This window comes from Pelobates fuscus, chromosome 4 (genome assembly GCF_036172605.1).
Source record: "Pelobates fuscus isolate aPelFus1 chromosome 4, aPelFus1.pri, whole genome shotgun sequence".
NCBI classification, from domain to species: domain Eukaryota; kingdom Metazoa; phylum Chordata; class Amphibia; order Anura; family Pelobatidae; genus Pelobates; species Pelobates fuscus.
Window position 1 is genome coordinate 171,824,540 of NC_086320.1, and position 224,849 is coordinate 172,049,388.

At 41.7% G+C, this 224,849-nt stretch overlaps 1 protein-coding gene across 1 annotated transcript; it reads left to right on the forward strand.

The window, feature by feature from the left end:
• Window positions 1–34,351: 34,351 nt before the first annotated feature.
• SLC22A23 (solute carrier family 22 member 23) lies at window positions 34,352–217,044 on the forward strand. Its single transcript, XM_063451779.1, has 10 exons — window positions 34,352–35,620; window positions 85,985–86,088; window positions 113,525–113,679; window positions 195,183–195,351; window positions 197,062–197,189; window positions 199,996–200,098; window positions 204,548–204,780; window positions 208,889–208,921; window positions 209,398–209,521; window positions 215,810–217,044. Exons 1-10 carry the CDS (start codon window positions 35,090–35,092, stop codon window positions 216,165–216,167), a joined length of 1,938 nt encoding a protein of 645 aa, XP_063307849.1. The 5' UTR covers window positions 34,352–35,089; the 3' UTR covers window positions 216,168–217,044.
• Window positions 217,045–224,849: the final 7,805 nt, after the last annotated feature.

Below are 224,849 nucleotides of genomic sequence, written 5' to 3' on the forward strand. Positions count from 1 at the left end.
ATTGTAAGCCCGCCGTCCTTAAAAGGTTAAGCATATTTCAACAAGACAAAATAGCTGAGTCTGAAAAATTCTTCAGGAAAACTATGTTACCAGTTCAGATTCTTTAACCTTAATTTTGAAATTCTCTTTGAATTTCCTTTGAATTCTTGACAGTTTTTTACTTTAGCAAATAACCAATATAGCCTACAAACCTTTCCCAGAGAGAAAACAAAGAGGTTTTAAAATGGTAACTAAAATATCACTCTGACAAGCAAGTCGTGGATATACCATAAACAGAAAAACAAAAACAAAACAAGTATATTTCCTAGTGTGACCTTTCTGCTTTAACTCTCTGTAAATACATCATAGTTTAAGGAGTGCCAGTACTAGCTAGGAAAATAACCCAAGAGAAAAAAAGACCGGAAGGTGACTTTTTGGAAAATAAAAATGCATACTTCATTACGAACACAACAAAGATACCACACCCAACAAGCTGAATAGTTCAGATGCCTTTAGGCAGGTAGTTGTCTTTCTTTGGTGTATCGTGGACAGGTACTTAGTCATGTTTTCACGCCATATCCTTTTAAGCTTAAAGTTTTTTCCTCTTTTGTAAAATTTAATACAACAATGTAAAGGCAATTTGAGTCGGGTGTCTGAATGATGTTTTTAATAACTATATTTTTAATTAAAACAAAGCAACTGGAAGCATGGATGTTTATCATTGTGTGTGGTTTGCTATTTTATGGCACCATGGATATTTCTACTTGTAAACAATGGAAAATGCCACCTTTCATTTTATTTTAGAAATGATTGCGTGTTCGAAAGAGTTGGTATTTGATAACCAAAAAGAGATTGGAAAGCTCAGAAAATGGTGAGTTTGGAAAAGTGGAATAGACACATTGTGGACAAAAGACATACCTCCAAACATTGGGAGGTATGAAATGGGGATTGGTGGGTAGGATGTATGGTGGCATCGCCTGTGATGTGACTCATAGCACTGGTGACACCTATAAAGATGTGTAACACAGGAACTGCTCTCAATCTAACAACCTTAGAACCAGATCCGGGTTCAGCACCCAGGGCTGGCCTTAGGCCTTTAAGGCTCTCTGTGCAAAAAATCTTCACAGCGGCTACCCTCCCCCCACCCGTCATCCATGTATAGTGTGTGATATGCGTGTATTGGTTGCATGTGATTTTTGTGCTGGGTTTATTGGCTGTGTGTGATTGGTATTTAATTCAGATAAAAAATATGCATTTAGGACTATGTGTGAATGCAGGTGTATATTTTTGCAGTGTTATGTGCACACTGTCCCACAGTCAGATGCACACAGTTATACATATACACTGTCAAATGCACCACATGCACACAGGCACAGGCAGATAGTCACATACACAGCATCAGGCAGTAACTCACACACAATTACAGGCAGACAGTCACACACACAGGTACAGACAGACAGTAATATACATACAGCCACACATACAGTCTCACAGACACACACAGACAGAAATCCACACACACACACACAAAGGCAGGGAGTCACACACGCAGAGGCAGACAGCCACACACACAAACACACATAGGCAGTCACTCACACTCACACACACACAGACAGACAGTCCCGCACACACAGGCAGACAGTCCCACACACACAGGCGGACAGTCACACACACAGACAGACACATACACACACACAGGGAGCCACAGACACTCACTCGCACACACACACACAGGCAGACAGTCACATAAACACACACAGGAAGACAGTCAAACACACAGACAGCCACAAACAAACAGGCAGACAATCACAGATAGTTACCTCTGTTCATAATGGAGGAGTGGAGGCGGTGCAGCTCCTGGAGACTGGTTGTTGGGGAAGCAGGGATTCCAATCTTTTGGTAGCTGGCTCTAAGTGTGCTTTGTGTAGATTTGTAGGGTGACACTACCCTTACTGGAACCAGGTACAGGATGCAGAGAGAGGTGGATGATGAATTTATTCGAGATATATTAAAATCTTAACATTTAAAAATGACATATAAAAACAATAAAGGATATAAATAATAAATAAGTATTCATCTTATCGCCAAGACGCGTTTCCCCTCATAATTCGGCTTCCTGAGTTTACATAATCTCCATTGTACTTGTTCTGGTTTTTATATAATTGTGGTTCCTGCCTTTTTTGTAATTATCCAATCTGGATCTTCCTGTAGTCCTTCGTAACATTCGCTTAGCGTTGCGTCACTTCCGTTTGTCTTTCGGAACTCTAAATCCCAAGATGCTTTTTACTTTCAACTTGTCCCTCCACTTCATATACACTGGTGAAGCGCTGCACTGCAGCTGGGAGCCTGGAAGGTGGAAATACCAACCAGACTCCAAGTTGTGTGTGTCTTTGGTGATTACAATGTGTGGTGGGATTTTGGGAGTGCCCACGGAGTCTGTACAGCAGTTAAACGAAATTTATACGAAAAAATTCAAAGTGCCCGTATCTGTCACATCTTTTTGTGCTCTATATATAGAAATGTAATATATCTGTTAATTTGCCCCTGTGCACTACAGAACATTGGAAGGACTATACGCCTACTGCACAAAAGAATAGCTGAGCACATAAATAACATTAAGAAAGGGTATGAGCAGCATAGCGTCTCAGCACATTTTAAGAAATGCCATAATATGAACCCAAGTGGTCTAACCTTCCTAGGTATTCAAAACTATCTTGTACTAATTGTTTTTTCTTTTATCCCTGTGGTTATTTTTTAGCATATTGGAAATTTTTCAAAGGGTTAAGCCTAAACAATTCCTCTTATGTGTGAAAATGGTGCTTACTATTCTTAATTTGTATATAAATGTTTAGGACAGATGTATCTAAATGTTTGCTAACATTATTGTGGATGGTAGTGTCTAGTTTTAAATTTACACGGACTATAGTATGTACAAATGTATATGTAAAAGACTCTGAGTAATGTAGCCAATTGAGATTTTAGAAAACCGGACCTCAGACCAGACACGCCCACAAGATTCATTTAAATTCTGATGAAGGCAGACCGAGAGTAGTGATCCGAGGAAGCCAGGAGTGGCGAAACGCTGAAGGCAGGAACGCAATACTGAGGACGTAGTCAGACTCCACCCACCAGCACGAGCATTGCAGCCAGGGAGATCGGAAGTGCCGGCAACTGAGAGTACCGGGGACTGTGTAAAAGACTCTTATGGGAGTGGTGAGACTAGAGAATATAAAGACGTGTTTCTGCTTTTATGGAATAAAGTTTATTTATATCTTGATCTCGGTTATCCATCGTCTTCCTGTTTACAAAGGAGGAGACACATAGAGAACGCTTATAGCCTGAGCAGTCTTGTACCTGCTCCACGTTTGTGGGTGTGTTAGACATATTTGGTTTTGAAACATTATTTAGTATCCAAACGATGATTTGCTATGTTTCTCTATTTTTTTTTTCTCTTTCATGTGGAACTCTGCGTAATGCAAGTATAACATTTGTCTTTGTTTAGTGGGCACTGACACCATAAGCACTGTCAGAAAAATCTCTCCTTTTTTGCACACTTTGTTTTTTTGCACTTAAACACGAGTTAATGTGTTTTCACAATATTGCAAAAAGCACTTTTTAATTATACATTGCACAAAAATCGAAGTCACAATTTAAAGGCACAGCGCACTTTATTTTTTCTGATTTTACACCATTGAAATACTAACCGAAGAAGTAGGTTCATCAAACAAGATTGAATCTACAAGTGCCATTATGATTCATAATCATCAGGCAGGAAACATAATCTAGAGACAGTCTATATTGAAGGTGTAAAAGGAGGAAAATACCCATTGCAATGAGGAGTCTGTGTCCCCCGATTTGTTTTGGAAAAAGCTCTTGAAAGGTTTTTAAGAACCAGCAGAATGTGTACAGCAGCACATGGAAGAAATTGTTACTCTTGCCAACAGTTGGATCTGGATGTCTTTGCAACTGACGTAAATGACCTTCTTGAAGCACACAAGGAAGAACTTACAAACATGGGCGTAGGAACCGGGGGGGATGGGGGGGACGCATCCCCCCCAGCAAATCATGCGGGGGGGACAGGTAATGGGGAAATCCCCCCCCAGCTCCGCCGGCCCCCCTTTTGCTGCAGCCGCCCGAGCGCTCTGTAGAGAGCCTCAGGCGGATGCAGCTCTGCCCAGGGTGGTGCGTCCATGAGGGCGCACCGCCCGGGCGCAGCATGAGGAGAGGGGCTGACAGGAGGGAAGCGCTCAGTGCTCCCTCCTGTCACTCCCTCAATGTAGCGTGGCCGAGCCCTGTACTGTCCGCCGGTACAGGGAGCATCTGTCTCCTGTACCCGGCCGGACTAAAAGGAAGTGCACACTGAGTGTGCACTTCCTGTTAGTCCGCCGGGTACAGGAAACAAAAGCTCACTGTACCCGCGGACAGTACAGAGCTCGGCCACGCTACAACACAGGTAGGGGAGGGGGGAAGAAAGAAACAGGGAGGGGGGGGGGATAAAGAAACAGGGAGGGAGGGGGGATAAAGAAACAGGGAGGGGGGGATAAAGAAACAGGGAGGGAGGGGGGATAAAGAAACAGGGAGGGAATGGGGGGGATAAAGAAACAGGGAGGGAGGGGGGATAAAGAAACAGGGAGGGAGGGGAGAAAGAAACAGGGAGGGAGGGAGGGGAGAAAGAAACAGGGAGGGAGGGGATAAAGAAACAGGGAGGGAGGGGGGATAAAGAAACAGGGAGGGGGGATAAAGAAACAGGGAGGGAGGGGGGGATAAAGAAACAGGGAGTCAGGGGGGATAAAGAAACAGGGAGGGGGGAATAAAGAAACAGGGAGGGAGGGGGGATAAAGAAACAGGGAGGGAATGGGGGGAATAAAGAAACAGGGAGGGAGGGGGGATAAAGAAACAGGGAGGGAATGGGGGGGGATAAAGAAACAGGGAGGGAATGGGGGGGATAAAGAAACAGGGAGGGAGGGGGGGATAAAGAAACAGGGAGGGAGAGGGGGATAAAGAAACAAGGAGGGAGGGGGGTAAAGAAACAAGGAGGGAGGGGGGACAAAGAAACAAGGAGGGAGGGGGGATAAAGAAACAAGGAGGGAGGGGGATAAAGAAACAGGGAGGGAGGGGGGATAAAGAAACAGGGAGGGGGGAATAAAGAAACAGGGAGGGAGGGGGGGAATAAAGAAACAGGGAGGGAGGGGGGATAAAGAAACAGGGATGGAATGGGGGGAATAAAGAAACAGGGAGGGAGGGGGGATAAAGAAACAGGGAGGGAATGGGGGGGATAAAGAAACATGGAGGGAATGGGGGGATAAAGAAACAGGGAGGGAGGGGGGATAAAGAAACAGGGAGGGAGGGGGGGATAAAGAAACAAGGAGGGAGGGGGGATAAAGAAACAAGGACGGAGGGGGGATAAAGAAACAAGGAGGGAGGGGGATAAAGAAACAAGGAGGGAGGGGGGGATAAAGAAACAGGGAGAGTGGGGGGAATAAAGAAACAGGGAGGGGGGGATAAAGAAACAGGGAGGGAGGGGGGATAAAGAAACAGGGAGGTGGGGATAAAGAAACAGGGAGGGAGGGGGCGGATAAAGAAACAGGGAGGGAGGGGGGGGAGAAAGAAACAGGGAGGGGGAGAAGGAGGGAGGGGGGAAAGAAACAGGGAGGGGGGGAGAAGGAGGGGGAGAAAGAAACAGGGAGGGGGAGAAGGAGGGAGGGGGAGAAAGAAACAGGGGGGAGAAGGAGGGAGGGGGAGAAAGAAACAGGGGGGAGAAGGAGGGAGGGGGAGAAAGAAACAGGGGGTAGAAGGAGGGAAAGGGGGAGAAAGAAACAGGGGGGAGAAGGAGGGGGGAGAAAGAAACAGGGAGGTGGGGATAAAGAAACAGGGAGGGAGGGGGGATAAAGAAACAGGGAGGGAGGGGGCGGATAAAGAAACAGGGAGGGGGAGAAGGAGGGAGGGGGGAGAAAGAAACAGGGGGGAGAAGGAGGGAGGGGGGAGAAAGAAACAGGGAGGTGGGGATAAAGAAACAGGGAGGGAGGGGGGATAAAGAAACAGGGAGGGAGGGGGCGGATAAAGAAACAGGGAGGGGGAGAAGGAGGGAGGGGGGAGAAAGAAACAGGGGGGAGAAGGAGGGAGGGGGGAGAAAGAAACAGGGGGGGAAGGAGGGAGGGGGAGAAAGAAACAGGGGGGGAGAAGGAGGGAGGGGGGAGAAAGAAACAGGGGGGAGAAGGAGGGGGGGGAGAAAGAAACAGGGAGGGAGGGGGGGAAAGAAACAGGGAGGGGGGGAAGGGGAGAGTGACAAGGGAGGGAGGGAGGGGGAGAAAGAGAGTGACGAGGGAGAGAGATTGACATCCATCACACACACACACAATCACAATCACACAATCATGCCACCCTTACACACACAGAAACACACAATTCATCCTTACACACACTCAATGCACCCCGTGCACACACACACAATCACACAATCATGCAATCCTTACACACACAGAAACACACAATGCATACCTTACACACACTCAATGCACCCTACAGACGCACACACTGCATCCCGTACATACACAGAATCACACCTTGCAGCCCTTACACATACAAACACAGATTCACACAATGCATTCCTTACACACATATCAGGACATCCCCTACACACTCCACCCCCTGTGAACAAACTCATTGGTGGAACGTGAAGGTGGACCCTGGGACCCAGACCTTGAGCTGTGTAAAGGGCCCCCAAAAAATGGAGCTGCTTTCCGTTCTCACAGAACATTGATTTTTGGGACCACAGTTACAAACAGCCTCCAGAGAGCCTGTTCTACACCAGACCAGTGGAGCCAGACTGCAGTTAGAGCCCATCATCATCCTCATCTGTTTGTAAGTAGGCAATCTAGCATATTATTCGTGGCACTAATCTCTAATTTACCTCACATTAAAGAAACACTATAGTCCCCAGAAGCACTGCAGCTTAATGTAGTGGTTCTGGTGTCTATAGCCTGTCCCTGCAGGCCTTTTAATGTAAACACGGCAGCACTCCAGCACTGGCGTTAGTTAACATGGCAGAAAAATAATTGGAAAGGGTTAGGGGGGCTACTAATAAGGATAGGGGGAGAGGGGTAGGTAGAAAAATAATTGGAAGGGTTTAGGGGGGCTACTAATATGGATGGGAGGAGGGGGGAGGTAGAAAAATTATTGGAAGGGGTTAGGGGAGTACTAATATGAATGGAAGAGGTAGGGTGGTTCTAATATGCATGGAAGGGGTTAGGGGGTACTAATATGCATGGAAGTGGTTAGGGGGGTACTAATATGCATGGAAGGGGTAGGGGGTTAATATGCGTGGAAGGGGTAGGTGGGGTTCTTTTGTGCATGGAAGGGGTAGGGGTGGTTCTAATATTCATGGGAAGGGTAGGGGTGGTTCTAATCAGGAGGATCCCGGCGCTGTATCCGGGTAAGTAAAACCCCTTCCTTGTAGTGACCCTTTAATGTTATTATTTAATCATTTATATAGTGACTGCAAATTCCGTAGCGCTGTACAATGGGATAAACAACTCCTAGTTTATGGAATAAGAATATACCCGGCGAGTAAAAATGCTATCCCCCCCAGATTTTTTTGGGTTCCTACGCCCATGCTTACAAATGAAGACCTCTTAGATATGGAAGAACAAAAGGAAGTTGAAGAGGTAGAAGATGTCACTGCACCTGAAACTCCTGTTGTTGTTTTTTTCACTTTTAAAGGCCATGAGATAGCATTTCAACACATAGAAAAGGCAATTAATATTTTTGAGTTACAAGATTCTAACTTTGAGAGAAGTACCAAAGTTGCTATAGATATAAGAAATGCCTATGCCTGCTATAAGGAAATTTACAATGAAAATAAAAGAATGTGTTAGAAGTAAACCACTATCATAGCTTGTCTACAGAAAGCTAGTTCTGTCTCAAACGAACCAGAAACAAGTACCAAACAACTGAGGAAGGACTGTACGGTGCCCCATTCATCAAGTGCAACATGTCTCTTCATTGAGTATGATGATGATTGAGGATGATTTAAATAAATAATTCAATATGGTATGTATATCTTTAATGTTCCTACAACATATATGTATTCGTTATGCCTATATTTTGAATTTGTACTTAATAATTTAGGTTTTCTACGGTAAAATTTGTTGGTCAGGAATGGAACCCATGCTTCTAACATTGCGGTCTATCGTAAATTAGTTCTCACTTTATGAACTCTCACTTTATGAACTAGGCTTCGGAACCAATTAGTTCGTCGGAAACTACTTGTACTTCCAAATCTATAGTTTTAGACCAGTTTTACACTAATTTAAGTAACTATTTGAGGGACATGGCATGGTAGCAACACCTACCAGAGTACTCTATGATTAATACCAGTTTATTGATTTAATTTATTTGTACTGGTAACTGTTATTTGATGTTTGATATTTTGCTTTGTTAAATATTAAATGGTTCATCTCTGTGTGACAGCTTTGTGTATCAGAACTGTAATCACGTGTTTGATAAATGTTCTTATAAGTGTACGCACATCATGCAATGTCAGCCATGCCTGCAGCATGTCTGTCTTTAATCTTCTTCCACCAGGCTTAATTTCTCTCTGCCTGATGGTAAAATACATTTTAAAAAAAACTACGCAGCCAGAACAGCTGTGGAAAAAAGTGCAGTCTTCAAAAAAAAAAAAAAAGGAAAACCCACAGTTTTATCATGACTTTTCTAAGGATTTAGAATTGTTAGGGTAATAAAAAGTGAAAATGATTGTTCTGCAGTTTCACTTAAAGGGACACTATAGTCACCAGAACAACTACAGCTTAATGTAGTTGTTCTGGTGAGTATAATAGCTCCCTTCGGGCATTTTCGTCATGCACTTCCCCCCCCCCCCCCCCCTTTAGATGGCCACTAGAGGGGCTTCCTGGCCCAGGGCTGCACAGTAAGCAGCCCTGCCGTTCAGCGTCCCCACGCTCTGCATGGGGACGCTGAAATTTCCTCAGAGATGCATTGATTCAAGGCATCTCTATGAGGAGGTGCTGATTGGCCAAAACAGCGTTTGGCCCTGCCCCTTGTCGATGTTAGCCAATCCAATGCTTTCCAATGTAACCAATGTCACCAAGGGGGCGTGGCCAGTGCCGGCAGACCTGTGGAGAGCAGAAAATAAGGTGAGTTTTAACCCATTCTGAGGGGGCTAAGACAAGATTCAGTAATATCTTAGACGGAGATTACCCAAAATTATACTTGAACTTTTCACACCAGGTAAAATGTCGGGTGGACACATAGATGTCACCTGTGGATACCTAACTTGCCTCAAGGCAACCAGTGGTAGACAGCCACTAGAGGTAGAGACAGTGTAACAAGAACACTACAATGAGTTGAAGTGTTCTGGGTGCCTACAGCATGGTTCCCATTTAGGCTCGTTGAAAATCCAGGTTTTGTTTAAGTTCAAGGATTTTAATTCTTCTTTGCAGTTTCCTTCCATTTAGTGGCTTCTATAGGATAAAGTTATTCAACATCACTACACGACAGGGGTTCATATGTTGAAGTTGACGTTGCAAAGTAGGATAGGTGAGTAGCTGGACTTGACCCTTGTTCTTTCTAAATGAGCGTCCAAGAGATGGTTCTAAAATCTCATAAGCTTGATCAGCAGTATCTGACTCGGCAAAATCATTACCTTACTCTATTCCCCATTCTGCTTGTGTATTTACTCTCTTAAGTGAAGACTTCTGTTGCTATGGCTCAGACTGTGACATTGCACAAGCATATCCTGTAATTAGTTTGTTCTTCTCCATGTTGTTTAAGTTTAGAATAACTTGTTCCCCTTCTTTACAACACTTTTTGTTTTTACTTTTCATGTGTCTGGATTCAGGATTATGTGGCCTGCACATCCTCTCTCATATCCAGTTGTGATGCCTATCTAAATTTTTCGCTTCTTTAATGTTAGAGGTTCTACCAAGCCACCGTTTGAATTTAAATTTAAATTTATTTGTAGCTAGTCTGATTTGTAGGTGGGTCATTCCACCTCAAGAGGTCCATTAATTGTAACGTTGGTTGTTTGACCAATTTTAATTTTCCTATTTTTCTTTGAGTGATTACCACTATGTGTTGGTATTGCAAAACCACCCATTCTTTAACATCTGTAAATATCAGTATAAATAAAACTTGTTATTGTCCGCCATGAAACATAGATGGCCACCATGGTTAAACCAAGTAAAATAAAAATAAAAAACGAAAGGTTTTGCAATACCACTTATGACGGAGCTCCTGTACTCCAACCAAGTACCTCCGCTAAGTCCGCTTCCTTGCTGCCACAGAGGTATCTGGAGTACTTTAGCCCGAAACGCCAAAGCTTGATTGAGGTCTCTCAAGAACTCTTCCACCAGACCAGGCTGCAGCTCTCTTCTTCCATGCAAGTCTTTTGTTCTTGACCTAGGCAGGCATCCACAAATCTTCCTAGATTTGTAATCAGCTACTGCCTTTACAAAGGCACTTGTGGCTCTCAGGCCTACCTCTCTTTTTCTCTTGCCCCAGGCCACAAGAACCAATCAGTCAACCAACAGGTCTGAAGACTGTTACTGAGATCCCTGAATATATCAACCATGACATACTGTTTCAAAAGGAACGAACATATCTTTGTACCATCAGCAAAAAGACATACCATACCATCAAGACCTTCTGCAATAGCACTAATAAAAATATTAAAGAGAATGGGTCCAAGTACAGATCCCTGAGGTACCCCAGTGGTGACAAGCCCATGCTTTGAATATACTCCATTGACTACAACCCTCTGTTACCTGTCACTCAGCCACTGCCTCACCCATTCAACAATATTGGAATCCAAACTTAAAGATTGCAGTTTATTGATAAGCTTTCTATATGCAACAGTGTCAAAAGCCTTACTGAAATCTAGGTAAGCAATGTCTACTGCACCACCCTGATCTATTATTTTAGTTACCATAATCTCCCTGAAGTAAACCCATGTTGTCTCTGATCTTGAAATCCATGTGATTTTAGATGTTCAACAATCCTATCCTTTAACATGGTTTCCATTACTTTCTCCACTACTGAAGTAAGGCTTACTGGCCTATAGTTGCCGACTCATCCCTACTACCTTTCTTGTGAATGGGCACAACATTCGCTAACTTCCAATCTTTTGGAACTACTCCTGTTAACAATGATTGGTTAAATAAATCTGTTAATGGTTTTGCTAGTATACCACTACGCTCTTTTTTATAACTTTGGGTGTATTCCATCAGGTCCCACTGACTTGTTTGTCTTTACTTTTGACAGTTGAAATAGAACCTCTTCCTCTGTAAACTCACATGTAACAAATTACGAATTTGTCCTTTTTCCTAACTGAGGCCCTTTTCCTTCATTTCCATCTGTATATACTGAACAAAAATATTAATTGAGGCAGTCAGCTAGACCTTTATCCTCTTCTACATACCTTCCTTCTTTTGTTTTTAATCTAACTAATCCTTGTTTTACTTTCCATTCTCCTATATGTATCTAAAATGTTTTGTCCCCTTTTTTTACTGACTGGGCAATTTTCTCTTCTGTGTGTGATTTGGAAGCTCTTATAACTTGCTTACCCTCTTTCTGCCTAATCTTATAGATCTATCTATCGTCATCACTCTGGTATACCAGAGGCCGGACTACGGAGTCGCATACTGGCAGAGGCAATGTGAGTGGAGTCTGCTTGTTGGCTAGAGGGGGGATGACTGGGATTTAGAATATGGTGGGGGGACTGGGATTTAGTAGAGGGGGGTGCTGTGGTTTAGTAGAGTGGGGGGGACTGGAATTTAGTAGAGTGGGGTGCTGTGGTTTAGTAGAGTGGGATAATGGGTTTTTTTTTATACTGTACTTTTCAAAATAAACCTACGTTTCTATGACAATGTAAGGTGTTTTTTTTTTTTTGCCGCCCACATAAACTTAAACCTTGTTTATGTGGCCCATGCTAGACTTTGAGTTTGACATGCTTGATGTAGAGCAACAGACTGTGCAATATGCCTTTTATCCACTAAGTCTATCAGATCATACAGTAATCCATCTGCCGTTCCTAATACGTCTCTGCGGCAGTGGCTTTGCAACAGTTCCAGCCTGAGTTTGTTTACCAGATAATTTACAAATCTCAGTTTCAAAAAGACAATCTCCTGCCGCATTATAGAGAACTGTCTACAGATTAGACAGCATCCAAATCTCCAAAAGGTGGAACGTGAAACAAATGTAACACTATTACACTGAACTAAATCTGCCATTTTAATGGGTTGAATAATTTAAATCAAACAAATCTTAATTATTATTATTTTTATTTTTTTTATCCTCCTGTATACCTCAGATAACCTCCAGTTTATCTCCAGAATATCTCCAATCACACACTTTGAAGCAGCACTTAGAAGTATCAAGGACCAAGCTATATTAGTCAAGCTAATGACCACAACCCTTTAATAACTCCTAAAAGCACCACCCACTAGGTAATTGTCAGAGGACAGACAACCAAATGTCACCAAAGCAAAAGCAAGCCCTCTGATACATTCAGTCTAGGCACTAGCAACTATTACTAACAGGAAAATACTAAAGACTTTATTGGCTCTTAGTGTGACATACTATGTGTATAAGTACAAGTGAGTGTAAATCCAATGCAAGATACTTTATAAAAGAAGCTGTGTTCTGACGTTTTGTTCCCTAGCACTCCTATCATCACCATACTGTTCTGGTTTGTCAAACAGTCACGTCTTTGCGTGTATACTGTTTATTTGTTTATCCTAATAATGCCCATCCTTTATCATTCTTGATCTGTGCAGGTATGATGATAACTACCCAGACACTGGAGTAGCTTGTAGCTTATAAAATGTAAATGTTTTTTTATTGTTTCCATAAAATCTCTCTTCTGTATTGAGTCCATATACAAAGGAATATTTCCACATTCATGTTAGGCACATTTTAGCTACTAAAGTGTGAAATGCACTTTAACTGTACTTTAATATGCATAAACATATTAAAATATTTTAAACGAAGGTAAATTGTGATCTAAAATAATTTGTCCAAGGAATTTGTTTTTATGTCCATCAGAATTTTTCATTTATAATTAAAAAAAAAACTATAAGAATTTTTTATCTAATCTAATTAACCTGTATGAGAATGCTTTCACTCCTTCAGGTAAGAAAGTGCCAATGCCCTCCAGGGCACCATAACAATTTAATTTTGATGACGTTGCTATGGTGACCATACAGTTCCTTTGAATAAAAAAATCACTCTGAATTTTCACTTTAATGAATAAACTTAATAGACCATAATTTCAGCACTCATACTTAAGGAAAGGGGAAAGTACATACCACATCCTAAAATTAAAAAGAACAATGTGTTAACTCTCACATGGTTATAACTAAAGTCCAAATTGTAGCATATTAAAATCCAGGTGGCATAAATGAAACTAAAATATTCAAATTTATAAACACTTAGTTTGAGTGGTAATATAGTTGTTAGAGGATTTCTCCAAAAACAGCTGTTTTAACCTAAAATTTGCCATTCAGAACTATAACCATAATTCAGACCAGGGGCGGTCCATCATGTACAAGGTGAAGGAAAGGAATGAGGGACATAGGAATGGAAGATGTAAATTGGGAGAAAGACAGGAGAGAATAAGTGATTAGGAAGCGAGACTGGAGAAGAGACAAATAGAGGCTAGGGAAAAGAGAGAGAGAGAGACAAGTGAAGCTTACTGAAGAGATGGACACACACACACACACACACACACGTGTGTTAGGTACTAAATGGAGAGAGACAAGTGAAGCTTACTAATGAGACTGACACACACAAGTGAGAGTAAATAAATAAGAGAGAGAGAAGTCAGCGCTACTCTAGGGAGAGAGACACAAATGCACACACTTGCAGTGGTGTATCTTGGATTTGTGCTGCCATAGGCACGACTAAATTCAGGCATCCCCGTAATCTAAATTTGCATCACCACTTTGTGTCAAGGCCACTTTTTCGACTGTCAGACGCACGCCCTTATTGACACATGCACTGACAGATACACAGTCATTGGCACACACATTGCTTAAATAATCCACACTTTTACTGACAGACACACACACACTGACACAACCACTCACTGACAGGCACACACTCTCAGATACACATTCACTGACAAACACTCACTGACAGACACACTGACACAAACATCCTCACACTCTAACAGACACACACTGACAGCTACACACACAGTCCCTGACAGACACACACTCCCTGACAGACAGACATACTCACTGGCAGAAACAGACACACTGACACTCACTGACTGACAAAAACATTCACTGACAGCCACACACACACACACACCAACATTTCTCAAACACTCACCAATTGTTATTATTTTTAAAATTTAAATCCACCCAGTCTCCCTACCTTTGGGAGAGCTGGAGTGGATCCTGTCCCTGACTGCTCCTGGGCTGGCTGGGCCCCTTGCTGAGGCTGCTGGCTGGGTGGACAGACTCCTGGGGCTGTTGGCTTCTGCGGTCTCGGCTGGCTGGGTAGGCAGGCGCTTAATGGAGGTGATGAGGGTACTGAGCTGGAGTGACATCATATTTCGGCTCCCGGCATAATAGAAGGGCACGCGAGGGAGCAGGAAGAGCTCAGAGGACTGTGCTCCCTTGCCGCCCATCTACACTTTGAGCCAGCTGGCCACGTCTTACTCCACCCGAGGACGTGAGGCAAACAAGGCACTTGCTTTTAATTTGTCAGTTCTCCACTTTTTATTGCTAAACAGAAGATGTATTCACTAAACAGTTTTTTTCTTTTTTTCTGCGTCTTAATTCTTTATTTTTGTTGTGCATAATGTAATAACAGAAGAGCATGCGCTGCCACAACAGCAGAGTCATGGACAATAAGATCGACAGAGTAGTGTCACATTGTGGCTTTATGATAGCAGCACAATTTTTGAAGAATATAAGGCTAGTAGGACAAGCTTACGGTGCCGCCACCGTTATGTCGATCCACCAAGAGATAAACATCATAAAACAGCTCCTGGCATTCTGGTGGGTGGCACAATATTATAAAGTAAAACAATAATGAATCATGCTAGGCACGTGTCTATGATATTGGCTTACTACAAAGTTATCAAGCTGTAGACATCAGTTTGACATGGAGGTATTAGGCTATAAACTACTACAGCAAGCTACTGTTACTTGTATATACTAACCACTGGTACTGGGCACTGCACAATGATATCACTGAAGGGTAGTAAACAATAGGTAGTGTAAAAAAAAAAAAAGAACAACAAGAGACATAAAACATAAAACATGATGGGCATTGATATTCACAGGCAGAGGCAACTGTTAAGTTGTGGTGTCTATAGTGAGACAAACCTCTCAGCAAGTCAGGCTGCCAACCCTCTGTGGGAAGTCCATAATTAACCAATGCCCTTGACTGGGAGAGCGTAGAGGTTGGCAAGTAGTGCGGTTTCTGCTCCATTCTTGTCTTGTGTTTGCTACAATCAATGTTCGGGGTATCCCTGACACCCCCCTGAGTGCTCCGGGGTCGTGCTTTGCTTCTATTCACTAAACAGTTATGTTTAGTGACTTGAAGATCAAATTACAAAATTTAGGCTAAAATAGACAATATTTGAATAGAGCAGTGTCATATCAACAAAAACACTAAAACAGGGGCGTGGCCTGACCGTCGAGGAAGATGGCAGCATAATCCTGTAGCTCCCTCTTCCCCGCTAACTAAATCCGCAAACATCCGCAGTTACGAGCCCTTAAAACGCCATAGACAACCCGGACAACACTATATCAGGCACCCCTCACACGAAACAGAGAAATGGGTGGCGGAAAACAACGAAAGGACTCCAAAGAACAGACTCCGTCCGTCGCCACGATGTTCCGCTCACAACCAGAGCCTGACGGGCCGTACTCCCGCCAAAACATGGCAGACAAAACCACAGCAGACAGAGACAGAACCATGGCTGACCCCAGCAGCCCTAAGCAAGACGCCCCTCTCACCCTGCAAGTCATGCGGCAAATGCTCCAAGAAGCCACGGCAGACATTAAGTCCCACATGGCAACGGAGCTCGATAAGAGGCTTGTAGGCCTCCGTGAGGATATCACCTCCCTGACTCAGAGAGCAGACGACACCGAAGAACATATCACGGACCTCACCTCCAAATCCCGTGAACACTCCCAAGAGCTTGCCTACCTGTACGCAAAGATTGAAACCATGGAGGAAAGCATAGAGGACCTAAATAATAGGTCGCGGCGCAATAACATTCAGATCAGAGGCCTAACTGAAAATGTTACGCCGGACGCTTTACACGCCACTCTAACGGACCTGTTCCGCACTATCCTGCCGGAGGCTTCCTCACAAGACCTCCTAATGGACCGGGCCCACAGAGCACTCCGGCCACCGACCCTTAATTCCGAATCCCCTAGAGACGTTATCGTCCGCATGCACTTCTTTGCGATAAAAGAACAGATCCTCAACCTCTCCAGGGATAACCCTCCTCAATATCAAGGGGCCCGATTGGCCTTCTTTCAAGACCTAGCCCCATCCACATTAAAGAAAAGAAGGGACCTCAAGCAACTCACCCTAACACTTAATCACTATGGAATCCGCTACATGTGGGGCCACCCCTTCAAACTGATTGTCAGGAAAGACGGCCAGACACATATTCTGGTAAGCGCTGCAGAAATGACCCCATTTGCAGAATCACTGGGACTTACCCTCCTGCCGGCCCAGCAAACAACCTCCATGAACACGAGGAGCAGACCGCGTACTCAACGTGAAAGGTTCTCAGACTCCCCCCGCCGAACATCGCGAAAGAGGATCCCCACGAGGCCTGAAGAACAGAATTAAACACAGCCCTGCCACCTCCTGGATGTGCCTCCGACCGACACACCCGCAAACACCTGCCCACCTGGACGAACCAACTTGATACCCCCCCCCAACCTCAAGCTAATACCAGAGAACTGGAAACTACTCTGAGACACCCCACGGACATAATGCCCCCCCCCCCCCCAGGGCTCCCCAGAACATCACCCCTACTGCTCAATGAGACCAATAGACGCACCCACTCGGGCATCCCCGCTATGCTTCCACCCTGATGCCCCCCACGCAGCAATCTCGACAATGGGACCCCAACCAACACTATCCCCGGACCCGAACACGAGCACCGACCTGACTCACCCTCGACCATATAGCACCGAAAACTAGAGACTCTAACAAACGGTGCAAGACACCCACTCACAGACGTTGACCTCGGAGGGGTATCGTATTGTACTATATTGTATTGTATTGTATTACATAGTATTGCATAACAATGTATTGAACTACAGTGCACTGAATCATCTATAATGACATGATGCAATGTGACAATGCTGATGCCTCCTTCTCCCGCCCCTGATACTCATAATTGACACTAGGTACTCTGAGGGACCCCAGCTATCACAAATACAACCGACTCCCAGGTGACAACCACCCCGCAGAACAAACCAACCACATCTGGGGTCAACACCGGGCCCCGACCACCCACCCACACCCCCAGACATACGACCCAGGGCCTTGTAGAAAGCGACAATTAAGGAGAAAACCCAGTAATACAAGGGGCGGGAGAACCAAATTCATCAGCACTGTCACGCACAAGCTTCACCCTCACCCTCACCCCCCCCCTCCAGAGGTTACCCCACAACATAACCCCTCCACCAACCAATAATCTCCTCAAGCTATATGTAATGTTAACTTGTCAAAATGAATGTATTTATCTGTCTCATCTCCCGCAGCATCTCACATAACATGGTATAAGAGTCATAAGAAAGGGGGAGGCTCAACTCCTGGGTACAACGACCCTCCCCATGACACACCGACAACCATTCACAGGACACTGAGAAGAGACACCCACCCCCGGCCCACAGACCACATCTCAATGACCCACAGAGACACTGTTATACAACGCGCACAACCCCCCCTGAATCACCGAAGGTCGCAAAGACAGGTAGGATGACAGCCAACCACACTGCACGGTCCATGAGACCACAGCTCCACTGACACAGAAGTAAGACTACTACCCCGATTACTACGCTTAACCTCAGGTCGGAGCACACCCCCAATCCAGGCAGGCACTCCTGACACACCCTACACCACTAATCTCAGACAAACCCCCACCTCCACCACTGGAGGTCGGGATACGCAAGACACCACCCAACACTACCCACAGGGGACGACCGCAAAACCCCTAGAGACCCATGTCGCCAACCCTCTATCATTTGACGAACAACTCGTAACCAACAAAACAAATACAAAGTAGGGAAGAGGGAGGCACCACTCCTCGCTCACCTCACCCCCCACACAGGACCAAAAGTCCACACAGGACGGACAGAGACCCCTACGTCCACGGCCACCTCCAAACACGACCTGGCAACCCTGTCATAAGACCAGGCCTACTGTACAGACAACTCCTCGTTACAAACACCTACACACCTACCACATACACTACCCAACACCCCCCCTCATCTCCCTCTCTATTCCTCTTCACCTCCTCCCATCTCTCTCATCTTTCGTCTCTCCACCCACTTCCACCTCGCGCCTCCTCTTCCTCCTCGCTCCCTCCTCCAGATGCCGCGGAGCCCAACAAACGGACCCCCATCGGGATCCATCAGCAATCCAGGACCCAAACCCAAACCCAAACCTAAACACATCACCTGCATATCCATAAACTGTAAAGGCCTAAATAACCCGACCAAAAGACACCGCCTGCTTAGATGGGCGAACCGAACCACAGCCGACATTATCCTGCTCCAGGAGACACACTATGAAAACTCCAGAGCGTTCCCCCTCCTCAATAGATATTATAGGGAATGTCACCTAGCGAACTCCCCAGCCGAAAAGAAAAACGGGGTAGCCATACTGGTTCGCACCTCCTGCCCACTCACGATTATACGCACAGTAGCTGACCCACAAGGCCGATACTTCACACTGTCAGGACACATAGGACCCCACAGGTACACAATAACCTCCATCTATGCCCCTACCCTCCCAGACCCCAACTTCTGGGACACCTTCCAGACCCACCTCCGAATATTCTCATCACACCATATGATCATAGGTGGGGACTACAATGCGACCCTAACCCCGGATATAGACAGGAAACGGACTCATACCCTAGGCACAAAGCCCCCACCAACCGCCCGTACAGACAAACTGCTACAAGCATTCGCCACGCGAACACAACTAGTAGATATATGGAGGACACTACACCGCACCACGGCAGACTTCACTTTCTTCTCACACCACCACACCTCCACAACACATCCATCAAAGAAGCCATCAGACGGTACATCATCACCTACTTTGAACTTAACAAAAACTCAGTGACTTCGGCGGGCACTCTATGGGTGGCGCATAAAGCCGTTATTAGAGGCAAGTTGATAGCAGCAGCCACAGCACATAAAAAGAAACAACTAGCGGAACTCGAACTACACCTCACAGCCCTCAGAACGACGGAACTTCTACACAAAACAAATCCTACCCCCACCTTGACAGCCCAACTGCAAACGCACAGAAACAACATACAAAAATTCATGGCACAAGACTCCAAAAAAGCACTCCAATGGACTGTCACGACTAGTAATGTGGTCCAGCACGCAGAAACTATGTAAACATATACATAGGTAAGAAAAGGAAAATAACAGGATAGAGCGTAAACCGGACCTTAGAATGGCCGGACTAATACGCTAGAGACAGAGAATGGTCAAAGGGAAAGCCGAGGTCAAGGAAGCCAGAAAATACTCAATACCGATAAAACAAGCCAAGTCAGGGAAACCAGAGATCAGAATAACCAGGGAAACGCCAAGGATCAGGATACCAGGAAATCAGAATCACGGAAATAGCACTCTCAGGAAATCAGGAAACTGAAACCACGACATGGCAAAGTAATGGGAAAAGCTAGGGGTTTAAATACCCCTCTCTAGGCTATGATTGGTCAGAGGGCGACCTCTGACACCCAAAACGTGCGTGTGCGTTGACGTCGTGACGTCACGCACACGTTGGTATAATTTTCGGGGGCGGAGCTACTCTTAGGCGCGACCACGTGGTCGGCGCCATGTTTGATTTGGGCGTGATGCCCGGAAGAACGGAAGGAGCGGTTCCCGGCTCGCAGGTAAGCTTGTGTTGTCGGCGTGGCCGTGCCGGTCGGGCACGGCCGTGAGGCTCGGCGGGCCGGTGACCGCAACAGTACCCCCCACTCGAAGACCGCGCACCGGGCGGGAAGGACCCGGCTTAAGAGGAAAGCGGTTGTGAAATGACCGGATAAGACTGGGCGCATGGACCCGGTCAGCAGGAACCCAACAACGTTCCTCAGGACCATAACCCTTCCAGTCAACGAGATAGGACAAGACACCTCTGGATAATTTGGAGTCCATGATAGAACGGACTTCGTATTCTTCTTGATCACCCACTACCAAGGGCGGAGGAGGAGTGGATAACCTGGTGTAGCGATTGCAAGTAAGGGGCTTGAGCAGAGACACATGGAAAGTATTTGCAATTCTCATATGAGCCGGAAGTGCCAAAGAATAGGTCACTGGATTAATACGTTGGGTAACTCGAAAGGGACCTATGTACCGAGGGGCAAATTTCATGGACAGGACCTTAAGCTTGATATGTTTTGTGGAGAGCCACACCCTGTCACCTGGAAGATATACAGGATTAGCGCCCCGTTTTTTGTCAGCTTGGGCCTTTGCTCGTAATGAAGCTTTCTGCAAAGCTGAATGGACGGAATCCCAGGTATCATGAATTGATTCCAAACGGGTGTTCAAGGCAGGAATTTCCGTGTCTGAGAATTCAGAAGGAAAAACAGCGGGGTGATAACCCTGATTTACAAAGAATGGACTATGATTAGAAGATTCATGAGTGGCGTTGTTCCTGGCGAACTCAGCCATGGGTAAGAGCTCACACCAGTTAGACTGATTGGTATTTATAAAGCAACGTAAATAGGCTTCTAGAGACTGATTCGCCCTCTCTGCTGCTCCATTAGTTTGAGGGTGATACGCCGACAAAAAGGAGAGTTCAATGCCTAATTGCTTACAAAAGGAACGCCAAAACCTAGAAACAAACTGGGTACCTCTGTCAGATACTATGTTTTTAGGTACACCGTGCAACCGAAAGATCTCTCTCAAGAATATTTGAACTAGATCTTGAGCAGATGGTAATTTTTTAAGGGGGACAAAATGTGCCATCTTTGTGAACCTATCGATAACCATAAGGACTGTATTAAACCCGTTTGAACTGGGTAGATCCATAATGAAATCCATGGCTAAGTGGGTCCAAGGAGCACTGGGTATGGGCAGTGGTTGTAAGAGTCCAGGAGGCGATCTAGGAGGAACTTTAGAAACGGCACATATTTGACATGCCCCAACATATTCTTTGATATCGTTTCTAAGAGCAGGCCACCAAAACCTCCGGGAGATGGCAGAGAGGGTTTTATGGACTCCAGGATGGCCTGCTGTGAGGTTGTCATGGAACAAATCTAGTACCTTCTTTCGAAACTGAGGTGACACATACAGTTTGTCCGGAGGTTTTCCCACAGGTGCCTGAGTTTGATCTGCTATTATGGCACAGAAGAGTGGAGAAGACACTTCGGTAACTGTAGTGGCAATGAGGCATTCAGGAGGTATAATAGGATATATCACCTGTTCCGGAGCTTCATCTGTCTCAAACTGCCTAGAAAGTGCATCTGCCTTGGTGTTTTTAGTACCAGGCCTGTACGTAATTATGAAATTGAATCGGGAGAGGAACAATGACCATCTAGCCTGACGAGAGGACAGTCTCTTAGCGTCCCCAATATAAGCCAAATTCTTATGATCAGTAAAGATCAAAAGTGGCTCTTTGGAACCTTCCAAGAGATGCCTCCATTCCTTAAGGGCAAGTACAATGGCCAAAAGTTCCCTATTCCCTATGTCATAATTCTTCTCTGCAGGTGTGAGTTTGCGAGAGTAAAATCCACAAGGATGTAAAGGTGTATCAGGACTTTCTCTTTGAGACAGAATGGCTCCAACTCCTGTCTCTGATGCATCCACCTCTAGGATAAATGGTTTGGTTGGATCAGGATGGGTCAGGACAGGTGCTGAGGAAAATAAAGATTTTAACAGTTCAAATGCCTCTCTTGCTTCTTTGGGCCAAAATGTACAATTTGCTCCTTTTTTGGTTAAATTGGTTATCGGGGAAATCACGGAGGAAAAACCCTTTATGAATTTGCGGTAGTAATTCGCAAAACCTATAAAGCGTTGAGTGGCTAAGGCCCTTGGGTAATGGCCACTGTAAGACTGCCTCCAGTTTACGGGGATCCATCTGGAAACCAGACGGAGATATAACGTATCCAAGGAATTGTATCTCCGTTTGGTCAAACTGGCATTTTTCCAGTTTACAGTAAAGGCCGTTCTGTAACAGGGTTTTCAGTACAATTCTCACATGTTCGTGATGTGTCTCTAGGTCTGGGGAATAGATGAGAATGTCGTCCAAGTACACTAGAACGAACATGTGAAGGTACTCTCTTAGGACATCGTTAATAAAATCCTGGAATAACGCTGGAGCGTTACATAATCCAAACGGCATAACCAGGTATTCGTAATGTCCCATTCTGGTGTTAAATGCGGTCATCCATTCGTGACCGTCCTTAATCCTGACTAGATTGTATGCGCTTCGGAGATCGAGCTTGGTAAAGACTCGAGCTCCCCTCAATCTGTCAAACAGCTCTGATATAAGGGGAATAGGGTAGGCATTTTTTATAGTAATCCTATTCAAACCCCTATAATCAATACAAGGGCGTAGGTCTCCTTCTTTTTTAGAGACAAAGAAGAATCCAGCCCCGGCTGGTGAGGAGGACCTACGGATATGACCCTTTCTGAGAGCATCTTTAATATATTCCTCCAAACAAAGATTTTCCTGGGGGGACAAGGCATAGACTCCTCCCTTGGGAGGCATAGTCCCTGGTAATAAGTTTATGGTACAGTCATAAGGTCTATGAGGAGGTAACCCTTCTGACTGGACCTTGTTAAATACCTCTTTCAAATCCATATACTGCGGTGGAATTTGTGTGGTCAAGGGAGGTGCAACAGGAACATTAATGGTACCAATAGGTTGTGGGATTTGCTTAAAGCAAACACCTTTGCATCTCTCACCCCAACTCACAATCTCTCCTTCAATCCAATCCAAACGTGGATTGTGTTTCAGGAGCCAAGGGAAACCGAGTATTATCGGAACTGTAGGTGAAGATATGATTTGAAAGGTCATTTCTTCAGAGTGGAGAATACCCACTGAAACAGTGATTGGCAGAGTTTCGTGTGTGATGAAAGGCTGGGTAAGAGGCCTTCCATCAATGGCCTCGACTGCTATCGGTTTCTCTTTATGTCTTAAGGGCAGGAGATGTTTTGCAGAGAATTCTTTGTCTAGGAAATTCTCCGCTGCCCCAGAGTCAATCATAGCCTCACACTGAACAGTAGTGTTCTTGAAAGATAAGGTTACTTTGACAAGGAAACGGTTCTTAGTCAATTTAGGGGACATATACATCACACCTAAGGTCGGTCCCCGTACGTGCCTTAGGTGTGCAAGTTTTCCGGCCGAACCGGGCATGACGATCTTAGATGTCCCTTCTTGCCACAATACATACATAACCCCTCGTTACGTCTGTGTTGTCTCTCTGCCTCAGTGAGTTTAGCGCTACCCAATTGCATGGGTTCAGGTTCTGGAAGAGGCGTTTGGCTACTCACCACTGGGTTAGAGAAACGAGGAGCTATGGACAAATTAGAACGTCTGTTACGTTGTTTGTTTTTCTCTCTCTCTCTGAGCCGGTTATCAATGTCTATCATGTAGGCAATAAACTCATTAAGATTAACCGGAAGGTCTCTAGCTGCAGTCTCATCTTGTATACTCTCAGCTAGACCTTCAGAGAAAGCAGCCACCAGACCACTATTGGTCCAATCAACCTCAGACGCTAATGTCCTGAACTCTATTGCATAATCGGCTACAGAACGACTGCCTTGCTTGATTCTCATAAGGGCTTTGGCAGCGTTCTTCTCCCTGCCTTTAGGTTCAAACGTAGCCTTAAAGGCCGTAAGAAAAGTACTGTAATCACGGGCTACTGCGTCACCACTTTCCCATAAGGGGTTAGCCCAGGTCAAGGCTTTACCAGTTAATTGGTTCATCAGATAGCCTATTTTTGATCTATCTGTTGGGAATGAACCTGGGGAGGCCTCAAAGTGGTATTCAATTTGGTTTAAAAAACCTCTGAATTCCTTAGAATCACCTCCATAGCGAGGGGGCGGTGACAAGGTTATGGACGGTGGTTTATGTGGTACGGGAACCACTACAGGTGGCGGAACCACAGGTGGTACCGGAGGGACCTCTAAATAGGCAGTCCTCTGGAGCAAGGTCTGAAATGCCTGGGCAAATTGGTCTAACCTGTGGTCCATATCCTCCACCCTACTCTCACAGGCGATCATATGCTTGCATAGTTCTGCAGGATCCATGGCCATGTCGTAATGTCACGACTAGTAATGTGGTCCAGCACGCAGAAACTATGTAAACATATACATAGGTAAGAAAAGGAAAATAACAGGATAGAGCGTAAACCGGACCTTAGAATGGCCGGACTAATACGCTAGAGACAGAGAATGGTCAAAGGGAAAGCCGAGGTCAAGGAAGCCAGAAAATACTCAATACCGATAAAACAAGCCAAGTCAGGGAAACCAGAGATCAGAATAACCAGGGAAACGCCAAGGATCAGGATGCCAGGAAATCAGAATCACGGAAATAGCACTCTCAGGAAATCAGGAAACTGAAACCACGACATGGCAAAGTAATGGGAAAAGCTAGGGGTTTAAATACCCCTCTCTAGGCTATGATTGGTCAGAGGGCGACCCCAAAACGTGCGTGTGCGTTGACGTCGTGACGTCACGCACACGTTGGTATAATTTTCGGGGGCGGAGCTACTCTTAGGCGCGACCACGTGGTCGCGCCATGTTTGATTCGGGCGTGATGCCCGGAAGAACGGAAGGAGCGGTTCCCAGCTCGCCGACGAGCAGGTAAGCTCGTGTTGTCGGCGTGGCCGTGCCGGTTGGGCACGGCCGTGAGGCTCGGCGGGCCGGTGACCGCAACATGGATGAGGCAAATGTTTTATGAAAAGTCGAACAAGGCAGACACATTACTGGCCCACAGACTGTGCCGACGACAGAGAGCCAAACATATAACCCGAATAAAAACACCCGACGGACAGATACACACGCTACCACACCAAATCGCGAATGCCTTTCAAAAATACTATGCCTCACTCTACGACCATACTCCCGAAACACGACAGAACCCCACCCTAACGAGTACGAAAATAGAAGCGTTCTTGGAATGCATTCCTCTGTCCTCACTGACAGAAGAGGGCCGTCAAACACTCAACACACCAATCACCACCGAGGAAATCGCACAAGCTATAAAATCCCTAAAACCGAATAAGTGCCCAGGCCCCGACGGATACTCCGGCCTTTATTACAAAACTTACCCAACGGAACTCCTCCCGCACCTACTAACACTATTCACCTCCATCATGGACGGGCAAACATATGCCTAATACCGAAACCTGATAAGGACCACCAAGACCCGGGCCACTACAGACCCATATCACTACTCAACACCGACATCAAAATCCTCACGAAATTACTGGCCAACCGTCTTCTCCCATTCCTACCTAAACTGATACACCCGGACCAGGTAGGTTTCATCCCACACCGCCAGGCAAGCGACAACACCAGGAGAACATTCGACCTCATCTGGCTAGCAAACAAACGCAAACACTCCACACTCCTCCTCTCCCTAGACGCCGAGAAGGCATTTGACCGCATTCTCTGGCCCTACCTATTCGCAACCCTCAACAAAATGGGCTTCCCCTAAACATGACGTATCAACTTAACTACCGCCCACTACTAACCAAAGCGACACAAGACTTGGAGACTTGGCAACATCTCTCCATCTCCTGGCTGGGCCGCCTGGCATCTATAAAGATGAACCTCCTCCCGCGATTCCTATTCCTATTTCAGGCCCTGCCTATATCCATATCCAAAGCAGACTTCAGAACTCTACAGACACGTATAGACAAATTCATCTGGGCGGGGAAAAAGACAAGGGTTAAAAGAGCAACACTGTACGTACCACATAAAATGGGGGGTTTAGGCCTCCCCAACTTGTGGGATTACCACCAGGCGGCCCAACTCGCACAAATACAGAACTTACACGCCCCAGCGGGACAAAAAATCTGGGTAGACCTGGAACATGATCTGCTCGGTCGGGACTTCCCTTCCCTACTCTTCTGGCTACCAAAAAAAGACAGACCACAGACCCCCCCCACAACACCCGCGCTAACACACTCCATACAACTCTGGGACCAAGCCACTCGCAAACATACAATGATCAACTCCCCATCCCCATTGACACCCATACTACGCAACACCCAATTCGAACCAGGAATGACCCCTCAGGATTTTGCACGGTTCGAAGATAACGAACTGATCAGATTCTGCCACTTTTTCAGGGGACCACAACTACTCCCCTTCCCGGAGCTACCGAACACCACGCCATTTACCACGTTCGACCACTTCCGCTACCTGCAAATCAGAAGCTTCTTGTCCCAACCGCCTAACCACCAAGCGGCCATCACACCAGCCACGACCTTTGAAAAAAAATGTGCATGCACTCCCCAATACAAAAGGGGCAGATATCCACTATCTATGGAATACTCCACAACTCCACCTCCCATGAAGCTCTTTCATACACAGCAGCATGGGAAAAAGATATAGGACAACCAGAAGACCCATCAGACTGGAAAGATGTATGGGACGCCACGGCCTCGCTCACAATCTGCGTTACACACAAGGAACAAGCTTACAAGACGATGTTCCGATGGTACATCACCCCCCTGAGGCTGAAACAAATGCGTTTCTCCACCTCAGACCGTTGTTGGAAGGGTTGTGGGGAGCAAGGCACCTACCTCCACCTCTGGTGGGAATGCCCCCAAATTGCCCCACTTTGGAGGGAAATAGCCCAGATGATAAACAGAATGCTCCACAGCAATCTACCACTAGACCCCTGGATATGGCTTCTCTCTAAACCACACGACACCCTAACACGCGCCCAAAATAAGCTCACAGCCCGGGTGGTACTAGCCACACGAAGAACCATAGCCAGACACTGGGGCAACAACACCACCCCCTCCATGCCCGAAGTCCAAAGGCGCATAGAAGAAGCCTTAGAAATGGACAAACTATCAGCCCTGATCCATGACACAACTAAATCTTTCCACAAGGTATGGGACCCTTGGATAACGAGAGTGGCAACACTGCCATAACCTCATTCACATATAACCCCTGCCACCCAAATCCCCCCGCTCCTTCCCTAGGAGGGGGGGGGGGCGGGAGGGCGGAGGATGTGCGATCTTCCCCTTCTCTGGCCCTGCTGTTCCTCCCCCCCTCTCTCTCTCTCTCTCCCCCTTCTCTCTCCCCCCTCCCCTAGCACACACCTCAACCACGCCTTCCCCAACATTGCAACACTACCACACTGACACCACAAGCCAACAACCCACCAGCCAACCCACCACAAACACCACCCTAACCTACAACGGTTAACAAAATGACAGACTCACACACACCCCCCCCCCAGTCCAGACATGACTACATTAAGAACCCCAATTGGGAGGGACCCTACCCAAACAGACACCGATAAGACAGATATCACCACCACATTCCTGCATTCAACACGCACCACTTAACACTTACCCTCCCCGACCCAAACCAAAACTCACACGAACCACCCACCGAGACTGACCACACACCCCCACCCCCCCAAAAAACACACCAAAAGTACCCACGAACACATACACACACACACAACAACCCCACCTCACACCCTGCCCCCCACACCCAACAACATCGACTAAGATGCAACACTAAACTACTACAACAGACACACCACGCAACCATAGGAGACCAGACCCAAACCTCCCCGGCTACACCGCCAGACAGAGAACTACCCCACCCTCGACCAAGTTCTGTACCCCTCTCCCCAATCCCCAGAGCCACAACAGAAACAGTCGTGACAGCGACTAAAGGCCACATAAAAGACCGATATCTAAAGCACCTGAAGCAGATAAGAGGTGGTGACGTAACACAGACGACAGAACATACAACCACGATATACAAAATCTTTAACCCTGTCCCCACTCCCGAGTTATTATACCTATTTTCCTCCTCCCCCGACGAAACCTAGTCACCGCAACCAAACGCCTTCAAAGGTACATACGATAATAGAAATCAAAACAAAAAGAAAATAAATACCCACGACAGGCAAGGTCATATGAGCCCACAGAAAAGGCTTCTGCGCAAGTCAACTGTATGATACCAAAAATTCGATACGCATGCTACTAACCAAACCTTCCTTTCTGTCATACCGCTTAAGCAACCACAAACGCAAAGGCTTCTGCGCAAGCCATCCTAAGTTTCATTCTGCATACCTGTTGATATACAAATTAAGAACTGGAAAAGAGTACAAATTAACTGAAATTGTTTGTAAATAAGCATCCCGTTTAGATAGACTCGGGCTTACAATAACATCGATATTGCATAAGTTATATATCTTTCCTACCTACAGTTACTTTATCTTATGCATTGTCATTACCCACCATTTAAAACGTCTGACAATCTCGTTCATGCTCATTCATAGTTTAATTGTGATTTTAAAAAATATGTGCACTGTTATCTATATAACATGTTTTGTACTGTTATCCACGGGTTCTCTGCAACTATTGTGGTTCAGAAAACCGAAATGTTATTTCATGCACTAACAAAAATAAAGAATTTATAAAAAAAAAAACCACTAAAACAGTTATACCTCCCAATCATCATGTATCTTGTGGAGGAGGTGCTGGAGGGAAACTCAGAGGATTTAGCTATAAGGAAACACATACCCTATGCTAATGTTGCGCTTTCAACTTTCAAGTCAACCCAAACCACCTAACAGCAGTGTCCGGTGAAGCAGGATTTCGGTGGACGGATAAAAGGGTGGGCCACTGATGCGATTCTGTCAGTGAGTGTGCCTGTCTGTGAGTGAGTGAATAAGTGTGTCTGTCAGCGTGTGTATGTAACAGTGGCGGATCCAGAGCCTGATCTCTGGAGGGGAACTTGTAGTTTATTTAAAGAAATAATCCATGCACAAAAAACACTACAGCTTTGTGCAGTGTTTATGGTGCCGGGAACCCTCCCAGAGTAAGTAGTCAAACTGTTTAAGAACAGTTTGACAACTTACATGGGGTCTGCTGAGATATGGGGCTGTAGTAGGGCATAGGATCAGTGGTGTGTGTGAGTGGTGCAATGTGTGAGGGGTGCAGTGTGTGTGAAAGGTTCAGTGTGTGGGGTGTAGGGCCAGTGTGTGCATGAGGGGCAGTGTATGTGTATGGGGGGGCAGTGGAAGTGTGTGGGGGGGCAATGTAAGTGTGTGTGGGGGCAGTTTATGTTTAAGAACAGTTTGACAACTTACCTGGGGCTGTAGTAGGACATATGAGCATAGGAGCAGTGGTGTGTGTGAGTGGTGCAATAAGTGAGGGGTGCAGTGTGTGTGAAAGGTTCAGTGTGTGGGGGTGTAGTGTGTGAATGTGTAGGGTGTGTGGGGCAATGTGTGCATGGGGGGCCGTGGTAACCACGGCAACGCTCCGTGCTTGCGAGAGAAGGACCCGGAAGGGCTGCAGGCTGAGCTCTCGGGTCCTCTCTCCTTTCCCTGCCGGCTGCCAGCATGGTGCCTGCCTACCGGGGAGGGAGATCTCTGATCTCCCCTCCGGTCTTTGAAGGCACATTGCAGGGCTGGCACTTGGACAGTGCCAGCCCTGCATTAGCCGGCAGGGGAGAGCCTCACGGAGGGGGGGCAGGATCTGCCAGAGGTATGTAAGTGAATGTATATCTGAGCGTGTGTGTCTGTCAGTGTGTTGGTTAAACAGTGTGTGCACAAGTGACTGTGTGCCTCACTGACAATGCATGTATATCAGTAAGAGTGTGTGTCTGTAATTTAAAGTGTTTTTGCCAACGAATGTGTGACTGTCAGTAAGGGTATGTCAGTGTTAGTGTACCAGTGAGAGCGTAAAGGGGGAGGGGGTGGGCTTCTTTGATTCTTGCACTATGTCTGTGTGAGTCCTAGTCATGCCCCTGAGCCCAGCCTCTCTGCTGGACCGGCTTTCCCATAAACCATACAGCACTGTTCCCAAGATGCATTGTTGTGGGCAGCGCAGGCAGAGTTAAGGTTGGCTGAATTTGTGGGGGATGGTATGAAGCTGACTGAGTTAAGTGAGTGTGACAGGGGGTCATAACACTGCTTGGGCACAACGACACTGCATCTTACTGGTAGCATTAAGATCCCCTGCCAGTCACATTCACCTTACTCAGTATGCTTAATGCCATCTCCCGTGAGTAGTGAATTAGCAATAACAACACACAAGAAGGATTTGAGAATTGTTCTAGACAGAAAATAGGCAACAATGTTCAATGTCAGTTGGCAGTTGCTATTGCCAGTTAGGTATTGCCATGTATAAATAAGGGCATTCATTCACGGGATGAAAATATAATTTTGCCTCTATATAAATCACTGGTAAGACTACAACTTAAATATGCTGTGCAATTTTGGGCACCTGTTCGAAAGAAGGCTATTATGGCACTAGAAAAAGTGCAGAGGCAGGCTACACAATTAATAAATGGGATGGAGCATATTAGTTATAAAGAAAGGTAAACAAATTAGATTATTTTTTTTTAAACGGCGCCTCAGAGGGGATAACATTATAAAATATATTCAGGGCAAATACAAACCATTGTCTGGAAATCTATTCACAAACAGGATTATACATAGGACATGAGGTCACACATTAAGACAAGAAGAAAGGAGATTTAGTCTAAGGCAACGGAAAATGTTTTCTACAGTAAGAACAATAAGGATGTGAAATTCTGTGCCTGAAGAGGTGGTTTTGTCATAGTCTATACACATGTTTAAACAGCAATTGGACAAGTGCTTGCAAAAACATAATATTCATAGATATCATTTTTAATAAGTGGGGTAATAGCCTTTTGATCTAAACTGACTGCCGTTTTGGAGCAAGAAGGAATTTTTCCTAGTTTGTTGCAAAATTGGAAGCGCTTCAAACTCGTTTCTTAGCCTTTTTTTGGATCAACAGCAAAAACAAATGTGAGAAAAGCTGAACTTGATGAACACGTGTCTCGTTTCAGCTATGTAACTATGTAGCAGGATTCAGGTCAACAGCCAATGAGGGGCAAGCTGCGCAACATCACTTTCTTCTACTGAGTCAGTCCTCCCACGCAGAGCAAAAGGTCACCGCCGGCAGGTAGGTGAAAACGACCCCTGCGTCTGTTCAAGTAGATTACCGTATTATGAGTTTTCACTTGTAATTGTGTCTGTGCATATCAAAGTGTGTATATCATGGGGGGAAATGGAGCGGGAGGGGGATAGTTGGTGTTGCCAAAAGCCCAAAATAGGCTAGCACCAGCTCTGTGTGTAGGACACTAAAAGAAAAAGATGGAAAGAATGGTTGAACAAGCACATAGAGAACTTACAAAATTGCCAGTGTTTTTTTTGCGTGTTGCCATGGCAATCTGCAGCATTTGGCAAGAGTAGCCCAGCTGCTAGCCGTAGCTTATGACCCTTTTTATTGTAACTGCATATCCTACTAGCATTTATAAATAATGAACTTAAATATGAATGAGATGATACAGAGATCAATAAGTGAAATCTGGCATATGGGATGATGGCATAAAATGTGAAATGGTATGGCTATGATATCATGGGGTGAAATATGAAGCTTGGTATATGGGACTGTGGTATGAAATATGAATTCGTTTTTGGATCAAGAGGCGAAATATGATATATGTAGTGTGAAATATGGAGTATTGGATAACAAGGCACAATATTGGTATGGCATATGATCTCACTGTATCAGTGGGTGCATTTTTACTTAAAGCGGCACTGTCATGCCGAACTTACCTTTTCCTAATTGCTTCCTCTTCTCTTTCTCTCTCAGGGTCTGTTCTTCATTTCTTCCTGTCTGCTCTAGTTTTCTTTAAAACATAAGAAAGTAGGGACTACTTTTTCTTATGTATATTTCCTACGCCTGACCAGCTATGACCAGCAGAGGAGCAAAGTGTGCTCCATTTCCTGTGGTCAGAGCAATTGTGTCCCCCCCCCCCCCCCCCGGCACCCACCCTAAATGAAATTAAATGAAATAACCCCCCCCCCATTTGACTAGGGGTCCCCAAGACCCTAGTCACCCCCCCCCCACCCAAGTAAAATTAAATAAAGCCCTACTTACCCCCCTCATCCTAAAAATAGTGAGGGGGAAACAATAAAACTAAATTCCTGTAAATAAATATTAAAAAAAATACTTACCATTTGATGTCTTCTTTTTTCTAAAACCTTATTTTTTCAGCCCCAAAAATGGCCAAACAAAAATCCATAATACCTGTCGAACTTATAAAATAAAATTTAAAAAATCCAGACTGAGCTCCGCAAGGTTGGGAAAGGCTTATAAAGCCTTCAAATTGCCCTGCAATTTGACTCAGAGCATTCTGATTGGTTGGTTTAGGCCAACCAATAAGAGTGCTCTGATAGGTAAATAGTGAGCCCTATAAGTAACCTATAACCAATTTTTATTGTTTAGTAGACATTGCCATACTCGTGGCATAGCGAGTAGGGGCATTCGGGAGATTTCAATCTCCCTTATGCTAATATGGGGGCAGGGCCGGACTGGGGATACAAAGCAGCCCTGGAAGAAAAAAGTATGCCAGCCCCATAAGTCATTGCGCCATATATTGTCGCATGTAATATGTAAGGGTATGTCTTGCCACCCCAGATGATTGAGTTTATATATATATATATATATATATATATATATATATATATTGCTTTTTCTAATATAAAATATTGGTCCTTTCAGAGTAAAACATTTAATTATACAGTAAACATACTCACATGCAGACACAGACAATCTCACTGACACACACAAGCTCATTGATACACAGCCTCATAGACAAACAATTTCACTAATATACATAAGCTCATTGACATAAAAACACAAGCTCACTCACTAGCAGGCACACACACACATGCAAGAAAGCTCACTCACTAGCAGGCGCACACACACACAGCTTAATGTAGTGGTTCTGGTGTCTATAGCCTGTCCCTGCAGGCTTTTGAATGTAAACACTGACTTTTCAGAGAAAAGGCAGTGTTTACATTGCTTCCTAGTGACACCTCTAGTGACAGACACTCAGACGGTCACTAGAGGCGCTTCCTGTGTCAGTGCAGATTGGCTGAGATCATCAAGCTTGATGATCTCAGTCATAGAGGCAGAGACCAGCACGACGTTGGAAAAAAAAAAAAAAGGTGAGTAAAACACACTATTTTTAAAAACACACACAGACACCATGACAGACACACCATGACACAGACAGACACACACACCATGACAGACACACACACCGTGACACAGACAGACACACACACCATGATACAGACACACCGTGACACAGACACACACACACGACACAGACACACACACCATGACACAGACACACACCATAACACAGACAGACAGACACACACACACAGCATGACACAGACACTTGTTGCTACCTGTGTGGGTGGGTGGGCAGACTGATAGGTATCCTGCGGCCGCATGGAGAGCTTGGATGACGCCGCAGGGGAAGCTCTTCTGGCGGCCGCTGGGGGAGAAGGCTGTTCTGTCTCTGCTCCCCCTCCCTCGGGAGGTCCAGCACAAAATAAAGATTTTTTTTTTTAATATGGGGGCCTAGGGGCGTATGGGGGCAACTAGGGGGAAAATTAGATGTAGTGGGGTCAGGAGGGGGGTTAAAAAATAAACGGATGCGGCCATGACAGTGCTGCTTTAAATTACAGTTGCGATAAAGACCAATTGCATGCCATCTTTATTGTGGCTATGTTCTATCGTCCAGCGATGTGCACAAAGAATGATAGCATTCACAATTGGTGCATTCAATCTCCTGGCGTTCTAGAATCTGCAGTATCAGTGAAACCCAAATCACTGCAGCTCAGTTTAGGAAAGCAAACTGTATGCGATTAATTTCTATGTTTACGATTCTCCCTGAAAGACAATTATCAGGTGAGGTTGTTGTTCAAACAGTTTTCCCTTTTCCCAGCAACAAGACAATCAAGTCTCCCTCTCTCCCAGGATTGCTGCTACCTGATCCCCTCCCAGGGGAGGGCAGTCCATTGGGCTGGCTCTGCAGGTTGGCTTTTGTGGCTCTATCAATACTTCCGGGGGGCGTTGATTAGGAATAGAAAGGAAAAGAGGGAGAGGGAGCGAAATGTCATGCAATGCAGGAGCTGACACACACTGACTGAACCGACTGGCGGATAATACACGTTTTACTACTGGCTCGGATAAGAGGGGCCAGCTATTCTATTGAATCTACTGGCTGTATGGTGTGATCTGGCCCCGGGGGAACGGGCAGCATTTTACACGGAGTGAGCGACCCAGCCAGCTGCTGCAGGAACCGCCGTATATAACACAGCCAGCCATGTCCTGGGGCTCTCAGCGCTGACTTGGCCGCTGATCAGCTGGCTGTCTCCTTTCATTTCCCTGTCGCCGGGTAAGGGACAAGACGCAACGTTTTCTGCCAGTCCTGTCCCTGCTGCTCGCTGGGTATAGGTTCCTGGCTGGGTTGGCGCTGTATTCTGCCTTCTCTCCGGGCTCCAGCTGTCGTGTGATTGGAATTACAGCTCTGGGCTGGAGGGGGCATTGCTGCATTGGGCACCTTGGCTGAGACAGGAGGGGGCTGACTGCGAGCACCGGGTTCATTGCTGCCAGGGTCCCCATTTTCCCAGCACCCACTGACCCCCTCTCCACCTCTGCCAAGGAGGGCGCTGAGCTGCATGCTCCCTGTGCGGGCACTGTATTCGGCACTGTACTCCTGCTCGCTGTGAGTGGGGCTGGCTGGGCATTCAGGGTTCCTACCGGGTGATGGTTACATGCTGCTGCTGATACCCCCCGGGGCTCCGGACAGGAGGTAGCACCATGTCCATAGACCAGGATCTGGAGTCCAGCTGGAGGAGGCAGCCCGAGGCCGAGGAGAATGGCTCTGTCCTGCCGGCCTCCAGCTCGGCTCTCCCCCCTTCCGAGGAACTGTCCGCCGCCCCCCCGTCCCCAGCCCACCCGGGCTCCCGCTACAGCCCGCTGCTGCTAGACTATGACGGTTCGGTGCTGCCCTTCCTCGGCGGCCTCGGCCGCTTCCACAAGCGCCTGGTGCTGCTCACCTGGATCCCCGCGCTCTTCCTCAGCTTCAGTCAATTCTCGGACTCCTTCCTGCTGGACCAGCCCGACAAGTGGTGCAAAAGCAACGGCAGCCTGGCCGGGCACGGGAGGCACCTACCTGCGGACAATGACAGCTCGGCCCACCTCGGGATCCTGCTTCAACAGCCGGCCCCCATGCTGCCAACCACCCCGGCTCCCAGCCCGGGTACCGTGCACCCCCACAACGACTCCTGCAAGTGCCACGAGTGGGACTACCACATCCAAGCTGGACTGGCCCAAAACGTAGTGAGCAAGGTAAGGCTGCCCTGTGATGGTCTGTCTGTCCGTCCCCATGGTCATATAGCTGGGTATGACTGTCCGCCCAGGACTGATTGAATGTCCCTGTGTACATGGGCTCACACCTATAATATTCACTAATAGTGCATTGTGTCTGAAATCTGTTGAATCCCTATTCAGCCTCCCAGTGGGAGAGTGCTGCAGGACTCCCCACTAGCTTACTAATGATTTCCAAGCTTTATACCCATTTTATTATTTCAAACATCCAGACCTTATCATTAGAAATCCCCATTCGCTCTTTTTCACAACGTTCTACGTACTGTAGCTGAGAGCCTTTATATATTCTTTAACCTATCTTGAAGCGTGTGGAACAAGTACTGCAATGCTAATGTAACAATGGATGCTGCACCTATACATAAACTCAGTATATAAGAAGTTCAACGCCTTTCTTCACAGTGAGATTAGTTCATGTTTTTCCAGTATTGTTGGTTATCATTATTTATGTTTTTAATATTTTTTTTGTCGTTAGGCTGTGCTTTTAAGGTGTCATTCTCCAATAAATAATACAATGGTTTAAATTGTACAGCAGTGCAGAATATACTTGCGCTTTATAAATACCAGTAATAATAATTCCTTAATCTGGGTGGGTCCATAGTAAGCATTCAATCTATATCTATCTCTATCTTAAAGCCAAATAAATGCTTGTAAAAAATAAATGACCCTTAAACAGGTTTACTATAGTATTGGGTAAAAAATATTCTAATATACTTTTGAGTCACTGTCAAGATATTTAGTATGCAAGACAGTGCATAAAAAAAAAAAAAAATGCTAAACTTGTTTTGAAAACCCCTGTCAGAAGAGCTTACAGTCTATACGAATTAGTAGATCCTGGCCAGTAAACCACCTATGTCTTCTAGTATTACTTGCATCACTCAGCCAAGAGCTACACCACAGCTATGACTATTGCTGCTTATTTACTAAACTGAGACCTAAAGGATGTTTCAATAAGAAAATGAAACATGTCTGGCCAGAATGTTGTAGCTTGAAAAATGGTTGAGTTTGAGTTTTTTTTTTTTTTTTTTTGTTAACTTGTTACATATGGTCTAACATTTGCTATGGACAATTCTCCACAAATTGTGATTTAGTGAATAAGCCCCTTTTGGGTAAAATTTAATATCTCAATAAGCTCCTTGATGCAATGTGATATTTTCCCTTTGGTAAATAATTTGTGTTTTGCAAAATTATCAAGGGTAAAACCGTTTTCTTTCATAGTTCATACCGGTCATCCTTTCCATGCGTAAACCGTAATTTATACAAATGAATGGAATATGGCAGTGGATTGTTTTCCCCCAATCCCCCTTGTTACTCAAAAAGGCATGGAAAATCATGGACAGGTGAGTTTAGTGCCTAAACATTATAGTGAAAACTGAATTTGCAAAATTAGTTGAGTTGAAAAATTGCTGTAAATTACCTAAATTTGCTATTTTTACATACATTATGACAAATGTATTTTTCTATTTTCTATAGATCACTGTTTTGTGAATAAACCCCAAGTAGTAAATGACCTGTCAGATTCCAGTGGGATGTTATGTGCAATAAGTCACATTTTCAACCTACTGGATATTTTTTCTAGAATAATATAGATTATATAAATAAAACAATCCTACTTTGCACAGTTTAGTAATTCTTGCTTCTCACCTTGGTAGTAAAATATTTCTCACTCCAAAATACTCAGAAATTACACTAGTGGTTATCCTCTAAAATGTGAATTGTTGGGCAAGCAATGTAAATTTCAAGCCAAAATAGCCAAACTGGAAACCTAGTGAACTTGGAGAATGATTGTTTCCATTTCGCTTATTATGGCCTAGAATTTGATATTTACTTGAATTCCCCAAATTTGCACTTAAATGCCTTGAGAATTTTGATTACCTGTTTTTGTACTGCCTGGGCTATTCACTGACCTTATACCTGACCAGTTGCAAAGTTTAAGACCAAAAACATTTTAATTCAAGAAAAACTGCTGAGTTTGAAAATATTTTGAGTTCTACTTTGTTGGCATTTTAATTTGTATCTTAGACCAATCGATAGAAATGGGTCTCCATGTACTGTGAGAATTGTGAAGACGTATGTTATGGTGTTGACTATTGTCCAAAGCACCTGTTGTGCAGTAGGGGTGTATGGGAGCAGTAAGAGCCAGTGACACGCAAGGACACATGGCTTTAGATTAGAGCACCATAGATTTAAACATTCACACGGTGAATGTCTTAATTGACATCTAACTAATCCATTTTCTTTGGCTTTATGAATCACAATGACTGCCTTTTGATTAGTTTCATTTCCTGTTGTTTCTAACCGCATGTGGTATGGTGCTTTACTTTAACTTTAGTTTACAAGTAAGAGTCTGTAAATTGCTCTTTAGGTTCAGCAAACGTTTTGTTTTCATTTGTCTACATAACCCATCTTGCTGTTTCATTGTTATCTGTGTATTTTGCAGCTTTACTATTTCATTTAAAAAACAATAGTCTTTTTTTCCAGTTCCAACTTCCTACCTATTTTATCATTGCCTTACTTATGCGATCAAGTAAGTTTCCATTGCCATGAGCATTATGATCTGCGGTGATGCCATAGTCCGTAAAGCTAGCTTGCGTGATTGAGTACACTTCCCTTCCCTAATGAACACATTTGCTTAGATGCCTCATATATGTAAATTTGCTTATGTTACAAAATTAGTTGACGCTTTTTGTGTCCTCATTCAAATTGAGAAGACAATGACAACTTGCTTTATTTTTGAATTTGTATTTTTCTGAACAAATTCAGTTTTTCTTTAAAAAAAAAAAATGTTGTTAAATATTTTTGTTTGTTTGTTTCTCATACAACTTTAGCATTCAGTTAGATATTTTTCTGCTTGTGATTGCAGTTAGCAGGTAGAAATTCCAAGGGGAGCAAGAGAATTTTAAAAAGGGTGCGTCATGCAGCATGCATCAAGGTTTCTTAACTCCTTAAGGGCCAAATATGGAATAATTCCATTGTTGCAAACTAACCTTTTTAAGATTCTACGTCAAAATGGAATTTCCAACTTATCACAAATCTGTATGCAGCTGCTAATACAAAGTAAGTAATATATTTAATACCGGCATTGAGCCTTTAGGGAACAGATGTGATGACAGCATAAAATATAATTTGTCCTTATGGGGTTATAATATTCTGAATGTGATCACAAGCATCATCAACTCGTGGCATCATTTTTTCTTTAAGGAGTTGGGGGGGAAAAGAAATCCGTCTGGCTGCCTATATACTTATCACTGATCAACCTTCAGCTATTGCTGCGGATGTCATAACACATTTCATGCACACTGGCTCAAAATTTGCATTTCATTATGGTTTGACTCACTCGCATTTACATTTGTGTATTGCTTTGTGTACTTCTGAGTACCGGTCAATTCTGGAGAGTGTCCTATTAAAAAGATATCTCCATCATTAGTTTGTATATGCCAGGGAGTTTAGGGAAATAGTACTTTTGATTTTCAGGCATATGTCTTTTTTAAATATTGATGTGTAAGGGAATTCCAGTGTGAATTTTTTTTTTTTTTTTTTTTTTTTATAAACCAGAACACATGCTACGTGCTAATACAATTTTCTAAATCATACCTTTTCTAATTGTCGCAGTGAAATACTTTTGCTTTAGTAGGTGTTACTGGAATTGTGACTGGGGAGATTTTTCCAGAATATTTTAGGTGATATAACCTACTTGTAGACTTTTATGAAATTTTAGAGTGATATTTTAACATTAGACCAAAGGTTTATTTACATAAACTGATATTTAATTACATGTTATGATTTAGCATACAACGGTGATCTTTATTACTGTGGAGCTCTGTGATACACCTTCATACGTCATACATTCTGAAATTAGGAGGAATACTAGATTAGAAAGAAGGCTAGAGAGATGTGGTGCCAAGCAGGGGCACTAACTGGCATACCTTCCAACATTTCAAATGGAGAAATTAAATTTTGGGGAGTGGGTGGGGGTGTTGTCGCTGGCACGGCTGTTCTGACACTTTTTTTTAGTGACTTCCTAAAAATGATTTATGCAACTAAAATGTAATTTAGAACAATGAATCCTAGTATACAGATGGATTTCTAAACCTGTTTTAGTTTGAAGACACATTACTGGGAGTATTCTAGCCATGGAGTTCTGTTATACACTCAGATACACAAACCATATTGAGCTCCTAGAAATATAAGTGTGTGTGTGTGTGTGTGTGTGTGTATATATATATTTATTTAGTGGATTTTGTGCCTCCGTACATGATAGATGGAAATGTATATTATATGTCTTGACACCTGCTTAGTTGACATTCAAAACATAGCCTGCCTACCTTGTTATCCTAGTCCGGAAGAAAAAAAAACATCCTCCAATTTTGCAACAGCTTTTGAACTTATAATAGGGTTGTGGTTTGGTGAGGAGAGTGGTTTTAGCTTGCACTATGCTAGCACAGCTGAGCTCTCCAGATTCATCTGGGCCAGTGATTAAAACCGTTATAGACATTTTTTCAATTTGTACCAATAACTGTACTGCATGCACCTGCTCTCCAATCAGGGGACCAGTTATCTCAGGCTGATGATATTGGGTCATGCTGTGTGGCATTTATCACTTTCTAATCAATTTTTAAATTTTATGGGTAACAAAAAAAAAAAAAGCACATGTACCAAATCACAAATTTTGTCTGAATTTAGTTCAGACAGAAGTGTCAATTATAGCTCGTAGCATTATTTGTGTGTTCTTATTCCCTTATCGTGGTCTAACAGCTATTACCTTTTTAGCAGTGCTAGCCATCAGATTTTTTTCAAGTACTATCTTCTCTGGCGTTCTTGGTAGCATGCTGGGCTTAACGTTTTAAAGCAGTAGGCATTTCACATTGTAATTTTTTTTTCCTTTTCCATCTGCTCAGTGTAGATGGTGATATCAGAAGATCTCACATATTTCAGCCAGGCAAGCTTGGTGCAAATATAAGCATTTCTTTGTTAGGTGGGGTTTGTTTTTGGTTTTCTCTTGGATATAAACCTCCTCCTGCTTTTTTTCTTGATTTTGTCTGACATTTTTTGCTTTTTTAATTTTTTTTAATCGAAGTGGGACACTAAACCCCATAACTCCTCCAGTTCGCTAATGATTTGGCAAGTTTTTAGTTTTTTTTTTTTTTTTTTTTTTTTTTTTTTTTTTTTAACCTGAGGTCCACTGAGTGCCAGTCACTTCTTACTTTTAGAACTGTGAACTCCTATGTTGAACTTCCATTAACTCCCCCTTGCAGGGCCAGCTTGTTGGCTGATAGAATAAATTGATCGCTCCTAGCTAATAAGCTAAACCCTGCTTTACTGCACGCTAAAAATTGAGAGCTTTCAGTTCTTAATGGAGAGGGTAACTGGTGGTCAATGAGCCTGCATCTCTTCCATCACACCCACGTTCTATATAGGAGTCTGCATGTTACAATGTGCAAGTTAGAGTGGGGGGTACTGTGACACGTTCCTAGACATATATAGATATTGATCCTCCCCACCAATGTCATTGATCTTTGAGAAGAGTGCATGTTGATGTATTATCATGGTGAATACAGGGAGTGCAGAATTATTAGGCAAGTTGTATTTTTGAGGATTAATTTTATTATTGAACAACCATGTTCTCAATGAACCCAAAAAACTCATTAATATCAAAGCTGAATATTTTTGGAAGTAGTTTTTAGTTTGTTTTTAGTTTTAGCTATTTTAGGGGGATATCTGTGTGTGCAGGTGACTATTACTGTGCATAATTATTAGGCAACTTAACAAAAAACAAATATATACCCTTTTCAATTATTTATTTTTACCAGTGAAACCAATATAACATCTCAACATTCACAAATATACATTTCTGACATTCAAAAACAAAAACAAATCAGTGACCAATATAGACACCTTTCTTTGCAAGGACACTCAAAAGCCTGCCATCCATGGATTCTGTCAGTGTTTTGATCTGTTCACCATCAACATTGCGTGCAGAAGCAACCACAGCCTCCCAGACACTGTTCAGAGAGGTGTACTGTTTTCCCTCCTTGTAAATCTCACATTTGATGATGGACCACAGGTTCTCAATGGGGTTCAGATCAGGTGAACAAGGAGGCCATGTCATTAGATTTTCTTCTTTTATACCCTTTCTTGCCAGCCACACTGTGGAGTACTTGGACGCGTGTGAAATCATGTTTTTCTTGAAGGATGCAGACTTCTTCCTGTACCACTGCTTGAAGAAGGTGTCTTCCAGAAACTGGCAGTAGGACTGGGAGTTGAGCTTGACTCCATCCTCAACCCGAAAGGCCCCACAAGCTCATCTTTGAGGATACCAGCCCAAACCAGTACTCCACCTCCACCTTGCTGGCGTCTGAGTCGGACTGGAGCTCTCTGCCCTTTACCAATCCAGCCACGGGCCCATCCATCTGGCCCATCAAGACTCACTCTCATTTCATCAGTCCATAAAACCTTAGAAAAATCAGTCTTGAGATATTTCTTGGCCCAGTCTTGACGTTTCAGCTTATGTGTCTTGTTCAGTGGTGGTCGTCTTTCAGCCTTTCTTACCTTGGCCATGTCTCTGAGTATTGCACACCTTGTGTTTTTGGGCACTCCAGTGATGTTGCAGCTCTGAAATATGGCCAAACTGGTGGCAAGTGGCATCTTGGCAGCTGCACGCTTGACTTTTCTCCGTTCATGGGCAGTTATTTTGCGCCTTGGTTTTTCCACACGCTTCTTGCGACCCTGTTGACTATTTTGAATGAAATGCTTGATTGTTCGATCATCACGCTTCAGAAGCTTTGAAATTTTAAGAGTGCTGCATCCCTCTGCAAGATATCTCACTATTTTTGACTTTTCTGAGCCTGTCAAGTCCTTCTTTTTACCCATTTTGCCAAAGGAAAGGAAGTTGCCTAATAATTATGCACACCTGATATAGGGTGTTGATGTCATTAGATCATACCCCTTCTCATTACAGAGATGCACATCACCTAATATGCTTAATTGGTAGTAGGCTTTCGAGCCTATACAGCTTGGAGTAAGACAACATGCATAAAGAGGATGATGTGGTCAAAATACTCATTTGCCTAATAATTCTGCACTCCCTGTAGTATTCTGCTTTGCGACTCTTCTGTTCAAGGCATTCCTCTCCACTTCAAAGGAGTTATCTATGGCAGGGGAATTGCTTGTCATTTCCCACACTGCTCATGCTGATTAGAACACTGCTTCCTAAGTATGACATGCAATGCATCAAAGCAGCTATTGATTAGAGGGACAGTTTGGAAAATAAGTGGACTCAGAGTAATCTCTCTGTAAAAATAATTTTTGTCCTAAAGTATCTGTTAAATTAATGCACTTATCGAAACGTAGTCCTGACTTCTGTGGATTAAAAAAAGAAAATTCTTAAAGCCACTGCTCTAGTTATGGACTAGGAAGAATCCCCTACAATCAGCAGGCTCACATACTGTCCCAATAGATCTCTGCCATGCAAGAGTGTATGGGATGCGTAGTTAACCCCTTCAGGACGTAGTCAATAGTGCACGTTCTGATCAAAACAAAACGTAAACAAAAACTGGAATTTGCGCTATATGTCTGTTCACCCGTAGTTCCCCTCTTTCATATTATATGCACCCACACTTATTATATATCATTTTGTTCAGGAGAAACAGGGCTTTAATTTACCATTAACTATTCATATATGGAATATAATTTATTATGAATAAAATAAAAAAAACTGTGAGAAATTTATTTATTTTTTAAAAATGTGTAGTTCCGCCTCACATTTTAGCTGTAAATGTCATAATACTGTTAGGTTTTACTGCAACAAAAAGCACATATTTGTAATCAGCGATGTCTCACGAGTACAACAGTACCCCCCATTAACAGGTTGTATGTTGTTTTGGAAAGTTACAGGGTCAAATATAGAACGTTCCATTTTCAAATTGAAATTTGCCAGATTAGTAATGTTACCTTTGAGACGGTGTGGTAGCCCAGGAATGAGAATTACCCCCATAATGGCATACCATTTGAAAAAGTAGACAAGCCAAGGTATTGAAAGTGGGGTATGTTTAGTCTTTGTTAGTAGCCACTTAGTCACAAACACTGGCCAAAGTTAGCGTTCATATTTTTTTTTGTGTGAAAAAAGCAAAAAACAAATATTTGGCCAGTGTTTGTGACTAAGTGGCTACTAAGAAAGACTGGACATACCCCACTTGCAATACCTCGGGTTGTCTACTTTTGCAAATGGTATGCCATCATGGGGGTAATTCTCATTCCTGGGCTACCATACGCTCTCAAAGGCAACATAACCAATCTAGCAAATTTCAATGTGAAAAAAATGAAACGCAAGCCTTATATGTGACTCTCTAACTTTCCAAAACACCATAAAACCTGTACATGGGGGGTACTGTTATTCTCGGGAGACTTCACTAAACACAAATATTAGTGTTTTAAAACAGTAAAACATATTACAACAATAATATAGTCCATAAAAGTGCCGTTTGTTTGTAAAAAATGCAAAAAACGTCACTTTTACTTAAAATATCATCGTTGTAATACAATTTACCAGTTTGAAACACTAATATTTGAGTTCAGCGAAGTCTCCCGAGTAAAACAGTACCCCCTATGTACAGGTTTTATGGTGTCGTGGAGTATTACAGGGTCAAATATAGTGCTTGCAAATTAAATTCTCTACACTTTCTCCCTGTGTTGTCAGACATGTCAATCAAATTTTAATTAATCAAATCACATAATTATGTTAAAAGATTATTTAAATATACATGTAGAATTTTAATATATATACATATATATGTATTTAAATTCTACGTGTATACTAATGTAATCTTTTATGTAATTATATGTATTTATCTATATATATATATATATTTGCGGTTATTTGTATTTTATATATAGATAGATATATATAGAATGTCATTCTAAGTGTATTTTGTTACCAATATATATATATTAATAACAAAATACAGTTAGAATGAAATTACATATGAATATATAATTTATATTAAATTTTGTTTCAATATTTTATTTATTTATTTTATTATTTTATTTATTTATTATTTTAATTATACGTATATATATATACCGTATATACTCGAGTATAAGACGAGTTTTTCAGCACATTTTTTGTGCTGAAAAACACTAACTCGTCTTATACTCGAGTCAGTTGTCTGTATTATGGCAATTTACATTGCCATAATACAGACATGGACCGGGGGCTGTCAGGAAGCTGTTACTTACCTTCACAGCAGCTCCTGTCAGCTCCCTTCTCTCTTCTCCGTCCGTGCAGCTCCCAGGTCAGCTCCCTCTGCAACTCTCGCGAGAGCCGCGGGGTCAGAGCGTTGCCACGGGTTACCGTGGCAACGCTCCGCGCGGCCGCGAGAGTTGCAGAGGGAGCTGACCTGGGAGCTGCACGGACGGAGAAGAGAGAAGGGAGCTGACAGGAGCTGCTGTGAAGGTAAGTAACAGCTTCCTGACAGCCCCCTCCTACAGCCCATCCACTGGACCACCAGGGAGTGAGAGCCCCCCTCCCTGGCCAGCTAACAGGCAGGGAGGGGGGACGAAAAAATATTAATAATAAAACAAAAAATAATTAAAATAATAACATAAAAATAATAATACAAATAATAATAAAATAAAAAAAAATAACATTTAAAAAAAATATTAAAATAATAATTAAATAATAATTAATAAAATGCCCACCCCCCACCAATGCTCTGCACTCATACACACACTGCACATACACACACTGCACTGCATTCATTATAAACACACTGCATTCATACACACTGCACTCACACACACTGCACTCATATACACACACTGCACTGCATTCATTATACACACACTGCATACACACTGCACTCATACACACACACTGCACTCATACACACACTGCACTGCATTCATTATATGCACACTGCATTCATACACACACACACTGCACTCATATACACTGCACTCATATACACACACTGCACTGCATTCATTATACACACACTGCACTCATACACACACACTGCACTCATACACACACACTGCACTCATACACACACACTGCACTCATACACACACACTGCACTCATACACACACACTGCACTCATACACACACACTGCACTCATACACACACACTGCACTCATACACACACACTGCACTCATACACACACACTGCACTCATACACACACACACTGCACTCATACACACACACACTGCACTCATACACACACACACTGCACTCATACACACACACACTGCACTCATACACACACACACTGCACTCATACACACACACACTGCATTCATACACACTGCACTCCTACACACACACACTGCACTCATGCACACACACTGCACTCATGCACACACACTGCACTCATGCACACACACTGCACTCATGCACACACACTGCACTCATGCACACACACTGCACTCATGCACACACACACACTGCACTGCATTCATTATACACACACTGCACTCATACACACACACTGCACTCCATTCATTATATACACACTGCACTCATACACACACTGCATACACACACACTGCATACACACACACTGCATACACACACACTGCATACACACACACTGCATACACACACACTGCATACACACACACTGCATACACACACACTGCATACACACACACTGCATACACACACACTGCATACACACACACTGCATACACACACACTGCATACACACACACAGCACTCACACACACACACTGCATTAATTATATACACACACTGTAAATAAATATTCAGTTAATATAATTTTTTTAGGATCTAATTTTATTTAGAAATTTACCAGTAGCTGCTGCATTTCCCACCCTAGTCTTATACTCGAGTCAATAAGTTTTCCCAGTTTTTTGGGGTAAAATTAGGGGCCTCGGCTTATATTCGGGTCGGCTTATACTCGAGTATATACGGTAATATATATGTACATCTATTATATATATAATATATATACATATTATATATATGTAACATCATTCTAAGTGTATTTTAATGCTAATATATATACTTATATTAGTATTAAAATACACTTTGTATGACATTACATATACCTTATATAATATGTATATATATTATATATATATAATATATATACATATTATATATATATATATATATATATATATAAAAATATTTTCAATTTATTTTTTAACATGTTTAATTTCTTTTTTTATACTTTCTTACCAGCAGGGGGACTGTCTGATATTTTAGACAGTCCCCCTGCAGGCAGATCCATAGCCAGCTATAGGGGGCCATGTGATCGCTCTTTGAGAGCGATCACATGGCCCCCGGGGGCCTCATTTGCCGTGGGAGGGCTGCCTGGGCTGTCAGGCAGCCCCCCAGAAGAGGATCGCGGCGGAGGTAAGTATAACTTACCTCCTGGGGCTCAAAGCCGTTACGGCGTTCCATGCCGCCGCAACGGCTTTAAAGCCCATTATAATGGGGACGGCATGGAACGCCGTAACGGCGTTAACGGGTTAACAGTCACAGTTCTTCTCTTTGCATGGAATGAGTGGAACGTATGTACAAACTAATACTAGACGTCCCATGGCTGCTTTCTTACATATCTTTCACAGCTTTGAAATATTATGCTCTTAAACATGTCAGCAAGTCATGTTAGTATGTAGGATTCTATAGGCTCATTATTATCTGTGTGTAGCAGAGCTCAAAAGCAATAATATTCACAGTAATGTATCTTTAACCGCTTTTCAATTTTCTTACCGTTTGGGACCAGGGCTGTTTTTACATTTCTGCAGTGTTTGTGTTTAGCTGTAATTTTCCTCTTACTCATTTACTGTACCCACAACATCATATTTACCCCTTTTCTCGCCATTTAATGGTCTTTCTAACGATATTATTTTCATCATACCATGTAATCTACTATTAAAAAAAAAGATCAAATATGATGAATTATTTTAAAAACACACCTTTTCTAACTTTGACCCACAAAATCTGTTCCGCATCTACAACCGCAAAAAGATAGCTAAATAGTTTCTAAATTTTGTCCTGCGTTTAGAAATGCCCAATGTTAACATGTTGCTAGCTTTTTTGGAAAGTTATAGGGCTATAAGTACAAGTAGCACTTTGCTATTTCCAAGCCATTTTTATTTATTTATTTTTTAAATAGTTACATTGTAACACTGATATCTGTCAGGAATCCCTAAATAACCCTTCACATGTATATATTTTTTAAAAGGAGACAACCTAAGGCATTTATATTTGTTTGTGTGTTCAAAAGGCAAAGAACAATTATGAACGCTAACTTTGGCCAGTGTTTGTGAGTGGCTACTAAAATAGACTGGACATACACCATTTGCAATACCTTGGGTTGTCTTCTTTTGTAAATGGTATGCCATCATGTGGGTAATTCTCATTCCTGGACTACAATACGCTCATAAAGGCAAAATAACCAATCTGGCAAATTTCAATGTGAAAAACCAGCTTTATGTTTGACCCTGTAACTTTCAAAAACACTGTAAAACCTGTCCATGGGGGTGTACTGTTATACTCAGGAGACTTTGCTGAACACAAATATTAGTGTTTCAAAACAGTAAAACTTATTACAACAACGATATCATCAGTGAAAGTGCCATTTGTGTGTGAAAAATGCAAAAAATTTCACTTTCACTGATATCATCGCTGTGACGTCTTACTGTTTTGAAACGCTTATCTTAGTTACAGGGTTAAATATAGTGCTAGCAAATTAAATTCTCGGGACTTTCGGCCTGGGTTGTCGGGCATGTCCCTCAAATTGCAATCAATACAATTTACATAAATATGCACGTATAATTAAAATATTTATATATTTGAAGTCTACGTGTATATTTATGAAATTATTTATGTAATTATGTATATTTTTCTGACATATGGTGGCAATACCTGAGGGATTGCCCTTCCCTGTGGGGATAAGCACCTGTAAGATCAATAAATTGAGCAAATCTCTCCCCCTTTCCCTATAAAGGGCTACTAAGGAAAACCTACCCCAGTTTTCTTCCTTGTACCTGTCAGGGACAGACCGGCATCTAGGGAGGTGAGACACACAGGTTGCTGGTCTGGGGGATCCAGCCCGATAGCTGCCCGGGTGGTAAGCTGAGCGGCCATGCTCCTGCCTCTGCGGTTATGGAGTGAAGAATGTAATTTATGCCGAGAAGGTTTCCGTCGTCTTCATGGAGGCGGTCCTTGGCGCAGGTATGACGTAATTGGCCCTGCACCTGCACACAGCGGTGAAACGTACGCCTGGGAGGTGATACGTTCCACCAAAGGTTCCGGCGGGGCTAATGCGCATGCGCCACCCGGAATTTTTTTAAATTTATTTTTTTTAAAAGCGAAAATTTAATTTCAGCATATATAAAGCTGTGCAAGTACCCACTGACAGCATGGATGCTTGCCAGAAGAGGCACACCCTGTCACCAGCCTCCCGGTATGGCCCAGAGGTACTTTAAAATTATCTCTGTAGAATCAAAAAATCTAGAAAGGACAAGTTTTAAAGTTGTGCTATTATTCTTTTGTTTTCATATATGTCTAGTCCTGTCTATCCAGAAAGGGAGAAGGAGAAATTGCAGACGCCTGCGCTTAGAAAGGCTGCGTCAAAATCCAAGCATTTAACTTGTAGTGAGTGTGCAAATCCGCTTCCAGATCGCCCGAGGAAAAAAGTATGCAACCATTGTACTGCAATTTCCTGGGACAAGTCGAAATAGAAAAACATGCAATCTTTCCTAACCTAGTTTCAGAATAACTTGGCCCAGACCTTGGATACTATTATGGAATCTAAGAAAGTTTCCGCTGCAATTCCTGAAATGAGTCAGAGGGTCAAGAAAAGGAGATCTTCTGTATCTGAAACGTCATCTGGTGAATGTTCTGCCTCTACAGATTCAGACATGTCTAGTTCATCTTCATGTGAAATTCTTGGATTCCCTCCAGATGAACTACGCAAATTTATGAAGGAAGTAAACCTAAAGTGGATTTTCAGGTAGCTCAACTTTCTAAGAAAACCACTATCCCTATAGGGGAAGTTTCAGCATTAAAGAACACTATGGACAAAAGAGCTGAGACCTCCAGCAGGCGATCCTATCAGACAGCAGGTTTTCAGTGCAAAGCCTTATTGGCAGGAGCTACAGTAGCCAGAGCTAAAGGTTTTTGGCTCAACACATTGCAGGACATGATTCCTGAAGATCAGGATAAACAACTTATCCGATTGTTCCAGAATTTACGGTTGTCAAATGAATGTTTGATGGATATGACTGTGAAAGTTTTGAAGCTGGCATCTATGATCATGGGATTATCCTTTGTAGCAAAGCAAGCTTTATGGTTAAGATCATGGACTGCTGATACTGCGCCTAAATCTGTCCTTTTGTGAGCTTCCCTTGGAAAAGCAGAAGCTGTTTCGGTCTCCCTTAGAGGAAATCGTAAAACAAATGTCAGAGACTAAGAAGGCTCTACCTCAAGAAAGAAAATTTGCATGGAAAGCAGGTAACAGAAATTTCCAGTATAGAAACAGGATATCATACCAAGAGAGGCCTAATTTTTTTCAGAGGAAAGAAAAAAGAAAAATTAAAAATGTCAAAGTTTTGACTAAATAGGTGATTTCAAGAGATCTGACATAGCGGACCGAGGTAAACGTTTCTGACACCAAAAGAGGGGGAGGAAGAATCCAACAGTTGTATGGTAGATACATGGGAAAGGACTACAAGCAATCCTTGGATTCTAAATCTAATACGAAGCGACTTCAAGATACTCTTCACGAGAAAGCCAAGATCAAATTTTCTAGTTTCTGCTTACCCATCCTCAAAGTCCTGATTTCCCAAACTATTTTACTTTTTCAGAAAGGGGTCATAGAGCGAGTTCCGGAACATCAAAAGTACCAAAGAGTGTATTCAAGACTCTTCCTCGTTCCAAAACCAGACCACTCGTTTTGGCTTATTTCGGATTTGAAAGTAATCAATCGGTTTATTCCATATCAGAGGTTTTGCATGGAGTCGATTGCGTCTATAATTCAGATCCTACAAGAAGGCGACTTCTTGGTGAAAATAGACCAAAAGGATGCATATCTGCACGTTCCAATGCGGTTTCATCAAGAAAGTTCCTAAGGTTCGCAGTAAAAAGGGGCAAGACCTTCTATCATTACCAGTTCAGGGCTCTACCATTTGCTCTTTCATCTGCCCCGAGAATATTCACCAAGATATTGTCTCCCATTACAGCTCTTTTAAGGGAGTTGGGAGTCTCCATCATCCCATACCTGAACGACTGGCTTCTCATAGCAAGAACAAGGCTGCTTCTTCTCAACGACCTACGGATCACTATCAAACTGCTGCAGGATCATGGTTGGATCCTAAATTTTAAAAAGTCAATTCAATTCAATTCAAACACCTCGTCGGTTCATCTTCCCACACAAGAGAAGATTCGAAGAATAGTGTCCAGCTTGCAAAAAGAAGAAAATTGTTCTATCAGACACGCTATGAGCATTCTAGGTTTCCTCACATTCGCCTTTCCCGCGGTGAAGTGGGCAAAATCCAATGTGAGGCCTCTACAGTGGGAGATTTTAACGGCCTGGTCAAGAAAGGAAGAGGATCTAGATGTGTGGTTCTAGATTTCCCCTCAATTAAAAGCTCAACTATCTTGGTGGAGAACCTCAGAGTTCCTTTCAAGAGGCTTGTCTTTCCGTCCAAAGAGCTGGTTGGTGATCACTACCGATGCATCCAAAACAGGTTGGGGAGCTTACCTAGGCACCATCATGTATCAAGGTACATGGTCAGTCAAGGAAATATGAGAATCCGCAAATTTCAAGGTGTTAAAAGCCGTGCTGTTCGCCTTTTTGTCACTTCAGACCGTGGATACAGCAGAAGGCTGTAAGGATTCAATCGGACAATTGTACAGTGGTTTCATATGTCAACTGACTAGGAGGAACCAGATTAAGAGCTCTTTATCTCCTCTTTGCAGAAATTATGCAGTGGGCACAAAGATATCTAGAAGATATTTAAGCAGTTCACATCAAAGGGATCGAAAATGTCAATAGTCCTTAAATCCGAGAATTTTTGACAGTCTGAAAAGGAAATTTGGAGTTCCAAACATAGACCTGATGGCTAGAAGAACAAACCACAAGGTTCCCCAATTCGCCTCCCTGTTCAGAGCCGATCACCCTCAGTGGATAGACGGATTATCAATGAAGTGGAATTTCAGGCTGGTTTTCTCCACTAAAGCTAATTCCTAGGATTCTTCAGAAAATAAGAGCAGACAGAGCTGTGAGCCTGGCTATTATTCCGTACTGGCCAAACAGGGTTTGGTTCTCGGCTTTAAAGAAGTTGGCCTCCGCACATTGGGAACCTTCAATCTCGATCAATCATGAAGTGAACAGTAATCTACCACAAGAGATTTAGATGTTCAGGTTGACTGCCTGGCTACTGCTAGGTTAATTCTTAATCATCAAGGTCTGCAAGAAGACAGAATGTCTAGTTGATCGAAGCAAAATAGCAATTCTACTTCAAAGATCTACTTTCGTATATGGGTCAGGTTTCTTCATTGGTGTAAGGAACACCCACTGCCTGCGTGTTTATCCATCTCTAGATGCCACTCTTCACTTTATCCAAGATGGTGTATCTACTCTAAAAGTTAGTTCAGATTTCAGCCTTGAGCCTTTAACTTATTAAGGATTTTGAATCCCATGTGCTAATCAGATATTTAAAAAAAAAAAAAAAAATCTAAATCCATCAGGCTCAGATGTCCTCCTGGGAGATCTATTTTTCCCTCCTGGGATTTATCCTTGGGTTTTACAGGCTCTCTGTGAACCCCCTTTCAAGCCTTTGGAAGAGGTTCCCTTAAGTTTTGTCCCTCAAGGTTGCTTTTTTGGTGGCCATTACATCGGCTAAAAGAGTCGGTGAACTTCAGGCACTTTCTTCCTCAGATGAATTTACAGTATTCCACAAGGACAAGGTTGTTCTTCACCCTAAACCTTCCTTTTTACCAAAGGTTTTGTCCTCCAAGACAGTGAATCAACCTATTGTTTTGCCTTCTTTTTTGTGGTAATGCCTCCTCTCATCAGGAGCTTAAATGGCATAACTTGGATGTTAGAAGAGCATTGCAGATTTCTTTCTAGGACTAAGGAGTACAGGAATTCGGACCATCTGTTTGTTAACTTCCAGGGAAAGTTCAAGGGGAAAGAAGCTTCTTACAACTCTGTCTTGTTGGCTCATACAAGCTCGGGCTATTGCTACCTGAGGGGCAGAAAGGGCTCTTGCTTCTCCAGAAGACATCTGTAAGGCAGCATCTTGGTCTTCCTTCAACACCTTCATCAAGCACTACAGGCTAGATCTATTCTCATCCTCTGAAGCAGCCTTTGGGCGTAAGGTGTTACAAGCTGTAGTGGCGTAGGACCCACTCAGATTGGGATCTTGCTATATCCCTCAGGTACTGCCACCATATGTCAGAAAAAACTGAAATTTTTACTTACCGTTATTTGTCTTACAGGTGCTTGTCCCACAGGGAAGGGCAAACCCTCAGGTACTGCCACCATTTTTATATATATATATATATATATATATATATATATATATATATATATATATATATATATATATATATATATATATATATATATATATATATATTATTTTTTTTCTTAATATGGTGGCAGTACCTGAGGGGTTGCCCTTCCCTGTGGGACAAGCACCTGTAAGATAAATAAATTGAGCAAATCCCTCCCCATTGCCCTATAAAGGACTACTAAGGCAAACCTACCCCAGTAAGTAACAAGCAAACTGACAAATTATAAACTTCAAGTAAAAAATTATTTAATTTAGAGGGAGGGAAGCTGTACTGCCACCATATTAACCCCTTAAGGACCAAACTTCTGGAATAAAAGGGAATCATGACATGTCACACATGTCATGTGTCCTTAAGGGGTTAAGCAAAAATAATTTATGGTACTTACGTGTGTGTGTGTGTGTGTGTTTTTTTTTTTTTGTTTTTTACCGGCAGGGGGACGGCCTGTCAGTTCAGGCAGTCACCCTGCTGGCAGCATTACGGATGCTTATTCCAGCAATCACATGGCCCTGGAGGTCCTTTATTGCATAGAGGGGACTGTCAGACTGACCCCCCCCCCCCTCCCCCCCCAGTGAAGAAGAACTCCGATCGCAGGTGGGGGAACGGCTGTGATCGGGTAAGTACATGCGAATAGAGGGAAGGAGTTAATTTTTAATTTTATTATTTTTCAAATTGTATCTTCACTGAGTGCCTCAACCCCTCAGCCTTTACTGCTAGGTGCCCTGTGGGAGCGATCATCCAGCGGCCCGGCAGTGATGGGGTTACTGCAGGATCGAGGCATTGGCATCGCTGCAATACCCTTAGAGCGGCTGGAACCGATCATGATCGCTTCCAGCGCTCTAATTCGCCGTGGACGTACAGGGTACGCCAGCGGTCGTTAACTGTTTTTTGTCTGACGTACCCCGGTCATTATGGGGTTAAAGGGACACTATAGTCACCAAAACAACTTTAGCTTAATGAAGCAGTTTCGTGTATAGATTGTGTCTCTGATGTTTCACTGCTCAATTCACTGCCATTTAGGAGTTAAATCACTTTGTTTCTGCTCAAACAGGCCTAGCCACACACAGCCTGCATAAAAAAAAAATGGTTTCATGTTCAATCAAATATAACTTATTTTAGATATTTGGATCTCCTGCTATGTAAATTGAACTTTATATCTCCTATATTAGATGAGCATTTAGATGAGCATTTACAGGAAGCATTTAGGAAAGCTGTGCAAGTCACATGCAGGGAGCTGTGACTAGGACTGGCAGAGAATTGAGCAGTGAGACTGCAGGGGCATGATCTATATACCAAGACTGCAAGGGCATGATCTATATACCAAAACTGCTTCAGCCGGAGAGGAGGAGAGCTCCCCGCCCGGCGCTGGAGAAAGAGGTAAGTTTAACCCCTTCCTCTCCATCCAGCCCGGCGGGAGGGGGACCCTGAGGGTGGGGGCACCCTCAGGGCACTATAGTGCCAGGAAAACGAGTGTTTTCCTGGCACTATAGTGGTCCTTTAAGCTAAAGTTAGTTTGGTGCTATAGTATACCTTTTTAAATTACAATAGATGTGTTTAGGAAACCGTCTGTGTAAATAAGATTCATTGTTATAAATTATTAGTATGCCTCATAAACACTGTCTGGAAAAGCCCAATCCTGGCCACACCACCAGCTACACCCCTAAAATTAAAGTGTCCCTCTTTGTCTATTTGAAATGTTGGGAGTTGTGCCTTTAGGTTTAAACTAAATGTTAAGACTATTTTTACATAACTGGTGTTCCCTTGTCCTAACGTGTCTATAGCAAAGTTATTTTATATTGTAGACCGTTATAAAGTAAAGTAAACCTACAGATCTTATATGTGACAGATTCAAGATTTGTTTCGACCATGTACATTTTTAAACACACTTTCATATAATCTTATTTTGGTGTGACAATTCTTAATTAATAATCCAATGACTTGTACCTATATATGATTTAAAGTGTATTTGTAGTGGTTATGGTGCAATGAGTGCCCTAGCACAGTCCCTGTAAACAGTAATCTGTTAAACCGATTTTAAGTACGGTTTGACACTTATTTGGGTCTTGCTGAGAGCGTGTGCTGATTATATTCAGGCTGGGAAAGGGCACTCAAGGCACCATGCATTTGAGAGAGTGAATGGTGACACACAAGATGCTCTGTGGTCAAAAAGTACGGGAAAGTTAAATCCAAGTTGCCTGGTATGTCCACCATATTAATAACTGCAGTATAAGGAAGGAGTGTATAGGTGCTATAAATTATAAATATGTTTACATCGTATGGTGATGTCCAGCTAATGTAGTTGTTTTGGCTGGATGGACCCCTCTATTCTTTTAGGGTCTGATGTGTAAATTTCTTGTTACCAATGCCATACCATGTCTGTTTGTAATCTCCATTAATCAACTGCATTGTGATTCGAGATGGGCAATGTGCATCTGTCTGCTTTCACTTGGCTTCCAAAAATCTTACAACTATTACAAAATAATTTGGGTGTAACAGGTTGTTTGCTGGTAAGTGCTTGCAAAAGGTGCAAAAGCAGATATTGCCTGTGAGGGTAAGCTATTTTAAGTATGTTATGGCAGGTTACTTTGGAGGCCAGTCATACCAGGTTTGCAAACTGTAAAAGGCTATATGAATTGCTGACACCATTTAGTGAAACTGGATAGCTGTCTTCCACGTGACTCATATGAATGATATTTCCATGTTGAACCTTGGCCAACTAAAGGTTAATATGATTGTTGTTTGGCTGCAGTGGATCATGACCAACCATTCTGGTCTGTTTAGTCTCTTGTCTTTGTAAAATTACACTTGTCTATAGTTTGTAGTGTTTTGGGGGCTTTATGTGTTTGTTTTGTTTTTAAGATGGATCAAAAGAAAAATCAGCATTTTGAAAAGAAATCTGTTCATTCTTTTCCACGTACAAAATATGTTTAGAGGAAATCTATTTAAAGATAACTTTCTTTTTAAAGGGATTCTATAGTGGCAGGAAAACAAAGCCGTTTTCCTGGTACTATAGAATACTACTGTGCCACCCTCCCTTGTGCCACAACTACTGCGGTGGTGAAGGGGTTAAAACCCCTTCAGTCACTTACCTGAATCCAGTGCCAATGTCCCTCTGCGCTGGGCCAGGCTCCGCCCATGCTCCTTCCCCGCCCACAGAGGAGCCCTAATGCGCATGCATTAGGCCGCGCTCGCATTAGGATTTCCCCATAGGAAAGCATCATTCAGTGCTCTCCTATGGGGGGAAATCTGACACTGGAGGTCCTCATGCAGAGCGTGAGGATGTCCAGCGTCCGATAATGGACTAAAGGTCTGTTTCGATTTCAGAAGCCCTCTAGTGGCTGTCTTGTAGGTGGAGTCAACCCTGGGTAGTAATCATTGCAGTTTCTCAATAACTACTATTGCAAGGTTAAGGGACATGGGACATTGCACCCAGACCACTTAAATGAGCTGGTCTGGGTGCCTACAGTGTCCCTTTAAGATCTGTTAGTCCAAAGGTTATTCATCTTGAAATGGAGTTGACTTAAGCTCCTCCTTGTGTTAGAGAACATCTTGCATAGGAAAAATATACAAAACAAACCGTCCTTAAAAAGGGAAAGTCCTGGAATGCAGAAGACCCCTCTAACAATTTGGGGCACTAAAACATGTTGTGCAGCACTATATAATGTTCGTTTAACTCCAATGCAGTAAGTTATGGACTAGTAAGCTGTTAAATCATGGGGGGGGAAATAGCCCTTTAAAGCCGTTAAATGCAAATGTCACTGCAAGATATGTTGCTCTTACATGTCAAACCATAATTGATGGGGAACTTGAAAATCTGACTTTTCCTGCTTTCAAGTCAGATTTTGCAAAATGCACGCTCCTCTAGTTTAAGATTTTTTTTTAATTTTTTTTTTTAAATCAGCCTTTGCCTTTTTAATCCTGTGAATTTTCAGTAATCTGTTCATATCTGTTTGTATAATAATACCTGCTGTAATAGTGGTTTGCATTTTTATTACTAATTTTGTTTAATTCTGCACATTGTATATATTTTGTAATGCACCTAGTGCAGAAGCATTGATAAATGTAGAAAATGGTGCTGCTGACTCTGACTGCCTGTGAACACTGTCCAATTTATAATTTAATAAATGCAAATTCTTTTAAGACCCTTAATACTCTGCCTACAAGATGAAATTGTCCCTCTTTGGGTGAAATTGTCTTTATAGTTTGAAATAATCAACTGTGATTTTAGAAAAAGTACTTAAAATTACTATCCCACACCAAGGTCAGTCGGACTAGTTAAAACCTGTGTTCCTGTTGAGCGCTACACCAAAGCTGCACAGATTTAATGTCAACAAGGACAACATTTGAAACCTTTTTAATGCTGAACAATTCTCTATTATTTGGGGATCAAACTGAGCTCTTTTCATTCGCTGTTAAGAGATATGTACTATTAACACGGTGTCACTTTGTTGGCCTTAAAAACAGGCATAATTATGAGAACTAATGATAGCGTGCAACAAAATAATTTGCCATTTTACAAATAGTTACTGCCCAACACATGTAAAACAAGACATAAACCTTAAAGACTGATGTTGCACACTATGTACTGTAATGACCCTTTGTCACGCGTCAGACTGCCCACACACTATATCTGGGGTTGTTGTAGTGCAGCAGTTGATAACCTTGGCACTGCAGATGTTCTGTGTCATTATTTGCTGTGCTGCTCAGTCAGCCAGTATTAAATAATTACGTGCCAGTTTTATGTTAAAAACATTGAATCCCTACCACTTGGCATTTAGGTAATCAGTTTGACTGCAAATGATATTTATATTTTTTTTAACTAATATTGCTGAATTTTCAGTCATTACTCACTTAACCATTTTTGTTTTTCCTCTATAACTATATTTTGTGAGAAGTCAACAGAAAAGAGGCTCTCACAGCTTTAATCCTTGCTGTAGCTGATGTGGCTAATAAGAGTGTCAATCACAAGACATAGCTTTCCCAGTGTTGATAACCGCAGCATTTATAAAGCCACAGAGCCCCCTTTTCTCCATTTTTGTTGGGGGACTATATTTTATGTGCTGTAGACTTATGGGAAATGTTCCATTACAGTTACTGTACCAATGATTAGACTTCACTATCCTAAAGCATCATATAGCTTTAGTGGAAAGATTTTTTATTTTTTTTTCCAAGAAAGGGAAAGACTTTAAAGACCACTCCAGACAACACTAAAGTACTTCAACTAACTTTGAAATGTTCCCTTAATTCAGAATTGTGATATTATTATGTCTTTAAGTGCATAGTGGTTATGCCCGTAGTGCCTTGGCACCCTCTGAGTAAATATTCATTTTGTTAATGAACTCTTTCACATCTTACCTAAGTTCCGCCTGGTGCACTGGTGCCATAGTTTCTGCAAGGAGCTAACATTAGCTCCCCTGAGCTCTACCACACAGGGCTATCTCATTGGCACTCTCAGCCAATGGGCACAGCCCAGCATTGCCAGACGTAGCTTAGTGGGACGGCGTCCGACAGCAGAGGAGGCAGTGGTAAGTGCCCCCTGAGAACCAGATAAGTTGTCAAACTATTCTTAAATGGGTTAAGCGAACTGTACTTGTTATGGTGTTTGGCGTGTTACTTTACATACGTAGCTTACCAGTATGTTCATGGCCATAACCTGTCTGTATGCATTTTTTTTATGGAATATAACTTTATGAATTTTAAGCTCTTGTATATTAAGTTTTTATGACTATATGATTATGTGTATTTACAACAATAAAATTTCACAATAATTGTATTAAAAATCATAGACCATACAATAGTGGCTGCTCACTTGATTGATTCTTTCTTGATTAGAGTTTTGTGTCAATGTGTGCTGATTCCTCCATGAAATCAATATGTCCAAGTGGGAAATTCTGCTTTTCTATAAAATTACCACATTTTGAGTTTATTGGCCAAATACTTATTAAATTTAGTGGGGACTCAATATGGACAATCTTGTTGTTGTGCTGAAACAGATTAGTTTTTACTGGATGCATTACAAACCCTGGAATTGTGACAGTTACTCTGTACATGTACTCCAAAAATTATCACTTTGCACATAATGCATAATAAATATAGAGCAATGTAAGTCAGGGCCGGTGCAAGGATTTCTGCCGCCCTAGGCAAAGATCCATTTTGCCGCCCCCTCATGTCACTAACTCACTCACAGACACACACGCACACAGACAGACACTGGTAGACTCACTCACTCACTGACAGACATACAAACACACACACGTGCTCACTGACTGACACACACGTGCTCACTGACTGACACACACGTGCTCACTGACTGACACACACGTGCTCACTGACTGACACACACGTGCTCACTGACTGACACACACGTGCTCACTGACTGACACACACGTGCTCACTGACTGACACACACGTGCTCACTGACTGACACACACGTGCTCACTGACTGACACACACGTGCTCACTGACTGACACACACGTGCTCACTGACTGACACACACGTGCTCACTGACTGACACACACGTGCTCACTGACTGACACACACGTGCTCACTGACTGACACACACGTGCTCACTGACTGACACACACGTGCTCACTGACTGACACACACGTGCTCACTGACTGACACACACGTGCTCACTGACTGACACACACGTGCTCACTGACTGACACACACGTGCTCACTGACTGACACACACGTGCTCACTGACTGACACACACGTGCTCACTGACTGACACACACTCACTCACTGACTGACACTCACTCACTGACTGACACACACTCACTCACTGACTGACACACACTCACTCACTGACTGACACACACTCACTCACTGACTGACACACACACACTCACTGACTGACACACACACACTCACTGACTGACACACACACACTCACTGACTGACACACACACACTCACTGACTGACACACACACACTCACTGACTGACACACACACACTCACTGACTGACACACACACACTCACTGACTCACTCTGACGGGCACTTACTCACTGACACACAGACACTCACTCACTGACACACCTCACTCCTCCAGCGCGCCATGTAGTATGCCTGGGCCGGAATGACGTCACATTCCGGCTCCCGGCATTACAGAGGGAGGAGTGAAAGGCTGCAAGAACAGCCTCCCTTGCCGCCTTCCTGCTCCGTCCCCTCTCCTCCGGGCACCTGCCATCAAGGTAAGCAGGTGGCTGTTCTGCCTTACCCAATACCTCCTGTGCCCCCTGTGACAGGGATCCTCTCGGCGCCCCCACCTTCGGGCTCCTAGAGGATCGTCCGGGTGCTGGGGGTGGCTCACCAGCTACTCTCAAGCGCTGCGGCCCCAGACAGGGGGAGCCCCTAAAAAAAATATATAATGGGATACCTGCCTGGGTGCAATCCACGTTACGTTGCATATATAAAACGATAAGGAATATAGGATGCACTCACAGGACTTGGTGAAAAAATCTTGTTTTATTTAATCCAGGTGTAAACCCAAAACCGACGTTTCGACCTCTGCAGGTCTTTTTCAAGGTTACTATAACAAGCAAAATATTATCTTTTAAATACACAAAGTATAAGTGCACTTACCAATCATTTTCATTGTGAATCCCTTCACCGATACCCGGAAGTGAGATCGGACCGCCCACGTGACGTCATTACGTGCCGGCGGAGAGCTCAGTGGTTGCTATGGGGACATGTAAACTACACATGTGCAGTGTATCTAAAGCAGTATAGTGATGAAAAAATACGAGCATAAACGAAATAATAATAGAAATAGAATGATCCCTATTTGACCACAAACCACCTAATAAAATGTGAAAGTGACACTCTATATTTACAAAAAAACGTGAATCAGTGAAAACATTCCCAGTGACAAATCAATAAAGTGTCAAAGCAAACAATATCAAGGCATCAAACATAATATCTTATGAACTATCTAGTCCCACTCTGTAAAAGACATATCTTAATCGTAACTGTTTATTTATAATTACTATTCTATGTATTTAATGTGGTCCGATTGAGTAGACAATCAGCAAATGCTTCATAGATATTCTAAATCATATTACTTAAAGCAGAGCACAAAAAAAAAGAGGGGACTATTCGCTAAACAAATATAATATATATATATATATATAGAGAGAAAAAAGAAATGAAGGGAGCACACTAGGTCTTCGTAGTAGTGCAAAGTTATTTACTGCATTCCAAGGAATACATCTCTGTGTTATACAAAACAATCAACGTTTCGACCCAGCAGGGTCGAAACGTTGATTGTTTTGTATAACACAGAGATGTATTCCTTGGAATGCAGTAAATAACTTTGCACTACTACGAAGACCTAGTGTGCTCCCTTCATTTCTTTTTTCTCTATATATAACGCGGGATTGCACCTAGGCCCATATATACAATTGAAAGTTTTTTGTGAAGGAGGAGTGCCTGGCTCTTGGATTTTTTCTATATATATATATATATATTTTACAAATTGAAGTTACTCTAAACAGCATGTTGTTTGGAGTATGTATGTGCTGTGTGTTAGTATTAAAGGCTTTATTTTATATTGCTACCAGAGGTGTAACTCATCTATTTTTTTTTTTTTTTTTAAATGTGCATATTTCTTTCTCTGAGTGGTAATATTAGCATCCAGCTTCAGCAGCTCTGCAGAAACCAGGTGCAGTTAAGCTGCCATCTTGGGACCCTATGTATTTTGTAATTAATTTAGTTCCTGTTTAAGGTATCATTATAGTTTAACCTTCCCAAGTGCCACAAACACGTCCACTGGAGCCCACAGATGATTCAGCTCCAACCACCAAACGAAATCTCAAAATTCTCCTAGCAGAGATCCACAAACTCCTGGCAGCTGACTCAGCCACCCTCAAGACTGAATTACACACAGTCGCAGAACGGGTGAGGACCACGGAGGAAGAAGTGGTGACGGTGCACACTCACATCATCAGACAAATTCAGCAACAACAAACCTACCTGGCAATTAAAATGTCAACAATAGAAGACCGACAACGCCTTTCCCATATTAAAATCAGGGGCATACCCATGGCGATTTCTGCCGACGAGCTACCACACTATGTCAGGCGCCTCTTGAATACAGTGTTACCACACTCACTCGCAAGGAAAATCGTGACCGACGGGGTATACCGCTTACCTAGCGCCCCACACATAAAAACTCCACCGGCCAGAGATGTCATCTTCAAATGTGTCTCTATACAAGACAAACTACAAATAATGGCGGGGCTGAAAGGCAAGACACCACTGCTATTTGAGAACTCCTCATTGACATTCTTCCAGGACCTGTCAAAAGCTACCCTCCTGTGGCGCAAATCCTACGGACCGATCACCACACAGCTACGCTCTGCGAATATAGCCTACAGGTGGGGCCTCAGTGGAAGGAGCAACACCCCTCCTGGATACCCTGGGACTGTCTAGACCCGCGAAGGCTACACAGCACAGACCTCAGACGACGGCCGGGGACCCGGTGAACATCGCCCCGTCTGAGCCGGAACACAACGGATCACAACACCCCGTCCCGTGACCGGTGTGAACTGACACCACCAGTCTTCCCAACCCAACAGTGGCAAACCCTTCCTATTTGGACATTAATGTTCATTTCGTTTGATATTGTTATTTGCCTCTTTTTTTTTTTTTTTTCTTTTTTTCTTTTCTTTTGTTTTTATAATACACTTCCTACAAACGTTTTAAGCTACACTCAAGCTTCACCACCATAGGTCCAAGGCTCCCTAACCCTATACTAGAGGGCCACAAAATGGTTAGCACCACAAGAATCAGCACGACCTGTGCCCGCACACTTGGCGTCCACACACCCAAACCTCCCCTCCCCCGCTGCCCCCTTGGTTAGGTGTACTCAATCGATGCGAAAGCACCATCTGCGACTGACTCCCTCACTCTGCTACACACAAAGAGCTAGACTCACGAACACAGCTTAGGCGCAGCACTGGCACATCATAACTACACCAACTCACCATTGCCCACACGGAGCGCCAACACCAACAGGCCCGCAACTACTGCCACCAAACAACCAGCTTCACCCTACTCACGAGGGTATACAAAACATACGGACACACCTAGATAGTACAGCATATACAGTTCCATATGTTGTTATTTCTGATTACGTTATTGCTTGACCCAAAATTTGGTGCAAAATTTAAACTGTATTCTTTCCAAATGTTTTTGGAGCACTCACGTGCACATCTGTCTGTGAAACTCAAATATCCTGCACCAAAAATGAAAAATAAAGAATTAAAAGTTTTGAAAAACTGTAATTCAAGTTGGACTTTTATTTTACATGCTCTCATAATTGCACAGCGTGGCAGGTGCTTTATTTTAAATTGTTACTGCATAGAATAGTAAGTTGCAGTGCTGCAACTGATTTTAAGCAAATTCTGAATATTTTCTCCATCCTGTCATCCTTTTGTACAAGGATTTGATAAGCTTGCTGATGGTTATACAGGTGCATTGTACCTTTTTAAAAGAAATGCTGGCATGCCTTTAGCAGTCTAGTATACAGCTGTCTCATAGACCAACAATAATTTTACACACACCACCTAGTTGCATAGGTGCCGATAGTTCTGAATTTGCCAGGATAGTCTTGCATTTTGGGATACTGTCTCAGCAAATTTATGTCCCAGAGACCCGCCCACATTTTGAAATGCAGAGGGCACTTGGCACTATGGCCATGAATGGAGCACTTTAGTAGCGACCTTTACTGTAAAATAGGGACATTCAAAGTTGAATTCATGTATTCTCTCAACAGATTAACAACGTTTTTGGTAGAGGTACTAAGGGTGTCAACGCTAACCTATGTAGAATATTACTATGTTCCTATTTATATTCATAGTAGGCATGGATGTCTAATGGGTTAAAAAGAACATATGGTACTTTGCTATGCTGTGGTAATTGAGGGTATTGTCCTTATATGGCTAAGGTTTTATTCTGACGTCATTATGGTCATAGCTATATAGAATAAGGGAAGGGCCCACGAGGTCTTGCTGCACGAGGTGGTTGTTCTTCTCGAACTATGTAGAGTCTAACTCTCCCTTCAGGAGTCCAGCAATTACCATCTGCTGTTGAACATCCATTATTATGTAACATCCTTTGTTGTTTTATTATGTATCCGTAACTGTAAGAACAAACCTGAAGAAACCGTAAATCAGATTGCGCATGAATAATTTCAATAATATAGACTTAGGGATTGACCGATATTATTATTTTTTTTTTATTTATTTGAGCCGATACCAATACAGATAATCTGTGAACTTTCAGGCTGATAGCTTACAGATATTCTGTACATTTACCGTATTTTTATTTTTGGCAAATTTTATTTTATTTTTTTATTTTATTTAAGTATTAAGTAAATGCACAAAATATACATGTCAGTCAGATTTTTTTATGTTTTCAAGAATATTTATATATGTGTGTGTGTGTAGTGGATACAGTGAGCGTATTTGATTAGTAAATGCAGTGTGGGTAGTGGATGCAGTGTGTTTGTAGGAATTCCCCACCCCTTACCTTTCTCTTAATGCCCCTTATTCTCCTCCCTTCTCTTTTAGTGCCCCCCCCCCCTACCCCAGTGTTCCTTTTTTTTTCTTCCGTCCCCTGTACCTTCGTGTCCTCCCTTAATGTTCCTCTCTCCCCCCTAGTGTTCTTCACCCCCCCTCCCTGTCCCATAGTGTCCCCACCCCCCGTCCCTTAGTGCCCCTCTCTCTCCCCTCCTTGGTCACCGCTCCCTGTTGTGTCTCCTGGTAGCGTGGCCGAGTGGAGCAGTGCGCACCGCAGTACAGGAGATTGTCTATAAGTTCCTGTACCCACCTCCTGCTGGTCACTCCCATCTAGCGCCCCCCGGGCCAGTGCGCTCCAAGGCGGACGCTTGTGCCGCCTTATGGACGCGCTGGCCCACCCATTTATTATCGGTATTGCCAGTGATTATCAGGAAATACTTGCAAAACCGATAATCGGTCGATGAGATGTATACATAAAAATGGAGAGCAAAAAACAAGGTGCATTGTACTGAGAAAGGACGGCATCTCAAATAGCCTGCTCTTCGGTGGTTCCCCGCTCAGAACTCAAGCTGGTTTTTGCTCATCTTGTGCCAGAGAGAACATATCTGAAGCATATCCAACTGGTCCCACCCGTACGGGCAGTCCATATCCAAAATGCCAGCAAGTTCCCTATGCACGAGAGACACAACAACCCCAGACAATCGTTTCAACCTCGTTAGGCATCATCAATGAGGCATAGCTGATATCGCTCTAGGCACCGTGAGCAAGGGGTCCATGTCTGGATTACCCTTTAAACTTATGTAGAGCAAAAAACAAGGCGCAAGAGTATACGGAGACCCACCGAAGGGCAGGCTATTTCAGCTGCTGTCCGTTCTCCGTATACATCCGTATACTGTCAGATGGACACTGGAGGGGCTTCCTGGCTCAGTGCTGCACAGAAGGCAGCAGTGCCGTTCTGCAATGGCGACGCTGAATTTTCCTCATGAGGAGGTGCTGATTGGTCAAAACTGTGCTGGCGGACCCACAAGGAGCTGGAAATAAGGTGAGTTTTTATTAAGGAGGCAAGCCACCTTAATGGTGGGTTTAGCTCTATAGGGTCAGGAATAAATGTTTGTGTTCCTGACCCTATAGTGTTCCTTTAATAATAATAATAATAATAATAATAATAATAATAGTAATAATAATGCTAAATCCTGTCCTTTGCGTCTGACTGCATATAGAAAGTATACAGGGAAAAGGAGAAATTAATATTGTTTCACATTTCCTTTCTTATTTGCAGTATAGGCCCCAGCTGTACCTGAACTGAACTGGTTTGTGATGTCATTGGTAAATGATTAAAGCAGCATCCAGTCAAGAGATGAACAGAAACAAAGTAGGGAGTACTTTGTCTCTGTAGATTTTCTCTGCCTAACTTTCTTAGACTCTGGGCGACGCTACAGGGTCATTCCCGACTGCAGGGAATTAGCTCTGTATATCGAGGATGTGAGCGTCTTGCGGGATCCTGCATAGACCTCAATGTTGTACTCTTGCACATGCGATGAGGACCTGCTGTAACAAGATGGCCACGCCCCCAAGGGACTTGTTCAGTTAATTCAATCTAACTTTTACTTGCCTGTCCCGAGCTGCTGAAACAAGATGGCTGCGCCCGCAAGGAACAGGTTCAGGTAAGTAAATCTCACATTATACCCCAGCGGCAATGTCAATGTCTTTGAGAATTTGGCCAAGTCCTCAGACGGTGACAATGCTGCTTTAATATAAATAGAGAAAACCGAGCATCACATAGAAAAGTTATAGATACTTTTGAATGTGTATAATTTCCAGATAAGTGACAATTCCCCTTTAATTTGTTTAAATTATTTCAGTCCTGAGACTCCCCAGCGGTCCTGACTGCAGCTCCAGCCTCCCAGCCGACCACCAGTTGTAAGGTTCTCCCTCCCTGGCCCAAGATACCAATAGTTGATAGTGAAGTTCTAAGATGGTGGGTCACTAAACTCTCCTGGAATTTGACTCCACAGGTCTCATAGATAAACATCAGTTTTACAGTTTTGGAGTATAAATGTTCATGGCACTCTAAAGTTAAGAGCTACAGAAGTTCTCAGGATTGGCAAGATAAATCCATTCTGAAGATCAACGCCACAGATTCCATATTCTACCCTTTTGCACAGGGGAGATAAGCCTGAATCCCTGTCTATCTTTCAGGGAGGTGGAGGAGCCACCAATTTACTGTTAAGAGAGGAGAGTGAGGTGATGTCTAACAGCAAAATACTAAAATTTACGACAACGATCGAGCAGGTACACAAACTCAAAAGACACACGAGTCAGGCGGAGCGTGTCCAAGATGGCCGCCCGTCGCAGCTCACAGAGGGGAGCCACGAGTAGCCATATGCAACCTTCCTCCTTGGAGGCCCTCGACCGACTATGCTCAGCCATGTACGATCTACAATGCAGCAGGGGTATGCCCAACCTTCAAGCGGCACGGGCAGTGGCCAAGTGGATCCGACCGACAACCCGCAGATGCCACTATAGTACCCCACTACAGGTATTCCAGGCGGGCATCCTTCCACGCAAGCACCGGCAGGTGACTAGGCGAGAGGCTGATCGTGCCAACCCGGGTGCACGGTTCTGCACCCACACAAGCGGCAAGGAGAACGCCGGTCAGCCACAAAGCCCCAGCAGCATGCCAGAGCACAGCAAGCCTGACTGGCTAACCGCCGAGCAACAGCACAAGAGACAACCAGGCTGCATCAAGCCAGCAACCGCCCTAAATCACTGCACAATATACCTCCACGGGTGACCACAACTCTAAGAGGCTGGAAGCAACCACTTACAGGACAACGATCAGTGACTGGTGAGCCAAGGGGCACCTCATGCACGAGACAATACAGATCTCCCCCTGGAGGACTTATTAGCTGCTTTGATGCAATGCCCAAACAGGGAGTAGGGTGAAAAATCCCCAAGAGGGGAACAGCTTGCCTACCGGATACTGACAACCTGCTATATCAAGGGACGACCCGACAATAATTGACACTAAAATAACACTAATTACTGTCAAAATTGTGTTTTTTCTAAGTGTCCTAAGCGTTCTCTTTTTTCTATTTGTGGCAAGAGCCCCGACGCTCATGGACTTCTCTATTGGCCATCACATGTTTTACCGTGATATTCACTCAGCAGACACTAACTCATGTAAAATGTCTGGCATACGTTTATCAGCTTATGTACCCGTCTTGCATACTTATGATATCACTTTGCCAACTGACCCTTATCTAGCAACCATAGTCTACACGGGCACATAGAGATGGTGTTGGCTGCCTGTATATACCTCTATAATTTTACTCTAAGCTTGGATGTTATTCTAGAGTCTAAATGCACTAGTCTGTTCCTATAACCAGCGATGTACAGCCTGTCTGAGTAGTCACTACTAATCAATGCTTAAGCAGTTCTATTTCTAGCGAGGTGTTACCTATTTTGCCTGATCCCCACAAGTTTTGCGTTACACAATCAATCACTCTACAGCCACCGTGACAGCAGAGCTTGTCTAGTTTAGGCTTTATACCCGATTCGTTCCTTCTGTTATCATTTCAAGCATATATTCTATCTTACTAAGCATGTGTATACCTGTAAAGCGAATTATAATACAACATATACTGAAGCATAACTCTTTAATACATAAAGTGCAAGTGTTTTCCCATGTCATGACACTGTATGGAATTGTTGATCTACATTGAGCTTGTAAAAGCTGTTGTGGCAATGCAAGCCTGTATGTTAATACTATGTTGCACACCAAAATAAAGAATAAAAAAAAAAAAAAAAAATTATTATTTCAGTCCTTACAGCTGAGGGGATGGGCTAACTTAGAATGATGGCATCATGGTTAGCCAGGAAAAGGATTTTCCTGGTTGTATAAATTGATGACACCCATATGGCGACATCCTTGCATTCCGTCAGGAAATCTTCTGAAGAGGATGTAACAGGCAATTGTGTTTTCCTTCCTCATGCAGATGGAATCCTGAACACATTTATGTGTTAGTAATGCTTAATCAGAGGTCAATCTGAAGGTACACAACAATATAGTAATTAGGCAGTGTAATTTATGACCATTGTTGTAACCCAAGTAAAATGCAAAGGGGGAGTGGGGGACCTGGACTGCATCAATGCTGTGGTAGGCTGCAGGCATGTGACTGAGTTTTACTCTGTTGCTGCAGCAAGAAGTTTCTCTAGTGGCTATCATTATGACAGCAACTAGAGGTGTGCTTAACGCTGAAATGTACTAAAAACCACAAATTATGGAACTGCACTCAATCCATTAGTAAGAGCCTGGGTGCAACCAAACCTGGGGCCAGCACCAAGGCCCAAGAAGTAGTTAATGGTTACCAAAGAAAGGAAAAGGCCCAGGCACTCCAAGGCTTAGATAAGCATTTTTATTTGAACTACAGTATCCAGCAGCAACATTTTGATCCAAAGGTATTTGTAAAGCTGCTAGACACTGTAGTTCAAATAAAAATGCTTATTTAAGACTTGGAGTGCCTGGACCTTTTCCTTTCTTTGGTAACGCTGCAATGTAAAATGCAATTTCTAAAAATACATTAAAGGATCACTATAGTGTCAGGAAAACAAACTAGACACTATATAGTACTTGGGTCCCCTCCCGCTGGGCTGAAGGGGTTAAAACACCTTCATCCACTTAACTTTACCCGGCGCCAGGCTCCCTTGGCGCTCGTGACCTATCCTGCCCGTCCGACGTCAGCTCCTGAGTGGAGCCGAATGCGCATGCGCGGCCAGAGCCGCGCGCGTGCATTAAAAATGCCCATAGGAAAGCATTTCTCAATATTTTTTAATATGGACGTTTGCGTGCTCAATGCGATTTTCGCATTGAGCGTCGCAGGAGCACCTCTAGCGGCTGTCAGGAAGACGGCCACTAGAGGCCGAATTAACCCTCCAATGTAAACATAGCAGTTTCTCTGAATCAGCTGTTTTCAGCTGCAGGGTTAAAGCCTGGGGGACCTGGCACCCAGACCACTTCATTGAGCTAAAGTGGTCTGAGTGACTATAGTGGTCCTTTAAAAAAAAGTTTTGCGCTACAGGACTACTGTATCCAGACCACTTCATTGAGACTTTAGTGGTCCTCTACGTTAGTGTGGCTACTATATAGAAAGGAATGATTTGATTAGTTGATATGGTTCCTTAAAGAATGGTTTTAAGAGCTTTCTAAATGTACTGCAGACCAAGAGAAAATCTGAGTACAAAGGTTTGTGTTCACACGGGGCAGCATACAGAGGTTCTGTTGGAAGATGTAGTTGCTTTCAGCACAGTGGGAGGGTGTTAACATGCAGAGGCTGTGAGCTGTGGTCGTTTTTGCTAATTAGTGAGAGTAAGAAGACTGGGATACAGCTGTGGAAATAGATTGAGGATCACACCCAGCAAGATCGCGTTTTCTGTAACATAGGAAAAAAGATTTATATATAAAATGAATAAAGTTCTGTTTGTACCTTTTAGTTTCTGTGTCAGTCTTTGTGTATTGCACACTGCATTGAGTCTTCTGCTGCCATGATTATCGTCAATAGTCCTGTAGCCTTGGGGTTGATTTATTATGCATGTCATGCTCTGACGTTGGGAGACTCGCGTCCTTGGGCATAAACAGTGTGTGAGGTGTGTGTGTGGTATGTATGTATGTATGTATATATATATATATTTAGTTTAAACCCCTGTTGGCTTCATCTGCTTTGAGTAATGAAATTAAGTGGTATGTTGCAGACCGTAATAAAGCAGGATTCGAGGAAAAGCCAAGTTGATTGGGTGTACTACATTTCATTGAGCTCTTGTGAAAGCACAGTACCATGCTCCCTATATGGATGGAAACCTTATGACACAATATCCCAGTTTCTATAAATTCCACCCATACCGGTTTATATAATATACATAATATCTATATATTTATATTCTAAAATACACAGCATAATAATTGAATGAATTGTTAACATTATGCCAAGTGGTTATTCTCAAAAGCTAAGCACTTCAGCAGAAACTCCATGAAAGGTTTATGGGAGCACTTTAATGTTTGTAAATTGGATAGAGCTGACTTTTTAATGAGAAACGGATCTTTCACCAGCGAGAAGCAGGCAGTTTATTTGCAATTAGAAATAGCATATCGCTCATTATTTGAATATCTTTTTTTTTTTTTTTTATAAACACTATAGCAGCCTTAAAGAGACCCTATTGATCATGCAGTGCTTTACAAATGGCATGTAAAAAACAAAGCTAGTGATCTTTAAATAATGTAATTTTAACAGTTCAATAGCTTTTTAAGGTAAGGCGAACACTGTGTATTGTCCACCCCCAGACATGGCAACAAAATAAAGAAAAAGGGATTTATTTACAAACCACCAAATATAATTTATTTGGAAACCCTTGCAACATTTAGGCTAAATAGCTAGTTTGTGACCATAGTGGAATTTCAGAATTTTCAATTGGGTTTGCTGCTAATATGTGTTATGAGTTAGAACTGGAACAGCTGGGAGTCCCAGGGTTGGTCATGGCTTAGGTAATCATGACACACATATAATAAAAGAGACTTAATGATATGCTATTTTGAGATTCATTGCTGTGCAGTTGTTATAAATTAATACACAGCAAATATCCGAAACGCCTTTTATGTTTCTTTAACTGTTATGCAACCACAAGTGTGTGTGTGTGTACGGCTCTATTAAAGGAATTGCTGAATTTACACGTACTTGTAGGCAATTTTCTATTTAGATATCGGATAGGACAGGAGTGTGCCTGGAGCATAATTGAGCAATTACATGATTTGTTTTCTCTCCTTTTCTTTTCACTCTGCACTTCTGTGTTTCAGTAACATTTACTGTGATAAAGGAATGAGGAACTGTCTATTTCACAGATAACATTTTGGTTTGTGACTATACACATGTTTAATCTGTTGCACATTAATGAATATACAGGTATCCATGAAAATAGGTTGGAGAATCTAGTGGCTTCTATAACCATCAAGTAATTCAGTATGCCACATATACATTTCTAAGTATTTCATTCAGGGTGTGTTCCTGTGCCCTCACTTAGAGTTAGGGTATGATTAGGATAAAAGTGCAACGGAATATGTTGGCGCTGTATAAATATCAGTATTCATAAAACTATGTACCAAAGACAGACAGAAAGATATATGTTGCTTCTCTGAAAATACATGTATTTCAATGTTTTTCTTCCACTCCTTGGTTAGACTGAATTAGTGGCTTTGAACAGAAACATCATCTAGAAAAGGATGTTATAATAAATATAGCCGTTAATAAATTGAAAGACTGGCAGCGCACAGCCACATTGTTGAACCACAACGCTCCCAGGGGTGACGTTAAAGACCACAGTTTGCAAACCGTTTTCAACACTGCCAGCTCATTAGTCATTCCTAATATTTTTAACCCTTGTCAATTGTACAGCGCTACGGAATATGTTGCTTCTTCATAAATGCCAGAAATAAATAAATAGACTTATAACGGTAGCTCTTTTTGCAAGTACACTTTGATGATTAATAGATGGACCCTTAAAGGGGCACTCCAAGCACCATAACCCTTCATTACCACCCCCATTGTAAGGAGTCTTACCGTTTTGACAGTTTGCTGCTGTGGGTGTTGTGCTTTAGAGTGTTCTTTTGACTTCTAATTTTTGGGTTACAACTCCCACTATGCACACAGAACATGTCATAGGTTAGCTATTCTTGCATATTTTGCACACTATTGCGCACACACAGATGTTCTGATCCTATGTATAGGCAAAGTATACTGTTTATCCCCTGCTGCTACTACTACTACTAGCTGGATGACCTTCTGGAGTGGGAAGAGTTGAGTGCCAAGATGTTTACTAAAATATTGTCAGAACTTTAAAGAGGCAAATGCATGAGGAAATGATATACTCGTATGCCCTATCCAGAAAATAAGGGGCCCCTCTGAAGCAAGATCTTATCTGCTTCTTAAAGCAAAATAGGATTAGCCTGAGAAGGGGATCCCCAGTAATGACTGTCACTGGTGACACCCTGTCTGGCCAGGCCACAGCCTTCCAGTCCTTGCAGACAACACAACTTAAGCGCTTTCTGCTGTGTTTACTGAGGAAAGTTCCCTGGTGTCCTCAGAGGCATGACACCAAGGAACTAAATTTGGGACTGTTGCTATTAGGATTACTAGTAGATCCAGCACGCAGAATATCACACTTCGGACTAAAGGTAACGTCTTACCGGACCTAAGAATGGCCGGACTTAACGTACCAGAGAATAGTCAGAATACTTGCCGAGGTTGGATATAGAAGGAGACACAACGATGAGGGAAAGCCAAAAGTCAAGGAAACCATAATACAGGGAAGTCAAAACGAAGCCAAAGTCAGTAACCAGAAATAAACGCTCAGGAACACACTCTCGGATAACCTACTACGGGAAATCACAACAGGGCACTGATAAAAAATGGTCATTTGGGTTTAAATGACCCTCCTGGGTCTTTAATTGGCTGTCTCTGCCTTTTGACTCCAAAACGTGCGTGCGCGTCTGACGTGGCGCTGTACGCACGTTGGCGCCATCGTTGATGTGGTGAAGGTAGGTTTAGAGTATATCTGACAGCATGGATACCCTGTTTGAGTGCAGCCACGCGGTCAGACATGCCAGGAGCTGTGACAGTTGCAAAGCCTGTTTACCCCTTAAGGACCAAACTTCGGGAATAAAAGGGAATCATGACATGTCACACATGTCATGTGTCCTTAAGGGGTTAAGTGAATTTAGTCTAGAATTGAAGGGGGTGGAGGGGGGGTGGTGGCGGGGGAAAGGGGAAGGCCCCAATTTCAATGTTTTCAACCAGTACATTGAGTTTAATTTTTTTAATAGTTTGCGGACTTCTGGTTTCATAGACATGCCCTATTATTTCCAATTTCTACAAGAATTTAAAAGTTTGTCTTCTAGTGAACTGTAGTATCTGGTATTCTAGGTTTGTGTATCATTTAAATTCCTGATTAGTCCAATCCTGAGATATAAACATCTTTAAAGTGCAACTGTTTCCAGAGAAATGACTTTTCCTGATTCCCTCACTCCGTAATCATTATTTCAGTGTTTTTACTGGGGTGATTAAAGCAGTGGGGATGAAAAGAAGGCTATGGAGAATTTATGGAAAAACTTGCACATGCACTGTGCGTACAGCACTACAGGGATTAAGTAATTTACATTCCATGCCTGATGTTCCAGGCAAAAAATAAGCAAACAAACCGTAACTAACTTTTATTTAGCAACTTGCTTATGCAGAAATCCCACTATAGCTCTATAGCTGTTGTGTAGTATTTGTGCATCTTTTTTGTATATTATGCCGTTTCATCTGAATAAGTCGCCCCACGTCTTCTTTTTTGTAAGCACTAGTGCTTTGCTGCATTTTTCATAGTTCAGTTGAGTTGATAAATACACAAGTAGCAATACAATAAATCATCTACAGTTTATATCGTATTAAAAGGTCCGGTGACATAATTGTAAAAAAAGGCCACATGAAAACACTTATAAAAAAAATTTAAAGAGCTGAAACAATTTTCGGAAAAAGGATGTGTGTTTACATATTTGATTTCAAACAGTTAATCAGTGATGGGTTCTATCTAAATCCATCTACAATATAAATATTTTAAATGCAAATGTAATACATACACAGTGTAATAAAAGTAGAAGCACAATAGAGACCCTGAAGATACCCATCACATTTGGTAGAAGAATTCTTGATGAATTGCTTCACTTGCTATGATTAGAAATGATTCCTGAAAGCCTGTGTTAATAGGATCAGCTGTGGCCTCGAACTCCTCTATGGAACATCTGCTTATGTTCAAGAAGTCAATCCAATCATCTGCCTCTTGTTGCACCTGTAGAAAAAAACAGAAATGATTCAGTCAGGTTTTTTTTTTTTTTTTTTTTTTTTAATTACATTGGTCTATGGAAATCTTGGTGATCGATCATTTATTAACTCATTGCTGATATGTCAGTGCAGACAAGAAGACGTGGCTTACCCTGATCCTTGAGATAATGTGCCTGTTTGCTATTGTTTGGACTAGAATGGTTTCTTAAAGGACCACTATAAGCACCCAGACCACTTCAGCTCAATGAAGTGGTCTGGGTGCCAGGTCCCTGTAATTTTAACCCTGCAGCTGAAAACACAGCAGTTTCAGAGAAACTGCTATGTTTACATTGAGGGTTAATCCAGCCTCTAGTGGCTGCCTCACAAAATCACAGTGAGAAGATGCTGGACGTCCATAGGAAAATACTGAGTAATGCACGCGCGGCTCTTGCGGAAGGGGGAGGAGAGGTCATCAGCACCGAGGGAGCCCGGCGCTGGGGAAAGGTAAGTGACTGAATGAGTAGCATTAAATTGGGTAATAGTAACATCTCCTTGATGTTGGGCTAAGGTAACATCCCCAGCACGTTCTTGAAAACCAAAATAATCTGAATGTACCTTTCCTGGTTAAATACTTTATTACTATTATTATGTTTGTGACCTGGTAGTGCTGTACTTGTGAATTTTCCATATATGTTTGAGTGTGACTGAGGCATCATGAGGCCAAAAATGCAGCCAAGCCTTTTTTTTAATTTTTCTTTTTGTATATTATTCTTGCCTCCACAGCTTTATTTACCCAAATAAATACTGCAATAGAGTTTACTGGGCTGAGGAAATGAGGAACTGTCACTTGTCTGGAAATCACAGCTCAACTTGAACCTTTTAATAATTGCTCAATGTGTGAATCAGCACTTCTACTGTTAATGCAGGTCAGGCGGTATCATTCTGCTGGAGAAACACAATATGGCAAGTCACACGTTAACAGCTGACACTCTTCCGTAGGCACAGTATGGTTATTAGAGCATTGCTGAGTACAACTCCACATCCCAGACTAGTCAGAAAACTTATCTGCATAGCTTGAAGCTATGGATCACTGGTCGAGTTATCGTATTTAACACTGCTCAATACTAGTCAAATGGTTAATTGGTTAATCAAAGACCTTTTTATACATGCAGCAATAGTGCAAATTGAGAGGTTTCTAGACTGGATATATTCTGTTTTAGAATATTTGTTTTCTAATTGAACTGCTTCATGATTTACTTTGTCATCAAACATTCCATATCTTCCAACTGTCCCAGGTTTGGCAACACTATCACATATTTGGTCTCCTATCCCGATGTCATGGTATAGTTGCATTGTGCCCTGCATCTGGGTATACAATGTAAATCTGCCCAGCCCCCCACCCACCTTCAAAGCCCCGCATACCAACCTATGTTCGGAGGTGTGTTATTCTTATGCTCATCTTTATTTTCCCATTTCTATAGCACCAATATATTCTGCAGCATTGTACATCTTATAATGGGGATATTGCAAAGGCAAACATTAATGTGAAGAAAAACTAAATACTTCATGTGTATCTCTCATCTGAGCTGAAATATAACTGTTCGGATGACTTTTTAATAAACTAAACGTACAATCCTTCTCTGCTTCTACACACAATGTAATGTACATGGATATATACTTTTTATTATTTGATGAGCCTTTGACACTGATAAATATAGGTAAATTAAACTGCCACTGCAGGAGTGGGACGTATTGACAGGTTTAGTACCGGCTGTTAACTGTGCAGGGCTGTTAGTTTTTATGACCAAGATTCATGATAAGGGCAGGGATTTCAAGGAACATGTGCTTTCTGGGTTCAGTGTAGCACTAAGAAGACGTTTTACAATAATTGCGCTCAATAGTTGTACTCCTCAGTACTGAATTAATCAGGTTTCCTTTGATGAGTTAGCTGTGTTACCATTATAAGGGGCTTGATAGATTGGATGTTTTCATTTACTCGCTGTATACTTTTGAATTTTTACTATTAAGTTTGTCAGTGATGGTAATTCTTTGATGTATATACTCTAACTTGTGGAACAAGTTGTTGTGTTTATGAATTTATTTAAAAAAAATATATATATATTTTTTTTTTCTGTAAAAATTAAAACTATGCAAAAACTTTACTAAACATTGTGCATATTTCCCTAGTTTCCTGAAATTAATGGCACTGTAATGAGCCATTTACAATAATACAGATTATTTGTCAGTAGGTTATGTTTATAAACCACTGCAATTTATATAGAAATCAAGTCCTTGCAAGAGGGCATTTATGAAGACTTTTTACAATGCATTTTGTAGCATCAATGTGACTGTTTAATGACATAAGCAGGAGTTCAGTTTGATGTACCAGTTAAAAAGCTCATTTGTGAGAAGCTTCAAAGTAACACTCAAATCACCATAACCACTACAGCCTGCTGGTGCCAGGAGCACCCTGGCACTCTCCAAGAGAATTTTGTCAAACTGTTTAAGCACCGTTTGACAACTCACCTGGGTCCTACAGCTACATCACATGTTCTGCTAGAGAAGTTGAATGTTTTATCTGATCTAAGCAGGGCTAGATACAACTGACGCCTTCTGGAAATAACTACAGCCCTGCGTAATCCTGCTTAGTTCAGTGGCGCAATATGGATTTCTTTAAGGGTGAAGCATGAGTGCAGGTGCCCAGGGGGTCTCAGGTAGACTGTTTGTTTAATTATGTAACGGTTTCACAAATTACTCTGGGAATTCAAGGTACTGGATTCAGGGGTCAGACAAATAGATGCACAATGCACATGCAATGAGATTAACTTAAAGGAGCACTATAGGGTCAGGAACAGTATTACAACCACCATCTAGCCTCCCTGCCCCCCTCATGCCTCCCTAAATATAGAACATCTTACTTGTATTAAAGCATGAAGCTGCTGGCTTTGTCCCAGTTTCCTTTTGACCTGCCTGCTGACATCATCAGAAGTGGTAGCCTCATCCAATCACAATGCTTCCCCATAGGCTTGGCTGAGACTGACAAGTAGGCAGATCAGGGGCAGAACCTGCACAATTCAAACACAGCACTGGCCAATCAGCATCTCCTCAGAGATTAACTGAATCAATGAATATCTATGAGGAAAGTTCAGTGTCTGCATGCAGGGGGAGGAGACCCTAAATGTTTGGATGCATTTTAGGCAGCCATGACCCAGGAAGCCATCTGAGGAGTGGCCAGTGAACTTATCACTGGGCTGTAATGTAAACACTGCATTTTTAATGTTTTGGACTCCTTTGATTTTCTGTCCTAATGTGAGCAATAAATAGTTTGTTTTTTGTTTTTACATTGATTTGTCTCCTATACATGATGTAGCAGAGGCCTGGTATTCCACAGGTTAACTCCACTAAAGATCCCAGTGAGGCTCAGGAACAAGTAGTAAAAATACCATGAAGTAATAATTCCAGCAAACAAAGTAATCCACGAAAATTCCCATACAGATCCCAATGACTGGACGACACACAGCATCAGGAGCAGAACTGACTTTTAATTCACGCAACCTACTTTTAAAGCATTCTCCTATGCAAGGGAGGGATTCACCATAATTAGTCCAGTAGCCAATAATATAACCGTTACCCCCCACACATCTCCTCCCCTTATTGTGACACACAATCCTATTAAACATACTGTACTTTTCCCTGAATTCCAGATGTACCCCAAAACACGTAGTTAGAATAATAATTTGGGTATCCCCTGGTAGCCCTGATCTGGGTGACTAACATATCCAAAATTCACCCAGATTGGGCCAGGGGTTCGGGAGTTAGGTGGAAGGTGTAATTTGACCAACCGCACACGAGGTGGTATCCGAAAAAGGCTCCATGCGTTTTGGCCTTGCGGTCAGTCTCTGTTCGGGAGTTAAAACATACAGAAATACCTGCCATCCACAGCTAATCTTCCATTCGTATTAATTCCCTTGTTCAGTTCCTTGCTTCTACCGAATGAGGGGCTGCTTAGTCTCTCCGCTCGTGAGTTATGGAGCTCTGGAGGTCTCAGCAGTGTTCGGTTGTTTGAGTGTCCGATTTGAGTTCCAGACACTCGACGACCAAACACCGCTGAGATTTTCATGCGTAAGATGGCCGCCGCACGTAGTTCATATGCCGAACGGCTTACCACACAGGCACATACAATGAAATAATTAAGCTGCGGTTTGCAGAGTGTGAACGCTTAGCGAGGCGCACACTTCTCACTGGGGTGGTCTGATGGTTCGGTAGCTTCATTTGTATGAAACTACCAAACCATCATACGAATACCACAAATTAACATTAATACAATCTGCTATACATGATTTCTATCTTGTATATAAATATATTAAAGCAGTTGTAAAATGTAACAGACAAATGTATGCCGGGCTTCCTTGGTATATTGTATTTCTCTTTTTCCCTTTAGAAGTGCCCCTTGTTCTCTAGAACTGGACTTTGGGTTATTGATTAAACCACAAATTGTGGAAAACGGGCACAGAAATGTCAAAATTTATGCTAAAATAGGCAAGCTGGAAAGAGCTCTTTGGAGAACTTCAGTTGAGCTATTTTTGAAAGGTATGATATTGTAAATTCCCAAGAGTAACTACTTAGTGTCCAGTTATTGGTGTTTCTTATAAAGTCATCAACTTGCTGTGAATTATTTTAACTATTGTTTCTTGAACCTTGTACAATAGAACATATATATATATATATATATATATATATATATATATATATATATATATATATATATATATATATATATATATATATATATATATATATATAATGTTCGAGAATGCAAAGACAAATTAGATTGTGACCTTGTATAAATCACTGTCTTCCAATCTAGCTTTGAAAGCATTTGTCAAGCAATCAAAATGTTTGTGTTGCCTTTTCCCCTTTTTTCTTTTTAAAGATGTAAAACTGTAATAAATCTATAGTTTCTGGTATCTCTTGTAGAACCTTGTTCTATCTAAACTGTTTCATATTACAGCCTATTGGTTTTATAACTGTAGAGTAGTATAGTAATAAGACTCGTAATTTAATAATAAATGAAAAATGAAATTAAATGAAAGTATTTAGAAAATTGGGCAGACTAGATGGGCCGAATGGTTCTCATCTGCCGTCACATTCTATGTTTCTATGTAACTCTCAGGGGAGACTGTATGTTACAGGAAAATCCTCTTACAAAATTTCTAACCAAGCAGCAGAGGTGGGGCAGCTTTATCAGCCCTAATCAATATCGCTGGCAATTCAATGCCATTAGGAGCTGCCTGCTGTCAGTAATTCAAAGTTACTCAAACTAACTTTCTTACTTTGTAGATCTGCATGACAATACAGTTTCTATAAGTGCGAAACACATTTCATGTACATGGTTATTTGGTAAAGTTAGCATTCAAAGTGAATTTCAAGTATAAGGCCAGAGTAGCCAAACTGAAAGCATAGTTGATTTAGGGATTTTTTTTTTTTTTCAATTTGACTATGCTGAACTTCAATTTGAAATTCACCTTAATCTCTGAGTGAATAACCCCAGTAGTCTTTATTTTTAGGGGAGCTTAGGGAGATTCCTCTCTGGAATTTACACCATTTGACTAAATCATTAATAACCTCTTATAGCTACGTTTTTATTGAACTTCTAGCAAATAACTTCACAATACAGTTCATGCAAGGCAAAGCCTGGACAAGCATTACAAATGAGAGCAATAGAAACACTGGAGGAGATTTATCAGTGTCGCTTTTATGTCACATTTTCAGCAAAATTTTGGACCATTTTTTTTTTTTTTTTTTAAATCTTTTATCCTAACTGGCATTTCTGAATACAGGCCATTTTTTTTTTTTTTTTTTGCAAAGTTGCAGCAAATTTATAACATTTTCAGACAGAAAATAGGTGGATTTTTTCCAGTCACTGTAGAATTTAGTCTTCTGAAATACAAATGATAAAACTAGCTGAAATTACTATAAAACTAATTTTAGTTAATGCGGTCAAAATATTGATGGTGCTTTACTGTCGCTTTTCTGAACACTTTCATTTCTCTGTATAATGTCTTTATACTGACTGCCAGGTGCAAAGCATGTAACCTTTAACATTGATTAGATGGGAGCCAAGATGGAGGCATGAAGTGGTGTGGATTTCAAAATATAATTTCATTTTCCACAACTCACAAATACATATTTATTAAAAACAAATATAATAATAAAAAAATATTCTGAGATGTGATCGTCCTCATTTTAGATCAACTCAAAACTAGTGCTTGTAACTCTTATGTTAGCCATATTTTAAATACATACCTGTAGAAACACAAAGCTTCAGATTGGGTCCATGGTTTAGGAATACTGCAATCACACTTGCAGTCTTCAGAGGGACTTTTGTTTTGTACATGAGGTACCGAAGTCTAATACATAATGTAATACAAATATATTGTTATATTTAAAGGGACACACCAAACCCCTAAAGCACTTCAGCTTGTATAAGTGCTTTATGTGTGAAGAGTGTATCCTTTCTGTAAAATAAGAATTAAAGTGCATATTTCAAAAGAAATTTTGAACTTTTATAAATTAACCTTGCTACACCATGCTGGTTGTCAGACAACCGGTTCTAATTCCTGGATGTTTCGCTCAGTGGAACTTAAACTCCTTAGGCAGCAATTGCTCAGAGCACCTCCCGAGCAAAGACTTCGCATTGAGCTGCATTGGGAAGTCTGTGACTGGACAGCCACAGAAAGTCTAGGCGGGGTTAGAAAAGGAGGGCTTGCAAAGGCAGCAGACAAGAAAACTGCAGCTTTTGCAAGCTGATTTTGAGATCTAACTCCATTGAAAAATGCTTAACTAAGTGCAAGAGTATATCTACTATTTATTTTTATTTTTTTATTTGGGCAGTGAAGTGCTCCTTTATAACTGATTTCTGATTAAATGTAAATTGCTTCACATTTTCCTAAGAATATTTATTTTTATTCTTCCTCCCAGCGCGTGATATACATTTATAAATAATTAAGTACGATTTCAAGCCTTGCTCATAGATCTTAATCACAATTTGCTACATGTATACTGCTTAGCCGGTTAACTTTAGTTTTGAGCCCTTCGACAAAAACACACTTGCAATGTGCGCACATTCCTCTGTTTCTGCAAGAAGCATTTGATTCCATTATATCTACCTTTTATGTATCCCATTAAGAAGGCATTTCCAGTTTCTTTCCATCAATCACAAATAAACTGAGCTCTGTCTGTTTTGTTCTCTTCCTTCTTTTCGTTGGTCAATATCAATGTAGAAAAAAAATTATTTACTAAGTGTTTTAGTGCTACTTTTTTTTCAGATTACAAATTGACAGTACATTGTTTATGGTAGTCAGAGCAGCAACTCAACTGACTCAAAGTTTCCAGTTACTCCAAAATTAACATGAATGTTTAATATGTATTACTGCGTAGTCCCATTTCTTCTTGGTTATCAAATACAATTAGACCAGGTGAATGTTCATGTAAATCGTGTAATTGGTGTGTAAATGAGCCAGGATTTTGTTTTAAATGCCTATATCAACTAGTCCATGACTTGACAAATTTTCTTTGAATCAAGGGGACAGCTAAAAAAAAAAGTTAGGTGCCAGGTGTTTTTTTTACAATTTACAAGGCTTTAACTTTTTAGCTACAAAAATACAATTCTTAAATTGACTCTCCTAGTCACCAGGACCAGTACAGCTTGCTGTAGTAGTTCTGATGGCTATAGCCCATCCCTGCAGGCTTTTTAGTGTAAACACTGAGAAATGCAGTGTTTACATTGCTGCCTAGTGACACCTCTTGTGGCAATCACTCAGACGGCCATCAAAGTGCTTCCTATCTACATTCAGCGTCTCCACGCTCTGCATGCAGGTGCTGAATGTTCCTCATAGACATGCATAACAGACACGCACATACCATCATAGTAAATAAACCCAAAGCACACAAAAAGTTATTGCATATAAAAAGATTTTATTCATATAATAAAACCATACAGACAAAGTGCAAGTATATAGTACAGGCATGCAAGCAGTATTGAACATACGTATAAACACACAAACCTTAATCCCTTAAGGATGGCGAGCTTGCTATGCCGTCCTTGGGGACCCGGCTCTAAAGTCCGGCGGGCAGCATTGTACGTCCTTGCCGTCCAGGAGACATACCTGTTCGCTGGCGATCCCCCACCAGCGATCGCGATGTGGGGTCTTGCCTGGCATCGTATCTTGTAATACCTTTTTATTGGACCAACAGAATTCCTAGTTTTGTAGTAGTACCCTTAAATATGGATTGGTAATCTCACATAAGGGAAGCAATTTTTACACAAATGAACTAATAAATTAATTGAACAAATAGTTTTTTATTCTAAGCAAATCTTTCATAAGTTAAGTCTTCCATTGTTACCTTCAGACTAATGGGCGAAGAAGCTGATTTTTGGCCATCTTGCAATTCTTCCAAATATGAATGCTCTAGTATACTAATAAATGAAAAGGGTAGAACTAAACAAAATGGTTAAATACAATCAAACCATGATCAGTGACCATGACAAGGTCAGAGAACGGAAATTAAGTTATAAATCACATTTTTGGTGATCTGGTTGATTGGATGATGATCAATTAAATTAAACCTGGGCTTTGGAAAAAGACATGAGCTTCTACTTGTGTTATTGTATAAAATCCTAAGAATATAGTAAGACTAATGAATGACATGACCCTACCAGTAAAGTATTCCTGTAGCTTTTGTTTGGCACAAAGTCATGCCAAAGACATTGAATTCAACATGACCAAATATTCTAACTGCCAATGCTAAACCATAATTAGGTTATTTGTACTCCTTTTTAAATGTCTCATTTCCAGTCGTGGGACCCAAATCGTGTTCTAAAACTTTCATGTAATGACTAAAGTGTTCTTTAAATGTCTCTGGATTCTGTAAAACTGGGTGTAAGGTATCCTGACAGCATAAGGGTTGTTAAAGCACAGTCGTCGACTTAAAGGATCACTATAGGGTCAGGAACACAAACATGTATTCCTGACCCTATAGTGTTAAAAACACCATCTAGCCCCCCTGGGCCCCTCATGCCTCCATAAATATAGCAAAATCTTATTGTATTCAAGCCAGAAGCTGTAACTCTGCATGCTGTTTGACTCAGAAAAACAAGTAGTCTGCTGACCTCATCAGTGGTAGCCTGATCCAATCACAATGCTTCCCCATAGGATTGGCTGAGACTGACAAAGAGGCAGATCGGGGCAGAGCCAGCATGATTCAAACACAGCCCTGGCCATTCAGTATCTCCTCATAGAGAATTAAATCAATGAATCTCTATGAGGAAAGTTCAGTGTCTGCATGCAGAGGGAGGAGACACAGAATTTTTGGATGCATTTTAGGCAGCCACGACCCAGGAAGGATCTCTACCAATCATCTGAGGAGTGGCCAGTGAAGTTATCACTAGGCTGTAAGGTAAACACTGCATTTTCTCTGAAAAGACCGTGTTTACAGCAAAAAGCCTGAAGGGAATGATTCTACTCACCAGAACAAATTCAATAACCTGTAGTTGTTCTGGTGACTATAGTGTCCCTTTAATTACAAAATGTATGAATTATAAAGAAATCTCTGAACCAAGCATAGAACCCTTCTACAGAGCTCCCACAAAACACAGAGCATCTAAAGAACAGCAAACATTGCAGGCAGGAGCTTGAAGATCTCCTAAAGTGTATATTCTGTACCAGTACTTTGATTAGATCTATATAGAGTGTGAGAGAGGGATAGAGATTGCTTTGCATTAAAAACAGCTGGATTAAGTTTTCAGTTTGTCTCTGTTTTTGAGTAACTGACACAGATGTAAAAATGTAAACGACAAGGCCCCCTGTGAGTGAAAGCCCATCCGTTAGGTTGCTCAAAGCATACTGCTGAACACAAGACAATAGAGGGGGGTGGGAGGTAGCTAAACCTAGCATAGCATTATGAAGTCAGCACTGCATGAGTAGGAATCAAACCTCAGGAAAGTGTAACATTTAATCAGTACATAAGCAAGTGGTTCCCCAGCACAATAACTATTCTACATCATGTAACTAACCAGTCCACTGTAAAATTATAATGGATAGTACTACTAATCTGGACCAACGGACTCCCGTGGAAAGCTGTTATACAGAACCTACTACTATATAAATTCATTATAAAAATGACATTTTAAAACAATGATTTGATTTTTTTTTTTCTCAAAGCAGTATTGTGACAAACATGATGGTGTATCCATGTTAGATAACCCTTCGGTGTGTTCCCTTTGTGAAGTAATTACTGAATCATTGTTGATGCCCGGGAATTTTGGACATTCAGCAGTGACTCACAGTTAAGCTTCGCGTGGGATCTCATGACCAGCTGCCTGAACTGCCATCTGCAACAATACTCTTCTCTGATCTAAATTGCGGTTTGCAGCTTGGTCTGGGATGCTGCTCCATGCGCCCTTTAATTTATTCCTTCATTGTTCATTCATGCAGTAGGCACTCGCTCTGTCATTATCCCAGTAGGATAGCATCAGCGCATGTGACCTAAAAAAAATGTTCAAAATGTATTTACAGCTTCACTCTGAAATCCACTTTATGATTATGGGTGTGGAGAATTTGAGTATACATAATATTTCACAAAGACTGAGCAGAATCCATGAACAATGCGGAGATGGATTTTGCTGCCTTAGCTCATTTTTATTTAGGAACCAATTGGCTATAGGGATCTCAATTGAAATGTACCTGTCGTCATGTAGATATGACACAGAGACATGCAGTTTAAAGCCAGATGACCCATTTAGTTTGCCAATTTCTTTTTTTTTAAAAGCATCCAATTTGTTATGCATTTCTGCTTCATCTAGCAATGATTTGTTCCAAGCTGCTTCACAGTCTGTCTCCACCATTTTCATTGGTAGACAATTTTTCCCATACATTCCATGCCTCCTAGGTGGGACTATGTAAGAAGCTAAAGTTTAAAAGAAAACTTCCTGGTACTTGCAGGGGCATGCCATTCAGAGGTTAATAGATTTGCATTTATTTATTTTATTTTCACAATGCATTTTGCTTTTTGACATTTTGGAAAAAACACATGATATTTCAAAACAAAGTCAATTTCAGGGTATAGTTGATAGAGGCTATTAAAATACATTTATTTAACAGGTCATCTTGTGCAGTTAGAATGAGTTTGAATAAAAGTAATGTGAAGTACATAAGTACATTTTATAGGTTGGCTAACTATATTAGCTGCACTACAACACTCACCGTTGACTGATGGATGATTGAGCATGAATGCTTGAATTAATCTGACTTTGCAGTACATGATGGATTTAACCAACGGTTTCTCAGACCAAATCTATATTACTCAACATATCCTCTTCTTTCTTTTTATCTACCAGTGGGATCTTGTATGCGAATCGTCCTGGAAAGTTCACATTGCCAAGTTTTCCCTGGTCGTCGGATTGATATTTGGATACTTGATAACCGGATGTATTGCAGATTGGTAAGATTTAAAAAGTTGTTTGCTATTAGTTCTGTAAAATATAGGTTATATATCTTTCCATCTAATATGATCTCATTTTTAATTACTGATCTCCTGCCCTAACCATCCTGACCTTGTTTGGGAATGATACCACATGCACCATTCCCATGATGCCTACTATAAGTTATAATATGAAGACCTCTTTAAATAATTGATCACTTCTTGCCATGGACTTCTATGTAATTTAGCAATCTCTTGTTTGTCCTGCAATAGTTTTCCTTTCTGCACTGGGAAGAGACCACCATGAACAGCCACAGACTCTGACACAAGTTTTCACAGTAACCTCTTCAAAATGTAATTGCATATCACAGGTTATATTGTGTTCTTTAAAGGATCACTATAGTGCCAGGAAAACATACTCGTTTTCCTGGCACTATAGTATTAATAGGTCCCCCCCTCCCGCCGGGCTGCAGTGTGAGGAAGGGGTTATTCACTTACCTTTCTCCAGCGCCGGGCTCCCTCGGCGCTGGGGAATCTCCTCCTTCTTCTGCCGTCATCGGCTGAATGCGCATGCGCGGCAAGAGCCGTGCGCGCATTCAATCAGTCCATAGAAAGCATTCTCAATGCTTTCCTATGGACGCTGGCGTCTTTTCATTGTGAAAATCACAGTGAGAAGCACGGAAGCGCCTCTAGCGACGGTCAATGAGACAGCCACTAGAGGCTGGATTACCCCTTTGTGAACATAGCAGTTTCTCTGAAACTGCTATGTTTACAGTAGGCAGGGTTATCCCTTGATGGACCTGGCACCCAGACGACTTCATTAAGCTGAAGTGGTATGGGTGCCTATAGTGGTCCTTTAACAAGGCATGCTTTTATTCTTTATCCAATCAGATAGTTAATCCTGGTCTTAATGTATAGAGAAGGTAGTAAAAGGTTGGTGAGGAGTTTGGACTTCTCTGCTGTTACTGGGCAGATAAGGGGGGGGTGTTTAATTAGGACTTTATTGCTGTTGCTAGACAATCAGCAGTAAGGGACTAGGATAAAGGAAAGCGGGTATAAAGTGCAAATTTATAAACCACCAAAAAGCTGTCTATTCTAAAACCCTGAAACATATTCTAGGGGTTTATTCACGAACATATTAAATATCAAAAAGAATAAAGAAAATCACATTCCATCACTTATACACACCAATGCTTTGGCAAATAAGCCAGAGTCAAGCCTGTTACCCTGCCCCTATATTCCTGTAGCACTTGTGGAGGAAAGTTCATGTACTCTAGGTGAACCACACCTAGTGATATGCAGTGATAATAATTCTGCTGGGCAGCATCGGGTTAGTAGTGCATCCGCAGCCAGTGTCATAGGAGTAGCAGAGGTTGATCAGATACAAGATAATATCTGGGTAACCTGTGCCTGACATCACATCCCCACTACACAGAGCAATATTAACTAGAAAATGACTGGCAGGGGCCCAGGGGTTAGACAGACCATGAATTTTCATGGTGTCATTCATTGTTCCTATGTGAAAAATACAGTTGCAAGAAAAAGTATGTGAACCCTTTGGAATGACATGGATTTCTGCACAAATTGGTAATAAAATGTGATCTGATCATCGTCTAAGTCACAACAATAGACAATCACAGTCTGCTCAAACTAATAACACACAAAGAATGAAATGTTGCCCTGTTTTTATTGAACACACCATGTAAACATTCACAGTGGAAAAAGTATGTGAACCCCTAGACTAATGACATCTCCAAGAGCTAATTGGAGTGAGATGTCAGCCAACTGGAGTCCAATCAATGAGATAAGATTGGAGGTGTTGGTTACAGCTGCCCTGCCCTATATAAAACACACACTAGTTCTGGGTTTGCTTTTCACAAGAAACATTGCCTGATGTGAATGATGCCTCGCACAAAAGCGCTCTCAGAAGACCTACGATTAAGAATTGTTGACTTGCATAAAGCTGGAAAGGGTTATAAAAGTATCTCCAAAAGCCTTGCTGTTCATCAGTCCACGGTAAGACAAATTGTCAATAAATGGAGAAAGTTAAGCACTGCTGATACTCTCCCTATGAGTGGCTGTCCTGTAAAGATGCCTGCAAGAGCACAGCGCAGACTGCTCAATGAGGTGAAGAAGAATCATAGAGTGTCAGCTAAAGACTTACAAAAGTCACTGGCAAATGCTAACATCCCTGTTAGCGAATCTACAATGCGTAAAACACTAAACAAGAATGGATTTCACGGGAGGATACCACAGAGGAAGCCACTGCAGTCCAAACAAAACATTGCTGCATGTTTACAGTTTGCACAAGAGCACCTGGATGTTCCACAGCAGTACTGGCAAAATATTTTGTGGACAGATGAAACCAAAGTTGAGTTGTTTGGAAGAAACACACAACACTATGTGTGGCGAAAAAGAGGCACAGCACACCAACATCAAAACCTCATCCCAACTGTGAAGTATGGTGGTGGGGGCATCATGGTTTGGGGCTGCTTTGCTGCGTCAGGGCCTGGACGGATTGCCATCATCGAAGGAAAAATTAATTCCCAAGTTTATCAAGACATTTTGCAGGAGAACTTAAGGCCATCTGTCTACCAGCTGAAGCTCAACAGAAGATGGGTGTTGCAACAGGACAATGACCAAAAGCATATCATTAAATCAACAACAGAATGGCTTAAACAGAAGAAAATACACCTTCTGAAGTGGCCCAGTCAGAGTCCTGATCTCAACCCGATTGAGATGCTGTGGCATGACCTCAAGAAAGCGATTCACACCAGACATCCCAAGAATATTGCTGAACTGAAACAGTTCTGTAAAGAGGAATGGTCAAGAATTACTCCTGACCGTTGTGCACGTCTGATCTGCAACTACAGCAAACGTTTGGTTGAAGTTATTGCTGCCCAAGGAGGTTCAACTAGTTATTAAATCCAAGGGTTCACATACTTTTTCCACCTGCACTGTGCATGTTTACATGGTGTGTTCAATAAAAACATGGCAACATTTCATTCTCTGTGTGTTATTAGTTTAAGCAGACTGTGATTGTCTATTGTTGTGACTTAGATGATGATCAGATCACATTTTATGACCAATGTGTGCAGAAATCCATATCATTCCAAAGGGTTCACATACTTTTTCTTGCAACTGTATAGGCCAGCCGCAAACCAGTGAGCTGCCTTGGCTCTGTGGGATCTCACTCTTCCTCTAAAAACCAGGGATGTAGCCAGTCACCACCCTTCATCTTTCTGCTCAGTATTGGCATAGATGAGCTGTGAAGAGACTGAATGTGTGTTTATTTGATTATATACATTTATTCTTGTGTGTGAGGGTGTTTGTATTTTGCCATTTGAGTTTATACATAGTGTATGAATAGAGTGAATATGGCTTGTTAGTTATGTGTGTGGTGTGATTTTATATGTGGGAGTGCTCCAAGTGGGTGGTCCTAGCAAGGCCTAAAACTTAAGTACCTCACTAATATTTTTGAAGGAAACCATAACTGTAACAAGTACATTGAGTTGTATAGCTTAGAGGAAAGACGAGACAGGGGGGGATATGATAGAAACATTTAAATACATAAAGGGAATCAACACAGTAAAGGGGGAGACTATATTTAAAAGATAAACTAGCACAAGAGGACATAGTCTTAAATTAGAGGGGCAAAGGTTTAAAAATATCAGGAAGTATTACTTTTCTGACTGGGTAGTGGATGCATGGAATAGCCTTCCCACTGAAGTGGTAGAGGTTAACACAGTAAAGGAGTTTAAACATGCGTGGGATAGGCATAAGGCTGTCCTAGCTATAAGATAAGGCCAGGGACTAATGAAAGTATTTAGAAAATTGGGCAGACTCGATGGGCCGACTGGAGTCGGTTCTGGGCTCCCTCCTCCCCTCAAATTTTCTTATTCTAGAACACTTTTCTCTCTCGTTTTTTTTTTCTTCCTTCCCTTGCTTTTCAAGGGACTGACTTTAATCAGGCACAATCCAACTGTTTGAGGACCATGGAAGCCCATGAGCAAGGGTAGCCTCGGGAGATGTTAGGGCTTCATGTGAGGCTTAAACTCCTGATTTAAATATAAAAAACCCTCGGTGGGTAGCAAGTCTCAATGGTCTAAAGAATTGGCTTGTACCATTTGATATAAGTTGCATATTGTTATCAAGTGTGAAATACAGGATGGCTTTTGCACAAGCCTAAATGTTAATGTCTACTTGCTATACCTGCTTCTATGTTTCTATGTTGTACATTGCACATCTCTGTTTTTGCAAAAAGACCTCATATTGGGGCAAAAAAAAATCTACCGTAATTTCTTCTTTCAAATTGTAAACAATAGTTCTCCATTGATCAGCTGTTAGTAATCGCGATCTATCTGGCGTCTCATTAACATCTTTTGCTTAAAGAAAATCTAATATTTTAAATGCATCTTTTGTGCTTGTCAAAGTTGTTTTTAATTTTTACAAACCAGGTTGGAGAGAGAAAAAATAATTTTTTTTAATAAAACCTCAAACATTAAAATAATGGCATAAAACAATCTCACGTTAAAAGTTCGAAATCTAGGCCCTGGAAAAAGTAGCATTGCTTTGTGATGCTTGGATTTCCTCTGTGCAAGCTCTAGTAAGCGTTTTTAGCCTTTGCATTCTGACAAAATACAGGTTAAGGAATAGCGCGCACACAAAAATAGTGTTAAACTTCACAAGGCTAGTTAAAAATTGCCTATTTCAAATGTGGTTATTCTGTTCCACCATATGGCCATTCCGTGTTAAGCCCTCGACTATGTCACAGTACCCCAGTATGCAGAGATAGGTGATTTTAAGTAGCCTTGTAAAATTTAAAACTGTGTGTTTATGTTTGCGCTGTTCCTTAATCTGTATTTTGTATAAGTGTTAATCTTAACGTCAACACCATTGCTGAAAAATGCATGTTCTATTTATGCATAATTTGGTAATCATTTGCTCGTGCCTCTTTTAGATATACCGTATTTATCGGCGTATAACACGCACTTTTTTCCCCTGAAAATAGGGGAAAAATCGTGGGTGCGTGTTATACGCCGATATCCCATAATTACTTACCTGTCCTGAAGCGTGGGCCGGCTTCACAGCGCGCACCGCGGTACAGGAACTTTAATTTCAGGTTCCGGTTTCCGGCGGGACTGAAAGGAAGTGTGCACAATAGTGTGCACACTTCCTTTCAGTCCCGCCGGAAACCGGAACCTTAAATTAAAGTTCCTGTACCGCGGAGCGCGCTGTGAAGCCGGCCCACGCTTCAGGACAGGTAAGTAATTATGGGAGGGGAGGGGGAGGAAAGTACACTATGGGAGGGGAGGGGGAGGAAAGTACACTATGGGAGGGGAGGGGGAGGAAAGTACACTATGGGAGGGGAGGGGGAGGAAAGTACACTATGGGAGGGGAGGGGGAGGAAAGTACACTATGGGAGGGGAGGGGGAGGAAAGTACACTATGGGAGGGGAGGGGGAGGAAAGTACACTATGGGAGGGGAGGGGGAGGAAAGTACACTATGGGAGGGGAGGGGGAGGAAAGTACACTATGGGAGGGGAGGGGGAGGAAAGTACACTATGGGAGGGGAGGGGGAGGAAAGTACACTATGGGAGGGGAGGGGGAGGAAAGTACACTATGGGAAGGGAGGGGGAGGAAAGTACACTATGGGAGGGGAGGGGGAGGAAAGTACACTATGGGAGGGGAGGGGGGGAAATACTATGGGAGGGGAGGGGGGGGGGAAATACTATGGGATGAGGGGGGGGAATACTATGGGAGGGGGGGAAATTTCCTGGAATTTCTTTCTAAAAATGAGGTGCGTGTTATACGCCGATAAATACGGTATATTGGATTTCAGTTATACTTCATAATATTTGGCAAATTAAGCTTTCTTTTTGAATCCCCCAATATAGGCTGTTCAGATCCCGAACTTTAATTATGTTAATACATATATATATATTTTTTTTTTTCTTACATAGGTTATTTTGTTTTAAGTGAAGCAGTTTTTATAACTCCTTGATTTTGGTTGTTACAACCACATGTAAATGTGTAGGTGCTGTCTGATTTGTTTATTATATGAATTCACTGTATATTACAAAAAAAAAATTGTGTTTTTTTTTTTTTTTTTTTTACAAATACCTTCTTTCACGTTTATTTTACTGATGTACTTATTCTTTATTTCAAGATCTAAGCTACTATTTATGTGTTGTCATGGAGATATTACTGTTGCTAGGGGAACATGTATCCAAGTTTCCCTATTTAGTATATATTGCCAATTTCTTTTTTGGTATTCCCTTTTTTATTAGCTATTTTAGGATATTAGATGGTAGATTGGAGCTTAGAAATTACATATTTGAATTGGCGAATTGCTATGGTAACCTATATGCTAAACAGAGGGCTATGTATAGGCTCTTCCAAATTTCAAGTTCAACCATAACAATGCAAACATAATTATTGACCACCTATTGTCATAGACCTCTGTTTAGGTGCAATTTCCTGTGTTTAAATACTACTAGAACAAGCAGATCCCTATGATGCTATAATCAAGAAAATACATACTATCCTGTACTTTTATTTTTGTCTCATAACATTGCTATGACATCGCACAATCAATTATATTTGATCGTTTTGGTTTTCATTTAATTTAAAGGTTTCAATTTTAATTTATTTTATGCTGATCCTTCCTGAATGCACAAGTATACTATTAAATTACTGTTTTTAGAGGTTTTTTTATATCTTTGTGCTAATTATGCCTGTATCACTCCGAAAGGACCAAGTAAAACACATCCGTGTTTTATGTACAGTTGTAATCAAAATGATTGAATCCCTATTGAAAATCGGGTAAATTGTCACAATTTACAGACTTTCAGATGTTTACATTGAACAAATTAAACAAAAGCAATTGAAAATAGCTCAACACAATGAATGCTTCAAGTGGTTTCCCCAAATTCAACTAAAATGCAACTTATAATAACTTCTCCAGTCTCAAAATAATACAACCCCTTCATAGCAGGTATCTTTAGTACTTAGTAGAGCACCATATTAGGGTTATAATCTGCTGGAAATGCGATCAGATATCAGCTTCTGGCAGCATTATTGAGGAAGCTTAGCCCATTGCTCATAAGTAATGACCTCCAGTTCGCTAATATTCTTGGGTTTGCGTGCTTCAACCGCCTTCTTCAATTCCCACCACAGATTTTCTATGGGGTTCATGTCAGGTGACTGTGATGGCCATTGTAGAATTTTCCAGGACTTTTTCTGCAACCTAGCCGTGGTGGAATTTGAAGTATGCTTGACATCATTGTCTTGTTATAAGGTCCAACGACAACCAAGCTTCAGCTTTCTCACATACTGCATGACATTTTCTCCTAGGATCTCCCAATACTTTCATGAATCCATCTTTCCTTCCACATGCTGAAGGTTTCCAGTGCCAGAGGATGCCAAGCTGTCCCAGAGCCTCATCATGCCAGCACCATGCTTAACTGTAGGTAGTGTGCTCTTTTCAGCGTATGCTTCATTTTTCTTTCTCCAGACAAACCGCTGATCTTTTGGGCCGAAAAGTTCCAGTTCTTTTTTTCATCGCTCCACAGAACAGAAACCCCAAACTTCTGTGACTTATTTATATGGTTTTGAGCATATTGGATCCGACTTTTCTAGTGCTTTTAGGTCAGTAGTGGTGTATGTCTTGGAGTTCTGGCATGGTAATCTTTTGCGTTTAGTACACACCTTACTATGCTTTCTGAAACCTTAGTGCCTGTTTCCACCAAATCTTGCTGCAGGTCTTTTGCAGTCCCTCTAGGGGTTTTCACAACTTGCCTTCTGAAAAATCTGGTTGTAGCCATGAATAACTTCCTTTTTCTGCCCCGTCCAGGTAGTGTTAACTACTGTTCCATCAACTTTGAGCTTACAAACTACTTTTCCAACGTTGCCTTTGCTATCTTTTTGTATCCTGTTTATTGTTGTGAAGGGCGATGATCTATTCTATTAACTTTGTGGACCATTCTTTTGACTTCGCCATATTTCTATGGGGGTTGAATAATATTGATTGTAACTGTATAAGAAATGCTAGTACTGCATGGTTATTATTTTATTGAATGTGAATAGCTGCATAAATGCTATTTACTCCTTTTTATATAATTTTATTTTTTGTTTTATGTCCTGTTCTTTTGTATTTTTAAGTTTGTAGGCATTGCTCCGTATGATCTTGAGAATGCCCTTTACAATGACTGAATCAAGTAGTTTCCCTGTGTGTTGCTGGCCAACCAAGGATGAATAGAACAGAGCAAGACTGCATTTATTCATCAGTACGCATGTACAGTTTTTCCCAGGTTACTAAGCAACCAGAACATTGCTGTGCTGATGGAAAATGCAGCATTTAAAGCGGCACTGTCATGCCGAACTTACCTTTCCTCAATCTCTTCCTCTTCTCCCCCTCTCTCAGGATCTGTTATTCTTTTCTTCCTGTCTTCTTTAGTTTTCTTTAAAATCATAAGACAAAGTAGGGACTCTGTCTTATGGAGGATTCCTCCGCTTGACCAGCTCTGACCAGCGGAGGAGCAAAGTGTGCTTCATTTCCGCTGGTCAGAGCAATTTTCCCATGATCCCTAGCTTTCCTCCCAGTTCCCACAATGCTTCCTGTCAGTATTGCCGAACGTCCTGTCACTTAGACAGAACGCCGGCAAAACTGCCGAATTGCATCCTAACAGAATGAGCACTGTTTCTCCATTGGTGTTAGGATGCAATTCGGTACTTTGTTCGGATCGGAATTTAATTCTGATGAATGAAACCCCGATCCTATTCATTGCTGTGGCTGCATCTTGCAGCCGCTTAGTAGATAACTCCCTAATTCCCACGGTATCAGGGAGCTATCTACTAAAAGGCTGAAAGACCTAAACTGGTCTTTCAGCCAACTTTACTAATACTAAGTAAAAATGAATAGTAAATAATATGCCCCTACTCGCTATACCTCACTGTAAAAAAAAAAAAAAAAAAAAAATATTGCCCCCACCCCTAAACGACGGGTGGGGGCTGTAAAGTAAAATAAGGGAGGGAGACCTATTGTCCCCCCCCCCCCCGGCCCCCACCCCTGAGCGGTGGGTGGGGGCCATAAAGATAATGAGGGGGGGGACCTACTGTCCTCCCCCCCCCCCGGCCCCCACCCCTGGGCGGCGGGTGGGGGCCATAATGGTAATAAGAGGGGGGGACCTACTGTCCTCCCCCCCCGGCCCCCACCCCTGGGCGGCGGGTGGGGGCCATAATAGTAGTAGGGGGGGGACCTACTGTCCTCCCCCCCGGCCCCCACCCCTGGCCGGCGGGTGGGGGCCATAATGGTAATAAAAGGGGGGGGGGACCTACTGTCCTCCCCCCCCCCGGCCCCCACCCCTGGGGGTCGGGTGGAGGCCATAACAGTAGTAGGGGGGGGGACCTACTGTCCTACCCCCCCCCGGCCCCCACCCCTGGGCGGCGGGTGGGGGCCATAATAGTAGTAGGGGGGGGGGACCTACTGTCCTCCCCCCCGGCCCCCACCCCTGGGCGGCGGGTGGGGGCCATAATAGTAATAAGGGGGGGGGACCTACTGTCCTCCAGCCCCCGGCCCCCACCCCTGGGCGGCGGGTGGGGGCCCTAATGGTAAAAGGGGGGGGGACCTACTGTCCTCCCCCCCGGCCCCCACCCCTGGGCGGCGGGTGGGGGCCATCATAGTAATAAGGGGGGGCTACTGCCCCCCCCCCGCCCCCACCCCTGGGCGGCGGGTGGGGGCACTAAGTAAATTCCCCCCCCCCCCATCAAGGTGACTAGGGGTGCCCAAGCCCCTAGTCACCCACCCCCCACCCAAATAAAAAATGCCCCTACCTACCCCCCTCACCCTAAAAAATAGTGAGGGGGGAATAAAATTGCTAACCTGTAAAGTAAAATTAAACTTACCATTCAACGTCTTCTTTTTTCTAAAATCTTCATTTTTCAGCCCCAAAAAAGGCCAAATAAAAAACCATCAAAAGCCGTCGAACTAAAAATAAAATAAAAAACCCGAGCGCAAAAAAAAAAAAGCCCGACGAAAAAGAAAAAACCCGAGCGCACATAAAAATAATCCATCTTCACCCATGGAGGGCTCCGCGCAGACTGAGCTCCGCAGGGCGGGGCAAGGCTTATAAAGCCTTGCCCCGCCCTGCAATTAGCCTAAGAACACTCTGATTGGTGGGTTTAAGCCAATCAGAGTGCTCTTTGTAATTTTACAAGCGTGGGAAAGTTCTTTGGAATTTTCCCACGCTTGTAAAATGACACAGAGCACTGTGATTGGATGGCTTGAAATCCATCCAATCACAGTGCTCTTTGTAATTTTACAAGCGTGGGAAAGTTCTTTGGAATTTTCCCATGCTTGTAAAATGACACAGAGCACTGTGATTGGATGGATTTCAAGCCATCCAATCACAGTGCTCTGTGTCATTTTACAAGCGTGGGAAAGTTCTTTGGAATTTTCCCACGCTTGTAAAATGACACAGAGCACTGTGATTGGATGGCTTGAAATCCATCCAATCACAGTGCTCTGTGTCATTTTACAAGCGTGGGAAAGTTCTTTGGAATTTTCCCACGCTTGTAAAATGACACAGAGCACTGTGATTGGATGGCTTGAAATCCATCCAATCACAGTGCTCTGTGTCATTTTACAAGCGTGGGAAAGTTCTTTGGATTTTTCCCACGCTTGTAAAATGACACAGAGCACTGTGATTGGATGGCTTGAAATCCATCCAATCACAGTGCTCTGTGTCATTTTACAAGCGTGGGAAAATTCCAAAGAACTTTCCCACGCTTGTAAAATGACACAGAGCACTGTGATTGGATGGATTTCAAGCCATCCAATCACAGTGCTCTGTGTCATTTTACAAGCGTGGGAAAATTCCAAAGAACTTTCCCACGCTTGTAAAATTACAAAGAGCACTCTGATTGGCTTAAACCCACCAATCAGAGTGTTCTTAGGCTAATTGCAGGGCGGGGCAAGGCTTTATAAGCCTTGCCCCGCCCTGCGGAGCTCAGTCTGCGCGGAGCCCTCCATGGGTGAAGATGGATTATTTTTATGTGCGCTCGGGTTTTTTCTTTTTCGTCGGGTTTTTTGTTTTTTTTGCGCTCGGGTTTTTTATTTTATTTTTAGTTCGACGGCTTTTGATGGTTTTTTATTTGCCCTTTTTTGGGGCTGAAAAATGAAGATTTTAGAAAAAAGAAGACGTCGAATGGTAAGTTTAATTTTACTTTACAGGTTAGCAATTTTATTCCCCCCTCACTATTTTTTAGGGTGAGGGGGGTAGGTAGGGGCATTTTTTATTTGGGTGGGGGGTGGGTGACTAGGGGCTTGGCACCCCTAGTCACCTTGATGGGGGGGGGGGGAATTTACTTAGTGCCCCCACCCGCCGCCCAGGGGTGGGGGCGGGGGGAGGACAGTAGGTCCCCCCCCATTATCGTTATGGCCCCCACCCGCCGCCCAGGGGTGGGGGCCGGGGGGGAGGACAGTAGGTCCCCCCCCCCTTTTACCATTAGGGCCCCCCCGCCGCCCAGGGGTGGGGGCCGGGGGGGAGGACAGTAGGTCCCCCCCCCTTTTACCATTAGGGCCCCCACCCGCCGCCCAGGGGTGGGGGCCGGGGGCTGGAGGACAGTAGGTCCCCCCCCCCTTTTACCATTAGGGCCCCCACCCGCCGCCCAGGGGTGGGGGCCGGGGGCTGGAGGACAGTAGGTCCCCCCCCCCCATATTACTATTATGGCCCCCACCCGCCGCCCAGGGGTGGGGGCCGGGGGGGGGGAGGACAGTAGGTCCCCCCCCCCTTATTACTATTATGGCCCCCACCCGCCGCCCAGGGGTGGGGGCCGGGGGGGGGGAGGACAGTAGGTCCCCCCCCCTTATTACTATTATGGCCCCCACCCGCCGCCCAGGGGTGGGGGCCTGAGGGGCGGACAGTAGGTCCCCCCTCATTCCCATTATGGCCCCCACCCGCCGTCCAGGGGTGGGGGCCGGCGGGGGAGGACAGTAGGTCCCCCGTCCCCCCCTTATTACCCTTATTACCCTTTTTTTTTTTTTTTTTTTTTTTTACAGTGAGCAGCCACAGGCTGCTCACTGTTTAGTGGACATGCCCCTACTCGCGGTATAGCGAGTAGGGGCATTGGGGAGATTTTAATCTCCCTTGTGCTATTATGGGGGTCATATTGACCCCCATAGAGTGAGGAGGGGACCTGGGGGGCTTATGAAGTGGTGGGGAGCACTGCTCCCCACCGCTTCTGTCTTTACATATTGCAAGGAGGGAGCTGCACGCCGGTAGCTCCCTCCTTGTAATAAACCGAACAAACACACGAACACTGATACACAGTGTTAGTTTGTTCGTCTGATTTTTTCTATTCATTCATTCGTCTGTCTGATGAATGAATGAATAGGTGAAATTCCCGTTCGCATGTCCAGATGTTTCACTGGGCATGTGCGGGAATCTCAGGGCTATCTAGTGTGGGTAGATGACGTGTCCCACAGGGACTTCACCTACCTACACAAAGATGGCGGCGCCCTGAATATAGATCGGGGCAGAAAATAAAGAATAAAAAATAGGTAATGTGGGGGGCATAGGGGCATTTGGGGGTGACTAGGGGGTCGATTGGATGTAGTTGAGGCGGGAGGGGGGTTAAAAAAAAAACGGAATTCGGCATGACAGTGCCGCTTTAACAAGAACTCAAGTTATTGTTGAAGTTAGAGATGCAAATGCTTTTCATTTGCATTCAGTAGAGTTTTAATGATATGCCAGAAGTGTCTTCAGAACAGAATTATAGTACATTCTTGACCATTTGATTTAAAAGAAAGTGATAACTTTAAATAGAAAACACAGATCTGTGCTCCTAATCAGCCATTGAGAAAAATTCACAAGAATGTGTATGTTGAGAAAGATCAGTGGGCTAATGCACCAGTGTCATTTAGACTGCATGAGTTCTGTTCTCAAGTGTTTCAAAAATTAAACAAGCTACATGTTTTAACCAACATAGGAACAATTTAAACAGCCGCAGTTCAAATAAGAACTCGTCTTTGGATCAGCTCAATGGATTCCAATTGAAGACTGGATCTATTGCAAAGTGAAAAGGCTTTGCATTCAAATGAAATTAAATATTGCCACAAGTAACGGTGTCTAGAATCAAATGTGTACTGGTTATAAAAATGCAGTTTGAGATGATGGAATAGTCCATTTTTAAAACGAGAAAGGTAGGGTAGAATCGGCCTTATTTTTTTTTCTCTAGGCATACGAAGGAAAGTGTAGTACATATATAAGAAGTAGGTAGAAGCATTTGGAAACTGCTTATGAGGTAAGAATTTGGTGTGGGAGGGGATGTCCCTTGGACAGGTCCTCAAATCATGTTGAGTCTGGATGCTTGAAATCTGGGTTCTTTATTTGATGATTGGTGAACCTCTGGTGTCATCACTGTGGATCTCCTCACACCATTACCTATACAAAGAGAATAGTGCTGGAGTCTCCCTGAGCTAAATCCTAGTGGCCTAGCCTATCATTGTTGTCAAAGTAAATTTGGCCAGGTTTGTAAAGATCATGTAACATTATGCTTTGGGTGTCTGGAGAGCCCCAATTCTTGTCAAATCACTCAAATGGAGACTAATTTTGCGCCAACATTTCTAAAACCCGTAGGGATTATGTGTACCATGTTCAGCCTCATCTTGTGGCATTTGTGCGCAGCGGGCATGCGTCTGTATATGTGACCTCTGCAACATGCTGATGGACGCCGTCCGCTGCGGATCCACACCAAATTACAGCCCCATGTCCACCCACGTTGATAACGACATCGCGAGACGCGCGCTCGTTCAGGGGTCAAAGGCTGATTTTCTGCCAATTAGAGCTGAAATAGGCTTATTTAAACTCCTTATGCCTTTTCATCATTGCCCTGTTGTGGTTTCTTTAGTGGTTGTCCAAGAGTGTGTTTCTGAGCATTTACTTCTGGGTATTGACTTCCCTGTATTCTGGTATTCCCTAATCGTTGTGTCTCTTTCTGTATCCCCGACCTCTGCTAGCATTCTGACTATTCTTTGGTACGTTTAGTCAGGCCATTCTAAGGCCCGGTAAGACGTTACCTATTAGTCGTTGCTGCGATACAATTCGACTTGCTGGATCAAATGGTAATACTGACATTATGGTGCTTAATGTGAACCTTTAAGTAGGATACACGTTTAAAATATTTTAATAATCAATTAAATTATGGATGGATGCATGGGCTATGACTACTAATTGGAATAAAAAGAACCATGATTGGCATCTTCCAGAAATTGTAATTGTACCAGTCCTGCACAGACGTTTTTGTGACAAGCTAAACTTTTAAGTTCTAGTTGTTAACACCTGTGTTGTGTGATTTTAGTATATCTTGTTTTGTGCTGATTTTATTTATTTATTTATTTATATATTTGAGCTCTACACCTACATAAAATCAAACTGGCTTTTGTCTGTCTAGGTCCTGTAATCTAAAGTATTGGTCTACCCAGGTGGTTTTTAACATTCTATGATAGAAGAAAATCCCCCCTCCAATTTTTTTAAGTTTCTTTAAAATACTATACACGCTTTCTTAATACATCATAAAATTCTTTGATGTGTTAAGAGAGCAGTTTCTGTGACTGATGCACTTGAGACATGAATTTACATGCTTTGTGGTCTGATCACTATAGTGTCAGGAACACAAACATGTATTCCTGACCCTATTGTGTTAAAACCAGCATCTATCCCCCCTGGGCCCCTCATGCCTCCATAAATATAGCAAAATCTTACTGTATTCAAGCCAGAAGCTGTAGATCTGCATGCTGTTTGTCAAAAAAAAAAAAAAAAAAAGCAGTCTGCTGACATCATCAGAAGTGGTAGTCTGATCCAATCACAATGCTTCCGCACAGGATTGGCTGAGACTGACAAGGAGGCAGATCAGGGGCAGAGCCAGCATGATTCAAACACAGCCCTGGCCAATCATATCTCCTCATAGAGATGAATTGAATCAATGAATCTCTATGAGGAAAGTTCAGTGTCTGCATGCAGAGAGGGAGGAGATACTGAATTTTTGGATGCATTTTAGGCAGCCATGGCCCAGGAAGGATCTCTAACAGCCATCTGAGGAGTAGCCAGTGAAGTTATCCCTAGGCTGTAATGTAAACACTGCATTTTCTCTGAAAAGACAGTGTTTACAGCAAAAAGCCTGAAAGTAATTATTCTACTCACCAGAACAAATTCAATAAGCTGAAGTTGTTCTGGTGACTATAGTGTCCCTCTAAGCTGTTTTTTCATGTTTAACAGCTAACAAAGTTACTCATGGTATTGCTTTCCATGACTTGATTTATTTGTCAACATACTAGTCATGCTGTTTATATATCTGATTTTTATTTAGTTATGTTTATTTCAATTGTATTTTTAAGCAAGAGAAGATTTAATTTAGACAGTTAATCTGTATTTCCTGCCTGCTGGGCTGTGCTATCGGTAGTAATGGATAAACTGAATAGCTACAAAAAAAATGGAAAGACTGACACCTTTCATGTTCCATAAGTATTTTCCCAAAGTAGGAACAGTTATTTCTTTAAACAAAAAAGTAATTTCACGCATCCACAACAGCCAATTGAGCCTATCCTTACCTGTCAGTCTCCTTTATCTCTTCCAGGACTTGAATGTACTCAACCGAAACAAACTGAGAGATCCTTTATGCTATGGAGAATGAGCTTGTATATCTGTGCATACTATTTGAATTTTGCCAAATTCTTTCTCCTAAAGTTCTTTGTTTCGAATGCATGTTTTATAGGCAGCATCTCATTTAAAGTAAGCTTGTTTAGGTGAGTGTTTCACAGACATGTTTGTAAATTTAAAGTTTTCAACAAACTAGTGTGTTTGGCTCCTTACTCCCTAAATAATATTAGACATTTTAGGAAAATCCATGTTACATATCGCTCAACGTTGGAAGGAATAAAATTAAGACTGGGGTACCAGTGACCGGGGACAGGGCCGCCTGAAGAAGGCAAGAGCAAGGCTGGAATGCAAGCATGCCAGGCTGTCAGACAGCCTCCCTAGGGACAGTGTGTAGAAAGCTGGTGAAGCAGTGCTAATGCTCTGACACCATTCAGTACAGCATATTCTATCTAATGATGCACTTACTTTGTGCTTACTAGGGACAGTTGCCACAGCGACACAACACTCCAAAATCCGGATGGTCCTGCTGGTCCCGCAAATGATGGGAGGTATACAGGCATGTTTGCTGCAAAAAAGAAAAAAGAAAAGACCTATACTATTATTAAAGTAATCTCTTTATGTTAAATCACCAAACTTTGGTTACTTTGGCGTGTGATCATATGATATGACTTAATCACAATTTAATCTGATGTAGGTATTTTTCTGCACCTTTTGACAATCTTCACTTGGTGCTAGGTTGCCATGGTGACCTAGATATAGAAACTGGCCTCTAGAATTTTGCCTACTTGTTTATCAGAAGCGATAGAAATAGGTCCTCTGACCAACGCTATAAGTTGTGAGGGAACTATGGGGATTAGCTCTCCCTGACCCCTGGTTGTCTGAGCTATAGTCCTCTCTTACTGCTCTCTGGCGTTCTAGATTTCCTGATGAATCAGTGCTGTGGGCGATGGTAATTGTGGATGTAAACCCAGTATTTTATTCATTGCAGAGAGAGAGAGAGCGAGCATGGGAATCAGTCTGTGTCTGACAGAAGCATACGAAAACATGCTGCAGCACAAGTTGAGTTTTTTTTTGTTGCTGAGCAGATTAGTCCTGTGCTGCTGAGCACCATCATTAGACAGTACCCTCACTGCAGCCTGCTCCCCATGGCTTACCGGTGTGCTCTGTGAAGCCTACTAGTGTGCTCTGTGAAGTCTGCACCCCAGGCCTGCCAGTGTGTTCTGTAAAGCCTGCCTCATTTGTAGTAGCTCAGTATTCGTGGTGTTTGTGAATAACACCAACAGTAATGTGTCGTTAGAGAAACACTTGTGTTAGAATACAAGGAGTAGGGAGCAAAAAGGGGTGTCTTGCCTCCTTGACTGATATCGGCAAGATTGATGCTATCTGCAAATTCAGTGCTTTTGATGGGAAAGCATTGGAAGGCTAGTGCGCAATACAAGCAAAACGCAGTGCTGCGCCAATCAGGTGGTCTCTCCTCTTGAGAGCTAACAAGCAAGTGAGCATTTTACATTGAGGGTCTTTGTGAACAATGCAAAGACCCAAATGTCCGTTTAACTTGGACACTGTAGCATTGAAAGTCTGTGTTTTCAAAAGTATGACAATGCATTCAAATAAGCACAGGAAACCTTTCCAGTTTTCACAACTGTGGATTGGAAATCTGGAAAAAAAGACTGCCATGTCATGCCTGCTTGTTTTTATATTTCTTTTAAAGTAGCCTTATAACCGATATATACTGCAGAATATTTGAGTGGACTGTAATCACACTGTATCAAATCTGCATTTTGGATGGACTTTCTGCTCAATTACCCTGTAATGCATTATCCTGCTGCTGTTTGGCGACTTTGTGCTGAATTATTAGTAGTCACTTCATGCTAGATACACCTCAATTATACCTTGTAAATATATATATATATATAATTTTTTTTTTTTTTTGCTGTCTATGATCTTCTGAAACTGCTCCATAAGTACAGAATAATCTATAAGTTTTCAAAACAAAAAAATGTCTGGCAGCCTGAATCCATTATATTACCATAGTTTTTCTAAATTAGTTAAGAAAAAAAATAAAGTGTCAGTAGTGTGTCCAGTTTTAGTAGGTATCTCCACAGAGAAGTAATGGCATTTCAAAACTCAAATCTATTCTTTTCCCTATTTTCGAATAACTATTACTTCAACGGTAATAAGCACTTTAATTTTGAAAGTTCTGATTTTGTTGAATTCTTTCCTCATATTTCACGAATTGTTTTTATTTTTTGATGCCTGTAATCAGATGTATTCATCTAAATAAAAACTTTTTAATGTCTATGGGTTTTTTTCAAACAGCCGGAGGTTTATGGAAAATATTTCTTCTGCCAACTGAACCAGATGAAAGGCGCTGCCATTTTAAATAATTAATTACCACATTTTCCCATTCATTATGTAAATGTTTTCCCTATGATTCTTCCATCACTCCTCCGATCACACTAGTTGTCAGCTGTAGTATACTTTTTATTAGAGACCTATTACATGTGTTAATTCAGGAAGTTTTTTTTGTAGCAGAGATCATTATCATGGAAAATGTAAATTGATTTACCTAAAATGCCTTGGTGTGCCTTTTCAGAATGCATTTGGCAAGTCAGAATGAAATTAGATTTTATTAAAGACACGGAGGCTCATATTATGCATAACTCTTTCTTTATTTCCTCAGCAGCAAAGATAGAGGAATATAAATATTGTCAAAATGAAAGAAAAAACTGAACAGGCATAACAGTCAGCCAATCACATAACAGAGGAAGTAGCTATATAAGTCCTGTGTCTCCCACAATCCCCCTCTTTCTTTGCTGCTTCCTCAGACAGCTAAGTATCCATGTTTAGCTCTCTTACTTGTTGTACTTTGATTGTGGTATTTCTTGTTATTATTGCCATTTACTGATTTTACTTTGGTGTTGTGTTTATTGATGCATCCCTTGTTTAAATGTATATGCATCGTTTTTATTTGTTGTGCTCTTAGTGTGCCTTGGGGATCCCTGGGGGTTTTTCCCCTTTACCGGGAGATTTTTTATCTCCCTGCCTTTCCCTTGCTCCCTCGCGGGTGCAAACAGTGATTTTTGCCGCGGCCGGTCCTTGCTTCACGACCGCGGCTACGTGCACTTCCCTGCCCGCCCGCGGTCTTACCGCGCGGGCAGAGTGCACGCGCCCCTTCCCCCGACGGGTGCACGGCCGCGAGCACTTCCCTCGCGTGCGGCGGCCATTTTGGACGGACCTCCATGCGGTCTGCCTCCTAGTTGCCGTGCAGTCGGTCGCCTCGATCCCTCCCGGGCACACTAACGGTCTGACTATTTCTTCTTGCTTTTTCTCTGTGGGTTACTCAACCCTTTTAGTTCTCTCCTGCCCCATTTCGTTAGTTTAAAAGTTTGCTCTTACAACCTATAGCCAGCATGCAGGATAGGGATGATGGGCCTGCAGATCCCTCTGGGGACTTTACCATGGAGACTACTGAGAGTGCTATGGCCTCTCAGGAATTTCAAGCATTGCTTGAAGCCACTATGGCTTCCTCCCTGCAGAAGGCTATTGCCTCGGCCATGGGGGCTGTCTCCTCCTCATTTACCCACTCCCTGCACTCTATGGTTGTACCTGCAGTAACCACCCCAACTTCCCAGGGTGGGGGGTCCCCTTCCCCTGCCCAGACAGTGCCTGGGGCACGTAAGGCTAAGGCCAAATCCAAAATTGTCGGCTCCCACTCCTCGATGCAGGTGCTACCTGCCGTGAATGACACGCTGGAAGCGGTCACTGATAGCGCGCACCCCACGCGCAAAAGAGCCCCTGGCCGGGCTAAAAAGGCTAGACTATGGAAAAGGGCCAGAGCCCTAGATGATGGGTCGGATACCGACCGGAGTGTGGAGGATGAGTCCGACCATATGGGATATGACTCCTTTGATGAAGGTGAATCTGGCGAGGATTTGCCCCTTACGGGCGTGACCCCCTCGGGCTCCTCTGCCAAGGCCAGTGGCCACTTATTAGACGCCTCTGGGGATACCAAGGCGATTCTTGACCCGCAGGGTAACCCCCTGTTCGACCCTGACGACTTGCGGCACCCCAGGTCCGCTGAGTGGGTTCCCCCAGACCATATTGCCCAATACGTGGCTAAGCGTATTCGCACCCCGCTCTCTAAAGAAGGCCGCAATAAGCTGCGCGCCGAATGCCCGAGGCCTTCCCTCCCCGGCGCCGCCGGCAAAACCCCGGATATTGACCCCCAAATTGCCCAATTCCTCAATAAGTCGGGCTGGAAGCCCAAGAAGGGCCTTGACCACTCCCTGAAAGGGTGCCAGGACAAGATCCTGGATACTCTGGGGCCCCTATCGAAGTTATACGAGCTTCTTGAAGCTGCCAAATCTGGAGACTCAGTTTTGGATATGGATGTGGCCATCGGGTGGGTCCAGCGAGCTATATGCCGGCTGGGCAATGCTAATACGGCTATGTCCTCTGAGAGGCGTAAGGCGATCCTCCTAAAGATCGACCCTAAGCTGGCCGCTATGACGGTGACAGAACCTGACCCGACTGAGGAGGGCTTGCTGTTCGGCTCCTCCTTTGTCAAAGACATGGGCTCCTATGTGAAGACCTTTACCGCAATTGATAAGGCGCAAGCGAACATGAAACGCATGTTCGCGCCCAAGGTTTTTGGAGGGGCCGGGCGTAGCAGGAACCGTCCGCCTGGCCGCGGTTACAGAGGCTCGTTCCGAGCACCCAGAGGTTCCTTTTTTCCATCACGAGGCTTCCAAGACCCGAGAGCACCCACCTTCTTCCCAGCCAGAGGCAGGGCTTGGGGCTCCAGATACCCCCGCAGTGGCGCTCCTAACAGACGTCCTTACGGTGAGTACCCCTTCTTCCCCTCCCGCTCAGGTAGCGGGGAGGTTGGCCTTGTTTTATCACAGGTGGGTGGCACTGACCTCAGATGCTTGGGTACTACAGTGTGTAAGGGGATATCGCCTAGAGTTCGTTTCTATGCCTGTCCAGTTTTATCCCCCCAGAGAACTGTCTCTTCCACCAGATCAGGACGAGATGATTTCCGCGGAAGTCGTGGAAATGTTGTCCAAGGGCGCAATAGAGGAACTGCCGTTCGCCGCACGAGGCTTTACAAGCAACTTGTTCCTTGTACCAAAGAAAGGAGGCGGAGTTCGCCCCGTGATAAATCTTCGCCCTCTCAATGCTTTCCTACGTTACCAACATTTCTAGATGGAGGGCATACACTGCCTCAGAGACCTTCTACGCCAAGCGGACTGGCTGGCCAAACTGGACCTGAAGGACGCTTACTTCACGGTTCCCATTGCCGCAGACTGCAGGGACTACCTGCATTTCACTTGGCATGGCCGACGATGGCGCTTCACCTGCCTGCCTTTCGGTCTCTCTTCGGCTCCTTGGTGCTTCACCAAGCTCCTGAAGCCGGTGGTGGCATTCCTCCGAACCCGAGGGGTCCGCCTCATTATTTACCTGGACGACATTCTGATCCTATCCCAGTCGAGGGCGGACCTCCTACTACACTTGGACTGGACGACCGACCTTTTACAAGGTCTGGGATTTCTGATCAATTGGGACAAATCGGTCCTGACCCCCGCCCGGTCAATAGAATTCCAGGGCTTCAAAGTGGATTCCGTCCAACAGTTTTTGTTTCTACCGGATTCCAAGGTGAAAGCCATTCGGAAGGAAATCCGGAGGGCTCTTCGTGTCTCAGACTTGTCAGTAAGACAATTGGCGAGAATTATTGGCCTCCTCGCAGCCTCTATTCAGGCGATCTTCCCGGGCCCACTACATTACAGAGCCCTTCAACGGCTCAAAGGGTCGCATCTTCGACTGGGCCACTCCTACGAATCTCGGATACGCTTGGACGCGGAGTCCAGAGACGAGTTAGAATGGTGGTTGGCACACATGGAGGCATGGAACGGGAGAGCCATTTTCGGCTCCGTCCCAGACGTAGTGATAGAGTCCGATGCCAGCTTGCACGGCTGGGGTGCTCGTTGTGGAGACGTTTCCACAGGAGGCAGATGGTCCGACATGGAGAAGTCGTTACACATCAACTGCTTGGAACTTCTGGCGGGGGCATTCGCGATCCGCAGCCTTACCCCAGGACGGGCGAATTGCTGCGTTCTGCTCAAGATGGACAACGTGTCGGCGGTCCGTTACATAAATCACCTGGGCGGCACGAAGTCCAAAATGTTGGCGATTCTAGCGAAGGATTTCTGGCAGTTCTGCCTCTACAACAACGTCTCGGTGACGGCGGAACACATTCCGGGTCTGGACAATTCGGGAGCGGATTGGAATTCCAGACACTTACGAGACTCTGGCGATTGGCATTTGCACGCCTCGGTGTTCCGGGGCCTGGACATGTTATGGGGAAAGTTCCAGATGGATCTGTTCGCATCACGGCTGAACACTCAGCTGCCGAGGTTCTACAGTTGGAGGCCGGACCCGGCAGCGGTGGCGACGGATGCCTTCCTCCAAGACTGGCCGCAGGGTCACCTGTACGCTTTTCCCCCGTTCAACATGATCGCACGCACGATCTCGAAACTGGTTCGCCACGACTGTTGTGTGGCGTTGGTCACCCCTCTCTGGAGATCTCGACCATGGTTCCCTCGCTTGATGGAGTTGTCAATAGATTTTCCCCGGTTGATACCAGTCTTCCAGGACCTCCTTCTGGATCCGGATGGGAACTCGCACGACCTGGTGATTCAACACCAGTTGCCCCTGATAGCATGGTTCCTTTCAGGGGACCTTGGGTTGTCTCAGACGTTCCGCAAACAACTCTCCTGCTCCTCGATAACGCCTGGGCCCCAGGCACACGAACGGCTTATCGAGCTTCATGGAGATCGTGGTCTGGTTGGTGCATGGAACGGGCAGTGGATCCCGTATCTGCCCCTCTACATCTGATCCTGGAGTTCCTCACGTTCCTGTTTGACTCGGGCAAGGCGTACCGCACGATCAACCTATCCCGCTCGGTTATTTCGGCCGGACACAGGGGTTTGGATGGTTCGCCTGTCGGCAGACATCCTTTCGTATGTCGCCTTCTCAAGGGTATTCGCCTTGCACGTCCTCCTCGGCCTCGTTTCTCTGCCTTTTGGGATGTCAACGTGATGTTGCAGTTCCTCTCATCGTGGTACCCTAACCATGAATTGACTTTGAAACGGTTGTCATCCAAGCTGGTGATGTTACTCTGTTTGATCTCTTGCAAGAGGGTCTCTGACGTCAGGGCCCTGGATTGGGACGCCGTTGCATTCACCCCAGAAGGTGTTACTTTTGACATATCCAGGAGGACGAAGTCTGCATCCAAGTCGTTTACTTACCCGAGGTTTTCTGGTTGTCCGGCACTCTGCCCAGTGGATTGCGTCAAAGTTTACCTGGATGCTACACATTCCCTTCGCTCCGCTGATCTACATGATTTGTTCTTATCTTTTAAGTCACCTCACCGGCCAGTTTCGACACCTACTCTGGCACGTTGGGTGCGTTGGCTACTATCTTCTGCAGGTATAGACACCTCTGTTTTTACGCCTCATTCTGTGCGGGGCGCGATGGCTTCGAAAGCATCCTCAGTCGGATGTCGTCTAGAAGACATTATGCGAGCGGCGACTGGTCCAGGGAATCGACCTTTCGAGATTTCTATTTCAGACCAATTGAACACATCGCATCTCGAGTAGTGGCACAGCTTTGAACTTGCATAATATGAGCCTCCGTGTCTTTAATAAAATTCCCAGATTTTACTAGTAACATGACGTAAAGTCATGATTTTATTAAAGACACGGAGGCGAGTATTATTCCCGCCCACCCTCCCGGTGTGGATTCTGGGAAAGGAGATGCTTCGGTGCTATTCAGGTATGCTTTTCAATTAGGTCTGTATTTATATCATGTATTTATATCATGTATTTGCATCATGTTTTGGATGATCTTGACCGTTTTATGCTGGATCCTAATTTTATATATTTTCTATTTCAGAATACAGTTTTTTTTGTATGGCTCCTCACGGTTATGTTTGGTCTACAGTTTTGAGTTTGGAAATTACCATATTTTTCTATCTTTTTTAGCTTGAAGTTTTCGTATTGTTTCCCGTTTGGATCAAGTGGGACATCGTTATCTTACCTGGTCTTCGGTTTTCGCAAGAAAGAGGGGGATTGTGGGAGACACAGGACTTATATAGCTACTTCCTCTGTTATGTGATTGGCTGACTGTTATGCCTGTTCAGTTTTTTCTTTCATTTTGACAATATTTATATTCCTCTATCTTTGCTGCTGAGGAAATAAAGAAAGAGTTATGCATAATACTCGCCTCCGTGTCTTTAATAAAATCATGACTTTACGTCATGTTACTAGTAAAATCTGGGAATTGTTCTTGCTTTATATAAAACACCTAGTATATAAAAATTATATTGGATACTTTTAATTAGCAGGATTAAAAATGCACATATATGCTTGCAGTTCACCATAACTATAACATCTAACACCCTATGTTAAACCGTTTTATATATTTTTATATTTGTTGTTTTTTTTTATTTTATTTTTTTTATTCTAATACGAAGTATTTTTAGACACCTTTACTTTCCTTTCGCTAGGCACGGCGCAATCTCCATATTTATTTTTCTTTAGTGTATAAAGTACTGTTTTCTCACTTGTGCCCCTCAAAAGTCAGGACTACTAAACAAATTCCAGAATGTAACTGACATCACATGCAACCTACATGTATTTTTAAAAACATTTTATTTATATTAAAATTCTTTATTTTGTTTGTGCAAAGGTGAAACAAGTGGTTAGGCACTGCCACAACAGCAGGTGCAACCCGGTGACATACATAAGATAACATATGGCAATAGAGATTAACATTGCACATTTTTTAAAGGTAAATTAGCAGGTTTATGTCTAGATCGTTAGTAAATGAGAGATATGCATATATTTTAATACAAGCTAGGCGCAAGCTGGGAGACTATATTTGTCATAAGGAATTAATTTGTCGATTATTAACAGTAGCTTATAGATAGTGATAATGTAGAGTGTCATCGCTTAATCATCAAGATGATTTCTGTGTCACTGTCATGTGTAAAGTCGCTTTTCTGCGCTTAGTAGTTTAGTTGGGGCGCTCATACAGTCGCTTATTTGCAATTAGTAGTTTAGTTAGGGCGCTTATACAGTCGCTTGTCTGAGCTTAGTAGTTTAGTTAGGTCGCTTATTTAAAATTAGTAGTTTAGTTAGGGCGCTTATACATTCGCTTTTCTGAGATTAGTAGTTTAGTTAGAGTAGAGTAGAGTAGAGTAGTGTCGTATCAAGACATGCAGGTACAGCTATATATTCGCCCTCCGCTTAACGCTACTGAGGTGCTCGGTGTACGTGCAGACCGTACAGGGCGAGCGTTCTAGTGTAGCATGAGATATCATAACATTATATACCACCTAACACTTAAAACATCATTGCTAACATTTGCAATAAAATTAAGGCGAAACAATAATCATTAGAGTAGGTTAGAGTAATCAGGTACTGTCCTGCGTCTAGCGTGGATTATTAGGTTTATACAGTGTTTAAATTAGGCTGAGGGCACCACAGATTATGCCTACATGAGAGAGGGGGGGGAAATAGACATGAGGGAGAAACAAGCTGGGTGCCATGTGGGCATATAATAATAGGTGGCAGGCTATCTAAAAGCATGGCTGATGCGTGCTGTAAGGCGCTATGCTAATGTAAAACCACCATCATGGAGGTGCTGAAACATTTGAAACATTTGACACGGGTAAACAGTGTATATTACGTGAAAGTTCAATCTCGTCGGAAAGTCTCTGTTTAAGAGGTTGCCGTGTAGTATGGACAGCGTCTATAGTAGTAGAGGCTTTAAGCTTGTACCCCTATATGTCCCGGTTCGTGAGTTCCCTGTCAGCCGATACCTTGCATATTGAAGGGTGTTAGGGATGGTAGAGAGTCCTGGTGAGGCACCGCGAGGTGCTGCTTTGTGGGCTCCAGCTGCTGACTCGTCCGTCCTTCGCTGTGGAGGCCCACTCTGGCGATGCAGGCAAGTGGAGTCATATTCTGGTGATTGCTGCCCCGTCTGGAAGCCCTCAGGGTTCCCCCTTCTGTGCTTGGCTGCAATGGGGTAACACGGCCACAGTCTCTGTGTCTTGCGGCGTCTTTAGTTCTCCTTTCAGGTTGCTTGGGAGTCCGTCGCTGGATAATGTGAGTTGGGGTCGGGGTCTTCTTCCTCCACGGTCCGCAGGAGTCTCGGGTTGCCTTGTGCCGGATGCAAGCAATTGGTTTTCGGCGCCGTATTTTAGGCAGCGCGGCAGCTTGTTTCGTCTGCTTTCTCTTCGGGTACCTCGTGGGTTGCTTGACTGAAGGCCTGCTTGGGTCTAGGACTGGCTGTGTGTTTTTTTGATCGTTCTTTGCTGAGGTATTCTGCGTTGCCCCCCGCTGGGCCAGTTCCCGGAATTTTACCCAGAATGTTTCGAAGGCTTGTGCGATGCTGTCTTTCGTAGCTCCCTTCCTGGGAGTGTGGGTGAAGCTGGATCCCGGTTTGGCGGCCATCTTGGCTCCCGCCACGTGGGATTCCGGTTCTGCAGAGCCTCTCCAGTGGATGCCGGACGGGTATGTCTGCGCTTTGGGGGGGACCGGGATGACCCCCGCCGGTCCATAGGGGGGGGGGTGGGAGCACTTATGGCCTCCGTAGTCGACCTTAGTGCAGGAAGAGCGGCCGTCTCTCCCCGCCTCGGTCTCCAACAGGCCGCATGGCTGTGTCGTCCTGGAGCCGCTGGCTACCGGCAGAACAGCCACAGGTAACATGTTCCTGGATCGCTCACGGGTGTCCAGCAGGAGTATAGAGCGGTATTTTGTCGTTCTGGGCACTTTAAGTAGTCGATTTATAGGTCTCGGGCCCGGAGCTCGGGCAGCCTGCGACCTTCCACTTCAACAGTCAGGCTCCGCCCCCCTATTTATATAAACTTACCATAGATGAAAATAAGATGAATTGATATTTTAGTGTCTGTCACCATAAAATTTATATGTAGTATTTTATTTTTTTATACAACTGGCTATCTATAAGTAGACTCAACAAATAGAAAACCGCAAACCATGGATGCCTTTATGTTTTCCCATTTATTGATGACGCATTTACATTTCATAAAATGTATTTTTTTTTATTTATTTTTTATCCAAAATGTTGCAAATGTGTTCAAAGGTCAATATAAATAAAATGTTGAAATATCAGATAATGCTAATGTTGCCTGAGAGTTGTTGTTTTTTTGTCTTGACAAAGGCCTCATCCAGCCAAAACATTGTATTTTATGTCCGTGGTTCCTAGAAGTTTACACAAAACAAAATAATTTGAGTGCCCAGACCTTTCATCTATATTTGTAAGATTTATTCACTAAAGCATGAATTAAAAATGCATTGCAAATTTTTACGCCAAAATAACCAAATCAGAAAAATTTGTCAGCCATGTTTGCAGTTTTGGCTAAAAATGTTAAATTCACTTTGATTCTTTGATTCACTTAAATTCACTTGTGAAATTGTAATTTTTAAAAAAAAAAAAAATTCACGTGGAGTAATTACTTTCATTTATACCGGTTTCAATGTGTAAAATAACACACAATTTGCAATTACTACTATTTATTTAGTGCTAACTTATTTTGCAGTGTTTTACAATGTTATGAACAATAACTGAGACAATTAAATAATGTTACAGGAACAATAAGTTGTTGAGTACCCTGCTCAAACAAACTTACAGTCTAGAGAAGGTAATAAGTTGTCTCTTACTCTTGATTTTATAAATGTTTGATAACCACAAGAATTTTCCTATTTTTCTTAGGGTTGGTCGACGTCTTGTTTTGATGATTTCTCTCATATTCAACCTGGTTTTTGGACTATCTGTGGCCCTCTCTGTGAACGTTACAATGTTCAGCACGCTGAGGTTCTTTGAAGGTTTCTGTTTGGCTGGAATATTCCTGTGCTTGTATGTACTGAGTGAGTACCTTCTTACTGTTGTGATTTGTCCCAGTTTAGATTATTTGCACATTGTACCAAATGTAATTTTCAGTCTTTGTTCCTGAAAGCTTTCACGCTATGCTATGCATTCCGGATAATCTATTGCTAATGTAAAGGGTTACTTTAAGCAGTAACCACTATCGTTCTCAGTGGATATACGGGGGCAATATATGGGAGTCTTTTGGATATATGGGAGTCTTTTGGTGCCTCTCCCCATGTTTTCTGTCAAACCATTTTCAAGCAATATGAAAAAAATCTAGGGCTATCACAGGCAGCCAAACCTATGTCAGTTGCTGTCTGTTGAATATAGGGGATGCTGGGCAATTTGTCTCAGTACTTGTAACCTAGCATTGCTGTAGGACAGCTGTGGCTTTAATAGCTGAACGGCTTTAGGTGCCAGGGAGATACCCAGTTTTTGTTTTTTTGTTTTTTTTAAGCTGCTTGAATATAGTTGACTGTAAACAGGGGAACAGCACCAGTAGATTTGTTGCACAAAGACTTGTACAATGAAATGTATTTGTTATTGTGCTTAGTGTGCCCCTTTTAAGTTCCAGCGACTCACCCTAAACACTCCAGCAAGGACTGTCTGGGTTTGGTCTTTCCATTTTCAGCAGTGTGATAAACACAGCAAGATTAGTTTTTTTTCCATATAAAGTTTACCAGTTCAGCCTTGTGCACCCTATGATTTTTAGTGCAAAGTTTTAAGTGTAAGCAGGATTCGAGCATGCCAAATCATTGTTTTATACTTTTTGGCAGCGTCAAACTGACATGCTCCGGTGCCTGCATCTAAAATAAGCATCTAGAGTGAATATCATAACATTTTAAGTAGAAAAATTGCTATTTAAGGAATATTACATTCATTTTTAAAACTGGGGAGAAAAATAACCTGCCACCATAAATACCCAGCTGACTCTGCTGTAGTTGCTCGGAATGTATACTTCCAAGTCTCTCTAGGACGAGGACTACTGGTGTTGGACTCCATATCTCTGAATTCCCAACCTATAATACCACACATATGGTATTGTTATTCTCTGGTTTATTCTCTGTTTTATGACTGTTTTTTGTGATATCCTATATGAAGATTCGTGGTGGTCTGTGCATATTGCCTGTTGTACCCGGTTTATAAATAAACATATTTCGCTGTAATTTATACATTGTTACAATATTGAACTCGAAGGCCAAAACTTACTGTATATACTCGAGTATAAGTCGACCCGAATATAAGCCGAGGCACCTAATTTTACCACAAAAATCTGGGAAAACTTATTGACTCGAGTATAAGCCTAGGGTGGGAAATGCAGCAGCTACTGGTAAATTTCAAAATTTGCAGTTGAACACAAACAGCAAAAAGTGCAAAAGTTGGCTATGTCCTTAAGTGTATGTCCAACTTCTGAAGCTGTGTCCTTAAGGGGTTAATAAAGGTGCTGATTTCTTTATATTTTGAAATTTTTCTAATAGTGCAGATATAAAATTTGTATTTTTGAACTTTTTTTTTTTTTTTTTTTAACCTTTAACCTGATATAGGCTTTTGGACAAGACCCCCCCCCCCCCCACACACACACACACACACACACACAAAATATAATAGGTCTATGTTTTATATTAAAAAATTCAGTTACTGAATAATAAACTAAACTGAGCCTGGTGAAAAACATCCGTCAGGTGTAAAGTGTTTACATAGAGAAGCCATTGCTTGTAACGTCCGCTATATTAACCCTCCCCCTTTCCCAGTCACTAACTGTGCAATTTATAGCAAGCGACTGCCCCCAGGGAACTCCCAACCCATTCCACTTACCTACTCTGGGGGCTCAGAGCACAACAATCCTGCAGCGTCTAACCATCGTCATACCGTGTGGAGAACCGCGGAGCTGCATCAAACACCGCCCTCCATTTCAACACTGACCAATCAGCAGGCATGTTGATTTCTTCTGAAAGTTGTGAAGTGTGTGAAACCTTCCTTGCAGCTCACCCTCACTCGAGTATAAGCCGAGGGGGGGCTTTTCAGCATAAAAAATGTGCTGAAAAAGTTGGCTTATACACGGGTATATACGGTACCTAAGAGTAAAATAAATGAATCAGAATGTGGAATTTGTATCAGCTTTACAAAGTAGACCTTTGGATTATTTGTCTTTAGTGATTGAAACTCATTCTGCTGGAGTGTGAAGGTTTAAGAATATCTGTTTTAAATGAACAAATTAACGTTGGGGCAATACTATAGATATTCAATTATATCCCCAACATAAAAAGCAAAAAATCAAGGTGTTACATTATGAATGTTTGAACATGAAATGTTAACCACACACTTAACAAATACTGCTACACTAAACGAGCACAACACCCTTATTCGTGACTTGCACAGAAATTACAATGTGAAACCTTTCTGCAGCTTTTCTGTTTTAAGGCACTCAATGTAATTGTTTTCTGTGCTGTTTTAAAGGGCTGCAACTTAACTTTTAATGAACAATCCAAAATTACCACGATCAGTGGTAGTCAACCATTATTGTGATCTTTAGCTAACTACAGGCACAAGGTTTGTTTTTTTTTGGGTTTTTTTGGTTTTTTTTATTGATTGCTGAGCATTATGGGATTTGTAGTTACGCTGCTGGTGAGTGATCTGCTTCTTACCCTACCTTATTAATATTTGTGAACCACTGTAACCTGTTGCGATATAATATATTTATAGTTATACCATATAGCATATTTGATTCTTCTTTTCCATATTTTCTTCTGGGTAATCCCCACTTACTCATATTCTCCCTCATTACTGACCATATTAATACATATATCAGTATATACAAAAAAGAACAAGTCCACTGTGCCATAATTGACGCTGACTCCTCATCTAGTTCTGCTTCCTACCTCTCGGAAACATTATTTGAATGTGTTCATTCTGACTGCTGCAACCTTCTACTTCTTGATATACCTGACAACGATTGAACTTCACTTCAGTCTGTGCCCAGCTTATCTTTCTCATCCATTGTTGTTTTTCTGATGATCGACTCTACAAAACCCCAGGCAAGGATGACCTTTACTTTCCTTACTCTGACATACAAAGACACAACTTATCTCCCCTAATCGAAAGTACTCCCCTACTCCGTACCACACTGCTTTCATAACATAAGTTTCTCCATCTTTCCTATCAAACCCTTTTATCACTAAAAAAAGTAAAGGCTCACTTCAAAATGCTTCTCTCAAATAGTTTTGCCATCTTACTTCACCTGGTTCCAAACTATTCACAATTTACCCAGTTTCCATGCGTTCAGGCAGCCAAACCTCTTTATCCTTCATTCAATTCTGAATTTTAGTGAATTTATTCTGAATTAGAAATGTGAGGCTAAAGTAGCTGATTTGGAAAAATTCTTCTACTGGGCTATAGTCAAATATTTACTCCATTTTGCCACTCAGATTTAAAAGGACACTATAGTCACCAGAACAACTACAGCTTATTGCATTTGTTCTGGTGAGTAGAATAATTGCCTTCAGGTTTTTTGTAGTAAACACTATCTTTTCAGAGAAAATTTAGTGTTTACATTACAGCCTAGGGATAACTCCACTGGCCACTCCTTAAACGGCTACTAGAGGCAGTGCTGGGGCAGCGCTGCACAGTGAGAAGTACTGCCATTCAGTGTCTCCACCCTCTGCATGCAGCCACTGAGCTTTACTCATAGAGATGCATTGATTCAAGGCATCTCTATGAGGAGATGCTGATTGACCAGGGCTGTGTTTGACTTGCGCTGGCTCTGCCCCTGATCTGCCTCCTTGACAGTCTCAGGGGCAGCATTGTTTTTGGCTCAGACCACCACTTCTGATAATGACAGCAGGCAGATCAGGGGCCGAGCAATAGCTGCAGAATTTAATAAAAGTACAATTTTGCTGGTCAATCCAAGGGGGCATGAGGAGGACTAGATGGTGGTTTTAACACTGTAGGGTCAGGAATACATGTTTGTGTTCCTGACCCCATTGCGTTTCTTTAATTTGCTAAAATTCAGAGTTTAGTGACTAACTCAGGTTGTGTTTCACACGTTCTTTTCCCATATAGTAGTAAGTAGGGCTTTAAAAACCTACCATATCTGTGTTTTTCTCTAAAACAAAGTGTTTGGTTATTATCATACTTGGTTAATCAGGACTGTACAATTTGTCCGCATTTTATCCCTGATTGATTATGCTAACCAGGCAGTTAGTTTGCTAATTTAAAACGCAAGGACATTAATATGAAACAAATCTAATGACCTATGGAGATGGTAATGTACAAAACGTGTGCTTTGTAGAAGACATTCATGTTGGACTAATACAATGTCATTTTAAAAATGTGTTCATGAAGTGATCACAGTATGATTACTTTAACATGAAACATTAACCACACAGTTAACAAACGCTGCTACACTAATCAAGCAAAACACCCTTGCTAACGTCTTGCCTGGAAACTTCATTATGTGCTTCTCTACCATTCTACAATTGAATATAACTTGTTTAACCTTTTTAAGGTTATGTTTTCTTTTAAGTTTGTATTTAAGATCTAGAAAATTACATTAGTGTCTGGTTCAATCGAGGCACAGTCAGGACAAATGTTGCAAAAAGTTTGCTGCATATCTCATTCACGTCCACTATTACCATCTTTTTATTGTTGAACATTTACACTATGGAAACTTTTTATGGTTTGCAAGGTAATGCTTGTTACTGGCATTAGTACTGTTCTTTATACATTACTCTTAATATGCAATCTGATTCTATGTTTATTCTTTGCGGTCTTCCCTAAAATCCTAGTCAATATGAAAATCTTAATATAAAAAAAAGAGAGAGAGAGGGAGATATTGTACCTTACATTTAAATAGAACATAAAATCTAGCTGTAGCAGGAGTTTAAGGAAGCGGTCCCATTACATATAAATGAATTTACTGTGGTATTGTTTATTTAAAAAAACATTTACTCTATTATTAGTACCAGTTCTTAAGTACTTTTTAGTGATCAGTGTTTTTTTGGGAAATGGTTTTCCTCTTGCTACCCCCCACACCAAATAATGACTGCACCACTAGCTTTTCTTGAAGGAAAAGTACTGTCTGGGCAAGGTATACTTACTATGGTTTTATTCCAGCAGTTAGTAACTGTACACCATCTATTCAGATAATGAGTAAGCCTCTCTTCCTTGGCTCTCAGAGGCTGAGGGCAATATTACTTTTACACAATATTATAAGGGATACTATCATTACGTTTTTCATATGCATTTTGAAATGTTTTGTGAGGTGAAAAATCCTTTAATTGTTGTTTTGTCTATTGCCCAATATGTATAACAATGTTAGAACATTATCCTTCATTATGTCTTTGAATGTTGAGAGGGCACTTGCTCAATATTACTGATTCATTCAGTCCTGCGTGTTTTTGTTTTACTCAACAAGTTCTAAAAACTCAGGGGCAGATGGCCTGCTTGTAACCTAGAGGAAACTCACTGCACCTGAGTAAAATCCAAGATGGCTGTGTGTTCTGTCAAGCTGACTTATTTTGAGGAGTTGTCTATTTCCTCTACATTGGCTCATTGGTATTCATGTTGCTGAGCAACCAAGACACATTTATCAACAGTTGCACAGACTTAAGCTAAGGAAAGTTGTGTGAGGTGATGCTTTTCATGACTAATTCCCTCAGTTGAAGTTAGATGAGATGTCACTATATATCTTTTTGATACATTGCTAATTACATGTATCATTCCTGTAATGTACTGATTAATTTGAATGCATTTTGGTTTTATGAAGTCTTATATCTATAGATTGGGCTAAAATAATTACAATGAAAGTTTCACTTTAAAATGAAAAAAATCAAATACATGTCAATATAGTTCCCCTTTAATTTTAATGTGTTAATTGAAGATATGCTTCATGAAGAGGGATCCATAGCATGTAATCGCAGGAGATCACAAAACCTGAGCATTTGGTGGCTTTTCAATTGTCTGCAGTAATATCCTAATGTGATGGTAATGCTGAAATTAAAGATTTCATTCAAGAAAATGTTGAACTACAAAGAAGACTTCCCATCCTATTCACATGCAAAATGGGTTAGGATTTAAAATTTCATGTGGATTTGAACAGTCACCAGCTTAAGTAAAATGGAACATCAAACGATTTAGCTTTTTCATAAATTCAATTTACAGACATCGACATAAAGGAATAAATGCAGCATGTCTTCTTTACAGAAGGAAATGATCAACCGAATAATAGGAAAGCCATAACTATTTCAAAATTGTCTAAAATATTAGACACAGCAGGTTTAAATGCAGTATTTTTCCTGAGTGTTGAGTTTTAGTAACCTGTGAAAAACAAAGTTTTAAAACCTTCCATTGGATAACCCGATACATAATGTTATTACAATTATTTTTATAATATTTTAAATCTACATAGCATGCTTTTTCCTTCATTTAATCTTTCCATCAATATGTTTAATTGCCTGTTTTAAATGAATCGCTCTCGTAGTCCTACGAATTCTCCCAAGAAGCCGGGAGGAGCCATATCTTGAGTCTAGCCAGCATATAGTAAAGGGACACTGTCGTGCCCAATTAAAGCATAAAAATACATCTATACATTGTGTTTGACAAATGCCTAACAAGTTTATTGATAAAAAATATATATAGCTTTAAATGGTACACTTCTGGTATTCAGTACTACATATCCTAATAACACAAAGCATTTTGTTTTTGGTTAAACACTAGTCCATGGGTTGAGACATTTTTTATTCATATATATTTTTATATTACGTAGTGCTTTTCTGTTGTAAAATATGAAATCACTGAAAATGTCAGGCCTATTTAAGCCACCTACACAACCAGATCATTAAACAACGGAGTGCCAAAAATCCAGCTTAAAAAATTTAAAGAAAACCAGACTGCTTCTCAAGGATAAGAACTCGGAGTGATTTCACATTATCTCACCGAAGAAGCTTTAGCAACCCACAAGGGCATGCCCTAATGGACAGTCTGCATCTGAGTGGGAGAGAAAATTAATTTCTTACATTAGTAAGTGCCAATGTCTTCAGGGGCTTGTGGTCTTGAAGGTTTTTTCCCCCCACGAGAAGTAACATTCAGTGCATTTAAATAAGACTTTAAATAAATTAGCATCTTCTGGGTGACACACATATTTTCCAAGTTTTATGTATCATCTTATAGATTGTAACAGTGTAAAATGATTGCAGATTGAAAAAGTCTAGTACACAAAATAGGACCAGCGTGCGTCTGCAAGTAATTATGTTTTTGTGACTTCCCGTTTTACCCTGAACCTATCCATTTTTCCTTTTGATCGACCACTGTATTTATTCTATCAAATTTATTATATTTACATTTAATATTTTATTTAATTTTTTGTCATTGACTGCATTGCAGCATGCATTCCAGTCTGCATACAAAGAAATGCTATTGTTTTATGAATATATGTGTAAATGAAAAACCTATAACATTTATTTTGGCAATTTGGTTACTGACAGAAATAAATTTAGTTTGAATGTTTCTTCCTAATGTTTCAACACTCATTCATACATTAATTCATCATAATCAGTCCAGGTATTGTGCTAAACGTTCTAGAAAATGATGCAATTATTTCATTTTTATCTTAAATGTACACTATAGTCCCATGAACAACTACATCTTAATGTAGTTGTTCTTGTGAGAATAGTCAGTCCCAGCAGGCATTTTAATGCTTACTGCCTAGGGACACCTCCAGCGGCAGTCACTCAGACGCCCACTAGAGTTGCTTCCTGGGTGACATTCAGCGTCTCCACGCTCTGCATGGAGTCACTGAACATTCCTTATAGAGATGATTGGAGTCCATGCATTTCTATGAGGAGATGCTGATTGGCCAGCGTGACATTTTTCCGCACGTGCGTATTAGCCTCTCAATGCTTTCCTATGATCAGCAATAATATAGTCCACAATTTATTGCAGGGCCACTGTACACATCATGGTTCTGTTACATGCTATTTTGATTTTTGTAGAACGGTGCGCTTTAAACCTGCTTTTTTTATTTTTTTATACGGGCTTTCTCAAGTTACTCATTAAGCCAATTTATAGTAGGCTTAATCTAATTGCGAGTACACTGCATGTTTTCTGTGGTAATTAGTAGACAATTATTCAGCAGAACATGTGTTTGCACATAACCATGATATGTGAATGGTTGGCTATGGAAAAAATAATGAATTTTAAATAATATTTACCTCCAACGCCAGCCCTCACCCCTCTCTCCCTCCTCCCCTCTCTCTAATCAGATTACTATATACACAGTATACACATTACCATTCTATAAACCTCCTTGTGCATAAGTAAAATTATTTTGAAAGCAGTTGACATACAGAGACATTGACTTCATGCAGAAGGTTCTAACATAATTTATTTATCCACACTTCATGAATATGGGATTTTATTAAAAATAAAATACAAGGTACAGTGAGGAAAACCCTCTATGGAAGCCAAGCTGCAACAAGCAAACACACTGCAGGATCATCCTACAAGCCCAGACTCTGCAGGTAAACATCTGCCACGTTAGAAACTAGCATTTATGTTATCAGGTTTATTGCCCAAGTCAGACATTGATTCCTCAGAGGGAATAAAGAAGTAATCAAGAGTGACTGGGTCATATTAATTACAATTAACATGACATAGGCCATCATCTTAACTCCTTGTAACACTGAATGCAAATCCCCTGCTATGTAAAGGTGCATTAGCCTCAAAATGTATGTATTCGCTGATGTAGTGTACTGTAAATTCTAAAGTGCCGTATGTGAGATTTCACTAATTTGTAGTATTTTTCTAAATAATGTATCCAATTCTGCATGTTTCTAGGCTGTATTTGTAGATTTTATTTATACCGCAATAGCAGATTTACTTTCCACTAGGTTGCATTACAGTGTTCTTCAGGCATAAACAATGCATTAGTCATAGATATTATGAAGTGGAGTTAAGGTATATACATGTAACTAGGTAGGCAGGTGCAGTTTGACTGCATTAAATAAGATAAGTGCTCTAGATAAATCTATTATAGGGCTTGCTTTAATACCTGGAACACGGTGTAGGTTCCAGAGACTTTCTTTACCTATGGCTGGATCAGGTGAGAATAAAACCTTATAAATCTCAAATAACCGTATTCTTTGAAATTCTTTATTTTTGTTGTGTACGCATTAACAACATGCTTGGATAGCCACGACAGCTATAACAAGCTCATTAGCAATAAAGTATAACAGCATGGCATATTTAGTAACGGCACAATTTTTTAAAATTGGTAAACATAATTTGCAGAATATAATAACGTAGAGTTAATGTTAATGTGTGAAGTAGTTTCCGGTCGTAGGATTAGTTTTGGCATGAGTGCTTGTGATCTAGTGTGAGCTTGTAAGTGGAGGCATGGTGTGCGCTTGTGTCTCTTGTGTGTTGAGGTCTAGGGGGCACCATGCCCTCTAGGGGAGTAGGTCGATATGCCTTTGTTGCAGGGGGTACAGGGAAACCCCATTTATAGGCCATGTGAGTGTCTGTCTGTAAGGCAATTTAGAAGGAAGTGGCTAGTGAATAGCCTAGGCTGCCGTATGCAATTATAGTGAACGGAGGATATTTACGTGTAACCTGGTGTGGTATTTGAACAGCTCCTTGTTAGTAACCGCGTTGTAAGGTTGTATGCCTGGTTTCGGCGGAGGGTGGCCACCATGTAACAGTCCTGCTTCATGCGTGCAGGTAACCCTAGAGTATGCGTCATTATAGGCCTGTGCGTGTGAAACAGCATACAACTTATATTAGTATGAATAGAAAGGAGAACATGAAAAAATTAGAACAGCTTAAAAAAAATAAAAATAAAAACAGTCCTGGTTCAGGTGGTCTTCATCCCAGGTGCGCCTCTGGAAGATGGAAATGGGACAATATTAGCTGGCTCCCAAGTAGTAGTGGGCGAGGAGGTTAGGAGTCCCATTGCTGCTAGGACAGTGTCCATATCCGCGATGTCTGCCGCTTTATATTCCTTGCACTGGTATTGGATGAGAAGTACGTGCGATGGTCCCCAATGGTACGTCACTCCATTTGGCTGTTAATGTTGCTGTAAGTGGTCGAAGAGACTTTCGCCATTGCAGGGTTGTGCGTGAAAGTTTAGAGTAGAACGTTAAGTCCATGTCTTTGAAGCGGTAGGGTTTCTTCCCCTTGATGGCACCCATAAAAGCAGCCTTATCTTGCCCATTTTGAAATTTGACCAGGAGGTCACCTATTGCAGAGCTTGCGAGTTGTGGTGGCTTGGGCAGGCGGAACATGCCATCAAGCTGTATCCCTCTGGCTTGCTTAGGGGACAGGAGGGCTGCAAAAAGCCTTCTCAGGAGATGGGGAAGTTCAGCTGGGGCTACAGTATCTGAAAGGCCTCTCATTTTGATGTGCTTCCATAGCTGCTAGTTGGTGGGTGAGTGTAGTGTGAGCTGAAGAAAGGTCTTATACCTGATTCTGGAGCTCTATCATTTGTGCTGCCTGTGTCTAAGTGGTTTGCTCCATTGCTGAGAGGAGATACGTGAACCCCTAACATCCTCCCTTACCCGGAGAGCGACTGGCGTAGGTCGGAGAGGAGAGAGGTGAGTATCTCCATGGTGACCGGGAGGCCTGCCGTCTGTTGTGTGGGTTTGGAATGCCCCCTATAGCCCAGAGTCTCAGGGCAATGAAGGGACGTGTCGTCCGAGCTCTCTGAGAATTCATTGAGGTCAGCCACCATGTTGGATCCCGTTGCGCCATGCAGCCTTCTCAGCAGGTCGCCTACATCTGCCGTGGGCGATCCGGACGCGGCTTTTTCGTTTTCCTCCCCATCGTTGGAGGAGTGTTAGCAGGGTGTCTGCAGTTTGATGGGGTGCTTTGTTAGGCTGGATTTGGGCTTCGTAGGATTGCGGTCGTTGGAGAGCAGGAGATGTGTGACCGTTCATGCCGAGAGCTGGCTCCGCCCCTAAATAACCATATTCTTAAATATTTAAACGTGGTTGCATGATTTGCAGTTGCCTCATCTTTAGCTAAATAAAATTCAAGGTGGATGCATGCATCTGTCAGGAGGATATACCTTAAGACTGAGAAGTCTCTTTATACTCTTATAGTAAAACAATTTAGGGTTTATTCAGTAAACAATAAAGAGGGGTGAATTAACATAGCAAATTTAGATGAAACACTTTTTTTTTTTTAATCTTTGTTGCTTTAAATCTGAAAAATTTAGTTTTACTTTTACTACAATTTACTAAAAATGAATCATATGTAGCGGTTTTATTTTTATTGGCTCTTGATTTTCTCCATTATAGTTTTTATTTTTATCCTAATAGAACTGTATACCTATAATACTCCTGAGAATGTTGTCTACTTGATTAGGCTAATTACCGTGTATATACTAGAGTACAAGCCGACCCGAATATAAGCCGAGGCCCCTAATTTTACCCCCAAAAACTGGGAAAACTTATTGACTCGAGTATAAGACTAGGGTGGGAAATGCAGCAGCTACTGGTAAATTTCTAAATAAGATTAGATCCTAAAAAAATTAAATTAATTCAATATTTACAGTGTGTGTGTATATACCGTGTTTCTCCGAAAATAAGACCGGGTCTTATATTAATTTTAGTCACAAAAAACACACTAGGGCTTATTTTCAGGGTAGGGCTTATTTATTTACGGTACCGGTATGTACATTGAACCCCCCCCTTTAATAAATCCACCCCCCTCTAATTAATCCACCCCTCCTTTAATAAATCCACCCCCTCTAATTAATCCACCCCTCATTTAATAAATCCACCCCCTCTAATTAATTCACCCCCCTTTGATTAATTCGCCCCCCCCCCCTTTAATTAAGTCCCAGACATAAAATACCGGTAAAAAAAATAAAAAATAGATTAAATAAAAATATCTACCATCATCATAAGACTTTGTGCTAAGAACAAATTCACAATCAAGAACTTTTTTTTTTAATTTATTATAATGCATTATACATTGTATAAAATGCATTGTTTATTTATGATACCAAAGACAAAGGAAGGACTTTAAGGCAGCTATGAGTCTTGAATATTTAAAATTACAATTTTAAATCTATCAATGTACATTCCCAGAATTGCAGAATATTCCAGTAATGTCTACCTCTTTAGAAAATTGCTTCTTTAATCTACACTATATGTCTAAAGGTAGGTAAACACCCCCAAATTATTAAGTTCAAGTATTTCATGCACATCCATTGCTAGCAGGTGTATAAAATCCAGCATATAGACATGAAATATTAGCAGTACATTGCGTTATACAGTGGCGGATCCAGAGCATGATCTCAGGAGGGGCATTTGTAGATTATTTAAAGAAATAATCCAGGCACAATAACCACTACAGCTCAGTGTCGTAGTTATAGTGCCAGGATCCCATCCCAGAGTAAGTAGTCAAACGTTTAAGAACAGTTTGACAACTTACCTGGGGTCTTCTGGGATATAGGGCATAGGAGCAGTGGTATGTGTGAGGGGTGAAGTGTGTGTGTGTGTGTGTGTGTGTGTGGTGAAGTGAGTGCGTGAGGGCGGCAGTGTATGTCAGAGTTGCAGTGTGTGTGTCTGAGGCTTGCAGTGTATGTGTGTTTTGGGCAGTGTGTGTATGGGGAAGCACTTTATGTGTGTGTGGGGGGGAAGTGTGTGTATAGTGGGGGAAGGAGGCTTTTTAATAATTTAAAAAAACAAAAACAAATTATTTAACAAAATAAATATATTTATGTCCCCCCTCCCTTCTTACTGAGAGGAGGGGGGGGCATTTCTCTATCCCTGGTGGTCCGGTGGGGAATCCCTGGTGGTTCCAGTGGTTAGAGGGAACTCTAGCCCGCTGCTCCAGGACTAGAGTTCACTCTCGCGAAATCCGAGCGTTGCCGTGGTAACCGCGGCAACGCTCCGTTCTCGCGAGAGTAGGACCCCTCTATCCCTCCCTCCGCTGCCCGCATGGTGCCTGCGGACCGGGAGGGAGATCTCTGATATCCCTCGCAGGTCCGCTGGCACTTGGACAATGCCAGCCCTGCATTAGCCGCCGGGGAGAATCAGGGGGGGGAGGAGAGGGGGGGCAATTGCCCTGTTGCCGATCCGCCAGTGGCGTTATACTGAAGAGCTCAGTGACTTTAAATTTAGCACTGAGAAGAGTAAGTGATGAGAACCGCACTCAGTCCCAACGGCCAAGGGTGCTCCAGAGCAGGACCAGCAATCCCAGTACAATAATCCAAGAAGAAAAAACTCACAGGCACTCCAACTTCAAGCCGCAGGCAGATTTATTATGACAGAATGCAACGCAACGCAACGTTTCGACCGGAAAGGTCTTTTTCAAGCTTGAAAAAGACCTTTCCGGTCGAAACGTTGCGTTGCGTTGCATTCTGTCATAATAAATCTGCCTGCGGCTTGAAGTTGGAGTGCCTGTGAGATTTTTCTTTTTAAATTTAGCACTGTCACCTTTGCCATAAATCCGTTTGTGAAGTTTCTGCCCTACTAGATCTGCCCCAGTCAACTCTAAGTTTTATTATTGTGGTGGAAGCATCTAGGAGAAACATTCCAGCCATTAAGTGGTAAGCGACATATATTCAGAGCTGATAGTGCTGCACTTGGAACATAAAAGGTATTTTTTTTTGTTTTGTTTATTGCATACCGTATTTTTTGCTCCATAAGACGCACTTTTTTCCCCCTCAAAAGTGAGGGGAAATGTCTGTGCGTCTTATGGAGCGAATATGAAGCTTTACTTACCTGTCTTGCAGCGTTGGCCGGCAGCACAGGGCGCACCGCGGTAGTGGAACTTGAATTTCATGTTCCGGTTTCCGGCGGGACTGAAAGGAAGTGTGCACAAGCTGAGTGCGCACTTCCTTTCAGTCCCGCCGGAAACCGGAACATGAAATTCAAGTTCCACTACCGCGGTGCGCCCTGTGCTGCCGGCCAACGCTGCAAGACAGGTAAGTAATTATGGGACAAGGGGAGGGGGACAGTATGGGAGATGAAGTCTATGGGGAGGGGGGGGGGGAGATGAAGTCTATGGGGAGGGGGGGGGGAGATGAAGTCTATGGGGAGGGGGGGGGGAGATGAAGTCTATGGGGAGGGGGGGGGAGATGAAGTCTATGGGGAGGGGGGGGGGAGATGAAGTCTATGGGGAGGGGGGGGGGAGATGAAGTCTATGGGGAGGGGGGGGGGAGATGAAGTCTATGGGGAGGGGGGGGGAGATGAAGTCTATGGGGAGGGGGGGGGGAGATGAAGTCTATGGGGAGGGGGGGGGGAGATGAAGTCTATGGGGAGGGGGGGGGGAGATGAAGTCTATGGGGAGGGGGGGGGAGATGAAGTCTATGGGGAGGGGGGGGAGATGAAGTCTATGGGGAGGGGGGGGGAGATGAAGTCTATGGGGAGGGGGGGGGGAGATGAAGTCTATGGGGAGGGGGGGGGAGATGAAGTCTATGGGGAGGGGGGGGGGAGATGAAGTCTATGGGGAGGGGGGGGGAGATGAAGTCTATGGGGAGGGGGGGGGGAGATGAAGTCTATGGGGAGGGGGGGGGAGATGAAGTCTATGGGGAGGGGGGGGGGAGATGAAGTCTATGGGGAGGGGGGGGGAGATGAAGTCTATGGGGAGGGGGGGGGAGATGAAGTCTATGGGGAGGGGGGGGGGAGATGAAGTCTATGGGGAGGGGGGGGGGGAGATGAAGTCTATGGGGAGGGGGGGGGGAGATGAAGTCTATGGGGAGGGGGGGAGATGAAGTCTATGGGGAGGGGGGGGAGATGAAGTCTATGGGGAGGGGGGGGGGAGATGAAGTCTATGGGGAGGGGGGGGGGAGATGAAGTCTATGGGGAGGGGGGGGGGAGATGAAGTCTATGGGGAGGGGGGGGGAGATGAAGTCTATGGGGAGGGGGGGGGGAGATGAAGTCTATGGGGAGGGGGGGGGGAGATGAAGTCTATGGGGAGGGGGGGGGGGAGATGAAGTCTATGGGGAGGGGGGGGGGGGAGATGAAGTCTATGGGGAGGGGGGGGGGGGAGATGAAGTCTATGGGGAGGGGGGGGGGGAGATGAAGTCTATGGGGAGGGGGGGGGGGGAGATGAAGTCTATGGGGAGGGGGGGGGGGAGATGAAGTCTATGGGGAGGGGGGGGGGGGAGATGAAGTCTATGGGGAGGGGGGGGGGGAGATGAAGTCTATGGGAGGGGGGGGGGGGAGATGAAGTCTATGGGGAGGGGGGGGGGGGAGATGAAGTCTATGGGGAGGGGGGGGGGGGAGATGAAGTCTATGGGGAGGGGGGGGGGAGATGAAGTCTATGGGGAGGGGGGAGAAAAAAAATATTCTGTACAAACTGTCCCATAGTAAGAAACACTATGGGTTTCTTCCTCTAAAAACTAGGTACGTCTTATGGTGAGGTGCGTCTTATGGAGCGAAAAATACGGTACCTTATATCGGAGTTCCAAACTTATGGAAGTAACCACACTCCAAGAACTGTCAGCAGCTTCATGTAATGCACTGCTTTGTGCCTTGTGTTCATTTTCCCAGAAATTGTAGTGTGGGATTATGCTGTCGCTGGGCCACAGCACACTCACTAATTGGCCATTGCAGTGCGCAAGCAGCAACAGCATTATCTCTTTCCAATTGGACAATAGCGTTTTTGGCAAATATTAGTTTTTTCACACAGTTGCCAGGCAGACTTTCTAGTGTCTGGATTTTGTGTGAGGCTCAGTCTTGCATGGGATTTTTTAGAAGACTGTTATGGAGCAGAAGAACTTTGATCACTCATCCTACCTTATCTCTCTCTCATTTTTTGTGTTTGTTTTAATTATTGTCATAGTATTGTTTGGTATAAGTGATCTCCTTGATTAAAGTGGATGGGTATTTTATATGAAGATTTTGTTTTTATTTAATTTATGCTAGACTGGCTTTGGTTATGCTTTAATTCATGCTAATTATTTGAATGTTTTTAATACAAAGTTATTTAAAAGTGTTTATGGTATTTTATATACTTTGGAATTTTTTTTATAATAATGCACCAAATAAAATGCCACTACCTTCTTCAGTAAAAGCATTTTGTGTGTGTATTCATTTTGTACATGTCAATTATTTATATTCTTGTTGGTATGATGAAAGCATGGGTCTGCATGGCCAATCAGCTATACACAAACCTTAAGCAATGCCAAGCATCCGCTGGATTGGTGCAAAGCACACCACCACTGGTCTCTGGAGAACGTGGAAACAGACAGTCAGACACGCCCAGTTACAGGCAGACAGTCACACACTCACACACACACACAGTTACAGGCCTACAGGCAGATAGTCACAGAGCCAAACACACAGTTAAAGGCAGACAGTCACACATACTCCATTACAAGCAGACAGTCATACACACTCGGTTACAGGCATGCAGACACTCACGCATGCTGATAGGCACACACACACACTCAGTTAAAGGCAGATAGTCACACATACAGGCACAGGCACACACAACAGCACAGCTACAGCAACACACAATTGGAGTCACCCATAAACATAGGCAGGCAGGAAGACAGTCACACACACAGGCATGCAGACAGTCACACACCCACAGGCAGGCAGTAACACAAACAGGCAAAGAGTCACATACACACACACTTACCTCTTTCCAGTGGATGCAGTTGGTTGTTGGAGAAGCAGGGACTCCTTCCTTCTTCCCTCTTCCTGTGCAGCTTTGGGTAGGTATTAGCCCCGCCTCCGGTTTGCTATAAGCCCTGCCCCCGCCGCTCATTAAGCCCCCGCCGCCTCGATATATATATATATATATATATTTTTTTAAATAGACCCTGGTGGAGAATAAAGAAATCCTCCACCTGGGTATCTGTTTTAGCTCCCCTGTCACCTGGCCATGTGTGAGCTGTGTCGGCCACATGGCGCCCCCTGCTCCATGGCGCCCTGTGTGGCTGCACAGCTCGCACACCCCTAAGGCCAGCCCTGCGTGGAAACGTGTTTTCTAGCATTATGAATCACACTTTACTATTCGGAATTATAGTGGAAGAATCGGAGTGTGGCAAATGCCAAGAACATGCCAACTACTAGAATGTACTATTATAGAGTGCCTACTGTAAAGTTATGTGAAGCATAATGGACTGGGCTGTTTTTCAGGGATAGGTCTTGGCTCCTTAGATCCAGTGACGGATCACCTTAATGCTACAGGATACAAAGACATTTTAGACAGTTGGGTGCTTCCTTGCCCAGGTGAGATTGTGCCTATATGCACAAAACTATTTCAATATAAATAATGCCTTTTCCGAAAAAAGACTGTTTACATTGCTGCCAAATAACACTAGTGGCCGTCACTCAAACGGCCCCTAGAGGTGCTTCCTAGTCCAGTGCTGCACAGTGTGCAGCATCTACAGTGCCTTGCAAAATTTCACCCCCCTTGGCATTTTTCGTGTTTTGCCTCACAACCTGGAATTAACATGGATTGTTTGAGGATTTGCATCATTTAATTTACAGAACATGCCCATGACTTTGAAGATTTTTTTTTTTCTCTTTTTTTTTTTGTGTGAAGCAAACAACACATAGAGCAAAATAACAGAAAAGGTTAACTAATCTTCCCCCAAAAGTCAAAACTTTGTAGAGCCTCCTTTTGTGGCAATCACAGCTCCAAGTCGCTTTGGATAAGTCTCTGGGAGCTTGCCACATCTTACCACTGGGATTTTTGCCCATTCTTCCTTGCAAAACTGCTCCAGCTCCTTCAAGTTGGATGGTTTGCGCTTGTGAACAGCAATCTTTAAGTCTGACCACATATTTTCTATTGGGTTGAGGTCTGGCTTTGACTAGGCTATTCCAACACATTTACATGTTTCCCCTTAAACCACTCAAGTGTTGCTTTAACAGTGTGTTTGGGGTCATTGTCCTGCTGGAAGGTGAACCGCCGCCCTAGCTCAAATCACGCACAGAGTGGTACAGGTTTTGCTCAAGAATATCCCTGTATGTATAGCACCATCCATCTTTCCTTCAACTCTGACCAGTTTCCCAGTCCCGGCTGCTGAAAAACATCCCCACAGCATGATGCTGCCACCACCATATTTCACTGTGGGGATGGTGTTCTTTGGGTGATGTGATGTTGTTGGGTTTGCGCTAGACATAGCGTTTTCTTTAATGGCCGAAAAGTTCAATTTTAGTCTCATCAGACCAGAGCACCTTTCTCCATACATTTTGGGAGTCTCCCACATGCCTTTGCGAAAACTCAAAACGTGCCATATTTTTTATTTTATTTTTTCTTGCTGAAAGTAATGGTTTTCTTCTGGCCACTCTGCCATAAAGCCCAAATCTATGGAGTGTACGATTTATTGTCGTCCTATGTACAGATACTCCAGTCTCTGCTGTGGAACTCTGCAGCTCCTCCAGGGTTACCTTAGGTCTCTGTGCTGCCTCTCTGATTAATGCCCTCCTTGCCCGGTCCGTCTCTTGGCAGGTTTGCTGTTGTGCCGTGTTCTTTCCATTTGGTTATGATAGATTTGATGGTTCTCCTGGGGATCATCAAAGATTTGGATATTTTTTTTATAACCTAACCCTGACTTGTACTTCTCACCAACATTGTCCCTTACTTGTTTGGAAAGTTCCTTGGTCTTCATGGCAGTGTTTGGTTATTGGTGCCTGTTGCAGCCTCTGGGGCCTTTAAAAAAAGGTGTGTATATGTAGTGACCGATCACGTGACACTTAGATTGCACACAGGTGGACATCATTTTATTAGTATTATTGCCATTTATATAGCGCCAACAGATTCCGTAGCGCTTTCCAATATTATGAGAGGGGATTTAACTATAAATAGGACAATTACAAATAAACTTACGGGAACACTAGGTTGAAGAGAACCCTGCTCAATCGAGCTTACATTCTATAGGATGTGGGGTGTAAAACACATTCGGACAGAGATTTGCAATCAAATAAGGTGGGCTGCCCTTTAGGAGAGGGCAAGAGACAGGTATGTGAGGTAGGGGTTAGTCTTGGAGGCCATAAGCTTTCCTAAAGAGATGGGTTTTAAGGCACTTCTTAAAAGATGCAAGACTAGGGGAGAGTCTGATGGCGGTAGGCAGGCTATTCCATAGGAAGGGAGCCGCCCGCGAGAAGTCCTGCATGCGCGAGTTGGCCATACGGGTGCGGACAACGGACAGGAGGTGGTCACGGGCAGAGCGGAGAGACCGAGAAGGGACATACCTATGGATCTTTGAGGAGATATAAGAGGGGCTAGAGTTGTTCAGTGCTTTATAGGTGTGAGTTAGTACCTTGAATTGACTCCTATAGCATACAGGAAGCCAATTTAAGGACTGGCAGAGGGGTGAGGTGTGAGCGAAACGACTAGAGAGGAAAATCAGTCTAGCAGCAGCGTTCATTATGGACTGTAGGGGTGCAGTACGGCTTTTGGGAAGACCAATCAGGAGAGGGTTGCAATAATCCATGCGGGAAATTACTAGAGCATGGACAAGCTCCTTGGTAGTATCTGGTGCAAGAAAGGGGCGGATGCGGGCTATGTTTTTAAGATGGAATCTACAGGATTTGGCAACATGCTGGATGTGAGGTTCAAAGGTGAGACCATAGTCAAGTATGACGCCAAGACAGCGCGCTTGCAAGGATGGACTGATGTTGGTACCACAAACTTGAAGGGAGAGTGAAAGAGGAGGATCAGTATTAGGAGGAAAGACAAGGAGCTCAGTTTTAGAGAGATTGAGTTTCAGAAAGCGGGAGGACATCCAGTCAGAGATGGAAGAAAGGCAAGCAGTGACACATTGCAGGACGGCAGGGGAGAGGTCCGGGGAGGAGAGATATAGCTGGGTGTCATCAGCGGATAGGTGGTAGTGAAATCCAAAAGAGGTAATAAGTGTGCCAAGAGAGGCAGTATAAAGAGAAAATAGAAGGGGACCAAGGACAGAGCCTTGGGGGACTCCAACCGAGACAGGACAAGGGGAGGAGGTATCATTAGAAAAAGAGACACTGAATGAGCGTTGGGAGAGATAAGAGGAAAACCACGAGAGGACAGAGTCACAGAGACCAAGTGATTGAAGAGTTTGAAGAAGGAGAGCATGATCAACGGTGTCAAAGGCTGCTGAGAGGTCAAGAAGAATTAGCTGCGATTAGGTCGTTAGGAACTTTGATAAGGGCAGTCTCTTTAGAGTGGAGAGAGCGGAAACCATATTGAAGAGGGTCAAGGAGAGAGTTGGGATTGAGGAAATTAGACACACGGGTAAAGACAAGTCTTTCCAGAAGCTTTGAGGAAAAAGGGAGCAGGGATATGGGACGGTAGTTAGAGGGGGTGGACGGGTCGAGGGATGGTTTTTTTAGTATAGGTACTACAGGGGCATGTTTAAGGTCAGCAGGGACGATGCCAGAAGAGAGAGAGAGCAGTTGAAGATGTGTGTTAAAGAAAGCACGAGACAAGTGGAAAAAGATCTGATAAGGTGAGATGGGACGGGATCGAGTGGGCAAGTGGTGGGGCGAGAGAAGCAAAGAAGAGCAGCCACCTCTTGGTCAGTAGCTGGGGAGAATGTCTGAAGGGTAGGAACGGCATGCTCTATGTGTGGTTCAGAAACAGAAAGGCAAGGAGGGGAGAATTCTTTCCTTAGTTGTTCAATCTTGTCAGTGAAGTAACGTGCAAAGTTATCAGCAGTAAGGTCAGTTTGGGGGGTGGCCACAGCAGGGCGAAGAAGAGAATTAAAGGTGTCAAAGAGACGCCTGGGGTTGTGGGAACATGAACTAATGAGAGAGGAAAAGTAGGACTGTTTGGCAAGGGCAAGGGCTGCACTGTATGAACACAATATGAATCTATAATGGAGAAAGTCTGACTGGGTGCGAGACTTCCTCCAGGAGCGTTCAGCACAACGGGAGCATCTTTGCAGGTAGCGCGTTGATTTAGTGTGCCATGGTTGGGGGCGGCTCCTCCTCGAGGTGCTTGTTTGGAGTGGTGCTGCAGCGTTCAAGGCAGATGTAAGAGTAGAGCTATATGTGGAGATGGCCAATGAAGGACAGGAGAGAGAAGGGATGGACAGCAGTCGTGAATCAATGTTAGCTGACAACTGCTGGAGATCAAGATAATTAAGGTCCCTCCTGAGTTGAGGGGGGTTAGGCTGAGGTTGTTGGGTGAGGGGGTATGCGAGAACAAATGATAAGAGGTGGTGATCAGAGAGTGGACATGGAGTGTTGCAGATATTAGATACTGTACATGCATAAGTGAAGATTAGGTCAAGGGTATTGCCAGCTACATGGGTGGGAGAATTTGCCCACTGTGATAGCCCGAGGGAGGAAGTAATTGAAAGTAGTTTAGTGGCTATAGAGGTCAAAGGTGGGTTTATAGGAATATTGAAGTCCCCGAGAATTAGGGATGTAATATTAGAAGAGAGGAAATAGGGTAGCCAGGCAGCAAAGTGGTCAAGGAAGAGAAGATTGGAACCAGGGGGGCGATAAATAACAGCAATGTTAGCAGAGAAGGGTTTGAAAAGGCGAATTGAATGTATTTTAAATGACGGGAAAGAGAGGGAAGGGGGGTGGGTAGAGGTTTAAAGGAGCAGTGAGGGGAGAGGAGAAACCCAACACCACCATTTCACTAATTCTGTGACTTCTGAAGGCAATTGGTTACACCAGAGCTTTTTATGGACTTCATAACAAAGGGCGTGAATACATACGCACATGCCAATTTTCTGTTTTCTATTTCTAAAATATAGTTTTATGTATATATTTTTCTCATTTCACTTCACCAACTCAGACTATTGTGTTCTGATCCATCACATAAAATTCAGATTAATAAAACATTGAACATAAGGCTGCAATGTAACAAAATAGGTAAAGTCAAGGGGGGTGAATACTTTTGCAAGGCACTGTATGTTCAGCGTCTCCACGATTGACATAGAGGCCTGAATGTTCTCCATAGAGATGCATTGATTCATTGCAGATTAGTGCATGCGCAGTAGCCTCCCAATGCTTTCCTATGGCAAAGCATTGGCTTGGCTGAGATCAACCCGTCACGGCGTGGAGAAAAAAGGGAGTAAAATCATCTTTCCCATGCAATCAGAGGCGGGCCCGTCACCTAAATAGACTCACTCTCAGACAAGACACACACAAACTCAGACACACACTCAGTAGTTTGCATTTATTTATTTTTTCAATTATTTTAACTGTAATCCACTCAGCCTCCCTTCTTTTGGAGAGCTGGAGTGTATAGGCTTCTCCGCAGAATCCAGTGGGGCTGCTGTCATCTCCCTGCTCTGCTCCTTGTTGCGCACTGTTTAGTATGACGTCATATTCCGGCTCCCGGCATCACTGCAGGGAGCGTGAAGAAGCAGGGAGATTACAGCTCTCTTCCTCGCCACCCAGGTCCATTACACACAGTGGCCACCGCTCTCCCACAACACCGGCCTGACTGCTTTCCCACAACACCGGATGGCTGCCTGGATTCTCCCTCGCTGCTTCGGCCGACCTTCGAGTCCTGCCAAATAGTGTGTATTTACCTAGGCTCTCAATGCAAACATGATTTTCCTGTGGGACTTACATCTCTTATCTATTTTTTTGGGGGGGGGGAATTGTTAGCAATTGGCAAACAAAAACAAATACATTATAATTTTTGGTGTGTTTTTAACACTTCACTTTTCAAATTGAGTAGATTCACTCATTCTAATAGGTAAACCTTCTTATTTGTGGCCAAAAAAAAATTGTAAGTTTAAGGTATTATAATATTCTCCAATGAACACTTGTTCTTAATCCAAAAGTACTGTAGCTTATTGTATTGATTTATTTTTCTAAAGGAATAAAGAGCTGCATCTTTTTGCCATTTCCTGGCAAGGCATACCTTGAGAGAACAACTAAAATAATAATACCGGTAAGCGCAATTTGGTATAGTTTAATAGGTGTATCAATTAACTGTTTTTACAATTTTCTTGATGGCAGCCAAAATACTAAAGGCTTTATTTTAATTTAACTGATTATTTCCGCAACTAAATGTCAGAGCAGTGCCAGATTTGTATCTTAATTTGTAGAAAGTGCTTGTTTCCTTTTAAGTGGACAGTGAAATCTGCATTGCAATAAGCAAAAATGCCCGGTGTCTTCTGTGAAATATTTCACAATAATGTGATTAAGTAGAGCAGGGTGTACATCACTAAATAAAGAGAACACCCTTGAGCTAAAAAGGGTTTTACTACAACTGTGAAGGTCACTAAGCAAACTACGCCTGAATGGCAGTAAAACTGAGAATGGTCAGCTCCGTTTGAAGCAAAGTCTCTTATAATTAGTTGGTGGCGAGCTGTAATGATAAGACAGCCTAAAAGTAATGTAGAAAAAGTGAGGATCAAAGATTTGATCTGATATTTGACGTCTCTTATGTAGGCGCACCTTTGATTTGGGACAGGTAGAAAGAAAGTTGAATCCACTGGGGGGATGTTTGATCTTCTTGGGACAGGCACATTTAATCTTTAATGCAGTACTTCTCAAACTTTCTAATATGGGGGACCAGCTGTTCGTGTGCCACTGACCTTGTTATAGATTAGCGCCTCTAGTCATTTTCTGGCCATTTGTTTCTCACAAATCTCTCCTCTTGTTATTTGTGCTGCTCTTGATGAACTTGGCAAAAGGTGCGGCTATGTCCAACCACAACTACTGGTGTACTGGCCATCTATATATTACTCAGCATAAAAAGAAATCCATGGTCAACAGCCCTCCCTCAGGAAGTGAGTATCTGGCTAGGATAGTCACATCCTTTTTCGGGAACAGAGGCTCTTGAGACTCACAACATGGTCAAATCAAAACTGGATTGTAACCAAGAATGTAGATATGGAAAACTAACAAGAAACTCCAAAGAACAGGAGTAGACATTGATTTCCGGAAACAGGAATAATATCAGAGCAGTACTGGGGGAGAATCTCAAGCTTCCAACGATTGAGTAGAAGTGGCCGGAACCTGGAATAGAATACAGTAATCTGACAAAACCTGCAACAGTGAACAGAAACATATGTAGAACTAGAGTGATCACAAAGACACAAGTCAGAGGGCTTCTTACGGTTTCAGTCTCTCTCTCCCATTTCTGGAATTGCCCACAAGCAATAGTCTGGAAGTGGAATTGCCAGCTGGTTGTTTTACTATGGATAAGCTATATATATGACCATTCAGTTATCTCTGGACCCACTTCAGTGAAAATGTAAACCTTGTTGTGTTTCTAGGAGAAATTTTGTAACTGCACAATACATTAGTCTTCTTGTCACTTTCTATTATTATTGTATTATTGTATTATTTATATAGCGCCATTAAATTCCGTAGCGCCGTACAACTATGCAGTTGTTATTTGACGACTTATTTATTTTAGTACTCTTCACAACCTTAAAAAAGATTGGCAATAGAAACAAAAATAACCAAAACATAACACCATGAATCTAACTAGGAACTGCCAAACCAAACAAAATAGTCACATCGCCACTAACGTCTTACAAATTGTTGTGGATATGAATCAAATTAGTGTGTTCTTGAGGCTGTAGACTTCCAGTCAAGGCTCTCCAAGCCTATTGTACAGATTTCTTCAAGTTAAGACTTTAAGTCTTGTAATACCATTTTTTTACATTTAGCAATGCATAACTAGTTGAAACTATTTAAATCTACTATGCTGACAATTTGGTGGGTCAAGCTGTAACACACTTGATTTAGTTTACTGTAATTATTTCAAAAGATACCAACATTGCTGAGTCACATATGGAAAAATGATTGAAGTACCGTCTAGATAATTAACAAGAAAAGCTGGCCAAAAGGGGAATAAAAAGTAAGCCTACGGGGGGCGGAGCCTATCTGCCAAGCAGAGTGGACGTGCCAAAACCCAGCTCCTGCAATATCTGCCTGATTTTGGGGAAAATACCCCGTAAACCTGGCACAGACCCACTCTAAAGGGGCATAATTGAACAGGGATTCTCGGGGTGCACCTCTGGACACCCTAATCGACGAACTACCCACCCGAGACCCCAAGTTGCGGTGACAGAGGCCTACAGAATGGCTGGCAGAGGGGAGACGGCCGCTCCCCTTTCCTCCTACCTGCACCACGACCACCTCGGCGCTCAATCATCCTGCCCCCCCGGGACCGGTGGGGGATATCCCGGTCCTCGCCGTGAGCCCAGACCGAGCCTATGCACAGCGTGTGAGCATCAGGGCCGGCGACACGTGGCCCATCGTAAATGGCGGCGGAGTATTCACGGCAACAGCAGACTCAGCTTGCAGCACCTGAGCCGAGCTCCGACTGCGGCACAGACCTCATGCAGCGTCTGGATGCACTATTCCACAACTTCTGGGAGAAGCTCCAGCAACGCGCACAGCGCGCCAAGGCAAAGCGACAAGATCCCATGAACCCAAGAAAGAGGAGCTATGGGCAGCCGGGCAAGAGGGGGACTCCCTTGGGCGCAGCACCGGACCAAAAGCTGACACTCACCTACCCCAGCCCACCCGGGCTGAAGGCCAAGAGGGCCCCGACCCGCAGGCGTCGGTCACATGGGCGGAATCACAAGCGGCAATCAACCTACAGACCTCCCGCCACCCCCACGAGGGGGAGACACTCGGGCAATGTATGCCACCGAGTCTCAAGCCAGAAGACGCAGGCCTACACATCAGCCTGGGGCAGGAGGGACACCCCCGCCAGAGCGGCAGCACCTCCTCAGGACCAGCCAGAGAGCCTTAGCCGCGTTCCCACCGAAAGAATAGGATGAATGGCGATTCCCCACAAACTCTCCTCTGACCCACATACGCTAACCCACGGGTCCAGATGCAAGTGACGGTGACCGCTGCATACCAGTTTGACCTCATGTGCTGACAAATGCTTTTTTGCCAACCATTGCATACCTTACTTACGCTTGTTTATATTAGCCTTCCATTAGTTAAGCTTAGAGCGCTAGATGTTTAATTTTATCACTGTAGAATCACACTGTTAATTATATTGCATCTGCATGAATAGACCTTAAGATTAATGATAGTATATCCATTAAGCTAATAGTGAGACACACAAAAGACGGAATGTCACTCAGATTTACTGCCTAGTCAGCCTCTTATGTAACGATTCTTTTCCTTTTTTCTTTTTTTCTAGTTTAAGTTTAAGCATGTTTGAGCCTGTATACCAGAAAACTACTACATCTCATTTCTAAGCTTGCTTGGGAAGCTTACCCACCTATATAAGCTTAGTATTCACACACTGAGGCTACTTACCTGCATAGTTTAAACATTGACACAAGTTTCTTTATTACGCTCGGTCGTAAGCATCTGGCTCCCTATGATGGGTCGCCTCTAAGCCTTACCTAAATTACTACTGTAACCATGCTTCACTGCACTAGCCTGTGTAACTTACCAGCAATATAAGCTTGTACAATTCGTGTCATCACTAGACGGTCTGATGAACAGACCTAGCCTGTTTGCAGCTTGAATGTACACTTTAAATCGATGCTGTACTGCTTTAACTAATTCTGCCTACTTATATTATAAAATTGTGCCTGTAAATCAAAAACCCTGCTGTCGGGGCACCTCAAGCCTGTTTGTACCATTTCATTGCACTGCAAAAAAAAAAAAAAAAAAAAAAAAGTAAGCCTACAATAGGGAAGAGTGGGGAAAAATGAGAAAAGGCTGAACATGGATATGGGTTTAACAATGTGAGGTCTCTACACACTCCTAACACAAACCTTTTTGGAGTAAACTGAATTCGCCTTTAAAATTCATTTCTCTCACCAATTGTTCATACATCCTTCTGTTGTAAAATGTTGGCTATAGCTCTTTTATATTGTCACATTTGAGATTAGTTGTGATTTCATTCTGTTTTTCTTCTTAATTAAATACTTTAATTTGTTTTTCAGTTACAATATTACTACTTTAATTAATAAAACACTAATGTGCTCCAGCTCTGTACAATTTGCGCCATTACCTAGTGTGCAATGTGGAAAGGGGACAACACAGGAAGCATCAGGATGCAGTTGGGCATGGTTAAATGTAAATATATAGACACACACACTGACGTCTCTTAGCCACTCTTGTTCTATCATTATTTTCAGCTGTATATTTTGTATACCATGCATATATGGCTTTTACTCATTCCACTCATATACTGAATGGTGTACACATGTGGTATGTGTGTGTGTGTGTGTGTGTTCTCTTGACTTCTCTTAATCAAGAATGAATGGGTGACATTTCAGTAAGTGGTTAGGATTCCATAAGCTGATGTTGTAAGGTCCTTGAGGAAACCATATTCTAAACATATTGTAAAACAAGATCAGGTTTCAAAATTACCAAAATAGGCACATCAGCTAATCATTGGAAGAGGTGAAACAACTAAAATAACATTTCCATCACTAAATAAGCGGGAAATGTGGGGTCCTGGTCTAGTGTGAATGAAATTGCAGGGGAGATCTTTCACCCAGCTTTTTTGCATTTTATGAATACAAGGTTTAATATTTTATCTTTTATCAAGCTCCATACACAACCAGGAAAGGCAAGCTCACAATGCCAGAATTCGCAATCTTTATTATCACCTGCTGTAATTCTTGTAGTTTACTACTTAAATAAAAAATGCTAATAGGAGTGTAACTTTTTTTTTTTAAATTTAGTTGAGACAATGTTTTTTTATGTCTTATACTGTATACTGTCCTCCTTCTCAAACATTTATTTATTTTCTGTAGATAAATTACAGTCCCATCAAGACGTTTACAGGCTTACAAGATACTTTCAACTATCAAATAAAATAGACCGGTTCTCTCTTTTTAACTGAGTACTTGGTGTCTCATTCTTTTAGAGGCACTTATACTCGCATCAAAATCTTGTAAAAATTTTGCCGTGCAGAAAGAAATTGCTATCATGAGCAATTTTCATATGAGCATGAAAAGCAATATATTAAAGTATGCACCACTAGAATTTTCTCGTTGTAATCTAACCTTTAGTCATAAAAAAGTGCTTTGTTTACTAAATAATTTTTATTTTGGGTGCTAAGAGATATCCCAAATGTTATCTCAGTGACATACAATGTATATGTAAGAAATAGAATCGCTAATAATACTTTAAAATAAAGACATGGCTTAAGCAACTTTGTATTTTCCATAAACCTGGTTGAGGTTTATAAAAGGACAGAAACATACATAATTGCTTTCATTGAAAATTACAATTACCTATCTCCTTATAGTGAAGGTCTAGTCTCTAGAGTCTCACTGTGTATATTATGGATTGTCTACCACTTTGTCCAATGTGGAGTAGACAAAGTACTGGCTTACGTATTGCCGTGGGATTACTTCTGCATGAACTCTATACTTAATAATGTCAATCAATAAAACTGGGTGTCACATAGTATTAGATGTATCCATAAATACCTGTGATGTTTATCAGTGATGGGTTATTAAGGTGGCAGGTGATTTAAGATGGATGATTGTTACCTAACTCAAGTGGATAATAAGTTCTGGTTAACCACTACATACCTTGTTGTGTATGATGTGTAACCCAAACTGGATGGCTACTACCAATCTCATTTGAATGATCAGTGACCTGTGCTGGATGGATGCTACCCACTGCTAAAGCCACCATGCTAAACTGTCCGTGTCTGTATTTTCAGTCATCTAATGACTCTCAATGGAGTTGTACATTGGCAGGTTGAGATATGGTGTACTTGATAATCAGGAAAAAAAAGCCTTCCAAGTCACTTTATTGTTTTACAGCTACAGCTCCAATTTGTATACAATCTATTTAGGTCAAGATGGGCAGCAGACAGATAATTCCAGTTCCATCAGCCTTGGATGAAAGGTAGCTATAAACCAAATGAACAGTCCTGTTCAAAAGAATATAGAGCTAATAAAGGGGACCTGCTTTGAACAGAATTTGGTAGTCGTCTATATGAACCAAACTGTGGATTCAGGAGTAAGTGCTGGCATCATGCCATACACAGAGGCAAGATTCCAAGAAAGAGAATGTGTCCCCGTTCTGTCATGGTGTAATGCGATACTATCTGCCTGGGCAATCATGCCAATAAAGGTAATCTTGAAAACTGATGAACAATAATCCTACTTGTAACATCTGTCAAGCATGCAACCAGGGTCAGGATGCTAAGGGGAAATTGATGTGTTCTTGAGTCTACTACTGGAAAGGTATGCAGAGCAATATTCCTTAATAGGATGAATAAGCACCATATACTTTCTTTATCAGGCAGCCATTTTGAAATGTTACAAAAGGATTTTACTTTATGATGCTATTCGAAGGACTAACCTACATAAAGGTTTTCCTGTGTGTAAAAACACGTGTCATTATAATAATATGGCTTAAAGGAACACTATAGGGGCAGGAACACATTTGAATGTTAAGAAGGGAACTCTGGGATAGTTGTGGAAAACTTGAGAAATGCAGGTGATGCACAACAATGTGTATGTTTGTATAAACCTTCTGATTAAATGCTGTAAAGGAAAATAACCTGTCAAAATTAGTTTTGGAGAGTAAGACATATTACTCCCCTTTAAATAGGAAAACTGATCTCAAATCCCCAGATTGGAATATTTCTGTAAACTTTTCAATGCACTGCTTTAGTAGGCGTAATAATGGGCTAAGCAATGGTTTACAAGCCCATAAATGTTCCAAGGGAATAAATACTGGATTTAAGTAGGTCTAAATAATTTACTTCTCCTTGTTTAAGGCTATTAAAATCGAATATGCAAATACAAGTTTTCTTGCTAGAAAAGAAAGGTGTAATGGGCATTGGCCTATTGGAAAGCGTGCAGAACTGTAATTAACTCCTCATTGGCAATGGTTTCAGTGTGACCCAACATGTGGCTGTGCAATAGTGATTACCGTATATGCTCGTGTATAAGTCGAGTGCAGTTTTGTGACCAACAATTGTGAAATGCTATGCCTCGTGGATAAGTCGAGGGTAAAACTTGGGGCTATGAAATTCTGTGATTTTTATAATTATATACACACACCCTCATACAAACACACACTCTGCATTATATACACACTCTGCATTATATACACACACACTCATACAAACACACACTCTGCATTATATACACACACACTCATACAAACACACACTCTGCATTATATACACACACACTCATACAAACACACACTCTGCATTATATACACACACACTCATACAAACACACACTCTGCATTATATACACACACACTCATACAAACACACACTCTGCATTATATACACACACACTCATACAAACACACACTCTGCATTATATACACACACACTCATACAAACACACACTCTGCATTATATACACACACACTCATACAAACACACACTCTGCATTATATACACACACACTCATACAAACACACTCTGCATTATATACACACACTCATACAAACACACACTCTGCATTATATACACACACACTCATACAAACACACACTCTGCATTATATACACACACACTCATACAAACACACACTCTGCATTATATACACACACACTCATACAAACACACACTCTGCATTATATACACACACACTCTGCATTATATACACACACACTCATACAAACACACACTCTGCATTATATACACACACACTCATACAAACACACACTCTGCATTATATACACACACACTCATACAAACACACACTCTGCATTATATACACACACACTCATACAAACACACACTCTGCATTATATACACACACACTCATACAAACACACACTCTGCATTATATACACACACACTCATACAAACACACACTCTGCATTATATACACACACACTCATACAAACACACACTCTGCATTATATACACACACACTCATACAAACACACACTCTGCATTATATACACACACACTCATACAAACACACACTCTGCATTATATACACACACACTCATACAAACACACACTCTGCATTATATACACACACACTCATACAAACACACACTCTGCATTATATACACACACACTCATACAAACACACACTCTGCATTATATACACACACACTCATACAAACACACACTCTGCATTATATACACACACACTCATACAAACACACACTCTGCATTATATACACACACACACTCATACAAACACACACTCTGCATTATATACACACACACACTCATACAAACACACACTCTGCATTATACACACACACACTCATACAAACACACACTCTGCATTATATACACACACACTCATACAAACACACACTCTGCATTATATACACACACACTCATACAAACACACACTCTGCATTATATACACACACTATGCATTATATACACACACTGCATTATATACACACACTCATACACACACGCTGCATTATATACGCACACTCTGTGTGCGGATATAATGCAGTGTGTGTGTTTTTCTGAATGCAGAGTGTGTGTGTGTTTGTATGAGTATGAGAGAGTGTGTGCGTGTATATAATGCAGTGTGTATGTGTGTATATAATGCAGTGTGTGTGTGTGAACTGAGTGGGGGGAGGGATTTTTTATTTGTAATTTTTTTATTTTAATATTTAAAAAAAAATATTTAAGTATTTTTTTATTTTATTTATTGTTTAAATGTAATTTTTTTTTATTGTAATAATTTTTTTATTTAATTATTATTATTTCATTTTATTTTCGCCCCCCTGGTGGTCCAGTGGATGGGCTGTTTAGGAGGGGGCTGGCAGAGAGCAGTAACTTACCTTTCCTGCAGCTCCTGTCAGCTCCCTTCTCTCACCTCTGGTCCAGTCAGCTCCTCTGTCGGCTCCCACTGTAAGTCTCGCGGTCTCTCGCGGCTCTCGCGAGACTTACAGTGGGAGCTGACCTGACCGGAGGTGAGAGAAGGGAGCTGACAGGAGCTGCGGGAAAGGTAAGTTACAGCTCGCTGCCAGCCCCCAACAGGACCGCCGGGATTCTAATGAGCCCGGCGGTCCTGGTCTGTATTATGGCAATGTAAGCTGCCATAATACAGACATTAACTCGAGTATAAGTCGAGTGGGGGTTTTTCAGCACAAAAATGTGCTGAAAAACTCGACTTATACTAGAGTATATACGGTAGTCACAATTTAATAAGCCATTCAAAATGTTTCAGGAATTGTATGGCAAAAACACCATGTCAGAACTACCCTTTTTTTATTTTCTTTCTTTCTTTCTTTCGTTCCTCCTTTGAATCCGCACCATATTTGACATGAATATATTTTCAAAGAGCAACATGTCTATAATTAACCTATGCAGTGATGCAAAGTTGTTAAGCTTAGAGTGGCCCTTTAAAGGGTACCTGTCATTTCTATCTATACAATGTGCTAGCAAATGCATAGTTTTCGAGAGAACAATATCTAAAATAGGTCATTCTCCCACCTGTCAGTCAATTCTTCTGCATAGACTCTATTCTGCTTCCCAAAGCAGAGCAAATCAAAGAAGACTGCGGAGGGAACATGGGCAGACCAGGTGGGTGTTACAGAAGTGCAACCCCTACCTCTGGTGAGGACATGTCGCTGTATCGAAGGTTGAGGTGAGTAGTGACAGGTTCCATTTAATATACCTGTATATGTGAATATATATGTATTTGTGTCCTACGCTAGTGGGCAAGTGGACAATTTGACATATATATATTTTGTATGTGTGTGTGTAAATATATATATATATATATATATATATATGTGTGTGTGTGTATATATATATATATGTATGTGAATTAAGAATCTGAATATATGACTTTGGAGTTAAAATGCTTGTGAATGGTTTACAACTGATGAAGTTGAGATACTGCTTTGAGGTTTTGTTGTTTTGGTTTGTTTTTTTTAAAGGAAAACTATAGATTAAGGAATACAGGTTTGCATTCCTTATGCTATAGTGCCACTATCCCAATCGTGCTCTATAAAAATCAATAGATTAAATGTTTAAGCCACGCCTCCCTCAGCGCTGCTCACCTCGTGCAACAATAGCGAGGAGACAAAGCTAGTGAAGGCCAATCCACTGCTTCTCATAGAGGATCATTGGGGGCCAGATGCGCATGAGCGACAAGTGCCGTACACGCATCCAAGCTTGTATTAAATGCATCCATATGAACTTCCACATCATGTGACTGAGTTTTATTCTGTCTGCCCTGCAGAAGTGCCTTTTGTGACTGCCAGTATGACAGGCACTATTGGTGGATTTAACCCTGCAATGTCAATATTGCAGTTCATTTTACATTGCAGGGTTAAAATGACAGGACCACTGCACCCAGACCACTTAATTGATATGATATATACTCTGGGGGACTATAGTGTTACTTTGAATCTGAGCAATTACTGCTAAGTGTGCAATTCTGCCTGCCCTCAGTCATCTCAGTATGCACAGTTGCCTGATAGATTTGACTAGATACATTGTTACTGTGTTACAAAGATGTATATTGCATTGCTAAACCTTGTTAAAACAATGTTTATATAGAGGATTCTCCAATTGTTACTGTATTGAAAGTATACGCTATTTTAACAATGTTTATCCTCAATAAACGTCCTGTATCTTAACAGAACAAGCAGGCAGCCGCACTCTAGGGATCCTTTGTTCTTTCACATCTTCATTTAATTTGAACAGTATGAGCTGTTCCCCCTAAAACTAGCTGTTTATTGCTTCCTATATACAAGCACTGGAACTCCAAAAGAACCCATTCTAAAATGCATCCGAGTAATCAGTCTTTTTATTTTTCTGTTATCCTTACATTTAACAAATATTTATTTGTGAGGTGTGAAAAATTAAAATTACATGTAGAAATCCACATCTCTGTATCTTGCAATTGGGCGTCTCCATCTTGGCTCCCTGTCAGTCCTTATTATAAGCTCTGTCCTGTGCACCTGACAGCCTACATAGAGAAAGCAAACAGCGCAAAGGAAAAACTAAACAAGGGATTTATTCCTTATTCTTATATGCAATATGTGAGCTGCCTTTGAATTGTCTTAATATAGCATATAATGAAAAGCAAAGTTAAAGCACCACTATAGGCACTCAGACCACTTCAGCTCAATGAAGTGGTCTGGGTGCCAGGTCCCCCTATGTTGAACCCTGCAGCTAAAAAGAAACAAAGAAACTGCTATGTTTACACTGCAGGGTTAATCCAGCCTCTAGTGGCTGTCTCCCTGACAGCCACTAGAGGTCGCTTACACGATTTACACAGAGTAAATCGCACTTATTTGACGCTGGACGTCCTCACGCAGTCCAGCGTTAAAAAAGATCCCCATAGGAAAGCATAGAGTAATGCTTTCCTATGGGTGGGTTTGAATGCGCGTGCCTCTGGCCACGCATGCGCATTCCGCTCCGCTCGGGATGGCGGTGGAGAGGTCACTAGTGCCGAGGGAGCCCGGTGCTGGATTAAGGTAAGCAAATAAATGGTTGACCATTTAATTGCCACGGAACAGGGTCCTAGTCACCTAAACGGTAACTAGGGCTTTATAGCGTTAGGAATACATATTTGTATTCCTATACAAGTTATAGGTGATGTTCAGTGGTTTATTCAGTGCTGTAAATCCCTGAGAAGTGACCGTTCCCCTCTAAAGTTCATTGAGTCTATCATTGTCGAAGGTGACTTTAGATTGTTCTCCTCTTTGGGGGACTCATGATATTGTCTTTATTGGAGAGTGGACTGGTTGCCCATATTTATTGAGAACACATTGGACTGTTAACTCCCTGTGGGATTAGCTGCTTAAAACGGCTTTAAATTGGCATGTTCTAGAAGGAGAAATATTCCAGGTGCTTAGAACCCGGAGAGACAAATTTTAATACATTTATCCAAAATTGGAAAGTATTAAATAATCCTCAAATGAGGATTCTAGATGGTGTTGCCTGGTAATTATTTCTTCAACTGTGCTCTTGCATTAACATTCTTCACTTCATAAAACTTCCTCACATCGAAAAATATATATAATAATTGAGTACCAAGAGAGTATATATTGGGATTGAAATTAGGGGCCCTGTAATATTTTTCTGAGGAGATAGTATTGATTGAGGTTCATCTCATTAAGCTGAGAAATCGCCTGTGGTAGATAAAATGAAATCTGTTCTCTTGGAAGCTGCTTTTGCATGAGGTCTTAGTGAACGTATGCTAAAACCTGGAGGCCTGCTGCTTTCTCTGCATGCAGATAAATCCTAAAAGTACAACGTGTGCGTCATTGGCATATCTAGCTTAATGGTAACAATACACATACCAAGAAGGCAATTCATTGTCCTGTAATAGAAAAGTAAACACCCATCGTTGATCTATTAATGTGTTTTCAGTACTATTAGGCTTTGTCAGTTATTCTCCTCCTTACCATGTGTTTATATCACACAAATAAGTAGATGATTGTAGTCCATCTGCCAAATCAGTGGAAGGAAAAACACAGACCATTTACTGGTTATAAAATATGCTTTAAAAAATGCATTAAAGATGCACTTCTCAAAGAACTGCAGGACTATACATCTTTAAAGTCCACTCCTCAATGTCCTGGTGTCTAATAAAATAATGGCTTACATAGGAGTCATTTTGGTGGTTACATACCTCAAACACAAACCATATAACCTCAAAACAAATAACCTACCTATCTGCCCAGTTCAAGCTAAATTGTCATTATTTATTTTTTACGTGCAAATATAGTCTATATAAGTACTACTATACTATTTATGCAGAAAGAGATGAGGGTTCTTTTGAGAAGAGATTGCATGCAGTACAGTGGGCATTGTGTTTGCAATTCCAAAAATCAAACGTAGAGAGCTGGCAGCCTGTTACTAAGAAAATATTTATCTAACAGATGTAGAAATTGTTTATCAAGTATAATTTATATTTCAATTGCAAACTCCTATAAAACGTTGTTGTTTTTTTTTGTTGTTTCATATGGTGCTAAACACCTGTGTCAGGACTCAAAATACTGTCCCGGCTCTTATTTTAGTGGATCGGATTATTTAAAGCAGGAAGATCCCTTTAATTCAGGCCTTGCTAACAAGTTATTTATTTCCTAGAGCCGTGGAAATCCCTTTAATAATGACGAGTCAAATTAGATAGAATCCTTTTTTGCTTTGTATTTTAGTGATTAATATTAATATAAATCAACAAACTACCCCCAAGGTAAATGATAATAGAAAAGTGTTCTCCAAAGTGCATTACATTACCTCTTAAGTTCATGAACAAATTGGTGATCTGTCCTCTTTCATCCCCCACAGAATTATTGGGGGTTCTGTCTCCCTCTCTGCCCCTATCTCCTTCCCTTAGTGAAATGGTATGCTTGCTAGAACCAGAAATTATGGTGCTTACATATATGTAAATTGTCTGGTTTATTATTAAATTTTTGGATCATCTTCGGAGAGAGAAATAATTCAACACTTCAGTTTTATGGGTGTGGAGTATTGTGTTTTATTTCCAGTCTATAAAAGTGCCAATTTGTTTGAGAAATCCGCACTTTTATAAATAATTAAATTATGAAACAGATCAGACCGCTAGGGAGATTTGCTTTCTCCATTCATTAGCTGCTTAGAGCTAATGAAAATGGCAGGTGCGCTCTACTTGAGCCTGCTTACCTTCCCCTCCTATCTTGTTGATAAACCCCTAATGACAACAAAAAACTGTGTGTGTTCATTGAGCGTGTAACTACTAAGCAGGACTTTTTCCTCCCTCCTATTTCCTTAAATGTATCCAATACATTTCACAATGTATCACAATACATTCACAATATGTATATTTGTACAAATATTTTATTCGTGTCCTCGTAGATAAACAAATAATCCACTTGGTGACCTTTTCGTCAGTTATTACAGAACGTTTATTAATATCTAAAATATCTTGATTAAGCTCTAGATATAGCTTAACGAGATAGTCATGTGATTGCTGATTGCTATATCAGAAAATATAATCCTTTAATAAATATATATTTATTAAAAGGGTTATGTTTTCTGATATATTTATTAAAATGGTTATGTTTTCTGATATAGCAATCACATGACTTTATCACGTTCGGCTATATCTAGAGCATAAATCAAGAGATTTTAGATATGAATAAACGTTCTGTAATAACTGATGAAAAGGTCACCAAGTGGATTATTTGCTCATCTACGAGGACACGAATAAAATAAAGATTTGTACAGTTCAAGTTCAGCGTGATCTATGAACCTAATCACATGATTACATGCTGTTAACCTAAGGTAGTTCTGCTACCTGTTTAAGGTTATTGACACAAGTGAAACTCTTATGGTGTTTGTACTAGTGACTGGATCCATTGTTTGTTTAAAGGGTGGAGGAGCTACAAATACAGAGTGCTTGGAAACAGAGGAAAAAATGTCACAATAAAAATGAAATCTAGATTTGCAGACTGCATTAGCAGCATATCATTCATTTTATGTGGAAATGCAAAATATATTTCTATGTGATGTTATCCAGGCGTGTGTGCGTTCCTACTAATTATCTGATTGGTTTAAGTGGAAGACCAGGATGTGGCTGAGCGTTTCAGGTTTCAGGTGACATCACTGAAGGAGGTCGAGATGTATCATTGTTGCTTCTTTTGGGCATATAGGGCATTCAGCAGCATTAATAAGTTAACACCGTATTCTGTAGAATGCTTGTAGCTACTCATTGGTTATAAATTCTCATTCGTAGTTGACATTACATAATGCGTTCGTGTACAATTCTTTTATCCGTAGCTGTCATTGAAAGTTATGATTCAATTTAAAGATGACAAATTGGAAATTATATCTAAGCTTATTATGACTTGTTTGGATGTAAACAGATTCATGTAAAGTGAATGTTACTGATGACTATTCTTACCCCAATACTTTTCTTGTTTATAATTTTCCATAGGTATTTGACAGTGCTCCATACCCATTTCTCATTGTAATTTAAGAGTCTATATCTGTGGGTTACTGCTGCTCTCTTGTGATTCTTTATTGTTGAGGGCAGTTGAGTAACAAAGACAAAAAAAAGAAAAAGAAAATAAGCTATTATACATTGTCCCTTATAATATTCCTTGTTGTACCGCGTCATGCAAAATAAAATACAGTATATACTATATAACACTGTGGAAAAGCTTGTTATGGCAGAGGAACCATTAATGTTTGCCTTGCATAAACTGCTAGTCCTGTTGTTGGCAGATGTAAATATGTGTAATGGTGACTGGTCTTATAGAATACATATTCTCCCAGTGCATTGTACATATTGTAGTAATTTTTATATTTAGTTTTTTTAAAACCGAAGATGACTTTAACTAAATTCACCTATTCTGAACCAAAATGACCTGTGCGATTTCCTTAGGTATGGAATAATACAGTATTTATAAGTGTAGAGAAAAACATGTTAAAACCATATTTTGTGTGTGTGTGTAATTTAACAGATTTTGTTTATTATATAAACATATCAAGATAAAGCTGTAGCTAAAGTCAGTGTCTTGTGACTTAATCTACTCAAATAAAATATCGCTTGAGATTATTTATTACATGCCAATATTGAAAAGATCCTTAAAGTGACTCTATTATTATTTTTGTTACAGCTTATAAACATATGCAGAGTAAGCTGTTTTTGTTTGGTGTTTTGTTTTTGTTTTTTCAATGTTTGGGCTTTTGGCCCCCACAATACATATTTGCACACCATCTCGTATACATACCTCTCAAAAGTATCCCTATTTAGGAGGGACAGTTCTCATTTTGGGGTCAAATTCCTCTATTCATTTCTTCTATTCCATTGTCTCTCTTTTGTAGAAGAAGTAATACTCCCTGTAATGTGCCTTTAAACTACAGTAAATGTGTTCAGAAATTGCCTGTGAGATTCATTGTTCTTGTTCTAAATTAGATTTTCGTTGCATAAATTGTTAGTAACTCACCTAAATGTCTCTGAACAGACCTCCACCCACACCCCTAAAATTTACATTTCCCTCTTTGTTCATTTGAAATATTGGGATGTACCAAAATATATGCATGCCTCCCAACAATACCATTTTTAATGCTTCACATTTCTCTTGTGGTTAGGTTCTTCAGTGTGTAAACATGGATTGTCACAGTATTATTCTCTATAGCAGATTATATTTCCAATTTCTATGCTTTCGTTTTCACATACGTTTTGCTGTTTTGTTTTTTTTAAACGTCTGTTAAAGGAATACTTCAAGCACCGTAAACACTGTACAGCTCAAGGACTGCCCTGTCTCCTGCAATTGTAAGCAGTCAATCAGATTTAGAATGGTTGGACGTCTTACCTGGTTACTGCCAGGCACAGTTTACTGCCTTCTTTACAGCTCAATGAGAGCCAGAAGTTCCTTCTCACGAGCTTCCAATGGCTCGCCTGACCAAAGCCCAGCAGTGCAGGGCTAGCTCATTAGTTGAGGGCATCAGCTGATCACTCTCAGCCTGTGAGCTAAGCCTTGCACAGCTAGGCTTAGCTCAGTGTAGAAAGCTTCCTGCTCTTACTGAGCTGTAGTGGATATGGGATGTAACACCTGGTAGATGTAGTGTAAGAAGTCAAACTTGTCAGGATTACAGAATGATCCAGCACGTAGAATTGTGTAACACAGAGGACTGATAGGTAATGTATACCGGACCTTAGAATGGCCAGACTAACGTACCAAATAATAGTCAGGAATAGCCAAGGTCAAGGGAAACCGAAAGAGATACAACGATAAGGAAAAGCCAGGAGTCAGGGATGCCAGAAAACAGGGAAGTCAAAAACAATGCCAAAGTCGAATTAACAGAATCAATAACGCGTTCTTGGACAACCACAAGGGAAACCACAACAGGGCACTGAGCAGGATGAGAACTGGGCCTAAATACCCCTCCTTTAGTTCTGATAGGCTGTAACCGGCCTTTGACCCCAAAGGCAGTTACCAGGTTCCCATTTGCATAATTGCTGCTCAGCATTAACCCTTCTGTGGATTTGGTTGCTGCTCGGCACAACTTTTCCTGTTTGGACAGTAAATGCCATTAACCACATTTTCATAAGCGTATGAATACATGACAAAACTGTCTACAAGCTGGTAATTGTTTTGTTCTATAATATTGCATTGTAGACTTTTTTATTTTTTAAATTGTACTAGAGTTTTTCTTGACATTAACATGCCTTTATCAGCCTAATTAGATCAATAACCTTGTTGTCGAAAAAACTACCTTCCATTCACTCAGATGACCTGCATAACTAAAGAAATGTTTGTGTTTTAAACCTACAAGGAGGAACAAATGTTTCAGCAGTTCTGTGTGATCCTCTCTGCTTCTAGAGGTAATTGGTGAGCTCTATGGAGATTTATTGCCTAAACAGAAATGGAGAAGGTAGCACTGCCTTCACTTTCCAAATGTCTCTTTTTTTCTGTTTAGAACAAAGCTTGTAAGATCTCTCCTAGCACAATATTTAAAATGTTCCTTTTTTGTGCTTGTTAAAGTACTATACATGCTTTGCCTACCAATCTATGCTTGATACTTCAGTTTGAGAAATACTTGTCCAGGAATAATTTTTTTTTTAGGAATTATCATGACCAGTTACTGCCCATCTGAAGTGGGAGCAGACACGCAGTGCTCCCAAAATTTTATATATTATGCACTGGAGCCTGCCAAGTTTGGCAAGTCTGAAATCAATTGAAGCCGGGGTTCGGTAAGCTTAGCTCAATGGATGCCATGTCATTATTATAATATTTTTTAATTTTATTATTTATATAGTGCCAGCAAATTCCATAGCTTGTTGGACGCACAGGAACAGAGATGTTGAGGGCCCTGCTCAATGAGCTTACAAGAGGGAGTGGGGTAAAGTGACACAAAGGGTAATAGTAAGGGTAACGAATTAGGTTGCTAGAAAAGTATTATTATGTTATTACTTATATAGAGCCAACAAATTCCACAGCGCTTTACAATGGGTGGACGAACAGACATGTAGTTGTAACCAGACAAGTTGGACACACAGGAACAGAGGGGTTGAGGGCCTTGCTCAATGAGCTTACATGATAGAGGGAGTGGGGTAAAGTGACACAAAAGGTAAGGATAGTATTAGACTAGTGACCGTTGCAAGAGAGGACTTAATCACTGAGGGTTTAGTAGATTATATTTGACAGTTGCAGGAGAGGAGTCAGGGTGTGGGGATGGAAACAGTTTAATTGATATGCTGTCCTGAAAAAGTACGGTTTCAGTGATATTTTGAAGGAATGGAGACTGGTTGAAAGTCTAACTGAGAAGGGAAAGGAGTTCCACAGAAAAGGTGCAACCCTGGAGAAGTCTTGAAGGTGAGCATCAGAGGTGGGAGTACGGGCAGAGGATAGATGTAGGTCTTCGGCAGATCGCAGGGGCCTAGTTGGGACATACTTGTGTATTATGGAGGAGAGGTAGGTTGGAGCAGCATTATGTAGGGACTTGTAAGCATGCACCAGAATCTTAAATTGAGCCCTGTAGCTTAATGGAAGCCAATGTAGGGATTGACAGAGGGGGGAAGTGCGGGCGGACCTGAAGGTGAGCCTCTCCACCGCATTCATTATAAATTGCAGCGGTGCAAGCTGGGAACACGTTAATCCACTGAGAAGATGATTGCAGTAGTCAAGGTGAGAGAGAACAACTGCATAGACCAGCACCTTAGCCGCGTTAAATAGGGGGGGATGTGCGCTATGATTTCGAGATGGATGCGTCAGGATTTAGCGATCAACTGGACAAGAGTGTTGAAGGAGAGGTTGGATGCATGTGCACCAGGATGGCAGGCTGCCAGTAGGGCAAGTAATAATAAGTGCTTTCCATATACTGGTTTCTGGTTGGCATTTACTTAGGGACTTAAATTAATTTACTCCAAGCACAGTGTGAATAAGTTTATACATACTATTGTGCTGCACTTTACAATAGTTTAGGTGGAACTGTACTCGTTTACGACCTTGTCAGTAGATAGCAGCTCTAAGTGATCACTATTTAAGGGTTACTGCAATCACCATGACCACTTCATTGTTTTGTGGTGGTCATGGTTCAAGGACCCTGTAGGTGCAGCATTTAAGTTAGAAATGCTGCACATACTGAGATATTTAGCCTAGCTGCCGCAGATGTGACGTCATACGAGTTCTGGGCTGGTAATGCTAATATTCCATTGGCTGGTGTTCTCAGTGAGTGGGCATCAGGATTGGCATCTGGCTTCTGCAGCTCTGCAACCATTCCAGCATCAAAGGAGATTATCCACACGTTAACAAGTAGCTACTGGACTGCAAAATATAGATACAAGGTTGTAAACAAGCCTATGGTGTGTGTCACTGTGCAGCTCTAGCAACTTGTGTACAAAGTCTGGGTACAAATTTTAGCCAAATGCCTTCTCAAAATCCAAGTGGATCACCACCAAGGTAGAGCACCTATTTATCAAATGTTAAAAGCACTATTTTCTTTTTCCTGCACAGTCAAAATCAGAATTTCACTTGCCGCTTTCATCATATGGTCTCTACAGATTTTTTTTTTCTTCTTTAATCCGTAAAGGTTTCTGAGGATTTGCAAATTCTGATGCTATTCCATGATAGATTAATCCATTGCATCTCTGACAGATCTTTAAATGATGATTCCTGTTAATATTACTGTAGCTTTCGTGGATGAAAAGGTTTTAAATAGTTGAAACGTGTCCACAGTCACCATGGAAACCACCAGTCTCAACATTTAGCACTTTGCCCCAGTATTGCATTTGTTTTGTTGATGATTCACTCTTGTTGTTCCACTTGCCATTTAAATTCCATAATCTTATAATTACCGCTCTCTTGTGAACACTTCCTTTTACTTGCTTTGGTGGTGTAGTTTTTCCATCTCTAGCTTTGAAAAAGACTTCTTAGAATGCACATACATTTAAGTGCTGGGTTTTATTTTTTGCAGTATGGTGGGAGCAACTTCCTGCTTTCCAAAGTTCTAATTAGAAAGAAAAAAAACATCACAATGGTTTAACTTAAGCAAGGATAGTCTGGTCAGAGGAGATGTCCAAAAATACCCCTTTTAATCTTCTCTTCAAAGCTATGATTTAATGTGCTGCAGAATAACTTTTTGTTATCTATTTATTTTAAAGAAAGCCATGTTGAGCACAATTATATAGCCTTCTGTAATGGAGAGCTATAATCAGTTAGTATTCAGAGCAGACTTTTAAAACACTAAGGCCTCCAAATCTTTGTTTTATCTTACTTAGAGAAAGCAAACTTGATCTGCCATGTGAACAGGGCCGGATTAACATAGGGGCTGATGGAGCTGCAGCTCCAGGCCCATGCCCATGAAATAAGCCCATTGCTAAAAAAAAAAACCAAAAAAAAAAACATTTTATTTAATTTTGAATTTTTTTGTACTACTCTTCACTTGAGTGGACCTGCTCACAATGGAATTAGTTAAGGTAAAGCTGACTTTGCACACTATGTAAATGCTCTTACTGCTTCAGTCTTTCTAACACTGTGGCATGTTCCCTTTCTTCTACACTTGCTACATACACCTTTTCTCTGTCCCAGACTGTGTAACAGGAGCTTCTGCCTGTTGGTAAGAAGGTAAGGAGAGGAGTGTACAAGTGAGTGCTAGGGGACAGTCCTTTGAAAGCATGGAACGAGCACATGATTAGATGCATTTATGCCCAGCTCAAGGTGCTGTCTGCATAGTATGCCTTTAGTTGGCCAGCCTGCATGATTGGCAGGCAGCCTGAAGTGCATTCACCCCAGGCTGTCCTAATTCCTCAGGCAGTTTTTGGGGGGGCATGTTGGGCGGTTCTGGTAACGTGATTTGCGTCAGTTGGCCCACCCTTTTACCCCGTCCACCAAAATCCTGCTTCACCTGACACTGCTGTTAGGTGGTTTTGATTTACTTGAAAGATGAAAGCGAGACGTTCGCATTGGGTATGTGTTTTCTGATAGCTATATCCTGTGAGTTCCCCTCAAGCACCACCTCCACCAGATACATGATGCTTGGGAGGTATAAATATTTTAATATTTTTGTCGATACAATTCTATAATTAGGCCCATCATAATTGTCAGCACTAGGCCCAATGGGCTCTTAATATGGCCCTGAATGTGAATTGTTTTAGATACATAAATGAGGAAAGTAAAACAAGGATTAGTTTGATTAAGAACAAAAGAATGGGGGGCGTGGCTTGCCGGTGCATGGAGTGAGACGTGCTTTTCGGAGCTCCGCGATCTCGACCCACATAGCCCCTATTATTAGCTGACCCACGCAGGCGAAATGGGGAAGACTAGGCGCCAGGGCACCCCTGGACCATCGGGCACTAGCCCATCGAGAAAACAGGCCGGCCCGATGGATGATTTTCTCTCCACGCCAGACGCTTACCGTGCCACGAGGCAGGCAGACAAAATGGCGGCGGCATCCCCTGGTGCTGAGAGCGGAGCAGGCTCGGAGCCAAGCCCAGCCAGAGGGGAAACACTAACACAAATCACGGCGGAACTGACGGCTATATCGGCTAATATGCTCACCAAGCAAGATAAAACTGCCATGGTAGCGGAATTGAGAGCGGCGATCCGTGAGGAGATCCTGGAGGTGCGCAGGGACCTCACGGCCTTGGAGGAGCGTGTCACAGAGCTGGAGCATGAAAACTTGCAGGCGATTCAACACTCCCAGGCAGCTGACCATGCCACTGCCAGGCAGGGCTCAGTGCTCCTAGACCTCCGCAGACAGGTGGAGGACCTGGACAACAGGGGCAGGCGGAATAATATCAGGATCAGAGGCATGCCCGAAACTGAAACTGAGGACCTGGGTACTGCCCTCGCACAGCTTTTCACTCGTATACTGGGCGACGGAGCTCAGGATGACTACCACATCGAACGTGCACACAGGGCCCTGCGGCCCCCAAGAAGGGATGGCCTGCCCCGAGATGTGATCTGCTGCCTCCTCTCCTTTCAGCTCAAAGAAGCCATTATGAGGGCAGCTCGCACGCAGACAGTCACCTACCTGGACGCCCCGATTTCCTTATACCAAGACCTCTCTGCCCTCACTTTAGATGCACGAAGAGCCCTACGACCCTTGACAGGCATCCTTCAGGAAAAGCGCATCCCATACAAGTGGGGCTTCCCCTTTAGCCTACAGGCTAAGAAGGGCAACACGTGGTGCTCCCTACGTTGGCCTAACGATATACCCGGCTTTCTGAGAGCCCTCGACCTACCGCCAGTCACGGTCCGCAACTGGATCCTGGACCAGCCTCCACCGCGACCATCCCACCCCGAGGTCCCTGAGGCTCTCCGTAACCAACCTAGGAGAGATGCGCAACCCGCCCGCTGGGGGGGCCCAGCAGGCCCCGAAGAATAACAACTGGTCCCTAGATAAGCATCACGTCGTCTTGGTCCCGCAGCAGCAGGAGCCGACCTGAGGAGGCCTCCCCAGACGACTTCGCTAACAGATAAGTTGCCACGATTATATTTACACTAGAACACTTAGCTTGTAACATGGGTGGGAACCGGGACAGACCGCCGGCAGGGCCTCCTTACATACTTGTTACGATGAGAACAGTGGCGGTTTTCCCAAAGCCACATTTAGGCCCTTGCCGAATTTGGGTGGGGTACGGGTAAATGCCAACGCCTTCTTTCTTGGGACATTCGAGACTCCATACACCCTACCACCCTATGCAGGCGGGCCCAGCCCGACCGATAGTACTCCTCCGCCTGGGGAGCGACCAACTTACCCTACGGCAGCAGTTGCAGGACCAGTTTAGGAACCACCCTTACGCGCTGCCTACGAAGGCCGGCCAGCCTGAACTTTTGGCACACATTTTGCAAGGGGGCATCCACGGGGCAGAAGAGAGGTTCTGTAATTGTATTTGGGCAGTTTATGAATATTGTTGGAGGGCGGGGGGCTGGTACTATACCATGATGTGCCACCTTATCCGACTTAGTAGCTCATGCCGCCCCACGGCGGGCGGCGGGCCGCTGGGCCGGCGCCTGCGGTCTGGCGGTACTGAATGATGCCCTGGGCTGGCTTTCTCTTTATTACGGCTGGAGCGGCCCGGGGGCCGCGCTGAATCGCTCGCGCCACGTGCTTCCCCCCCAATTACACTGAAAGCGGTCTCCCTACAATGCCGTGGCGGGCGGTTTGGACTGCGGCCCCGGGGTCGCTCCCCCCCGACTCACGAGGCCCTTAAAGGTTAATGCATGTCAACAGTTATGATGTATTCCAACAGTTATGTTTGGTTCCTTGTTGTTTTATTACGTTATGGATAACCTTGATGTAAGCACACTGTATAAGGTTGCCGGGGTATGCTGATGACGCGAGGTGGCAACACTTTCACAACCAGTACCCAGACTCCCCAACCCGGACGGTACCACACCCCCTGCCCGGTTTACATGTTGGCTCTGGCGCTTCGCCACGTGATGCCCATTCCCCGGACGACTAATAGCCGAGACGTACGCCCCACAACGTGGGTCGAGGGAGAGCGGGCACCGCTCTCTTTGGACGAACCTCTCCTACCGGACTTTCTCACCCCCCTGCAACCGACCCACCTGTAGATCAGGTCACCCTCTCACGACCTAGGGTCTTAGTTGCCTAACCCCCCGGAGCCCCTGACGGGCCTGAACCCACGGACAGGGATATTACCCCTACCTCTCCCCCCCCAACTCCCCTCCTTCTCCCCACTCCGCCCCGAACAGCCATGGCGACCACTTTCACCCCCGCTTCCCTGACCCTATTCTCACATAATATTCGAGGTCTTAATGCCCCCGAAAAACGGCGACAATTACTGAGAACCTTGTGGTCACATAGGGCCTCGATAGCGTTTCTGCAGGAAACGCACTTTAAAGGCAACGAGGCCCCCCAGATACGGGATAGACGGTACCCGCTGGGATTTTACGCCAACAACCCAGATTCCAAACGTGCAGGCGTGGCCATTATTTTCGCTAATAAGGTCCCGATCGAGAACACTACCTCGCAAGCAGACCCACAAGGGAGGTTTTTATTTGTAAAGGGTGTAATTGCAGCACATAAGTACACATTTGCCACGATCTATTGCCCCAATAAGGGACAGCATCGATTCCTGATGAAAACCTTGGCACAACTGGAGAGGTTCCGAGAGGGAACCTTGATACTAGCCGGCGATCTTAATATCCCGCTGGATCCTCGGATGGACACATCCGTGGGCACCAGTACCATCCCCGCACACTGCTTAAGGCAAGCCAAACAAGCTCTGGGTAAATCGGGCCTAGTCGACTGTTGGAGGGTGGCGCATCCCGACGCTAAAGACTACACATGCTACTCCGCAGTACACAATAGATACAGCCGGATAGACTATGTCTTCCTTGCCCAAGAATACCTCCCCTTCCTCCTCGCAGCCAACATCGGAATACAACGTGACTCGGACCATGCCCCAGTTCTCATCACACTTAAGTCCCCACTCTTCAAACCCAGAGAACGCTGTTGGAAACTCAATGAAAGTGTATTAGGAGACACTACCTTCACCACCCAAATAGCACAGACCTTGACGCATTATTTTGCTGACAACGACGACACCGACGTGGCCCCCCTCACGGTGTGGGAGGCACATAAATGTGTGATCAGGGGACATTTTATCAAACTTTGCACCCAACGCAAGAAAGACCACGCCACACGGATCCAGACACTGACACGGACTATAGCGGACTTGGAGACGCAACATAAACAAGACCACACAGACGATACCTACCGCCTTCTCACCGACCAACGTAGACAACTCAGGGACTTGCTCTCACAGAATCTGTTACACACTATTCGGAAGTCTAATAGACATTTTTACGAATTCTCCAACAAATGCGGGAAAATGCTGGCCCGCACCCTGACACAGAGGCATAGGCAGCAACATGTACATCAGATAAGGGGCAGGGATGGAACGGTGAAACGGACACCTCCGGACATCTTACAAGCATTTAGGCATTTTTACGCAGATCTGTACAATATTGACGCAACCTCACACCGCTCGGACACCTCCCTACATCAGCATAAGATAGAGGCGTTCCTCTCTGAGTACGTGGGGCGCAAGGTCCCGGCGGACGTAGCTGAGGACTTGGACCGCCCGATAACTGAGGAGGAACTTGCCGCAGCCCTTAAACAATCTAAGTCCAACAAAGCGCCAGGCCCCGACGGCCTGCCGACCACGTACCTGCGCAAATTCAAAAATATACTACTGCCTCATTTGCTGCAGGGTCTCAACTCCCTGTTGGAAGGTGGCAGGTTCCCTGTTGACACTTTACATGCGACGGTGACGGTAATACCCAAGGACGGTAAGGACCCCTCTGACTGCGGGAGTTATAGACCGATATCACTACTCAATGCAGATCTAAAATTATTTGCCAAGACCATGGCCCTGAGACTCTCCCGCATACTCCCCGCGCTGATACACCCGGACCAGGTGGGCTTTGTCCCTGGTAGAGAGGCACGGGACAATACTATCCGAGCCCTCAACCTGATCCACTCCGCCCGGTCGACCGGCAAAAATTTGGTTCTGGTCTCCACGGACGCAGAGAAGGCCTTTGACCGGGTGGATTGGAAGTACCTGGAAGCCACCCTGCGTCATATGCAGTTTGGGCCCAATATCCGCTCATGGATCTTAGCTTTGTACACTAACCCCACGGCACGTATCCAGATCAACGGAGCGCTCTCGGCCCCGTTCAACATACGCAACGGCACCAGGCAAGGCTGTCCCCTGTCCCCCCTCCTGTTCGCCCTCACCCTGGAGCCCTTCCTGGAGGCGGTCAGACGGGACGGGGGTATTACGGGGTACAGCATGCACCGAGTGGAGCATAAGGTGGCGGCATACGCCGACGACATGCTGTTTTTCATAGACAACCCCATAGTGTCATTCCCCAACCTGCTTCGGGCCTTCAGGGAGTTTGGAGACATCTCCAATCTCAAGCTGAACATGACTAAATCGGAGGCCCTACCGATCTCACTCACTGCGGCAGGGGTCGCTCACCTACACTCACAATTCCGCTTTTCATGGTGCACTGATAAGCTCAAATACCTCGGGATCTGGCTACCTACTAATTTGACCCTACTGTACCAGTTAAACTTCCTCCCCATCCTTACGGCCTTACTGAATGACCTCCGGCGCTGGAGGGGCCTTTATGTCTCCTGGTTCGGCCGGATCAACGTTGTTAAAATGAATGTGCTGCCCCGCCTGCTATTTTTGTTCCAAGCGGTCCCCGTTACGCTGCCAAGAACCTTTTTCCAAACGATCTCAGCGGCGGTGAGAGACTTTGTTTGGAACGGGAGAAAGAGTAGGGTAAGCAAGGCGATACTAGAACGCCCTAAAACGAGAGGAGGCGCAGGGCTCCCGTCATTCCTGAGATACTATCAAGCAGCACACCTACTCAGGCTAGTGGATTGGCATGCCCGCCCAACCAACAAGCTGTGGGTCCCCATGGAACTCGCGCAGGCGGGTGGCGTTCTTCCCTCACGCCTCTGGTTAAGCACTCTAACGCTGGGAGCCTTGCGAACTGGCAACCCCCTGATTGATGCCACACTGCAAATCTGGTGCACACTGCGATACTCACACCAACTGACAACCACGGACAGTCCTCTCACGCCCATAACGCACAACCCGGGGGTAGGTGGGGGACTAACGCCTGCAGACCTCAGCACATACACCGACTCCGACTGGCTCAGCTTTCAGCATCTCACACTAGGGAACCGAATTAAAACCTTGGCGGACATGTTAGGGGACAAGGTACCCACGGGACTAGACACCTTCCATTACATGCAAATTCGAGCATATTACAAGACTTTCCCAGCCGAACAATGCCTACACAGAGCCCTTACACAGTTTGAAACTCTCTGCACAGCCAGGTCACACCCAGATAAGGGGGTCTCTAGGCTATACGCACATCTTCTAGCTAGCGAACACCAGTCACATCCGAGATATGTTTCCAGGTGGGAAAGGGATACGGGGACCACACTCACTGACCAGGAGTGGGAAAAGATTTTCATTCTGTCACATAAGTGCTCCATCAGCTCCAAATTCCAAGAGACGAACTTTAAGATTCTTACGCACTGGTACAGGACACCGGACACTCTGCACCGAATGGACGCAGAGATACCCGGAGACTGTTGGAGGTGTGGAGCCTCAGATGGCTCCTATCTGCACATTTGGTGGAACTGCCCCGAGATTATCCCCTTTTGGACAGCGGTCAGGGATTCCATTCAACAGATCACGGATGTTACACTACCGCTCCAACCCCTCTCCATGCTCCTTCACCACACAGACATGTCGCTTGCTGCCTATAAAAAATCCCTGATAAAACACTTGCTGACGGCAGCCACATCACTGATCCCCACGATGTGGAAGCAGCGGGATGCGCCTACACTCCGGCAGTGGATGGACAGGGTGGGAGATATATATACTATGGAGTCCCTTACGGCGGCCCTACAGGATCGACAAGAAAAATGTACCCATGTCTGGACGCCATGGCTGTGGCACATATCAGCCGCCGGGGCGGGGAGTGGGAGACAGGCAACCCGACCCTCCCTACCCTCACCCTCCCTCTTTCCCTCCCCCCATCCCCCTAGACCCGACAGTCAGACTCCTTAACTCCCATGTAGAGACTCCCCCCCTGATTGCCGCACCATATTGTACCGTATTGAGTACGGCCTATAAGCACTCTCGACCGTCCCGAGTGACGGACTCACAGACCCGTCAAAGAGTAGACACTATCCCCCCCACCGACTTGACTTTCTATCACCTAGTGTCCTGTTATAGCTCACATGGACCGGACATAGATACTCCACTGACGCTCATCTTCATGGTGGCCCCATATCCCGGCGAAGAGGGCACGTAGTTTGACTACCGACACACGGATAGTCCCACATGTTATTGGAGGGAACTACTGGAGTGAGATGAGAAATCGAATCAAAGTGAAATAGGTTGAGAGCTGCATGCAGCTTCATAATGACATAACTTTGTATCACTAACCTTGCACAGAAACCCAGATAGCCTGAAATGTCTCGCAGGGAATTCCGGCAAGAGTTCTACAAAAGTCCTACCACCTTGACTGTACTAGGGGTTAACAAGATATGCATAGCAGCTGTGAATATATTGCGCATTTAATATCTTATGCAGTCTCCTATTAACTAAAACTCTCTACCCTGGAATTCCTGGCGTACACCCGTTATAAGACTGGTGAATTGTACTCATGTCATGTTTTTGCTTGTTATAACTTTGTATCACTAACATTGCATAGACACCCAGATAGCCTGAAATGTCTCGCAGGGAATCCCAGTAAGAGTTCTACAAAAGTCCTACCACCTCGACTGTACTAGGAGTTAACAAGATATATATATAGCAGCTGTGAATATATTGCGCACTCAATATCTTATGCAGTCTCCTATTAACTACAACTCTTTACCTTGGAATTTCTGATGTACACCCGTTATAAGATTGGTGAATTGTACTCATGTCATGTTTTTGCTTGTTATTGTTGTAATACCTCTTGCTATGCTATCCAAAATAAAAATAAAGATTGTCTAAAAAAAAAAAAAAAAAAGAACAAAAGAATGAAGGTATGTAGAAGAGCATAAAGGTCTAGCTGACTGCCTTATTTTTTTTTTTTTATATTTTTGTTCAGCATTTACAGATGAAAATGAAGGAAAGGTGCCTCAGTTAGGAAAAAGGAGACATTAGTAATTTGTTACATGTGAGTTTACAGAGGAAGAGGTTCTATTTCAGCTGTCAAAAGAAAAGACAAATAAGTCAATGGGACCTGATGGAATACACCCAAAGTTATTCAAACGGCTTAGTGGTGTGCTAGCAAAACCCTTAACAGATTTATTTAACCAATCGTTGTTAACAGGAGTAGTCACTGAAGATTGGAAGTTAGCAAATGTTGTCACAAGAAAGGTAGTAGGGAGGAGTCGGGCAACTGTAGGCCAGTAAGTCTTACTTCAGTAGTGGGGAAAGTAATGGAAACCAGGTTAAAGTATAGGATTGTTGAACATCTGAAATCACATGAATTTCAAGATCAGAGACAACATGGGTTTACTTCAGGGAGATCATGCCAAACTAATCTTATTCATTTTTTTTGATTGGGTAACTAAAATAATAGGTCAGGGTGGTGCAGTAGACATTGCTTACCTAGATTTCAGTAAGGCTTTTGACACTGTTGCACATAGAAGGCTTATCAATAAACTACAATATTTAAGTTTGGATTCCAATATTGTTGAATGGGTAAGGCAGTGGCTGAGTGACAGGCAACAAAGGGTTATAGTCAATGGAGTATATTCTAAGCACAGGCTTGTCACCAGTGAGGTACCTCAGGGATCTGTACTTGGACCCATTTTCTTTAATATTTTTATTAGTGATATTGCAGAAGGTCTTAATGGTAAGGTATGTCTTTTTGCTGATAATGCCAAGATATGTAAAAGGGCTGATGTTCCAGGAGGGATAAGCCAAATGGCAAATGATTTAGGTAAACTAGAAAAATGGTCAGACTTGTGGCAACTGACATTTAGTGTGGATAAGTGCAAGATAATGCATGTTAGATGTAAAAATCCAAGGGCAGAGTACAGAATATTTGATAGAGTCCTAACCTCAACATCTGAGGAAAGGGATTTAGGGGTGATTATTTCTGAGGACTTAAAGGTAGGCAGACAATGTAATAGAGCAGCAGGAAATGCTAGCAGAATGCTTGGTTGTAAAGGGAGAGGTATTAGCAGTAGAAAGAGGGAAGTGATCATGCCATTGTACAGAACACTGTTGAGACCTCACTTGGAGTATTGTACGCAATACTGGAGACCGTATCTCCAGAAGGATGTTGATACTTTAGAGAGAGTTCAGAGAAGGGCTCCTAAACTGGTTTATGGATTGCAGGATAAAACTTACAAGGAAAGGTTAAAGGAACTTGGCATGCATAGCTTGGAGGAAGGACGAGACAGGGGGGATATGATAGAAACATTTAAATACATAAAGGGAGTCAACACAGTAAAGGAGGAGACTATATTTAAAAGAAGAAAAACTGACACAACAAGAGGACAGTCTTAAATTAGAGGGGCAAAGGTTTAAAAATAATATCATAAAGAATTACTTTTCTGAGTGGGTAGTGGATGCATGGAATAGCCTTCCAGCTGAAGTGGTAGAGGTTAACACCGTAAAGGAGTTTAACCCCTTAACGACGAGTGACGGACGAGGTCCGTCACTCAGGGGATTGCCTTAACGACGAGTGACGGACCTCGTCCGTCACCCGTTAAAATTAACCCCAGATCGCCGCAATCGCGGCGATCGTGGGGTTAATGGTGCTCCGGTCTGCCTCTGCATTAGAGGCAGACCGGGAGCACCGGATCGGGCTGTCCCAGTACATGTGCCCGCTCTGACAGCATGCCAGAGCGGGCACATGTGCTCTCTATACTCACCTCCGCCTCCCTGCACTTCCGGGTTCACTGTGAAGTGCAGGGAGACGGATCAGTGTTGATCCTGCCCCCTGGTGTTAAAAAAATAAAGTTTAATTAAAATCCCACCCCCCTTTACCCGTTTTAATATAAAATTAACCCCTTCCCTGCCAATTGATCACTGACTATAGTGATCAATTGGCAGGGATTACATTTTACTATGATCTGATTTTTTTTTTTAACCCCTGAGGGTTAATTATTATTTTTTTTAACCCTCAGGGGTTAAATTTATTTTATTAATTAATTTAAATATTTTAAAGTTATAAATTTAGCTAGCTGGGGAGGGTGGAAGTTAGTGGGGAATTGGGGGATTTAGTATTAGGCTAACTAGGGGTTAACGTTAAAGGGACACTATAGTCACCTGAACAACTACAGCTTAATGTAGTTGTTCAGGTATGATCTATAGCTCCCTGCAGGCAATCTAATGTAAACACTGTATTTTCAGAGAAAATACAGTGTTTACATTGATTGATAGGAATACCTCCAGTGGCCGTCACTCAGACGGCCACCAGAGGGACTTCCTATCATGCAGGGCCCTAAAAAGGCCCTGTACACGTCAGACGTATTAAAATACGTCTGACGTGTGCAGGAGAGAGAAGGCACTGTGTGCGCGCCTTCTCTCTCCAGCCTGTCAGCATAGGAGAGGGGGCGGGCAAAGACCGCGAGCTGAGCTGTCAGTCAGCTCAGCTCGCGGCCGCAGTGCGCTCAGGACTTCAGAGGACGGCATGAATGCCGCCCTCTGAAGTATGTGCGCAGGTGCGGCGAAGCCGCGCATGCGCACAAGGGAGCAATGACGCTTCCAAATGGAAGCGTCTGATTGCTCCCTGCTCGCGCCCGCCTATTTCGTCATTTTGACGAAATAGGGGGCGCGGCTTCACGAGGCTCCCGGCGCTGGAACCAGGTGAGTAAATTCGGCTGCCTGGAGAGTCCCTTTAAAAAAAAGTTTAAAAATAAGCTTTAAAAAGTTAAAAAATTAAGTTAAAAAAAAGTTTTAATAACATTTAAGTAAAAAATGTAAAAAAATAAACTCTTTACCCAGTCGAAATAAAAATTAACCCCTTCCCTGCCAGTCGATCACTGCCTACAGTGATCAAAATACAGATCACAGTATTATACTGTGATCTAATTTTTTTTTAACCCCCTGACGATTAACTTTTATTTATTTTTTAACCCTCAGGGGTTAAATTTATTTAATTAACTAATTTAAATATTTTGCTAGCTGGGGTGGGTGGGAGTTATGGGAAAATGGGGAATTTACTGTTAGTGCTGCTTACTGCTAGTTAGGGGTTAACGTAAAAAAAAAGCTTAGAAAAATGTTAAATCTGTAAAAAAAAAGTTTTACGAAAGTTTAGGAAACTTTAAAAAAATTAATAAGCAAAACAAAAGTTTAAAAAATTGTTTTAAAAAGTAAAAATAGTTTTAAATAGTAAAAAAATACATTTAATAACGCTCATTACCACTACACCTGGTACAAGCTAGCGGAAAAATGATCCCACGCTAAGGTTCAAAATATGCCTTTTAAAATACCCTGGGATGTCTTCTTTAAGAAATGGTATGGCTTTATGGCGTATTTGGATTATATAGCCTGGTAAAATACTCTAAAATGGGACATGGGCACAGCGTAAAAATTGAAAGTTGGGAAAAAAAAATGGAATGGCTGTGTCCCAAATGTGCCCCTCCGATGTCCACATATACCTGGCAAAGGTACATACGGGGGTATTTTTGTACTCAGCAGACATAGCTGAGCAACATATGAAGTATTATACAGTGGTAGTACACATATGGTTTGCAAAATATACTGTGCAAACTCACGTTGTGTGTCAAAAAGGCATAAAAAAACGCTTATTACCACTACACCTGGTACACGCTAGCGGAAAAATTATCCCACGCTAAGGTTCAAAATATGCCTTTTGAAATACCCTGGGGTGTCTACTTTAAGAAATGGTAGGCCTTTGTGGGGTAGTTTAAATTTAAAACCTGCGAAGATGCTTGGAAATTGCACTTAGGCCCGGCGTCAAAATTCAAAGTTCGGTAAAAACTGATATGGCTTGGTCTCCTATATGGCACTGTAGCTTCACGAAATAGTGCCATAGACATACAATGGGGGTGTCCTTTTACTCAGAAGACTTAGCTGAGCATAATTTGGGGGGTTTGAACTTAGTGGCACATATGAAATATACAAAATGCCCAGCAAAAATGCAATCCGTATGTAAAAAATGCACAAAATTATTTTTTACCACATACTTTGGCATGTAATGGTAAAAAAATGGGGGCATGTTAAGGCACAATATGCACCTTATGAGATACCCTGGGGTGTCTACTTTTACAAATGGTAGGCCTTTGTGGGTTGTTTTTTTTTTTGAACAGTCAAACTGTTATAATACCCCAAATGGAAGCATAGGCTCATTAAATCAGTCTCTCAAAATTCTACTGTGAATACTGAAAAGGACAGGTCTCCTATATGGCACTGTAACTTCACGAAATAGTGCCAAAGACATACAATGGGGGTACCGTTGTACTCAGCAGAAGTAACTGAACACATAATAAAACTTTGTACAGGAATAGCACACACCAACTTTACAAAATACACATGAGAAGTTCTTTGTTATAAGTTTGTGTGCGAAAACCCCCAAAAAACACAATTTTACTCCAATATTTAGCAGAGGTTGGCGGTAAAATGGCTACGTAGAAAGTGTCAAAACAACCTTAGGTAAATAGCCTGTGGTGTCTACTTTATATAAATATATACTTTTGTGTGGCAATTTTGTTTTCTTTTATGGCTATAAAGCTTACAAGACAAACATACCAAATTCTAAAATCGCTCCATATTAAAAGTTTATTCTACTCCTTGTGCTTTGTAACCTGTAATTACCAAAAAAAACTGAAAATCCCAGACACATTATATATTCTGTAAATCAGAACAACTAAATGAATTTATTTGTAATTACTTTCCTTAACCTGCACTAATTAGGCACACATTATTATTACAAAAACTGTAAAAAAAAAATCAAAATTTTTCATTTTTTTTGCATTTTTCTGTATTTTTTTTATAATAAATAAGCATGTATATATATATATATATGTTACATCAAATGAAAGCCCTTTCTTTCCTTTAAAAAACGGTATATAATATGCGTCGGTGCAATAAATTAGTCAAATGCAAATTGCAGTTGAACGCAAACAGCAAAAAATGCCGTTGTCACAAAGTGAAAGACAAGCTTCCGAAGCTCTGTCCTTAAGGGGTTAAGCATGTGTGGGATAGGCATAAGGCTATCCTTACTATAAGATAAGGCCAGAGACTAATGAAAGTATTTAGAAAATTGGGCAGACTAGATGGGCCGAATGGTTCTTATCTGCCATCACATTCTATGTTTCTATGGATTCTATTTACTGTAGATCCTGACAGTCATAAAAGTAAGACTAGATCCCATGTGCACCATTTATTGTGGTTTCTTTTCAATCATAAAATGAAAGTCCCTTGTGCAATATTTCTCAAGTGTGTGTTTGAGTTAGTTTTTTTTCTTTGTGTGAAAACACAAGGTTCATGTCATACATACATTCTGTTAGAATCTATTAAAGTGGCATATTTACAATTATTGAAAGGAGATATTTATAGAAGACTGCCCAAATGAGTTTCGAGTACAGGGATAGGCAGACTTTGCCACTTCAGATGTTTTGGACTACAAAATGCTGGCAAAGCATCATGGAGGTGTAACCCAGAACATCTGGTGTGCCAGAGGTTTCCCACAACTATTCTAGTCTGAGGATTTAAGGTAGGGATATATATTGAAGATTGGTCTGATTTGGGTTCAAACCCGGGTTTCCAAGTTCTTCGTTACCACTGCTCTAAACACAAATAATTGCAAATGTTTAATAAAATGTTAAAACCTCTGTCAGCATTTACAGTGTTTATGGTACTGAGTATAAGTACCACAATTCTAACAATGTAATCTTTATCTTTGTTGTGGTGGCTGATGGGAGAGCCGAGTAAGCCATTAGGTGCTTAAACCAGGTATTTTTATTTATTTATTTTTTTGTGCAAGGAAAGACATTTGAAGCCCTACACATTTATAGAGGGCGTATAAAGGGTTCCTATGCAATTTGTTTGTTTTTCATAAGGATCATTCAGGACTGAAAACATGCCAGGATTGTCTTGATATAAGTCTTGCCAGTCTAACAACTTGTCATTGAGCAGGTAGAAAATAGAGTTGCTATTGTGAGGTTATTTGCTGTAAGGATTTAAAATTGAATAAGCTAATTTGTGCAAAATGGTTAAGATAAACAACCCCGTTTTAAATTGGCTATAGTAGAACTGGAAGCTATTGTCCAGTTTTGGCCAATGCAACCCATGTGAACAGTTTACTTGACATTTTGAAGTTTGATTAATAACCCTGAAAGTATCTTTTTTTTTTTTTTTTTTTTTTTTTTTAATCTATCACATATGATTTAAATTGAAAATATTCTGAAACTACTATACTGAAGGGATTTATAAAAGGTTAATGCGTTTTTTAAAACTGTTTCACATTGCCTTCAAAGCATTTGTATAGTAAATACTTTTTATCCGTGTACATCTTAGGCTATAACAGGTTTCTCCATTGGTTACCAATTGCTAGAATGAGAGAGACACACACACACAGATTGTCACTGAATTATATTATTATTTCTAAAATATTTTACCAGGAAGGATACATTGAGATTTCTCTTGTTCTCAAATATGTACTGGGTCCACAAATGTTTAATGCATTATAAAAATATGAACAAACCACCTCATACAGAGTAATACTCTTCTTGACCTTTAGATACTTCAAGAACATTACCATTTACCTGAGGGGTCCATATATTCCTATCTTCGGCTCCATACTCTCTTCTCTCCATTAAAGGAACAATAGAGGGTCAGGAACACAGACATGTATTCCTAATCCTATAGTGTTAAAACAGCCATCTAGCCCCCCTTTTCACACCCTAAATATAGCAAATTCTTACTCTTATTCCAGTCTGCTGCTGCTTGCACAGCCCCTGATCTGCTTGTCCGACAGAAGAATTAACTTGACAAGCTGTGATTGGCTGAGTGTGATAGCAGTTAATAGCACAGGTAGCTACCCTACCTATTTGAGACATGGCAGCATCTCCTATGTATACATTTGATGTAATTTCTACTTGTTCTCTTTAAATTAGTGATAAAGATGATGTAATATGTTTTAGAATTTAAATCCTGAGAAAATGTGCTTTGAGTGCTCAAAGATGGCCATGTTTAATTGACTTATGCGTTTGTTTTCTTCCAATACATGGATGGAAACTGAAATTATATTAGTTCACTTTTCAAAATGTTGCCAAATTCTTATTGGAGAAATAGACAAAAAGACCACCCAGGTGCAGCAATATAATCTAAGAGAAAGGTTAATTACTTCCCTTTGAATCTAGGCTGTAACAAAGGATTCCTCACATATCCGTTAGTTACATGTAGTCAGGAAACTCATCAATGTACTGAGCATGTGCAAGAACTGAAACCACATTCCATTCTCTCATAAATTCCATACTGCCTGTCCATATAAGGTAATCCTGTTTGCTGATTGGTGTAAGGGTACAGATGGGGGATGTATAGTCTATAAAATGCTTGTACTCCATGTGCTCAGGGCTCAGACATATTGGACATGAGTTCAGCTGAGACCCGATCGGTGAAAAAGATTTTTGCTTCCTGAACTGACCTGTGTCCGGACTCTCTGTGCGTGGCTTCTTCAGTGTTCTGCTATTACAATGATACTAAAAAGATAAACCCATAACAAGTATACAATATAGGGATAAACGGTACCCTTTAATTTGGGATGTTTTCTTCTTCACACTAAACTCTTACCGATCTCCAAGGACAAAAAAAAATTAAAAAAAAATACATTTTGTGGCATTTCTTAAATGCAGCCATATAATTTGTGACTGCTCTCTGCAAGCACTCTCAGACCCCATGAAGGAACAGTGATTCTCTAGTGATGAAGAGGTTAGGGCCACAACGGCCTAAATGTGGGAACGTAGTTATAGGAACTCTGAGCACTGGTACGCCAGAAATGATTACATTTCTCAGAGGAACATTTAGTGATCTTTGGAGGAGGGGCAAGATAGGGGTGGGGAGTCTATTTACATATTCTATCCTTATTTCTTTTTCATACTCTTATTTTTGTTACTACTTGTACAAAGTCAAGTGTAGGTCCATCTACATTGTTATTTCATGGTGACAATATATTTATTAAAAATAAATATATCAACAAAAATAAAATTAGTTTATTCCAATAAGAATTTGTATACAAAGCAAGATACGCCTAGAAAAAACAAAAGCAGAGAACACTCATAGGGAAACACCATTAAGTAGAGATGTCCCTGCTAAAAATATTGCACTCACAGAATGAAGGAGTAATTCAAGCCCATCAGATTATCTTTGGATCTTGCAATGAGATTCCTCAGGGGTACATGCAGGAGAAAGAAGAAAAACAGTAGGAAATAAAAGTGCTCATCAAAGCTATGTGTCCCTCTCTTCTAGATGGTAAATGGAAGGAGCAGGTCGCAGGATTACAAGTAGCTCTACGCTTTTCGTCTAAAAGTTAGACTTCATCAGGAGCAATAATAAAATGCAAGTGATACAATCAAATAAAAATACATCAATAAAAGTTCAAATCTTCTGTCTTCTTATAAATGGCCCTCTTGCCCTCTTCCACGCCATGTCCGCCAATCCGTGTGTCTCATCACAGCTGTTCGGTATTTTCTAAAGTTCAAGTCCATATATGGACTTCCGTCTGGCCGCCGTGGAACGCACATGCGTTCCACCCATCAGGAAGAGACCTTCGTTTCGCGTCTCTGAAAAAACGTCATCAGTCCGCGGCTGGAACGCATATGCGTTCCACCCCAGCCCCGGTCCCAAAAAGGAAAAGAATAAAATGAAAATCAAAACGGAGAAGAACATATGTGTAAATGTCTCAATTAATAATCTTTAAACACAATGTGCAGAGAGCCTAAAAGGCTGGTAAACCCAAAACTGGTTCAGCATACATAATGATTAAATGTATAAATATATATCAGAATAGATTAACACACAATAAAGTAATGGTCCACATAGAATAATAAAGATGACTTATGCTCATTAAGGGAGCGATATTGGAATGCACAAACTATATAAGTAAACTTAATAAATAATGAAAACTTAATAAAAATTAAATTAGAAGATGGATAAATGTAAAAATAAATGTAAGTATAAAAAAATGTGTATATGTGTAAATGTGTAACAGGGTTGATGTTCCAGGAGGGATAAACCAAATGGCAAATGATTTAGGTAAACTAGAAAAATGGTCAGACTTGTGGCAACTGACATTTAATGTGGATAAGTGCAAGATAATGCATCTTGGACGTAAAAACCCAAGGGCAGAGTACAGAATATTTGATAGAGTCCTAACCTCAACATCTGAGGAAAGGGATTTAGGGGTGATTATTTCTGAGGACTTAAAGGTAGGCAGACAATGTAATAGAGCAGCAGGAAATGCTAGCAGAATGCTTGGCTGTATAGGGAGAGGTATTAGCAGTAGAAAGAGGGAAGTGCTCATGCCATTGTACAGAACACTGGTGAGACCTCACTTGGAGAACTGTACACAGTACTGGAGACCATATCTTCAGAAGGATATTGATACCTTAGAGAGAGTTCAAAGAAGGGCTACTAAACTGGTTCATGGATTGCAGGATAAAACTTACCAGGAAAGGTTGAAGGATCTTAACATGTATAGCTTGGAGGAAAGACGAGACAGGGGGGATATGATAGAAACATTTAAATACATAAAGGGAATCAACACAGTAAAGGAGGAGACTATATTTAAAAGAAAAAAAACTACCACAACCAGAGGACATAGTCTAAAATTAGAAGGACAAAGGTTTAAAAATAATATCAGGAAGTATTACTTTACTGAGAGAGTAGTGGATGCATGGAATAGCCTTCCAGCTGAAGTGGTAGAGGTTAACACAGTAAAGGAGTTTAAGCATGCGTGGGATAGGCATAAGGCTATCCTAACTATAAGATAATGCCAGGGACTAATGAAAGTATTTAGAAAACTGGGCAGACTAGATGGGCCGAATGGTTCTTATCTGCCGTCACATTCTATGTTTCTATGTTTCTATATATAAATATAAAAATTAAAATGAAAAATGTAAAGAAAAGAATGAAATAAAATGTAAAAAATATAAAGAAATAAAAATAAGAATAAAATAAAAAATAAAAATTGAAATTGAAAATATAAATATATATATAAAAAAAGTTAAATAAAAATGAAATAAAGAGAGAAATTAGAGAAAGCAAATTAAACCAAAATCCACACATGTACCCCTGAGAAATCTCATTGCAAGATCCAAAGATAATCTGATGGGCTTGAATTACTCCTTCATTCTGTGAGTGCAATATCTTTAGCAGGGACATCTCTACTTAATGGTGTTTCCCTATGAGTGTTCTCTGCTTTTGTTTTTTCTAGGCGTATCTTGCTTTGTATACAAATTCTTATTGGAATAAACTAATTTTATTTTTGTTGATATATTTATTTTTAATAAATATATTGTCACCATGAAATAACAATGTAGATGGACCTACACTTGACTTTGTACAAGTAGTAACAAAAATAAGAGTATGAAAAAGAAATAAGGATAGAATATGTAAATAGACTCCCCACCCCTATCTTGCCCCTCCTCCAAAGATCACTAAATGTTCCTCTGAGACATGTAATCATTTCTGGCGTACCAGTGCTCAGAGTTCCTATAACTACGTTCCCACAATTAGGCCGTTGTGGCCCTAACCTCTTCATCACTAGAGAATCACTGTTCCTTCATGGGGTCTGAGAGTGCTTGCAGAGAGCAGTCACAAATTATATGGCTGCATTTAAGAAATGCCACAAAATGTATTTTTTTTTTTTTTTTTTTTTGTCCTTGGAGATCGGTAAGAGTTTAGTGTGAAGAAGAAAACATCCCAAATTAAAGGGTACCGTTTATCCCTATATTGTATACTTGTTATGGGTTTATCTTTTTAGTATCATTGTAATAGCAGAACACTGAAGAAGCCACGCACAGAGAGTCCGGACACAGGTCAGTTCAGGAAGCAAAAATCTTTTTCACCGATCGGGTCTCAGCTGAACTCATGTCCAATATGTCTGAGCCCTGAGCACATGGAGTACAAGCATTTTATAGACTATACATCCCCCATCTGTACCCTTACACCAATCAGCAAACAGGATTACCTTATATGGACAGGCAGTATGGAATTTATGAGAGAATGGAATGTGGTTTCAGTTCTTGCACATGCTCAGTACATTGATGAGTTTCCTGACTACATGTAACTAACGGATATGTGCAGAGGCGGCTCTAGACTTTATGAGGCCTTAGGCGAAACTCAAACATGAGGCCCCACTAACAAAAAAGTGTCAGTGTATGTGCCTGAGAGTGTCTGACAGAGTATCCTTGTGTGTGAATGTATGTTTTTGTCTGAGACCCTATGTGTATGGGGTAGCTGCTTGAAGTGTGTTGTGTGTATGGGGGGGTGATGGTGAGAAGGAGAGGCGGGTGAGGGTAACAGGGAGGTGATGGTGTGGGGGGTGATGTGAGAGGGGTGATGGTGATGGTAATGTGAGAAGGGGGGGTAATGTGAGAAGGAGGGGGAGTTGATGGTGAGGGGGGGTAGATGGTGAGGGGGGGTAGATGGTGAGGGGGGGTAGATGGTGAGGGGGGGTAGATGGTGAGGGGGGGTAGATGGTGAGGGGGGGTAGATGGTGAGGGGGGGTAGATGGTGAGGGGGGTAGATGGTGAGGGGGGTAGATGGTGAGGGGGGTAGATGGTGAGGGGGGGTAGATGGTGAGGGGGGGTAGATGGTGAGGGGGGGTAGATGGTGAGGGGGGGTAGATGGTGAGGGGGGGTAGATGGTGAGGGGGGGTTGATGGTGGGGGTGGTGGGGGTGGTGAGGCAGAGGGTGGTGGGGGTGGTGAGGCAGAGGGTGGTGGGGTGGTGAGGCAGAGGGTGGTGGGGTGGTGAGGCTGAGGGTGGTGGTGAGGATGAGGGTGGTGGTGAGGATGAGGAGGGTGGTGAGGCTGAGGGTGGTGGGGGTGATGCTGGGGGTGGTGGTGAGGCTGAGGGTGGTGGGGGTGGTGCTGAGGGTGGTGGGGGTGATGCTGGGGGTGGTGCTGAGGGTGGTGGGGGTGATGCTGGGGGTGGTGCTGAGAGTGGTGGGGGTGATGCTGAGGGTGGTGGGGTGGTGAGGCTGAGGGGGGTGGTGAGGCTGAGGGGGTGGGGGTGATGTTGAGGGTGGGGGGCGGTGAGGCTGAGGGTGGTGGTGAGGCAGAGGGTGGTGGTGGTGAGGCAGAGGGTGGTGGGGGGGTGATGTTGAGGGTGGTGGGGGGGTGATGTTGAGGCTGGTGGGGGGGTGATGTTGAGGCTGAGGGTGGTGGGGTGGTGTGGTGGGGGTGGTGGGGGTGAGGCTGAGGAGGGTGGTGAGGCTGAGGGTGGTGGGGGTGATGTTGAGGGTGATGCTGAGGGTGGTGGGGGTGATGCTGGGGGTGGTGCTGAGAGTGGTGGGGGTGATGCTGAGGGTGGTGGGGGGGGTAGTGAGGCTGAGGGTGATTGGGGGTGGTGATGCTGAGGGTGGTGTGGGGCTGAGGGTGGTGGGGGGGTAGTGGGGCTGAGGGTGGTGGGGGGGTAGTGAGGCTGAGGGTGGTGTGGGGGTAGTGAGGCTGGGGGCAGGGTGAGGCTGAACCTACCTTAATTTCCCTGGTGGTCCAGTGGGCTCCCTGGTGGTCCGGTGGCCACTGCTTCCGGTCTGCAGCTCCGCTGAGCTGCAGACCATGTAATCTCGCGAGTGAATCAGAGCGTTGCCGTGGTAACCCGCGGCAACGCTCTGATTGGCCGGTTCTCACGAGACACATGGTCTGCAGCTCTGCTCACTGCGGAGCTGCAGACCAGTGTCTGCGGTGGCTGGCCGGGCAGCCAGGAGGGGCCTCGCACCCGGCGGCATACCGGGCAAGCCGCCGGGCCCCCTCCTGGTGTCAGGTCCTCGGTCACTGACCGAGGACCTGACACACTCTGCCCACAGGCGGTTTAGGCGGCCGCGAGGCCCCAGCCAGCGCGAGGCCTTAGGCGGCCGCCTAAACCGCCTAATTAGAGAGCCGCCTCTGGATATGTGTGCTTGTATATGCCATGTGGAGATTTTAGGCCTACTAAATTTGGGGCCTAGCTGAGATCCCCTCACATTATCTATCTTAGAATTGCAAAATATGTGTTACATGTTCTTCCCATACAGTTTCTGTCTATCTATTGAACTACAACATATTTTTTCTTTCAATGGTTGGACAATCACTTTGCAGTTATGAAATGGTTTTGAAAGAAAGGAAAATTTGGCCATTAATTGTCGCAAGCACATTGTATTTTCAGTGGATTTGTATAGGAATTTTCTTTATAGAAAGGCACACAAAATACATCAGGAATTCTTAAAAGACCTAGTAAGACGTGAAGTATATAATTGCCTGGAAACTCAGTGGAATGACCCTGTCAACAGGCCCAGTTGTGTTACCAGTGTAACTGACGGAGTCAATGTTTCACATGTATTGTTAAAGCTTAATGAAAGGACATAGGACAGCCTGCTTACTTAGTTCTGGCATTGCTTCTTCCCTGGCAGGGCTTCAGTTCTAGCTAGGCTGAATTTTTGAATGGTTTGAGATGAGCCATCCTTTCCCATGACATTTGGCAGGGCTGTGGAACTTTTTGTCGAACACACATGAAAATGAATGGTGTTATACACACACACACACACACACACACACATATCAATCCTCTGAATTCCATACCATTTTGTTCTCTCACATTATGTATGTTATCCATTACATAGTTTTTTCATAATGGAAGAGAGATGTCTGTCTTATGTACGTCTATACAAGATATTTACTCATCAGACACTTTGTTTTGTTTTATTTATTTTATTTTTCTTCATTTCATCTGCAATAAAAGTAATTCAAGTAAAAGAAAATCTAGTAGCACCAACATTAAAAATACACATTCCATAAGTATATTTGTAATGTAGGGCTCCATTTAAATATTTTTCGATAAGCTTTTAAAATGATTTCATATTTTTGTGTAAACCTCAACAATTGTGTGTGTGTGTGTGTGTGTGTAAAAAACCTATCCAAAAATATTAATTTAGGGTCTTAATGTTCAGTCTCACACAAAGGCATAAAGCAGGAGTTGAACACTGATGGATACCTCAACATTGCCAGTTTGTATAAAGAGAAAATATTTCTGCAGTTTTTTATCAAACATTGTGTCATGAAATATTCAATTAAAATAGCATGTGACTGTGCAAAACATATACAAAATGAGTTTATTGTTCAATTATATCTCTTAACCTTGCATTGCGAAATGTTCTGGTATATCACAGGCAATAAATGAAGCAATATTATCCTAAACTGATATGGTACTTTTTGTGGTGTTTACACATACAGCACTTTGTGTGGTAAAATCTACTGATAAGAGATGAAAGAAGTCAGCTTCTTGAGTTATGTAGACCAGTGTTTCTTAACATTTTTATGGAGTACCCCTGCATGTCTAAAAAAAACAAAACTAAAAAGAAAACCCTCATAAGTACACTTGCCTCTAGAAAGTAATTGAAACGTGCATACACTATTTAAATTAATCACATAGAACAAGCCTGATTAAATGTAGTAAATAATATTTTAAATGAATGATGACATATGAATATTGTGTATGTAAGGAAGAATGTATGAACTATAAATCTGAAGTATAAAAGTCTCAAAATATAACACACAATGGTTACTCACAGAGGACACTGACACACACATTTTCTCACACACACTCACAAATTATCCTTTCCGTTGTGTCCAGTTTGGATCCTGTCCCTGGGGTCCAGTTTGGGGCTTACGTAATCTTCATGCTCTTCCAGATTGTAGACAATCGTGGCATGCATTGCTTTCTTCTTTCTGATAACCTCATAGTAAACCTAAGTGATAGATGGAATGGCATCAGTTATTTTTTTTTAAAACTTCCACATTATAAATGTTGGTTAAATATAATAAGCTTAGATGTCCACTTAAATGACTATCCTGGGTTTAGTAACTCAAATTAATAGGTTATTTTCACCGCTTGGACCAGTCCCTTGTGGTCAGTGTGTGCCATGGAAACATCTGTGTCATGATGATCAGCAGGCATAACAAGAATAAAATAACTGGCCAAGCGAAGTCTGGTGGCCTAAAATTAAAACTACTTACGCATTAAGCAGTATTGTGGCAAATAAATAGCCACAGAGCCTAATCATACCATGGGAATGATCAGCACTGCCTGGGAACATAGTTCTTATTACTTGGCATGGTCTATAAAATGAGTTTACTATTTCACTCAGGCGCATTTAAAGCAACACAAAATTGCTGAACATTTGTGGTTGGATAGAATTTCATTAACCTCAATTTACTTGTAGTGAGTTTGCAGATTTCTTAAAGACTATATATAAAAAACAGAAACTTCTTGCTTCAGACCATTGTTCCACCAAAGAGGAAGATTTTTTTTTTAGACAGACTTTACATGATGAAATGTCATGGAGGAAGTGTGGATAGCCAACTCAGAAATATAATGCTGCTATATATATATATATTGATTTGGGGTTATTGCAGATCAGTGTCATGTTAACTACCGGGTATATTATGGCTTCCTTAGTAGGAGACATGTCACAGCTTACTTGGAGTGGAGTGTGCGTTAAGTCTGGAAGAGACAATGGGCTTCAGGAAAGAAATCCGCACAGAGTAGATGTTTGGAAATTGAAAGTAACACCCTAGCTTTAGGAATACAAACATGTATTCCTAACCCTAGGGTATTTGTAGATTATAGGGCCCCCAGAAGTATAATTATCCCCCTGGCGCACCCGCCACAATGCAGATGCACCACCTTTGCGGTCTTGATGATCTCAGCCAATCTTTTGAATGCCCATAGGGAAGCACTGGGAGGCTAGTGCACATGAAAGGCAACCATCGGGCTGTGCCAATCCGCTTCTTCTCAGAGAGAGTGCACAGAGTGAAACTCTGTGGCGAGCATTTAATGTCTCTATGAAGAGCATTGGGATGTCAAACGTCAGTCCTGCAAACTTTATAGGACCAAACCCAAGAAGTCCCTCTAGTCTAGTGGATGTCTGAGTGGCAGCCACTAGAGGTTGCCTTAGATAGCAATGTTAACACTGCATATTGTTTGCATTGCTGATACTGCAGGGACAGACTGTTTACCTATAACCACTACTTTAAACTGCAGTGGTTCTGGTGCCTAAAGTGTCCATTTAAGCAACAATTTAGACACGTCCAATTATTAAAGGATCACTATAGGGTAAGGAACACAAACATGTATTCCTGGCCCTATAGTAAAAACCCACCATTTAGGTGGCTTGCCCCCCCTCCCCCACTTGGCCCCCTCAGAATGGGTTGAAACTCACCTTATCTTCAGCTCTGCACGGGTCCACCGGCTCTGGCCCCGCCCTATGGGTAAAGCACTGGATTGGACAAAATCGGCAAAGTGGCAGGGCTAAACGCCGTTTTGGCCAATCAGCACCTCCTCATAGAGATGCATTAAATCGATGCATCTCTATGAGGAAAACTCAGCTTCTCCATTGCAGAACGTGGAGACGCTGAACAGCAGGGCTGTCTACTGTGCAGCACTGAGCCAGGAAGCACCTCCAGTGGCCATCTTGGAGGTTTCCCTAGGGGCAATGTAAACACTACCTTTTCTCTGAAAAGGCAGTGTTTACATAAAAATGCCTGAAGGGAGCTATTATACTCATCAGGACAACTACATTAAGCTGTAGTTGTTCTGGTGACTATAGTGTCCCTTTAATATTGAATGTTTAGTAATTGTTAGCAAACATCCATTTCAGGTTTATATGAAAAACAGATTTAAAATAAAAAATATCTATTTTTTTCCCCCTAAGATAACAAGTCAAACATGTAAAGGAAAAAAAAAAAGTTAAACACATTCAAGGCCAAAGATAAAAATGAAATACATGGCTAGAAGGACAGATTGTGTGATGCATACAAATGAACTTGAGGAAACAAAAAAACAAGAGCCATGAGTATGCATACAGATTTCATACACCAATGCAGCTTTGGCATCAGATTAATTTTGTTACAAAAACTACAGTTTTAATTTACAGTACAGATATCTAAAAAAATGTAGATCCACCTCTGATTTAGAAGGGCAATATTGCTTACCAAACCCACTCCCAGATACATTAAAGGGACACTATAGTCACCTGAACAACTTTAGCTTAATGAAGCAGTTTTGGTGTATAGAACATGCCCCTGCAGCCTCACTGCTCAATCCTCTGCCATTTAGGAGTTAAATCCCTTTGTTTATGAACCCTAGTCACACCTCCCAGCATGTGACTTGCACAGCCTTCCATAGACACTTCCTGTAAAGAGAGCCCTATTTAGGCTTTCTTTATTGCAAGTTCTGTTTAATTAAGATTTTCTTATCCCCTGCTATGTTAATAGCTTGCTAGACCCTGCAAGAGCCTCCTGTATGTGATTAAAGTTCAATTTAGAGATTGAGATACAATTATTTAAGGTAAATTACATCTGTTTGAAAGTGAAACCAGTTTTTTTTTCATGCAGGCTCTGTCAATCATAGCCAGGGGAGGTGTGGCTAGGGCTGCATAAACAGAAACAAAGTGATTTAACTCCTAAATGACAGTGAATTGAGCAGTGAAATTGCAGGGGAATGATCTATACACTAAAACTGCTTTATTTAGCTAAAATAATTTAGGTGACAATAGTGTTACTTTAATTTTTACGATGGTTTTCTTTTACAATGCTTCTTTGCAGATACCAAGTAAAACAATATAATAAAGTTATAAAAGCAAAGGTGTATATTTTTTTTCTTCAACACATTGTTTGCTTTTTTTATTTTGGTTATTCCACCTTTGTGAGGGTGAAAGCTTTATAAATAATGATGAATTTTTATATTTATTTTTTGTTTGCTTCTTAGCAGAGTAGCATATATAGAATTGACACTACACGATAAAGTTGTTCTGGATGTATTCTAAGTCTGATATACACTGAACAAAATTATAAACGCAATACTTTTGTTTTTGCCCCCATTTTCCATGAGCTGAACTCAAAGATCGAAGACTTTTTGTACACAAAAGGCCCATTTTTCTCAAATATTGTTCACAAATCTGTGTTAGTGAGCACTTCCCCTTTGCTGAGGTAATCCATCCCCCTCGCAGGTGTGCCATATCAAGATGCTGATTAGACAGCATGATTATTGCACAGGTGTGCCTTATGCTGGCCACAATAAAAGCAACTCTTGATATGCCACACTTATGAGGTGGATGGATTATCTCATAGTTACATAGCTGAAAAGAGACTTGCGTCCATCAAGTTCATCCTTCCTCACATATGTTTTTGCTGTTGATCCAAAAGAAGGCAAAAAAAATTGTCTATCCTGAAGCCATTGTTCTACCCAAGAACAAGAATATTAATCTAGACCAATTTCTTTTAGTTTGAAGACTAACCTATTGTGAGGAACAGTATCACATGCCTTGGCAAAATCCAAGTAGATCACATCCACTGCAACACCCTGATCTATACTTCTACTTCTTTGCAGAATGCAATTTGGTTAGTTTGACATGACCTATGTTTCATAAAACCATGCTGATTATTGCTAATAACAAAGTTCTTCCCAATGAATTCCTGAATATTATCCCTTATCGCTTATTATCCCTCTGCAAAGGAGAAGTGCTCACTAACACCGTTTTAGACAGATTTGTAAACAATATTTTAGAGAAATAGGCCTTTTGTGTACATAGAAAAAGTCTTAGATCTTTGAGTTCAGCTCATGAAAAATGGGGGCAAAAACAAAAGTGTTGCGTTTATAATTTTGTTCAGTGTAAATATGGCTAATCTGAAGCTAGGAAAGGGGCAGATTTATTGATGTCTCCAAGAAGGATATGTTGAGAGTTCTCTCATTTTCAAGTATGTCTTGGAGATTTAGGGTCTTAAGCTATTGCACTGGCGTAGAAGTACTTCTAACTACACGAAGAGTAGCTAGATGGTTGTAGATTGTTCTTTTCCTGAATTTACATTCTTTGATGAAACGTGTTTATGATAGAAAAAGTTTTCCCATGTTGAAATGGATATATGATTTAGATGGGGATTCACACTTTTAGAAATGAAACGGCAGCACGGTATTAGCTGTTTATATCTTTTTGTCAAGCTAAACTGAACTAAAGCATAACACATTTAACCCTTTAAGTCCGGAGGACGTACTATTACGCCACGCAGAAACCGGCTCTAAACGCCGGCGGGCGTAATAGTACGTCTTCGCTTTTATTGCCGCCCACGTGGCCGGCGGTATTCTCCCGCTGCAGATCCCCGGGCAACCCCCCCTGTGGCCGGTGACCGCGATCTGCAGTCTCTGATCGCAGTGACAGACTGTGACTGCGATCAGTATTCAGCATGTGTCAGCCGATTTCAAATCGTCTGACACACGTGGCGGCAGCTCTCCCCTTGTGCAGATCGCGGTCGGGGGACTTACCTGGCCCCCCAGGCAGTCCCCCTGGGGTCAGTGACTGCGATCTGCTAAGTCTGATCGCAGTGACAGGCTGTCACTGCGATCTCAAAGCACTCTGATCGCAGTGACAGCCTGTCACTGCAATCAGTGTTACATGTGTCAGCCTATTGGCTGACACATGTAACTGGCACAATGATCCCCCTGCAGATTGGAAGGGGGGAGTGCTTGTACCACCCAGGCACTCCCCCCTGTGGTCAATTACCCAATCTGCAGGAGGTGATCACAGTGACAGCCAGTCACTGTGATCACTGATCCTGTGTGTCAGCCAGTGATGTGAAATCACTGGCTGACACTGTCTCTGCCCCCTGTCCTGTAAAAAAAATAAAATATTAGTTAAAAAAATAAATAAAAAAAAAATTAGTTACAAATAAAATATACTTAGATCATATATATTATATATATATATGATCTAAGTATATATATATATATATACACATACACACACATACACACACACACACACATTTACACATACACGACGTGTATTTAAATATTAATAAATATATATATATATTTTAATATCAAATTACATGTAGACTGATACTGATTAAATATATATATAATTATTGTTATATATATATTTATATATAATATTAAAAAAATGTATATGTAAATACGTAAAAAAATAAAATTAAAAAAATATTTAAAAATAAATAATTAAAAAATATATAGATGTGTTATTTCGTTCTAACTGTATTGTGATAATAATATATATATATTTATATCAAAATACACGTAGAACAAAATAATATATATATCATAATATATATATCTATATACATAAATATATACGTATATATCACTATATATACCTATGTATAAATAAAAATATTTTAAAAAAATTATATATATATACGTATATATATACATATATTAATTCTACACATATATTTATGTAATAATTTTACATAATTAGGTATCCTAATTAATTACAATTAGCGGGACCTGCCTGACAACCCATGCCGAAAGTATAGGGAATTTAATTTGCTAGCACTATATTTAACCCTATAACTTTCCAAGACACCATAAAACCTGTACATGGGGGGTACTGTTTTACTCGGGAGACTTTGCTGAACACAGATATTAGTGTTTCAAAACAGTAAAATGTATTACAACGATAATATCGCCAGTAAAAGTGAAGTTTTCTGCATTTTTCACGCACAAACAGCACTTACACGGACGATATTATTGCTGCAATACTTTTTACTGTTTTGAAATACAAATATTTGTGTTGAGCGAAGTCTCCCGAGTACAACAGTACCCCACATGTACAGGTTTTATGGTGTTTTCAAAAGTTACAGCGTCAAATATAAGGCTTGTGTTCCATTTTTTTCACATTAAAATTCGCCAGATTGCTTACGTTGCCTTTGTGACCCTATGGTAGCCCAAGAATGAAAATTACCCCTATGATGGCATACCATTTGCAATAGTAGACAACCCAAGGTATTGCAAATGGGGTTTGTCCAGACTTTTTTAGTAGCCACTTAGTCACAAACACTGGCCAAAATTGGCGTTTTTTGCATTTTTCACACACAAACAAATACTAACGCTAACTTTGGCCAGTGTTTGTGACCAAATGGCTACTAAAAAAGACTGGACATACCCCATTTGCAATACCTTGGGTTGTCTACTATTGCAAATGGTATGCCATTATGGGTGTAAATTTAATTCCTGGGCTACTATACAGTCCCAAAGGCAACGTAACCAATCTGGCGAATTTCAATTTCAAATGTAACACGCTATATTTGACCCTGTAACTTCCCAAAACACCATAAAACCTGTACATAGGGGGTACTGTTTTACACGTGAGACATCGCTGAATACAAATATGTGTATTGTATTGCAGTAAAAGCAAACAGTATTTTGACATCCACAGTTAAAATGTCACATAGAACTAAAAAAAATTAAAAAATTATTTTTTTCTCCCATTTTTTAAATATATTTTTTATATTAAATTATGTTCAATACCTAAATATTTGATGTTAAATGAAAGCCCTGTTTCCCCTGAATAAAATGATATATAATAAGGGGGGATGCATTTAATATGAAAGAGGTGAATTACGGTTGGACAGACATATAGCGCAAATGCCAGGTTTTGTTTACGTTTTGTTCTGTTCACAACTTGTACATTTGGCTGCAGTGTTAAGGGGTTAATTATAAAGTACCTGGTAAATTGCTTGCATTCAAAATTTTATACAAAAAAAAAATTAATTGGCAATGAATGTCAATTCATGTCTCCGTTCTTTATTTAAACGCTGAAATGTGTCCGTCATGATCTGATCGCATGAGTAATACTTTGCACAGTGCATTTTGCCTGGGACTGCAATACTGTGTTAGTTTACATTACATGCCAATATTTCTTCTGCTTATTTTAATATATTATGTTGTCCAATGGGAGGATGATACTTATCCAAAATGAATAAAAGTTCACAACGCAGCAAAATAATGAGGTTTTGTATTGATATCCAGAGCTTTGTTACAATTGTTTTGATAGCTTCAGGTTTTACTGTCCAATGCTAGGCTGATATTTTAGATTCGGAATCTAGTATTAGACTTATAAAACGAGAGAAATCTCAATGTATCTTTCCTGGTAAAATATTTTATAAATAAATAAATAAATAAATAGTATTAGACTTCAAAATGTACCCTCTCCATTTGCCATTGGCGAGTGAACATTAAGCCCTGTCGAATAGAAAATCACCCCTGATTTGCAGTGACAAACTGTATGGCCTGTGTACTACTCTAGCGTTGGACTTCAAGTTTCAAGCCCTACTACTTTTATTAGAATTTACATAGTTTTAACATTCGTAGCTGCAATAAATAATAAAAATGGAAAAGAGGACCATGCTCAAACGAGTTTACAATTTGCTAAAATGTGCATTTAGTAAAATGAAACCCATAACTGTTTCATTTGGTAATTAACCTTACTAACCAATATATGCCAGATGCATTTTTTGAAGTTACTCGTGTGTGAGTATCCTTTGGGGATAAGCACAATTTGCTGTCTTTGTCAGATTTTGTCCACAACTGGACATTTTGAAAATTATACATAGGATTGATTTCCTAAATTCTTTTAAATCAGCCAAAAGAGTATTCCAAGTCCTTAGAAAAGTCACATGACCTCTATGCTGTTGGACAATCTAATGGGGTTTGCTTTAGAGTGTAAACACACAAAATTAAATTCTGTGCTAAAATTCCCAATTCGTGGTCAGCAGCCATGGCTCCAGTTAATAACCTCCAATGTGTGTATGGATGGGATATAGTACTCAGGCAACTTGTTTATTTTTTTTCCCCTTTCTTTTGTTATAGAATATGTTGACTTCCTGTCAGTGGTAGGTTTGAGTAATTAAGATTTATGAGCAACAGATCTCTCAAATGGTTTGTGTATTATCTTTATTCTTCTGTGCCAACAAAGCTATGGGTTACTTGATACATCAATGACACATTTCACTGACCCATTGAACACTAGTTCTGTATATATCTTGGCCACAAGAGTTACGTCTGCTGCACAAAGCTACATAAGCACAGCTGTGTGTTGGTACGGAATGACAGAGGCACAGCGAGACACAGTTTATATTACATTTCCTCAGATGAACTTGCTAAATTGTTTTGGAGTGTAGCTGACCCCTCGCTGAGTGCACTTTTTACATTTTAGTAACACAAAAATAAAATTCTGTGCACAAAATTGAAAATAATGTATTAATGGCAATGTCACTAAACTGCAGTAAATAAAGGAATGCTATAGTCTGCTCAGGTTCAGTTGGGATCAACCTTTGTGTTCTGAATGTCATGTTCTAGACAGTTGACGTTGTAATGGGAATAGCGTGGTTTCTGAACATCCACAGAGCGAAACTGTAAATTAAGATGCAGTAATGCCTCACTTGGTATATCGTCATTTATTGTCGCTCATAGGGTGAATGTAGGAAGTTCTGGAATGGCAGTGGAATGTAGATGCATTTAATCAAGTTTGATGTAATGGAACAATCCCTGCGGAAGCCAGTATTTCTAGTTTATTTCTTTAGCACATAGGTTAGACCTTGGCTAGACCTTATGTATGGAAAGTAATTCTTGGCTAAATATGGTCCAACCCGGTGGACCATTCTGTTGTAGACTCAGATTTGCTTTTTTTTAAGCTTGTGTGTCTATAGTTCGGAGACTGTAGGACTGCATTCTATATTTGTTTATTGTGTAAATTTTGTGTTGATGAAGATGCAATCTGAGCTTGACCATAGTGTGCTTCCTCGCATGTGCTGCAGTTATCTGAGACATAGACGTGAACACATATAGTTGACATCAACATGTTTGTGTAGTAATTGAACTACTTAGTACCGTGTGTTTCACTTATTAATAATGCAACTCGTAAGTCTGTAGTTAATCATCTAGTAACAATTATTTAGCCACTGCTGGTTTTCTTGAAATGGATTTTAGGGTCTCTAATTGAAAGTATCTCTGTGCCCTGGAGGTTTTTTTTAGGGTTTCTAAAATGCAAATATTTTGTGTTGGGAGAAGAGATAATCTGCCGATATTGTAGCCAACTCCATTTATACTCTTAGATCTGTAAAGTGCATACTAATTGATCCCTTGAGCATGATAAATGTTAACAATCTTAAGAACTAAATATGGCACCTATCATCCGTATTGATTTGTAAAATAACTTAATGCATTATTAAACAAAGTGGGAGGAAACATACTTAATAGAAAACAGCTAGTAATAAAGAATAGTGTGGTGAGAGGAAAACACAATATTACTCCCCAATGATTAAAGGAACACTCAATTATGGAAAAATAAATATAAATCACTGTTTAGCAGAACCCCAATGAAAGCATGAAAAAACAGGTTTAGATCTAAAACTCTCTGCTTTGCAGAATTTGCAAGCCCTTCCCTCTTACCCCAGCACAAACTGGGGTCTGTGTCGGAGATACTGTAGTCCAGGGGTGTCCAAACTTTTTTCAAAGAGGGCCAGATCTGTTGAAGTGAACATGCGTGAGAGCCGACCATTTTGCCTGACATTCTTTGAACTATTAAAATTAAATGCAAATTAACTATTTTATGCAAAATGTATTGCAAACGGAATACTTTTCATTTCATCTCTTTTTTTTCTGTCCCTTCTCTTTTATTCTGTCTCTCTTCATTCTGTCCCTTCTCTCTTATTCTCTCTTCATTCTGTCCCTTCTCTTTTATTCTGCTCCTTCATTCTGTCCCTTCACTCTTTTATTCTGCCCCTTCCTTTTTATTCTGCCCCTTCCTTTTTATTCTGCCCCTTCCCTCTTTTATTCTGCCCCTTCCCTCTTTTATTCTGCCCCTTCCCTCTTTTATTTTGCCCCTTCCCTCTTTTATTCTGCCCCTTCCTTCTTTTATTCTGCCCCTTCATTCTGTGCCTCCAGGGAGAAGGAACCATATCCTGTGACATACAAGAGATCGCGAGAATGCAGACTAAGGACGAGCAGTTACTGCACTGCGTTCTGCGATCTCTTGGCCCCCCAGTGGAAAAGATCCAGGGATCCTGACCAGCGCTCGGGGATTCACTGGGGGCCACAACAGATAGATTAGGCAAATTACCCTTGGGGCTGTATTAAACTGGAACGCGGTCTGGACTTTGGACATGACTGCTGTAGTCAGAGGCTTCTGTGCTGTAGCCGTGATTGCTCTTTGAGAAGGGAGGAATAATTTGATTGGAGGAGCGCACTACTTGCCAGGCATGTTCTTCTCATTCACAATGCTTCTCTATGAGAAATGGAAGAGGAGAGAAAACATAACTGGAGAAAGAATGGGCAGTTGCACAGACTGGGTCATGGCACTGTGTCTCCGACACAGAACCCAGTTTGTGCTGGGGTAAGAGGGAAGGGCTTGCAAATTCTGCAAAACAGAGAGTTTTAGATATAAACCTGTTTTTTCATGCTTTCATTGGGGTTCTGATAAACATAGAAACATAGAAACATAGAATGTGACGGCAGATAAGAACCATTCGGCCCATCTAGTCTGCCCAGTTTTCTAAATACTTTCATTACATACTTTCAAACAGTGATTTATATTTATTTTTCCATAATTGAGTGTTCCTTTAATCATTGGGGAGTAATATTGTGTTTTCCTCTCACCACACTATTCTTTATTACTAGCTGTTTTCTATTAAGTACGTTTCCTCCCACTTTGTTTAATAATGCATTAAGTTATTTTACAAATGTAACATAAGAGATCCTCATTTAACATATAAGAGCGAGGAGGCTCAGAAGTCACAACATTATTTTTAATGTATTTAAAGGGACACTAGTCACCAGATCAACTGCAGCTTATTGAATTTTTTCTGGTAAATAGAATCATTATCTTCAGGCTTTTTTGCTGTAAACACGGTCTTTTCAGAGAAAATGCAGTGTTTACATTACAGCCTAGTTATAACTTCACTGGCCACTCCTCAGATAGCTGTTAGAGATCCTTCCTGGGTCATGTCTACCTAAAATGCATCCAAACATTCTGTGTCTCCTTCCTCTGCATGCAGACACTGAACTTTCCTCATAGAGATTCATTGATTCAATTCATCTCTATGAGGATATGCTGATTGGCCAGGGCTGTTTTTGAATCATGCTGGCTCTGCCCCTGATCTGCCTCTTTGTCAGTCTCAGCCAATCCTATGGGATTGTGATTGGATCAGGCTACCACTTCTGATGATGTCAGCAGGCAGTGGGCAGGTCTAAAGGAAACCGAGCCAGAGCTAGCAGCTTCAGGCTTGAATACAAGTAAGTTTTTTTATATTTTTAGGGAGGCATGAGGGGACCAGTGGGGGGGTAGATGGTGGTTTTAACCCTATAGGGCCAGGAATACATGTTTGTGTTCTTGACCCTATAGTGCTCCTTTAAATAATAAAACAAAAAAAATGTTATTCGATAAAGCATTACTATGACACAGTGGCTAAAAAAACACTTCTGCATAGGGATCTGACCCATTTCAAAACTCTCAGTACAAATTAAACACGCCTACAAAAAGGGATTGATGGTGTTTATTTTGATTACCCCTGTGAAACCATTCCCTCCCAAATTTATGGAGGGCTGGGAAGATGACATTGTAACTGTTTTTTATGAAGAGCAGTGTGGGAACTTGCAATGTCGGTGCCTCAAAACTGTTACTGAAACTTTATATGCACTGACTTTCATTGCTGACCGCTAACCCCCCGCAGCTGCGCAATCTGAAATATAAAAATTTTCAAACTCAAAAAAATCCTGGATATTTGTGTGTGTAAACCATGATTTCCTCTCCACATGTAGTAGGGTTTGAATCTAAATATTTTAATACTGAAAAAAGGTTTATTTTCTTGCCTATAGAAATAGGAATCCATTATCATTGTGCGTGTATATGTGCGCGTGTTTGTTCATGTATGTAAATGTTGCAGGTGTTGCATTAAAGATAATTGAGGTGTGCACTGGGCAAAATGTGTGATTTTCCATTGCTGTTTTCCATGAGCTATGTGTGACGTTTCATATCCTGGAATGAATGTACAAAGGTTAGCTTGGTTGCTTCCATTTCAAATACAACCTATGGTAAGCGCAGTGCGGTAATATAAAAAAAATATATATTTTTTCTATATATTGTAATATTTGTAAGTCTTTTTCAACATAGTGCACCTGGCATGCCTAAAACTATTATACTATTACTATAATATTTACATAGACAAAATGCTAACAAATGTGTAGAGCTGTTCTTTAATATATATATATATATTTATTTTTAAAAAAAATTATAATTTTTTTTACACTTTCAAAGATGTTATATTGGACATTTCAAACCACAGATACATACAAGATGCTATAAAGCAGATACACTCAATAAGAAAAGATGTTCAGTTATGTTCTAATAGTGCATATCAAGTCACATTAATAAAACATACGGTATCACTTGCAGGGTTTTATTTATTTGCGCACAAACTATAATTTAAAGCTTAAATTGTTTATAACACCAACACATGTTGAAGGTACCCCACAACCTTATTGCTTCTAAGAATAAATAAAATGTGTGACTGTAAAAATAATAATTGTAGGGGCATCAAAATGAAGTAGATTTTTTTTATTTCAATAGGTATGTTTGAGGGAAGTCTTGAAAGATAAATCTGAAAGCAAGTGTGGAGAGCAACAGCATAGTTCTGACATGAAATACCTGTAAATAATATAATATTAATAATAATAAAAGCATTGTTGTAGTCAGCCAATAAAGCACAACAGTACCCAAAGATAAAAGTGTAGAGACTTTATATTTTAAAATGCAACAGTTTGAGAGTTAATTTAATAATTTTGTACTATCTGTTCTGATTCGGTTGAATTCTGTCTGTGTAGGACAGCTTGCATCGTGGATGACTTCCAACTAACAGCAGAGGGAAGAATGATCAAGCAAATACTGTGATTGTTCAAGATGTGTCATGCTGTTAGATTTAAATGGACGGTCAGAATGTTGCCTATGCCTGGTATAGAGTATATTGCTCAATAGAGCATATGACGTGTTTGCAGGATTCCCAAGGTCCAAAACTCAACTTCAGGCAATTCAAAGGAAGCACATATTATGACATAGTGTTGCTTGGTAAGAGTAGTATGAAGTATACTTGTTGGAAATAGACTAGGCTAGAGCTTAGCCAGATTTGGTAAAGCCTCTTCTTTTTTCTCTCAAAATATATTATTTTCATTGTAACTAAATTATGATTATTATTAAAATTAAGTTCTATTAGAAAAATATAGTTTCAAAAAGGCATACTCTGCATTAAGACAGATACTATACACTCAGTGTGACAGACTAGTGTTGTACATAATGCAGACTAAAATCCAATTTTTTGAGAAAAGAGGACACACAAAATGTTTAGATCTGTTATTTGCTAGGGCAGAGCGCTATATTTACGTTTATTACAGTTAATTTTGCACAAATTTTTATTCATTACTATTTTCCCATGAAGAAATAGACAATAATAGCACTCCATTCACCTTTATGAATATACATCGAATACTTTTTTTTTTTTAATAATAATAATAATAATAGAAAATTAAAAAAAAACTACACACCTATAGTTTCCTAGCTAAAGGAAACTATAGTGACAGGAAAAAAGTTATTTTCCTGGCACTATAGCTCCCTATAATGCCCCCTCCGGTTAAAAACCCTTTCTGACATTTACTTGAGTCCAGCGCCTATGTCACTTGGTGCTGGTTCGGGCTCTCACACGGTGGGAGGTGAACACCTAATACGCACGCGCAGTAATGGCCACACTCACTTTAGGACTTCCCTTATAGGAAAGCACTATACTACCCAAATGACTGGAAGTCCGTGTAGTGGCTGTCTGGTTGACTACAACTAGAGTTGGAGTTAACTCTCAAAGGTAATTATTTACCATAAACTGCAATAATTACGTTTGCAGGGTTAAGGCACCTGGGACTATGCACCCAGATGAAGTGGTCTGGTTGCCTATAGTGTACCTTTTAAAGAAGGGGGGAAAAGTAATTAACTTTCCATCACAACCCTGTAAGTATATCTACCTTGCAGTATGTGTTACTCTTGACTATTAAATGATCTCATGTGCCGTATTATCTATGCTTTCCATAATTTTAATATCTGTATGTTTAGATCTGTTATTTTCTAGGGCAGCGCTCTATACTTATATTTAATACAGTTAATTTTACATTACTATTCCATCTATTCCATTTCTCTTATTTAGCACGGAGTTCCCAGTAGAAATAGATCTAAATAGTATACCATTCACCTTCATGAATAAACAAACAAACAAAAACAATTAAAATATATATATTTGTATTAAAAAGAAACTACACACCTAGAAGAAGGAAAAAAAAAAGTAATTAACTTCCCATTACAACCCTCGAAGTACATCTACCTTACAATATGTGTACTCATAATGAACTATTTGTGGCCTTTAATTAAATGATCTCATGTGTCGTATTATCTGTGTTTCGCATAAATTTTATTTACATATCTGTAAGAAATAATACAACTAGTAAAATATTTTTTTATCTTTCAGTCTATTTAAAACGTCAAATTCTATGTCTAAAATCGTGTTGGTTTTCAAACATTCTTTAGATATGCTAATAGATGGTATTAGAACAGCACTTTTAATGGAGCATTTATAGTGTAATTTCCAATTGACCTACATATGAAGTCTTGCGTAATGATTTTATATATAAACAGAGAGACTCCAGACAATGTGTTCCTGTTTATATATGGAGAGATTTAATCATTCAACCCCAGAGGCGATATTTCAGCCGCAACATTGCCAGGGCCAGGTTTCCCAGTAGAGCAAACAGGAGGTGTCAAGGTGCCAGCCGCTTTGGTCTACCTTTAATATGTCAGTAAATATATCAGGAGGTTGGTACACCTGTGTGGACTGGCTAATGAAAATGGGGCTATGATGGCAAATTTGAAAGTCACGACTTGTGAAATCCCTTTTGAACTTCACGTTTGGGTCATGAAGTGTAGTAGTACATTTGTATCCATTCTAACATACATACTAATGCAAATTATGGCTACTGGCATTTACATATCAATCCAAAAACCTTACTTATTGTGTTAACAAGCTTGGAACATTGATATAAGAATAGTAAAGCTAAAAGGAATTCTTTTGTTTTCAACAGATGATGTTCCTTTTAAAATAAATGCTTTTCTTTGCTTGCTTTCCTGCATATAATTTACACTTTTTGTGTTTTTTGCTTTTCTTTTCAGGAATAGAACTGTGCCCTCCCTCCCATAGATTCATGATCACAATGGCAGCCAGTTTTATTGGGATGGCTGGTCAGTTCCTTCTGCCTGGCATCGCTGCACTTTGCAGAGACTGGCAAATTCTTCAAGCAGTTATCATCTGCCCATTCATCTTGATGCTGTCATATTGGTAGTAAGTATTGCAAGTTATTTTATTCCTCTAGTGCATGTACATTCTAGAGTCTGTATGTTTGTTCATATGCAAATGTATTTACAAGCAAATATCGTAATACATACTGGTTGCTTTATAAGGTAAAAGTATACACTGTGATAGTGAACCAGCACTAGTTTAAATAGTGGAAAGCTTAAAAACATAAACCAACAATAAAAACACTCACTGCTAAGGGTTACAACAGCAGTATAGTGCTGTAGATTTTTTTTTTCATATAGTGTAATGCAGTTGAGTAAAGGAAAGATTATAAAGTCTAAATTGGACACGCTCACATGGAGAAGAGCCAGTGTGTGTGTGTAATTATACATATAATTGTATTTATTTTTGCGGTTTTCACACAGACACTGTTTTTATCATCTTTTATGTTTTTATTGCAATAAAACACCCACATTTCTGTTCAGCGATGTCCCACATGTGCAACAATATCTTCCATGTATGGGTTTAACTCCTACAGAGCAGAGGGAACTTTCTGTTCTGAACCAAAGCAAAATGTAGAATTTGCGCTAGGTTTGTTCCACCGTAATGTAAGGGTTTATTTTTAAGTGGCCCTGTATATATTATATATTGGATTTTTTCAATATACCCTATATGGCTTTCTTCTAATACCCTATATGTATACCTAGCACACCACTAATTTGAATAAAATATTAGAAATGAGCATACATGGAAAAACAAAGCATTATTTCAAATTTTACAAATCCAGTGTAGCAAAAAAAATAAAAAAAACATTTAAAATACGTTCACCTATCCGTTACATTCATTTTTGATAGCTATCACTAACCGTATACCAACCTCCATCTAACACTACACCAACCCTACTCCTAATTGTATGTTTACACTTACTATAACCTTAACCCTCCCTAAAATCAACCAACCCTACACTGTTCCTAAACCTAAAGCAGAATTAATCCTAGCCCAGATTTAACACTTACTTTACCCTAACCCAACAACTGACTCTAACCCTAAAGAAACACGCTGCTAAAATCAGTGTCCTATTAAAACAGTAGAGTTGTATGTTTCTGTTCTCAGGACTGCAATAATCATATTGCAGTGGTAACTCCACCTCTAGTGCTTGTCTTTGAGACAGCCACTATAAGCACTTCCTGCTCCCTTACAGAGTTTCACACTTTTCATAAAGTCTAGATCTTCAACTTCCCTGTAGGAAAGCAATGGTTCAATGTTTTCCTGTGAGGAAGCATTAATGTGCATTATGTCTCACCATTGCTGTGAGATCTGGCCTCTGCAGATGGAGCCTCAGAACTGGAAAGAGATAAGTGAAAAAAGTTGAACCCTTTTTAACCAAAGGGGGAGGGGGGGGGGGGGTGAGACGACTATTCTGTTTGGGATAGCAAAACTATAGCTTTAGAAGTACTGTTTTTTTTTTTTATTCCTAATGCTACAGTGTTCCTTTAAATGCCTGAACCTCTCAGTTTGACCAATACATACATCTCCTATGTCAGTCTCAAGCTGCTAAAAATGGCCCCAGCTGACAGAGGGGAGCCCCAGGTATGTATTGACTCCTGGGTCTCCTGCTGTGAGCAGGGATTTAACCCTTGATTTTTGTTCCGTGTAGATATCAGAGAAACCTTTTTGTCCACCATGAGTTTTAACCATTTCATAAAATAAATTATGTTCATTTATGTATTAACTAAAACCTGTGTTTTTTTTAAGTATTTTCCCAGAATCACTGAGATGGCTCATGGCAACACTGCAGTTTGAAACATCTAAGAAGCAAATTATTCAAATTATTCATAAGAACAGAGTAAATCCAGAAACTGATATTAAAGGTGTAATGCCTGGTGAGTGTACTGCTTTATGTTCATTGTTAAGCAAGATTGGTGCATTGAGCATTCTGTGAAGATGTTAGAACACAAAGTTAATCAAAACTGTCTGCCTGTCTACCTCCCTATCTACCAATCTATTTTAGCAAATACATATCAAGTCCGTTAACACTGTGAACTGAACAGTCGTGCAAGTGAGTCCGGTTATTTCTCTGACATTTGTTAGCTTGGGAGAAGGTTCATCATGCCATCTGTTCGAAATTCACCTTAAATTTTTTTTATATTGGGGCGATCATTCAAGCAATTTTATAGAGCTGGATTCAGACTGACCTGTGTAAGAGTTTGTTCAACGAGTATGCCGGAGATAAACCAGAAATCAAGGGATAAGTAAGAAGAAAAAGTAAAATTACCTGATGGTGCTTTTTCGGAAGGCAGTTGTGATTTCAGAGATCAGTTATAATAGCATAGAAAATGAGATCCGTTCCTCGTTTGATATTAATTGTGTAGCTCAGTCAGTTTGTTTTTAATTAGATGGATGTGTCATTGTTTTCTACTATGTTTTTAAGCAACATGTCAATTTAAAACTGAATGTGCCAAATGTTTTCTTTATTTTCTAATTCAAGTAAGTATATGCCATTAATATTTGTCACCTTGCAGCAAATAATGACCCTTATCACATAGTTCATCTTTGATTTTGCTTTTTTATTAATTTTATTTTCCATTGTAAAGCCACGGACATTATTCTTATTAAATACTGTTTTCCACACAGACCATATACAGTGCATTAAGAAAATATTCAGACCCCTTATTTTTTTCCCGTTTTATGTTGCAGTCTCAATTATTTGAACAATTATTTGAAACTATTGTTTTTTCACATTAATCTTTACTCCACATGAAACCACTTATTGACATGGCAAAAAAACATATTTTGACACAATTGCAAATATATTAAAGATATTGCATTGACAGAACTACTCAAACCCTTAACTAAGGCCTTAGATGAAGCACCTTTGGCAGCAATTACAGCATCATGTCTTTTGAGGTATGACGTGACAAGATCTGCATACCTAGATATGGATAGTTTCTACATTCATATCTGCAGTTCCTCTTAGACATTGTCAGGCTGAATGGGGATTGTCTAAAGGGACAATTTTCATGTCTGTTGTCAGCGTGCAGGGTGCGCTAATGAGTATTATAGTGGAATACTATTTGTAATTAATGGGCTACAGTCATTAAAACTTAACTTTTACTGAATGTTGGGTAAAAGAGTCCACCCACTACTAGACTCAATCTGTAATACAACAAATCAAACAAAGAAATAATACTGGGCAAAACACAAAACGGTGACCACAAACAATCAGGTGTATAATGGGGAAAATCTATGTCGTCTCGAATACACTTTAATAAAAAGGATTTACTTACCATGAAGCTCCTGGCTGTTCTCTTCCACGCTTACCTCTGACGCCACTGAGGCCGCATGCGGCCCATTTACAGGCTTCTAATACAGAAGCCTGTCATTGGATCATTTGCCAGCTCAGAGCACATGTGCGCATGCTCCATGTTGGCAAGGAGAGGTAGGTTTTAAAAAGAAAAAAGTTGGTCGAAGGGCAGAGATTGTCACATCTGTTGTCAGCATGCAGACGTAATTTATGCACAGACTTGACATTAGGCAGCCCGGAATGTAAGTCACGTGTGCTGGGAGTGCAACTAGCCCCTAGCACACAACTGGCAATATCTCTGTAGCTGCAGTGTTTCAAGTCGAAACACTGCACATACTGACTCCCACCACCATGACCACTTCAAATCACTGAAACTGTCATGGTGGTTGGAGTATCCCTTTAAGGATTTCTCTGTATTTGTTGCCTTCCCTCAACATTTTGTCTGTCACTTGACAACAGATTAACATTTAACCCCTTAAGGACCAAACTTCTGGAATAAAATGGAATCATGACATGTCACACAGTCAACATATCTTATATTTTAATAGGGGAAAAAATTAAAGTAAAATTTACGTACATGTTTATGTTAAATCCCTGAGATTTCTTAATACCCTTCATGTCTGTTATTCAAGATTTAGTATCAATATATATATAATATAATTTTTTTAAAACTAAGGTGTTGAAAATGCATCTTCTTAAAAAAGATTGCCATAAAAATACCTGAAGAAACATCCTTCAAAAATAGATTACTTTATTAGTCTTGATCGTTCACTTGTTTTATATATCAAGGATGTCTGATTTTGGAACATATAGGACTATGATCGAAACAAGGGAATTATTGGTTTAAATTAAACATCTGCATAATTTGGTATAATTCTGGGAAGCTTACTTGCAGTCACTAAACTCTTAACAGCTACACATAAATCTATACATTGTAGGAAGCAGACCTCTCAGGATAATTACCTTTGGGCACTTTGATACTTTTTAATGTTACTATTTTATAACTAGCATCTGAACATATTTCATTTGTTTTAAAAAAAAAAAATTTGAGGAGGAATGGGGATTTATCCACACGTAATCTATCATTGGATTTTTACTAGGATGTTTTTAATCCTGATGTTGGCTATGGCAGAAAAACATTTTTGATCCAGCTATAGGCCACGAATATCCTCAGTGTTTTTAAAGTTATACGGTCAAATAAGAGACTTTACAGTTTTCTGAATTTAACTGATCTATTTACGGCTTCGGTAAGAGAAGTTGATGTTAAAATATAATTATTTAGTGTCTCTTTAATCTTTGTGTAATACAATCTTTTTCTTCATGGTTGCTTTTCTTAAAAGCATTGGTAAAATGTTGAACAATAAAAGTGTGCTGTTGCATTGCAGAGTTGGAGAAGGAGTTGAACAGAAGGCCAAAGAGAGTGTGTATTGTAAAGGTTGTCGGGACCAGGAACCTATGGAAGAATATTGTTGTGCTCTGTGTAAACTCGTAAGTTTTAAGCGCTTCTTTCTTCTTGGATATGAGAATCACATAAAATTTGATTCTGTTCATGTTCTCTTAACAATCATTTCACAGATTGAGCTCTAACATCAGAAATCTGCAATCGAGTCAAATCCTTCCTTTGGAAACATATGCATATCCCTCTTATCTTGTAGAAATAGAGAGGGGGAAATGATCTACAGTCTAGGCTCCAAAACAACTATAGCTTAATGAAGATGTTTTGGTGTATAGATTATTCCTTTGCAGTCTCACTGCTCAATTCTCTGACATTTAGGAGTTAAATCACTTTGTTTATACAGCCTAGTCACACCTCCCTGCATGTGACTTGCACAGTCTTCCTAAACATTTCCTTTAAAGGAACCTAGATATTCTAAATTAATCTAGTCTGCTTAAAGGGACACTATAGTCACCAGAACAACTACAGCTTATTGAATTTGTTCTGGTGAGTAGAATCATTACCTTCAGGCTTTTTGCTGTAAACACTGTCTTTTCTGCCCATTGGAGTGGTCTGGGTGCCATCTCCCACTACCCTTAACCTTGCAACTGTAAATATTGCATTTTTCATAAACTGCAATATTTACATTGCAGGGTTAACTCCTCCTCTAGTGGCTGTCTAGTAAAGGGCACTTCCTGGTCTATAGCACAGGTTTTCTGTGCTATAGCGTCGCTGGACATCCTCACGCTATGTGAGCACCTCGAGCATCGTTAAAATCCCCATAGGGAAGCATTGAAGGCATTTTCAATGCTTTCCTATGGGGAGGTCTAACGCGCATGCGCATTAGGTCTTATCCCTCTGGCGGCCGTGTATGCGCAATCGGTCTCCCCCGCCGGCTGACGTGGGCAGACCCTAAACCACCACCTTACCTTATGAAGTCCCATGCTTACCCGTATTCCACAAGTTTGGCTAGCCCTTAGTGCCTTGTTTACTGCCACCACAGTTAGCCATGTTTAACCAGCCTAATACTATGATTTGCTATAACTTGGCAAACAGTGCAAGCTTACTGAATGTTAGGATGACATATGTTTATGAAGTGCTCGCTATTGCTGTAGTGATAAGGCAGGCTCGATTGTAACACCACATGTATAACTAATGTACAACTCACATGACCAGAGGGATATTTCATCAATCGGTCTTTCTATAGACTGTTTAACAGTACGGAACTGCCCTGACCCACTCGGCTTTATTTATTTACCATACTTAAACCTAGGCACCAATACCGAACTTAGGATTCAGCTGCAGAGTGTCATCCTGGTCATTATTCCTTTGCACACAGTCACCACTTGCTATAGAAATTGTCACACTCCAACTACTTCTCATGACCGCTTTATTTTGCACGCCTAATATTGCAGTAACATTTCAAGTCCAGACAAGTTTAATTAGTTACCAGAGTTGCCGAGAACTTGCAATAAAAAAAAGCTAAGAACGGGGGGCGTGGCCTGAACCTGAACCGGAGCGGACGCCATTTCTGCCTGCTCCTAACAAGCCTGAAATAAATCCGCAAACATCCAGAAGAGGAAATGACCGATTGCCAGACCCATCCTGAATCCGGCATCAGGACGAAGAAACGCACACATTGATGCCTTTTTTTCAACCCCAGAGATCGGGCAAGGTAAAACGGAGGCTCAAGGCCTATCCCTCACCGACATCCTCCGGGCTCGAGTACTTCCTAGACGGAGTGTACAGCCGAGGTGAGCCACCACCCTCTAGCGACCCTCTGCCGACCCACAACAATACCCCGACGAATATGGGGAGACGTACGCAAAAAGTATAATCCGGCCACCCGGCAGAGCAGACCGACATTGGGGCTCTACTGCAGAGGCAGGCACAATCCAAGATGGCCGCGGAGGCCCCACAAACTCCGACAACGACCCGGGCGGCATCTCACACACCCGCTCAAACGGAGGATGACAGTGAGTACACCCCGACACCAACACAGGCACCGCCTGACAACACATTGGCCACCAAACAGGACCTCCATAATTGGGTGCAAGACATTAAGGAGACACTGGCCGCAGATGTGGGCCTGCTTAAAGGGGAAGTACAAAAAGTAACTAAAAGAGTAAGGGTGACAGAGGAGAGCATCATGACCATCCAAACAGACATAACACAAGTAAAGGAAGTGATACAATTGCAGACCACCCAACAGGGTCTCTCCCTACAACTGTCAACCCACGAAGACCGAGCTCGTCGCAACCACGTCAAAATACGTGGGGTACCCTCTGACATTACACCTGAAGAACTACCTCACTATGTGAGACGGCTCCTGGCCACCCTCCTGCCGCCAACTACAGCAAGGAAGACGCTCCTCGACAGGCTCTACAGACTCCCACCCTCAGCCACAATGCCTAATACAACTCCCAGGGATATTATCTTACACTGTGCCACCACACAGGACAAAGCCAACATCATGTCGGCAGTACGGGACAAAACCCCCTTGGCCTTTGAAAATGCACAGCTGCTTTTCTTCCAGGACCTAACTAGAGCCACACTTCAGTGGCGCCGGACACTATCCCACTTTACCAGCCTATTGCGCTCTGTGAAGTTGCCATACCGCTGGGAGGCACCTCGATTCCTGCTAATCACCCACAGCGGGACCACGCACAGGGTCTCCGCGACCACAGAAGTGCCTGCAGTGCTCACCAAATTGGGACTACAAGACAGAAACAACACAACAGAGACCCCTGCACAGAGATGGGACCCAGACAACACTGTGCCATTCATTCCGAGAAGCACGGGACCTACAAATCGGGACACTTGAATAACATAGGCTGGAAAGAATTTTCACAAACCACACGCAGTTCCTGGAGTAGGAGCGGTGTAAACAAACACTCCAGCCACAGAAGACTTATGAATTTCTTTTAGAATGATTTCTTTTTGTTAATGTTCTTATGTTTCTATTTACTGAAATGATATTACCCAGCTTGGCACATGTCTCTGCGCTTCATACACCTGACGGCACACACGGAAACGCTAACCCACAGATCACCGAACACACTGCTAGCTTCACACAACGGTCGGGGAAACGGGAACTCCAAGAGCTCCCTCTCCACCACCCCCCCCCCACCACCACCATCCCTTAGGTCAGGGGTACACCACCCTCCGGGAAACCCTAGACACTAGACACACGGGTGCCCAGCCCACCAAAACCCGACCACAAGTCAACCTACAGTCTGACCGAGACATCCTGACTGCTTACACGAGGCATGCTGAGCAACATCGCCACATACAACCTCAACAGAGAGCTGGGCCACACAGCACCACAAACCGCTACGAACCCGGAGACACATACGCCTCAACACGATCGACACAAAGCTCTCTTGACTACTCAAAATAGTTGACACCCTGGCACAACACATGAACACCTGTACTACCACACCTGTAACCTTGACGACTAAAACTATTACCACCAGACACCACTCCTGTTGACACACTTGCTTCCACCTATTGTCTTATACTACACTTGAGAAAGTGCGAAAGCACAACGCAATAATTTCACTGTCCTATGCCTCTAGATTAATCTAGTGGCACTTTTATGTTTTTATTGCTTCACTGTTCATATATTGCCTTATTGTGAATAAGCGTGTTTTCTTTCACGAGAGAAAAAAAAAAATGTGCAGCATATCTTGTCCATATCCGTTCAAAAATTGTCATTATACCTTGTGTCAAGAGACAAAAAAGAAACATGTATTTAAAACTGCACACCCAAAATAAAGAATTCCAAAAAAAATAAAAATAAACATGTTAACATTGTGTATTTCTAAACTCAGGACAAAATTTAGAAACTATTTTGTACGGGTGTTTTTTTTGGCGGTTGTAGATGCACAACAGATTTTGGGGTTCAAAGTTAGAAAAGGTGTGATTTTATTGTTTGTTTTTGTTATTTCATCATATTTTATCATTTTCTTTATAGTAAATTATATAAAATGATTAAAATAATGGTATCTTTTGAAAGAGCATTTAATGGCGAGAAAAAAATTATGTGTGGGTACAGTAAATGAGTAAGAGGAAAATTACAGCTAAACACAAACGCTGCAGAAATGTAAAAAGAGGCCTGGTCCTTAACGGTAAGAAAATTGAAAAACGTACACAGTACTGATTATAGTGCCTGGATTGTCCCAATGCCACCCCCTCTAGATAAGTCATGCAATGCATTTGCTAAGCACATCATCTGATTGCGCTCAGCCAGTGAACTAAGCCCTTTATGTAAATGTATCTTAGGAGCACAATTTCTGGTAGCACTTTTTTATATGTGTAGAGTTTTTCATCTTTTTTTTTATGTTATAGGATGGAGTTTATAGTTTGTTTCTAAACATGCCTTTTACATTTTTCATACCTTTATCAAACTAGGGTTATTATACATGTGTATCCTTAAACATCTGGTGTAATGACCTGATGCTGATTTTTGCCATGTTTCCTATACTCCCCACCCCCCACAGCTTGACTGGTTTCGGAATACACCACTGTTTTGCAAAAAGCCTAATGGATCCAGAAGTCAACATGACCATCATGCACAATTTCTATGTAAACTATTTTGCCATGGCAGGGATTGCTCTGGCATCATGCCTAGCAATGTGCCCGGTGGTTGGATTTATGGGTCGAAGAGGAGGATTACTGCTATTCATGATCTTGACTGCTCTGGCATCTCTGCTGCAGCTGGGACTTCTCAACTGTAAGTTATTGTTGGGTTTACTGCTGGTCAGTCAGTCAACTCTATTTTCTAAACTGTGTGTATGTAGTAGAGACATAAAAACTAACTTACAACTTATTCATGCAAACAACCACTTAACGGGTTATCAAGCCCATATTATATAACGACATATTGACAAGTAGTAACTTCAACTCGAAAGAAGGGATTATATGGGCATCCAGAGCACTTCATCTCAATGAAGTAGTTTTGGTACCACGTCTCTGTCTGTTAACCCAGCAACTTTAAACACTGCCATTTTGCTAGGTAGGTAGAGGAATGCTATAGCAGCTACAATTGAGATAAAACAGGCTTGCACCAGTGATACAGACACAGTTTGTATTATGCTCACTCATACTCGCTCTTCCGTAGAATTTTAAATTCTCTCCTTTTCTTTTTCCTTTTCAATTATTTACTAAACTCTGTATTGTATTGCATAGAAAACATAATTGAAAATGTAATTTTAAGAAAATGTAGCTGGTTTGGGAAACAACTCCTACTTGACTAGAATCATTGGATGGGGATTTTAGCCTAAATGTTAAATTTCACTACAATGTTTTTCATTTCATTACAATTCAGAGTTTAGTAAAAAAAAACACCCAATAGTCTTAAAATTGCCAGATTTTCTCTGTTTCCTGATGAGACCGTTTGATTGCCCCTATAATCAAGCATCCAGCCATTTGCCTACTAATTTGCACAATGGCAATGATTGTTTCTCTTAAAAATGCATTGATTACATTACATTAATCATGAGAATTTTTAATAGAATCTCTGAAGTAAAGGACTGATTACCGCTCATCAATAATTTTTTTTCTTTTATCTTGACAAAAAGATGTACCAGAAAAAAAGGCTAATGCCCAATGGCATAAATGAAGAAACACTTTAGGAAATGCTCCCTAAAGGGATACTCTGGACTAAAGAACTTTTAGCTTGCTGAATAGCTTTGTGTGAAGAATTTTGAAGCTTTGTTTAATTTTGAAATAAGTGCAGATTTAATAGAAATTGAGACTTTTATAAATTTACCTGGTAAACAGACAACAGGTCCTGGTACATCCTGGTTGTTTAGCTCCGTTGAGCCAACCTCAGGAGGCACTAATTGCTCCGAGCACCTACCTTGCAAAGACTGCATTGGGAATACTGTCACTGGTCAGCCACAGAAAATATGGGCAGGTTTAAAAGGGGAGGGCTTGCAAAGGCAGCAGACAAGAGAACTGCAGGTTTTGCAAGAGGTATTTAGATAATACCCCAAATAAAAAAAAAAAGCATAATTAAATGCAAGTTTTCATTGGGGCTATATCTCCCAAATAGTGAATTTTATTTATTTTGTATTTGGGCAGTGAAGTTTCCCTTTATCTGAAAGAGGTGTGTCTTTATTTTTTTAATTAATGCACTTCAACGCAAGATGGTATAGAGGAATGTTTAACCCCTTAATGACCGGGGACGTAAAGGGTACAACAGACAAAAACGGTCTTTAACGACCGATGACGTACCCTGTACGTCCGCAGCCAAAACCTTTCGGGTTGCTTCATGTGGAGTTGGCTCTTGATATTTCAACTCAAAAATGTAATACCTGGTGCTCTGGTCACATAATAGATAATATTGCACAAAAATACCGGCACTCCAGGATTTAGTAGATAAATCATCTTTATTCAAGTAGATCCAAGTGGTTGACGTTTCAGCCCCTATATGTATGTATTATACAAAAAATCCTAACTTTGGCCAGCTTTTGTGACTAAGTGGCTACTACAAAAGACTGGAAATACCCCATTTTGAATACCCTGGGTTATCTACATTTGAAAATGGTATGCCATGATGAGGTTTTTTTCACATTCCTGGGCTGCTATATGGTCTCAAAAGGCAACACAGACCCAGCAAACCAATCTGGCAAACTGAATTGGGCAAGCCCTATATTGACCATATAACTTTCCAAAACACCATAAAACCTGTACATGGGGGTATTGTTATACTGTGGAGACTTCATTGAACACAAATGTAAGTGTTTACAACAGTAAAACTTATCATGACGATGAAATCACCAGTAAAAGCGCAGTTTTGGTGTAAAAAAAAAATGCAAAATCCTAATAAAAACACTAACTTTGGCCAGCGTTTGTGACTAAGTGGCTACTACAAAAGACTGGACATACTCCATTTTGAATACCCTGGATTGTATACTTTTACAAATGGTATGCCATGATGGGGTTAATTTTCATTCCTGGGCTTCTATACGTTCTCAAAGGCAACATAGGGCCAGCAAACCAATCTGGCAAATTTCAATGTGCAAACATGGAAAAGGGGAAAGTCCTACACTTGACCCCTGTAAGTTTGCAAAAACCCATAAAACCTGTACATTGGGGCAGTGTTCTTTGTCAGTAACACATAACAGGAACTGAGAATCCATGCCTAAAGTACAATGTGAGAGAAAAATAACACAAAAAAATGACTACCCAAAAGTTTGACAAAGACTGGTGGTAGAATTAGTGCGTGGAAAGTGTTTTTCAAATACCACCATTTGAAATACCCTAGGGTGTCTACTTTTCAAAAATATATATCTAAAAATATATATTACATTGATCGGCTTCAAAATTTTCCAAATAGGGCATGGGTGCATGATGACCAGCTGTGAAAATTCCAAGTTGGAAAACTGGAATGCGCACCCTCCAAATAAGGTATTTTAGCCCACAGACAACACAACACACCTATACATGGGTGATATCACTGTACTCAGGTGATGGTGCTAAATGCATATTGGGGTGTTCTGTGGCAGTAAACCTTAAAGTTCTCCATACATGTATTTTTAAATTGCTATGTGTGTCAAAAAAATCACCAATTATTATTTATTTTTAAAATTTTTGATTGGTGGTAAAATGGTTGCATGAAAAGAGTCAAAATACCCCAAGTTTAATACCTTAGGTTGTCTTCTTTTAAAATATATATATACATGTGAAGGGTTATTCAGGGATTCCTGACAGAAATCAGTGTTACAATGTAACTTGCGTTAATTTTGAAATCAAATGGTTTGGAAATAGCAAAGTGCTACTTGTACTTATTGGCCTATAACTTTCCAAAAAAAAGCTAAGAACATGTTAACATTGGGTGGATCTAAACTCAGGACAAAAGTTAGAAACTATTTAGCACGGGTGTTTTTTGGCGGTCGTAGATGCGTAACAGATTTTGTGGGTAAAAGTTTGAAAAAGTGTTAAAAAAATTATATAATATGATTAAAATAATGGTATCTTTAGAAAGACTATTTAATGGCGAGAAAAACGGTATATAATGTGTGTGGATACACTAAATGAGTAAGAGGAAAATTACAGCTAAACACAAACACTGCAGAAATGTAAAAACAGCCCTGGTCCCAAACGGTAAGAAAATTGAAAAGTGGTCTGGTCACTAAGGGGTTAAACATGGCATGAGTCTGGGCTTGGTGAAGATGGTGTGCTGCTACCTTATGGCTTATTCATCATTGATCAGTCATACTGTAACCTTTCTTCAACCAATGATGATTAAATCGGTGTACATCTGCAAAGAGCGCATAGTACAACAGGATGAGAAAATGACCCAATGAGAGTTATTGGTACCCAGTAAGGGGACTTTCTATGTAGACCGAACACTCTGGGCAACCGCTGATCCGTTAAGTGGTGTGTTACATATAGTCCCCATTTAAGTGTGTTTAGATACAAAAGACTCATAACCGCTTTCAGTATCTGGGAATATCCTCTGGATAGATTGCTTTTTTTCGTGGGCTGGTGAATTTTTTAAATTCAAATATAGTTTTCTGTTCCCTAAGGGTAGTTAGTTAAATATGAGTCATTGTTCTGTCTTGTTTGTGCTTGATGTTCAGTTGGTGCATGTATATTAGCATATCATTAAATTTCTGCCACTGTTTTTTTAGATTTAATTTCTATGCTCTATCTTCAGTAAAAAAAAAAAAAAAAAAAAGCTTGTTAATAGAATGTAATTAACATTCCAGTAAGGAGACATGAATTAAAGACTTGAGTTGAATAGAGCAACTTTATAAACTTATATTAATAACCTATTTCTAATATTTCCTTTTTTTTTTTCTCTCTCCTATAAATCCTTTTTCTGGCTAAAGTGATTGGGAAATACACCTTGCGCCCGGAAACTGGTAAATACTTTTATTTTTATTGTTGTACATATAAGGCATCCTGTAATTCCGGATATTATCCGAAATTAAAATGTAGCTGAATTAATGAATGCTTTAGAAAATAAGTTTTCAGTTTTTGAAATGAGCTTTTCGAACAAATAGATTATTGTATCTGTTGATTATTTACTTTAATAAAACAAATTATAGAGTGCTAAACACAGCAGGCCAAAACAGAGATGAGTTCTATAGTGTGTTGTGAGGTCTATAGTAAAAGGCAAACATTCTGGAGAGCGTAAAGGCATCCAAAGTAGTTGACGGTCAGCAACCATCGTGAAAAGACTAATGCACCTTCTTCTGCTACCCGACAGACTGTGAAAACATTTATTAGAGGCCAGCAAAATGCTACCTAACAAAAAGAAATTAAAACCATATACTACATAAGTTTAATATATAAGTAATAATGCCTAGGCTTTCTTTATGGCTTTTTATATCAATAGGTATGAGTGAAACTGTGAAAAACAGATTTTCCATTGTTTTCTCCATCATTGGGATGTTTTCGTCTCACGCAGTGGGAAGTCTAAGTGTGTTTTTCTGCGCTGAAATCACACCCACAGTTATCAGGTAAGTTTTCAATATTTATTTTGGACTACATGTAAAACACAAAATGGAGGATACAATTGTCGCTTTACATGCAAATGTAGTATGTAAAAGGACGTCCTGAGCCTAGAGCCATTATAGCACATTGTAGTGATTATGCTGCTAATAGGCTACAGGTAGTGCCCCAAAGTTCTGTTTCGAACCATTTTCTCCACATTCTTCACGTATTACTAATGCTGAATTTACACTTCCGCATTATCGATATCAAGTTTGTCCATGTATGGATGGTAGTGATAGTCTGAGAACTGTGTGTCTGTTTGTTTGTAAATTTATACCTCCCACTATAAAATCAGTCCATGTTTTGAGAATTGTGGTTACTTACTTTGTTCTAAAATAGTCTACTTCCTTACAACCTTCCTGATGTTGGATTGTAGTATATTGCAACCTTCCATCTGTTCTAACCACAATGTAGTTTTTCTGCCAGTCGAGTATTTTTCACTATTTTCACGGTACTAGAGTGCTTAAATGTATTATTACTACCATTTGTACCTTTTTGGGTATAGTTCCTTGTTTTACGGACTCCTGTAAGTGCAATTTCAGCAAGCATTTATTGGGGTGAATTGTTCATTAGCGGCAAGCTGATAAAAATGTTCCTCAATGTTACCTTTGGCTCACAATACCACAAGAAACTACTAATAACTTTAGTTTTAGCTGGCTTTTAGAGTGTTCATTTACCAACAACATGGCAGCTGCTTTGCAATATTATTATATTTGCACTTTTTGTAGATGACAGGAGCCCTTTATTAGCAGTAGGATTGAATATATTTTAGTTGATGTTGGTTGAAAACCTTTTGAGGCCCTGCAGTGTGGGGCTTGACACTAAACTATAGCCACGTAGGATATCTGTTTGGCACATAGAAACCAGGAGGGGTGTACACGGAACCTTATTCTTCTACAAATATTTTTCCAGCTTGTTCGTGTATTTAAGTGTCCTCTGTTATTCCTGTAAAGCAGGTTACTTCAGTTTCTTGATGCTTTATTTCACACTTTGAGTTTTTTATGTAGATTTCGGCCTCCAGACAGACGAGTTAGGGAATAGGTACATCTATAGAGTTCTATGTAGAATTATCAAACATGCTGGGCACGGGAACATTACATTTAAGGGCTTACGTGTCTTGTATCTCAGGACAAAACTATAGGGCACTCAGATAGCTAAGAATTTCTAAATTAATGGAATCTTATTGTATGGAAAAAGTGTTACACATACTTTTAATAATAGAGTAGAATAGCTTATCCTTCTTCAGACATGTTGATGACACAAAATAATAACTCTGTGGCCTATGTTCTAATCGGAGGCAAACAAATTGTCAAGCACCTACCACTCCGTACTTATTTCTAATAACCCTCTAGTACGTTGCGCAAAATCTTTTATTACTTTCAGACTAATTCCAGTTCTTGTTCATTGTATAACCTCAGTAGGTTTACCAGGCCAGCTGCACTGTCTGTGAACAGTAGCATATTTACCTGTATGATGTAATTGGGTAATATCTGGATATGCTAGATAATTAAGCCTGTATTGAAGTAGTTAATATTCCATTTGAGGAGGGAGATGTGTGTGACTTTCACTGTGTCTGTGTCTTATTGCATCATATAACTCTGAAAGCCCCTAAATGCTTTCTTTTGTCTGGTAAATATTCCCTGTGAGAGGTTCCATAAGTCCCTAATGCTCCATCCAGCTAGTGAGTGTTACCGGATCAAGACTTGCAGTGTAACCACTTTATTGCACACACCATTCTGTTCTAAAACAAATCTAAATGTAAGTGTATACATCTAACTGGGTTATTCACAAAACACAGAAAAAAAACAATGTGTGTGTACACAAGTTCTCCTTTCCAGGTTTTAAGACCAGTGATTACCTGCTGGTCTGCTGATTTTTGTTAAGCCCTGTCATAGACATTAAGTCACAAGTCTCTTTGAGCAAGTAACCATCTAGCATCCAGAGATGTTACTCACTGAACAACTGAACTCTTTCCATTTTGGGTTCTAGGACGAGCATAGTTATTGCACATAGTACTTATAGAGACTGTATAAAATAGGCAGTGTTCTACTTAGTTCATGATAAATAGCATATACTGTGATTCCTTGTCAAATGTTTCTTATTGAAAGGTGAGGGGGGGATATCCATCCCTTATAAAATTGATGACGTATGCTTCATGAAAAACACGACATGACGGTGTCAAATAAGGTGTAAAAGCACTCCACATGCACAGTAATAAATAGTGTACAAACAGAACAAGAGTAAAAGAAGAGGCACATAAACTACAATCATAAAGAGTACTTTCGTTTGACATTATCCTCCCATATGTTCCAGTGAGTTAATGATTCTGTTGTTTGATGGCAATCTGAGGTGCATCTCATAGCATTTATTCTCGAAGGCCAGTGTTAATACCGCTTTAATAGCAGGAACCACGTCAGCTCTCCAATAACGTGATGTTACCACAGTGATCGCTATCAAAACGTGGCCTACCATTATCTTATCCAGTTTGGTAAACTTTTCAGGAAATGACTTGCATAAACATAGTTCTGGGGTCAAAGTCACAGCAGAAGGAGTGATATCCCTGATTATTGTATGTACATTCTTCCAAAAAATTGGAAACGTGGACATCGCCACCACATATGGGAATATGTGCCTGTTTGCCCACAGCCACACCAGCAGAGATTTGTAGAATTGGGGTATATTTTTTTTGGAGCCTGAATGGAGTCAGATACCACGGATATAAAACTTTATAGTGGTTCTCCAAATGAGCCGAACACTGGGTGATACCTTTCAAATTTAAAGAAACAGCCAACCAGTCATCCAGAGACATTTCTCTCTGCAGATCCCTTTCCCATGCGAGTATGTAATCCAATTTGGTTTGGGGCCTAGCATTAATATAGGAATAACATAATGATATAGTACGTTTCCTTCCCGGGTTATCAATATACATTTTTTCTATTTGGGATTTCTCTAAACTAGTATATTTTTGGTGAAGTATTGGGACTTCAAATATCTCACTTACTAATCTGGTAACTATCTCATATTTAGTGACATCTGTGATTTCTTAGCTGTGATTTCGTAACCGATCATTTTATAATAGATGGAGATATTTTGATTTATCAGTTTGTGTAACGATGTAGGCCACTTTTGAAATGTTAATAATAAGAATAAATTTATAGCTTCCCTATATCGTATCAAGAATGACAAGTCATTTATTTTATATATCAATTCTATGATAAAATTGTCAGCTTGCCCTTGTGGCTCTTCTTCAGTCAGTGCCTGCCCTCTAGTGGTAATTTAGTGAGCTACATACAGAGGCTGGTTTTGCTCTACACGGTTCACCTTGTTTGAATGTTATTATTTTCAGCAGTTTGCCATTTCTAAACTGAAACCTGCCCAGTAATGGAGAAGTTTCCAAAAACAATTAAGGAAAATCATTACATTTAAAATTGTTGTTTTAATACTTATTAGAAAAAAAAAGCATGCTACAAATACTCTTTAAAGAAATTAACACCAGGGATCGACCGATATTGGTTTTTTAGAACCGATAATCTGTGAACTTTCAGGCCGATAGCCGATAACTTATGATATTCTGTACATTTACCATTTTGAAAAAATAAACTAATCCTAAAGGTAAATGCACAAAATATACATGCCACATGTAGTGGGAGCTGTGTGTGTTTGTGTAGTGTGTGTATATATAGTGAATGCAGAGAGTTTGTGTAGTGTGTGTTTGTGCAGTGTGTGTATACTGAATTCAGAGTGTGTGTTTGTGTAGTGTGTAGAGGTTTAGACATGGAGTTGCAGGAGCTGCTGGCAAGGTAAGTCAGCGCTTGCTGCCGGCCCCCCCCAGGACCACCGGGCTTGTAATGAGCCTGGCGGTCCTAGGAGGTATTATCGGCAATATCGGTATCTATATTGGCCGATACCGATATTGCCGAAAATACCAAATATCGGCCGATTATATCGGTGAAACCGATAATCGTCGATCCCTAATTAACACACAAAGAATCACAATAAGATCAAAGGTTGAATAGAAAAGTGAAAACTCAGGATAAGGTCTGGATAAGGTTTCACCACTGTCATCCATCCCTGCAAATTGAGTATTTCATAAAGATTTAATCTTTATGAAATACTTATATTGACCGTGTTGGAATTTCACTGAAATTTCAACCCAGTCAAAACATACTTAGACAAAGTAGGACAATGGGCGGAGCTACCGCTGTCAAGAATTGTCAATACCCACCCATCACTAGTGGGAATTCTGTCTAGGGTCTCGCGGGATCCTCCATACACCTCAATGCTGAACTGTCCTATATACTGAAGTGCCTGGAGCAGAAGAGGTCCAGCCGGAAGATGATGGTGGCACCCGACACAGGTTCAGGTAAGTTGAACTCACCTCTCCCCCCTGGCCACCGAACCCCCAGCAGTGAAATAGATACATTTGTTTTCCACTATTACCATACACTCACAATTTATATAATTGTTTATGCTTCTCTATTTGGGAGGGGAATATTTAGTTTTTGTGTTATTTTCTTTACAGAGTATTTGTAGTGTGTTTTTACGAATAAGAATAATAAAGACAATTTTAATGTAATGTTTTTCCTTGTTTAGGAAACCTCCTTTTTAGCAAGTTTCCATGTAGTATACAGTTTTTTTTTTCTTTTCTGTATTATTTTTCTATTTTTCTTTTTTATAATCCCCATATTTTGAGGAATACTGTCCCTCCTTGCTCAAGTTACAACATTGTTATGTAATCTATGTGCACTCCAGACCCCTAATGCACTTCAGCTTACTGAAGTGCTTTGTGTGAACAGGTCCTGTTACTTCCTGGCTTGTTTAGCTCATTGGAGCTAAACTCAACTGGCAGCAGTTGCTCAGAGCACCTGCCTTGCAAAGACGTCTCATTGAGGTGCATTGGGCAGCCTATGATTGGACTGCCACAGAAAGTATGGGCTGGGTTAAAAGGGGAGGGCTTGAAAGGCTTCAGATGAGATCTGCAGCTTTTGCAAGCTTTTTTTTAGATATACATACCTCGCGACTCCAACGTCCTGTGAATCTGGATGCAGATAAAAGGGGAGGGCCAGTGATTTGATCACATCACTAGCCTCATCCCGATATTGTCAGACCTGCCTTGAAAGGGGGTCAATCCCCTGGTGTCCCTAAAAGAGGGTTCAGGACCCAAAAATCAGGGATTGTCCTGATTAAATCAGGACAGTTGGGAAGCATGGATATATTCCTGATGGTGGAAATGCATAATTTAATGTGTACATGTTTTATTGGGGTATTGCTACTTAATACATTTTTTTGTTTATTTTATTTGGGCACTGGGGTGTTCTTTTAAGTGTATTTATAAAGTCAACCTGAAGTTGTACCTACCTAGAAGTTTTTCAAGACCACCATGTTTTAAAGGCAGTGTGTTGGTTTTCAAACCTTCTTGCCTTTAAGCCATTTGTGTATGTGTACCACAAATCCCATTAACCTTAGTCAGCCTTTACCCAAACCTGCCCACCTGGGGAAATGTAATTCAACAGCTCCAAATCATGTAGCCTATGGTTTGCATTAATAATTGTAGTGCATAATATCTGCAACATTTAACAAAACCATCCATTCAAATTTATATTCTAACTGACCCAAATTATGGAACACATTAGAAAATTAATATTCATTAATACATTCATTAAGATTCATGAAAATGAATGTTCATATTGTACACTATTCACTTTTGTCTCAGATAGGGGTGCTCAAACGGCATGAAAAGTATCATGGGAGTTGTAGTTCTGCAACATCTGGGGATATACCTTTTGGGTACACATTAGAAAGATTTTGATGTCCAGTTGTAAATCTTCCTGTCAAACCCCACCATATAAATATCAGAATGAAGCCATTTGATTTTCTAGTACAGTGTATGTGAATTAGATTGCAATGCGCACACATTCTTTGAACTTAAAATTATAAATTTATAACATTTGTCTTGTGTAATCCTTGTCAAAAGGTAGTCTGACTTCCTACATTACAGGATAAATTGTATGTAACCTTTATATTTTAACTAGACGCTCTACACTCTAGCCCATACAGAGCGTTTAATTGTGTTTTTATGATTAGGAAAAACCTCTTCATGAGTGGGTATTAAGGGATGTCTAGATCCAATCTATACAAAATAAAATGTAGAGTTTGGATTGGGAGGTCGAATACACATGACATTAATCATAATGGTGTGTGTGATTTCTGTTCTCATTCTTATGATTTATTTCTTATTCTATTTTTGTTTTCAGGGGTGGTGGTCTGGGCCTCGTCCTGGCCAGTGCTGGCTTTGGAATGCTGACAGCCCCCATCATGGAACTCCACAATCAAAAGGGATACTTTTTGCACCATGTTATTTTTGCCTGTTGCACCCTAATCTGCATCATCTGCATTCTCCTCCTGCCAGAAAGCAAGAACCAAAATCTGCCTGAAAATATCCCTGATGGAGAGCACTATACCCGGCAGCCTCTCTTACCACACAAGAAAGGCGAGCAGCCTCTCTTATTAACTAACTCAGAACTCAAGGACTATTCTGGCCTCCATGACTCAATGGCCTTGGGAGACAGCATATCGGAAAATACCACAGTCAACGGTATTAAATCAACATAACTGAGCATTACTCACGGAAGAACATCTCTTGTATTTATTATTTGTTTCCCTTTTGCACAGGTCTTACAGACCAACAGGATTGTCTGGCACTGGTTTAGCCTCCCATACAGCTGCTGAGCCTCTTTTGACCCATGGGAAATGGAGTAAACGTGGAACATGAGTTTTCCTTTAGTAAATCCTGCCATTATTAAATGTACTGGGTTTTTTTTTGTCCTCTTTTTGTCCTTGTTTGTCTTTTTACTTAACTGTAGCAATGTGCCTGTGATTCCCCTTCAGCTCGCAACCAATCAGGCGCCGGACAAAAACTCTCAATAGTTTCATGGACTCTCCAACAAGTTAAACAAACAGGATAATTGTTCCGTTGTTCTCCAGCCGTGGTGACTAAATCACCTCGGTTGGAAATCTAGGTAAACAGAAGACACACAACTTTGGTAATTGGTGTATCTGATCTAGACGCACAGATATCCTCCGTACTGCATAATACAGTTACCTGATTGCTCAAAATAATCCTGAATCTGCCAGATGACCTTTCACAGATTGTGCATTATGAAATTCCCGCATCAAAACATTTAACAAAGTAGGGGGAATTAAGTTTAGCTATTGATAGAATATTTGGTGTGTTCGTTTTGAAATATTTTTGTCAACAGGCCCAGGCTTGTCACTGTTCCACTGAGAGGTTCATTTTGGCCCATGGGCGAGGCATCTTTATTGCACAGCAAGTGTGAAGAGACATTTATCAAATTGTACCCAAGTGAACATGAAATTGAAGACTGTCGCAGAATATTTCAGAATAGGAGCTAATGGACTCCAAGTACATATAAGTTTAAGTTTATATTTTATTTCTAGGATACTTGAGCAATACAAACCCATTGGGAAATTATGTGCAGCTTTTACTGAGTGTACCTAATAGTTCATCTACAGGTTTCACATCTCATCTTGAGGAATTTCGTGTGTGGAAATGTGCAGTATAAATGTGCCAAATTCTGCTTTTCTTGTATAAACAGGATGCTTCTTGCTGATTTTAGTTAAGTTTTGTTATCAATAATACAAGATGCAGCAAAGGTATGGCTTTAGGAAACATTATTGAGGATGCCACATACAATCTACTAGTAGTCTTTGATGTAAGAGAATGTACTGTATGTTCTAAAGCTTTCTACAAGCTGTTAAGATAATTATTGGCTCTATCAGTACATGAGGGATCACAACTGCTTGCTCAGCTTATACATCCCTTGTGCACTAAGTGATTTATGGGATTGATTTTGGTATGTGTGAGAACTGTATCACGGTTGGCTTCTGTGGATTATTTGGAGATACGCGAAGTGATACATTCATCACGGGCGAGAGTCAATCCAGATCTGAGATATGTATTATGCAGTAAGATTATTCAACCTTTACTCGATTCCCTGTCTTTGTAAACTCACATGACTTGGCTAGTCTTAAATGTAGAATCACAATTTGAGTCATTCCATGAATGTTCTCGTATCTTGATAGCCTTGAACTTTAAGCTTTGAGTAGTGGCTTGTAAAATAAAGGAAAGATTGACTGTCTAGTGCAGTATCATTGTCAGTAGGCACCGGTTCATAGTAATAAAATTGTGCTGGCTGTTTTTGGATCAGGTTTGTGCTGAAAGAGCCAGGGCCATACAATGCAAACAGGACATCTACTTAGATGTTCTAGACACTATTGAAAAAACTGAAACATTACTCTGTGATTACTGTGATAAACAATACATTGAACTATGGTAATGCGCCTCTTGCTGCAAGTTCTGGATAGAAGGGAAAGCTTACTCTTGAGTAGTCCTAATTTCAAAACTCCTCTCCTTCAGATAAGCCTTCAGGGACATAACTAACCACTCGATAAGCAATTGAAAGTCTGATAATTGTGACCTGTTACATTTAGTTTTTTTTTCTTTAAATATAATGTTTAACATAATGTGAACAGTGTTGGTTAGAAGGGATTCTAGCCACAACTTGAGATGGAGCAGGTGCCAGCCAGCACAAAGAAATCACGACCACGTGTGGCTGCTTTAACAGAGTGAATAAGCAAGATATTTGTACAGATGAAACTTTAAATGTTGGTGTTTTTAATAAATGTTGCTTAATGTTATAGAGCCAAACCACAGGTTCACCAAACTGGAAGAAGTGCCATTAAATTAACTCTGAGTGTTAACCGCTTCACTGTCAGAGGGATCTTCAGCGCACTGCATCCCTTCTAGAAAAGACGGGGTTATGATGCACCTTATGAAACTAGTGTGTGTTCTGAATTGTATTGTGAGAGGGGGGTGGGCTTTTTTTTAAGGTTTGTTTTGTTTTTTTGCAGGGTGGGAGCTAGTCTATTTTATCCAAGATGTTCTAGACTTGAACATCCAGTCCACTCAGTTTCTCTTAGCAGAAGTAACAATCCTTTAATGTCCTCTTTGTGCAGTTATCTTGGAGCTATCTTCTATGAATTGTAGACGTTGTACTGTAAACTTTCCATGCCACTACTACGACCGAGGCATTCGTTTGTAACCTCAAATGAAAGAAATAACATTGCATTTTTATTTATTTTTTATTCAAATCATGTGACTAAAAATACAACGTATGTACACCTTTTTATTTACCTTTTTACAAAATCCATAATCAAGTCATAAAAATGAACATGTACATTAAACAAGTAAAGTGTCCCTAGTGGACACTCCAGATTGTGGCGGTAAAAAGCATTCTTCTTTAGAACAAGTGGCTCCATGCTGCAGTTACTAAATCAACTGGAAGCCTAGAATATTGGGTGTAATTATGTGATATTTAATGGATTAAACAAACTGTTTCATGCCATAGAGACATTGTGAAGCATTTCTCAGTTTTATGTTATCTGTACAACAAAAAGGAGTGATATGTTTTACTTTTTACATTTGGTAGCCTTACTTACCAAAGTTTTAGCACAGAATTGTTTTACTGTTTATTTTTTATTTTTTTCTGTTGTTTAGGCGTAGTTTGGTGGAGCACATCCATAGCACAAGCTTAAAATCAAGTACTGAGTATGTCCTCTAGCTAAATGTGTGCATGTCACCTGGTTGTATCTGCGCAAATTTATTTGTACTGTATGTGTACAGAAATAATAATAAAAATAGAAAAATGAGCTTGTCTTATTCTGAGCACTTTTCAAACATGTCATAACTGCTGGCATAATATGTATTGGGGTTTGCGAGGAAAAGAACATATTCACAATTTGGGGGCGTACGTTTTTCTAGTATGAAAGACTAATAATAAACACAATATGTCAGACTCTGAAGATAGCTTACAATTTATGCCTGTTTTACTGAGCTATACTATTAACCGTGAGAATGTGCTTTGATTATGTCACTTCTAAGGGTGTTATGGATATTTGAAATAAATTGTTAATTAGAAACATTAGAATATATTCAAAATTGAAGTTTTGGGAAAAAAAGGACTAACAATTAAAAAAAGTGATTTAGGATACAAAAGTTATCACATATGAGCACTTTATTTAGCTTTGGGTATGGTTACGATAAAGGACAACTCTGAAGATTATACACTTTCCAAATGGTGAGCAAGAACATGAAGTTAAAAATATATGCATATAGGAAATACAAATTATGTACACATGGCTAGTATATAAAGATATTGCTAACCAGGATGCATATTCAGAAGGTTGTCTTTAAATGTACACTATAGTCACCAGAACAACTACAGCTTAATGTAGTTGTTCTCGTGAGTATAATCGCTCCCTTCAAGCTTTTTTCATGCAATGTTTACATTACCTCTAGGCACTGGCATACATATCGTGGTCGCAGGGGCCATCACTCAAGGGGGCCTGACCGCCCGGCGAACCCTGCCGGGTACCCGCCGCCATCTTTTGCGACTGGGGCCACCGTCCATCGGGTGGCCCATGCTGTCAGGGCCACCCGATGAATATGGATTGTCAGGGGGCCCGGTCAGCGCTGGACGCTTTAACAGCGCGACCTGGCCCCATGTTATAACGTCAGACGCTGGGAGGAAGTGACTGCACGTCACTCCCAGCAAACACCTGACTCCCATCTACCTAAGCCACCACTGGACCCCAGGGAAAGTCACCCTCCTGCACCTAAAAGGTAGGAAACAGGAGGGTGACTTAAACATTCTATGTATTTGTGTGTATGTGTGCCTGTCTGTATGTGTGCCTGTTTGTTTGTATGTATGTGTCTTTGTATGTGTGTCTGTGTGTGCGCCAGTCTGTATGAATATATGTGTGCCTGTCTGTTTTGTTTATTTATATATATATATATATATATATATATATAAACAATGTGTGTGTGTGTGTCTGCCGGGGGTGGGGGGGACCCATGGATTGTGTGTACGCCACTGCCTCTAGGGACACCTCCAAGTGGCCACTCCTTAAATGCTGCCGAAAAAGCAGCCCTGACTTTCAGCGTCCCCAAGCTCTGCATGGAGAGGATACATTTTCCTCATAGAGATTCATTGATTCAATTCATCTCCATGAGGAGGTCCTGATTGTCCAAAACTGCATTTGGCCTCGCCCCATCCCGATTTTAGCCAATCCAATGCTTTATGGGAAAGCATTGGATTGGTTAAATTCTGCCATTTTGATGTCACAAAGGGGGCGGAGCCAGCGCCGGCAGAGTCGCGCAGCGCCGGAATTAAGGTGAGTTTTAAACTTTTATATGGGAGCAAAGGAGCGGCTAGCCACCTAAATGGCGGGTTAAACACTATAGGATCAGGAATACATGTTTGTGTTCCTGACCCTATAGTGTTCCTTTTAGAAGCCATTTAAAACCAAAATAAGAAAATCTTTCTCTGTTTCAAACCGGAATCTTTGATTGCAAATCTCAAACCAAATAAGTTGGCTACCAGCTTGCAGAGTGTGCTTCACCATTGGCTTGGACAGTAGCACCACCTCTGTAGGTAGTTCCAGGGTTGAAGTGGTGGTTTGCACACGTCTTCTAAAATCAATGTGGTTTAACCCCTTAAGGACCAAACTTCTGGAATAAAAGGGAATCATGACGTGTCACACATGTCATGTGTCCTTAAGGGGTTAAAGAAATAATTCATTCCACAGCCATATGATTTTATATATACAGTGTACTTTTAAACATGTTATTATTTTTTATTTTGCCAAGTTACTGTATGAAACAGTAGGGGGCACAATGTGATGTAGTAGAAGAAAAGACATGTGTTTAAAAAAAAAATAAAAAAAAAAAATATCTATACAAAAACAAAATCTGTATTTAACCATGAAAACAAATTTGAAATTTCTTATTGCGCACTGTTTATTATTTTTATTTAATGATATTGTGGCCACTAAGACTTTGCAAAATTGCTCCTTGCTGTGTTTGCTTTATTATACATATATTTGATAACCATGACATATGATGAGCAAACATTGAAACTGATTTGTGGATTAGTTTGTGATAAAGCGTTACTATAACTATTAAGAGGGGGCACATTTAACATATGTCCTACTGGGCACCATGGGGGAAGGCCCCCCTCTCAACTCGCAGTAAAACCTTAAATAGAAAGGTTTTACTTACCTTAAACCGACGCTTCTTTTACACTTGCCTCGGAACAGAGTTCTGGGCTGCCTAAGTCACAGGTGGTGGGGGTGGTGCAACTAGCCCCAAGCACACAATTGGAAATATCTCTGTAGGTGCAGTGTTTCAAAGTAAAACAATGCTCATACTGACTCCTACCACCATGACCACTTCAGATCTCTAAAATGGTCATGGTGGGTGGAGTAACCCTTTAATGTATTAATTTCCTTTTATTCGGAGGGACATTTATTCCAGTCCACTAGTAACACACCTCATCAATGAGGGGGGGAGGGAATTGATCTTGTTTTCCACATTTCTAAAATAATTTTAGAAGATTTCCGCAACATAGCATGACTCATGGAAAATAGACGGTAACAAAGAAGGTTTAAAGTTGAAATTGTAATATTTCAATGTCTTAAAACACCTGCATATTATTATTCATTTTGGGACATTATCATGATAATTCTCGAAAGCATGAATGATTATGAATTTAGCAGGGAGTTGAAGTTTTTGAGAAACTGAAAAAATTACGCTATTTCCAGTTCAGCAATTTTGGCCTTAAATTTACAACTCCCTGAAGAATTCTTGACAATTCACAGTTTAGTGAATAACCCTGCATCTATTTTCTTAGATTTTAAATGGGTAGAAAGGCACTTGTGTGATTTAACCTTATTATAGACACGGATAAGTCAAACATTAAAACCACTAACAGGAGAATGTGAATAAGATTGTTTACATCGTTACAATGGCACCCATCAAGGGATGAGATTAAATTAGGCCTCAGGTGCTGTCACTTTTTGAATTTGTGTTGAAAGCAGGACAAATGACCAAGAGAAAAGATCTAATGACTTTGACAATGGCAAAAGAAGACAGGGTTAGGACATCTCCAAAATGGGGTGTTCCCGGTATGCCGCAGTTAGTACGTACCAAAAGTGGTGCAAAGAAGGACAACTGGTGAAGCAGAGCCAGGGTCTTTAGCGCCCAATGTTCATTGAAGCACCATGTGGAGTGAAGGCTAGCCTGTCTAGTCCGATAACACAGAAGAGCTGGTGCAGCTCAAATGGCTGAAAAACTTAAAGCTGACTGCGATAGAAAGGTGTCAGAACACAGAGTGCATCACCGTTTGCTGCTTAGTAGCATACTGGTCAGACTGCCTATGATGTCAACTGCTGAAAGTGCCTTCAATGGGGACAAGAGCATCAGTACTGGACCTTGGAGCAATGGAAGAAGGTTGTCTGGTCTGATGAATCACGTTATTTTCTTTTCGATCAGGTGCATGGCCAGGTAATGAGCTGTAAGTAGCCCTTTAAAGGCTGCCCAGCTACCAGTAGTGGCAGTTCCAGATTTGCAGAATTAGGCTGTAATCTGAAATTACAAAACACTTGGGGGAGGGGGGCTGGCTCATTAAGGGGTTAATACTGCAAGTTATACACTCTTACTCTGAGAGGCTTTCAGCAATAAAATACATTGAAGAGTAAAATGTATTACATAAATGTAATACATTTCTATAGGCCAGGGCTGACTTGTCAGTTCTGCTTTTTCATTATGCAACAAACATTTTTGTTTACCTAGCAATCTAAGGTTTGTTACACCCTATATTAACCTTCCGTTTCTTCTCTTAAAAGTGCAGCACAGTTCATGTACTTGCCTTCTTTGCTCTGTACCAATGCTCTTCAAGTGGTATGTGATTGGAAGTGTATCAGTTACCTAAATAGGCTCATAGGAAACCATGACAGACCATGTAAAAATCGGTTACGGAGGGTGGGGCTTCAACGCCATACTTGAAGGTTGCAGGCAACTTGAACTCCTTCCTTGCTGAGATTTAACAGTGTTCCAGAGAACCTAAATACCCTGTTGAAGGACCTCTCCACATTGATACCCTCATCTGTCACTGCTGGGACAACTCTAAAGTGGGTTTCAGACTCGCTATCCGGCAGCTGCGGCCAGTGGTGTATCTTGGTTTTGTGCTGCCCTAGGCAGGACAAAACTCAGACACCCCCCCCGCGCGCGCGCACGCGCGCCACCCCCACCCAACCCTTCCCCCCTGCCCCGCCTTCTAAATACACACACATTCACTGACAGATACGCATACACTAGCTAACAGACACACACAGTCAGACACACACAGTCGGACACAAACACACACTAACAAACACACACAGTCGGACACACACAGTGAGACACACACTAACAAACACACACAGTCGGACACACACACTAACAAACACACACAGTCGGACACACACACACTAACAAACACACACAGTCGGACACACACACACTAACAGACACACACAGTGAGATACACACACTAACAAACACACACAGTCTGACACACACACTAACAGACACACACAGTGAGACACACACACTAACAAACACACACAGTCGGACACACACACACTAACAAACACACACAGTCAGACACACACACTAACAAACACACACAGTCGGACACACACACTAACAGACACACACAGTGAGACACACACTAACAAACACACAGTCTGACACACACACTAACAGACACACTGTGAGACACACACACTAACAAACACACACAGTCGGACACACACACACTAACAGACACACACTGTCGGACACACAGTCAGACACACACTGTCGGACACACAGTCAGACACACACACTAACAGACACACACACACTAACAGACACACACACTAACAAACACACACACACTAACAGACACACACAGTGAGACACACACACTAACAAACACACACAGTCTGACACACACACTAACAGACACACACAGTGAGACACACACACTAACAAACACACACAGTCGGACACACACACTAACAGACACACACAGTGAGACACACACACTAACAAACACACACAGTCGGACACACACACTAACAAACACACACAGTCGGACACACACACTAACAAACACACACAGTCGGACACACACACACTAACAAACACACACAGTCAGACACACACACTAACAAACACACACAGTCGGACACACACACACTAACAAACACACACAGTCAGACACACACACTAACAAACACACACAGTCGGACACACACACAGTGAGACACACACTAACAAACACACACTAACAGACACACACAGTGAGACACACACACTAACAAACACACACAGTCGGACACACACACACT

Excerpts from the sequence above, each read along its gene's own strand:
- SLC22A23 (XM_063451779.1), top strand. The coding sequence starts at position 35,090 with ATGTCCATAGACCAGGATCTGGAGTCCAGCTGGAGGAGGCAGCCCGAG. Across the intron at positions 86,089-113,524 it reads ACCGGATGTATTGCAGATTG|GGTTGGTCGACGTCTTGTTT; the intron begins GTAAGATTTAAA and ends TATTTTTCTTAG. Across the intron at positions 204,781-208,888 it reads GCAGCTGGGACTTCTCAACT|TGATTGGGAAATACACCTTG; the intron begins GTAAGTTATTGT and ends TTCTGGCTAAAG.